Source organism: Lacerta agilis, chromosome 9 (assembly GCF_009819535.1).
Source record: "Lacerta agilis isolate rLacAgi1 chromosome 9, rLacAgi1.pri, whole genome shotgun sequence".
Classification (NCBI taxonomy): domain Eukaryota; kingdom Metazoa; phylum Chordata; class Lepidosauria; order Squamata; family Lacertidae; genus Lacerta; species Lacerta agilis.
In genome coordinates, this window is record NC_046320.1 from 22,076,833 (window position 1) to 22,365,190 (window position 288,358).

General features: G+C 42.5%; 4 protein-coding genes and 2 non-coding genes across 6 annotated transcripts; 3 read left to right on the forward strand and 3 right to left on the reverse strand.

Moving 5' to 3' along the window:
* The first annotated feature begins 2,534 nt into the window (after nucleotides 1-2,534).
* Nucleotides 2,535-139,491, forward strand: SCFD2 (sec1 family domain containing 2). The gene is made up of 9 exons (XM_033161094.1): nucleotides 2,535-3,666; nucleotides 4,971-5,139; nucleotides 20,336-20,463; nucleotides 34,414-34,589; nucleotides 52,438-52,687; nucleotides 116,718-116,863; nucleotides 122,160-122,294; nucleotides 133,815-133,934; nucleotides 138,875-139,491. Exons 1-9 carry the CDS (start codon nucleotides 2,808-2,810, stop codon nucleotides 138,965-138,967), a joined length of 2,076 nt encoding a protein of 691 aa, XP_033016985.1. The 5' UTR covers nucleotides 2,535-2,807; the 3' UTR covers nucleotides 138,968-139,491.
* Nucleotides 139,492-141,913: 2,422 nt separating this feature from the next.
* RASL11B (RAS like family 11 member B) lies at nucleotides 141,914-147,131 on the reverse strand. The gene is made up of 4 exons (XM_033161095.1): nucleotides 146,875-147,131; nucleotides 146,077-146,133; nucleotides 144,429-144,505; nucleotides 141,914-143,470 (listed from the first exon to the last, which is right to left on the reverse strand). Exons 1-4 carry the CDS (start codon nucleotides 147,011-147,013, stop codon nucleotides 143,000-143,002), a joined length of 744 nt encoding a protein of 247 aa, XP_033016986.1. The 5' UTR covers nucleotides 147,014-147,131; the 3' UTR covers nucleotides 141,914-142,999.
* A 43,809-nt stretch (nucleotides 147,132-190,940) lies between these two features.
* LOC117053544 lies at nucleotides 190,941-191,058 on the reverse strand. The gene has a single exon (XR_004427415.1). It is a non-coding gene; the product is annotated as a small nucleolar RNA SNORA26 (small nucleolar RNA).
* A 2,542-nt stretch (nucleotides 191,059-193,600) lies between these two features.
* LOC117053545 lies at nucleotides 193,601-193,722 on the reverse strand. The gene has a single exon (XR_004427416.1). It is a non-coding gene; the product is annotated as a small nucleolar RNA SNORA26 (small nucleolar RNA).
* Nucleotides 193,723-203,208: 9,486 nt separating this feature from the next.
* Nucleotides 203,209-232,119, forward strand: USP46 (ubiquitin specific peptidase 46). Its single transcript, XM_033160004.1, has 9 exons — nucleotides 203,209-203,529; nucleotides 215,820-215,900; nucleotides 218,582-218,795; nucleotides 219,809-220,038; nucleotides 224,650-224,726; nucleotides 228,397-228,480; nucleotides 228,886-229,083; nucleotides 230,467-230,545; nucleotides 231,820-232,119. The coding sequence occupies exons 1-9, from the start codon at nucleotides 203,494-203,496 to the stop codon at nucleotides 231,919-231,921; spliced, it is 1,101 nt and encodes a 366-aa protein (XP_033015895.1). The 5' UTR covers nucleotides 203,209-203,493; the 3' UTR covers nucleotides 231,922-232,119.
* Nucleotides 232,120-245,258: 13,139 nt separating this feature from the next.
* LOC117053200 (elongation of very long chain fatty acids protein 2-like) lies at nucleotides 245,259-265,404 on the forward strand. Its single transcript, XM_033160777.1, is given in 4 exon segments — nucleotides 245,259-245,327; nucleotides 264,569-264,586; nucleotides 264,588-265,022; nucleotides 265,025-265,404. Coding segments are annotated over 4 exon segments (696 nt in total). The 3' UTR covers nucleotides 265,199-265,404.
* The last annotated feature ends 22,954 nt before the right edge of the window (nucleotides 265,405-288,358 follow it).

Below are 288,358 nucleotides of genomic sequence, written 5' to 3' on the forward strand. Positions count from 1 at the left end.
ACTGAGAAGAATGCCCCCCCCCCCGCCAAAGGATGTGGGGTTGTCCCCGAGTTCAAGAGCAGCAACACCTGCACGCCCGCACTTCTTTATCCGCCCCACTGAGGGTAGCTGTGACAGGCAGTAGTGTTGAAACCACAATTACAAAGGAATTACAAAGTCAGTGCTGTACAGTAGTCAGGTGCGTGCAGCCCAGAGGATTTAACACACTCGTCTCAGCACACACAAACGCACGTGATATGCATTCTCAATCCACTCAAACGGCTCACCTGTTTCTCAAAGGTGTATTTACTTGCAAGGTGCCCCCGTGGAATGGACTTAAAATAAACCAGATGTTTAAAGATAATTTTTATTCAATTTTAATTAGTTCTCCTTGCAAAAAGGGGGTGTGATTTGAGGCATATGATTGGAAGTGGGGGGGAGCTGGGGGGGGCAAAGCACTTTTCATTCTTAAGCAAGGTAGTTTTGTTTTGATGTACCAGTAAGGTTTCCCACTCGCTACCTGGTTAGAGTGGCATTTCCTATTTCTAGGGTATTAGAATGCCGTTTTATGCCCGCTAAGTGCTCTCTGAGACTGTACAACTCGAGCCACTGGGATCTTCCCTTTTCCACCCATCTAAACACCTTAATTTGATTCTTTTTTTTAATTAAGGATTTTCTTGTTTTACAAAGGTATATGCAATGTCTCTCTCGTATTTTTCCATGCGGCATTTCCATGCATTTCATTTCCATGCGGCATCAGTTTCGTTTGTTGAGACATTAGGAAGGAAGGGGGGAGAGAGGTGGAGCGACTTCACCCTGGTATGATTCCCCTTCATCACACACACAGCCCAAAAAGACAATGACAAAAATTAATTTGATTCTATAGTCCCCTGTGCCTTTAAACATAAGCTTTACTAACCTTCCATTCTGTAAGTCCCTTTGCTCTTTTTCCTCAGTTTCTTCAGCTTGTGGTAAAGTTGGCCTAGTGAAGAGAAGTCACCTCCTTTAATCAGCATTAGCAATTTATTTCCAAAATAAGAGGTGCTAGCTTTCAGGCCTGCCTTTAAATCAGACCATTTGTTTAGGGAGGCATCCAGGTTGATAAATTTATTTAAGTCACTCAGTGGGGAGGAGGAAAACAATTTGCATATACTTATAATCTATTTGCTACCACTTCACATGATGTTGTTCAACCCTGGCATTAAAATGGTTTGGCCTGGTGATTGAATATTGATTCAAATGAAATCATCATGCCTATGAGAGGGACTTACATTAATGACTTTTGAAAACAGAAGGTTTCCCCCCAGAATAGATTAGCTAGTGATAGCTTCTTTGTAACTTTGTCCATTTACTCAAGTCATCTTGAATAACAGATCCAGAAGTACATCTCAGTATTTTGTTGTTCCTGCTGTCTTCCTGTAGTGCGCTGTAGTTTGTAGTCTGGATTGTGTGGACTTTTGTAGAGGGCTGGTTTAAGAATTGCACACCTTTTTTTGCTGAAGTTAGTTGTTCATAAGTTATAACACTCCCAGTGTTGTGTAGGTGTACATGCTTATTTTAATATGTTCAAGGACTTCTACCTGACGGTACTGCTGGATTAGAACAAAGGTTGATTCACCATCCCGTCTCATGTATAAAATGCTTATGAACAGGACCTGAGTACAACAGCACTCTCCTCTTATTCCATGGATTACAAAAAGGATCATGATCTATGCTTATCTTATTGCCGGCTGGTTGCAATTTATCTGACTTGCTTATTAAGTCAATGTCACCAAGCAGGTGGATTCGTTTTAATTGTAACCTGTTCTAGAACTGCATTTGCAATGAAGAATGGGTAATAAATGTTTTAAATTAATGAGGCTACAAACCTAAACCTGTTCACTCAGAACAAAGCCCCAAGGATGCTTACACGAAGTTAGGTACAGCTAGGACTGCAACCTTACCCATTAATTAAAAATAACTATTTTCAACCCTTCTCCTTTAAAACTCAAACTCTCAGATTATTTTCCTGTTAAACCTTCCCCCTCCCCCACACACGCACATTTAATCGGTGTAACTATGACAAGTCTCTACAGAATTCAGGCTTCCAGCTTTTATGATATTCAACAATATATTGTTTAACAGATATTAAATCTGATGAGACAATGGGAGCCGACGAGACCTGTAGTTAGTCTCGGGTGTGCTTTTGCTATTACTACTACAATTGCTATCACTAGGACATAAAAACACCCCGAATACTTATTTTATCTTTCAAAACCGTCATTAAAAATAATAATAAGGCAAACGTGACAGAACAGTTCAGAACCGGAAACAATGGAAAACAGTAGGAGAAACACCCGGCACAACCCTCAGAGGTCCCGCCCGCTACACGTTGCCCAGGCTCCATTCAGCCTCCGCGGCTCTTCCGGGTTGGTAGGCGAACTTCCGCCCTCAGGTGAGACGGGCGCGTTGCCGGCCAAAGAGCTTCGTCGTTACAAACGCCCGAAACAGCGCCCTGCCTCCTGGTCGTCCCGACCGGCCAATAGGAGTCGGGAGCTGGAAGATGACGTCACATCCGCGCGACAGCTGCAAAGATAGGCGTGTGCGGATTGTGGAGGCCGGCGGTGCTGTCAACTCCGCTACCCGCTTGTGAAGTGCCGGAGTGGCTTGCGATGTGCCTGATTTAAGCATCCCGCGCCGGCTGACGGGCCTCGGAGGTGCACTTCCCGCTTCAACACATAGCAAAGGGCTTCTTTTCACTTTTGCCTCACTGACACCCCTTGTGGCCCCTCGTCTGGGGTGGTACCCGCTGAGAAGTGCCAAAGGGACTCCAGCAATCCTCTCCCACGATGTCTTCCTCCTCCACCACTTCCTCCTCTCCCACAGTCCCTGCTGGGGTGTCGCAGTTCTGCCAGCAAGCTTGGGGGCAGGTGTTTGCCAAGGCGAAGCGGGCTGTTGTGTTCATGGATCCTGCTTGCGCTGAAAGCCTTCACTGGGCATGCGGAGGAGCCGGGAGGTTGCTGCAGGCTGGGGCGATCAATGTCAAGGAGTTTTCTAGCTTTGAATCTGGAGGCGCGGACCAGCCCAAAGCTGTCTTTGTGGTGGGCAGCTTGCTGAAAGGCAGGACGGTGGACATCATCCGTGACATTGTCACTCTCAGCAGCTTCCAGTACTGCGTGGTTTTCACAGCTGTCAGCCATGCGGTGCACTTGCAGGCCCACAACGCTCCCAGCGCTACTGATGTTGAAGGTGTAGGCCGTGTGGTCTTTGAACAGTTTGAAGAGAAGCTCTGCCAGTGGATGGGAAACATGAACTACACTGCAGAGGTTCAACATGCCCCTTTGTTCTTGGCACCCATCTCACCTCATCTCTTTGTAGCACCTGTCTTCTCCTTGTTTTTCCCTTTGATGGCTGACGATTTGACTCGGATCAATAAAGCTAGACTGGAGAAGAAGAAAATTTCCCACTTGAGTGATGTTGATTTTTCATCTCTGTCTTCAGAGTTGCAGCTTCAGATCAGGTCCTTGGTGTCTGATTTCAACAGTTTGTTTGAGTACCTCAATGTGCGGGAGGAATGTTTTGCTGTTGGGACGATAAGTAAGATAATTGCAGGGGATCTGGCAAATTATGCCCAGGCTAAGACTAGAAGGAAAACTGCACAACACAGAGCTTCTGTCATCTTTGTGGACAGGACATTAGATTTGACAGGTAAGATGTTTGAGGGATTAACCGTTTGTTTCTTCTTGAAGCTATTTCCCTTAGTTACAAGAATACTAGCCTTTGTATGTGACTGTAGGAACTTCTGAACAGAACTACTGACATTCCTGAGTTGGTGAAGGAGGTCTTAAATGAGTGTTCTAAGGCTCCTAGATTTCAGCATAAACACCAGGGCCACTTTGGTTGGAACAGCACATGATTTCATGGTTGCTGTGACAACCAAGAACCTGCCTCAAATGAAATCACCAAACACATATGTTAGGAAACACTTTAAATCTGGTTTTCTGTACTGGAGTAAGGGAAGGTTATATGTGGGTGAGGGAACTGGCAATGACTTCATTGTCAGGGACAGCTCCTTATCTGATCAAGTTTGGGCTACTATATAAGCCAGGCATGGCCAAACTTGTCCCTCCATCTGTTTTGGGACTACAATTCCCATCATCCCTGACCACTGGTTCTGTTAGCTAGGGATGATGGGAGTTGTAGTCCCAAAACAGCTGGAGGGCCAAGTTTGGCCATGCCTGATTATAAGCCAGTTGAGTCAAGTTTGACCAAGGCATTACAGTTTGTTGATATAATAATTTGTATTTACTCTTTAAAGAGTTGGAGATAGGTGTCCCTAAACACTGTCTGGTTATGCTGTTATGGATACTTTTCAGCTTGTGTAACTTGAGCAGGTTGGCAAGTTATTTCAAGGGTTGAAACATCTTGTTGTGTTCCTGCTCTTCCTTGCTGGTGAAATCTTCCAGGGATGAGCTTTCAGTAGGATCCCTGGAGGTGGTTAGTGTCACTTTAAGAGAGGGCATAATTCCCATCTTCCTTGAAAGAGGCAGTAGTGATAACATTATGGAAGAATCCAAGTGGCTTGCCAAGGCAGTCTTGGAGACTGTAGATTACCGTATTTCAAATCCATCCCAAGTTAATAAACCTATGAGATGCCCGTTAAAGTGTAAACATACTTCTGCGATATGTGCACATCTGCCAGGATTTAACCAGCTTTCCAATTACTGTCAAATCATGGTTGTGTATAAGATCTAGACACCGGGATCTAGTTTACTGTTTTTCTGCTATGTGAATAGAGTGTGAATTCATTTTAAACAGTCATGGCAATCTTTGTTTGTTTGAATACCTGTCTTCCAAATGGTCAACTTCTAAAATTCACTTTCTTTGCCATTTTAATATTGACATTGTTCAGCTGTTCTTCTTGTGTACACAGTCATATGATTTTGTTTTGTTCTGAATGCTCATTTAATGTAATAAACCTTTTGCTAAGTCAATGGATTATTATTTTTCAGGAGCAGTTGGTCATCATGGTGACAACCTAGCAGAGAAGATACTCTCTTCTCTTCCCAAACTTCCAGGTCATACAAATGATGTGATGATCAACATGGTAGAACTCACAAACCTGCAGAGTGATGATGCAAGTTGCAGTATTGTAGCACCAGGCTGCTTGGCACAACCAAAGTAAGAAACTTCCATGTGTGTGGTATTCTTTTAATGCTATGTTGCATTTGAGTTCTGCACTGTTACCTAGCCCAGGAAAAGAGAGATGTAGTCACGAGCAGGTTTTGCATGCATATTCCTTTGCTGGGCTGGAGACTAAAAATGTAGGCTGGATGTATATGTGCATCTGTATTGTGATGCCAAGGGACGCGGGTGGCGCTGTGGGTTAAACCAAAGAGCCTAGGGCTTGCCGATCAGAAGGCGGTTCAACGGGTGAGCTCCCGTTGCTCAGTCCCTGCTCCTGCCCACCTAGCAGTTCGAACGCACGTCAAAGTGCAAGTAGATAAATAGGTACCGCTCTGGTGGGAAGGTAAACGGCGTTTCCGTGCGCTGCTCTGGTTCACCAGAAGTGGCTTAGTCATGCTGGCCACATGACCCGGAAGCTGTACGCTGGCTCCCTCGGCCAGTAATGCGAGATGAGTGCCGCAACCCCAGAGTCATCCACGACTGGACCTAATGGTCAAGGGTCCCTTTACCTTTATCTATTGCGATGCCAACCATAAGCTGCCAGAAAGTTGATGTTTACTTGTCTATTCAGATATTGATCATTAACTCAAACACCACAATATGATGGCAATTTCACATACCAAAATGTTGCTATTGCATCATCGTTGCTAGCATCTAAAATGGTGGCTGCCTAGCAGAGTGATTTTCTTTTGCCCATGTACCCCTTCCGGTGTTTAGAAAGCTAATTTAAAAAGGGATCTAGTTCAGGTTCCCTCTATACAAAAAGGAACTAGTTCAGTTCAAGTTCATAGGATCACAGAGGATCATCTAGTCCAACCCCCTGCAATGCAGGAATCTTTTTGCCCAATGTGGGGCTCGAACCCATGACTCAGAAATTAAGAGTCTCATGCTTTACCAAGCGAGCTATAGCCCTACATCCAAATGAACGTTTTAGCTTATAAAAAGTTAATCAGCATCCCCCCCCCCGAATTCAACATTCAGAATGTTTACAAGCTACTGTGCTGAAGGGTCCAAAAGTTAATCAGGAGTCACATGCAAGTAATAAGATGCCCGAGAGACAGAATGTTGAAAGATGCAGCTTTTCCTATACTGTACTAGCTTTTCCTATACTTTTTTCCCATACTAGAAAAGACTTACCCTGTTTATGGGAGCCACACAACTGTTAAAGGCATAATTTGCTTTGTTCCTATGCTTTGAAATGAAAAGTACCCAACAGGTACTGCTATTGGAAAACAGAGATACAGTTATACTTTGGATCCTGAACGCCTTGGTACTTGGATGTTTTAGCTCCGGAACGCCGCAAACCCGGAAGTGAGTGTTTCGGTTTGCAAACGTTCTTTGGAACCCAAATGTCCGACGGGGCTTCTGCAGCTTCCGATTGGCTGCAGGAGGTTCCTGCAGCCAATCAGAAGCCGTGCTTTGATTTCTGAATGTTTTGGAAGATACAAGAAATGCCTCACATCCCTTCTTTCTGATTACTTAGCAGCCATGATTAAGTGACTAAATGACCTTAGCAACAACAGTGACTCTGCCTAATAAGTCATAGAAAGCTGCCTCCACCCTTTGCTTTTCAACTCTTTATAGGTGTCCAGTTGACTTCCTTTTGAAGGAAAGCTAAGAGTCTGGGTCTTCAGCAGGGCAGGTGGGGATGGAATGGAGATGAATTGAAGTTCTATCCTGAAAATAACTTAAGTGACCACTAATTCACCCAGCAATTATGGGAACTACTTTCACGTGTAGTTCAGAGACTTTTCAGCTAGTTCAGTGAACTAGTTCATTCCATGCACTGACCTCTTTAGCCCAAGTTTAAAACCACTTTCCCCTATGTATGGGAAGGAAGCATACATAGCTCCTGGAGCAGTCATAGATACTGCATTTGAGCTGCTCTTGAAATCCTGTATTATTTTTATTATATATTTATTTCACAGAATCATAGAATCTTACAGATGGAAAGGATCCCAAGGGTCATCTAGTGTAACCCCCTGCAATGCAGGAATCTCAGCTAAAGCATCCATGACAGATGGCCATCCAACCTCTGTTTAAAAACGTCCAAGAAAGGAGAGTCCACCACCTCTTGTGGGAATCTGTTCCACTGCAGAACAGCTCCTACTGTCAGAAAAATTTCCCTGAAAGTTTAGTTGGAATTTCCTTTTTGCAACTTGTAGCCATTGGTTTGAGTCCTACCCTCCAGGGCAGGAGAAAACAAGCATGCTCCCTCCTCCATGTGACAGCCCTTAAGATATCTGAGGATGGCTATCATATCTCAGTCTCCTCTAAACATACCCAGCTCCTTCAAGCACTTTCCAGACCCTTGAACATCTTGGTTGCCCTCCTCTGTACACCTTCCAGCTTGTCAACATGCTTCTTAAATTGTGGTGGCCAGAACACAGCAGTCCAAGTGTGGTCTGACTAAGGCAGAACAGAGTGGCACAAGAGTAAAAGCAACCTACAATGTTCACTGATAGCATGTGTAAAAGAGCAGATCTGTGCTGGTCCTGAGGGTTACCCAAGAGGCGAAGTCCTAGTCTGGTCCGTGGTTCGTAGGTTTAGGGTTGAGACAGTCCGAAGTAGCCAAAGCGGGGGGCAGGGCAGGGCAGGGCAGGGCATCAGGTGAGGTCAGGAACAGGTACGTAGGTCGGGAACTCAGGCAGGGAAAGCAAGGCAGGAACACTGGCAGGCTCTAGCAACCAACAATGTTGCTCCCGCAATTTGGGGCGGGATCTGGCTGCCTTTTATCTAGAACAGGGTAATGGACGGCCCCGATCCCCTGGCGACTCATTCCCTCGCTTTGCCTGAAGGCGAGCACTCCTCCTGCGAGTACTCAGGTCTCTCCTTCTATCAGGCCTGAATCTCTGCAGCTCGGGAGATGCCGGTGGGTTACAGGACCCAGGAGCCACCTCAGCCCCAGCCAGCTGCTGGTGACGACCTCGCTGATGGCAACGAGGTATCCCCTGCATCTGGAACCAAGGCAGACTCAGGCCCTAGACTCGGCTCAGCTGAGTCTTGTTGCAGGGGAGGCTGAGCAGACTCAGGCTCCTCAGGACCAGGCCCCAGACTTGGTTCAGCCGATGTCCCAGGCAGAGGGTCCGGTGTAGGCTGCGACTCCTCCGGCTCCGAGTCCGAGTCCGAGCCCGAGTCCCAGGCCATCACAAGATCCAACTCACCCCCCCCCCCCCAAAAAAGCGAGTGGAAGATTATAGTTTTTGCCTGGTGCCTAAAAATCAGATTGTGATGACACCCTGCATACCTCCCTGAGGAAAGCATTCCACAAGTGGGAACTACCCCACAGAAGGCCCATTTTTATGTAGAACCTTTGTTTTTTGAAGCAATGACATACACTGTTCCCTCAAGCATTGTGTCAGACATAAGAGTGACTTGAATGGTTGCTTTCCATTGCTGTACTATAAAATGCTTAGGAATTTTGCTGTGAGAGCTGTAGCTTAAAAGCGGATCAGATGCTTAGTATGCAGAGATTTGCATGTTCAACCTCTGGCATCTCCAGGTAGGGCCAATTTTTGAAGTGCTGCTACCAGATTTGCCATAATGCTGGGGTTGGGAATCTGTGGTTCACCAGATACTGTAGGACTCCAATTCCCATCAGCCCCAGCCTATAGCTGTCAACCTTTCCCCCCTTTTTTGGCGGGAAATTCCCTTATTATAGCATTGGGAAACAGCAGGGAGGGTTGACAGCTATGCCCCAGCCAGTCTTGCCCCAAGTGTCTCTGGATACCATTGGCTCAGTTGCTCAGATCCTAAATAAGGGACTCGCAGGGAAAGTGAAGTAGCGAAAAAGAAGTGGACATTTAGGAAAGCAAGGGCCCGGGAAAGGAATATTGGAAGACCGGGCTGTAGGGAAGAAGAGAATAACAGAATACTTGGGGAAGGGAATCTGGGAAGGAGAGGGAATACACAATGATGGCAGGTCCTTAAGACTTAGCTGCAGAGGAGAAGTTCAGATACTGATTTGAAATAAATATTTGGCTGCAGTTAGCTAGACTTGTGAAATGTATCCTAAACTGTAGTCTGAATTAATGTTTGCAATATTCAACTCTGAAAGAAATCAATTTAAATTTGAATTGAATTACTGTTTTGGCAGTGAACTTCGGCTCAGATGTCATTCTTCATAAAATGTTTGTTGACAGTGATGGGAATTTTGTAGAATTTGTTATTTCTGAATAAAGGTGTGTGTGATATATACACACCTAGAGTTTGGAATCCACCGTCAGGTAGTTCACATTTTAGTAGATGTTTCTTCTAAGTATTTCAAATGTACTGGGATAACGGAGAAAGAAGATCTCCTTTCTCTACAGCATGCTATATGTATTTTTAAAATAAGTAAATAAATGTGTTTCCAGCCAAAACATCTGGGCTTAGTTTATGGAGTTAGCAAGCAGATTTAATGAATATTTATGGTTGATGTAGGGCTGTAAAGCAGAGTCTTTCCTTAAATCTAGGGAAAAAATTAACTTCTTTACAGATGAAAATTTTAAATTCTCTGTGCTCTTAAAGTTATTGGACTTCAAACACAACCACCTGATAAACTGAAAAATGCAGCAATGTCCTTAAAACTGTTTACTGTAAATCATATTAGTCATGTGCAGAATTTTCCATCGAGAAAACCTTCTTGCTATAATTGCTCACACATTGGTCATTTAATAGAAATGGATTGCAGAGAATATATATTTTTGGAGAGTGATAATCTATTTTATTTAAGTATACTGTTTATATATTATTAAATAAAACTTATGGATCATAACTATGAAGTTATGTCTATCATCTATCTATCTATCTATTACAATGGTAACATGAACTCCTTCATTGTGTTTTTTTTAATGAAAGTGCAGTTTATAAATATTTAAAGAAAGCAAATAAAGGTGATACTACTTTCTATATTTGGGCACCCACGGAAAATGTGCAATTTTGGGGGGGCACTATAGAACTTTGTGAAACATGTGAAATTCCAATCTCCCCATGGCTGTGCAGATTTATCAGCTGCAAATCCGTAGCCTTTAAGATATAATAATGATAGTGATGATGATGATGATAATAATAATAATAATAATTTTATTAATTCAGTCACAGACCAGTTCCAGCTCACATACAATATCAGGAAAGTCATAAAACATGATAGGGATACACTTGAATTTACAATTGGGTATAACAGGGACAATACAGATATAGCAACAGTTAAAAATATATACAGTAATTTAAATCTTAATCACTAATATATAACCTAAAATTGTTGAAGATATAAAATCTTCAAGTTTATATACTGTAATTGTTTGACATCTGCATAAAAACTATTTAGAAGTTTACATTTTTATGACAGAAAGTAAAGTTGTGGAAGGGGAGGCATGGATAACCTGTGTCATACTAATCTCCATACAAGCTTTATAATATATATTAGAATAGATTATTGATACAAATTGTATGAATTGTTTTGATGAGTGTGGTTTAAACCCAGAGGAAACAAGAGGATAAGAAAGCAATCAGAGTGTCTTGTAGCAAATGATAGCTCTTTCCAAATAGAAAAATATTCAGATGGAAGCAAATTCTATTCATTTTTTAGCATCAGAATTTCTGTCTTATATACAGTAAATGGGTGGGTGAATGAAAATGACCTAAATATATTTTGAGTTTCCTTATTTAAATCTACTCCACATAGATATGAACGAAGCGTTCTGCATGCACCAGGAGTCCTGTGAATAACTAGCTGCCACATCTGCAAAAATGGACTTGGCCGTGGTTACAATCCCTGAATGTAGATTCAGCTGTCAGCACCTTGTTATTGACTCCTCTTCCATCAGCCTTTTCTTTTCTTTTCCTATTAAGTAACTGTTTGCACTTTTAAAGCACAAAAGAAGAATGTTTGAAAACCGTTATGTATCTAATGAATTGTCAAGGAACAGACATGCTATAAAGATCAGAACTTTTTAAAAGCGTAATGTGACAGACAATTCTTCAGTGTATGCATTTAATGTATTAATATATTTTTTTATAGGACACCTAAGAACTAATTGTTCAGGAACAAGCGGGGTTTGTGAATCTGAAGGATCACGGCTCAGATTCTATTAACCCACCATGCTTGCGGAAGTCACATTCCTGCTAGCACAAGGGGGTTTCCCTCCTTTCCCTACCCACCCCCATTAGAAATATACATCATTTTAGGAATTTGCCACCTAGTGGTAGGCAAGTGGAGCTGTATATTGCTTCATCTGCGTAATCCTACCTTATTTTCTGCAATTTGAAAGACTTTGAGGCCAATATAGGCATAGTATAATAATAATAATAATAATAATAATAATAATAATAATAATAATAATAATAATTTATTATTTATACCCCGCCCATCTGGCCGGGTCTCCCCAGCCACTCTGGGCGTATACAGCAAGTATACTGACTTGCTGCTTAGTAAACTGAACAGCAGCATCAAATGTTTCAGAGAGATCTGACAGGAATGTACTGCAGGCCCAGCCATTTCCCTTAGTTGGATATCAGAGCTTTATGTGCTACACAGCCTGTCGTCCCTCTTGAAATTGCCCTGCTGACATCAGATGCTACCATATTTTTGGTGTTGAAGTGAAATTAACAGTCAGCTTCTGGTCATGGAATGAGGGAGGCACCATCTTGAGATAGCAAAATACATTTTGTTGGCCCTAATGGTGCCTTTAGTCTTGTAAAGAGAGGAGAGAAAGAGAGAATGAAGATGACATAGATAAATTGGATATTAATCTCATGTTTCTGGTTTGGTGTGCAAGCTAGGTTTTGGGTCTGAAAAAGCCGAAGGCTACAGAATGAAATGAATTGCGCTAACAGTTATATTTCCCGGATTAGCAACAATAAAAAATCCTACGCTAGCCTTATGAAGCTTGGTGTTGCAGGATGTAATAAACAGAGATGGAATGTTTTTCCTTTGTAAACATTTTATTTTCTAGACAGCTGGATTGCATTGCGCACATCCAGGGACTAAGTGTATCAAGTTATTTGTTATCACAGACACTCAAATATGCCTTAAAACATTATCTGGTATTCTAAATCCAAAAAACATATTGTGATTTTTTTTTTTTTTTGTCTGAACATTTTGTGTGCGCGCGTTTCTCTGTTCCTTTTAGATAACATTAAATAGAAAAAAACCCTGAGGATTAAGATGTTTGCCCTATTCTACAAGTTTACAAGATGTTGGGATGCAGGAAATGTTTGCTACATGCTTAAGATATGGGTTTACTTTTGTGGGTTTGGCAAGTAAAAATACTGCTTTGAAAAAATTAGTTGACCACAGCAGGCCAACTTGTGCTCATTTTATCCCATTAAACATCCCCAGCTGTATGTTGTGCACCTAGTCACATTTACAGTTTTTTCAGGACGCACAACTCTTGACATGTTTGCTTATCTCTTGTGCGTAAATACCATAGCTCATATTTTTTATAATTGAAATAAAGGGACATTTTGCCGTCGTCCGGCTTACTATTTTCACAAAAGTACTAGAATAGAAAGCTGACCAAAATCCCACCCCCCATTCTCACTCTGGGAAGCATTCCATTTTCTTCTGGTGGGGGTAACAAAAGAGCCTTAACTTTCCTCTCCAGTTTAGAGGTGAAGAGAGACTGATACCAACCTCGTTGTTGGGCTGAGCTTTGGATGTGCAGGTCACCTACAAGGAAGCTCCACAAACCCTGGCTCCAAGCTTTGCAAACTGGAAAGGCTGGGTTCGCTTGCTTGTCAACATAACAAATCCCTCCGGAGAGGATGCAGGGATCATCCCTGTGGTTATTGTGCTGGGTTTCTAAACTGTGCAACTGTGAAGGTGCCGTGTCTCTGTCAAACTCTGTCTTGGGCTGGGAGAAGGCGATCGTCTCTGACCTCATGCCAGAGATGCAATACAAATTCAGGGACGAGCGGGTAGGATACGGGTGATCGCAAATGTTGACATGGCTACCAAGACCACTCATAATCTGTGGACCCTTGAGAATTGCATGCAGATGATTCTACATTCCACTAGCAGCAGAAACAACAGGAGGAATTGTGTGCTATGTAAATGTATGATTGCTACTCTGGTGTTCATTTAAAAAGATGTTTTCCAATATCTTTCGCACTTCTCCAAAACAGACTTTTGTTTGGGAGACTGACTTTTGCCATCAGTTGAATAAAACAATGCTCCCTCCCCCCTCAAACGTGCAAATCATCCTTGCCACTTGAATCTGGAAGAACTCCAGGAATGTTATAGCCTTGGGATATTCCCAGATGTTTTCAATTGGAAACCCACTGTCTCCACACACCATGCCTCTGAAAACATATGTCTAAACCACTTTATCCATTTGCACCAAAAGAAGTGTTCTCTTACAGGAGAAATTGAGGCCACTGAATTTCTTAAGGCCAAGCGATGTATCCAGTTTCTGTTTATTGATGAGCAATCTAGTAACTAGTGAAGGCTTTCCTTAAAACTGTCAGTCTAAAATTAATTACTTTCTAACTGCTTTTGCTTATACCTGTATAAAGAAGCGATAAAAGCATCATGGATTATTACCCTGTACCTATTCCTTTGTAGCTACGAAGGAAAAGGAATTGCTGTTGATTAGTATCTATATTCCCATTTGTACCATAATTTATCCATCTTGTTTCTCTCCCCCCCCCCACGAAAAATAAATAAACATAATATTAACTTTAAGGGAAAGGGTCAGAAAATGGCTTCCTACATACAAACGCTGATTTGCAATGAATTGATCTTCTGTGTAAGGGTCTTTTCTTTGTATCAAGGTCACTAAATTGTACCACCCTTAAGAAACCATACATTACTTGGAATGCAAAACACATTAGTGGTAAATAATGTCATCTGAAACAATATTTTAAAAGCAGTCTTACAGTCCTGGCCTGATATACGTGATATTTTTATCTTGAAAATCTTATTCATTCTCTCTCTCTCTCTCTCTCTCTCTCTCTCTCTCTCTCTCTCTAAAAGAATTAAGAAAAAAATTATATTTAATACTTTGGCGAGGGAGAAGGAGGGACTGCTTGCAATGTTCTGGGCCGTGCTGGACTCCCTTCCACGCAGACTGAAGGTGAAAATATGTGAATAAAGCCATATTTCGTAAAGCACGACAGTCTCTTCCATGTCTTCTATTCTCCAAAGGGACACAGACCCTGTGTGTGCTCCTGTGACCCCATGCGCCTTGGCCACTGCTTGGCAGAGAGAGGGTGCAGGTGCCGGGCTTTTGTAACAATATATGTGTGCCAAAAATTAACTTGGTGCGCAGCCAGTTCCCATAATGCCATTTCCCAAACTAGAAAAATATTTCAAATTACTAGGACTGAACATGTCTCTCATATTCATTATTATCAGTGTCATATTTATAGGCTCTGGGCAGCCCCATGTCTGGGATTCCTCTCACCCTGGAAATATCTGTGTGCATACAGGATGCATATAGTCTGTCTTTATTGCACATAAATTTAGAAGTACTGGTTAAATAGCAAAATAGTTACATCTGGTCAGTCATGCAGGCTTATAAACAGTTGTCCTGATCACGAGTGATGAGTAAAAATTGCCTCCAGATGATTAGACAAGGGGCAGTGTTTCCTTTTTGTTCATTTAGGCCTCAGATAACTAGCTGTGGTATGTGTAGGCAGGTGATCTTAACTGAAAAGCTGAGGTGATTAATTGCTATCTATGGCTGGTAATTTTGAAAAAGCATGCAATGAATAGAATAACATTTCCCTTACATTTTGTTGGTTGGCATCTGTTTGCCTTGAGAGACTGCGAAGTTTGCCTCCTCTTCGGTCATGGAACGTTTAGCATGTGCCTTCAAACCAGCCCTGGGATGAATAATCTGAGTTATTCATGCACAGAAAAGTGTGTGTAACATCTGACTGGGGCACTGAATACTCTGTAGTTGTTGATGCTTTATGCCTCAGGTTATGCCAGCGGTGGACTAATTTGAGCACTTGATCTTTGGATGTGGCAGTTTCCTTTCATAGATGCAAAAAGTAGGTTATGGTTAAAAATACAAAAACCTTGATACTATTGCTCTGCTTCTAGGGCTATATCTCTTAAGCCTTTTGGCATCTGAATCAAATAATAATCTCTAACTTTTGAGTATTTGCCAAGACACACAGTTAAATTGAGTCTAGAGCAGATTACGCCATCAAAGTGGCTCGAGGAGTTGGAATGAAATTGAGGAATAAGCTTAAATTGCTCAAGAAAATACTTACGTTCTTTAATGTTGACTGTCTGGCTTTTAAAATATGCAACTGCATGTTTTGCTTTGAAAAATTATGGGAATTTTAAATGCCATTAATCCAAATGAGGATAATGCTCTGTGACTAGGAAGCTGGGAATTGTTTGCTGTATCAGATTGTATTTATTAGCCTAAGTGGGAGCAGTATTGTTGGATATTTTCAATCTGTTGTTCCTTGTGAAGGAGTTGCTTTATATGTGAGAATTTTCTACATGAGTATATTTCTCAAACTGGATACCAGCATAGGCCATAACCGTAAAAGTCTATATAAGTTAGTAGCCCTCAGCCAATGTCACTACCCTGTTTTCCCACACATTCACGAACCTGAAAGGGAAGGCTTGTTATCATTTATTTATCCTACCTTTATATTATTGACTGCAGGTATTCCTGTCACATATGCATGATAAATTATAGGCATGCTAAGGCATTTCCGTGAATGCATGATCTCTGTATCCATGGCCAAGGGCAGGGGTGTGCATGATCAATGCCAAACCATCCCCATACTGAATGCAGCAGTTCTGCAGGGCACTGACTCATGCTGTCTTGAATGTGGTGGAACTGTCCCTGAGATTGGCGACACTTATCAAACAAGGTCTGCAACCACTTGAGCAGGCATGAATAGAAGCCGCCACAAATCAACCCCACACAACACCGGGAAGTTCAGGGGGGAAGCAATGTGTGGGGAAGCAATGTGGGGGGGAAGCATTGGGACTTTCGTGCATGCCTCCTGCCACATTTTGTGTGTTGCAAATATCTAAGCACATCTGAAAAGTACCGGCTGACCCGTATTAGAAACTCAGATTTGGCTAGGCGCCAAATGGCTCCTTGAGTTACAGTTGCCAAAACAGAATGCCTAGTTGCTATTTTGGGGCCAGGTGGCTTGAAAAATCATACTTTCCAATCCAATATTTTCGTCCTTGCAATTCATTCTGATTGTGCAGCTAGAATAGAATAGAATAGAATAGAATTCTATTCTGTAGGATGTATTGCTAGTGTGTGTGAAAACAGTCAAGATCCAAGGATCTCCAGGCAATGGTGGAGACACCAGGCGCCATCTTGACTTGGTCACAAGTGGCCCATAGACAGGTGCAAAATTTGCCTGATACCTGGCAACTTTTGAACGCTGTGACTGACACGTTGCCTTCAACTTTTTCAAAGGGCTGCTGCTATGGTCTTCCTCTCCACTAGAAGACCTTTTTAGTTTCTGCTTTCAGTGACTTCATCTTTAAGGTGTTGTCTCCTTCATGGTCAGCTGCCTTCTGCCAAAGGGATTTCTCAGGTCCTAGCCTCTCTCTGGACTTCAGCCACTTTAGTCCTGGTTGCTGCTGCTGCTGCTTTCCACGCCACATTCTTTGCCTTGCCTCTTCAGAGCCTCTTCTTTCGTTTCTCAAAGGTTTTCTTCTTAGGCTCTTAAACAGCGCTGAGCCTACCTTTCTGTTCTCTCCGGTTGCAACTCTCCAACCAATTACCAGGCTCTCAGTGAAATTCTGAATTTTGATTGGCCTATAATTATGAACCACTACGTTTGAATGGAATGCCCAGTAAAGGACCCATCACTTTGTGAATAAACTGAAGCATATAAAAAGCTACATCCTCCAGCTAACTATTATAACTGTAACATCACAAGTTAGATGGTAACAGGGTTTTTTGTTTTTTTTGGACACACTATAAACTAACCCTAACACAATGTATCTCTCTGGCTTCAGTTAGGCATGAAACACCAGTTTTGTCCCACTACACAGTTAACAATCTAAATTTTGTTTTAAAGGATAGCTCAGCCAGTAGAGCATGAGACTCTTAATCCCAGAGTCATGGGTTCAAGCCCCACGTTGGGTGAAAGATTCCCGCATTGCACAAGGTTGGACTAGATCAGTGTTTTTCAACCTTTTTTGGGCAAAGGCACACTTGTTTCATGAAAAAAATCACGAGGCACACCACCATTAGAAAATGTTAAAAAATTTAACTCTGTGCCTATATTGATTATATATAAAGTAATTTTTCAATTTTTCCCACGGCACACCAGGCAACATCTCACGGCACACTAGTGTGCCGCGGAACAGTGGTTGAAAAACACTGGACTAGATGACCCTCATGGCACCTTCCAGATCCACAATCCTATGATTATGTGACAACATTGATACAGTTTCTAAACAGGGACCCCGTATTTCTCTTTCTCCAGAACCACTGCCTACTTTACATTTCATTGGACCACAGTTCACGACTCTTCTGCATTAAAACAGAGCTGCACTTTATCATGAGATTAGCATTTCCTGTTAGCTCCCAGCAAACTCCAACTGGCATTTGTTCGAAACCAGGATATATGCATGCTTAATGTTTCATTTCAGACAGAAGTCATGTTGGCAGTGGACGTGATTTCAAACTCGGGCCAAGCTGTAAACTGATACAGCATCTCTGTCTGCAATAAAATAAAACAAAATCCTTAAAATCTTGGACTATTCAGCATTGTTTACTCAGGATGTGACATTAGGAGGAGCCCCTTTCTCAGGAGCTTGCCTGGGGATTTTGGAGATCACTCTGAAACATGATCCCTGAATGCTTTGTGAGTTGTCCTATCATATTTACTTGGAACCAAAGAGATGGAGGAAAGCCTATGAGGAAGCCAAACTTTCTCGGGTGTCAGAATTACAGGCAATCTGATTGAGCAAAGAGTGCTGGTGCCCTGTAGCAAAAGTTGTGGGTCTGGTAATCCACACACGGCTTTCAAAGGTGCTTGCTTGACAAATAGTCATTATGGGTAACTCTGATAGTGTCAATATCCTGTTTCAGGGCATTGGTGGTGTCAAAACTGCATGTACTGTCCATCTGTTTTGGTGGCTCTGCACACACTCACCAGTGTTAGAAACTGGCATATATCAGCTAATCGCCAAATCAACCCTAGGTTACAATCGCCACAATGGAATGTCAAGGCGCCACCCCCACCCCCATGAAGCTTATTGTTATTATTATTTATTTCATTTCTATGCTGCTTTATATTTTAAAGGGTGGGGGTATTTCCAAACGGTTTACATTAAAACATCAAATGAACAAATAGAAGGTCATGCATGCTTTCTCTTTGAATCATCTCCAAAACTCATAAAAGCCCCGGTCCCAGTCGTGTGAATGCCAGTTTTTCTTGGTCAAGGTATCATGTATGCACTCTGAACAAGCTCAGGCACGTATTTATTTATTCACATTTTCCATGTCTGCGTTAGGGGCTTCAGAACAGACCCTAGAGCTGAGATTTGAAGAACGCGGGGAAGCAAGCAGTATTTGTGTAGAACCTCATCGCTTTGATCATGTTGAGAAATCTGATGAATGGTGGTGTGGACTCTAGCTCGGTTGTATTAGGAGACTAGCAGCAGTATCCTGCATGGAATGTGTGGCTGCTGTTGGCTTCAGAGGTTGCCCACTTTACAGGGCATATTAGTGGACAACCCTCATGGTATGAAGACATGTGTTAGAATTGCCAGGTCCAAATCTGAAAGCTAGGTCCATCACTAGAAACCATTGTGAGGGCAGGAGTCTCAATTAACTACTCTCTTTAGCTACAAATTTTATTTTTGTCCAAAGCCATTTGTTTAGATACTATTCCTGGTGCTATCCTATCACTTGGCTAGAGAGCTGAATCTGTGTATAGAAATAAGTGTGTAGAAACAGTGTATATCTCCTTTCCCCCATCTTTTGCAAGCAGTAATAATTCTACAAAACATCCACTTTTGATATTGCAAGTCTTCAAATGTACCAGTTTGCCATATTTTCTACTTTGCTTTTAAGCAGAGCCTGCTATTCTCAACGTATTTTTAAACAATTCCCAGTAGCCTTGCAAAGCAAACCTACAACTTTGGGAAGAAATTGGCTTGTAAAAAACAAAAGCCGGGGAAGGAAATCATTGCCCTCCAGGACTTTTAAAATCTATATTAGCATGACTTGACAATAAACTTTTCTCTCTGCCAAGGAGCTTTCTCATGGGTATTGATTTTTCTTTCTTTTTCTTTTAAAAGTTATAGTTCCTTGTGATCACAATTAATATTGACATATTTGAGATATAGAGCACTTTTGTACGCCATTCAAGATTGACCCAGCATAAAGTTATGCCTTCATATATAACAGAAAATGTATGTCTTCATGCAGCCCCCATTGGAGGATTTGTAGTGCCTCAACACAGTCCTGGATTTGCATGAAGTCAGGGGCGGGCAGGGGAGCAAAAGAGAAGACATGTAAAAATGAATGAGGTGAGATTTAATGCAACACCTTCCAGCTCAGCCAGATCCACTTTTCATCAATGGCCATATGAAAGTTTACTTAATATTCTGCTTGTATCAGCGGCTTCACAAAGCCCACCGTTGCTTCTGAACCTCGCGAACAGCTTTTCATTTCAAAAAGTATAGTCACGAGAGTGCATTTCAGAAGAAAGTCTGTTATACTGAAACTGTTGCTGTTTTTGTCGTCATTAATATTCTTTGTAGCTTTGGTTGTTTGCGCAAGCCACTGCTTAACTGCAGTGGTACCTTGGGTTACAGATGCTTCAGGTTACGGACTCCGCTAATCCAGAAGTAATACCTCGGGTTAAGAACTTTGCTTCAGGATGATGCAGCGGCGCAGCAGCAGCGGGAGGCCCCATTAGCTAAAGTGCTGCTTCAGGTTAAGAACAGTTTCAGGTTAAGAACGGACCTCCAGAAGTTCTTAGCCTGAGGTACCATTGTATTCTCTTAATAATTTTGTGGTAACAGAATCTATTAAATGGATAACCTCCTGTTAATAAAACAAGTTACCAAATCAGCCCATGTATTCTTAGTTTGAAGAGAGAGCAACTCTTTCTGAAAAAGTTGAGCTTTATTTCCATACTTGAAAGTAAATAGGCTATCCACATTGTAGAAATCACTAAGCTCCAGTCCGTTTGCTTGATTCTTAGCAGATGTTTGGTGTAAACCTGGGTGCTTTTTTTCTTTTTTTATACATAGTGATCCAGCTGCTAAATCTCTGTGGGAGTCCTTGATGAATTTCAAGCAGAAAGAAGCTGTGATGGAAGTCAGGAGACACCTAGTGGAAGCTGCAAGCAGAGAAAATTTGCCAATCAAGATGAGCATGGGTAAGTAAGTCTCGGAGAGGGCCTGTGCGTACTCTTAATCTGTGTCCAGCCATTTAATCAGTGTAGTTATTTCTCAGATGCTGATTGTTCTGAAATCATTTGTCTTTAAATAAATCTGAGGTTGTTAACTGCGGTTTGGTGACGAGCCATGTGTTTTAGCAATCAGTTTCTTTGGAGCTTTGTGAGTTATCAATCAGTGTCTTGAAATGGATTCAAAATGTTACACAGTTGTAGCCTGACTTACAGGCTGATAATACACTCATAAAAATATACAATGTCACCTCTTGCCTTTAATGCTTTGAAGTATGAGCCTGGGGACAGAATGGGTTATTCAGAGCCTTGTTCCTGTGCCCAAAAAAACTGCAGTTTTCTCAGTTTCCACTTACGACTGCGGCACAACTCTTGTCTCATTCTGTATTGCTTTCTTTGCCTTCAGTATCACGGGGCAACCTTGTATATCATATGGGCAACGTTGTATATGCCTTAAGCAACTAGGAATTCAATGCTGTCAAGTGAATAGGCTGACAAAGCAGGGATGAATTGTCCCAGGTGGAAGGTCATTTATCTTATCTTGCCTTCTAAGAGACTAGTAGCATCCTTCTCCTCCTCCAGTGGTATTGCAGCATTTGCTGGCAACCGGGGCGTGTGCACACACATGCCGGGCAGAGACGGGGCATAAAGGGGGAACAGAACCCACCGCACCAGCCCAGCCCTTGCTGCCGACACCCCCAGGGTGTGGAGGGTTCACAGAGCCTGTGCGCCAGGCCAGCCTGGCTCTCACTACCAGAGCCAAGCGGGACTGCATTGCACCGCCTGTGCAGGGAGGAGGCTGGCTGATGCGGCCCCTGGCAGGTGAAACTGCCCAACGCTGGCCCAGGGGGCCATTCAGCGAGGGGGCCAGGGATGTGGTGGCAAGGTCCATCCGCTCCAGGGCCCAGAAACCCCCAGCGGCAGGCAGGGCAGGACAGGAGTCCCTGCATGGGAGCCCTCTAAAAAATCGTATGCCCAGGGCTATGCCCCCCCCCCCCTGCACCCTTGTCCTCCTCCACATCCAGCATGGAAACACAAGCTACTTCCCTCTTACCATGCTAGTAATTGTATTTTTTCTCTGCAGCCTAATTATTTTTGTAAGCTTATTCACAAGGCTGAAATGGATACTTGGGGCACCATCTTGCTGTGGTGGCAGATGGATAGGCAAGTGCCCTGTGATTCCTGTCCCTCCCCCCCAACAATGTTGTGTTCAATATATGCTTTTCCCCTTCTTTGGGACACAATATAGTCTCAATAGAGCTCCTAGGTGGAAGAAAAGCAAAGGCTCTATTTCAAATCTAGTGTTGTGAAAAAAACAGGAAGCAGTGCGTGAACACCTCTGCCTTCATGATACAGAAAATCAGCCTGGAACTATTTCCTGACAAGTTCTTTTGTTAAGTTAAGTGGTCTATAAGTACCATATGTTGACAACTATTGATTGATTTAAAGGGGAGGGTTGTGGGTTTTTTAATTATTATTTACCACTGAATGGGAAAGCTGAATAACTGAAACACAGGTGCAACTATTTCAAGTTTGTGTGTGCCTCTTACCTATTTTCCGAATTGTAAGCTCATCTGGTATTGACGATTTCATCATTGTCTAAAAATATGAGCCTTTGTGTGTATGCACATATATATGTTCAATAAGGAAATACTGAGTGATTGCTTTAAGATACAGCCGTACCTTCTTTGAACCCGAACGTCCGAAGCAGCTTACGCAGCTTCCAATTGAGTGCAGGAATCTCCTGCAGCCAATTGGAAGCAATGCTTGGTTTTTGAACGTTTTTGGAAGTCGAATGGACTTCCGGAATGGATTCCAAGAACCAATGTACGACTGTACTGTAAGTGTAATGCAGAAGAGTAGACACAGGCAAGTGGAAGGCTATATTAAGGCATAATTATTTCAGATAAAATGTAGTAATCGCGTGCTGTAATTTAGGTGGAGGTACAGCTGCTTCAAAATAAATTTGATCTTTCCCTTTTCCATATGCAAAATTTGCTGTCTGAGGCTGCACAACCGTGGTCCACAATGGTTAGGCCCAGACTTCATTATGAGCAGTATTGTGTTAACTTTGTTATCTGAAAGCATTTGTCCCTTGAGCCATTCAGTAATTCCTTGTCCCTAGAAGACAGGAAAAATTTAGGGTGACTAAAGAGTTGAGTTGCCAAAGGGCAAGGGCATGTAAGGTACCCATATTAGCTCAGTGCCGCTTCAAAATAGCAAAAGCTGGCTTGTCTTGTATGTTCTGAAAGTGCCCTTTAACTTCCCCCCTCTCAGCTATCTGTTGCTGGAAAAAAACCTCTTCACACATTCAGAAAGGACAAAGGACAATTGCGAGCCAATTATGGTTTCAAGCTTCTTTTTAGGATGTAGATATTTTAAACTTGCTTCAGCATCTAAATCCAAAATGTAGCTTTGACAACAACAACAACAACAACAACATTTCTCTACTGCCCTTCATTTGAGGATTACAGGGCAGTTGACAATACAAAAACACAAAAATACATATCATACTAACAAACCAAAATCACCCAGACAGTTTAAAAGGCCATAGATTGTTTAATTAGTGGAAGTCCTGGGAGAAGAGGAAGATGGACATTAAGCGTGTGCAGATTAACTTCAGAAGCTGCTTGAAAATCAGGGTCCTGATTTATCATTATAGCAGGAGTCATATGCAAGTGCCAAGGCTGAGTAAAAAGGCTATTTTTTCCACTTCAAAGACCTAAATATTATACCAGTTTTAGGAAAACTCTTGTTAAAATTGCCCTCAGGCCAGACCACATCTGAACAAAACAGTTTTTGTTACTGGGTGGGTATATGTGGTTTAAATATGCACAATTCACTTAATTCTAATATTTTTAAATAATCATTTTTGGTTGTTTTTAGGTTATGTGGATAAAAACACAGCGAGAAAGTCCAGAATTCTTCCCATTATATTCCAGGCAAAGAAATGTATGCTAAGCTGGCATCTAAGAAATGACAGACAGTCATACCTCGGGTTACGAACGCTGCGGGTTGCACGTTTTCGGGTTGCAGACCACGCCAAACCCGGAAGTACCGGAATGGGTTACTTCTGGGTTTCGGTGCTCATGCATGCGCAGACGCGGCGCTTCAGGGTACAAATGCTGTGGGTTGCAAACATGCCTCCTGCATGGATCACGCTCACAACCGGAGGTATGACTGTATACTTCTTCCTCTTGTTTTCACAACTTGGGGGGTGAAAGTAGTACCACGGCTGTCAATCATCATAGGCCTTAGTTATGAATACTTCCTGAAATATTAACAAACCAAAGAGAAAAGAAGATGCCCTGTTCTGGGAGCCATCTTCTCCTGAAGAGACCATCGGTGACATAAAAAAAATAAAAATTGTAACTTGCTTGTGTTGGTATTAAATTTTAAACTGTCTTGTCAGAAAGATGCCGTAAAGCACCTTAAATAAGCAAATAAGTAATGCTTGACAGGATATAATGCGCCTTTATAACAAGGCTGCCAGCCAAGTTCTCCCCAGCTCCACCATTAAGGAGGAGGTGCAGAAACAGTTATCCCAAGAAACTGGGACACGAGTGGTTGTGGATGTACATTGGAGAACTCCCTTGCTCGGTTTTCCTGAGCAAATCCTTTTCTTGTCTGAGTGAATGTGTGCCATATACTCCTATCGAAAAAATAAAACTACAGTGGTACCTTGGTTCTCAAACTTAATCCGTTCCAGGAGTCTGGTCAACTCCCGAAACTGTTTGAAAACCAAGGCACGGCTTCCGATTGGCTGCAGGAGCTTCCGGGTTTGCGGCATTCGGGGGGCCGATTCGTTCAACAACTGAGCCATTCGAGAACCAAGGTACCACCATTGTATTTGGCTTCCATAACACTGATCAGCTTGACCTCCCCTGAGAGGGTGAGTGTCTTTTTGAGTGCATTGTCCCCTTGTGGGGGGCATTGCTCAATGCAGAGTCTCTCTCTTGGTCCCCTGCCCATAATGACTGGCATTTTGCTGTTATTGAATGCTACTCAGATACCAAGATACCTCTATGGCATACACAGAGGATGCTTAGTTGGATATGAGATTAGATTAATGCTTGTTGTTCATTTCTTATGGGTTATATCCAACTATGTCACTCAGGGTTGATGGTTGAAAGTCCACTGATTTCCACTGGGTTTACTCTCAGTGCAACTTAGATGGCAAACATATTAATACCCTGCCTAGTTGTTTTTTTTATAAAAAAAGTCAAAATTGCTTATACAGTAATAAAAATAATAATGACCGCTCCCCAAATCATTTGAGGGCGACTTTTGCATGGTTGCGTGCAGCCCCCTGGGCTCCATAGCGGCTCTTGGTAGTTCAGGCTGGCCTCATCCTCCCCAGGCTGGATACCTGAGGTCTCCGCCTACCTCAGTCAACTGCCCAATTTCACCTGGGGAGGGCGTTGCCAGGGGGATTGGCCAGGTAAAGGGAGGGACCACCCTGCCCGCACAATAGAAGGCATAGCTTACCTGTAAGCAGCAGTCGAGCTCCAGAGCGTCTCCCACCCTCCCCTCCCTCAATTAATGCTTATTTTGCAGGTTAACCTCTTCTCCACAGGTATGCAGGCGCTGCTATGTCAAGGCTGCGGTTGAAGGGCCGGAAAGGAATTTCCCTGCATTGGCAGGTTTTGCCTTTCCCGTAGCAATACATCTCTGCTTGAACATATGTTCCCAAGAGCCAGCCCAATCCCCACACATTCTGGATAACCCTGAAGTCTCCCAGATCCCCAGCTGGGGGCTGGGATGGATAAACGCCCAATGCCTGAGCCCAAGGTCTCCCTGCATCTGAAATTGTGGCCAATTTTAATCCCATAGCACATTGTCTTGTGTCATTATTCCGCTCAGGGGTTGCCTAGGGGTTTGGGGGACTCCGCCTGTCCACACAAAAGAAAACTATATGCAAAACATATACATCAACAGTACATAGAGTGTTTATGCAGAAGAGCACTTACTGGAACATCAGAGAACTGGAGGGCAGATTTATATACACCTTTACCCTGTTTTAGTAAGTATTCTGCTAATGTCTGCTTTCTTGTGTTTTGGATATATGTTAAGCCACCTCAATTGGTAGGCAAGGTATAAATACTCCTAAATAAATAAAGACAGCCATCATGGAAAACAGCATATAAATATAAATCAATTAAATAACAACAACAAGAAACAGCAATAAAGGAGTAATAAAAAACACACACCAAGTAGTTAAAAATTTATTATTTCAATGCAATATCCATCTATTCAAAATGTACATATTTTTTGCACTGGTTTTGACAAGTCAAGTAGCAAAATGTAGCTGTATTTTTTTAAAGGTTTTTATAGTGTAGCATTCTTGATAGTGTCCAAAAGGAAGTAAGGCTTGCTGAAAAACGGGCCTCTTATTTTTTCGTTCGGTTTCTTCTTCTTCTTCTAACACACTTGAAGATATTGGGTTCCGAAAGAAAGTTCTGTCTGCATCTAGCTTCCTGAAACAAAGGAGTGTTGTTCCTTCAGTAGAAGTACTGCTTCTTCTTTCTCCAGTCCTCACTTCCTTTGCAGCCTCGCTGGTGATCAGATGCATATCTTAGAAGGCTTCTGAAAGTGATGGTTCATGATGCTTTTGTTTAAAGCTTTGCTATTAGCATATTATTTGGCAGCAAAAGACACTTCGCTACAAATGTCCTTCTGTGGCTTCAGAAATGGCCTGCCTTGCTTGGCAGTTTTAACAGTGGACAGTAAATCTAGCCTGAGCCTGAATCCCTTTATTATCTCCCTTTATTGGCATGTTGAATGATGAAAGCTGAAACACCAGGAGGATAACAGAAACAAAGTGCTCTCTTCTGTTACTCTAACCCTCCATTAATGGAAGAAAGCCCTCTCAGTTCTTCCCTAGTAAACTATGCAGAATGCAACCTGAAAGACTAAAGCATCTCATTAAAGAGCACAGGCAGACCTAGCCTACAGAAACAATATACCAGCGCAGCATGCTTTGTGAAAGAGGTTGGGATAAGGCTACTGTAAATCCCTTAAGTAGTTTGTAACTATCTGGCATTTAAAAAAGGGGGGGGGGACATCAAAGGATTTGGCAGATTTGTTAGGGGTAAGGTATGCCTGAACTTTGTCTGCAAACATGAAAGAATATCCAAGATATGAAAGAACACAGCAATATGATCACCTCTGGATGTTATGAAATGAGGGAAATGGGAAGCACAAATTCCTTTTGCCTCCTGTTCCCCCATATCTTTGTAGTGCTTGAATTGGAACTTAAGCATTTTTTACCTACACACACACACACACACACACACACACACACCTTTCACAAAACTTTTAATGTTGGACCACACCAGTCCTAATGGGAGATATGCAACTTCAAATATGATCAGTATAAAGAAGTGTAGCCTATATGGTGGTGCTGGTCTTTTCCATCATATCATAATTTCTGAGGTTTCTGTGAAGGTGAAATAAGACGATGCAAGCAAGATGTGGTTGCCAATGAGGCAGCTGTTCTGTGTTACTTTCTTTCTGCCTCCGTGACATCTCTATTTGCAGCCGTAAGGGCTAGGAACTGCCTTTGCCTTTAAATCAGAAACGAATTGCTCAAGAAGCTGAATTCTGATCCCAGTACTATGTGCTGCAGCTTCTGTTTTACACTTTTGCAGAATTGCAGAAGCTGGTATATTGCTTAGTTGTTTTTAAAATATGAAGTAGTTTATAAATGCTCTTTAAAAAATGAATGGGAATCTATGATGGTTGATGCCATAAACACACCCTTCTCCATAAACCTAATCTGAAGTGCAGAGGGTGTCCATGAGAGTGAAGGCCTTTATAGTGGTGACCTCCTCTGCCTATTGAATTGTTTTCAAAGCTTGACTGGCTAAGACTTCTTCATTCTTCCAGGCCCTTTAAGATTTTGCTTTAAGTCCCTGTGATAAGATTGGTGGTTTTAGCATATGTATTGGATGGCTATTTCTGGTTCTGTGCTGAGTATGGTGTTTTATTGTGCTGGTTTTGTATTTGGTTTTATTGTGGATTTTAATGTAGTATATTCTCCCTGTTGTGTTCCTATTTTTTAATCTTAAAAGTGGCCAGGGTGGGGGGGACTTCATCTGGCCACTGGCCTGGATCCTAGGTTTCCCTGCTCCCGGTGGGCCACTCTTTACAGGTAGGGAAATTAATAGCACAGCTGATCCAATGGGCTTTCTAGGCCCTGCTTTTGCTGCAGTGCAGTCAATCCTAGCACCAGAAGAATCAGGAGTGCACTTTAAGGCTCCTGACTGTGTGTGGGCCAAATCTACCAGTTCTACTCCTTACGGCACATATGTTGTCAGATGTGGGGCATGTGGATGTCATACCCTCCAACATTTCTCTGATGAAAATAGGGACATCTTATTCTTATTTTACTTTTTATATACCCCACCCATCTAACTGAGTGGCCTCAGCCACTCTGGGCAGCTTCCAACATATATAAACAAATAATGAAACATTAAACTTTTTTTAAAAAAAACTTCCCAATACAGGGCTGACTTCATATGGGTTGGATAACTCCATACACTCCAACATTTCTCCAATGAAAACAGGCATGTCCTAAGGAAAAGCTGGACATTCCAGGATCAAGTCAGAAACTGGGATGGCTTCTTTAAATCCAGGGATGTCACTGGAAAATAGTGACACGTGGAGGGTCTTGGGTGTGGTTTTCAGAAAACTGCCTTGAAGGCCTTATTAGGCTTCAGGGCCGGAGGTTCCGTTTTTTTGGCATCTCGTAAGTACAAATAATAAATGCTGTGCTGGATTTAACAATGCCAGTTCATTTACAGCGGTGGAAAAATAACCATAGTTTACTGCTGAAGAAAAGCATGGATATTGACTGATGAAACCGAAGGAGACCCTTAAGCGGTCTTTGGATTACAGCCTATTTAGGCATTACACACAGGATGGAGGTAGTATTTCTGTAGGAATAGGAGAAAATTACCATCTTTAGTGGCATGTCCTTGGAGGACGAGGGAACATTGTTCAGCTGGATGTGATTCATTGGCCTTAGTTCAGATACCTTTGATGCCGCTTCCAGCTGCAATATAGCATTGCTTGTCTGAAGTGTATAATCTTGATGTGAGCAAAAAACTGAAACAAAAATTGGCATACTGTCATTAGATTAAATGTATGTACTGACAGATCTGTAATACATATTAGCTAAATCAATTTTCACTTACCCTTATAAACCATGAAAAATTAGAAGCAAAATACTATTAAATAAAACCTGTGCGGGGACATTTACAAGCCAAATATGCTGGTAGTGAGTTATCTTTGCATATTAAATTATGGCTGGCACATGGACACAATATGTTTGGCTGATCTTACTTTTTCTTGTAACAAGGGAGTATGTTGACAATGGTCTTTTTGTTGGCATATCTTCCAACAAAATTTTGAGACAGCAGGATCCTAATCTCAGTGTTTGTTTGTTTTTAAGATAGAAAATGCAAATACTTAAATTCATATCTAAGTATTTTTACTATATATTTTTAAATAAAGCTAATCTAAGAATAATTAAATGGAAGAAGCGTTTGGATTTGATATCCCGCTTTATCACTACCCAAAGGAGTCTCAAAGCAGCTAACATTCTCCTTTCCCTTCCTCCCCCACAACAAACACTCTGTGAGGTGAGTGGGGCTGACAGACTTCAGAGAAGTGTGACTAGCCCAAGGTTACCCAGCAGCTGCATGTGGAGGAGCGGGGACGCAAACCCGGTTCACCAGATTTCAAGTCTACCGCTCTTAACCACTACACCACACTGGAAAGTGTATTGATAAAATATTCCCTATACATTTTGCATTCAGTGATGTAATTTTACAAATATATTAATTTTAATCCAATATTTGTAAGTAATATTTACTTTATTGGTCTCGTGCTCGTTTTTATGTTGTTTTTTGTCCCCGTGTCAAAATGCAAATATTATTATTTTTTGTTATTATACTGATGGCTGTCAAGTGTTTCCATCTTTAAGGTCGTGCCGTGCTCCAGTATTGGTTTCAAAACCTACCAAAAAGGATCAGGTAGAAGTTGTGTTTCAGATGTGTAAAAGGCAAAGACATTTGTTGTCAAATAACTTGTGAAAAATTATAGAAAAATTAATAGACACTATTTTATTAATCAGTAATCCATATGCAGTAACTTGTTAATAGCAACAGCCAGGGCCGTCTCATCATAGATGCTGGGTGGTGCGGTGCGCCAGGGCGCTGGGCCCCCCAGGGGTGCCCCCACGAGCCCGCCAGCATACCGGGCGCCCGCTCCCCAACCCGCCCCCATGGGCGGGCTGGCGCTTGCACGCCGGCGGGCAAGCTGCAAGTCGGCTGCCCTCCGGAGCCCCAGCTGGAGCGCTGGGAAGGGCGCGCAAAGCCCCGCGCCGCTCCAGCGCCACGCCCCTCATCCCCCGCTCGCCCATCCCCCCTCCCGAGGGGCGCCCAGCGCGGGAGGGAGGCGGGCGGAGAGGCGGCCCGCCGGGGGTGCCGAGGGATCGTTGTGCCATGGCAGCCGATCCCTTTAAGACGGCCCTGGCAACAGCAAATCCATATATTACCTTTCTTTGTTACTTGCATGATGGAGGCCTCGTGTGATTCCTGGATTTGGGGCACACTCCTGGTTTACGGATTAAGTTCGTAAACCGAGGTACCACTGTACTTTGCAATGCTCCTTGTTCATCACGTGACATTCCTTGCCAGCATTCTAAAAATACCAGAGTATTACAGTAAGGGGGCCAGCATTACTGCACTGGCATCTTCTGTATGCAGAAGGTTCTGCCTCTTAGCTTGCATGCCAGTGCCAAAGCTTTCTAAGGATTTAGAGCTGAAGCATACAATCCAAAGTGCCGTTTGGATTTGACTCTCTTGTGGACTATGACTTCAGAATGCAGGTGGGGGGAATCATACGTACAAAACGGCATGACAGGGTCAAAGAGCAGACTGGCTCCGTAGGAAAGTAAGAGAATAACGAGGAGGTGAAATTGTCCTTGACAACTGAAGTAAACAGAGATGTAGAAGTGAATGTGAGGAACTCCAGACAAAGTTAACACAGCAAATTGAGTCCCAGGGTATACGGTCTGAAGGCACACGAGCCCACCATCTTGCTGAAACTTAAGTGGGTGTGATTTTTCTGGATGCGAGTTTCTGGATGGGTGACTAACTTGGGAACAACATGTAGACTGCCGTAGGTTCTGTAACAGAACAGAGACAGGATATAAATGTAAGAAAAGAAAAGAAACAAATAATGAACTGGTCGACCATGTAGCAGCTGATTACACAAAGCGAAAATCCTTGGGTGTGTTTACACTTTAAATGACTTGGAATGCATTCCTAGCCCTACTTACCTGGGGTAAAGCCCCACTGAATTCAGTTAGACTGACTAATGCATAGATGTGGTTAGGATTGTGTTGTTACTACTTAAAGAGGAGGAAAAGAATTCCAGCCACCGAGTTTAGTCAATCCAGCTAAGGATTGGCTAGTGTTGCCAAGGAGTTTGTGTGTGGCATTTTAATGCTTTTCTTTCTGCCATGTTTTCCCCTTCTGAAAACACTTATTCAGTAATAGGGAAGTTTTTAAACTGTGATATTTTAAATGTATTTTAATGTTTGATGGAAGCCGCCCAGAGTGGCCGGGGAGACCCAGCCAGATGGGCGGGGTACAAATAAATTATTATTATTATTATTATTATTATTATTATTATTATTATTATTAGTGCAAAAGCAAAGTATCTCTCTCCCTGCCATAATTGCAGCATAGGATAGCTCCATAAGGGGCAGATCTATGAATCATCATCAGTAAGTCTCTACTTCAAATCTCATATTAGCTGGGGACTCAGTATGTAGATGTAGACAAGCCACACTCTTTCAGCCTTAGCACCACATCTGGGAATTGGGAATGGGCACCATAACACTAACCAACCATCCAGGGTTGTTAGAATTATAACCAGATAGAGTGTGAGAAGATCTTTGAACACCAGAAAGTGTTATATGAATCCCAAGTATTGTATTTTTTTTTATTATGGTATTCCACAGAGTTATTCTGCTTTCTGCAGTCTGGTTTGCTTGCAAAATCGAGAGAAACATAAGGAATCACTTATTGTTGATTGTCAGCTGAAAGCTGGGGACCTCTGCAATTGAGCATCAACAAAAGCTGAAGTGAATTTAACATACTTGGCCGGGCTTGTATCCTTAGGAAAGAGACCATGTTCAGTTCCTTGAAGTTTACTCCCTATTAATTGGTCCCCAAAGAGATAATTAACTCGATGCATGTTCCAAAATAAAATACCCCATCTATTCAAACACCTTCAGCATTGATGGAGTCTCTCTTTTTTTGTCACCTCATTCATCTGTAAAGTCTGGAGGAAAAGATCCACAGTCTTCTTTGGGATACTCAGTTTTAAGAACACGACATTTTGTTGTTGTTGTTGTTGTTCAGTCGTTCAGTCGTGTCCGACTCTTCGTGACCCCATGGACCAGAGCACGCCAGGCACGCCTATCCTTCACTTTTTTAGCACTGATTAATCATTTTTAGCACTGATTAATCAATCAATCAATCAATCAATCCTGGAGCACAAAGTTTTCTTGTAATAATGCTTGTCCTACAAAACTACCATTCCTCATGAGATGTTTTGCACTGTGGTTTAAGTAATCTGAGTACAATGTGCATTGTGTTAGGGATTATAAATCTGCATGTATGTTTTCAAATGCACCTTTCATAATATACTTAGTCAAAAAAAACAGAAAGGATCAGACCCCCCATTTTCTTTGAGTTCTTTGACGTGAAAAACCACAACCTACCTCGTTTCAAAAATGTGTGTGTCCCATCTGCATCTGGTAGAGTCTATGCGCATTTTGTACTTGGGAACAACCTTAAGTGTAAAGTGTCTCTTGTAAGGAACATCCCTTAAAGAAGTTTAATAAAACGGCCTGGAACAGGGGACAGAGAGAGAGACTAAAGCAGAGTGAAGTGAGGACATACATTTCCACAAAACAGAAGGAGTGACAAGCACATTAATATAGATGCATAAGGAAGTAAAAAATTCAAATTGTGCTAAGCATCTATTGCTGTCCTTCATCCTCTTCAATCTGGCTGTAAGTCCTTGCTCTTGGCAGTACTTCAGGAGGATTAATAAGGCTTCTAGTTAAAACCAGGCTTTTTGACTTCACTAAGCTTGGAGATGGGTTACAATATGAACACAGTTTATTGGGCATTGCACCAGCAAAGGCCCGAAGTCAAATGCTCTAGGAAACCACAGACCATGGTGTTCTTCTCCAGTGAACAGCATACTGCAAATGACTTTTCCTCCTAACAGTGGGTGGTATCTTAAGGTTTATGAAATTCAAAGCTATTTTACACCTTCTCTAAATATAACATTTTTGAGACGAAGGGAAGGGGTAAGGTTTGCACCTTGTGGTTTTATCTCTGATGTGTGCATGAAACAGATTCTGAATAAGTAGCAATGGATCATTACTGCTAAGGGTAAAAAAAAAGAGAACTCACTTATTGCAAAGCATCAGGGTTAATGTTTTCAGACCACTATGTCAATCTGCATGACAGCTTTAAAGGAAATAAATTATAGCATGACTGGGAGTTGAATGTTTAGTCTGAAAACAGACATGGCTGCGGCTGCATTTTTAGCCTTTGCGGGCTCAACGAAGGACCCTTTTGTCAGCTTTTAGCCATGCGAAAGGGTTGGCAGCTTGAAGCATGTGATATTTTGCTGGCTTTGCCTTGATGTTTTGCAGAGAGTGCTTTTTCTCGTGGAAGGTGATGTGTTGGGAAAGGGAAACTAAACCCAAAGATGTTCATCTTCTCGTGTAAGCACGAGAGCTGCTGTAGAACTTACTGAGATTTGGAATGGATTTTTGCACAGACCTTTGCAACGTTGTGCTAGCAGCTTCTTTATGCATGCCAAGAGTTCTTTGGATCCCACCTATTATGTTAGAAGGAAGGCATTTCCAAGTCCTGCTTCTAAAAACTCAGTTTGAAGCTGAAGGGAAAACTTGTATGATGCTGGCCCAGCAAGGAACGGTGTTCCTCTTGCACACTGATGAAATCAAGAGAGTGTTTTTTGGGGTGGGGTGGGGAGCATAATTGAAATTATGTATTTATTTTGATCCAGTTTTTTGAGACACGTTAACCACAGAGCCTAGGGCTTGTCGATCAGAAGGTTGGCGGTTCGAATCCCCGTGATGGGGTGAGCTCCCGTTGCTTGGTCCCAGGTCCTGCCCACCTAGCAGTTCAAAAGCATATCAAAGTGCAAGTAGATAAATAGGTACCGCTCTGGTGGGAAGGTAAATGGCATTTCCGTGCGCTGCTCTGGTTCGCCAGAAGCAGCTTAGTCATGCTGGCCACATGACCCGGAAGCTGTACGCCAGCTCCCTCGGCCAGTAAAGCGAGATGAGCGCTGCAACCCCAGAGTTGTCCGTGGCTAGACCTAATGTTCAGGGGTCCCTTTACCTTTACCTTTAAGTGGCAGCACAATGTGTATCATGAGGGCAACAGATGGACCCTTGGCAGGGCACATATTTTGCCATTCCAGATCAGTGAAAATTGGGCACCCATCGTTTTCTTTTGTTCCCTAGTCATCGCACAAGAAATGCAGTGGCAGTTCATAAACATTTGTTTTTGGTCGACTGTGAGTTCCAAAAAAAGGGGACATAGGACGCACCAACTTTCATACTGCTATGTTTATATGTGCATATTAATTACCAAAGTTACTAGATGGTACTATTCCTGGGTAAAGAAAACCATTGTGAATTGGGGGGGGGGGGGAAGGCTGGTGCTGAATGAATAGCTGAAAAAAGACTTTGTCTCTTACTGGAGCGTACTGCCTAAGTATTGCTTGCTATTGGTAACATTTGCTGCTTTCATCTACCTGCACACTGTTGAGAAGTGTCTGCAATTACTTTCACAGGGAGAGTCACCCCCGAGCAGCTCAGCTCACATATCCAACTGTTCAAAAAGAAATTTGAGGCCATTGAGAACCATTGTGGGCTTCTGCAGATTGCGTTGGCTGTTGTGCAGACACTGAAACACCCTCAGAGTGCCAAATGGGACAATTTCCTAGCCTTTGAAAGGCTGCTTGTGCAGGTAAGATATAAGGTGAGGTTTTTATGTCCCTCCTTCTTTCCTCCAAGAAGTTAACAGTGGCACTTTTTAGGTAGGCCGCCATCAAGATTCTAGCCAGGCCCCAGCCTTTGCTTCCATTAAAGTCTGTAGATTATGCTCTAAACCAGGGGTCTGCCTGCTCTAAACTAAACTTTCTTAAATTTCCTTGAACTAATTAGAACAGTTAAGCATGTGCTTAAGTCTCACCCATGTAATCAGAACAACTGAGGCTATAATCCTATGGAAGTCTCTTTGAACTGACAAGAGCTTGCTTTCGAGGAAACATACATAGGATCAAACTTTTTAAAAAGTTGCCCGGCTTTGGCAAGATTGTGCCAATTGTATATAAAATATGGTTGTAATTTTATTTGTACTAGAAAAGAAAGTACAGGCTCAGCACTGTGTGTAAAGCCTGGTGAAAAAGCAACAGCACTATGTTGAACTAAATTCTGAGTGAAGGGGGGAAAAGGGCAGAAGAAGAAAAAGGGCAGAAGGCAAGCAAACATTTTAAAATATACATTTTGATGGTTAGTTGTTACCAAGTCCTTTCTTAAGCATACCCATCTCAGGATTTATACCCATTGCCTCCTAACCTTTATAATAGGTTTGGAATTGGAGCCAAAGCAAACTTTCCTCTCGGGCATTATAATTGTTTCCTAAGTACACATTCATTTGCTGCAGTCAAATGACAATTATTTTGAGTTGCATTATCCATAAGGCTTGCAATTTTCCGAACTAGGACACACGGCCCTATTTCTAGCAGGCGGCGGGGTTGTGAGGAGGGAAACTGTGGACCTGAGGGAAAACAAATCTGAGTTTCTAAGTTCAGTGCTCGGAAAACATGGCTGTCCTTAGGGAAAGAATCATAGCTTCGTTGCAGAGGCTCAGAACCTGGCCTCTCCAGGTACACCTGAGAAAGTCTGCTCTCCTGAAGCCATAGACAGTCTCTGGCAGTCAGTGTAGACAGTACTGAACTCGATAGTCCAATGGCATGATTCCAGCATAAGGAAGCTTCCTATGCACTGAATCATAATACATGATGCCAGCTTTCCAAGATTTTTCTTTTCTGCAAGGTGTAATGGTCTGCTTAAAGTCGGAACTGTGCGATAAAAACTCTGATACATTTCTCTCTTTGCTTAAGATTTTTTTTTAAAGTTTTTATTATTTTCCATTAGAACAAAGAAAAAAGAAAACACCATATAAACATAAACACAATAGAAACACAATACATGATAACAATAAACAAAATCAACAATAAAAACAATAACAATAACGATAAACATAAGAAAAACATATACATACCTTAACCAATACCTATCTTTGTACTTTTCTTGTTTCTAACTTCTCTATTTGGGGGCTTCCCCCGTTCCCTCCACTGCATTCAAAATCATATATGTATTTTGGGTAACTTTATATCTTTTTCCATTAACATTTACCATATCTCTTAGTACTCTTTAGATTTACTTAAACAAATATAAATTATAGCTTAAACTCAAAATCTTAAGATACTCTTTATCAATTAAATCATTTACAACAAAAATTTCTTCTAAACAATTTTGTCTAACATTAACATGCTGAAGCCGATTCTTCTAGCTAGTTCTGCTCAAATATTCAATTTTACACATTTAAGTAAATAGTCCTTAAATTTCTTCCAATCCTGCGACACCTTCTCCTCCCTCTGGTCTCGGATTCTAGCGGTCAGTTCGGCGAGCTCCATATAGTCCATTAACTTCATCTGCCATTCTTCCACTGTTGGAATCTCTTCACCCTTCCAATTTCTTGCCAACAAAATTCTAGCCGCTGTTGTGGCATACATAAAAAATACTCTATCCTGACTGGGTATCTCTTCATTGGTCATGCTCAAAAGAAATGCCTCTGGTTTCTTACTAAAGGTAGTTTTCATTACCTTTTTAAGCTCATTATAAATCTTGTCCCAGAAAGCATTTACCCCTGGACATGACCACCACATATGATAAAAGGTACCTTTCGTGGATTTACATTTCCAACACACATCAGACATTGTAGGATTCATCCTAGCTATCTTAACTGGTGTCAGATACCACCTATAAAGCATTTTCATTATATTTTCTCTTAAACTATTACAAGCTGTAAATTGGATACCTTTCTTCCACAATCTCTCCCAGTCATCCATCATAATATTATGACCCACATCTTTCGCCCAGTCTATCATTGTCGATTTAACCAATTCGTCTTTCGTATGCCACTCTAGCAACAGGTTATACATCTTGGAAAGGTTTTTAGAGTTCGATTCAATCAGTTCTGTTTCCAGTTTTGATTTTTCCATTTGAAAACCAATTTTCTTGTCTGCTTTAAATATCTCATAAACCTGATGATATTGCAGCCAGTCGGTGACTTGACTTTTTACTTGGTCATAGCTTTTCAGCTTAATTGACTCACCTTCTCGCTGCAATATATCTGCATATCTTAGCCAACTTGCAGACATATTCGGTCTCTTATAGGCCTTGGCCTCCACTGGTGAAATCCATCTAGGAGTCTTTCTCTCTAACAAGTCTTTATATCTTGTCCAAACCTGATACAAAGCTTTCCTAACTATATGATTCTTAAAAGTCTTGTGGACTTTCGCCTTGTCGTACCAGAGGTATGCATGCCAACCAAACATGTTATCAAAGCCTTCCAAGTCCAAAACGTCCACATTTTCCAATTTGAACCAGTCCTTCAACCAGCAAAAGGCCGCTGCTTCAAAATAAATCTTTAAGTCCGGCAGTTGCTTAAGATTTTTTTTTTTTTAATACAATAAATTGCGAATCAACTGCACTGCTCTAAATGTCAGCTGCTGTTATATACCGGCACACCTAGATTAGTCTTTGTCCCTATAGTGCTCATGGGATTATAATTTTATGGGACTGACCAGTATGTGCTTCCTGAACTTCCCAGCCCCATTCTCAGTCTGCAAATTTGGGAGAGACAATATGTGCATTTGAGGGAGATGGGTTTAAAGAATATTCCTTTCTTTAATGATGGAATTATGCTAGAATTAAATGTTGCTCCTAGGGGCACTTCTGTCACACACCTCCACCCCCCCCCCACGTTAAACGTTTTTGAACAGAGACAACATAAAATATCACAAAAGAACAGCTCAAAGCAATTAAATGGCTGTGTACCACCTCCTGTTAAGATGAGCCACCCGCCAATTGGACCTTCAGTTTCTCCAGATTAAGCCTCATTCAGTCCATTGCAGCCTGCAGACCTCTATTCAGCATGTCTGCATTGGATGAAAATTTGTAGTGACCCCCTGGATGCCTGCACTGTGTTATTTCAAACATTGCAAACGAAGTAAAACCCTGTAGCACAAAGTCCATCGGGTACAACCATACCCTATTTTCATCTCCATGAAACAGTTTTCCAGGCAAGAATAAAAGCACCGGAATGCTGTGTCCTAACTTCCTCAGTTCTCATTCTGAAGAGCTGATCCAGAAGCACACCACAGTCAATGGTGGTAGTGTCACTCAACTCCCAGTTCTTTTCCCACTAAAAGTTATCCAGCAGGTTGACCAAGGCTCTTTTTTCCTGCCAAAACAGAGATGGATGCCAGACTGAACTGCATCCAGATCATCAGTGTCATCCAAGAATTCCAATACAGCCACCACCATTCAAACACCTTGCCCAGAGAGGGAAGATTTATGACCTGTTGATAGCTGTTTCAGACTTCTGGGTCCAGGGGTGATTTCTTAGGAATATCAGTTGTTAGCAGCAGGGACCACTATTAGCAGGGAACATGATGATCTGACTGAGAATCCTAATACAATGTGTCATGGGGAGATTTAAGTAAGGGACACATGCATTTGCCCACTGATTTTTCCTCCATCTGTGGGCTCCTTCTCCTCTCGTACACCATCTCCCGAAGCATTTTATGGACTCTACAGTTTTCTAGGGCTGATGTGATAATCTGTGCTTCCTAAAAACGCAAACTTTCTGGGGGGGGGGAATAGCTCTCAATCAGGAATGGGCAGCCTGTAGCGCATGCAACTGATGTGTCACACGCACACTGTGAAACATGCTAATGTGTTGACGTGTCGTGCACACACCGTGTAGTGTTTGCGAGTGATGTGAGCACATTGTGCGGTGTGCACACATCACGTGGCATGTGCACATCATGCACACGTCACCGCAGAATATTGAGCTCTCTGTGCCAGCTAATACCCACTTGCTGGCTATCTTGAATCACTCACTCAGCCAAATTCCAGCATATGGGAGAGAAACTGGATGTACTAAATAGCTTATATGGTGACCTATTTAATCTGATGTCTTGCAGAGAGAAAAAACATATTTTGTGCAGATAGACACTCTTAAAAGGCAAGGCATTTTAAGGATCGCCTTGAGAGAGAAACAGATTTACACAAGTTGCAAATTGCTGAATATTTGCAAGGCATTTTTGAATGATTAGTATCACACATTGATATTACTATAGCCAACTTTAGAGGCACACCATCATCTTATAAGGAAGAGGCAAATGTGTGTCACATCTGGTGAACATCTAGAGACTTTCTGAAAAACATCACCACATTTTTGCGCTTGGAAGTATGCACTAATGCCCTTGAGTTAGCTTCTCCTGCTATGAATGTTTTGAAATTGCAAAACTTCCAAAGATAACAGGAACATGTTTCACATAATTGGGAGCGATTGCTTAGCGATGGATGTCTTCATGTGTTTTTGTATCCCAACGTTGGTTGACATTCCGTGCCTTGAAAATACATCATGGATGCCATTCTTGTATTTGTGGAGGGACTTTAGCTGCTTTCCCTTTGACCCGAAGAGGAATCAGTTGAGCTAATACTCCAATCCAAAATTCATTGGGCAGGATCCAAAAGAGCTACTTCTGACCAGGCCCAAGGGTTTGCAGAAACCCAGTGGAGTTTTTGAGTCCTTTTCTTTCAATAGCTGACTCCATGCTGGCCTTTTTATGGTTCCCGTTTCAAAAGCAGTTTGTTATGCCATATGGAAAGCTGGAGCGGGTGCTCCCTGTTTTGAAGAAAAACAGCCCTAAAGCCCCCATTGAGTATACTGTACAGAACTATGCTCAAGAACTATACTATGATGATGATGATGATGATGGTGATGATTCTGGCTATATTATTTTTTGGGGGAATGTTTACTATAAAATCTAGATACTTATTTTTTGCTTCTATAAACTCTAGATACAGATTATCTTCTTTTCTTTTTGAAAAATGTTGACATTCTTGAAACTGATTGTACTATAGTTTTAAAAAACTGCTTTTTCAACCCACGAGCAAAGCCAACTACCCTGGCCACAGTCTTAATCTTATCTGCTCACCAAAAGAAAAACTGTTCCCTCCTGTATGTGTGTAGTTTATATGGAACAAAAAAGAAGAAGAAGCAGCAAAACTGTCCTTCAGGGCAGAATTTCATGTTTGTTCAACAGCTTTGAATGCAGGACTTGCGAGGCATTTGCCGGGTGGACTTGATCAGCAGTTGAAACACTTAACCACTCCCGTAGATGCCTGTTCTCCTATTGATAGGACTGTTTCCCCTCCTTGCTTCCAGTTTCTGAGACCATGTAGAAATAAAATAATTTAATTTGCCCACCATAGGCAGGAATTGGCAGGGGAGGAATGGTAGGCTGAAAAATGTTTTAAGCACCTCCTCTGTCCTGATAATTTCCCCCTGCAGTTGATTCTTCAAATGGGGAAGCCTGGATTTCCCAGTAAAGTCTACTTTTGCCCTTAGACTGTGTCCCTTCTATTTTCATTTAAAGCCTGTACAGATATACAGTCTATCTAACACTGTGAATTTTAGTCTGTTTAAAGTTATATATGTTTTCTTGTTCATTGTATTTGTTTTATGTTGCACACTACCCCAAAGTCTGACATGAGGAAGGGCTGTATAACACTGTTTTAACATGTATGATCTGTCTGCTTTGAACAGCGAGCTGAGCCCACAGTGGTGGGTCATTTCACAAGCATCTTTCTCAGCTTTGAAATGGGGCAGCTCCCCTATTGATGATTTTCAGCGATTACTACAAGGTAGCATTGAGAGTGTTTAATATTACAGAACAGAATGATTCCTGGTTGGCTAGAATTATCCCTGCAACCAGGATAATTCACCATTGCTCTGAATAGATTTCATTTTCTTATAATAACCAAATCAGATTAATTACACAGTGTTATGATTTCATTGCATCCAGTACCTGAACTCCGCTTGGCAGGGTTCACTTAAGAATGAAAAAGAGGGCTGAAACAGTGCCTGTAAATAGTTTTGAGGAGCCATGTAAAAGGCAGAATCAATCACTTTTGAATAGGTTTCCCTGCTCTTGAAATAGTTAATTTTGAGGACATGGGAGAGAACATTTGGCTCAACTCCTTAGTTTTGATTACTAGGTTTTGATTCCTAACTGTTTTCATGGAAGAATGGCAGCAAAATTTGAGAACAGTGTACCTTCCCCTCATTCTTCTTCCTATTATGTAGAGCAAAGTTAAAGTTTGCCCTGATATCTGTTTACACTTTATCCTCAGGTGCAAGTAACGCAATCTTATTTGGGCACGCAGAATGCGAAGCCAAAACTTAAAGCACATTTGGTTGGGGTAGACTGACAAAGTAAGGACAGGGGGGGGGGAAATCTTGCTCCTGATTTAATAATAAACTTGAATTCCCTTTTGCAACATGACTTTTGACATAGCAAGAAGTCCAAAATGAAAACCAGAGTGGAGTGAACGTCTTGAAAGAAATGTGCCTTCAATTAGCCGTTGCAAAGGCGCTTTCTCTGGTAAAAAACTTCAGGTTGAAAAGTTCACGCACACAACTTCAGCTTGGTTCTTGCAGCTTATTTGGAATCTTGGGCTATTCTAGCATATATCTCTGTACAGTTAATGTCAGGGGCTCACAGTAACATAACTTCAGTCAAACCAAACCATATTTCACCTTTCATTATCTTATTGAATATTTCAGTTTTGAGTTGCAAGACATCTCAAGATGCTAACTTCTCTCTCTCTCTCTCTATATATATATATATCCCTTTCACATTAATTATTTTTGTTGATCACATATAGACCTAACATATGTGCCAGACAGAAGAAATGTAGAATAATTTCCATGTCCTAAAACTATTGTATTTTAAAAGATTTTTAAGCTATCAAATCTGCAGCAAGAACTGCAAATTCGCCGAGCAACCTTTTCCTTATAATTTTGGTTTATGCATGTAGGAAAACAGGAGTACAGAATATTATGTTCATACTTGTTAACCATCCCTCTTGAACCAGGTATCCTTGATGCCCACCCAGTGCTAAGAAGTCTGGCCACGTAGGTTCATGTATTTTCACCTGGAACTTTAAACCCTATATGAAGGATAGGAAGAAATACACAACTGTGTATAAAAATTGGATTTAGGTTGTGCTTCCCAAAATGCAATGTTATCTCCAGCAAGACAGTTTAGAAACTGTGTGGTGTTTCAAAGGTAGCTTCCAATATGGCCTGGAGATCTGCTGTTCAAAGGGGAACTGGGAAAGCTGATTTCAGGCCATTGGTCTACTTAGGTCTACACTTACTGACACTACCTCTCTAGGATTTCAGACATGGATCTGTCCAAGATCTACCTGGAGATGCTGGGGATTAAACCTGGAACGTTCTGGGGGTAAAGCAGATGTTCTACTACCAAGCGACATCTGTTCCCCGACAAAAAAGTCAATAAGCCCACTGGACAGGCATTTGGTTTATTAACAAATGTAAATGGCACCCTTCATTACAAAGTAACCACTTGGCGGCTCCAACATAATATCTGGAAACGCAATACAGTACAAACAAATCAGACCAAACACTTCTAGCAAAACTAAAATCCGGTATAAAACATTTACATATAAACAGCGCAGCAGAGCAAACAGATTAAGGCACTGGTTAAAATCAGAATGACTTAAGTACAGTTTACCTTGGAAGTCAAACGGAATCCATTCCTTACAAAACATTTGAAAACCAAATTGTGACTTCTGATTGGCTGCAGGAAACTCCTGCATCCAATTAGAAGCCGCAGAAGCCTCATCGGACATTTGGGTTCCAAAAGAACATTCACAAACCGGAACAATCACTTCTGGGTTTGCGGCATTTGGGAGGCAAAACGTCCGAGTTCCAGGGCGTTTGGGATCCAAGGTACGAATGTATCTCCAAACGCCTGAAGAAGCAGGTATTTTTTTAGCCAGGCATTGGAAGCTTAGTAATGTAGTCATCTGCCTCCAACCACATCTGTGCAGATGGAATAAAGAAGTAGAGCTTGCTGCCTGCATATTGAGGACACCAAGCCCTAAACTCCCGATGAACCACGCCCAACGTCTTCATGTAGATGTTAAATAGCATTGGAGAATTAATGGAAGTGAGGGAAGTCACAACACAACTTTTTAAGGGGGAAAACAGGATCTATATTGAGAGAAAGGGAAACTGTGACCCTATTGATCTTCCTTGATAATCTCATCCATTTTGTGGCTGGTAGTTGAAGATGTTGTGATACAAGGGTTCTGTTGCTACCTGCAGGGCTGTTTCTAGAGAGTGCAGAATCCTGTTTTATTACTCCTTCAGTATTTTTTTCCATCTAGACCCAGTTCCAAAGAACTGGGATGGCTTTAGTCTAATCTTGTCTTTGGAACTGGGTCTAGATGGAAAAAAAATACTGAAGGAGTAATATTCCTGAAAAGCTTGTCAATATAGATATAGAAGAATGTTCCCTGCCCAGAGTATGTTCCATCACTGTCACTTGTATTTCCTCTTCTGTTAATTGAGTTGGCCTCTGGGCATCCCCTCTGAAGGATTCATGCTCACTGATCAAGCTTGCATTTAAATTTCCAGGAAACGAAGCTAGATGCTAATGAACATAGCAAATTCCATAAATAAATAGAACAAATTGTGGATAAAAATGGATAAAAATGTAAAATAATAATAATCTAGAAGACTAGTGATGAATCAGCATGTGATGAGGTGCCCACAGTTGTAGTTGGATCATATCCTTGATACTTTAACCCTCATGCACAGCTCTCAAATACTGTGATAACTGAATGTTGCTTAGATTAAATTTATAAATGCACACAGATTTTTTAAAACCCCCAAACAACTCAACTTTTGTGTTTCCCTGATGTCCTGTTAACCTATTTTTATACTCAATAAACATGAATGGGAGGGGGGTTGTGGTTTAATCATGCAATAGTTATTGACTCTCCTTCCTCCTTTGCAAGCTTCAGAGAATCAGGGACTTGGGAAGAGATCCCACCAGCCAATTAGTGCTGCAGAAATTACGAACACTAAGCATTCATGTTTGTGCTAAAACATATGCCCTTTGTCCATTATAGAGATGCATCAGATGACTGATTCTAGCATCAGGACCTGGCAATGAGGGTGTTGTTGTTATTGTTGCTTCCCCAAAGGGAGTGAAAAGCATTTGAGATGGCGTTTTTCACTGTGCCAGTTGGTTTTCTTGCTGAACACTTCTGCCCAGGGTTATGAAGCATAAAACCACAGCATTGTTTGGAAGAAAACTGCCACAGTGTCTGTGCAGTGTTTTGCTCCATTTCCTTAAAGACTGTGTCCCCCCCTCCCCCCGGGACGAAGTACATTGTACCCTTATGTTTTCTAACTTTAGAAAGCTTGTATCCCAGGTTGCGTCACTGAATTGTGTTTCAGAGAGGAGTTGGCTTATGCCTGAGTGCATGCATAGAATGACTATCCTCTGCCTTGTGCCTTAAAAGAATTAATAACCCTATTCCCTTTAAATGAAATGAGGCCGAAGAGTGTTCTGCTGAAGTTCAGCATCAGTTTTGTTGTTTTCGTGAATTTTTTTTGTTGACAAGACTGAAACTCAGTACACAGGAATCTTGTCTTTTTCCTCCACCCAACATATTTGACAGTTTAGCAACTTAGTGCAATACTGCCATCTTATGGTTTGGAAGGTAGAATGGTCTCTCGGACAAATTGTGTCTGCATACTCACGCTTGCATTCACACACACACAGTGAAAGAGGGAAATTTGAGGAGGTTAAAAATCACTAGCAGTTATTTCAGTTTCATGGCGCCACTCTTAACATGGCTTTCATTATGTTCCACATACTTGTGCGATGCACAAGAGTGTGCAACTAATTGCTTTGTGCTTGTCTTTTCCAATTAATCACTGCTGAAACAATAAGGAGCAGAATCTTAGGCAATACAAAGAATTGCAGTTCGGTCTATCGTCTCCTGTGGTGGTTTTGTGTTTTGAACAGTAAGCACGAGTCTTTTAGTACAAAAATCCGTCAAACAGAATGCTTGTTGGCTTTCTTCCAAGTCAAATAAAGCCGCCTGCAAAAATCTCCTCTCCTCTTTCTGTGCCGAGACAATAAAGGTCAGCCCTGTTTAAGGGTTTGAGAGTAATTTTGCATGTGCGAGTTGTTTCCTAGCGCTTTGTAAATTTCTGTATTTGGGTTTGGGATTGTTTCATTTTTAACAGTACATTGGTGACATTCTTGTTGGTAGGGCACCCTTTCTGCAATGGCATAACAAATCAAACTCCACTTATCACATGAATCATTGTTAAAGTCAGCAGTAATCCAGTGTGTAAAATCCTACCCGTAAAAGCTGGGAGGAGGGAGTGAGGATCAAACCTGGAACACATTAAATTAGTTCCAGTATGTCCAGGGCAAGGCTCTGCATTGCTTGCTTAAGCAGGCAAAGCGGAAACAGGCAGTTTATAACAAGCAGTCTGGTTCAAGAACAGTGGGGTTCATTTGAAAAAGATTTATATCCCTCACTTACATAAACATTACAAATGCAGGCTGCAAGTAGGGAGGCAAATCTTTATCGAAATCTTTCTTAAGAACTTTTTCATTGTGAATAAAACGGACAGCATGTACTCTTGTTTGAAGATTCGCCAGTATTTGCACAATAATGTTTTTGGTGTTCTTGGCTAATTAAAACACTTTTCTTTTCTTTTTTTTGCACGGCTATAGCAGACCACCTACCAGTAATTTTATTTTTGTTGTTGAAAGCATTAGAATTTGACAGGAGCAGGGAAGCAGAGAACAGACAGCAGATCTTCCTCGCTTTGATTGCTATACAGAAATTTCATTTTCAGTTTTAAGGGGGAAATAACTGTGGGGTCTTTGTCTGTCTATCTGTCTGTCTGTTTCTCTCACCCACTCATACACGCACACCTCTCTACCTATTGAGCAAAATGCGGTAGATTTGTTTACTGTGACGTGACATTTTAAAAAACCCTAATAACTTGGGCTGTAAAATGTTAGGAGCCCATGTGTCTTCGGTTTTAATGCCACTCTCACTGTTGTGGGCAGAGCCAAGTCGCTGTCCTGCAGCTTCCCATCTGTAATAAGGGGGATGACACTACCTACCCCTTACCACATGTTTGTAAGAATTACTGGGATAATTCTTGTGAACATTTTTAACGTACCACAATAGCAGAGATCCTGCTAGGAGGCTTCTCCTTAAGGTAACAAATCCATGCATCAGTTATGTAACAATGCACAAACCATAGGATCAGAATGGTAGACCAGAGAGGTGTCTGGTTATTGCTTTGCCAGGATCTCTGAAGCAGGGACTTCTCCTTCGTGTAAAGACAGGCTCTGGCAGACTGAGCAGATGAGACCAATAAGGTCAAGAAGGTGGTTTCTGCATGTGCTGTAGCGGGAAGTGAGGGGTAGATGGGGTTTGTCAAGCTGGGAAGATAGCCCACCTAGGAGAAGGAAAGCTCTGATCCTAAATCTCTGCTGCCTTGCGGGGTATCTTCAGGAGAAGAAAAGGCTAAGGAGTAAACCCTACACAAATCCAGAGTGGAGTCCCTAAGGCACTTTGTGTGCCTCCTTCTAACAACTACTGCAGCCAAGCTGGTGCCAAATGTGTTGCTCTGCTTTTCTTTGCAACATACAGTGATCCCAAGAGAGGGGTCTTGCTGTCTGAGCAGCCTAGGACCTCCATACACACTGTCCAGGCTTGTGCCCTGGGGAAGTGGCTTTGGTGCCACTAACATGTGGTTAGATTTCGCCCCCAGGGATGCACTCCATTGTTTCTCGAGACAGACGGGTGCCAACAACAGCAGCAGCAACAGCAGCAGCAGCAACAAAAACAACAACAACAGGGTACTTCAGGTCACTTCTTCTAGATATAATAAGGAGAAAGGGGCAGTATTTCCTACCATAGAAGCCCACATTCATGATACCTATTTATTTTGCACCTCTACTGTGAACAGTATTTGAAATTTTTTTTTACAGGAAAGTCAAAGTACACTATTTTTCACTCCATAAGATGCACTTTTTTCCTCCTAAAAAGTAAGGGGAAATATCTGTGCGTCTTATGGAGCGAATGGTAGTCCCTGGAGCTAAATTGCCCAGGGGCCAAAAGAGGATCATGCTTTTTATTTTACAAAGAGAAAAGGGGGTGTTGAAAGGACCCCGCTCAGCAGCTGATCAGCAAGAGATCGGGGGAGAGATGAGTTCCCGGCTCCCTTTCAGCCCCGCCCTCCTTTGTTGAATGTGCTGCAGAGGGAGGCTGTTTGTTTCCCCAGCGACATGTGACTGGCTGATTAGATTATCTGTCTGGAAACTGTAGAAAAGGCTTCCTTTCCTTTAGAAGCTGCAGAAATGTGAGTTCAACCCCATAAAAATGGGGCTTTTCCTCTTTGCTTTACCCCTTTGGAAAAGGAGCTGCAAAACTTTTAGCTGATCCTTAAAAAAACCAGGGTTTTTCCCTTTGCAAAAAAAGGTGCAAAACTTTTAGCTGATCCTCAAAAAACCAGGGCTTTTAGAGGAGGAAAACCAGAAAAATATTTTTTTTTCCTTGTTTCCTCCTCTAAAAATGAGGTGCGCCCTATGGTCCGATGTGCCCTATAGAACGAAAAATACGGTGCATATAACACGTACCATTTCAACACACTGAGGTTTTTATCTTTCAAATTATAATAAAACTTTAAAATCTAATAAAACTTACTAGCATTAATTGAAATTCCTCAGCAGGATGGTTAGTCCTATTAAGGCCCAAGGCCGTGGACCGATGTTTGGCTGAAGCACAGTTGGATCAGTTGAGGATGGTGCAACTCTGACCTGCTATTCTGGGCCCTCTTACATCACAGCTGATCCTTCCAAGTGGTCTCTCTGAAGCACATGTCATTTGCCTGTCCTCAGTCTTTCTCATGGTTAGTTTATGGCTTGGTCCACAGGATCAGTTCCTGGTTTAATAAACCAGGACATGCACAACCTGCACGTTGGTGGCTGGAGCTCTTTTGAGAGTGCTTCATTCTTCCCTTTTCATGAGCAGCTGAACAAGCCAGGATTCAGCTCTTAACCATAGTGAACTCAGAAACTGTGGTTAGTGGCTTACAAGTCAGGATGTTAAGCCAACTTTAAATTGTGGAACTGGATCAGAAGAAGTGAAATATTTTACCGCTGTTATTATCATTAGTGCTTAGTTCTGATATTTAATGTGGCTTTAAACTTTTTTTTGGTGTTGTAAAGCACTGTGGAAAGATGGTATGTTTTGAACAGCAATATATATATTTATTAAAGACACATTAAAAAGTCACTAACCATGATTTACAGGTTTGCACATTCTTAGGAAGTTATGGTTAAGAGCTGAATCCTTTGCTTATTTGTGTGAAGGGAAAAGCAAAAGCAGGAAATAAGCTATATTTGAGTGCATAATACTCATTCATATCCTGCTTTACTGATCACCCATTGCTATTATTAAGGCTTTCGTGGTGGCTGAGGTTTGCAGGTTGAACTTGATCATCATTAGCAGCTTCTTGGTTGAGAGTGCAGATGAGTAGACTTAAAAGCTCCAACTTTTGCAGATATTCATGTTACAAAATCCTGGCTTCTTGTAAACCTTCTTAGGAGTGCTTTAAAGAAAAACAATGGCCAGCCTCTATTCCTGCTGACCCTACACTAAGACAATCAATCGCAACAAAATACCCATATAACTTTATGTTTGGTTGATTTGCAAATATGATATACGGTAGTCACAAATATAACAACATGCTGCCCAGAAGTGCAACTTGGTGAATTCCACGTGTCCGTGAGAGTTTGGAAGATTTGGCATCTGGCAATTATAGGTATTTAATTTGTTATTAGGGGAGGGTCACTTGTTTTTTAAGCCTTCCATTTATGGTGTAATAAAGTCAACAACAGAATCTTGACAGGTTCCACTGAGAAGAAACCAGAGCAATCAAGAAGTTTAAAGTGTAACGGAGGCAGGAAATTGCCACTCAGAAAGGGGAAGGAGGATGGGAAGGAGTATTGAGCAAAGAAAAGAAATGGGAAAGAGCTTTTGTTGCACTGATTTCTACAAAATAGCTGGACAGTACTGGATAGTGCAGCCTGATCTGATGGAGGTCTTGTTGTCTCTACTTAACTGGTGGGTATTTGGATACCTGTTTTAAGAGGGAGAAAATACATATATGTATAAGTGTAATAAATCAAGATTAATTTAGAAGTAACAGGTTAATGTTGTTCACTAAAACCTGTTTCCAAAACAGGGATTAGAAAAAAAAAAACCAATTTCACTTTTTAAACTTTTCCCGATTGTTTGTCTGTCCCCCTGTTGCCCATTGAATACGCGAAAAACCTGCCCTGTAAAAGGACTGGAGGGGATCATGTGCTTCTGCCTAGCTTGTGTCTTCCTTTTCTGCTAACATGTATGCTACTAGTATGATACTGCAATAGAGTTTTCGGTTTCAGGGACATGTGGGTTGACTTTTACGGGTACTACCATTAGTGCCTTCCATCCTCGACTTTCTCAGAGATTGCTTGATTCATTTTCCAACCCCAATCATGCTCAATGTGTCATTTGGTCATAAGGAAAATTCCAGTAACAAAGCATGTTCGGTCACCTTCAACACGTGGACAAGTCCCATCCTTGAATTTCTAGTCCTGAAACATCTCCTAAATTTTGGCATAATGCTAACAGTTCCCATAGATACATTGGTCATTTGCCAGTAGATTATACAAATAATTTGTCATCACAAAAATTAGCAGAAAAGGGGGATAATTCTGAAATAAAGAGTTAGGCAAGGAGGATGTTCTGAAGTGTTCCAGATATGGGCTGGACAACTTACTGAGAGCAAATTTATTCTTCATACAACTGTCCAGGGACTGGAATGTGTGTTATGGCACAATCCAACTGCTTCATACTCTATAATAATGTTGGTGCCAGAGTTATAAAACATGTGTGTTCAGGTATCGGTAGGCATTACAAACAAACCCTCCAGATAAAGTGTGAAGTTAAAGTGTGGATACTTTCTGTCTGACATTTCAAAATTGTTCACCCCACCCCCCAATAAAAGTCAGAATGGTGGAACAGGTTTTACCACAGTTTTGAAAACTAGTAGGCCCAATGAAAGCCAGAAATTTATTGTGCATGTGCAAGTTCATAGCAGATTTGATCAAGGGAAGGGTACCTTCTGTATGAACTCTGTGTTTGTCTAATATTATAAGGTTCTACACAAGTATAAAGGATTGGGCTTTTAAAAAAATGATTATGGCATTGATTTTCCATCGGTTCTTTAATACATGACATTAGATTTATGTGTAACATCTTGCAAAATAAAACTGTTTTCTTACTTTTGGAAATACATTTTTTCTCCTTATTCCCTCCAACCTGCCAAAACCCAAATTGGAGCAGTCAGCAAACTGATGTCAACACTTTTTCTTCAGGGATAGTAGGTTATTTCTTAGTTCCAGTTTAATACAAAACAGACTAGCAAGAAGAGAGAAGGAGAGGAACCCCCTCCTCCTTTCATGCTTGCCCTTGTATCATGCTAAAACGACCAAGTGACAATAAGTAAAGAAAGGTGGTAGAGAGTCATCTTGGTTGGACCCACCTTGACTAGTGTGACTGTTTTTATGGGGGGTTTTCAGAAGCACAGAATTGACCGTCATTTTATTATTTTTACTAGACCCCTTGATGATAGACAAACAAGGCTAACCTGAGGCCAACATAACCAGCAGGAAATTTGGGTCACGGGTAGTTACATTTTTAAAACTTGTTTTTTCCCCAGGGCTGTTCAATCAGTATAATTGATTGATTTGTAACATCAGAGAGAGCTCCTAAATCATTTAGAGGTGCTGGTTAATGACAAGCTGCTATAGGATTTTGTTTGAGGCAAGTTTCCAAGCTCTGTGGTGTTCGGATATAGTCTGAAGGAGCTGGCTTGTTGCCTGTTTTCATATGTATCACTGTCCAGTTGTAATATAAAACACCATCTTTAGACATGTCAGGTATATAATTATATAATTCTTATATCAGTAGGAACAACAATACAAAACAAGAGAGAATCAGGCAGCAGACTGGTGCTGGAAAGTAGTAATTTGTTTTATGAAGAGTTCCCCACTGCTTTTGAACATTGTCTTTCCTCAGGGTCTTCATGTGTTTATTCTCATGCATAAAAAGTCAACTCTGCCAAAGGAAAAAATTCTGGTAGTTTTTGACCTATGAGATAAATACTGCAATCCTGTACACCCTTACCTCTCGTTGAACTCAGTGAGACTAACTTTTGAGTAGACATGCAAAGGATTGTGCTGTAAGGCACATGAAAACTCTGATCTATGGTTAAAATGTTTTCTACATTCTTCATAAACTTATTATCCACTGCAAGCCTGACGCCTGCCTCTTCCAATTGTTTTTCTAAACAAAACAGAATTTGTATGCCGATATTCATTATCATTATTTAATTTGTAATCTGTTCTACCTTTTATGCTTATGGCAGGTTGCACACTAGTTTTTCAAAGGCTCAAGTATTCAATAAAATAAAATAAAAATTTTAGAATGTGTGGCTTATCTATTTTTTTAAAAAAAGTTGGGTCCAGAATCAGTGACCACTATGTACTGAAGCAATTTCCTGCAGACCCACCAAGTGTTCCTATTTCCCAAGGACAGTCCCAGATTTACAGAAGCTGCCCTGGTTTCTTATTTGATCCCAGAATGTCCCACTTTTCCTTAGGACATCCCTATTTTCATCAGATAAATGTTGGAGGGTATGGAGTTATGCAACCCCCGAGCCAAGGAGATGAGTAACTATACAGCCTTTAGAAGACATCTGAAAGCAGCCCTGTAAAGGGAAAGGTTTTTTTAATGTTTAATGTTTTATTATGTTTTTATATGTGTTGGAAGCCGCCTAGAGTGGCTGGGGCAACCCAATCAAAAGGGCAGGGTCTTCTTCTTCTTCTTCTTCTTCTTCTTCTTCTTCTTCTTCTTCTTCTTCTTGTAAAGGTAAAGGGACCCCTGACCTATAGGTCTAGTCACAGACGACTCTGGGGTTGCGGCGCTCATCTCACTTTACTGGCCAAGGAAGCCGGCGTACAGCTTCCGGGTCATGTGGCCAGCATGACTAAGCCGCTTCTGGCGAAACCAGAAACACCGTTTACCTTCCCGCTGGTTTATCTACTTGCACTTTGACGTGCTTTTGAACTGCTAGGTGGGCAGGAGCTGGGACCGAGCAACGGGAGCTCACCCCGTCATGGGGATTCGAACCGCCGACCTTCTGATCAGCAAGCCCTAGACTCAGTGGTTTAGACCACAGCGCCACCTTTATAGGGTTTCCCTATTTTCATCAGAGAAACTTTGGAGGGTATTTTCCTGTGCCCCAATAAAGTCTGTCACTTGCATAAGATCCCACACTGAAACAGATCCAGGCAGCTGTAAAGTCACTTTGAGGGGAAGGGCAATAACTCATTGTAAACATCAGGGAGTAATTTGATTCACTTCTCATTTAAAGACGAACCTACCTAAGTTGTACTCAGTGAAACAATATGTGAACCACAATACAGCCATCCTTCAAATTCTTATAATGTGGTTGTTCCCCCCCACCCCCTTTCTATTTGCAGAATATTGGGGAGTCAGCATTACCTACTGTACTGAACCAATTGTTGCCTATCATCAAGTCTCATAAGAACAGGACAGATGATGATTATACCCCCGAAGACATCCTTGTATTGCTGGTGTATATTTACTCCATAGTTGGGGAACTCAAAACTGGAAAAGAGTTAGATGAAGCTGAAAGAGAAGTGAAAGAGGCTCTCATCCAATCTCTCTGTTGTGAGCCCGAACTACCTTTCCTATTGCAGAAAATAACAGGTAAGTGTAGATTCCCTTCCTCGTTCAAGGAGCAGGCCTGTTTGGACACTGTTTAAGCAATAGACTTCCATCAATTAAAAATAGATTAATTATTCCGAGGCTTTCAGGGTGTTGCTAATACCTGCTGCTTGCTTTAACTATTTATTTATAAAATGTATTGCACACACATTTATTGAAGAGAATGAAACCCTGTCCTAGCAATTCTATATGCATCTGTTGAGAAGTAAGCCTCATTGAGTTCCATGGGACTTACTGCTAGGTAATTACATGTAAAATTGCAGCCTAAACAATTTTGTATGCCCAGGGCTTTAGATGTATGGCATAGTAAATGATTTTATGTGCTGGGCTAAAGTAGTGAGGAGTGTAGAGTTGAGATTGCCTAGCTGTAACTCATGCAAAGCTTGAAGGAGGGGGTGTTGCTTTGTAGTCAAATGTTCCTGGGCTGGGAAAAGCGTCCTCTGCTTTCTGTCAACTTTTCAGAAGTGCTGCAAAAAAAGCCAGTGCACCAGTTTAGAAGGTATTGCCAGAACTCCTGAATTGGCTCCATGGTGTTGCCTACCGGCCAGATCTAATTGCCTACATAGCCCTGTGATATCTTCAACATTCATCAGGTGATCACCAATTGGTTGGGATAATTCTTTTTAGGAGAAAATGGTTTTAAAAGTAATGGCACTGAAGCAACTGTCATCCTATCAGTGTCCAAAATCTGAACAGCCATGAAAAGAGAATTGGGAGAGAATCTTGGTGCACTAAGTAAACTACTTTGTTCAGAAAGCGTTCATGTGTTTACATGTTGCGAAGCAGTAGAGATAATAGGCTTTTTAAAAAACAAACAAACAGAAAAATTATATTTTTTAACCACTCCCAATGATGTTGCTCACAATGATGTGACTACCCTTCTCTCTTCAAACAAGGTTGCGCAGTCAGGTAGGTAATAAACTACAAAAGTGTATCAAGGGATCTTCCTTCCTTCGATGGGGAGTTAATATAGTCATTTGGGATACATCCTGTAACTTCCTGCTTTTTTCCTATGAAAAAATATGGGTGTGAATTCTGTGGCTTAAAGGAAGCATTTGTAATTTGGTGTATGTGGATGAACTCAGTGATTTGCATCCAGCTGTTCTTGTGTAAGCAGAGGACGCTTTGTAGTCATGCATGAGGTTCCCTGCATTTTTTACATACCCCCATTCCTGACCAACCCCACATTCTCCACTGTCTGTTCCCCCCCCCAATGCCATGTCCCACACTGTTCTGGCGGGTCATCTATCCACAACTTTTCAAAATGTCCACCAGCTTCTCATGGCTCTCTTGTGGAGGGGCATCCTTGGATAACAGATAAAAGGAGTGGCTTTTCTGGAGGTCACAGAGCTGGAGCAGGAAGGCGGAGGTAAAAGAAAAAGTGTGTTTTCAAGCAGAAGTCCGCTCACAGCTGTTAGGTTCAACCCCAAGGATTTTGTGTGGGTTAGGCCATATTGGAAATGCACCCAAGCAAACGCTGAAAGCTACTACTGAATTTTACCAATCGTTACAACTGTTCTATGTTCTTAAATTTGGCTGCATTTCTCTCTATTAAAGCAGCTCCCCTCCTTATTGATCAATGTACTTAATACTGGCTTTGGAAATTCAAAAGGCATGTTCAGTAAACCACTGCTTTGTGCACTTCATCTGTCTTCTCTGGCACTGCAAATAGTAACATTTCTAAAATGAACATTGAATGTTTTATTGAATGTGAATATTGGCTAACTAAAAGGAAAACATCCCATGAGGCTCTTGTCTGTGTGTTTTGCCGTTCTTGGGATGACTTGGGTGAGGCAGCCGCCTATAGATGCCATTAGTGCACACTTCACTTGGTTTAATTACTGACAGAGTAATGGTTGGTGTGTGTTTTAATCTATTAAACTCTACAGAGATCACGCTTGACTTGGCTCCTGTGATCAACTGGGGTTGTTAGGAATTATAAGGGTGCCAGAGCTGGTTAGGCCCTGAAGCAAACATCTGTGGAACTGTTTCGAGTGTTGTGATAGTTATTGCAGAAATTGGCCTACAGTCTGAATCACATGGACATGCATGGAGAGCTGTTCATCTGTTCTCTTTGAAGGGGCACTGACTTTGAACAGATCCACACCTATTAGATGGTATCCAAAAGCTCATGTGGGAATCCCTTGCAGATGACTGCAGTGCCTGCAGGCACGCAGTCAAGTTGTGTTTCCATAGCAGTGACCAAATGAGGAATTCACCACACACAGAGAAGAAACGCCATGGTGAATCTGCAGCAGCACAACTGAATACCTTCATCTGCCCCAGCTGCAACAAAACATGTCTCTCCCACATTGGTCACTCCTCCATTGTCTTCCAAGACAGACGAATGCCAACCAACCTAACTGACATAGACAGTATGGTTCAGGTTATTTTTGTTGATTGCTTTCAGACCTTGAAATTCCAATTCTGAGGTCTCAGAAGAGCCAGCGTGGTGTAGTGGTTAAGAGCGGTGGACTCGTGATCTGGCGAACCGGGTTTACTTCCTTACTCCTCCACATGCAGCTGCTGGGTGACCTTGGGCTAGTCACACTTCTCTGAAGTCTCTCAGCCCCACTCACCTCACAGAGTGTTTGTTGTGGGGGAGGAAGGGAAAGGAGAATGTTAGCCACTTTGAGACTCCTTAAGGGGAGTGAAAGGTGGGATATCAAGTCCAAACTACTCTTCTTCTTCTTCTTCTTCTTCTTCTTCTTCTTCTTCTTCTTCTAGAAAGTAAGCTTATGACTGCTAGAGTGGCTATAGCAAACTTGCATGGTCAAGTCCTCTGTGGCAACCATCAAGAGAGAAGCAGAATGCTAATAATGTAAGACCTTCGAGGAAATTCAGAGCCCATTTTGCTTATGGGTCCTTAGCAATGCTTACACATTCTTCTCTAGCCCTTTTGTAGCTAAAGTCAGATATTTTCATCATGTTATTTTTTTATTTAAAAACCAATCCAAAAACTAACTTTTGTCTATGTACTGAAAATATTTTCTTTAACTCTTATTGGATAATGTTATTACAAGAAAGCTTTGAGAGATTTTTTTTCACACCACCCAAGAAAAAAATTAGGGAAGGCCCAAATTAACATTTTTGCATCCAAACATGATTTGCGCGTGTACTTGCATTAGGACTGGACATTTTAACTGGGATGATTTGAGAACATGTGGCAAATAACACAAATAGGTTACTGTTCAGTTTTTCCATCGTGTGGATAACTCATTTGTAACAATTTGCAAATCCTGCCAGGCATAGACTAGTACAGCATCCAATACAGCTGTTTATGTGGAGGTACAAAATAAACAACTGTTGCAGAACATAATGCAGATGGGGGAAAATCTGGTGTGCGTGCGAACAAAAGCACAGCCATGCTGCGTAAGATTTCTGGCACATTCAACAAAATATTGTTTCTTCTATTGTGGCTGCATTGGAAACTCCTAAGAAAATGTGAGACATCACTTTTCCCCTTGCCATTCATTTCTACATAGCAGATGTAGATGGATAGCCAACCGCATTGGCTAACGTTAATAAATAGCTGTATCAGTCTCAGACATCCATGGCAATTGCTAGAACATGAGTGAGAGTGAGGGGGAGGGAAGAGAAAAGGACAATTCCGTAGAGTTCTCTTGCAAATGAACCAGATGTGTTCTTAATAAATACTTGGTTCTGCCTTTACATTTGTATAGGATAAAGCAAAATCTATATTATTTGCATACTATCGCATATGACAAATGTGTGCTTATATAGAACTAGAAGTCTCCACCAGTAGCAGTGAAATAGACTGTAGGGTTGGACATTGCTTCATGTATTTATTAACACTGTACAAACACATTAGAAGTAATAATATATCTGCATTTTTTGTTGTGAGAAAGATTGAATATCTGGAAATGGATGGCGTTTGAAGAATCTTTAAAAAATAAGAATCCTAGAAAGGCGCTTAGGGATATAGCTATTAATGATAAATTAACATGTGCCATTAAGGTAAGATGGAGAATATGCAGGAGAAATGATTTTGATATGGACGGTGTTTGTAGAATTTGCATTGTTAAAACGGAAAGGGGTCAAACCATTGCAAGAGGTGTTGAAATTTTGGGAGGTTGGACAGTGCAACGGAATGGTCTCGGTGGTGGGGTGCACATTTTTATTCTTATTTATTTATGATTTTTACTTTGTCAAAATAAAATTAAAAAAATTAAAAAGAGGAGGGGGGAAAAGCCCCTTACATTTTCACCCTAATCCACCCAGAGGCATTCATGTCTTTGGAAACAGGCTTCCTCACACATATTTCCAGCCAGTGGAGCCATTGTGCATGGAGTTTCTGATACTGTATTGCAAAGGCCCGTGTAGCAGCTGAGGCTGTGCTCATGTAGCTCTCTCACAGAATTAGCCAAAGTTATGGTTATCCAGATTTCAATACCTCTCTACTCTCTCCAAGCAGATGATTGGCATTTTGGGGAATGATCTGCTTCTCTCTCTCTCTCTCTCTCTCTCTCTCTCACACACACACACACACACACACTGGTAAAATATATGATTATTATAGTAATTTCTCATCTGAATTTCTCATTATGTTCAAAAATAATAAAAGTGACATGATGATAAATACCTCTTCTCATTGGCATCACTCTAAAATATTACATACCACATAGTTTCATTTGCTCATAGTTGTTTGTTTATAGGAAGCTATTCAAATGCAATGGATAGTTGAATGTAACCGTTCAGGACTTTCTAGTGACTAATTCGTAACAGCTTTATATTCTTCATCACTGTTTCCAGCAGAAATCAAGAGCAAAGGTTTAGGCCAAGCACCGTAGTAAACTGTAATGGCAAACAGTCTTCTTCGGTTAAGAGATTTCTTTTGGCAGCTATAAAAGAAAATAGGATCTTAAATGTAGAGCTTGAAATGTGTAATTTACATTTATTTTGAAACACCTGTCCACAGCTGAACACAATTTTAAAACAATGCCAAAATGTGAATTTGAGCTCACTTTATCCCCATCAGCTGTGACTCTGGGGTAACTCTAGAACCTAGGCCCATAGCTGAGGTGAGACAATGCCACGGGTCCTAGATGTAATGGATTCCAGCTGGCTACTGTCTCCTGACGAGAGAGTGAAAAGCACCAGTGAAATATGAAATCCCAGACTAGTTGAACCAGTCTAGAACCTTATGGCTCCCCTTTCCAACATGATACCATACAAAAATAACAGTGCTAAAGGGATGGGATTCATTTCAACTCTATTAAAAAGAGGGTGGACAAAAATCTTGAGTACTAAGAACAATTGGGTATGGACAAACTCCACTGATAAGGCAGCCAATTTGACCTATTTAAAAGTCCTGTTTTCCTCCAGCTCCAATTCTCTATCACTTCCTATGGCTGCTATCTTGGAACAGAAATTATGCCTCTAGATCTCTTTTGAGGACAACCTGCATCCAGGAGGAGATTGTGTTAAAGAGGCTACACTGGCATGCCCCAAAGGTACACACACACACACACACAGTTTTTTCAACTTTTCAACCATAATGTACTCATTATAAGATCAGAGATCCTTTATAATGTGCTGTGAAGGTCAATACACATTGAATTAAAAGCTAAACCAGCCATACAAAAGATGTGGATCTGATAGGTCTAGATCGTGTTTTAATGTTAAGGAAAACATTGTGCTCAAAACTAATTTGGATCACATTATGGTGAGCCGAGGGTTGACATACACAGTTTCTTTTTCCTATATGAAAAGCAATTCTGCTTCTAAAATCTAAATAAAAGAGGGGAAAGCTGGTAGGGGAAACGACATGTTGCTGGGGGCATCAAGACTTTGAAATATTAGTACAGCTAATACAAGTAAATACAAGTAAGTCAGAACAGAACTGGGTTTCTTTGAGTGCAATCCTAGGCATACTTATCTAGAAGTAAAAAAAACAACAAGCAATCCTATTGAACTCAGTGGAGCTTAATTTTAAGCTAACTATGTGCACATCATCCTATTTGCATAGGATTAACCAGCATATCTCTTTAAAAATTTCTTTCTAAGAAATATAATTTTGCAGCAAAATCCTATGCACGTTTACAAAGAGGTCAGTTCAAAAGGGCTTACACTCACAACTATGTTTAGGATTGTAACCTTGGGTCCCAATTGTATGCCCACTTGCCTAACAGTAAGCTGCACTGATCACAGTAGGGCTTACATCTGAGTAGACATGGATAGGTTTAAGCTGATAAATTTCTTTGGCCTCTATTACACCCTAAGCTAGTACACAAAAAGAAACGTGTGTGATTAGAAAACTTGCCCTAATGCGCCCTGAGCCCTCAGGATAAAGCGGAGAACCTAAATATTATACATGCAAGTGCTGTGTATTAGGAAATAGTTAAAATGCTAACATTGGCAATTGACATCTGATTCTTTAGCTGTGTACTAAGACTTGGTTTTTCTTGAACTCAGATTTGGTCTGTATTTAATGGCAAGAATACCTACAGAGTGTAGGCTATTTCATAGGTAGCAAATATTATTTGGGTCTCATAGGCTCAATAGAAATCCCAGTAAGTACAGTTGGCATCCATGTGTCTCTAGAGACAATGGAATGTGCCTCCAGGGGTGAAGTCAAGCTGCAGCATTAACAGCACCCAAGTGACTTACCTGGGGCACAGGCACTGGCAGCGTGCATGGAGGTCCTGGGCTGCCCAGACGACCAGCCTTGGTGATGTGGTCCACAGAGTAGAGCAATACATGTAGCATCATAACAAAATGCACACTGTCCAATTTTAAGATCAAGTCAGTATTAAACATAAGGCCATTTTTTTTAAATGTGTAATCTTGAGTCATGGCTTTTAAACTAGATAAATATACATCCGCTCCTATTTTAGTATGGTATTCAAAATGGAATTTAGATCATAATTCCTATAAAAGCTCTACTTTTTATTATGCTTTCAGGTGTCACTGTTTACTCCTGTCTTCAGCACCTGGTCTGAGCAGACTCTAAACTAGATGGCAGTTTTCACAGAGGTGTTCATAACATGTCTGTCTGCCCCCCCCCCTTATTTAAAACACAAGATATATGCTTTCAGCTTTGCTGGCCCCTCAACTCCTGCCAATTTAACAAGTCGGCCAACTGGAGCAGGAAACTGATATGTCGAAATATCCATTAGCTATTTACATTTCTCGAAATACATAAGCAGACGGGCATTTAGAGGTCGTCTAAGAACCAAGTTTAAGTAAACTTTTTAATTAGTCAGTAATCTGTGTTTAAAATTAATCTGCATGCTTTTTAGGAGGAGCTCCGCTTTTCTCTCCCCCACCTCACCATTTCTTTTCCATACATGTGGCTTCTCTGGAAAGATGCCAGAATATGGCAGAATGCAATTCACACATATTTAAAGCAGGAGTGTTCTTTTCTGCCTGCTTACTTCGTGAAACAATCTCTCTCTCTCTCTCTCTCTCTCTCTCTCTCTGTGTGTGTGTGTGTGTGTGTGTGTCCTTCAGAAATAGTGAGATGCTGCAACAACAACAAAACCCTTTTTTTGGCTCTTGCCTAGCATGCAGTTTCACATTTTGTAGCATTTGTAAATGCTTATAGAAGGTATTACCCTTTCAGTATTTTCTGCTAAGAATGCCAATATGGTATGCTGTTCAGCAAGCTGCTTGAACTGTTGGTTTTATTCTTGTTTATAACAATAGGTTTGAAGATCTGGAAAATTTAAATATTCACATTGAGCGCTTAAATAATCATCCCCTGGAAATAAAGCCATTCCTGATTTCTCCAAGTTTTTTTTTTTTCTGGCTAGGAATCCACAACTCCTAGACACCATGACATCATACTAATAATAGCAAAACCACCACCCCCACTTCCAATTGTAACTGGACAACTATGGTTCTGTTTTTTCCTGGAAGTAGTATGATGCCTTCAGTAGTTGTCCTGGGTATAATTTAGATCCTTTCAGGTTTTATGGAATCCAGATTCCAGCACCCACTCCCACCTCCCAGCTTGCATATCATACAGGTTTTTATGTAGAAATTAGGGGCTGAAACGTAGGTTTTCTGTTGAAAGCAGATGTGCAGGGACTTAAAACATAAGAAACCACAAGTGTTCCATTGTTGCTATGGAATATGTGGAGCCAAACTGTCTTATGATTTAGCAACACTTTTTATTGCTGAAGCTCATTGGGACTTGGTTTTTCAACAGTGAAATAGCATGTATGAAATTAATGGTTCATAAACCATAAACCATTCATAATCCATGGTTGTGGAAGTTGGAAACAACTTCCCCCTCCCTTTGCATGCTGGATTTGATGCGAAGATCATGACTTGAATTAAAGCAGAGTTCCCCATTAACATCTGAACTGGGGAACTCCGGTTCAACGTTGGTTAACAAACCAAGGAAATAAGCCAGAATATGATCCTCTGCTATTCACATGAATAGGGATTTATTAAATAGGACGCTTGTGACCCTGATCTGATTGGGTCCTATCCTTCCATTCTTAATGTTCATCTACTTGCTTTAGGGTAGAAGATGGGTAGGCAAACTAAGGCCCGGGGGCTGGATCCAGCCCAATCGCCTTCTAAATCCAACCCACAGACGGTCCGGGAAGCAGCCTGTTTTTACATGAGTAGAATGTGTGCTTTTATTTAAAATGCATCCCTCGGTTATTTGTGGAACATTGGAATTTGTTCTTCTTCTTTTCAAAATATAGTCGTCGTCCCCCAAAAAAGTTTGAGGACAGTGGACTGGCCCCCTGCTTAAAACGTTTGCTGACCCGTTCTAGAAGAATTAATGACCAGTCATATCAGAGGATCATTTATGGTTTCAGAAAACTATTGGAGTCATTTTGCCACCAACCTTAATATTGTCCCTTCAGTTACATAGATAGGGGGTGCCTGCCCTAGTTTGATCTAATTGAGTCAATTGCATTCTACCGTTATAAAACCTGGACATTCTAAATCCAGAAGGATTGTTCCAGTTTGTGAAACTTTGCTTCAAGTTTCTATAGTTTTAACACCAAGCATGTTTTATGGGGGATTTGGTTTATTGTCAAATGAAGTAGAAATATCCTGCTTTTTTCACACATACATAGCTGCATCTGCTGTATTCTTTTTAATTATTGTCTTGGGACCTTTTGAAATGTTATATATTTGTGTATTAAATAATTGAGAAAGAACAGTCTGAACCTGTTCTGTCTAAGCACTTCTGAAGTTCTCAAGTGTAAGTTAGACCATTCTTTTGACTTAATAGCTTGTTGCGTGATGTGTTGAGACTATCAATTCGTCATAACTGCTGATGTCATTCCAGTTGTTAAGTTTATTGAGTCAGTTATTCCAAGGTAAATTACGTCCAAAGAAAGCATGAATATCCATGGTCTCTTGGTTAATTTGAGGTTAGAGTATATTAAGAAGTTATTTGACCATAAATGATTGTATAAGCAAGTCCTTACTTCATAAGTAACTGCTAGAATCATCTCCAGGGAGGCTATTTGCCATTAAATTAGTTGCTTCTGAGTAATACAGTGAAGGGCACAGATTGCAGTTGTGTTTAGCCTGCTGTAAACAGTTACTGCTAGACTCTACTGAACCTACATGCATTTGCTGCTGTTCTAGAGAGCGCCTACAATCTGAGATTTGTATGAGTGTTACTGTGTGACACCACATATTATCTGGATTGTAATGTTGGTTTATCATCTTTCCCTCTGCAAAAAGTTGTACTTGAGTAATCTGGCATTCCTTTTCAATCTGAAGGTCATGGATTTGAGTCCCAATAGGGCAAGAGATTCCTGCATTTCAGAAGGTTGGATTAAATGATCCTTTTGGTTCCTTCCAACTCTGCAATTCTATGATCTATGAAAAAACAGTATTGCTGTTTTTAATTAAGCCTCTCCTCCTTAGCGAGGGGAGGGGTTGTGAGCGGGAGCCGGCTCCAGCATTGAGGCGGGGGCGTTTCGCCCCAGCCCTACCTAGCCCCGCCGCCGCGCCGCGCCGCGCCCCTAGCAGTCAGCCAATAGGGCTGACTTGGGGGCGGGGATTTGCTGCACCTGGGCAGCCGCGGCGGCACCTCTCCGCCATTCTGCGTCGCTTCGCCGCCAGATCACCCGCCCACCCTCCCTTAGGTTCCTTGGATAGGACATTGCTATGGACTGCGGTTGGTCGCCTTGTTTGTACAAGGGTCCTGGTAGGAATTTTGGCCATGTGGCAAATTGGCACAGCCTCATTGGTTTTTTCGCCTACCTCATAGCAAATTGTCACAACTATGTTAGATTGGCGGTTAGGCATTGGGTTTAGTGTGGTATCGGAGGGCATAGGTTCGGGCCACCGCCTAACCCTCCTAAAGTTTGGGTATTCCGTAAAGGAATCCGGCGGTCGTGGATCCTGTCCAATGCCCTGTTGGTGGCTAGGGGCCATGGCACGACCTCCGGTGACTTCAGGGGGTGGAGCTTCCAGTTGTATCTTGCATCAACAAGCTCCACCTCATGGGCGGTTAACCCTTGAGTGACTCCACGCTCTGCGGGGGGAGTCAACTATAGTCTGTTCAACCCAGTGCCTAAGCCAATACCACTCACACGCTGTAACCAATAAAGTTGTGGCCTTTTTTCCTCCATTAACTTAAAATCATGCGTCATTGTGTTTTATTTCTGACATGCGGGAGTAGGGTCCTCGAATCACAACCACTGGTTATATCTAGGAATGTGCTTGCTGAACACTTGTTTAAAATAGGAATTAGTGATACTTTTCTATGTATGTGTGTAAAATTATCTCTTTTAATTGAGGTTTAATATACCAATGCAGCAAATAGTTTGTTAAGGTTGTATTGTGATGAAGGTGGTATTGTACCTTCAGGATAGAGAACCGTAACTCAGAAGTTTCAGTACTGACCAGATAAAAATACTTAGTGAGGTTTCTACAGTGGTACCTTGGTTTACGAACTTAATCCATTCCAGAAGTCCATTCTTAAACCAAAGTGCTCTTAAACCAAGGCATGCTTTCCCATAGCAGTGGGGGACTCAATTTGCACTCAACAGGAAGCAGAACATGTTCTGCTTCCAAGGCAGAGTTCACAAACCAAAACACCTACTTCCAGGTTTGCAGCGTTCATAATCCAAGTTGTTCATAAACTAAACTGTTCTTAAACCAAGGTACCACTGTATTTACCTCTTAGCTTGGTTTTTGATGGCTCTTGCATTGCTTCAAGACGGTTTAAATCTTCAGTGTGTCAAAGTAGAAAGTTAAGCTGAAGGATCTGGGGTTTTGTTTTTTGTTTTGCTCTCGTTTGCCTGCCTTGTAAGGAATGACTACTGATCAAAGTAAAGCAAATGCAAATGTGCCCCTTGCTTATCGTCCCAGTTTATCAAAGAAGATGGTTCTCTTTTTTTGGCATGGGAGTATTAGAGGTCTGGATGCAATTATTCTCTGAATTTCTGCATAATATTGCAAAGTTCACTCTGAGCAATTACTTACTGGGGGAAACTCTTTTTTAAAAAAAACAAACCAAATATTCTTTCTCATGTTGTTTTTGAAGTTAGCAAAGCATTTCAAAATTTGGAGGTACTACATATCTGCAAATTGTTACACTATTTGAAATGTTTGCACCTCCAACAGAAATCTAATTTGCATGAATATGCGGCAGTTTAAAAGAGCAAAGATCCTTTTATAGCCTGCTCATATGAATTGTTTCAACAGAGGCAGTACTAGCCAAGTACCATGGCTCAATGAAGATGTAATGTTCCCCATCTTCTAGACATGGCTACGTTTGTGCTTGAAACATTAGCCATAGTTAGGAGGTTGGAAACATTAAGCCCTTTCCAGGCTTAATGACTGGAAATTCTTGTTTTTGAGTCTTGTACATTCATACAACCTTCTGATAAATTGAGGCATATGTCTTTTAAAATTCCATTTTAAGATAATGACCATTGTCAGTATATTTTTACAAATATTGTTATGGTCTATAGATTTCCAGAATTATTTGTATAAATTTGCTTTGTTTTGTAGTAAGAATAAGAAATGGACCTAACTTTTCAAAATCATATCCTTTTATTGCAAATCGTGTTTTTCATCAGTGAGCAGTTCTTTTCATCAGTGGGCAGTTTTTTTCTTTAATGTGAGCAGTTTTAAAAGTGTATATTAACATTTCTGTTTATAAAATATTTTCAAACAATATGCTTTTTCATCTTGATTCATTATATGAAGTACATTTTATTTCCCATATTTTAAATTATGGGGAGCGTAACATATCTCAGTGTTAGACATTTTGAGAAAATGTCTGGGATGCAGGTTTTTTTTACATTGCTGAGGACTAAGTTGCAGGCCTTTTTAGCATGACAGTGTTAGAGCCTGTTAAAGCCAATCCAGATGCACTTCTCCTGTTATAATCCATTGCTGTCTACTCTAATAAAGATTTGGCCCTTGTGTTAAAAAAGATATACCTGGGCCACAGTCCAGAATTTATACATACCCAGTTTGATTTATTTTCTTTGAACAGATGCTATATCATAAACTTCTTTAAAGCTCGCATTAAGATTCAATGCCAATGGAAGCTGCTATTCAAAAAGGGAATGTCAAAAGTATTGCTGGGCATGCAGATATTATTATTATTATTATTATTATTATTATCCTGGAACAAAAATGGGAAATCCCTATACTGTACAGTGTCTCATTTCTGGTAAGTGCTTCCAAAATTATGAGCTTCAGAAGCCGAATTTCCAGGCTGCCATAATGGCTGATTTGAAGAAATGTAACCTATGCACCTAAGAAGGGCAGATTTCCAGGTCAACAGATGGCTCCTAATTGAAAATATTCTATTAGAGTATGCCCTTACTTAAATGGGGGTGGTGAGCTTTGGAACAGGAAAATTCCACCATAAATTTCATTGGTTTGGGGAAGTTGGAGCAACACAATACATGGAGTAAATTAAGGGGGGTTCAAGGTCCTCAGTGCTATTTTTCTAGAAAAAGAGGTGCTAGAACTTACCATGAATGAATGCCTCCCTCTTTCTCTTAGAATGGCAATGGCACACACCTGAGAGATGCCAGAACAAACTTGAGAGGTGCCGGAATTGAAGTTCCAGCAAGTTTTCACTGGGGGGGGGGGAAAGCCCTGAAGGTACCCTAATAAGTTAATGGGGAACAGTTGGAATTAAACTCCAGAATATTTACTAAAACAGCTGAAGACCTTGACTCTCCAAGTACCTTTGGATTGTACCATATTTATACAATTGCTACCTGGAGATTTGTGGAAGGGGGGAGGACTCACTGAGACTTCCTCCCCTATCCATGAGGTCAATGTAATGTATGACCCATGGCTATACAAGTGTACAGCTGTATTACCTCAGTTGTACGTTACATGGTGTACCCAGTGGAGACAACTGTATAGCCAGCCCCACTGCCCACCACATGTGCAAGATTTGGGGGCAGCAGTTTTGTGTTCAGGCCTTGAAAGGAATGTCAATGGAGCAATAGCATCCTTCCTCTGAGTCTTATTTGTGAAATGTTAACTCTTCTCCAAATTGTACATTTACACACTTCACAAAAATGCCTTAGAAGTTACCCTGCGCCATTTTATTGCTGCAAACAAAAACTGTAAGCGTAATAATGCAACTCTTTTTTTTAAAAAAAAAATGTATCTAATTATTACCATATAAGATTTTTGACTGACTGACTCTTTAAAACCAAAGCTTATTCTGACTTTTAACACGTGCAAGTGTCAGCATTTTAAATGTTGAACAAAATATATTGACTGACATATAAGTGAGCGCTGCCTAGGCAGCCTGTGATATAAACCAGAGATGGAGATTGTGGCTTGAGAGGAATCCTTTTGAACTGTCTGATGGTGAAATATGACCACCTTATCATGGTTACGTCACCACCACTAATAGGACATCTTTTACCAATGTCTCATAATTAGTAGTTTCACATTTTTGCCTTACTGTGTGTGATTATTTAGAGGTTAACGTGTTGTAAAATCAGTACTGGTATACTAAGGCTTTGATCCTAAGCACATTTCTTAGGAAGTAAGTTCCATTGACTTTGATAGGCTTTACTAACTTCTATGGCTTGGAGATTGGTAGCGTGACATCTGAACTAAGACCAGGGCTATTTTTCAGCCAGAATTTGCTGAAACCTGGTTCCGGCACCTCTCAGGTAGGCACCACTGCTATTCTAAGAGAATGGGGGAGATGTTCATGGTGAGATGTTCGTCTTTTTCTAGAAAAACAGCGCTGATTAGGACTCTGCTGAAAGCATCAGATTTGAGTGTGAACCCTTTAACACTGTCAGAATAGCACCCCTACAAATTAAAGCCCAATTTTCCATAATTGTTGGTTTCAAAAAGTGGTGTCTAATATAAATTACCAATAATATAGTAAAAGATTTTACAGTGGTACCTCGGGTTACAGACGCTTCAGGTTACAGACTCCGCTAACCCAGAAATAAAAACTTTGCTTCAGGATGAGAACAGAAATCCTGTGGTGGTGATGCGGTGGCAGCAGGAGGCCCCATTAGCTAAAGTGGTACCTCAGGTTAAGAAGAGTTTCAGGTTAAGAACAGACCTCCAGAACGAATTAAGTTCTTAACCCGAGGGACCACTGTATTTTGTTTTTCTTTCTGTTGTTGCCTTGGGACTGGCCCTTCTTGTATTAAATGCACTTAATGATTTCAGGAGGGACGCGGGTGGCGCTGTGGTCTAAACCACTGAGCCTAGGGCTTGCCGATCGGAAGGTCGGCGGTTCGAATCTCCACGATGCGGTGAGCTCCCATTGCTCGGTCCCTGCTCCTGCCAACCTAGCAGTTCGAAAGCTCGTCAAAGTGCAAGTAGATAAATAGGTACCACTCCAGTGGGAAGGTAAATGGCGTTTCCGTGCGCTGCTCTGGTTCGCCAGAAGCGGCTTTGTCATGTTGGCCACATGACCCGGAAGCTGTATGCCGGCTCCCTTGGCCAGTAAAGCGAGTTGAGCGCCGCAACCCCAGAGTTGTCCGCGACTGGACCTAACACTCAGGGGTCCCTTTACCTTTTAATGATTTCAGAGGTGTAAGCTTGGTTGTAGTATTTCAAATGTAGACTTAGCCATGGGTTTGTCAGGTAGATTAGTACTAAAGCTTTTGCACTTATTTTTGTACGTTAGGTTTTTTTTTCCTGCCAGCATGGTTTAGCTCCAATTCCTCCACATGGTTAGGCTGCTTTTAAACCTTATCAAAGTCAATGGGAGTTTAGTAGTGTAATGCAGCTCTTATATCCTATGCAGCATGGACACTGACTTCCTGAGCGGAAGGAAGGTTATGAAAGGGGGACTTTCGCATCCCTTCCTTTCCCTTGCACTGCTCTCCAGTCCTCTTGGGAAAGTCCAGAATCCTCCTGAATTGTGTGGGTTGGGGTGGAGTAGTTTGCAGTGGGATTTCCCCCACCCTTCGCCCTAGCATCCTCCTGCACCTATGGTATCATACACTAGTCAGGAAATTCCTCCGACCCTCCAGGGAGGCTTTTTAATGGTCACAAACTGCTAGAGTGGGATAATGGTTGTGTGAAAGGCCCCTTCTGCGAGCTTCCTTCCATTACAGTTGCAGGCAATAAAATCTAAGTGTGTGCAAATATTGCACTCAGTATTTGCTCCAAGTAGAAGTGCAATTTACAGGAATCCTTCCCCGGCCTCCGCAAGAGTGCTTTGACTTACTGGTGGACATTTGCAAGCAAAAATAATCTTAAAGCTGTAATTCTGTGCATGTTAGGTAGAAAGAAAATCCAGTGGAATTTATTGGGAGTTGCTTCTGAGCTAATCAAGTATGGCTTCGGGCTGTAAATCTGATTTAACTGGACACTTAATTCTGTTAGTAGAAATCTCATCATTTTGAATACTTCAATAAGACTTTCCCACAATATATTTCTTCCCTTGTCTGAATAATGAACGGTAGTTTATTTTCTCTGTCCAAGAAAGCTAGGGAGGTGGGGTGTATGTGTGGGTCAGCATCCTGCAGCACAGTTTAATCCAGCATCAGTTTTCATAATGGTTGCCTGAGTGGCAAGTTTATTATATTGTGGGTGTCCCTATCTAAAATAAACGTTCTGACCATTGCTTCATTTTTCTGAAAAACAGATAATAAGCAACGCTGAAAATGTCTAGGCTCCTTCCCATTTTCTCTGGAATCTCCATAAAAATGCCTCCTCACACGACACAAAGGAAAAGATGACAATAACTAAAGAATATATTTTCCACAGTAATAGATTTTTCCCACATGTAGAAAATGAAGCTATGCTGCTTTGTTTGTTTGTTTGTTTGTTTGTTTGTTTGTTTGTTTGTTTGTTTAAAGAAACAACTCTGCCATGATGCTTCTGTGTTGTACTGTAATTTCTGCTGTTCATTTATACTGAAAGTTTTTTTTTTTTTGGCATAAAAATGGTCACCTTACAAAACTAATTTTCATTTTCCTTCTGTATAGTCATAATTTCTGTTAGGGTACTTCCTGTTTCTCAAAGTGGATTATTGACTGCTGTTGTTATGTTGTTTTGCTTTTCAAATAATGCTGTATAACTGAGACAAACATTCTTCTTCGGCAATCACTCATAGCCGAGTAAGATTGTCTTCAATAAACATTGTTTTAAAAGTGAGTCCGTAAGTGACTGTGGAGGCCAATTCTGGATCCACACGTCCTTCCACAGTGGGGACATAGGCTTCCGGGTGGGAGTTGATCATGGTGAGGGTTTGCCAAGCGTGCCTTCCTCTTAGCGTGTTTCTCCCTTTCGTCCTGAGTTTGAGCATCCTCAAAACCCATGACAGCTTTGGTAAAAGCTGTTCTCCAGTTGGAGCACTCGCAGGCCAGTGTTTCCCAGTTGTCAGTATTTATACTACTGTACATGTTTTTAGATTTGCCTTGAGAGTGTCTTGGAACCTCTTTTGTTGACCACCAGCATTCCGCTTTCCATTTTTAAGTTCGGAATAGAGTAGATGCTTTGGCAGATGATAATCAGGCAACCACACAACATGACCAGTTCAACGGAGTTGATGTTGAAGAATCATTGCTTTGACACTGGTGATCTTTGCTTCTTCCAGTACACTGGAACATTAGTTCACCTGTCTTCCCAAGTGATGTGTAATTTTTTTCGGAGACACCGTTAACGGAATCTTTCAAGGAGTCGGAGATGGCGTTTATAAGTGGTCCATGTTTCACAAGCATAGGCTATATTATAGCACATGTTACTGTAGTCTTTGAGGGGAAGGGCTGTAGCTAGGTGGTTGGGCCCATGCTTTGCATGTAAAAGTTTCAAGTTCAATCTCACCTTGGAGACCTGCTGCTCTTCAGTCCCCAAATCTTGGGTTGCCAATGTGAACTCCTCCCTTAGCACTTGCCACAGCTCCCTCCCCTTCCTTTTCCATTTTTAAGTGAAAAGGTATTATGGGCAACTGGGGGCAAAAGGTATTATGGGCAACTTCGTAGCAAAGTACTGGCCTCCAGCAAAGTATTCATTTCCCATGTGGGTCTAGAGCAGGCTTCCTTAACCTCGGCCCTCCAGGTGTTTTGAGACTACAGTTCCCATCATCCCTGACCACTGGTCATGCTAGCTAGGGATCATGGGAGTTGTAGACCAAAAACATCTGGAGGGCCGAGGTTGAGGAATCCTGGTCTAGAGGCATTCTTAGGAAATGAAGGTGATGGCAGAAGCCTTGCCTACCAAACTCCTCAGCCCATCTCCAACTAACTAGATACCTCAGCCACTGTGGAGCCCTTAGTAAGCATAAGCTGGAAGTGGCCTACTACAAGAATTTTACCAGAAGCCCTCTGCAGGCATTCATGTTAAGGTTTAATTAAGCACCTAATGGGATGAGCACATCAGCACCGCCACCCTCCACTGCTGTTCACAGTCACCAAGCACAAGTTGGAGGGTTATCTTTTGGTGGGGTGTCTCCATTCTCATAGGTTCCTTGCACATTTTAGAGCTCTGAGTGTTAGGCCCTTCCTTGCCCCCTGATTTCCCAACTTGCTTGGCATTTTCTCTTTGCCAAGGCTATTCTGCCATCCTTAGACTCTTTAGGGTCTGAGCAAAACAGTCAAAGCCCTTCTAATGCCACCTTTGTGACATTCAAGCAGGGAAGCTAACATTTCTTCGATGAAAATAAGGACGCCCTATTCCATAATGATAATTTTACTATTTATACCCCACACATCTTACTGGGTTACCCCAGCCACTCTGGGCAGCTTCCAACATATATAAAAACATAATAAAACATTTTTAAAAACTTCCCTGTACAGGATTGCCTTCAGGTAATTCCATACCCTCCAACATTTCTCCAATGAAAATGGGGACATCCTAGGGAAAAGTGGGACATTCTGGGATCAAATCGGAAGCCAGGATGGTTTCTCTAAATTGGGAACGTCCCTGGAAAATAGGGACAGTTGAAGGGTCTGAGCTAATAATTACCAGAGACTTCATCACTACCACAAAAACCCTGCTTGGGAGTGAATGTATAGACCACCATAGCCAACCATCAAATTCATCTCCGTTTCAATTGGTTCTCCTGAAGAATTCAAGCAATTCTAATTTGTGAAAGCAGCAGACTTGTCACAGCCCACTTTTATTGGTCCCCTTTATTAATGCATGAATCTGATGGGTTACATCTTTTCTTTGGCCTTAACCCTGGGATTTAAGCTACTGAAGTCAGAAGGAATACTGGGATTCCAGAAAACCCATCACATCTCACAGCCAAATTTCCATGCTAGCATCTTTCTCATTTCTTTTCCTTGAAAAGGGGCATCTCAGCACTTGAGGATCGCCTAGTCAAGGTCACTCAATGATGGTCATTGAGGTCAATCTGTGAGGGACGTACCTTATTCCTGCACCGGCCCCCAAATTTCAGCAGCCAGTTTCAGCCACACCTCTTGCATGTGACAGTTATTAGAGCACTAATCGGTGTGTGATGCCTGCAAGCCCGTTTGGGCCTGCAGTCGACTACTTGACAAATGGCCAGGGTTCAGAGTCTTTCCATGAATAATGACTTAGCTCTGTCAGTTGTTTTGGCCTCTGCAGTACAGTTATACGTTTCCAGAACAGATGGAGCAGCTCTCATCTGCCATTCTGTCTTTTGAACTTCCTGTTCAGTGGTATGGTTCTCATCAACACTGATTCTGCAGAGAGCACCTACTTTTTATAAGCTGAAATATCTCGAGTTTTCTTCTTAGCCAGAAACGAAAGAATGGCACATTTCTCTAACGAGACCCAAATGTTTAAAAGTATTGTTATTCGGCCAAAAGTTTGTAACCAGGATATGAGATTTTAATTGCTGGCAATTTAAGGTTGGAAATAACGGGCTTTGATTTTGCTGCTCCCAAGTTTTTGTTTTTGTTTTTATTGCTGTGAAATTATTTGCTGCTGATTGGATGTCAGGAGCAGCACTGAGCAGGCTTGTATGGAGGTTGTATGGTCAGATCAGGCTTATGTGTTGATGTGGCAATTACCCTCGCACAGCAGGTCACCTGTATCTATGTGGAAAATAAGCCAAACCACAACCTCCAGTCCATTAAGCCACAGAGAAGATCCTAGAGATACAGCACACTCAGAGCAGTTATGAACACAGGGTCCTGTTATGAACACAGTGGCAACATAGGAATCAAAGGTTGAACTTATTGTTCTGACGGCTGGCCGGTGGCTTCTGTTTGCTACACATGCAGAGGGGTCTCACTCGGTTGCGTCGAGCTGTGCTGCCAATCCTTGAAGCCAGAATGAAATACATCATTAAGCCTCATGTCCTCCTCCCACCTTACAATCTGAGCCTGCTTCTTTACTCTTTGATATTCCGTTTCCACCGCAGACAAATAACGCTAAACAGACCTCCTTAACTTGAACAACAAAACTGTAGGTTAAAAAAAAACCAAAAACAAAATCCTGTCTTATGAAGGGAGTGCCTCCTCAAAGAGGACAAAAATTAAGAGCCTGCTTTAAAGACTTTTGTGAAATAAAACTACCGGTATTGCCATTAGAAACTGAGGCAGCAGCTTGATCCAAAATGCCCATCTCAACGTTTCTGTGCCAAAGTGGTGCAAAATATTTTGGAACTGGGAAAATTTGCTAATAAAAATTCAATGCAATATTTGAAAAACAGCAAATACTGATATGAATATAGAAATCTATATAGCTTTGGTGCAGCTTTCCTTCCTATACTTGCTGCATATGAGAAGCATGTTGAGATTCTCCCCCAGTGTTTACACTTTTAAGATTGTGATAGTGTAGGGAGCTATCTGAATCATAAATGTTGTGCTACAAAGCAATTGTTTGTATTTCGAAATTGTGCAATAGTATTTGATTCTTCATTATGATGCCTGTGTTCCCTACATGATACCAGCCGGATATTCCCTTCCAATAATGAAGTGAAGAAAACATTGGAGCCTGCTGCAGCTGTCCTCTCTCATCACGCACATAGGACCATTCTACCACCAAGTGCCCCTTAGGAAGGAGCCTAATGACTTTCCATATTTTGACTTTAAAGGGACAGTGGCTCAGTGATGTTTCATCTGCCCTGTGCTCAGAAGGCCCATGGTTTAATCCCTGACATATCGGGGGGGGGGGGCTGAAACCCTGGCTAGCTGTTTCCAGTCAATACTGAGGTAGATGCATCAATAGGTCTGGCTCATTGTAAGGCTACTTCTTCTGCTCCTACGACATTGTTTACTGTGGTTTTTAAAAATGCAGTTTAATGTTCTTGCAAGCCACCTTGGAAAGATCTGTATCCTGAAAGGTAGGAAATCAATCGTTCTAATAAATAAATCACACACACACAACATTTGAAAGTTCCAGTTACAGGTAGGTAGCCGTGTTGGTCTGCCATATTAAAAAAAAATAAAAAATAAAAAATTCCTACCAGTAGCACCTTAGAGACCAACTAAGTTTGTTCTTGGTATGAGCTTTTGTGTGCACGCACACTTCTTCTGAAGAAGAAGTATCTGAAGAAGTGTGCATGCACACGAAAGCTCATACCAAGAACAAACTTAGTTGGTCTCTAAGGTGCTACTGGAAGGAATTTTTTATTTTATTTTGTTTTAACATTTGAAAGGTCTCTACAGCCTTTTAATTACTTTGTTTACAATGGTCTTTTTGCAAACAATTCAATTCCCTAATCTTAACCCTGCAGTAAATCCCATTGAGCTAGATTTACTCTACTTCAGAGAAGGCTCAGTTCTTGCGGCCTTATTTGGTCTTGTTTCAAATCCGATCGACTCCCCGCCCCTTTATCGCCTGATTCAGGTCAACTGCATATGCTTTTTGTGCATGCATGCACATATTATAACTTACTTCTACTTACGTGCAAGTTAATAGATCTGCTCACAGAAGTTCTGGAGCCTAGGCATGCCTATGCAAAGGCACATGATTGGTTATCATGCGCTGATTAAAGCTAAATTGTCATTTGAAATACAGTAAGGAATATGTAACGTGTTGGCCCTGGCCAGTATATGTTAGCATCAGAAAAAACCATGTCATTTAATCAACATATGAGGTTCCTCCTTACAGATGATATCAGCATCTCCTATACCTCCCTGATCACATTAATTGTGCCTAAGTGTATTTAGGATACACACTTGATACTAGCTCTCTGAAAACATTTTTTGACTCACTCTTCTAACTGATCATTGATAATCACTTATCTTCTTTGCTGCTTCTTAATCTGTCCTATTGTAATTGTTATTTTCAATGTATTTTTTACTTTGCACATAGCCCAGAAAACCCTTTATTATTGGGTAGCTGATAAATTGAATCGAGGATGAATAAGGAATGTCTGCTTAACATCCCTAGTTGCATGGTGCATATCTTAAATTTTATTCTGTTACAGTCAACAGGCTTGCTTACGTGAATAAGCCTTTGTTAATTATAGAAGATTCGGGCAAAGAGTCCTTGCGCCTTAGAGTCATCAAGGATGTTATAAACAGCAATAGGAAAATGAAAATGCTCCAATTATGAGTTGAGTGAAGAGCAGCATTTTAATCCTCATTTGAATTGGAGTGGCAGATGCTGTTAATTTGTGTATGAGTGTCTGTGATCTTTCCCACAGTGTAAAATTAGCCAATTGCTTGTCTGGTGAATCAGTCAACCCCTTTGTTCACTGTGAAGATGTGAATACACTAGCTATTTTAACTCTGGCTGAGGCTTCCCCAGTTGCTGGGTTTCCCCCAGCAGATCTTTGGAGATGAATCTGCTCATGAAATAAAGCCATTTTTATGCTTTTTTTAGTATGCACAGAGTATTTGCCAAAGAAGTATCTGTGAACACACACTGAGGCAACACCAGCCTACTTCCTGTTCTGAATGGCTAAAACGAACGATAAACTGTAGTACTGCTCAAGGTAGGAAGAATTCTCTGCCAGAACCTATTTATCACTTTGCTGGCTTTGTACCATTAACATCCGTCTGAAGTTAAACGAGGGGGTTATAAGAAGAGTTTTCTCTTCTCTCTTCCTTCAGCCCTGCCAGCGATAGTGTCTTGTTTAAAGATTAAAATAGATGCTCAGTGTTCAGCTGCTGAATTTTCCCATCTATCTGAAAAGGCAGTGGAGGCGCTATCTAACTTTGACTCAGGTGCTTGCTGATGGTACTTAGTTAAATACTAACACCCATCTGTCCTCTCCGGGGGCGGGGAGTGGAGCTTTTAGTCAATTTGGAATTAAAGTAAGCACATCTAGCTGGCAGCTTGTAAATGGTTTCCCCGCATAAATGCAGTTTTTATGTTAACATAGTTTGTCATTTTCATATCTGTTTTGAACCTAGTTTCCTCTGTGTCTGGGAAACAGACTGAAAGCCGAATACATTAAAATAATGTGGACTTCCTATATGCAAAGCCAAAACACAGGCTTTTGAAAATAATGTAGTAGTAATTTCCCTCCCAAAAAACTCAAAAGTATTTAAACAATATTGAGCAATGGGCAACATTTCTGCCTTCTGTGATTTTTTGACCTTGAAAAATAGGATGAACACCTACTTAATATGTGTGTGATATATATATATATATATATATATATATATATATATATATATATATATATGCATTGCTCTCCCCATTCCACTTGGAAAGACAAACCACAGAATAGGCTGAAACAGATTCCAGAATTCACCAGCCATACCATAGTTATTTGTTCGCCAGTGTAACAACATAAGGAGTCACTGGGCAACGCTGTAAATCTTTGAGTTTAGAAATAATAATGGCCGGAACAAAGTGAGACATTGTCTGTTCTAGCCACCAAACTAAACTGAAATAAATAGGAATGGAAGTATTATCAGAGTTTTGAACATACTGAAAAATATTTACAGGTACCTCCCCTCTCAAGAGTGATCAGCACATTTGTGACTTAATATGTTGGAAGCATGTCTCTGAAAGTTATTTATAGCAAGGTGTGCTCAGATGTAAGTCCCAAGACACCCAGTGGAGCTTGCCCTCAGTAGCTGAGCACAGGACTACAGACTTGGGAGTAAGGCCCTTTGAACTCAATGGGAATTACCGTACTTCTGAGTATACATGTATAGGATTGCACTGTTAACTTGTATTTATTGCTAATTTGGGCAGCTACTCAAACCATATATGTTAGCCATTTTATGAACCTACCAGATATGTTTTAACAGTACAGCTTTGTCTTGTAGCAGTGTTTTCATTTGTACTAGAGTGTATAAACATTTCATAAAATTATCAAGAGGACATTATCTGTAGCCATTTCTTACTGAAAGCTGGTGACTGCCCTTGGGGTTACTAAATTGTTTTAACAATTTAACAAATAGCTGGATTGGGCCAGATTGATTCAATTAACAAGCTCTCCCTCAATGATTCATTGTTTTATTTCACCTGATGGTAGCTTTGCTGTAAGCTAAAAACACAGACCTACTGTGATAGAACTACACGGTAGTTTCTCTTTGCTTGGTTTATGAAAACAAAATGATTCCTATATTTATACTTGAAGAACATCAGAAGGTATTGCTGTTCTTGACTGTTTCTTTGATGTGAGTGGTTTTAAATGAAGAAATGTTGGTATTAAAAGCTTCTCATCATAAAGGAAAAGTTTGCTGATGGTGACCCCGGTATTCATTATTTGCTATCTTTGCACTGTGCCTTTTTCCTTCCCAACTTCATGCATATAAATGTGGCTTTAAAAAAATACAGTAGCACAAAAGCCAATGAAAAACATATGCACTTACTTTTGAGTTCAGCTTCTTTTTCCAGAGCATTAAAAGCTTAAAACTGCAATCCTATGCCCACTAATCTGCAAGCAAACCCCGTTGAATTCATTGGGACTTGCCTCTGTATAGACAGCAGGGCCGGCCCTACCTTTAGATAATGAGGCAGCATGTGTTGGGGATGGGACGTTAGGTGCTTCCTAAACTCTCCTGCTACCCTCTTTTCAGTAGAGGACAGCCCCCTCGTTCAAGTAATATTCAGCCGACAGTCCAGTTGGCCTCTGTACATGGAATGGTGGGGAGGGGTGTCATCTTGTACTTTGCTTCAGGCAGCAAAATGTCTTGAACCCATCCTGGTAGACATGCATCGGATTGTGCTGCAGGTCATGAAACCACTCAGTCTTAAGCAAACCGACTCACCTCTGCAGATTTGCTTGTTCACTTATTTCAGGTACCGGTATATGAACATTAAGTATAGAGAGATGTCCCTTGTTTCAGTACTTTGTAAGAATTATTTGAAGAATAGTCTGCTAGGTACGTAACACACATGAAATTCCAGAACAACTTTTTTTTTGTTATGTTACTAGATGGTTCCAACGTTGTGTTGCACATTTTCAGGCTTCCTTGCTTTTCACTGGAGTGTGGGTGTCTGTTTGGCCTGATGATTTTCTTTTTTTATATATATAAGAATTTATTGGTTTTACAACAAACAACAAACAAATACAACACCCACATTAACCCAACACCAACTGAAAGTAAACAAATACACAAACACCAATAATTCTTCTTCTTATGCTGTAAAAAAAAAAAAAAAATTCCTTGGTCGAATCTTGGTACAGACTTCCCCTGCCCTTTCGCCTTCGGTTCCAATCCCAATTATTACTTTAATAACATCTTATGCCATCATAATCTTAAAAAATCAAAAATCTAAAAGTTAAAATCTAAAGCTTCTTTCTAACAAATCTTGTTTCATAATAAACAATATTTTCCCATTCTTAACTTAACATAAATCAAATCATGTTATAGCTTCATGTTAATTCCACACAAGATTCTAGTTCTTATCCACTTGTTTTCAACATAAATCGTAACAAATATCTTCAATTAACTATAACTGCTGTTAATGACATAAATTTAAAATACCTCTTTTCTTTCTCTAAAACTTAAAGTCTTGACACACCAGTTTCAGGTTACCATAATACATCCCTTTTCCTTTATACCTTAAAGGAAGGTATATTCACCCTATCCCCCTTCTGTCCATTTTCTTTGGTCGTCCTGCTCCAGAGCTGCTCCTCGAAGTGTCCTTTTTCTTTGCATGTCCACAGATCCAGACTAAATCCACAGTAATCCTTGCATAGAACGTCAGGGTGCGCACCTTTTCTCCCAGCCTCTCCGGTTCATCATCACATTCTTCTTTTATTTCTAAACATAAACGTAAAGTTCTCACCTTCACTCCCAAGCTCTCACCTCGGGAGTTAGATATAACAATTTTCTCCGTCCTGGGTCTGCCACCCCCAAGGGACGATCCATTACTCCGGAGTCGCCATATCTTTTCATCCTGTTGTTCAATCAGTCCCTTCAGTTCAGTGCCAAGGTTCTCCTCCAATACAGCCATTTCCTGTACAGTCTCCTCTGTGGGGTATAACTTTTCTGACATATGACAGTTCAATATTTCCAATTTTCGGTTGAGCAGTTCCAGTCTCAGTAAAATAATCCTTTCTTCATGGGTCATTTCGCAGTTCGTAACCAAGTCAAAAACAAAGCCAAGCATGGCAGAAGCGGGCATAGGTGTCAAATTGCAGTTTCGGTTCTCAGACTTCTCCATCTTAATACCAGTAACTTTCCATTCAGTCAAAGTCCTTCACGGCCATTTTCCCTGAATCCAGGGCGCAAGAACCAAAAATTTTAAAAAGAGATACTGTCCACCAGTTTGTTCCCCGAAGGGAAATCCAAAAGTCTCACTTATCAAATTTTAAATACTTTGTAGCCATCGCTGTAACAGCAGTCTCTTAATCTAGTTATTTTCTATCCCCCGAGGGGAAAGAGGCAGGCTCCCTTTCCAAGTGTCTCCCAGGTCGTCATCAAAGCGCAAAAACAAATCAAATCCAATACTCACGACACCGGGATTCTTTAGCTCGAACTTTGACAGGTAGAACATTAACGCTCCACGTCCCGGTTGGGGCATGTCCCTTGAAGCCCGGCTCCGTTTTCCCTTCACCCCCACTCCCCCTTTACAGGGGGGGGCGAGGGAAGGGTACGGAGCCACAGTGGGCATAGCCGGGGAGCCCAGGGTGCGGGACGCTCTTCCCGCACCCCATCGGAGCCCCGCTTTGCGGTAGCGGGGCTCCAACCCCCGGGACGGACTGGGTCGCAACCCACGACCGCTCCGCAATGGCGTCGCCGCCGGAAGTCTGGCCTGATGATTTTCCTTGCTGCCCCTGCTCGAAATTTCTGACAATTTAGATAGGCCTGTGATATTTCCAGCTCCCACCTGTGCAAGCTAATAGAGGCTTTTGCAAAAGCCTGACCCAATTATGTCATCTAGATTGCATGACCTGGACACTCCACATCTTGATCATTCCCAGCCACAAGCAGTCTGGAACTAGACCGGCCAGCTTTCTCGAGGCCTGATTTTAAGGGTAAAAATCTGGCATAAAACAAAAAGTACAGATTTACAGAGAAATTCATAAGTGTTAGAGAGTATAAAAAGATTAACACATACACACAAAAACAAGAAAAGAATAAAATAACTCTACAGTTCAACAGACTGTTTTGTATTACAAAGCAAAATATTTGATCAAAACTTTTATTTGAAAAGCTAACACCTACCTGGACCCTCTGCAAAAAATAAAAGAACGCTAAACGCTTTGCCTATCAATTTATGACGGTATTAAATATTATTGACATTTTCAATGGACAGTGGCAGGAAGTTGGCATAGCTACATGTACGTACAAGGCTGTGTGTAATGCACAGTGCTTCCTCCACACCCTGTCCATCATAATGACAGGCATTTCACTAGTTTAAAGATAAACATAACTGAAAATTTTATTCCCATATGAACTTGGTATAATAGAATGAAAGTGTATCTGTTAAAAAGATCTCCCCTCTCCGTTTGCAGCTGGCGTGAGTGGCAAGTAATTTTGAGCAGAGACTTCTAGATACTTTGGATTGTTCCATATTTATAAACCTTCAGGCTGTGGGAATTTGCCTCTCTTTGCTGTAATGATCGCTCAAACATCCATCAGTGGGCGCCCTCTGCGGGGCCGCGCGCAGCACCCCTGATCCCACGTCGCAGCCGTTGGGGTTCCTGCCAAACCCCGGTTCAAATGAGCCAACCTGTTGAATTGGTGGAGGCGGGGCCAGCTGAGCGGGCAGAGAGTGAGCAGACTTCACTCCGGTCCACTTTAGGGGTATAATAAGGGGTGGAGCCAACCTGGGAGCGCACAGTCAGCTCTGGAGCTTCACCCACCCAACCCTCCCTTGTTTAATGCTTGATAGCAGATTAACTTTTTCTTTCCAGATCCGTGGGTGTTGCTATCATCTTATGGTGGTTGCTGTTAAAGAACTGGGAAGGAATTTCCCCTGCCACGCAGGTTTTGTTTCCCCCGTAGCAATTGTCACAACTTTGGAGGTTTTAGACCTCGGGCGGAATCCTTTAGTCTATCTTCCCTAAAGGGGTGTGTGTGTGAAGCAGTGATCACCCCGCAGTGGTGATTCCAGGGTCCCCCGTTAAAGGGGTTTTGTTTGAAGGGAGTCACTGGCCACGCACTGAAAGCTTGTCAGTGAACTCCCAAGTGTTGCACGGAAAAGGGGGCTGGCTGGCTGCGTAAACAAACATCTTGCAGTGTCCCCTCCCCAGATCCAATTGACCCTGCTGTGCTTCAGTCCCCCGGCTGGGGGGCTGGGAGGGATACACACTCAGTGCCTATGCCAAGGTCTTCCTACATCTGAAAGTTTTAATAAAGTTGTGGCCAATTTAATCCCATAACACGTCATGAGTTAATCATTTCTTCTGGGTGATCTCTTGGGGGTCGGGGATCTCTGCCTGGACACGCAAATGAATTCCTTCTAAGTTCAATGCTTAGTGGGGCATCTGAAGATATAAGGCCTTCTTGAACCTATAGTGTTCTTTCCCCTTTTTGTTTTCCTTCTTTGATTATATTCCATTTGGAATTGCTACTATTTTCAAATTGGGGGCATGGTGTGGAGATATTGCTCCTGCAAGTAGTTTTTTTAAAAAGCCATCTAGTAAGGACATCCTGTGAATTTGCCAGACTTCAAAGACTATAGTTAGAAGCTTGAAACCCTATTTCTTTGCCATTAACAGTGCTTTTTTAGTTAGGAACCAGAGCAAGAAATTAAATAAGGAGATCTTCCAAGAAGGTTGTGGTTCTTCTCATGGTGGTCTCTTTCCACTAAGCATTCATTATCCTGTTTATAGTGAGACCAAACAGATAGGTACACTCTAATGAACAGAGCTTTAAACAGCCACAGATAGCATAGTGTCCTTTGGAGCAACCAAAAATAAATTGTCATAGACTTCACCCTGCCAGCGTAGTTAATAGTTTTGGTTCCTATAAGTAATGTTTTGTTTCTTTCAAAGCTTTTATAACAGGGGCTGGCTGGGTTTCTTTCTGTGGGTGGTGAAGGTTTTCATGGACCTGCACTTTGGTGGTTTCTTGGTAGCTAGGGTGTGTCTTCTGCTGGAAATGTATAGGTATGGAAACAGTTTCCTCCCTGCGGGACAGCTCATATTTTTCAGGGCATACGTAGCGTTGTATAACACAAGGTTGGTAATAATTGTTCAGTGCTTGATTCAGGACAAAGGCTTGGATGTATTATGGAGACCTGACTGGATGGTGCATTTGAGCTAATGCTTACTCAGTTGTTTCCAGACCTAATGGTTTCCACACTTTCTGTCTTCAGGGAACCCTTTCCATGTTGACATTTGCCAAGGCCCTCCTCTGTGCAGTTAAAATTTCTGTAGCATGTTCTCTAAGGTGTGCAGTGTGTTCACAAAGAACACGGGCCAAACCTATTGGGTACTTCACGTGAGCTGATATTGTGCTTAGGACACCCATAACAGTTGCCTGCCCCCTACATATTGGGCAGGAACAAGCAATTATATCTCTTGGAAGTGAGGATTGTGGGGTGGTTGATGCATTCTCTCTCTCTCTCTCTCTCTCTCTCTCTCATTATAGGTAGAAAAAGGAGACAGAGTCTGTGGTTTTCCTTATGGCCACACATAGAGTGAAAGTTAGAAGCTGTGAGCAGAAATTGCAACTAATATTCTAAAAGAATTGGCACTGCTAGTGCTATATTAAGATGCCATTTCTACTTTGTGCAAAATATTATCTGAGTTCCTGGTGTTTGCTTTATGTTTTAATTGCTATTCCTAGCTCCATGTTCACAAAGATTTGTTCAAACTCGAAAAGAAAATGGGATTGGGGGAGGGAGATTTCCATTTGGACAGCAACTGGATATTGTCCAGATGAGGAAACTTGCTAGTGGTATCCTCATGAGCTGCAAAATATATTAAAGCAGACACGACATCTGCTGCAAAACACATATTGTGGCTGCATATGCCTCAAACTTGCCAATGCATTTAATTCAGAATATTGCCACCCAAGGGCATTGCTGGATGCCTCTATACCTCTAGCCACATCACATGCTCCCCATTCCTAGCTTCTGCAATTTGCAGTTTTCACCTAGTCGTAAAATTTCATTCTGTGGCTTTGTGAAACAATTATCCTATTTTAAGCATAACCTGAAGGAATTTCCGAAATTAAATCTCTCTTATTCTAAGAAAGGACCATCAGAGAATCGGGAAAGTAGGGCCCTTAGCAGGAGAGTATATTGAGTTTACTAATTTTTTCCTTTCAAATATTAACTTAATGTCAGGAGCGGGTCAGCAATAAATCACATGACAACAGTGTAGTTAAGTCTTTATTCAAGGAAACCAGGTCGACTCAGGAGGCCAGGCCTACTGAGCACAGCAACTTGTCCCAGTAGGGAGAGATGTGGGGACTGAAGGTCCTTGCCTTCCCACAGTTCCCTATGTCTCATCCCCCAGGTTCTTCCCAAGCAATCTGATACTTTATTGTTGTGCCTCTGTCTTTTGCTCTGCCCTCTTCATACCTCTTCTGGTTCTGGGAGGAAGGTCACCACAGGAGGGGGGGAACTCCCTGGCTTCTTCAGCATCCTGACTCATCTCTGCCTTTCCTGCTTCTGACGCATCCTCCTCCCAGTCTGCTCCCTCTTCTCCCTCGGACCACTCATCGTCATCTCACCACCAATCCCCTGGGTCCCGCGGCTTCTTCCCTTGGGGGTTCCCTAGCTGGTGCCTCCCACCACTCCTTTGCATCCAGGCAGTCCATGAGAATTATTATTTTATATTCCCCTCATATTCTATTTTATAGGGAAGGGTTTTGAAAGAAAATACAGGAACAGATAAAAACCAACAGATTTGCACTGTTTAAAAGAAAAGAAGAATCTGTGCAAATAACAGGCTTGCTGACAGAGCGAGGGATGGAATCTGAACCTGTATTGTTTTTTGTTTATTTAACAAAGACCCAGGAGGGAAAACATTTTTGCAACAGATTGATCAGGATTTATCTGTACCCTTTGGCATATAAAATGGAGGGAGGAGAAAGAGAGAGCGGTGTTAGCCTCTTTTATTGAGTGTTTTAAGAAGTAACTGACTAGTAAGGTCCATTCCCCTGTATTTTGGGTTGTTTAATATTTCTTTCCCTATTTCTACTACATATGATGTGTGGCTACAGATCCAATGAACTTGGTTCAATTGATAATGAAAATCTTGGCATGACAACCATTAAATGTAGAAACGGGTTTGTGATTTTTATACTTTGATACACTGGAGTAACATCACTAGATAAGTGATTGCATCAGCTATTACTGTAATAGTTTTTCCCATTAGTAATCAGTAACATTGAATTTAAAAATTAATTCTTATTATGAAGTTAAGTCTTGGCCTCCAGTTTTTGCTCAGTATATTACTGTAATTTACATCAACACAATTTTTACTAACATTATCTTCATAACAGGAGCACTGTGTAATTAATTCCAGGCTTTCTTGTACCTGGAAAGTGTTATTATAGGGTGTTGGGTTAGATGACCCTTGGGTTCCTTCCAACCCTACAATTCTGTGATTCTATGATATTGCCTTCTCTTCTTTCCTGTAACTGCTTGGGATCTTTCTAATATATTCCAGTTAAAAGGACTACAGCTCTCTTTCTTGGTTTCATATTGCAACTTTCTGTGTTGTGTTATACTACACCTTGTTTTCCTGAGACTGCAAACACCTTGGGTATTCAATCTGTAATTTGTTCCATGAAGTTCTTATAGGTGTGAAGTAAATGCAGAGAAGCAACAAGTTTAGGGTAAAAGTGCAGATGCCATAATTCAAAGACTTCTGTTGCAGTTTATCGTTATGGTGGTGTGGGAGAGAGAAATGATTTCTGTACTGCAATAATCCTTTAGGGATTGCAAGGCATCTCAGTGTTCTTTGTGCTAGGACACAAAGGGCATTGTTGCCACTCCCTGCTAGACTCCATCAGCCCTCTCTGCTCCCTGTACAGTACTCAAGTGCAGCACTTCATTTTCCATATAAAAGAGGGGTGTGATCATTCACTTATATGAGAACATGTAAAGGAAACATTTGGGAACAGCACTGAATCCTGCACCCTGCCTTGACTTTACCAAGCTTTCTCCTGTCTGCAGTGTCCCCTCATATACTATACTGTAACAAAACTTTAGAAGAGTGTGACAGTGTTGGAAAGTTACTTTTGTATATAGATAGGTCACTACCTCAAATCCATTATTCTGGATTCACCTGTTTGGCTGAGATTCTCTTCCTTTCAACGCACTCAGAAACCCACAATGGTAAATAGTATTTGTTCAAAATTTCTCAGGCTCATGTTTTCTGGAGAGATGACACATTGCTTTTGGCTTACTACTGCCGTTTTTCAATCATGCAGACTAGCAATTTTCTCACCACAAGAAAGGTAACTCAGTCTCTAGAATTTTCCCAGGTGAAGAAATGTGGAGTGTTCTTTAAAAAAAAAAAAAAAGAGAGAGAGAGAGAGAAAGAAAGAAAAATCCTGAACTTCTAGTGCTATGAACCAATTTGTTACAATAATTAGTGAATTCTCATCTTGGTCTAGTAAGAGCTTTAGAAACGCTCTTTCTTCTGATGAAAAAAACGAACAGTATTAGTGGAAAGTCATTGCGGCATTTTTCCAGATGGAAAAAGTGAAACTGGAAAAGTAAACACACTACAAAAAAAGAAGATCCAGCAATTCTGTCTAGTGTGTGAGATTAGCAATGCAATATTTTAGTGTCGGTTCTGACTTTTGGAGGAATGTTGGGGGGGGGGAACAAATACAGAAAAAAGAATTAGAAATATGCCACCATAGGGAGCATTTAATTCCCCCCCCCCCAAGCTTCTCTGGTTCATATGGTGAGTGTGCAGAGGCAAATGTTTTGAATGGAATAAGTTGTACACATCTCCTCAGTTGTAGGATGATTTATTCGCAAAACACACAGAAATTCAGGAAACAAGAATATATGAACACTCCTTAGGGATCTGCAGGAACGCGAGTTATTTATATAACTAAACTCTTAGGGACCAACGCACTACAGCAAGCTACTTGGGGACCTTTGGCTTTATTACGCAAAGCCCTTGAGCTTTCAAGCTGAAAGCATCCTCTCCCTCTTGGCTATGCATTCATTGTCTGCCTCCCCCCATCATCTGTTCTTACAAAGTTTGTTTGTCTAGCGCACCTTTCTCTTTCACACGCTTTTTCGGCAGCCAATAACAAAACTACGCTGGAGCCCCAAATGCACGAGCAAGAAAGCAGTCAATCAGTTTAAAGTCTCTGCACCGTCACTTGAATGGACTAATTTTTAAATGACTTTATTAAGCTTATTTCTTGTTCTGCAAGGCGGTGTTTGACTAGGGACCCCAGAAGTATGGGGGGGTCAAGGTAATGTGCTTTTTAAAATTAGAAATTAAATCCAAAAATCCAAACTGCACTCTACAATTCATGATTACATAGCATATCCTGCCTTTGACATAGAGTGTGCTGGTCATTTAGATGAAATCTATTTTGGAGAGACTGGCTTGTGTGAATGGTTTACAGTGGTACCTTGGTTTACCAACAGGGTTTTCAAACAGCCCTGTTAACGAACTATTCGGTTTATGAACTCAGCAAAACCGGAAGCAGTGTTCTGGTTTGCAAACATTACCTTGGCCTACGAATGGAGGCCGAACGGTGGAAGGACACCGGTGGTGGGAGGCCTCATTAGGGAAAGTGTGCCTTGGTTTAAGAATGGATTTGGTTTAAGAATGGACTTCAGGAATGGATTAAGTTCGTAAACCAAGGTACCACTGTATATCTATTTAGGAGTGAATAAATTATTAGTTGTCAACTAAATTTGCTGGTGGAATATGATTCTAAGCAAGCTTGCTACAAAAAAAGGACAAATCAGTAGGGTTTATATTCCGAAGTACACGTCTTCAAGACTGAAGAATGGAAACCTCCAAATCAACTTAGTAGAGAAGTAAAGTTACGTATTTCTCTAGGGAAAAACACAAAAAGTGCATACACCTAATTTTTGGTTAAAATAATTTTGGGGGACTACCATAACAAATAACAAAATAGACTTGCCTTGGCAATTGCCGTAAAAATCCTGGCAGCAACACCACACACTTTTGTAGCAGACGACGCTTCACGGAATGATAGAAATATTTCATTTGGCCATAAAGTTGTTTTCTCTAAGTGGAATACTGAAAGCCTTTAGTAAAAAGAAATGACGCAGTCTGGGTGTGAAGTAAAAAGCAAATTTATTTTGGGAAGGAAGCAGACTTTAGTTGTGGACAACTTTAAAGTGTTGCTTGAAGACCCGATTAGAAAAGTAAATATAGCACATTCTAATTTGAAGAAATACAGACCAGTACTGGGAATGCACAGGGTGAACATTTGAAAACAAAATGCCTGTTTATTCTTGCAGTAATTACTGTGGGACAGAACAACACTACTACTGAATACTTTTTTTTAAAAGCCAAATAATGGCTACTCCTCTGAATGTTAGTTAGAAACTACCCCACAGAAATGCTTTTCAGTGGCATAGGGTGCCCCTATTCAAAATTTAATAAAGTTTGAATTTGCATTGTCTTACAAATGAGCCCACACAAACTACTAAGCCTTCAAAAAGGTTAACTAGCTCACCTGCCCACACCCATGTCTGCATTAGTAGTTTGTACCTAAAACGGGGGGTTTTTTGAGACAATTGCAATTGCATAGCCGCCACTAGAGGAGTCCTGGAGTAGTTGTTGTTAAATGAAAAGAGTGAAATCCACAAGTGTCTCAACACTAATGGGGCGGAGCAAGGGGCGCGGTCCGCCCCGGGTTCCAGAGCTACAGGAAAATACGGGGAAAGATTAATGTATGGCAATAAGGGAACTCAATGGAGCACATTAGAGAACTTGGAAATAAATTAGTCTATTTAAAAGCAATACTTTGTCAGATTTTAGCATTTTTCTCAACTGAAGACAAGAAAACATAGCTGAAGATGCAATCTGATGAGATTTTTTTAAAAAAATCACCAAGATCTCTAGCTTAGAAGAAATAAATAACTTTATGAATGGATTTAAAACACACACACACACACACACACACACACACAATATAAGGATAGGAAAGAGAGAAAACTGGAGAAATCCTGTTTTTGAAGAATTAAACTTCAAAGAATGAGCAAAGAGTCATGAGGAAGCAGCAAGAAATGATGGAAGATTAGCAAAGACCAAGATAGATGAATGATAATATTCACTTATTCTTTTCTATCACCATAGAACTAATTAGTACCAAACGACTGAGTAGGAAAATCTTAAAAGGCTAAGATAAAGAATCAAAGCAAAAGTGCCCGAAGGAGAGAGAGATAGACATTAGAAAATACAGATAGAACAGATTCATGAAAACCAAAATCATACAAAGAAGTATGATCAATAGTACTGAAAGCAGAGGTTAAATCAAGAAGATAATAATACTAGTTCTGCTGTTTAGACAAAGAAAATTAGTTCAAAAAATTACTTTCACTTGTAAGCATGGAAACCAGATTGGTGAAGACACTGAAAAGAAATACATTTCAAGCAATTTGGGGACAAGAGAAGATGAACTGTGTGATAGCTAAGAAGAAAGAATTGAGAATAGTTTTGGTGCTTTTTTAAAGATCAGATATTGAAAATTGAAAATTTGAAGGAAACTCAGTAGAAGCTAACTGGAAATTCAGAAATGCAGGTAAAGGTAAGAGTGCTGAGGCCTTAAGGAAGAAAGGAGGGAAAGAAATCAGGAATGCAAGTAGCAATCTTGGTGATGCCAAAATAACAAAGATAATTTCAAAGGAAAAATAGAAGAAAACAGAAAAGATTCAGAAAGGAGATATACCGAAGGAAAGTAATCTTGGTTTATTGAAAACCTGGGTTAGAACTGGAGAGAAAGAGGAACCAGACGGGACAAAGAGTTGAAAACAGAAAAGAAACAACAAGGGAGAAAACGTGTGAGAAATCAAGTTTGCAAAATAAAATGGTCTAGCAGAAACGAGAGTTTAGCATGCATTTATAGTGAAGAAAATTTTATCAGACTCAGTACTTTCCCTGAAAAAGCAGAATGATGGCCAAGAGTAAGTAATACCAGAAGAAGAGTTAACCTAAATTGTGATCACAGAGTGGAAAAGAGAGCTGGTACATTGAGGAGGAGGAGGAGGAGGAGGAGGAGGAGGAGGAGGAAGAAGAAGAAGAAGAAGAAGAAGAAGAAGAAGAAGAAGAAGAAGAAGAAGAAGAAGAAGAAGAAAGTTGCTATCAGTTCTACATCATAAGTGATGGGGAAAGAATTTATTGTAGCAAGAAAAGAATGCAGATCATCAGACTTATCATCATGACTGTTAAACTTATCCACAACATGAACAAAGGGTCTCTGCAAGAAAAAAAAAAAGGCAAAGCTCCAAGTCTTTAAAAAAATAATAATCAGAGAGCTCACGCTGACTCGGTGCTGTTCGCCATCTTGCTGCCGGAAGTCCTCCAAAGCTCCAAGTCATGGGTACCAGCTACACCAGCAGTCGCTAATATATGTGTGTATCATCAGTATAACTTATTTGGGATCCTGTGCATCTTAGTGACTGCGTAAACAGCAAATGTTGTCGGTTTAAAGAATGCAAAGCACTCATTACATTTTTTTAAAGTGTCTTTTGCACCCCCACACTGGTGTTTTATGTCCCTGCGCTTTCCCCAGGAAAAACCGGGTTGCCATTTGCTCTGATTCAGTGGTAAAACACTGGTTTTCACAGGGGGAAAGCGCCAGGACAAAACAAAAACAAAAATTGGACACGGACTTGGAGAACCTGGACCTGTGTCTAGAAATGCAGAGCAAGGGTTAGTGCATCCAAGCAAAATTATGCCTAATCACCTACGGTGGATGTCTTCCTTCACAGTCCCAAATCACACATAGTGTGCACAAGGCATGAATAAAACCACCTTAATCTGTAGGAGACCCACTTCTAACACACTCCAGTAGTTGACAGGAGATGGAATCTCATTGTACAGCTGACACATAAGCACACAAATTGCCACCCCTTGGGCTGGTCAACAAAAGGGGAAGGAAGACCAGAGTTCAGTATCATCCGCCCCCGCAGCTCACATGGCGAGGGGCAAACATGGAGAACACATAGCCAGCCCTTGACAAGTTTTCAAGCCCTGTTGGGAGAACTGTGTCTGAATAAGGAGGAGCAAACCCCATTAACTCACTTGGATATAGCATAGGAATGGAAATTTGCAGGTCTGAGTCCCATAGAATGGAATTAAGATGAGACCTCCTTTTTGACTAGCAGCTGATTGTCAGAGGCCAAACTTTCAGAAAGCAGACAGGAACAGCACTCACTCTGATAATCTATTTGCCATTAAATCCATGGGGTGGGGCCAGCATTTTAAAGTCTTATAAAATGTGTTCATCTGTTTGGTCCTGGAGAAAAGTCAGAAGCACGCTAGGTTTTTCTTTTTCACATCCTTTCATCCAGCTTGTATTTTGCCCTTCCTTTTTTGTTCACACAGATTCCATGCCACTTTTTTATTTTTTTGAATGAGCAATAGGCAACAGCATTCCTATTGGTGTCGAAAGAATGAAAGATTAGGGGTGCTTCCAGCAGCCACCAAAATTGCTTTTAAATGAAGGACTCTTCAGCCTGAGTAGTTGTGTGTGTGTTCATGTTTTATATAACACATTGTCCTTTAACCTCTCTCCACTTTTTACCCTGGGATCCTGGCATCCAGTTGTTTAAACAGCATTGTCCCAAACTCTGTAATGCATTCCATCTGTTGACTTGGCACCATTATCCAAAAGGTGTCACTTAGTTCCTATGTGTAATAGTTCACAGAGCCAAGATTGGAGGCCTTGCAAAGGAGCAGGCTATCCGTTTCATCTCTTGGCAAAGTTTATTTTATTTTAGCAAAACAAGATTGCACTGATTTATAGAAATGGGTGGTGCTTGTATATATTTAAAATAACAGGACTCTCGTGTGTACTCTCTCTTTTTTTCTGCTTTGCTTTGCTTACTCAAGAAATACAGTATTATAATGCAAAACACTCTTACAGTATTTTCATCCAAAAAGAGAGAGAAGTGGGTCAAGGTATTTGGCTGGCTGCTATTAGAAACAGAATCTTGGATTAGATAGACTTTGGTCCTTGATGCAGCAAAGCAGTTCTTATGTTCTTACAAATAGCACGGCTCCAGGATTTGGGGAGATGCTGTCCAGGAGCTGTGACTCAGCTCTAGTGCTGCTAGGAAGCCTGAATATTTTCCCCTAGATAGCTGGCTACCATGCATGAGTAAATAAGCTAGGAGTACTGAAAACATGGAGTGCACAGGATCATGATGGGATGTCATTGGAGGTAGGAAGCAAAAAAGTATGGTAAGAAAAGAACTAAAAATGACAATCTAGATCAGGGTTTCCCAAACCTGGGTATCTAGCTGGTTTTGGACTACAACTCCCATCATCCCTAGCTAGCAGGACCAGTGGTCAGGGATTATGGGAACTCCAGTCCAAAAACAGCTGGAGACCCAAGTTTGGGAAACCCAGATCTAGATTAAACATATACTTTATTTTAAATGCCTTTAGCCTACTCCTTTGCCAATAGTTCCCAAGACTACTTACCTTTAAAACTTCAAAAGCAATGATAAAACCTAAAATTCCAATCAACAGTTATGGCATCAACTGCAATCAAACTGATAAAAAGCTACAGAGAGTGCAGCTATGCTCTTTCAAAACTTGGGGAAACAGAACAGCTTTCCCTTGGTACCTAAAGGATACTAAAGTGGGTGCCAGGTGAACAAGTTTTTGGAGGGTGTATTATAAACAAAGCACCGGAAAAGAAAAGGCCACACAGAAATGAACTCACATTCAGTTCAGCAGCTTTTTGTATGGCAGGAACCGTTGAATTGGGCATTTGGCCTGTCATGTGTGTGTGACCCAAAGCTTTATGGAACAGCCCTGTTGTTTTCATGGTAGCAATAAAGGCTGAAGCTACCCTGATCAGGGGCAGTGTGGATGAGGTATGAATCCCCAGAACAAGAAATCTTGAAGATGGCTTCCACACAACAGAGAAAAAGACCACATTCGCCCACTTTAAAAAGTGCATCTTCAACAATGGGTAGGTGGTGCTGAAGACACTCTAAATTGCCAAATAGGGGTGCTGCAGAAGAAAATGGAACTTCAGTGTACCTTTTGCTGATGCTCCACTGAAAATCTCAGAGAAGAAGAAGAAGAGTTTGGATTTGATATCCCACTTTATCACTACCCGAAGGAGTCTCAAAGCAGCTAACATTCTCCTTTCCCTTCCTCCCCCACAACAAACACTCTGTGAGGTGAGTGGGGCTTAGAATAGGTTAGGAAAGATCTCAGTGTAGCTGTTACCCTCAGCTAGCTCATTTATCTCCCACCTGTGAAACTCCCACCTGATTTCTGTGATACATTTCTCTTCATAGAATATACAAGTTTGGATCCAGACTTTCCCCTCTGTGAACAGATGAGCTTCTTCTGGACACCAAAGGAATCAGAACCCAGTGGAGATTCCTTGCTAGAGGAAAGGGGTGGGGTGGTGATTTTCACCATTTTTCTCCTTCCATCTCCCAGTCACCTCCCATGTTTTTCTGGAGCTCTGGGGCTTCAGGCGGTCTGGATAAATTGCCACCTTTCCTCCTACATGAGAGGAATTTGCTGAGCGCAGGTCTGGATCCAACCCACAAAGTAGTATACAACACAGTCATAAACAATTTAAGCTGTAAAATATAAGGCAGCTGCAATTAACTTGGAAGGCACATAAAAACAACAGAGAAAACCCAGCCGGACTCCCGGTCAATTTTATAACCATAAAAGCATTGTAAAGCAAAACAAAAAAAGAAAAGAAAAAAGTAATTACTAAATATCTTAACAGCAAAAGATGAGGCTAAGAGGGCTCTTCTCTACAGTCTACAGAAGTTAATAATACAGAGCTGCATCCTCTACCAATTTATCCTCACTTAGGCTCCTTATGCCAAAGCCAATGGGCAGCTAGCCATTACTGTCGTTAGTTTATCCATTCCATATTTAAAAGTCAATGCTAGATGGTGGGATTTTACTTGTTAACACTTAACGTGGCTTTTTGCACCCCAAGTCCCTAATTATTGTGTGGGATATTTCTCCTCGCCTAAATCTGTTCAGATTACTTCTGAATTTGGACTGAAGTGCCCAGCAAGCACCTTAAAGTAAGCAGCAGGAAAAGTAAAGGACAACATAATTGCCTCCTGGACCTGAGGCCTTTGCCAGTACCAAGTACTATAATTCACACTACTTGCTGTGCAGGCCTTGTAAAATCTAGCCCTTTGTTGTGATTTGAAGGGATTTTTCCCCCTTTTTACGGAAGACAATGTAGCTCTATCCAGCAAATAAAGATTGATACTGTAACAAGTTAATACAAACATGGTAAAAAAATTCAGTGGTGCAAAGTCTTTAAAATAGTGTTAAAATATACACTCCTGAATAAATGAGTTTAACGGATAGTCCATATGGCCATGTTAAAATGTGGCAAGGATTAATGTCAGTTTAAAAATTCAATCTGCTTTCCTTTCTGTTATACGTGTCTGAAACAAAGCATCATTGCTTCTAAGGCTGCAAGAGTACAACTATTATATACAGCAAGACTTTTGTGGAGCTTACTTTTAGACAAGAATATACTACATATCTCTTGCAACTAAGTTTAAGCCAAGGATGTGGAGCCTATAGCCCCCCAGATACCTCCAGAAGGAATGGTGGGAGTTGTAGTTTATCAGTATCTGGTGGGCCATGTGTTCCCTATCTAGGAGTTTTCTAAGTTGACGTAACACCATGCCAATTCCTCTTTCCTTTATCAGCCATTTTGTAGCATTAATGCATTGCATTGCACGCTTGGACTTCACAGATAATAGTGGCTGGAACTATAAATGGTGACAATTAAACAGTTCCACCATCTTTCAGGCATCGGGTTGTCTTTATATCGTATGATGCCAATGCAAAACTTAAAAGCCACAGAGCAAGAAGGGAAGTTATATTGTACATGGAAAATCCTTAAGGGAAATGTCACCCTAGGCTGCCTTTGTAGAGATATGAAGCTGCATTGTACTAAATCAGACCCTTGCTTTATCCTACTCAGTATTGTCTACAGCACTGGCCCATCAGCTGGTTGGTTGGGACCTACTAGTGAGTGGGTCATGGCCTGATCCAAGGTGGGTTGCAACAGAAGTGCTGCCACCATGCAAATTTATGTTAAAAGATTAAGAAAAGAGTCCCTGAATGCATGTTTGGGCTAAAAGTGGCTTCTGGGTCTGAATCATAAAATCATTGAATTGTAGAGTTGGAAGGGACTGCAATGGTCATCAGTTCCAACCCTGTGCAATGGAGGAATCTCATATCCTCCAACATTTCTCTGATGAAAATAGGGTCATCCTAAGGAAAAGTGGGACATTCTGGGATCAAATCAGAAACTGGGACAGCTTCAGTAAACCCAGGACTGTCCCTGGAAAATAGGGACACTTGGAGGGTCTAGAATCTTTGCCCAACATGGTGCTTGAACCCACAACTCTGAGCTTAAGTGTCTCATGCTCTACTGAAATCTATTGATTTATCCCATAGCAGTGCAAGATCTCTTTTTAAAGCCTACCCCAACATGTAATGAGCCAGTTGCACCTGTCCTTAGCTCCCGACAGTTGCCCCCATCCCAGCCAGGCAGGGATCGCCTGGTAACATACTATGGAGTTGATCCCATAGTCTTGTGTAGGTGAGTCTCAACACTGCACAGCAGCACACTGGGATGAATTGACAGGAAAGCAGCTCAAATGCAGCCTACATCATATCTGAATGGTACCTCATTGGCCAGGATGCAAATAAAAACTGTGTATTCTATTGATGATTCTATAGATGATTTTATTTTAATCACAATCCTGTTTCATAGCCCAGTAATATTGACCTAGGTTTCATAGACAGGGGCAAGCAATTCCATTACTAATCTATTTCATTTGTGTCATATTTTTTGTTTCTGAAACAACTGCAGTTTTGTTTTGTTTTTTGTAGCAAGCATTTACAAAATTCGTAAATTTTGAAATCGTATTCAGTTACCAAATGACAGCAATCTGGAAGTTTGGCTTAATTGTACCAAACAAATGAATGCGATCCACATGTTGCCCAACCTTTCTTTCAGGAGACAGCATTTTAATTGGTGCTGATAACCACTGGAAAAAAAAGAAATCAAGTTTTCATCCACAAAAATAAAAGCTTGCTTTAAGAAATAATCTTTCTAACTTCATTACCCGTCTGCAGAGCTGTAGGTACAGGCTCCTCCTGTACAAAGCAGCTGCAACTTTGTTCCACAACAAAATAGACCCATAAAGTAAGAGAAAATTCAAATTACAACACATTGTAACATTGTCAAGGACATATGGGAAACAAATAGCCACATAAATTGCTCGTCATATTTTGTTGTCCTTTATTATGGACTTGCTCTAGGATTTCTGAAAGTCCCTATTTGGCAGCAGCAACAGCACTGAGTTCTGTCCAATTATCTGCAAACAGCCGCCAAGCATCTAAAGTACAGTTGACTAAACTTCTCCACTCCAGAGGGGCTAATTGTCCTTCATATTATTAGATAAAGCTCTGTATGTTTTGATGAATCTTTCATGGAAATCGTCAACAGTGCATCAAATGAAGATTCATTCAGTGAGTCGCTTTCCATGCAACCCCTTTTCATCTGTTAGTATAGAGTGCCTTCTTGTGGCCAAAAAAAAAAAAGACTTTAAACTTCTTGAACACTTTCAAAAGGTTCTCCCTTTTTTGGTTTTTTTTTTAATCTCTTGCCACACGACTGTAAAAGGTTGTTGCTTCATCCTAATACCATAAAACATAAAACGTTTTTTCTTGAAAGGATCAAATCTTGATGCACAAGTTGTATTTTTGCTTGCTGCATTATTTTTCAAAGGCCAGAATAAACGTAAAACTCCAAGGTAGCATCCCTCCTTTCTTTGACAGCACAGTCTTGAGAGATTTGATTAAAGCAAATGCACTCATAGGAGAGTGAGACACATTGCTGCTGTCCCAGCTCTTACTAAGTGTCCCTGGCACTTGTCATGATAGCAGCTGAGCCAGGTGGCTGGGGACGGATTGCCAGCCGTCTCCAGCATATTAAAATTGTAGCTGACTCTGTTGTTCTATCTCCTTTTTTTCCCTTGAGGGAAAAGACAGAGCACCTAGAGTGGCCCTGAGTTTGTGAACTCCAGGTGGAGGACATCAGACAGGAGGGACCAGGGGAGGTGTAATTAGCAGACATTGCTGCTGCTGAAGCCACATGTGTCTCGGGAGAAAGCATGATTTCTAGCACCTAATAGAGCATGGAAAGTCTACGGATGGAGTCTCGCAAAGGCTGCCGGGAAGCTCTGTTAGACTCAGACAAACTCTGTGCCAGACTCTAAAGGAAGGTAGGGAAATACACGAAGGGATGGAGCAGACCCCGTGTTTTTCCTTTCCTAGCAAGTGCGGTTTAGATTTCAACCTGAGACTGTCAACCTTTCGGAAGAATATTCTTGATTGCTGGTTTGTTTCCCACCTCGAACGCAATGTGTTGTGGCTTAAATCTAAAAGCAAAAACAAGTGCATATTTATTTGTTTAGATTTCTTACTCACCCTTTCTCATAAGGTCCCTGTGTGGGTTACAACAATAAAATATAAAGTTGTAAAATGGTTACAACCATAAAGCAAGAATTATTGTTTTTTTTTAGAAAGCAATTAAAAATATTATGCGGCAGCTGCATATTCCTGCATTGCATTGGATGTAGATTGAGTTGCAATTTTACAGAGTTGCAATTTTACAACTCTGTGGTTCTATTATTCTGTGACTGCAGCTCTCTGATATAGAATAGGAGGAAATTCCAAGGGATAGGTGCCACCACAGTAAAGGCCCAGTTCATATCTCGTGCGGAAAGTACTCGTACGGAAAGTACTGAACGTAGAAGATTCTTTCCTCCGAGTCTGTGGTGAATGCAACATACATTGTGCGTGTGTGTGCTTTTAAAAAAAGGACATATGTTACTATTCAAGGTTGCAATCCTGCCATGTGTATTTAACAACAGAAGTTGTACTTCTTCCCATTCGCCTGACCCCGTGTATACATGGCTGGTCAGTTTTGATTGTGTTGAGTCTTAGTGTACATGGAGGAAGACTTGCTCCACCTGATACTATTCCACCCAGCTTTCAGAAGGCATCTAGTTCAGTATAAGAGGAAAGGAAAAGTGGGTGGCATACGGTGCTTGTGGGAATTGGTTTCAGCCTTTCAGATTATAGTCAGAATATGTAACCTTTTAAGATTGCTTTAGGGGGTTATCTCTGTGATCCTGACAACAGTAGGAAAGCAGAGTTAACTACATATTGCATATGGGAGACTGAAACTGAGAGAACAGTGCCTTGGCTATGTCCTTCTAGTGAGTTTGTGGCCAAGATTAGATTTGAACTGTTTTCTTCCTTGCTCAGAACCCACATTTTCTGCTGCTACCCAAGTACCAATAGCTTTTCTGCCAATAAAGAATTGGATACATCATCAACTTCATCACCACCTTTCCCACCAGTTGTGTTCATTAATTTTTATTACTTTATTATTTATTAAATTTGTAAACCACCCTTCATCAGAAGATCACAGGGCGCTTTGTTTCTTTGACATCTTTTTAGGCCACCTTACAGAACAAGGTCTTCTCTAAGTGGTTTTCAGACATCTATCAATGAGCACGATTCTATATAAACTATATAATACAGTATCATATTCTAATATAATATAAATGCATAATTTGCAAACAAAGGGCCAGTATGCCAGCGAGCAGTAACTGAGAGGTAATCCTCCTTTAGAATCCTTTATTTAGCCCAGCATTAAAAAAATGACCAACATTCCATAAAACAATTCTCTAGAAACAAGCGACAACAATTCTAAAATCCTCTTGACTTCTGTTTTATGAAAGCCAGATATTCTAGCAATGCAGAATAATCTTATGGAATAGAGTACTAATGACCCACACTGATAACGAGGAAGCTGGGCTGTCAACACAGGTATGTGTCATTGTAAGCAGCAACATAAGGAAACGATGGAACCCAAGGGTACATGTGATAAAGTGAGAGAGAGAGGTCTCTTGTGAATTTAAAATGCGTTATCTCCATGAAACTCTGTCAATTTGGCAGGACATAGCATAGGATTTTGGGTTGTGTGTTTTTTAAGCTTTTAAAAAAATATATTTCAAAGCCTAGTTGTGAATGTAATGTTATGAAGCTTCTATTTGAAAATAGGTTTCTACATTTTTGCTGCTCCCCTCATACTCCCAGTATCAGTCCAAGTGTGGTGGAGTTCAGGCTAGTGAAGGCCTCTTCCTGTCATAAATAAGATTACTTTCATTTCACTTGTGGAGTGTGTTATTCCTCAGAGTAATGAATTTCCTCTGTGCCTTAGAGCACATAAACATGGTTTTCATTAGGATTCTCTTGGAGGGGGAGGAAAAGCCCAAGCAAAATTAATAAGATGATGATTAACTCCACAAATGCAGATGTGCTTTTACTGTACAGCTGAAACAGGCTTGTGGTCTACACACCGCCTGGTGCATGCAGACTAAACACTAAACAAAGTGAAATAATCCCTGATAGCGAGCTGGGTTTTGCTTGGAATGAAGGAGTTAGGAAAAAAAATCAGTGGGAAATGTGACAACTAAAAGTGTGTTACCAAAAATAAAATATCTTAGCTGTGGAACAGAAAAAAAAGAGGCACAGGCTTTTAATTTTATATGAAGTGCCTGTGTTGATAGCAAATTGTAGAAATATTTTGAATTAGTGTTGCAGTGGGATCAGTCTTGAATAATGATACTAGCATTTTGCTAATATTTCACAGCTAGACAAGCCTAACGAGAAAATCTTCCAAGTACAGTCGTACCTCGGAAGTCGAACGGAATCTGTTCCGGAAATCCATTCGACTTCCAAAACGTTGGGGAACCAAGGCGCAGCTTCCTGCGATGGATGTTCGGGTTCCAAGGAATGTTTGCAAACCCAAACACTCACTCCCGGGTTTGTGGCGTTCGGGAGCCAAAGCGTTCGTCTCGCAAGGCATTTGACTTCCGAGGTACAACTGCACAACTAGTGTATGTGATTTGAAATCTCTGTCCAGGGGTGACTCCACACAGCAACTCTGAGGCTTTCTCCTTGCTTACCACAATTTTGTAAATTAAGAAAGCAGTTAAAAGGGCATGCATACGTAAGAAAGGTTGTCTAGCATTAAGGCTGCTGCAGTTTTCTGTCAACATGATAGGTAGAGAAGCATGCATCCCTGATTGGCAGTTACTTAACCAAAGGCATATTTTGAACTGAGCAAGCGTTGAAGTGCAAACAACATGTCAACTTGGCCAATGGCTGCCACCTGCATAACCAGCAGAGTTTTCTGGCAGGGTTCTCTTCGCCTTCTCAGCTTTTGGTTTCTCATGCTTGACCCAAATGGGAGTGAGTTGACCAAGCAACGCAAAGGAGGATGCTCTTCCAAAACCATTTAAACCTATGGAGGTGGTTCTCAATAAGTCCTTTGCTGTAACGTTTCCTAGTACTGTAAAGGGGATGAGGCGCTCCTGTGCCGGCGACCAGCTGGGAAGCCAGAGCAAGGTTGACTCTTCAAGCTCTCAGCTTGCCTATCCCTAGGGTAAAATCAATGTAAAAATAATATATGGGCATGACCGAGTCAAAGTTAAGCTGCGTTAAATCCCTGTTATCTCAAATGGAAAGGTAAGCACATAGCTAATTCTCTCCCATTAAAGTAAATGGGGTGTAGAATGTCTGGGCTTAGGGGTCTTGGCTTTGTATATTCATGTTTTGTGTTGGAGTTACAAGGACAGTTTGGAGGCAGAAATGACCTTGTTTGGTGTGCCTGCCTTGCCTGCGCTTCCTGCTAGAGATGTTGTCTTCATTCCAAATTTGCTTCTATTAAATAAATCACCCACGTCTCTGATTCCCTCCATCATTAGTTAAACCCCAGAAATTCAACCAGGAAAATGTTGCCAGGTCTACCTGAGAGATGATTTTTAACCTAATGCTGACCTCCCTGAGTATTGTTCGTTTTTATGGCATGAGGAGGGCATTCCTTTTGGCGTAAAAGAGCATGTGTTTTTTATTTAAAGCTATAACTGAAACTTTTGCTTCAAGACCCATTTCTCAGTTATGGGACGAAGGTTTTTTGGATCAGAAACTCGTCAGCCAAGCAAAGAGTTATCTTAAGTTTGCCTTTCTATTTCTCTCAGCTTTGGGGCAAGGAGCTGTTATTGTTGTTAAGAAGAAAGCATTGCAGATTTAAATTTTGCTCTACAGCATGCTGTTCTCTAATCAAACCCCTCTAGACTGTAAATCACGTTGACTGTGTCACTATTTTGATTGGAAGCATGAGCTGTACCACTGCAAATCTCTAAGGAGGTTTAACCTCTGCAGCTGCGGAAAGCTGGAACTGTTTGCTGCTATTATTAAAGGAACTTGAGAGGGGAGGGGGGGTTGTAGGTAAAGATGTAGTGAAATTCATAAGGTGCACAGAGATTTAGTATGAAGGTTTTATTACACGATGGCCCCCAATGATATTGAGATAGTAATACAAATGGAATGATTCTCATTGTCAAAACAACAAACATGACATATTAGAACCTCCTTCCTTCCCCTTCTTTTCATCTTGGGAAAACTGAAATGCAAAGAACCAGACATTATTTTAAAACGTAAAATATCCAGAAGACTGCTTTGTCTGGAATAAATATTTTTTAAAAAGAAAAGAAAAGATGGTTTTCTGAAGGAGCTTTATTTTCCTTGTTTTTCTCCAGGGAATGAAAACTTTTTATATCCAAGTTTTAATGGTTACATCATGGCGGTGTTTTGTTTTGGCTTTTTGACTGGGTTTAAACCGAAGTTGGTAAAGTTTACCTTGACTCTGATGGGCTCTCTGAAAAGCTTAAATCTGCAGTTAATTGCAAATGCTACGAGACTAAAATGACAAATGTAACAGGTTACATTTGCTTGTGTTTGGGAAGATTATTCCTAGTCGAAAAGCACTCCAGAAAGGCGAGATGAGTTTAGATATGGGAAAGAACTGTGCACTGGTTAATCTAAATCAAAATGGATAGAGAGTGTGTTGCTTGCTGTCTGTCTTCACAACTCTGGCTTGGCTCAACTATTATGATTAAGTATACAGTGGAACCTCAGGTTGCGAACGTGATCTGTGCGGGAGGCATTTGCAACCCGCGCTGCTGCATCTACGCACGCACGTGATGCAATTCAGCATTTCTGCGCATGCACAAAGCGCGATTGCCAAAACTCGGAAGTAACCCATTCCGGTATTTCCGGGTTTGGCGCAGAGCACAACCTGAAAAGACGTAACCCGCAGCAGCCATAACATGAGGTATGACTGTATAGTTCAGTTATCTTGTAGTGTGTGGACTTTAAAGGCCCTGGGAATTGGTGGTACAGGTCCTAGTGGTGCCTAAAAGAACGATTTGTCTTGTTTCTATGCCCATGTGGTTTAAATTTATTGAGTGGGCTTGAATGGTTGCACATTTTACCACAAACACTGGAGAGAGATTGTTTTACTGTAAATGCCCTAAAGGGCTTTTGTGAAGTACAAGAAATTAGTCTGAGATCATGAACCTATAAGGCCTTGCAGGGCACACAACAAGAGCTGCAGAGTGACTTAACATGAGTAAAGCTACACTATCAGAAGTACAGATCAGCTACTGTGTTGTGTCTTGCAAAGCCCCTTCTGTGCATGGAAAGGTATTGTGCCTCCTCTGCCCCCCAAAAGCCTATCTAGATAAACCTGTAAATGTCAGAAAGAGCTTGTCCATACTTACCTTTCCTCCGCTCTTTTCAGGCACAATCTATGCTTTAAATCTCTTAAGTGCCCTTTTTAATTTTTTGCTCTAGAGGTTTCACTGCAAAAACCCACTCTTTAAAGCTGAATCTGAGCAAACAGCAATCCAATAAAGAAAACAAAAGCCTCAAATTGATGTTGGCTCCGATTGAGCACTAAAGAGCAGATTTTCACAGGGAAAGGTGTGGAGCAAAAAACAAACCACACTCTTTTAAGCATGGAGCTGTGTCTGGAAAGAGCAGGGCAAGAGCTGAGTGTGGGTAAGCCCATAGCAGGGTGGATAAAAATCTATGATTTTTTAAAAATGGATTAATTTTTTTAAATCGAATTTTTTTAATTTAAATCAGATTTTTAAAAATTTAAATCAGATTTTTAAAATAAAATGCTTTTGGAAGAAAAATCTTTCTAAAGATAGTTTTCTATTTAAGTTACATTATAGTCCAAAGGCTATTCATCAGGAAATAAGGATTTGTTTTAAGTTTTTCATGTTTGCTAAAAAAAAAAAGCACATCAGTTGAAAAACATGGATACATATGCTATAATGTTATTGCTTTAGTTAAATAAATTGTTTAAATTGTTATTAAGGAAATAATTATTTTTCTCCTTACAATAAAGTACAGCAGAAAAGTTGTCCAAATATAAACAGTTAACTTATTAAAACTCACAATAATTTCATAATTATCGGTCTATGTATTTCTAATAGTATAACCAAATCAGCAATTTTTGATATAACTGTAAAAAAAATACTCTGAAAATGTATTATTCCAAAAATGAAACCTTCCTCTGGTTGTAAATATTAAGATTATACCAGCAAGAATGAGTCTTTCTGTAAAAAGAATGAAGTTTTACTGACTAGTGATTTAAATTGTGATTTAAATCTATTGATTTAAATCAAATCCACCCTGGCCCATAGTGAGAGAGAGGCTGAACTATACTGAAATCAGAGGCGCTAGCTTGCGAGGAGGATTGGTGGTGGGTGGGCCAATGTTGCACGCATGATGTCAGGGCATTGGGAGGAGCTGGAGGCGGAGCCAAACACACCAGCCATGCAGCTTCAATGGACAGAGGCCCCTCCTCTTCCTGGCACCGCCACTGGCAGGAGGCTGCTTCAACCCTTATTCCCCTCCATCACAGGAAAAGGAGGAGAAGCAGCCAGCCACCATGCTCAGCTCCACACTTTGCTTCCATGCTTTTTGAACATTTTTTTTTGTGGGGGTGCCCCTACCTCCAAATATAGGGGCCCCCAGGAGCTGGTCCACTGCCTAGTGGGAATGTGGAAGTAATAGTACCACTCTGTTCTGCCTTGGACAGACCATACCTGGAATACTGTGTCCAATTCTGGGCACCGCTGTTTAAGAAGGATGTTGACAAGCTGGAACGTGTGCAGAGGAGGACAACCAAGATGTTCAAGGGTCTGGAAACTAAGCCTTATGAAGAGCACTTGAAGGAGCTGGGTATGTTTAGCCTGGAAAAGAGGAGACTGAGAGGAGATATGATAGCCATCTTGAAATATCTCAAGGGCTGTCACATGGAAGATGGTGCAAGCTTGTTTTGTCCTGCTTTGGAGGGTAGGACTCAAACCAGTGGCTTAAAGTTACAAGAAAGAGGGGAAACAGCCCTACTAGAAAAACTAACCAGTAACCTGAAACTGACACGGGGACAAACAGAAGAAGACACCTTCACCCTGGTATGGTTCCCCTTCATCACACACACAGCCCAACAAGACAATGACAAAAATCTATGGACAGCATACAAATCAATATGGCTAACCTGATCCAAAACACCCCCAACCCCACTCACACAGGAAACCAAAGATAACCACAGCCAACCACAAATGAGCAATCACACCCTACGCCAACCCCGACCTCTCTCAATGCCAATGGAGCACAAGCAAACAACAGAGAACCCACACAAACAAGCTGACACCAAACCCTACTCATATTAAGTAAAATAGAAACATTGTCACCCCACCCCACCTATCCCCCCATCCCACCCACCTCTCTCCCCCTTTTCTTCCTAATGTCTCAACAACAAAAACTGATTTGTAAAAATGTTATACGGAAAAATACGAGAGAGACATTGCAAAACCTTTGTAAATCAAGAAATTCTTCAATTAAAATATTTTAAAAAAAGAAAGGAGATTCCAACTAAACATCAGAAAAACATTCTGACAGTAAGAACTGTTTGACAGTGGAATGGTCTCCCTCAGGAGGTTGTGGACTCTCCTTCCTTGGAAGTTTTTAAGTAGAAGTTGGATGGCCATCTGTCATGGATGCTTTAGCTGAGATTCCTGCATTGCAAGGGGCTGGACTAGATGACTCATGGGTCCCTTCCAACTCTATGATTCTATGAATGGTTGAAAAACAATTTAAAAATCTTAATAAAATCTTTATAAAAAAGGGGGGAAAGAAAAAACAATTTAAAAATCTATAGAGACATCTCAGCCAAATATTTCTTAATGGAAGGAGTATTATAAATGAGTGTGGAACCTGCAAATCCATGTATTACTAGCTTATATATGCATCACCACAGGTATAAATTGTCATATTTCTGATCCTTTTTAGTGTAGATTTGTCTAATAGATTATAAATGACAGTCTTAGAATGCCACTTTAATCAGCCCAATGAAATGTGGGCATGAAAAGAGCAAAGAAAATGAGGCATAATGAAAGGGCCAGTTTTTTTGGGGGGGGGAGTAAGAAATTATCAGGGAGAGGGTAGGAAATTACATTAAGTGATCCACTTGGTCTTCTGCAAGATTTCTCAGAAATGAATCCCATTTACTTCAGTGGAACTTTCTCTACAAAAAGCATGCATAGCATTAACATCTGTCAACCCCAGATTCGGACACGACTGGACCTAATAGTCAGGGGTCCCTTTACCTTTAAGATTTTTGCAGAGAAGGAAACAAAGTGAAAGCCTCTATCAAGATTAATCAGAAGAAAGAATTGCATATTAAAATGTGTTATAATGTAATGCCTATATCTGGATTTGCCAATAATAAAATGATTTGTTGATTAGCTGCCTTTTAACCAATTAACTTTATATAAACTTACATATTTTGAAGACCGCCACAAAAATGTACTGTAGGACACTCTTCCTGAAGTCATTCTTAGCACCTAAAGAAACTACCCAGGCCCTACAAATATATGGGAGCAGAAACAGGAATTGGCAAAAATCACCTCATCTCCCTCTTTGCCCCACCCCCTTTCTTTCATGAGGGCCATCCCATGAGCAGAGTTCTGCTGACCCCCCGCCCCCAAAAAAGCAAGGATCTGTACTATTGGCTCAATTATAGTAAAGGTGGGTTAAGTATTAAGTGGTTTTCATACACTTTTTTTTTTACAATGCAATATAGAGGAGGAAATGATGTTCCAAATTCATATTGTAGAATAGCATCATTCACAGATTAGCATCCCATTTAGTTAGAAATGCGGCGTGCACACAGTTAGAGGTCTTTTGAGATAGTTTCCAATTAGTTCTGTGTTTCTCTGGCTTAAAACCTCTCCTGCTGTGCTGAGTCCTGTTGATTGCTATTGCAATATGGAAAACAGCTAATTGGCTGTGAAGACCCCTACCGATGCTACCCCTATTGGCAATCTGTTTATGGTTTTTCAAAATGCAGTTCCGTGTCTCCTTCACCTATGAGAAGACACAAATGTAGCTGCGGCCATTTTAGGTTTTTGATGGCATGTGTGAGAGTGTGTATGTGCTTTAATGTTACATATTTTCAGATTGTTCCAACAGGAGAATGTTCCTTGTTCAGCAGAATGCCCACTTCCAGGGTCGTCTCATCCATAGGGGCTAGTGGTGCGGCGCGCCAGGGCACAGGGCCCCCCAGGGGCGCCCTCGCGAGCCTGCCGGCATACCGGGCGCCCCCCTCCCCAACCCGCCCCCGCCCCCACGGGCGGGCTGTTGGCCGGGCGCTGGTGGCACAGCTGTTGCCGCCCATGCCAGTCCCAGGATTTGGCTGCGAGTGAGCCGCCCTCGCCTCCCATCCCGGGAGCACTGGAAGGGCGCGCAGAGCCCCACGCCACTCCAGCACCATGCCCCTCATGCCCCGCTCGCCCACTCTCCCTCCTGAGGGGCGGCAAGCGCAGGAGGGAGGTGGCGGAGAGGCGGCACGCCGGGGGCGCCAGAGGGATCGCCGCGCCATGGCGGCCGATCTCCCTAAGACGGCCCTGCCCACTTCATAATAAATGGTTTATGAAACTGCAATAAGCATCAGATTGCCCTCTTATGGCTCCCTTCCTTTCCTTCTCTATTTGAAATGGGAGCTTTCTGAAGTTATTTGTAATATGGCTTCAGAAAGGGTTAGGTCTGCTGTTTAAGTGGGGCAGGTTAAAAAAATAATTTTTGTCCTTGAGTATGGATAAATGAATGCAAGCCCTTCAGGATGGGTAAGTAAACTAGTTATTAGTATATCAGATAAAATAAATGTGTGCGGTAAACAGGAATAGGAATCTTAAACATGATGTGCTAACTTTGCTTTGCCTTTTAATGTTTTGCCCTCTGAGATCCTAGATGGTAGATTTGCTAAAGTTCCCGTCAAGGATATGACTTGTCCTTGTAGCATTCAGATATTTAAACAGTCACTCGTGTGTTTTTCTGCTCTAGTTTTCATCAAGGGGAGAAGGTGTTGTGGTTCATCTTTTGAGTATCTTCCTTGAAGGAACTAATAAATCTACCAGACTATTTGAATGTTGAGGTATTTCTTCGACCTGCTATCATTGTCAGTGCCTAGCTTGTCATTGTTAATCATTAATAATTGGTTCTGTTGAGGTTGTGACTTTGTATTTTGTTTATTGGTTGGTTTATTGGTTGGTTAACAGTAATAAACAATTGGTGGTGGCGATAGCACAATAAGTATGCTGCTACTGATTATGATTTTCAGCATTTATAAGCTGCCTTTCTGGATCATGCCCACTCAAGGCAGGAAATAAATTTTGCTTTATTTTACATAAACTTTTTAGTATGAATTTATGGGGAAAGGGTTCCTCATAGGTTTGCAGATCCACAAAACCTAGCTTGAAACAGCAGAGGTCACTGTTCTTATTATGGAATTTTTTAGAGCATCAGTCACTTCAGTGTTATGAAGATTCACAGAATGTTACTAGAGCTGCCTAGATATTATAACCCTTTTGTTTCTGGATGTGACTAGACCATTTAATGTTTCCATTGGAACCTGGGATTAGTCCTGTCATACTCTGTTCCCTGTAATTGCGCCCAGAAAGCCTTTGCTAGCAAAAGCAGCTGATGCTGGGGGGTGGGGGGACAAGGAAGGAAAATTGTTCTGGATGCTTCCTTTTTCTCCAGTTGCTAAACTGGGAGTGTGGGGCAGGGAGGGTTGCTAGGCAAATTGAGATTTTAGGATATATGTTAGATTATTTTTTAATTATTGCTCTTCTCTCCTCCCCTCCCATGTTTTTAGCTGTTTCTGTTTTAGCTGAGTCCCTGTCAGGGGAAAAAGGTGGAATATAAATAAATGTAATTTAACAATAAATATAGGAACAAGGGTGGGATTACTGGATATCTGGATCCCAAGTAGATAAGGCAAACAGCTACACAGTTCACAGCTATCTGTTTACTGTATTGTTCTCTGGACAAGGCAGGGTGTCTTGATAAGAACAGCCGGGTTAAAGGTTTGTGGTACAGAAAGCAGTGTTCGTTTTTTTGAAGCTGAGGCACAAATTAAATACGATCTTTGCATAATGGGGTCTTGATGTACTGTAATTACTGTAGTTACAGTAGCGTCGGAAGACAAAACCTTATTTACAGGTACAATATCTATCTGACAGTGCGATCCTATGTTCAGAAGTAAACAGCAGTGACACTGCTGGCAAAAGAGGAGTCACCCCTGGCTCCAGGATGGAGTAAGAAATTAAACATGAAGCCTGAGGAACTTTTTTCAGTATGCTTAATCAGCATCCCTTACAGGACATCATACTACGCATCCCTCCAAACAGAGGCTTGATACTGTTCCCACATGTGTACATTTCGTGTATGCTATACAAAAAATTGAAAAGTTGTGGGGCTCCTCAGTTTGTTGACAGATGTTTTATATATCTTATTTATTTGGGGTGCTCTATCGCAAAGTGCAGGTGAGTTGCCGCTTGGTATTATGAAGGCAGCTGGAGAACTATCCACATGCGATCGACAGTTAAAAAAGAAAATGAGCAGCAGAGGGCAGTGGTGCAGTGCTTGAATCTTTGAAAAAAGGTATAAACCTTTCTCTGTGTGTGCTGTGTGTGTGTGCAATGGGGGGAGGGCAGGAATCTTGTTATATGAGACTGGGATGCTTCCATCGATAACAGGCAGAAGATCTTAAAAGTTCTACTCATATCTTGTATTTGTCTTAACAGATTGTGTGTGGAATTAGAAAAAAAAAACCAGTGCAATTATTTATATGGCTACCTGAGTGATAATAGCAAAACATTGGTTTCTTTGGCATTGCAATAACTCATTTATAAATTTAGACCGAAACTCATAGGCCTAGTCATGTTCATTGTAGCCAACCATGTGCAGTCAAACATCTGAAAATGGCAGCAGAGCAAATGCCTGTACTTCCTTGCCTTCAGTCCTGGGTTTATTATAGTTCAGGATCCTCAGAACCTGACAGAATTGAGTTTTAAAAGAGAGCAACTCAGCATATGCAAAGTGCACCACTCACCGGTTAGTAAGCCCCTAAACTTCTGGGATTAGGCTTTTATTTCAGGGTTTGTGGCTTCCAGGCAGACTTTGAGTCCCAGCAGCTCCTTACCAATTGGCCATTGCATTGTTGTTGTTCAGTCGTTCAGTCGTGTCCGACTCTTCGTGACCCCATGGACCAGAGCACGCCAGGCACGCCTATCCTTCACTGCCTCTCGCAGTTTGGCCAAACTCATGTTAGTAGCTTCGAGAACACTGTCCAACCATTGCATTATCCCATGTTATTATAGAAAAATGACAGATATTCAACTCGTTCTTGCAGCTACTGTCTGGTTCTTTCTTCTAGACCCTTGCCAAACTTAAGCGCAAATGGATTGGGAACGTTGACCTTAAATAGATAATTTCCCAGAACTTGCTCCCACAGGAAGCAGGGATGCCCACCAACTTGGGTGGCCTTTAAAAAGAAGATTAGAGAAATTCATGGTGGAGTTGGCTATCAATCTGACTGCTAGCCACAATGTGTATGCTCTGCCTCCACAGTCAGAGGCAGTAATGCTTCTGAATACCAGTTGCTTGAACCTGCAGAAGGAAAGAGAACTCGTGCTCAGGTCCTGTTTGTGGGCTTCCCATTGGCATTCATATTAGTCTAGTGCAGGTGCTGATAACAACAAGGTTGCAGGTTTGATCTCCGTTTGGGGCAGCTGCATATTCCTGCATTGCAGGTGTTAGACTTGATGATCCTCAGGATCCCTCCCAACTGTTCTATGATTCTGTGATCTGGTTGGCCACTGAGAGAACAGGAGGCTGGACTAGATGGATCATTGGTCTAATCCAACAGGCTCTTCTCATGTTCTTAAGAAAGGAAGGAGCTGAGTTAGATCACAGACTTTAGAAATAGGCAACATCACAAGAGCTTGAGCTGCTTAACTTCCAATCCTCTTCTCATTTTAGTTCAATCGCAACAGGTCCTAGCTAAAATTCTAAACTGTAGCCAAACATTAAGAGAACTAGTTCATTAATTTTCAGTGAACTCTGAAACAACCTCGCACCAAATTTGGTGTCTTTCTTGGAGTCAACGTTTCCTAGAAATAGTTCCAGTGTTTCCCTGGCAGCCTCTTTAGAGTTGCTTTTGATTGTTTCACCTTAATTGGAACATGTGGATAAGATTGCTTAGCAGTGGAGCTATTGCTGTTTCATTGTTTATACGCATACTTAATTTTCCATGGCTGTTCTGGGTTTGTGGCATGTCTAAATGTAGCAACCGCAGGAACCAAGTAAATTGGAGATACACAGTAATGTTGAATTTTCATAGATAGCCTAACAAAGTAAGTAATACCTTTCTGGGTCAGAACAAGGATCACCTGGTCCAGGTGCCCTTATATGTCTAATATAATATAATATAATATAATATAATATAATATAATATAATATAAATTTTATTGAGGCACCTAAGACATTGCTACCCAATTGGCTTACAGTCCAGTTTGGATAAAGATCAAACCAAAAACAAAACCCAAACTGAAAGAGGTCTGAATCAACATGACTTAGACATGTGAACCAGGCAATAATATATTATTGCAAGTTAAGCCAATTTGGAGGAACATATACTGTGGAATCGTAATATACTAACCTGAGATATAATTTTAATATTAATAAAGTGGAGTAAATAACTTCTCTTATTCTATCTTTGAGCATTGCCCATTCTCCTTTGTTCCTCACATCCTTCTTTGGCAGGGTTCTCTAGTTGAGCAGCATAATCAAGGTCCCCATTAACATGTTATCCCCCCCCATATGTGTTATACAGTCGTACCTTGGAAACCGAACACCTTGGGAGTTGAATGTTTTGGCTCCCGAACGCCGCAAACCCAGAAGTGAATGTTTCGGTTTGCGAACGTTCTTTGGAAGCCAAACATCCGACACAGCTTACGCAGCTTCCGATATTCATTTTCCCTGCTATGCAGAAATCTCCAAATGAATCCGAACTTCAATGTCTAAAATCCCTGGTAGAGGACAAGGAACCTGAGTTCACGTTAAGAGTAGCCAAATTCTGTGAGATTGCCATAAAACTTAGGGAACAAGCGGTGCTATCATAATGATTAAGGCCTTAAATGATAATTTTAGGTTATATTTTAGTGACTAAGTTTTAATTTATATATTTTTAATTGTTGCTATATCTGTATTGTCCCTGTTATACCTAATTGCAAATTCAAATGTATTCCTATCGTGTTTTATGACTTCCTTGATATTGTATGTGGGCTGGAACTGGTCTGTGACCGTAAGAATAAATTCATTCATTCATATGCCAGAGAAGACTATTAGAACTGCAATCCTATACCCACTTACCTCAGAGTTAGCCCCATTGGACTGTAATTAATTTGCTCAGCATTTTCATTAGCTTAGCTTATGCTAATCAAATCTCTATTCTAGAGCAGTTGGGGTAGGCAATTTCTACTCTCAGACTTCTTTTTGCTTTGCATTTTTGTTCCCCTTCTTTTAGTAGAATTTCCAGCGCTTTGTAAATAGACAAGTTCTTGAGCATTGCTTTTTTAGCGGTGCTAAAAGTTAGACTCTTGGATTTCCTGAAGTCCTTGTGGGTTACAGAAATACTACCAGGAGCACATGCCAACCACTTGCGATATGTTGCCCACACCTTCTGTAGACAACTGCAAAACAGCTTTAGTCGAGAAAGAATACGTAGGCACTGTATGACTCAAAGCAGCAAGCTGTTGTTCATCCAAAAGCCAGAGAGAGTGTTCAACCTGGTGTCTGTTTGAGAGAACAAGTTGCTTACGTGGTGCTGACATTTCTTTTCCTCTTGCTTCTGAATTTTGACAAAAGGTATTTGGAAGGGAATTTATCCCCCTCTTCCTGTGCATTCTAGTCTGCAAAGTTCTGCCCACATGCAGGAGAGCATAGCTTAACAGTTCACATAGCTCAGGGGTAGGCAACCTAAGGCCCGTGGGCCGAATGCGGCCCAATCGCCTTCTCAGTCCGGCCCACGGACGGTCCAGGAATCACCCTGTTTTTACATGAGTAGAATGTGTCCTTTTATTTAAAATCCATCTCTGGGTTATTTGTGGGGCCAGCCTGGTGTTTTTACATGAGTAGAATGTGTGCTTTTATTTAAAATGCATCTCTGGGTTATTTGTGGGGCATAGGAATTCGTTCATGGTTTGTTTGTTTTTCAAAATATAGTCCGGCCCACCACATGGTCTGAGGGACGGTGGACCGGCCCACGGCTGAAAAGGGTTGCTGACCCCTGACATAGTTGAACAGTCAAGCCAATGACAGCAGAGCTCTGGTTCGGCCATACAAACGGCTGCAGGAGGATACCTCCAGTTGCGTGTCTGATTTTCCCCTGCACACACTTAGAATTTTGCCACTCACTTGAATCTGTGGTAGTATGAAAACAAGGGGAGGCTCCGTGAGCTCGGCACTGTCATGTGACTAACCGTAACAAGTTGATGCTCCAATCCTACCTGTAGTAGTAACGTAAGTTACTTTGAAAGTATTCTCAGGCTAAAACTTACTAGAGCTGGTGTCAAGCCAGTCAGTGAACAAGGAACACTGTAGTTTTTAGTGTGTAATGATTCTGAAGTAAAACAATTCCTCCTCGGGTGTTCAGAATCTGTATCCATGCAGTGAGGAAACTCCTGCATTGAGTAAGAAAATGTGTGAGTTTGGCTGAACACATTTACCACTTCTCTGCCCAGTTGGAAGCCTTGCACTTTGAGGGTTTCCAGTTGTTGTTGCTATTTATATACCACCCTATACCCAGAGGTCTCAGGGCAGTTGTGGGGAAAGTTGTAAGTACATTCAATCAAGTACACAGATTCCAATGCTGGAAAGGACTACAGTGTTTAGTCAAAGCGAGCCTATGATTTCTTGCAAAACAACTTTTTTTCAACTTAACTGTCTAAAGCAGAAATAGCTTGAGAAAATCATAGCCTCTATAAATGTTCTCATAAACTCTAACGTGGGGTTCTTAGGAAAACAACAGAAGTGTTCTGGCTTTGCTTTCAAAGCTTGGTTCAGACTAGCTGTAGTCTGCTGCTGGACGGTTTTGTCAAGTGCTGTTTTCTATTCTGATAAATTATTCTGTGGATTGCTAAAGTCCTGGGCAGTCTGAAAGTTTTACAGCCTGCTAATGAAAATGTGTTGAGTGTTAGAAACAAGTTGGCGCTGTAAATGGCAACATTTACCCCCCACCCCCAGAATGCTATTTTAATATTTCCTCCTCTTCTCAAGATGGCAGCGCAAAACCTTGGATAGTATGATCCTAGAAAGAAAGAAAAAGATGATGGGCTAGAAAGATGGAGGGGAGTTGCTGGCTCTTTTAAGATTTTCTAGCAGTGATGTGTGACAGAGTTGCTCTGTCTGGAAGATCACCCTAACCCTGCAGTCACAAGTAGGAATGAATTGTGGGATTAGGGAGAGATCACATTCAAATAAATACAACCCAGCAAAATCCTTCACACAAGTAAAGGAGGAAGGCTATGCAGAGAGGATATTATTATCCAGACCTTGGATATGGAGGTTTCAGAGCAAAATCTGCCCAATCTTTTTAGGCTTTGTAATAATAGAATCATAGAACTGTCAAGTTGGAAAGAGACCACAGGGGTCATTGAGTCCAACCTCTGAAGACAGCCCTGTTTAGGGAAGTTTTTAATGTTTGAAGTTTTATTCTGTTTTTAATGTTCTGTTGAAAGCTGCCCAGAGTGGCTGAGGAAACCCAGCCAGATGGGCGGGATAGAAATAATAAATTGTTGTTGTTGTTGTTAGAGTTTCATACTCTACTAACTGAGCCATGAATGCTGTATGATAAGGTTTTGGAAAGTGACAGAGCAAGGCAATACATTAATTGGTTATTTTCAAAGAAGTCTTGTAGCTTGGTTCATATCATGCACAGTAAATGCAGTTTGCCTAATCTTTTCTGGATAAAAGATGAGAAAGGTTGGATATAAAACTTAAGGAAGAGGGTTTATAACATGGAAATCTTGCCAATCCATGGGGCTCCATGGGGAAACCCAACCAGATGAGCGTGGTATAATAATAATAATAATAAGAAGAAGAAGAAGAAGAACAACAACAACAACAACAACAACAACAACACTTAAGATTCCAACTCCTCCACTTTATGATTCACAGCAGCAGAATCCTATATTCTGTGTTTGGCAAGGCTTACTGGCTAGTAGACATGTTTCAAGTTGCAGTCTTAGTGCTCATCAGTCAAAGACATTTCCACTGGATCCTCTGTCTGCTTAATGGAGATTCACAGTTCACAGATAAGGTTGCTGGGGGGGGGGAGGAGAGAGGAGAGCCCTCTGTTTGAAGAAGCCCTATTTCAGGGGTGGTCTAGTCCAAGATAAAAAAAAAAAAACTATAAGAAGCAAGGACCTTGATGTTAACAATCAATAGTTAACATGTGGAAAGCAGACTGAGCAGGTCGTCACCTGGTCAGTCTTCCCACTATGGAAAGAAGAATTGTATTTGTTTTGAAGTTGGAGTGGGGGATCATTCTTTTCAGTAGAGCCCAAATCTTCCCCACACTGCCAAGCCCACATTGACAAGTGGGTGAGACCACCACTGCCTGTCACTTGTCAGGTGATTGACAGGTAGGTTGTCCCACTCACCTGTCAAAGATGGCCCAGGTAGTGTGTGTGGGGGGAGAGAGACTGCCATGCAAGATTGAACTCCCCAACTCAGCTGACTCACTGGCAACAAGCCCAAACCAAACAGGATCGAACTCACCACTTATGAGTGGGGGAATTCTATGCTGCTTTCTTCAGCCAAGGCACTACCTGCCCCACACCTAGTGTCACGTGACATCAGGTGTCAGGCAGGTGGGCGTGGCTTCAGGAACATTGTCTCATCAGCCAAATGGGAAGCTCTAGCTAAATATTCCATATTCCTGGTTTAAATTATAGTAATTATTTTAGATTCAAATTTGTACGTATAAATTAACCTATGTCAGTTTTATGCAAATATGTGTCATCTTGTGTTCCCTTTTTTTGCCCATCTGCTTCTCTTTTTTTCCTTCTTTCTTTTTGTGATTCAGAATCGCTGCCATAAAGCAAAATGATTAATTTTGTAAATAACCCGGTAAAATAACGGAGTTTGCATTACCTTGCTGGATAAATAGGCTGGCTCAGTTTCAGATAGATAGACTGTTGTATTATATTTACTCTCCTCAACCCAGAAAACCTACAGAGCCCTGATTAGTTTATTTGAAAAACCAAGATAGAGAGGTTTGCAAAGCTGTTTAAATTATTATCAGATGGATGATTTATATGATTCATAAGCTACGTAAATCTCAATAAACACCTCTGTTAAAGATGTTCTATTGAATGTCATTCTGAGTGCAATGTGTACTTCAAATCATGCTGCCACCCATGGTTTGAGGAAAACGTTAATCCTGTCAAAAAAGAAAATTGTGAGGTTTTCTAATATTAACTTTTGCCTTGGCTTACTTTCTTGTCAAAGGCTCACTTTCTATTAATTCCAATCCAATATTAGAAGTAGAATTAAATTTGAAATTATTCCTGAGGTTTGATTTTTATTTTTTTTAAGCTGGATGGAAATGCAAGAAGTTTATTAAAATAGTATTTTTGTGCATTATATTGAAAGCCATTACTAACTTCATGGAATTCTATTTGTTCAGTTCATTTAAGGGAAAGGTCAACATAAGCTACAACATCACGATTACTGATATTGTTGCACTCATGAACAGCACAGTTGGATTAGAACTAAATTGCATGGGGTTCGTGGTAGGTAAAGGACCCCTGGACGGTGAAGTCCAAGTCAAAGGTGCTCATCTTGCTTTTCAGGCCAAGGGAGCCGGCGTTTGTCCACAGGCAGCTTTCTGGGTCATGTGGCCAGCATGACTAAACTGCTCCTAGCGCAACGTAACACTGTGATGGAAGCCAGAGTGCATGGAAACGCTGTTTACCTTCCCGCTACATCTGTGGTCACCTCTTTGATTCTATGCAACCTTCTTCAGTTGCGTTTTTTAACCATATAAGAATATGTGTGGGGAAGACTTCAGACAATAAATAATTTCAAAACCAGTCTCCTTCTAAGTTGCTGCTGCTTATCATATTCTTTTGATCCAAGTTAAGAAGGGTGTCCATAACTAACAGGACTGGATTTTCCAACATCTGAGTTATATTTATGTGTATGTCCATGCATGTTTTCAATCCAGGAACACACTGTGCAGGAACACACTGTGCATTATTGTCAGCTGCACATTAAAAAACCATAGTCTTCTAACCTGAAGTTGGGTTATTTGGTGCACAAAATGTACAAAATACTGTTCCATCCTTAAACAATGAGACCTTATTTTGACTATGCTTTTAATATGTGTATGTATTTTTATTTTATTCTCTTTGTAAATCACTTCAGTGTTTTTTGTTACACGAGTTCAATAAACTTAAATAACCTAACCTTTCATATCTGTAGAGAAAGTGTGAGTCATTTTTAAAACTTTAACTTTTATTAATGGCAAGCGCATTCATGACAATTGTATCAGCCATAGTGTTACTGGGACCCTTTTCATCCCGGCTTAGAACAAATCAACAACGCTTATTATTATTACTGCAGTTATCATTACTGTCAAACAACCATGATATTTTGGGAGTAGGGGTGTTTTATTGTATTATATTACCATTTGAAGATGTAACCCACCCTCGGACCATGTGGTTGAACAGTGGGTAGCAGGTATAATTGATGGTGGTGGTTTAAAAACATTAGAGATGCAATTTCTAATATTTTAGAAATATTAGCCAACGGCCCCAAAACACGCTGGTGCTACAGTTTTGTTTAGGTCCAATAGTCCTACTCCTTGATGCAACTGAATCTATAAACTTGCTACAACATGTTTATTGTTAGCAGAGAATAACCTCAGAGTTTGTTGTAACAGCCATTTGTAATGCTGGAAACTGTGTTGCCTTTTCAAAACTGTCTCTTAAGTGAAATGAGCTTCAAGCCAATTCACTGAGAATACAAAACCGCTCTGCTGTGTTGCTATGCAAAGATTAAAATTTAATTTTAGACAGAGTAACCATAGCGTAGAAACAAAGGGGGGGAATACTTTATGAAACTTCCTTGTGAACATGAATTTCACAGCTGTTTCATATTTGTACTGAAATGTTAGCAAGATCAGTGGAAGGCAGATATATATTGCCTCTCATTGTCCATGGACATCCTCTGCAAACAGTTTTAAGGAAGCATGCAAAATACATTGTAATACATTATTAGGAAAACCTCTGGAATGCTCTGTGTCCAACCTGTGTGTTATATATGTAGACAAACAGGAACAAAAGAGACTTAAATGGGCATTTGTTTAAAGTTATACTGTATATTTATTTATTATTTCTTGATGACAGTTGCTTTCGATACCTTATTTTGTTTTTTGTAGCATAACCAAGTGGCAACATTGGGATGCTAAAGTGGTGATGGTTCTTTTAAAACTTTCTAGGTAAAGAAACTGATATTTCTATTTTCAGCATCGTAGTTGAGAGCTTAACAAGACTTGTCCAGTGTTGCCATTTGCGAGGTTCAAACTGTTGCTTGCCTTCTTTAATCTGGGGGGATTGGTTAAACTACCATCTGGAGAATTCAGAGCCCCCTCAAGAATGCATATGTTGACCATCCCTTCTCTTAAATTAGAGAAACATCCCTCCCCCATTCCTCTTCCCTTCCCCCACTGCTTTCATTTGTGTTGGCGTTTTTTTAAAAAAATGGCCTCACCTAGAAAATATTGTTTCCATGTCGTTCCAGGCTGTGAGTCTTCACTTGATCTGACATTTCAAAAGGCCACGGCTGCAGTGAATGAGATCTTTATGGCTCTCAGAGATGTTGCAAGAGCTCGGGCTTACATGAAGCAGTTTAATTCTGTACATGTTCCAGGAAGCCAAATTCAACAGGCAAGTTGCTGTGTCTTTAAAAAAAAAAAAGTCCATGTGTTACTCTATGTTACTTTATAGCAGTGTTTCCCAAACTTGGGCCTCCAGCTGTTTTTGAACTACAAATCCCATCATCCCTGACCACTGGTCCTGCTAGCTAGGGATTATGGGAGTTGTAACCCAAAAACAGCTGGAGACCCAAGTTTAGGAAACCCTGGTTTGAATCATTGGCAAAAACTACCTTTAGCAAAATGTGACTCGTTTTGTGGGTGTTTAATGCAGAATGCATTCTACTAATCTACAAGTGGGTTTATAGAATTGTCTTTCCCTTCCAATGTTCTTAGGAGTCATTGCTTAATTGGAAGGATATCTACTGAACCTCAGCAGCTATAACATTGCCATCCATCTAATGTCATTTCTGTGCTAGCCTCACCAGTTTCAGGGAGCTTACATGTATCCATGAAGGCCACCTGCTCTATACAATAGAAAGGGATGCGGGTGGCGCTGTGGTCTAAACCACTGGGCCCCCGGGCTTGCCAATTAGAAGGTCAGTGGTTCGAATCCCCATGACAGGGTGAGCTCCCATTGTTCTGTCCCAGCTCCTGCCAACCTAGGAGTTTGAAAGCACACCAGTGCAAGTAGATGAATAGGTACCACTGCGGTGAGATGAGCCCTGCAACCCCATAGTTGCCTTTGACTGGACTTAACCATCCAGTGGTCCTCTACTCTACTCTATAGAATAGTCATCCATTTAGCAGTAACCACTAAATGTATCCAGCTTTTAAAGAATAGAAATCAAAGTATAGCATCTTTTTATTGATACGTTTTCTGTGCATGAAACAGTAAAACTCCCCCCCCCCATATATTATGTAAGTTATCAGAGTTTGGAACAGCCAGTTACTGAAGCTTTTACTCTGTGCTTTTTGGTAGCCCCTTTTTTTTGACATGCTGATGTTTTCTAGACAATTTGTCACCATGTTCCTATTTCTCAGGCCTTAATTTCAGATAGCATCATGTCCCTGATGTACCATTGTTAAGTACTGATTGATTCTTTTTCCCTGCTGTAGTCTTAAACTAGAAGTACGAAGAGTGCAAGAGAGGATTCCTGCCCCCGCCCCGTAAGAAAGAACATTTTTCCTCATCCAGTTGCATAGACAGGGGTGTTAATGGTTTTACCTTCAACACAGCCAAGATAATAAGAGGGAGTGAAACCATACTGGCTATCATGCCATCACGCATCCCCAGGTCCTTGGCCAGAGTGGGTCCAGCTGCCCCCCCCCCCGGATAATCATTAACTACAATGCATTGAATCCAGGTTTAGTTAGTCTTACTTGGAATAGACCCATTGAATTCAATGGGACTTGTGTTAGCCATGTTGTTGTTCAGTCGTTCAGTCATGTCCGACTCTTCGTGACCCCATGGACCAGAGCACGCCAGGCACCCCTATCCTCCACTGCCTCCCGCAGTTTGGCCAAACTCATGCCAGTCACTTCGAGAACACTGTCCAACCATCTCATCCTCTGTTGTCTCCTTCTCCTTGTGCCCTCCATCTTTCCCAACATCAGGGTCTTTTCCAGGGAGTCTTCTCTTCTCATGAGGTGGCCAAAATACTGGAGTCTCAACTTCAGGATCTGCCCTTCCAGTGAGCACTCAGGGCTGATTTCTTTAAGGATGGATAAGTTTGATCTTTTTGCAGTCTAAAGTATAATTAACCAAATCTGGATCCAACCTAGATACGGAGACGTTCTGCTTATTTCAATGGAACTTATTTCCAATAAGTATGCTTTGAATCAAATATTGAATATTTCCTGTTTTGACATCCTTTCCCTTTTAAGCATCTCATTTTGAATGAATTTTTTTCTCTTTCCCAAGGGAATAATTGCGTGTGTTCAACAAGCCGTATTATAGGTTTTTGAGTCCCAGCCAGTCATAGAACACACAGCTAATGTCTACTGCATCTTTCTTGGCTCAGTTAAAATGTAAATGTGTGTTGGAGGAAGCTTTGAGTGGCACATCTACATTTTCATAGTGGCTGCATGGAAGAAAAAGATCTGTATTTGACATTGCAAACTGCTGGACACAAAAAGGTGTTTTTAATGGCTATAATGTTTTAGAAAATCATTTCTTTCCCAGGTTGTTCAGTTTAAGTAGTTAGTTTCTCATTTGTTTTTCTTTTTTCTGTCTAAGGTAAGTGGCACTTCTGTTTATCATTTCTGCAGCATGACTCCTACATGTGTTTTCTAAGAAAACTAGAGATTGACATTCCTGGAATAGCTCAGTAAGGAAACATTGGCTGCCATAAATGGAACACATTAATTCAGTTTTGTAGATTGTAATACTGGCTACTGAAAATATAGTAGTTGATTGTTACTGCTTTAGATCTGCAGTAATTGTATAAATGCAGAAAACTTTATAAACTGTATACAGTAAGCTTTCACTAAAAGCATTCCTCTGGTTAAAGTGCCTTCTTTATTTTATTTGCATTACGGTTGGATCCAGGGACCTGAAGAACCAGCAAAAGAACCAGCAAAAAACCAACAATATCATGTCCCTCACCAGCTCTATTTCAAAACTTCAGTTATGATGCTGGTTTTCCAAATGATATGCTTACAGTGTTCTGAATACAACCTTCCAAAGCATTTTTCCAAAATGCTGAAGTGATGCACTCTCCGTAATGTGTTTAGTATATACAGCAAAAGAAGATTGTAACATTTAAAAATCATTTAAAAAGCCAGATAAACCCAGTTTCTTCATTAGTCTAGATATCCTATCCTTTGCTGCAATTCACCCTCTGGAACATAGGATCTCTCATTTCATGATGGGGGAGAAGAAACTGGAGAGCTAGGTGGGAAGCCTGGGAGCAATTTTGTTCAGACAAAGGGCATTACCTTCTCAGGCGGAATCCCTTCTAGCTGGATAGTGTCCCTTTCAGTGCTAAATACCGTAAGAGGGCAATCCAGATGCCCCTGTGTTTATCCATGATGTCTATGCCGCAGCCTTTCACTTAGTGCTGAGAGCATTCTTCCTCCTGGAAGAGGCAAATGGCAAGAACATGCAAACATACAGCCCCAATTCATCAGCAGAGAGAGAGCAGAGCCCCACCACCACCATTGGATGTGGAGACCATTATCCAGCTGGCTGCATGTCTAACTAGTGTGGGGAAAGGTCCCTCATGCGATATATGCTTAGAAGCTCCTACATAGTCAGCACCCTCTCTTGCATTTAGGAGCTTAGTGTGCCCAGCAGCAGTAGGTGAGAGAACTAAACTACCGTATTTTTCGCTCCATAGGACGCTCCGGACCATAGGGCGCACCTCATTTTTAGAGGAGGAAACAAGAAAAAAAAAATATTTTTCTGGTTTTCCTCCTCTAAAAGCCCTGTTTTGTTTTGTCTTTTGTTTTGTTTTTGAGGATCAGCTAAAAGTTTTGCAGCTTTTTTTGCAAAGGGAAAAGCCCTGGGGTTTTGGGTTTTTTTTGGGGAGGATCAGCTAAAGGTTTTGCTGCTGTTTTTGCAAAGGCAAAAGGCCTTTTTTGAGAATCAGCTAAAAGTTTTGCAGCTTTTTTTGCAAAGGGAAAAGCCCTAGGGGTTTTTTTGTTTTTGTTTTGAGGATCAGCTAAAGGTTTTGCAGCTTTTTTGCAAAGGGGGAAAAGCAAAGCTCCTTTTGCAAAGGGGGAAAAGCAAAGAGGAAAAGCCCCATTTTTATGGGGTTTAACTCACATTTCTGAAAAATCTTAAGGAAAGGGAGCCATTTCTACTGTTTTCAGACAGATAATCTAATCAGCCAGTCACATGTCCTGGGGAAACAAACAACCTCCCTCTGCAGCACATTCAACAAAGGAGGGCAGGGCTGAAAGGGAGCCGGGGACTCTTATCTCTCTCCCGATCTCCTGCTGATCAGCTGCTGAGCGGGGTCCTTTCAACACTCCCTTTTCTCTTTGTAAAATAAAAAGCACAATCTGCTTTTGGCCCCCGGGCAATTCAGCTCCAGGGACCACCATTCGCTCCATAAGACGCACAGGTATTTCCCCTTACTTTTTAGGAGGAAAAAAGTGCGTCTTATGGAGCAAAAAATACGGTATGCATCCTTTTTATGTGTTTGTGCTTAATACATGATTAGTTAGCCATCAGAACAGTGCTGCTCCCCATCCCAGCCAGTGTGTGTTGAGAGGGGGTAATGGCGATCATTACTGTTGAGGGACTTTAGTCCATTAGTGATCGATCCCTGTTCATATCAGTACAAAAAAGCAGCTCCAAAATTGCACAAGGCTAGTACCTAGTGAACCAATGTTATTTCTCGTGGCGAGGTTTTGTTTTGTTTTTGGCAAAAGTAAATATACCAGGCAGAGGCAAGAACTCCCTAGGATTCTGTTGCTTCTGTACGTTTTCCTCCCCTCATCTTCAAATTTAGTTAAAGTTCAGATTGTTGAATTTTTAATTTTCCAAGAAGCTGAGTGCTTGTATCTTTGTGGAGCCACCCAACGGGAATCAATGCAGAGGCTCGATAGTCAGTTTGAACCATCAACTAGGCAGAGGCTGAAAATGTTTCCCCAATATTAGTAGCGAAATAAAGCAGAATTGGTAAACATCACCTTGCCGACAAAGGTCCATATAGTTAAAGCTATGGTTTTCCCAGTAGTATTGTACGGAAGTGAGAGCTGGACCATAAAGAAGGCTGATCGCCGAAGAATTGATGCTTTTGAATTATGGTGCTGGAGGAGACTCTTGAGAGTCCCATGGACTGCAAGAAGATCAAACCTATCCATTCTCAAAGAAATCAGGCCTGAGGGCTCACTAAAAGGACAGATCCTGAAGTTGAGGCTCCAGTACTTTGGCCACCTCATGAGAAGAGAAGACTCCCTGGAAAAGACCCTGATGTTGGGAAAGATGGAGGGCACAAGGAGAAGGGGACGACAGAGGATGAGATGGTTGGACAGTGTTCTCGAAGCTACTAACATGAGTTTGGCCAAACTGCAAGAGGCAGTGAAGGATAGGCGTGCCTGCCGTGCTCTGGTCCATGGGGTCACGAAGAGTCGGACACGACTGAACGACTGAACAACAACAACAACAACATGTTGCAAAGCAGTATGAAAGATATCTCTGTGTGTGCCCTGTCTCTGTCTCTAGACAACATATTGATGCAAACAAGACACTATCTCCTCCAGTGAGCAAGTTGTAGGCAGACTTTTTCCTCTCTCTTTTTTAGCAGTTACCACAGTGACCATGAACATATCCCAACACAGTAAATTCCACAAGTGGGTTGTGCATTGTGAAATCACTTGTGTATATACTCTTACGTTCAGTGTTTAATATTTTCCAGGCCTCTTATAAACCATTGCTGAAGCAAGTGGTGGAAGAGATATATAATCCTGATCGACCTGACTCTGTTGATATTGAGCACATGTCTTCTGGGCTCACAGACCTTCTGAAAACTGGGTTTAGTATGTTTATGAAGGTAAGGTTGCTAAGCAGTTGCTCACGTGTACATCTTAACAAAGTTAAATGTGTAGCTGTTTTTGGTAAGAGGAAGCTGCTTCGTTTTATCTGTGACATTGTTATCTCATAGTTTTCTGCTTAATGTGCACAAGTTATTGGCTACACCTGGCTTTGGCATTTGACTTGCAGTAGAATACAGAACATGCATTTTGTAGTTTTAAAGTTTATATTTGATATACAGTATAGGTGGTGGCTCTGGAACTCCCTGCCACAAAAGGTTAGGTTTTCTTTCTCTTTAATTGTTTTCCATCGGGAACGGAAAACTCCTTTTTAAGCAAATGTTTGACTGTGTTGCTACTAAAAGTACTGATGGTGAGTACAGCTCTTTATTGTTTGTCACTGCTGGTTTTTGTTTATAATTTGAGTTTTTAGTGGTTGTTTTGCTGTTGTTTTATGTTCGATTTTATATTTGTCAGCCACTTTGAACACTTTGTATCATCATCATCACTTTTAATTTGTATACTGTCTTTCTATCTTACAATACCCAAGGCAGTTTACAAGCTGAAGAAACAATGAATGTACACCTTATAACAATCTAATGCAATACAAAAATGTGATAATAAAACATAACTTTAAAATAAGCAACCTACATCAAATAAAGTAACATTCAACAATCATTTAGAATAGTATAGAATAATAATATCAGCATATAAAAATTAAACAGAAGTCCACTCTTAATTACAACAAATAATTTCTAAACTACAATCAATAAAACAATGGCAAGCCACAGAGCATAAAACAATACAATACAAATTGAGAAGCAGGGACTGGAGGGTGGGGCAAGGCAGGTGGAAGAAGGCCTTGCCTGATTAAGTCTCTCCGAAGATGGTTTCTTGAAGTCTGCATCCAAAGAGAAGCCCACAGAGAAGTACTGACTATTCCCTCTGCCTCTGTTAATAGTGGTTTCAATTCTTCAACTATCTTTCACCAGCTAGGATGGGCTTGGGTTTAGTTCACAACTGATTGCCAGAATTGGTGTATTTTTCTCCATAAGGGATGAACTCATTCCCACAATTCCACACAAGCAGATTCTGCATTCACTGATTTTGCAGTGAAACTGCTGGTTTCCACATCAAATGCAAACGCAAACCATTTATTATCAGTCCATAATTAATAGCTGGACGGTGTTCTCGAAGCTACCAACATGAGTCTGACCAAACTGCGGGAGGCAGTGGAAGACAGGAGTGCCTGGCGTGCTCTGGTCCATGGGGTCACGAAGAGTCGGATACGACTAAACAACAAATTAATAGCTGCAGCCTTCAACATCATAGTATGCTTCCAAAAACAATTAGTCCATTCACTCATTTGTCTGCCGGTGCTGAAATTAACTAGGTCTAAAGAGAATACAATTGCAGTCAAAGGATTTGCCTGCTTCACAGGCCCTAGAGCTTAACTACAGTCAGGAAGAAAGAAAGAGATGGGGGCAGAATCACTGAGGAATGATGGGGGGGGGGAACCTTAGTTTCTCCAGTATATTTTTAAACATCTCTCCTGGTGAATATATTAGGCAGTACTCAATTATTACTATGTTTTAAAAAAAGGTTAAAGCTCTTAAGAACAAGCATTGGAAGTAGTGAGTTATGCGGTAAATTGGAAACAACAGTGACTGCGTTAAAATGGCAGTTATCAAAATAGCTTTCCTTTGAAAGAAAAAAGAAGAAGAAGAATTATGAAGTGCTTATGAATTATACATGCCAGGAACAAATCTTCATGTTTCAGCAAATTATGAATCATTTCTTTTTCATCACCTTGCAATCAGCATCTTCTTCCTGAGGTATCCAAGAAGCATTCCCCTTTGAGCCATGATATACTCCCCACCTGTTACGTGGAGAAAGCCCCTAAGTGGGGAAACTTGGGGAATACAAAGCTGCCCAACGAAGTCTGGGTGTGCTGATTGGCTACAGAATGTTGACTGACCTTCGGGAGGAAACTAGCTTTTTCACCACCGTTCATGAGATAAGAACATTTGTGCCGATTTTGTCCTGGGATCCTTCCAGGCCTTTAACTGCACTGTCTGTGCCCACTTTCCCCTGTTACAAATGCGATGTAATGGCCTTCTTTTCCACTGCGTATGAATCCTCTCTCCCTCCTCACTTCATCACGCACACACACAAACACCCCAAAATGATTAATGAAGTTGCACAGCTTGTGGGAGTCATTAACAAGATCTGTTCAGGAAGGTGACAGGCAGGCAAGCAGCTCCTCAAATGTCTCTCAAGGGACAGCCCAGTATTCACTTTGGCAGCTACAGGGTGGGAGGCAGGGAGAGAGGGGCTAGCAATAAAAGATAGGAGAGAGGGGAAGGAATCAATGAAGAAAGGCAAACACAGTATAAACACTGCAAACTAAAACCACACAAATGCAATTAGGAAATCCTGCAGTACAGACCCACAGCCATAGACGTTACCTAAGCTGAAAGAAATCCATATTTTTAAAGGGGACACCCACAAACCTGTCTTGGGGCAGGAAATATTACCTAGAAAGAATCCCTGAGAGATTGTCCACAAATCATGCTCTTGACCACTAATAGAAACACCACAGAATTGCTCTGCTACATACAGGTGAAACTCGAAAAATTAGAATATCGTGGAAAAGTCTATTTATGTAAGCAATTGTTTTCATTAGCTACTGGAGTTTAATATATGAGATAGACTCATGACATGCAAAGTGAGATATGTCAAGCCTTTGTTTGTTATATTTGTGATGATTATGGCGTACAGCTGATGAAAACCCCAAAGTTGAAATTGTTAATTTGGGGTTCTCATCAGCTGTACGCCATAATCATCACAATTATAACAAATAAAGGCTTGACATATCTCACTTTGCATGCCATGAGTCTATCTCATATATTAGTTTCACCTTTTAAGTTGAATTACTGAAAGAAATGAACCTTTCCACAATATTCTAATTTTTTGAGTTTCACCTGTATTTTCTTGCTCATCTAGTTTTCTATGTGGAAGTGCTCCCCTGTTCCCTGGCTCCCCAAGACTTCTCTAAAAATGGATTCTGTAACACAGGTCCCTGCCTTTCTTGTCCTGGTGAGCCCTAAGTATAGATTAAGCCTTTTTCGTAGTTACTGTTAATACTTCATAACTATGCTGGGTGCTGGATCTTGGGGTCTCAAATTTCAGCGGTGCCCTGTGCGATGCCAAAATCTAGTGCCCCTCCACCTCTTGCTCTCCATTCTAATCATAGTTACGGCGCCCCCAAGGCTCTATGCCCAACAAGACTGAACCGGTAGCATGAAGCCTGACACCAGTAGGCAAAGTGAAACAGCTACTTGAGATGGCAGGTGCTGGCAGTGGGGGTTTGAGGGACACCAATGACTGGCAGCTTCTCTGGCCTTTTCTCCTGGTATTCTGCTCAGCTGAAGAACACAGCTGTACATGCCATGTGGCCTTCTAGCTGGCCTGCTGCCCTCAGACGTGGCTGTCCTGTTGCCAGCGTTGAAGCAGGAATCAGTAGCAAGTCTGGTTGGCTTCTGTGTGTGGAATGGGTGGGGCGGAATCCTGTCCTTAGGCAGCATAACATCTTGGACTGCCTCTTTCCTTTCTTGCCTCGCCATTTTGAATGTTTGTCACCAGAGGTTCACTTCATAAATGATTCCCAGACGTGGTCAGCACAAGTGGTTTGTTCAATCTGCTTCAGCATGGCCCTGACAATATAAGCATGCAACCACTAGTGTAGACAAGTTTTTTGCACTCTTGAAGAATCAAACAGTGTGTGTCCATGCCCCTTTGCTTCTTGTTTTTTGCTTCTTCCAAAATTAGGGGTCTAAATGTGCCACCTCACAGAGGCTTCTCCAGGGGGAAAGGAGAGGGAAGTCTGGCAGCCACAATTGCTATCAATGCCAGCCATCTTTGGTGGAAAGATTAAGGAGAAACTAAAACATAGCTAGAATCACTCAGCATTTGCTGATGTATATCAAAACTTGGGCAAGAAATGTCACTCTTCAGTTGAACCTGACAAACTTGCTTGGTTGAGGGGAGCCTTAATACCTGATATGTAGTAATACCTTTGCTGTCGCAGGGTTAGCACTGGGTGAAGTACGTGGGAAAACAACAGGGGAAAGCCTTTTCGTGGGCTGTCTTGGAAATAAAGTTATTTACTATTGATTACCAGTACTTCATGGTTCCTCAAAATCATAGAACTGTAGGAAAGGAATGCCTCAGAACTCTTATGAGGATTGCCATATTTAATAATGAGAAAGGGCTGGTGTGCCATTAATATGCATGTCAATATGCTGTGTTTGGACTGTGATATGGCATTGTGACAATGAGCCCAACCTCCTCCTGGGCTCATGCGAACCTCTCCTCTTATCTCCAGCACTGCCATAAGGAGAAGATCATAAGCTTCCATTTTAGATTTACCACAGTTTAGCACTGGAGATCCTCAGGCCCAGGGACCAACTACAACTCTTGCAGGCTCTCTGTCTGGCTCTTGGGGCTCTTTCCCCAAGGCATATCCCTCACCAGCTGTACCCTGTACCCTCTCTGATTGTTTTTCTCTAACTAGACTGTGTCCTTGAACTCTAATAATGCCTCTTGCTTGCCTGGATGGAGAAGAGAGGGCTGCGTGAGTTTGTGTAGAAACTAGCCTGCTGTACAACGGTAAAATTTATATTTATTGCTACAGCCACCTTTGCCTCTGGCCATGCTTGCTGCTGGTATGTGGCCCTTGAAAGATTGCTCAACCCCTGTTTAGTTGGGGCCAATGGGAGTTGGGAGTCAAGAAAGCTGGAGGTTCTCCACCCCTGGTTTATTGGCAGCTCGTAGCCACAAGTGCTAAATGGAACCTTTGTGTTTAGAGGCAGAAAATTCTGAGTAACCAATGCTGTTGACAAACAACAGAGGATGGAAATTAGCTCCCAGTGGTATCTGGAAATGGGATTTTGGACTGGTAGTATTTGGTCTGCTCTAGCAAGACTTTCTTAATGGCATATATTATACACTGTACTTAATCTGGTGCCTGCATTTTAATGTCCACCACTCAAAAGCAGACATTTTAAGAACCCAAACCACTTTACTACAGTTTAATTTGGACTTCCTCCTAAGAGCTCAAGGCAGCATATATAGTCATTTCCCCCCAACACACACACATGTTTAACCCCTCACACAATAACCCTTTGAGGTTGTACCTCAAGAAGCAGGAGGAGCTCAATGTTTACAGGGCGAGGAACAACATTTAATATATAATGTATCCCAGCAAAGAAACTGGCATCATGCACACAAACAACAAGAGGATATGGAAACTCCTCAGAGTAGCCAATCTCATTAGATTCCCTTGAAGCCTCAACTATTATAATAAGGTTATAAAAACTTGCCATCAGAAATCCTCCTTTTGGAGTTTCTCCGTGGAATCCTGCTGCATTCTGCCTGGCCTTTGGGTTGGACTCAGTCTGACCCTTATGTGTCCCTCTCCATATGGTTTTGATTTATGGGCTACTACTACGCGGGTGGCGCTGTGGTCTAAACCACAGAGCCTAGGGCTTGCCCATCAGAAGGTCGGCGGTTTGAATCCCCGCGACGGGGTGAGCTCCCATTTCTCAGTCCCAGCTCTTGCCCACCTAGCAGTTCGAAAGCACGTCAAAGTGCAAGTAGATAAATAGGTACCGCTCTGGCGGGAAGGTAAACAGCGTTTCCGTGCACTGCTCTGGTTCGCCAGAAGCGGCTTAGTCATGCTGGCCATATGACCCGGAAGCTGTCTGCAGACAAACGCTGGCTCCCTTGGCCTAGAGCGAGATGAGCGTGCAACCCCAGAGTTGTCTGCGACTGGACCTAATGGTCAGGGGTACCTTTACTTTTACCTTTACTAAAATGAAGCTGCATTTTAAATTGTATTTTAGTTAACTGTTTTTTCTTTCTTTTGCGTTTTATTGTAATTATATTGGTGTTAGCCGCCCTGAGCCTGGTTCTGGCCGGGGAGGGCAGGGTATAAATAAATAAAAAAATGTTGTTGTTGTTATTATTATTATTATTATTATTATTATTTATTTAGCCACATGGCACTGATCACTTTAAAACAAAAAGCCTTATGTAACTGTATTTTATCTCATCAAAAACCTCAATTGTACCCCAGGTCCACACACAGTTTAATTTGCATTCAGAAATTGTCCAGTTCCAATGAAGAAAAGAAAAGAAAACCACAAACAACGGGGGAGAAATTGAAATGTTCCAAAACCTCTTTCATAACAGTTTTAATTGAAAACTTGCATGCCTAAGCAGTCTGCATTTTAATATGCATATCTGGAATTCGTGGTTTGACTTTCAGACCTTTGAAAAGGGATACTATTTTATATATGCACCATGTGTTTGGATGCTTGCTTATTTTTTACTTAAGGAAAGTATTTGTTGAGGCATTTTCTTTGTTAGCACAATCACGAAAGCACACGCAGCTCACTTAAATTTCATAACTTCTTTCAGTACGCATTAAATAACCTTAAAGTCATTTGGCTAACTCCACAAACATGTTAACATTGAGGTTCGCAACACAGTCCCGGGCTTGCCTACCAAGAAGTAAGCTTCACTGAGTTCAATGGGGCTTGGTCCCACATAAATGTATATTGGGTCTTTGCTAGGGCAAGCTGATAGCATGTTAATACAGGAAACCAAGACCTAGGTGTTTGGGTTTAGCACACTTAAAAACTGACAAGACCCAGTAAACTAAATAGGACATATTTCTGAATAAACATGCACCAGGTTGGACTGTAAACCATTCCATATTTTGATACAATCAGAGAATAATGACTTAAAATAGGGCAAAGCTATGCAATTTGTAGCCACAGATGAAAAGTGGTGATATGTATGTATGTATAGATAGATAGACATTTTTCATCTGAGACTACAAGTCATTCCTAATTTGAAGGAAATGTTCAGAAGTCATTACAACATTGGTTAAGGTATTTTAATATATATATATATATATATATATATTATGGCACTAGTATAGCCAGATTTTAAAAATAAAATTATAGAAATGATTTCATACACATTTGGTAGAAATAGAAGTATGTGGAGCTTTTCTAAAGAAAAGTTGTCAAAATACAAAGGATGCAAAATCTTATTAGCACCTGCGGTAATGTTTCTAGGCTGCTGAAGAATTATGTTAGGAAAATATATAGGCATTAAGCTAGGGTTGCCATATTTCAAAAAGTGAAAATCCCTACACAAAAGTTGTTGAGCTTTTCTTTTTGGGGGGGGCAAACAATAAATATAAGACCCTTGTCAGAAATTTGTTTTCAGGAAAGCCACTCCAATGAGTTCTCTTATCTTGGCAAGGGCAGTGGTAGCAGATGCTATCACTCAATATCAGATTTAGCCCAGGGACCTCCAGGCGCGGTGGCATGTATTCTAGCATTAATTCTGAGTAGCCAATAGTTCTGTCTCTAATCTTCATAAATATTTATTCTTTAACTTATGTCAGCTAAGCTCATACAAGTCGCTGAACAGCACAGCGGCTCATATTGCTGTACTGCTCAGCAATTTCGGAGTCTCTCGTTTGACCTACTTTTCAGTGTGGCTGTTGAGATCTTTCGCAAACTGTGTGCTTTTATTTATGGTATGCAAATAGTTTGGTTTCTGCAGAAACGTAGCTATCCAGTAAATGCTGTCATGCTGCATATCATCTTGCGGTGGAAGTAGGGTGACGGACAGGAGGAAGACAGCTGACATCCATCGCTTTCTTCTTTTCCCGGGAAACCAGTGCATGCATAGCTGCTGTGAACAGAGTGTACCAGACAGCATGTCGAGTCTGAACGTTGTTGGTCATCATTTAGCAAACGTGAGGGATACGCTCGCCTTGTGTTTTAAACCACATCTTGGAACAACTTGCAGCCTGACCCTATTACACATTTAGGTACCGGTAGGCCTGCCCAACCAAGCCCTTTGAAATTATCAGTGAATGGGGTCACTAGAGCAGAAGCCAGGAAAGCCAACAACAGTAGGTGGAACCAGAGCCAATGATAGGCAGAGCCAACTGATTCTCATTTTGTCCCCATCCTTCTCTCTGCTAAGTTCTATAAGGGCCACGCTGTGACTCGGGAACATGGCAGCCAGGACAACCCCCCTGGCATTCTTGAAAGAAACATGCAGGTTTGGGCTGACTGAGGTTGGTGGAGCAGTGCCCCATTTTCCAAATGGACCAGCCTCCACTGAAAATCACCGGGTTTTGGCATGCTGTACATAATTCTGCATAGGCTTGCACAAGGTACTACCAGAGCTTCCAAGTGTCCCTACATTCCAGGGACATCGCTGATTTAAAGAAGCCATCCCGGCTTCTGATTTGACCCCAGAATGTCCCACTTTTCCTTAAAGGTAAAGGTACCCCTGACCATTAGGTCCAGTCGTGTCTGACTCTGGGGTTGCGGCGCTCATCTCGCTCTATAGGCCAATGGAGCCGGCATTTGTCCGCAGACAGCTTCCGGGTCATGTGGCCAGCATGACAAAGCCGCTTCTGGTGAACCAGAGCAGCACACGGAAATGCTGTTTACCTTGCCACCGGAGCATTACCTATTTATCTACTTGCACTTTGACATGCTTTCGAACTGCTAGGTTGGCAGGAGCTGGGACCGAGCAACGGGAGCTCACCCCGTCGCGGGGATTCAAACCGCCGACCTTCTGATCAGTAAGCCCTAGGCTCTGTCCTTATTTTCATTAGAGAAATGTTGGAGTTATCCGGCCCCTGAGCCATCTGAAGGCAATCTTGTATAGGGAAAGGGTTTTTTTTTTAAAAAAAATGCTTAATATTTTATTATGTTTTTATATACGTTGGAAGTTGCCCGAAGTGGCAACCCAGTGTGTGGTGTATAAATAGTTAAATTATCATTATGGAATGGGAGGTCCCTATTTGCAATGGAGAAATGTTGGATAGTATGGGTACTACTGATCAGGGTTATCCTATATTGATAGATTTTTGGCAGAAGGTAACTGAAACTATCAACGGAACAGTACATAACAACCTCACATTTACAGAGCAAAATATCCTCTTGAATTATATACCCAAAAGGACAATACGAGTGGACTCTCCGTGCCCTTACCACAGCAAAAAGACTGATACTATAATCATAGAAGGGAGCCACATTTTTATTTTTCCAATTAAAGACTTATACAAACTTGCAACAGCAGCTGCATGTGAAGGAGTGGAGACGCGAACCCGGTTCCCCAGATTACGAGTCTACTGCTCTTAACCACTACACCACACTGGCTCTCCAGTGACATTGGTCCATCTAACTCAGTATGTTCTGCACTGACTGGCAGCTGTTCTCCAGTGCTTCAGACAAGGGTCTCTCCCAGCCCTACAAGGAGATGCTAACCTGGACCTGCTTGCAAACCTCCACCACTTCCCCATAAGCATAGATGGGTTGTAATGGAGACTTGAGCCTTTGGAATAGTCAAGAAGGAGATGTATATCCTAACATACTAGAATCCCCCCTCCCCTTGAAAACTCACAACAGAGGGAAAACATTACCCACACATTGTCTGTCTGCCCTTCTCCCCATCTCTGTAGGTGGCCCATTATCTGATTGCCAATTAGCGATGCTAATTTTAAATTATGTACGTGTTCAAGAGCTGTGCACCTGGGAAGACCACATGACAGGGATTTCGGTCTTTGTGCTGTATAAACAACCTTGTTGAGAGACCAAAAGATCCCCTACCAGTCGTTCAGAGGAGCGTGACACAGCATGCTCAGCAACTGGTGGCGAGGGAACTTGGATGTAGCTGACTGTATGTAATAGGGGACAGATGGTTAGCCATAGCCAGAAAATATCAAAATAAGCAGGGGAGGTGTACTGTAGTATTCAAAACAAAAAGTATGGAAACATTTAAAAATATGCTGTACATGAATAAAATCATAGCTGTAGCGGAGCATGCAGCTTCACCACTGGGTGGAGAGACACAAAAAATGGGGGGTTTGAGGAGGGTCAGTTGGGAGTGAGTGAGAAATGTCCCTATTCCCCTCTGCCAAATGCTGGAGGGTATGCATGCTGTTTGGTGGCCTCTCCACCACATTCTGTGCAGCCTGCCTGCTTTGAGGTGGCCGAAGGGAAGGAATGCAATCTGTGTCGCGCTTGCCTTTTTGTTTTGTGTTTTGCTTCCCATTGAACCACTTTGCAAGGAATCCTGAGCCACTTTGGATGGGATCCTGAGCACGCTCCCGCTTCTTTTTGTCAGTGAAATGTCTTTCACCAGCCTTGCAAACAAACAAACAAAAAAAAACCCAAGCACCCCCAACAATGCTCAAGCTTGCGGTTTGGAAGCCCTCCATAAAAGACAGTACAGGTTCCATCCAGTCATGGAACTTTTAGCGCTTTCAATCAGTAGAGAAAATGCATATAACAAATGGCATTGTAAGACGTTTGCTTTTCATTGTGTGAGATGAGGCAGTTAGTTGCTAGCGTAATACAGTACCCCTCTCTCCATTCTTGTCAGTGCTGTCAAGTATCCCGTTTTCCCTGGGAATCTCTCTTATTTCAAGCAGTTTCCCGCTGCTATCCCTTATTTTTTATATCCCTTTAATTTCCCATTTTTTCAAAGGAAGCAGCTCCTCTCCCACCCCCTGCTGGCCAGGGACTGGGAAGACCTCGCCTCCTTGCAGCCTCAAAGCAAGCGGGAGCCATTTCCCACGCTTACAGGCGTCGTAGCCCACGGGCAGCGATACCAAAATACAGTAAGCCTACTGCGTGCGTTCACACCAGTGCCGCCCACTTTTGCTTCTGGCTCCACCCACCACTGCCATGTGACTGTCCCCAGGATAGGTGAGGCTGCTGATCCCTTATTTTCAAATCCGAAACTTGACAGCTATGATTCTTGTCTGTCCACCTAGGGTGCCCTTATGTCTTCCTTTACAAAGGACAGTTCTCTCTTTCAAGGGCTTCTCTGAGTTGACTCATAAATCTATTACAGAAGAGGCAGCAGAATATCTGGATGTTGCCATGTCTTTCAGATCTGCTGCTTCCTAGCTTGTCGGTGTTAATAGTTAAGCTAGAAAGGGACTTATTTTAAATAAACCTATTACTGCCGTATTTTCATTGGGAGATGGCAAGAGAACATCAAGCAAATTTTATCTTTAACGTTGCATTTTTACAAGAGGTTTCCACACCATCAGCCTAGAAGTGGTTTAGGAGGCTGTTACGTGCATGCTTTGTTACTGTCATCGAGCAATGAGAATCCAGTTTCCTCTTCCCTCTAATCTGAAAAGGTGGGCAGCCATCTTAGGGGTGAAGCTGCAACCATAGCAACGATGCATAGGCAAATGGGCATAGAAAATGGAAGGCAGCGTAAATTAGGAGGGAAAGGAGGTCTCTGTTCATGATCTGTTCGCTTGCCAGGCAGAAAAGAGAGTGCCTTCTTCGGAGTGGCCCCTTGCTTGTGGAATTCCCCCCTCCCCTATGGGATATGCCGGCCTCTAGTGTTCTGGCTTTGAAACAGACCCTGAAAACTTTGTTATTATCATAACCATCTTAATTCTGTTCCTTTAATAGGTGAGCCGCCCTCACCCTAGTGATCACCCTCTGGTGATCATCTTCGTGGTTGGTGGAGTGACGGTGTCTGAAGTCAAAATGGTAAAGGACCTTGTATTGGTGCACAAGCCCGGAGTACAGGTACAAAACTCTTTTAGGCATTTCAGAGCAACAAGAACAGCTCTGCATATGGATGTGGAACTATTGGGTTCAGCCTCGATCTAATGCTAAGAGCTTTCTGGGGTCACAAAGACTCAATTCTCGGCTTCAATGAAGTTGCACGCTCTGCAGAAAAATAGGAAGGATTTGCACAAATGGCCCCTGTAATCCACAAAGCCTTTCCCCTGTCCAAAATGTGCCACAGGATGAAGCAAACCTGGAAAGCTCTAAGGTGTGGCTGGGTCTCCGCTTGCAGACTTCAAGTGGGAGGTGGCGTTTCTGAATGCTCCGTCATGTTAAAAAAATAAAACAAAACCCCTTCAGGCTGAAAGTTAGCACATCAGGAAGAAAGGTTCTCAATTAGCTTTCTCCTCGCAGTGCTAGTTTTCTCCATGCAGGGAGTTTTTATGTAGAGGAGTATTCCAGACTATTGCTCATCCATCCGCCTGAGGTGGTTTGCTCTATTATTCTACCACTTCTTTCTCACCTCATTCTGCTGCACATGTGGAACCGGCCTTGTAGGTTGGAGGGAGGGAGGCATATATGGACGCGTAGCTACTACCTAGTTTATGCTCCAGATAGGAACAAATAACACTCAAAATAACTGAATACTGGTACGTGGGGTGGTGCATTCAGTACCAGGGATAGGCAGCATGGTAGCTTCCTGATGTTTTTGGACTCAGGCTCCCATCAGCCCCACCCATCTGAGATTGCTCACTTGGTAGAGCATGAGACTCTTAATCCCAGGGTTGTGGGTTGGAGCTGCACGGGCAAAAGATTCATTCATTTCAGGGGCTTGGACTACTACATTACTCTCGTGGTTCCTTACAACTCTATGATTCTCTGACCAGGAATGATGTCAGTTGTAGTCCATGACACAGCCTGTTGTGAGGTGTAGCCCTACCACACTGGCGATTGAGTTTAGTGAGACGGGACATAAGAAAGATGTATGCCTCTCAGAGAATGGCAGTAGCAGGTACCACCTCAAGCTGGGATGAAGAACATGGAGGCCTGAGGCTAGAGAGGGACTCCAGAATTCTACACCACAGAGAGAGGGCGGTTTACCAAACAGCTTCCTGTCAGGATCCCCCAACCCCTTGTGAACTATCTGAGGCCTACCCATCAGCTTCCAAGAACTCGGGACATGGATGGGGGGCTGCTTTGGGAACCTAGGAAGCAGATTGGCACTGCTTTTCAGGCTCTGCCAACACTGGCCCACTTTTGTACACCAGTCGTCAGCAAATTATTGTATGTGCACAGTAAGAATGTCTTAAACGTCTGCCAAGCTGCAGCTATAATTTTGTGAGCCTTCACAGAATACTCATGGCTTCCCTGTGAGTCATTGGCTGCAACTGTACACTCACAGAAAGATTCCCTACTCCTTTCCTCTCTGAGTGGGTATCATTGGGGTGGGCCAGTCTTACAAGGAGCTGTCATGACAGTTTTCTTCAGGGCTCCACCCGAAATCCAGGCAGACTTCCTTCTCTACCCCCATGGTACATAAATAGCATGTTTTTGCTCTACAAACAGCATGCAAACACTCCTGTCATAAATCATGGTGGCCATATGTTTGATTAGTGAAAATGTTGGAGGTGGAAGCAGGGTGGGCGTTGAAGCAATGCAGGGCTGGAGAATATGCCTTTTGCGTGTTAATGGCATTCTTGAGTTAAGAGCTCATTCAATAGTTCCCAAGCCTTAAATGCTTTCTCCGGCAACACATTTTCATCTGATAACTCTCCTGCTTGCGTTTTGCTTCTCAATTATCCCCTTAACGCAGTGAATCAAATTCTTCGCTGCCCTGGGCAGACCTTGAATTTGCAGTACACTGATGGACAAGTTAATCCCGACTCCAAATGTATTACTATGGCTTGAAAGATAAGCAGAGGTTTAATGAGTGAGAAGAGTTTAAACTATGTAGCCAGGCTTTTTGGCTTACTATCTGAGAGGGATTGAGGTTTGACAAGGAGTGACATGGAATCTGGTGTTGCTTTGCTTTGACTTGACCCCACCAACGATGGGTCACCCCTTGAGACAAAGAATTCAGAACATACTCAATGTTTTATACCCCTATGTATAAAGCTGTTACATTAGAGATTAAAGGGCTTTGGAGTGGAAGGGAAGGGAAATCCTATGCCTCTCGCCATCCCGGAAAAAAAAGTTATCTGAGTCTTTCTTACATAAAAATTCCAAATCACCTGGATTTACCTGGACTCCTCTGGGTCTCTGAATGCTGACCACCTGTTTAGGATTATGTTTTCAATGATCCTGGCACTATTCGAAGCTGTTTATGTGAAGCCTTGTGTCACTTGCTTTTAAATCTCAGGCCCAGATGAAAACATTGCTATTGGCATACCATTCTATTCAAACAACACCTTGCAGTTCACAGTTTATGCTGGTGTGCCTTTTAAACAGGAATTGGATTAGGGTTGTTAAAGCTAGAGTGTTTTCAGCAACAAGCAAAGAGCCTGTCAACAGATACCGATCCACTTCCAGTGTTTGGTTGGAGTATAAGCAAATGATGACTAAATGCAAAGTTAAAGAATGTGTGGTTCAGTTCACAGGCCAACCTCAAATACAGAGATGGTTATGATATTAAGAGAAGCCTTGCCTTTCATTGAGAAACACAAAGAGAAAATAGCTTATTCGTGGCATTCCTTTTTGTTAAGGATTGTACTTAAAAATACCTGTGAATGACTCAGAGAAGCACAAGGCCACCTTGCAGAAACAAACAATGATTAATAACTGGCATTAGTAATAACTGGAATTGATTACAACCCAGAGAATGCAAAAAGGATATATTTGCATTAGGCCTATCATTTTTACACCTATTTTAGTTACTGCGCTAAGCACTAGTACAAACCAGTAAGCACTAGTACAAACCAGTACAGACCAGTAAGCACCAGTGCAAACCAGTACAGACCAGTAAGCACCAGCAGGTAATAGGAAGCAAGAGGAAAGCAAACCAGTACAAACCAGTAAGCACCAGTACAAACCAGTACAGACCAGTAAGCACCAGCAGGTAATAGGAAGCAAGAGGAAAGCAAACCAGTACAAACCAGTAAGCACCAGTACAAACCAGTACAGACCAGTAAGCACCAGCAAGTAATAGAAAGCAAGAAGAAAGCAAACCAGTACAAACCAGTAAGCACCAGTAGGCAGGGGCATCGCTAGGGGGGTGCGGTGGGGGCGGTACGCCCCCGGGCGACAGGGGCCACAAGCGGCGGGTGGGGGCGACAAGCGGCGGGTGGGGGCGACAAGCGGCGCCCCTCCCGCCACTCCCCAGGCAACGCCGGTCACCCCGGGAGCAGCAGCGCTGCACGGATGGGGTGCTCCCTCGGCCGTGCGCTGTTGCTCCCGGGGCGACCGGAGCGAGCGGCGGCGCATGGGGGTGACAAGCGGCAGCCCCTCCCGCCATTCCCAAGCGCTGCCGCTCCCTCCGTCACCCCAGGAGCAACAGCGCACGGCCGAGGGAGCACCCCGTCCATGCAGCGCTGCTGCTCCCGGGGTGACCGGCAGCGTGGGGAGTGGCAGGAGGGGCCGGCGCTTGTAAGCCCCACGCGCTGCCGCTGGCTCCGTCCCCCCGGGAGCAGCAGCGCACGGTGTGTGCGGTGCTGCTGCTCCTGGGGCAACGGAGCGAACGGCGGCACGTGGGGGGGACAAGAGGCAGCCCCTCCCACCATTCCCACGTGCTGCCGCTCCCTCCGTCACCCTGGGAGCGGCAGCGCACGGCCTGACGACGGCGCACTCTGTCATCGGATCGCCGCTTCCACAGCCTCCTTTTGAGCCGGAGAGCTTAAAAGCGAGCTCTTCGGCTTAAAAGAGGGCTGCAGAAGCGGCGCCGGCACCCCCGGAACCGCCCTGGGGGCGGAGCGCCATGACGTCACAATGTGATGTCACGACGCCCCGCCCCTGGGGCGTTTCCTTTGCCGCCCCGGGTACCGCGGAGCCTTACTCCGCCACTGCCAGTAGGTAATAGGAAGCAAGAAGAAAGCAAACCAGTAAGCACCAGGAAGTAATAGAAAGCAAGAGGAAAAGTAACAGAAAGCCCAAAATGGCTGAAAAACTCAATTTTCCAGGATCCTCAGCTCTTGCAAAGGAACTACTGTGCAAGGGGCCTGGGCGGGGCAGGAAGGGAGCTAGCTCCCTTATCTCCCTCCCCGATCTCCTGCAATCAGCTGTTGAGCGGGTTCTTTTCAACACTCTCTTTCCCTCTTGTTAGCCTTTAGCTCTTTCTAAAACAGAAAAAGCAGGATCTGCCTTTAGCCCCTGGGCAATTTGGCTCCAGGGACCATGCATTTGCTCCATAAGACGCACAGACATTTCCCCTTACTTTTTAGGAGGAAAAAGTGCGTCTTATGGAGCAAAAAATACGCAATCGGTGGAGGGGCTCTAAATTTGGGCGCCATACAGGATACCTCTGAAATTTGAGACACCAGCGTCCACCACTGCACAATGCATGACACAGGTTAACTATTATCTCTTACAAATGGGAGAAGGCAAATTTTGTACTCTGCTGAGCACATGCTAGGAAAAAAACACATTTGATTTTTAAAATTAATCATAAGCCAAAAAGAAGCAACAGCTTTAAATTGAATCATTCATTGACAAAAATATTAGCACAGTTGCAGTAAACCTATTGCAGGTATATTCGGAATGACAGTTAATTAAAATAAGGAACATTGATAGAGTCCATAAGTTGGGGGGAAAGAAATAAATCATGCAATGGGGTATGAGTTTTCTGATGTTTCCAATAATAGTATTATCTATAATAAGACGTTGAGCTTTAGTGAAGCTGTATTTATTTGCCTGCAGAAACACAACTCCTTCTCCTAAACTGTGCCTGACACTTTTCTGAGTCTGGTAGTGGTGGCAGGGATTACCGTAGTCTCCATTATTCTTTATGCATCTCTCTTTCTTTTCAGGTAATTGTATTCTCCACAGCTCTCCTGACACCACTTAGCCTTCTGGAGCTGCTGTTTGCCACGGACCGTCTCCAGCCAGACATTGGCATTTGACAAGGCAAGAGTCTTATCAGAGAAGATGAGCACCAAGCCCAACTTGCCGGAAAAATACCAAAACCCTTGGCCTTCTTATCCCATGAGACATTCGTGCAGAAAATGAGATGTTCTGAAACTACTCCCGATCTCGATCTGAACATTGGGGAAATTGCTTTGATAGCTGCCAGCAAGTACCTACGCTGAGATAGCACTTGAAAATCTGTTCATTAGTCCTGTGACGTCAAGCCAACTTTCAGTTCCTCTCTCTGCAGTGATGCTGTGTTTAACTGAAATTGCTCCTTTCTTGCTGGCAGCTACAGGGTAAAGGTTCCTCACTGTCCATATCAGTCTCATCGGAGCATCGCAGAACAACTGAAGATGACTACCAGTGCTTCCATTTCTATGCGGAACTTATCCTTCGTTTTCTTTTTATACTGAGCTTTTCCTTCCATCTTGCTTATGCAGTTGGCTGGCTTGTGATATAAGATACCCCTGGAGAAAATGCTGGGTCTGTTTGAGCAGAACATGTCAGTGACAACAAAGTGTGCCTTAATGTCTTCTTCACAATCTCTAATATAGTGAGCTCTAATATTGGGCAGGTTTCATAATAGCAACCCAGTTACCAGCCAACGGACATCACTGAGGAAAGAGGGAGGACTGGGATTGTCTATCAGTGCTTTCAAAAATAATAATAATAATAATCTTCTGTTGGTCCATTGTGGAGTCACTCTCTTCAGTGGCGTCCATCTCAATGGTGCTACACAGAAGGTAAATATCAAGGCTTTGATAGCTAAGCATACATTAATATACTACAGAATCAGCCCAGTGTGATTGGACATTTAGGGTGTTGGAAAGCTGAACACCCAAATGATGTAGGATTGTTTCAGAACTGTTGAAAGTGCGCAGAACCATGGGGTTGCCATAGGTCTGTGCAGAGGGTGGGGGCAGCTGGGTACACTTGCCCCAGACCTCTGAGGGCTATGTCGGCTTCAGGGACTCACCCGGGGCCTTCCGGACTTACACTGTCATGCTAAGAGCAAAAAACTCTGTACGGGCCTGGGTTGTCATCTAGACACAGGGTCAGTTTATACATTCAGTAGATTCATATGATAAAAGCTTCTGGACCTTCCCACTTCAACTCAATTGCTTCCTCCAATGAAAAACCCTCCCTTCCTTTAACAAACTAGCATGTGTGAGAGAGAAGGGTTCCGCATAGACATCTCCCAGGCATGGCTAGTTTTCTATATGGAGTATCCCCCACAATTGCATGCTAACTATTCTCCCTTAGACATTGCCACCAAAAGTCATTCAGACATGAAACCCGCCACCACTGCATGTTGAAGTCAATCTTTTCCACTTTTGGCTACTGAATGTAGAACATTCATAGAAGAAGCCACATGCAAAGAGCTTGTTATTCCAGCCCAGGATGAATATTGGATGAAATGGTTACTTAGTGTCTTCTGTTATAGAAGAAGCAGATAAAAAATTGTAGCAGATTTAACATTGTAAGGCTGTAACTAATATTTCTCTTACAGCTATTTTCTGGGAAAAAAACAATGGTAGAATAGTTTAAGATTAGGAAAGAATGCCTGACAAATCAAGCAGAGAAACAAAATTTTATTTTCTGAATTGCATATGAGATTTTCCTCCAGCCAGCTAGTGATTCTTTGCTGCAGTTTACAATGTTAGAATACAGCGAGGCACTGCCTTTTTCCAGTGTAACCCAGCAAATATTTATGTGGACCACCAGTTTAGGCCTTCTCCAGTCTAGTAGATGCTGATCATCCCATTTTTAAAGCTATTTCATTTCATGGCCCTTCATGAAGGTAATCTAAATTGGGCTGTAAACCAGCTAACAAAAGGGGAACAATGGACAAAGATTTCTTAAATGAAAGGACACATTTTGTAGCATTTACTTATGACAATAGACATTGGATGCACCTCGCAGGCTGCATTTGATAGACAGGTGACAAATCATATCTGTATAGCTATTTGTTTTGAAGCACTTGGAGAAAAGAAAAAGCCGGCAGTCTCCATGGTTACCATTGCAGTTCTGCTACACTGCGTTAATAGACGTCAGTATTTTGGAGATTAAGCAGGAAAACGGGCATATGGCAGAAGTGATGCTTCTTTTCTTTGTCTCCTTGATGGGATTGGAAACACAGACCAGTTTTCTGCCTGTTGGTGGCTGCCCCAAAGGCTGTTGGGAAGCCTGACCTTCATTCATTCAATGGCTGCTCCTCTGTGTTCATGATGGCTCTCATGTAGAGAGACAAGGCTTAACTGCAGCATGGGTTTAGACTCCAAGACATAAAAGTTGGGGCTTGGTTCGCAGGACCACTGTGTATTGCATGCAATGGAAAAGAGCACACTATGCTTGTGCAGAATTTCTGATGTCGTCGCAAGTGAACTGGCATGAATAGCTCTCAAAATGTGGGAAATACAGATTTAGGCAGAGGGAAGAGACCCATCGGAACAAGGAAAGTCTTGACAAGGGATACTCCCAGTACTCTGAAATAGTCTTGATATACAATAGCCTTTTTTCTTTTTGTTTTTTAGGATGAGGTAAAGGAGGACTGTGCAGATTTTCTACTACAGTCTTCAGCATCTTAGGAGTGACAGAACGATGCCAATAAGCAGGTCAAAAAGGGTTTAAGAGGCAGGTGCTTTTGCATAATAACTGCTTTAGTTGCTGCAGTACAAGTCTGTATTACAGAAGTCTGCAGCTGGGGACAGCAGAAGACTGTTGCAAAGGCAAGTGCTGATTGTCTGTACTGTATTTGTGTTGTGTTACTGAAATCAGTGAGACACTAATCCCTGCAAACCGTCACCGGCCAAGCCAGTAATTGAAGGTCCTCTTAGCCCTTGAATGCCTTTAGGTGACTTCCCTGTCTCTCACGAGTCTTGCCACTCACTTCTGGCTTGTCATTGTTTGGCATCTGAATATAAAACACAACAGTCAGATGAGAAAACAAGGTTTGGTTTAATCACGGGAACAAAATGAAAATGTCCCATTTAAAGAGTTGCTGTCAACATAAAAATAAATAAGTTACAGCTTAAGGAACAAGCATGGTGTTTGTTTGTTTTTAAAGTGCATTGGTGTCGGGCTCAGTCCTCAAATCCTGGATAACACGTCTGATAATTCAGTGTTTTCAAATGTTACTACAAACAGCACTTACGCAAGAATGGAATAGCCCTCATGCCTTAGCTGGAGATAAATCTCAGCTAAAATGGAACAGTTTCATAGACTAAGACAAATAATTGGATTGGATTGAAACAATAGGAAGTTGTATTCCTGTTCAGAGCAATTAAGTGGGAACTTTACAATCCTCATGATGAGTGGAATACAGGAAAAAGGTCTTATCTGGAAAGCTGCAGGATTGCATCAGATGACCAGTCTCTGAAGAATCATCAAGATGATAGTGTCTTAGAGACTGTGAGAGTAAACTTTTAGCTATCTATAAAATGACGCTAAACAACAGTTGTGATACCAAAATGTCTCATCACACCATCAGAAATACAGTTAATAATGCCCCCCCACACACATTTTATACTGACATTTCTTTTACTGATTCAATGACATACTTGTGCTTCTAAACCATGGGTTTTTAAAAAGCAGATGGCTCCATTGAAGACAACTAAAGAAGCCAGCCTTCCACCCAGTACCAAAATATAGCTAATGGATGTAACACACAATTTGTTCCCCATCAATAAGACTGCATTCAGAATATTTCTTCCCTGTCCTTCATTGTGTAAGTATGATACAAATACCAACATGACCCAACTTCCACAGCAGAACATGAAAATATTGTCCATTTAGTCAATCAAATGCATTTGCAACAAGAAATTCTATGCTCCACCACTTCTTTGGGGGCTTATTCAAGCTTCAGTGTTACTCCTTCATTACAAAATGCTTTGTGTGCATCTGAACTCCTTCTCTCACACAATTTTCGGATGCTGAAGTGCCAGCAATTAACGTTCCAAAGCTGGAACTATAGAAATATGCACTGGGAAAGGGGAAGGAAACCCCATCCCATTTAGTTTGATCATTCAGACAGATGTGACAGTCCTCACTTTGGCAGATAAGGCTTGCTTAAACCTTCTCTTTAGATCCTGCATGTTGGGTGACTTTGGTCTTGGAATGAGAGAGCTTCTCCTCTTCTCCGGCGTGCTGGTGGTGGTTTGTTGCTTACAGACATCTTTACAGAGGTTGTGGAAGGCATTGAAGACCTCCTTGTAGTTCTCACTGACAGACACCTCATAGAAAGTGCAACCCAACACGCCGGCCAACTGAAGTCCATGTTGTGGTTCTACCTCTTTAACGTGGAGGAGGTCTGCTTTGTTTGCTACAACCACCACAGGCACTCTGTTTCCTGGGTGCAGCTGCCGTATGTGCTGGTGGAAGCGACCGAGTAGTTCGTAACTCTTATAGTCTGTGATCGAAAAGACTATCACAATTGCATCTGCCCAGCGAATACATTTGTTCAGCTGCTCGTTACAGTCAAGGCTGTGTCCATGGACCTGGGGGAGGGAAAAAAAAAAGATTAAGTGGGGGGAATATTTGGCTGCAAAGGAAAGCCTACAATGTCCATTACATGTTTATTATGAAGCAATACCGACATTAAATGTTGTGTCTAAAATGTTAATCCACATTTCAACATGTTAGTCCAGTTGCAAAAATTTTTTAAAAAAAATGCTACACTCAATTATTGCAAAGTCTGCCATATTCAAGCTGTACTCTGCCTCGAGAAAAAGACTTTGTGGTGCTGTAGAATGGGAAATTAACTGGCTAGACAGTGAGTCGGGAGTGGGGAGAAAAGAACAAAGGTATGAGCTGGAAACATTTAAAGTTGGAGAACTGCCCAGTTCAAAAAGGCAAAATTTGCCCTTACTCATGCCTATACATTCAAACTTTCCATAATATAAACTCAACTCCTAACAAATTTTAATGAGTGCAGCTGCCAGGGCCGAGACTTTTAGTTTCTTTTGCATATGTGTTTATGAAACTAAAGTTGATTAGGTTATAGCAATGAAATTCCTTTCCAGATTTCCAGTGCACTTTAGTAGAATAATAAAAATGAAGCGTTTCTTAGTTTGCCAAGGAACTGTTTTTAACACATTCGGTTTTCCCCCCCTTTCTTTTAAGAAAGGCAGGTTTCCCAAACACGATGGTTGTGTCTTCAAGTAGACAAAAGTTTAGCTGAAATTGTGGATTGTTTTCTTTTACTGTCAGGGGACGATATACAGACCATTTATCAAGGTCTGACTGTTTACAACTCTAGTTAGTTAATAGCAACGAAACAGTTTTTCAATGCAGCTAGGCTCCCAATTCAAACAGCTACGATCCTTGCACATCTACTTGGAAGTAAAGCCCTACTGGTATTCTTATGAATCAATATATGTAACAATGAACTTCTTGAAATGTGCCAAAACTGAAGCTCCCCTTTAAAGTGGTAGAAGGCACAGGAACACAACTCACCTGTACTCCAGGTGTATCTTGGACTTGAATTGCAAACAACTCTCCATCGATTTCGATCTGTCTGCTGTACAAATTACCTGGCAATAAAAATGCACTTCATCATCAGGCTAGGTTCAGAGAGGGGGTTGTAAATGCACTATAAACTGACATTCATTAACCTCTGCACAATGAAAAGGGGGGGAAACTCTTTAGTGGAGGTGGATCTGTGACTTGTTGAAAAAAAGTGGCACTTCTGCTACATTAGGCAGATGGTATTTTCATCATAAGAAAGGATGGCCGTACAATCCTGGCCAGTGAACATCCCAGTTCAGTGGGATGTACTCCCAGTTAAGTTTTTACAGAACTGCAGCCTAAACACAGCAAATCATGGCGTATATGGGCAAAAAAACCACACAACAGAATTCTTAATACTGTATAATTGGCTTCACTTACAAAGCTAAAGTGCTCAAGCAAACCTACACAAAAACCTCTTGGCAGAGTTAACCTTTGGAACAAGTTAGTTGTCTAGACCCTTTTTATGGGAAGCACATTCCTAGCCAAACTTAAGCTCATTTAAGTTCCACTGAGTCCAAGAAGAAAGTTAAGGATGTGCTTAAAATCTGTTACACTGGAACTAACAGGATTTCAATGTTCTACACTCTGGGCTGGAGCATGCTGTCCTTCCTTGACAATGTGGGATCTTGCATGGTCACAGAACTTCTTCACTCAAATCAGCCTTGTGTTAAAAAAACAACCACCTTCAAATCAATGTGTGTCCCCCTCCCCACACCCCTATTTTAGCTACAGTGTCTGATTAATTAGAAGGGGGGTCATTCTCATTTTATACAAGAGACTTTAAAGGCTTTGTCACAATTGATTCTAGATCAACTATATTTGGTCTTGACACTATTGGCTCAAGCTGATGCAAATGCCTACCCCTCCAAGTGGATAGAAATGCTTATCTACAATATGTGCAAGTAGATTTAAAGTACACAGGCAGCCTGTGTAAGGAGAAATGAAATGGATGCTAAGAAATAAATGCATTCAGTATGAAGCTGCATCTTTATTACAGCAAAAACAGGACATTGGAATATTACTTTGATGGGTGTACACCTTGTTATGGGGCACCTGTGGCCATCCAGATCTTGCTTGGACCCCAAACTCTCATCAACATCTGGAGAGCCACAAGTTCCTTACCTGTACACCCCCCCCCCAATATACTGAAAACTTAAGTTTAGTTTTTGTTTAGGAGTGGGAAAAGGTTATAGGACTGAAGCCACCTCCTTTAGCTTGGAACTTGTTTCATTCTAATGGTGTGTGTGTGTGTGTGTGTGTGTGTAGCAGATTAGTGAATGAGGACAAAACTTCAGAAGTCAAACTATAGAGGAGGGCCTTGACACCCCAATTTGGCTGCAGTGAGAATAAAAACAGGGCAGTTCTTTCCTTGTGCTAGCTAAAGTAGGTCAGTGCATAAATTCTTTTTGTCCTCTTGATAACACTTGGCCAGACACCTGGGTCTCGGCGTTTCATAGTGACTTCGCCTAGTGAAATCCCCATTGTACAGTCTAGCTTTCTGGAAGTGAGACACCAAAGGCTTCATTGAGTTTGTCGCTGGAGTCAAAATACACTGCAATGCACACCTGTGAATACAGCAATGCTCATTTCTTACCTGCATTGCGTTCGTAGTCTCCAATGAACCGTTTTGTGAGAAATCTCACCACCAGGGCTGTAATTGATAATAAAAAAGGTGCAGGTTAGAAAGAAAAAAAGGGAGAAGACACGATGTCACCTGCACTTGGTGTTTAAGGCCAATAACCTCCCCCAGTTTCTGTCTGCATACCCAAAAACTCCACATACAGGACATCAGAGCAGGGACAGCATTTCAATAGGCTATTGGGGGAGTGCATCTTTTTCTAGAGTTACCTTTGGCTAGCAGTAGCAGCAGCCAACAAAACTTGGGACGCAGCAGTCAAGCAAATTAAAGGCTGCAATTATTTTAATGAGGCGTCTGCATGTCAGGCTTGGGCAGCAGGGGGTCTCAGATCTTTTATTTGGTCACTGATCTTCATCCATTTGTGATCTGGCAGCAGGTGCTCACCTAAGAGGAGAAGGATGCTGCTACCTAACTAGCCACCATCTCTTTCTCTCCAAATTAAAGGTGAGGGCTTTGGATCGTTGGCAGGGATGCTATCCTCATATTCAAACCATACTTTGGACAGGGCAAAACAGATGTGCCTGACTGAGTCCCTTGTCACAATGGCAGTAGGTTTGCTCCCTCTCGACTCTGCAGGGCGTTTCTATTTCCCGCCCCGCCCTCTTGCTACAACTGGGGAAGGATCTCTCCCCCCCCCCCTTGAATATTAGTATATTCAGTGCGTCCTTGCTGTATGCCTATGTCCACCCCCGCGCACGCCTTTCCATATCGCCAGGATCAGCCCCGCGCGTCCCGTTCTCCACCACCACTTACCGGTCTTGCCCACCCCGCTGGCTCCCACCACGGCGATCTTGATGAGTCGGGGGCGACCCGAGCCAAAGCTATCTCCGCTGGGGTTGCTCCCTGCCTGGGGGTACTCGGCGATGGTCCCCATGTTCTGGATCAGGCGCATCGCAGCTGCCCTCGGGGAGGCGAGCAGAGCTGCAAGCTGCCGAACGACGCCCAGCCGCGATGGGGACGAACTGGGAAAGAGGAGGCGCGACGGAAACCTGAACAGACGGCAAACGGGAGAAGAAGCGCGTCTGCTCTGCACCGCCTCCGCTCTCCGGAGCCCCTTTTCTCTGGGTTTCTGCAAGCCCCGCCTCCCTGTTCCCGGGCAAAGCTCCGCCCCACCTCCTTCTCGCTTTGAGCAGCCAATAGGGAGCCAGGCACCACCTTTCTCCCCACCTCATTCTCCTAGCAAACCCGCCTTCCCGCTGCGCGATCCTGAGCGCCTTGGCTCCTTAGGAAGGTGATTGCTCTGCTTCCCGGGAGGGAACTTGAAAAAAATATTATGGGGGCTGACGGCCCCTCGGACTTAGCTCCTATGGAACGGGGCTTGCAAGCTCCCTCTTCTCTGACCACAGAATCGTAGAGTTGGATGGGACCCCGAGGGTCCTCTAGTCCAGCCCCCTGCAATGCACGAACCGTCTGCACAACTTGGGGCTCGAAACCACAACCCTGAAATTAAGAGTCTCGTGCTCTACCCGCTCCAGGTTGGAGTTGGCGTGCAACAAAATTCTGGCGAGCCAAATGTGACTCCCCCTCCCCAAATGTGGTTGGTCAGGCGCCGGGGGCAGCAATAACGACGATGCACTGAGGCAAACCGAGGGCGGGTGACTGGGGGGAGCGCCCCAGTGTAGCCCCCGCCTCTTATTTCCGAGCTCCTGCTCCAGGAACCCGGGGTGGTCTGCAGAAAATTCGCCGTCGAACTCTGGCGGTGGACATCAAAGGCGGCCGTGGGAGTTGCTGGCATTCGATGACTCAGAGAAAGTGGCTCCCTGCTGCGCTGCGCTCCACAAGGCCCGGAGCGTGCGCGGCTAGGTAAACACACAGCCCGGCTCGCCTGCGTCCTTTGCAAAGGGCTGCTGGGCGGGCCACGTTGGAGTTTGCATTTCCCACTTGATAGAACACAAAAGGCTGAGAGTCCGCGAGGTTGCACGCGCGGGGGCGGGGGGGGGGGGGGGTTGGCACAAGCTCCGACATTGCTCGAGCTGCAACACCCAAGTAAACAGAAATGTTAGGGTTGTTACATAGAGTTGGTTGGTTTTTCCAGCAGGTGGGCTCTAGGCGCTTGCCCACGCCGCACCCCGGCCCCCCCATCCGGAAGAGCGTGGAGAAGTTCCCTCGGTCGCTGTTATATATAACATGGTTGTTAATTTTTGACAGTGGTCTATTAACTTCACTCTGCCATATATTTTGATTTCTGAAGATTTATGTTTGGGACAAATGAAGATACATACAGAGAGGTGATGGACAGATGAGAGGGACCTGTGTGGGGCTGAGGAAGGGGGGAGCTCTCCCAGGTGAGGGCTGAGAAGACGCACTTCTTAGTATGTGAATTGAAAATTAACATATGATTATAATAGAGGACTATATGCATATAATTGTGTGTTTTATCATGATTATTAGTATTTCTCTCTCTCTTTTTCTTTTTCTCTCTCTTTCCTGTATTTTCTTATTCTATTTGTCTTATTTTATTGTATTGTGAAAACGTTAATAAAATTGGGGGGGACAGAAACTAGATCAGGCCCATGGCTCAATTGTGGCAGGTCAGAGGGTGTAATTTGACCCACAAAGGCATTTTCACATAACTGTGACTACCTGTGTAGGTCAGCTGATGATGGATAGATGGATTCAATCCTGGTAGGTGCTGGGAACACGCTGGCAAAGCAGATTCTCCCCCCCCCAACTTTGACACGTCATCTGATTATGCCAGGTGACTGACATGTGGATAACCCTGCCCACCTGTCAAAGTTGGGCAGGGAGAGAGGAAGGCCCAAAAGGTCCCCCATGCAGGGGCTCAGTGGACACACAGACACGGTATACTTCAGGGCTGGGGAACAGTATGAGAGCCACATGTCACTGGTAGGCAGGGGTGCTGAGGCACCAGTGAGAAGAGCAACAGCTGCACAATTTATCCACCAAGCTAGTTTTTACACACACCTGCACACATCCCTCTAGAGAGAGATGGATGGACCAGTCCAATCCTACGCAAATCCCATTAAGTGAGATTCACACCCAAGCTTACCGTCTGAATTCCATATCAGCCTCATTTTTGAGATACAAATCTCTTCATTTAGGATTAAGCTCTCCAGATGTGCTGGAGGAGATGTTGAGAACCAGTCCCAATCGATTTAAATTCCTCACGTTTTCTGGGTTTTTAGGGGTCAGCGCTGTGGGAACACAGCGGCAAGATTGGCAATGTACCTCTGCTTGTTCTTGAGAAAGCATCATGCAGAGGCTTAGCTACCTGCTGTCTTTTAACCTTCTGCCTCCTTCAGTGCTTGGACTTTGGATCACCAGACATCATACAATAGCCACGTGACTGACAGATAGGTGGACCCACCCACCTGTCAGAAATGGTCCCCAGTGGGTTGACCGGTTATATATCCAGCTCTCTGACTGAAAAATGTTCCACATCCCGGTTTAGACAGACAAACTCCCCCCACCCCCACCAAAAAGAGAGATGAAAGCAGTTTGAAAGAGTGGTTTCTGCTTTGTGCAGGTATCCCACATTCACCTCTGGTCTTGCATGCTTTTCTTGTATCTTTTCAAAAGTCTGCCTTAAGAAATGCACATGCATTTCTTAAAACTGAAATGTGTTTTAAACCAGGGCTGCATCTAGACACATCCAAAGAAGCGATTCAGTTAAACACATTGTAAACTTCATAAAGGGAAATCCCGTTGGTGAAAAGTGGGGCTCCACACCGCCATCTGGTGTTATAGTGTTATTATAACGCAGACAAAGCATTTTTTCTTTACCAATGTAGCCGAATCCCTCAGTTCACCTGCCCGCACGACTGTTGTCCATCAACGCCCTGCAGCATGGATGCATTGTAGGGCTAGGCAATAACTGGTTTTCAATATTGCAATATATCACCAGCTAAACATCGCAAAATATTGATGCCTGCTGATGAAACTGAGTGTGTGATGATTGATAATATTGCCATTTATTCCTTTTAGACCCCTAAGTAGTAGCAGTTGCCAGGATATTGCCCTGTTCTCCTCTGTATAATTCCATCCTTATTTCAAGCACTGGTAGATTGCAACATTTAGCTGGTGATATTGTGAAGTTTAGCTGCTGATAACTTTGCAGTGTTTAGCTGAGTTGTCGCAATGCTTAGCTGGTGAGTTATCACGATGTTTAACTGGTTAGTTATCATGATGTTGAAACCCAGATATCGCCTAGCCCTTGTGCACATTGTGATTCATGATATATTGCTAGCTCAAATATTACGAAACAATTATCACGATGTGAACTTCAAAACCATTTCGGACAATATATTGGTATGTTGGCCAGCCCTAATGCATTGGCCATGAATTCTTTTCTGTGTAAGTTGCTTTGAGGCACTTGAGTGCAAAAATGCTCCTAATGAGTATAATTAATGATGATAATAATGCTTGCATTTAGCATCACTCAATGGAGCATTGCTTCTGGACTTCTAGGAGGTACCTAAGTGGCCAGTGCTGGAAATGTGTTGGTGAATACCTGGTCTGAATCAGCAGGGCTCCTCATGTGGCGTGTGATGTGCTTGCATCACAACATCTTAAAATCTTATAATTATTGCACTCTCTTTCAAACAGCTTGTTCTGCATGGAGATTTCTCCTAAGACCTGTGTGTTCAGGTGAACAGTGGTTTGTGCAGGGCTGCTCGATCCATTCGGAAGTTTAGCAGGAACTCGAAGAAACAACTTGGCTATTCAAATATCTCATCTCCCCTCTGTCTGTAGCGCTGTGCTGCTGAACCCCTGAGCCTACGCAAACAAGCCATGTGAATGGACACGTGCCGGTCCCTCCTGCGTCGTTGCTGTTTTTGGATTCGTCCAGCAACCTGCGCAGTTTGCACAAATAAACACAGGCATCGGAGGCCGCTGATGCAGCATCGGCTGCACGTGTGTTGCCCGCTTGCTTCATCTAAGCTGATGTGGATCAGCAAACCATGGCGGGAAGCGCCTTGTCGAGACTGCCATATTTGCTGCTTTAGCAGAAAGCCTGTCTCATTCAAACAAGCCCAGAACAAAAGAAGAAACCAGCCAGGGCTGAAAAGAAATTAAATACAAAAGCAGGGCAACTTTGCTTTGTACTGGGGAAGATCAGCTGGTTAGGCTTATTGTTCAAGATAGGATCTTCATTACGAAGAGCTGGGGGCCAGGCAAAACACACACACACACACACACACACACACACACACACACAAAAGCCAGTTGGCTTCTAGTGTCGTCTTAATAGCAGACATATTTTCTCTTTCCACAAAAAAGGCCAACTAATGTTCCGCGGCTACATTAAGATTTTTATCACCTTTTAAAGCTTTTGCAGGCCGTTTTTTCCCTTTTCCAAATTTTCCTTCTTGCATAACACATGCATGCTGGGCCAAGGCAGCTGCTTTCCCCCCTGCTGCTCAAGGCAGCCCATGTGCCACTCGTATTTATTTTAAACTTCAATCCTGCCTTATCTCACCAAGAGGATTTGGGACAAGTTGCACATGTTTCAAAGCTTGGCTTATTTTTAAAGCGTCGGGATGGGCGGAAGTACTATTATAAACTTGCATTAAAAGATGTCTTTTTAAAAAAAAAATTATCCCACCCTTCCTCCAAGGAGTTCAGGATTCATTAGAACCCAACACCTCAATTTTATCCTCACTGAAAGAGCAGTCAGACTGAGACATAATGACTGGTTAAAGTTTGCAGCCCAAAATAATGCTGGCAATGAAGCGCTGGAATGAAAGCACCCGCCTTAGCTATAAAGCCAGAATGCACAAGTACCTGCAAGCTACATTGCAGATTTCCATGGTAAAGATTGGTGTTGTATTTTTCCAGGATTGGTGTCATGGGTCAGCATCCCTGGGCACCAGCTAGGCCCATGCTTCAATGGGCTAATGCTAATCCCTGGAGTCTCCTGGGCCTGCTCTGCCTCCTCTTTGTTGTTGCTGCCTCTTCACCTGTCCTGTCCAAGGAAGCAGGGGTGGAGGAAGGGGGCGGTGGGAATGGTCTGCCCCAGGTGCCTTCACCGAGGGAGGTGACATTTGGTGCATTGCCCGCCCGCGACTCCCAAGCCTACCCCGAGTTCATAACAGGAACTGTGCCACCTTGTCGGTGGCCTTCCCCCTTTGTTTTGACATCTCGGGGAAGGCTTGGAAGTTGCAGGCAGGCGGAACGCCATTGCCCTCTGCTCCTGGGCCACTTCTGAGGGGGGGGAGCCTCCTCCGAGCTGTCAAAAGGATGAGGGAAGGGAGGAAGGCTGCTGGCAAAGCGGTGCAGTTCCCTCCCCCCCCCCCGCCCAGGAAGCAACCTGCCATGGGCAGCTGGCTCCACCCCCCGTGGGCGTCTTGCCCCCTGGGATGCTCGCCGTGGACGGCCCCCCCACTGGGACGCTCACCCCACCCCCGGGTGCACAGCATGTGCGCCGCTCCGGGTGCCGGAGCAGCTAGCTCTGCCTATGCAAGGAAGCAAGCAAAATGACAAGGCAGACAGATTCCATCCATATACAGAAACTGGAAGGTCTGGTGGTAGCTAAATCTTAGGTCATATCAATCTGCACCATTTGTTTAAAACACTATTATACCACTTTTAAAGTCCCGCAAGGCATCCTGGGTACTGTAGTTTGTTACGAGCACGGAGAGCAGCTAAGAGACCCCTGTTCGCCAGACAGAGCTACACTTCTCAGAGTGGCTTAGCAATCCCTCTTCCCAGGAAATTAGGGGAGGGGGGAATGGGGAATGGTTGAGAGTTTCAGCCAGAGAGGTGGCAAATGTGCCCCACCCCAACACACACACACACACACCCCACAGCATCTACCACCAGATTCAGCATAGGTGTTGTGCGGTGGAAATAAAGCATTGATTGTATTGTCAATGGTAATAAAAATAGGGATTTGGGGGGTTTATGTGAGAACACTGGATCAACCCGTTTCACTCCAACAGCTATTTAACCACAAGGAAGGCTGTATCGAGGCAAGGAAGGGGAGCTCTGGCTGGGATTTCACCCTCCGTTCCTGGCTGCCTCCAAAATGGCTGGGATTTCACCCTCCGTTCCTGGCTGCCTCCAAAATGAGAACAGGAGGCAAGTAACTTGTCATGTATAGGACAGACAGGAAGTTCAGCAAATGCAATCTGGATGATTCAAAGAAGCAAGCCCTTCCACGCTACACACTACAGCTCTTCCTAGCTTCACAGATTTTTCTCCCAAAGTGCCACTACGTCGATTCAATTAATGAATGATGGACCTTCATCGTATTGACAGATTTACAGCTGTGAAAGCAGACTGTCAATCATGTTTCTGCTTTCTTCCATGTAAGTGCACATAAGCCTTCTGTTTCTCAGTGCTTCAAAACACCATTGCCTATTGCACTAACATTTGTGCACATTCATTTTAAAGTGAGTCTTATTTGTTTGTCCTTCACTATACTTTAATTTTTGAGTTAATTTTTCAGCAACAGCTATGAACCAGCACGCAATAACACACCTGTAGCAGGCCGGCCCTGCTACAGGCGATTAAGCAGGCACAAAAATTTAAGACATGGGGAAGCTTGACACTTCATTATGTAAAAATGTTTCTGTGCCACATTATCATACTGCAGATAATGTCTAGAGAAGTAACTCAGTTTGGATAAAGACATGAGTCATATCGTCTCCTACAGCCGAAGAGAGAGAGAGAGAGAGAGAAAGTTTGGATTTGATATCCCGCTTTTCACTGCCTGAAGGAGTCTCAAACCGGCTAACATTCTCCTTTCCCTTCCTCCCCCACAACAAACACTCTGTGAGGTGAGTGGGGCTGAGAGACTTCAGAGAAGTGTGACTAGCCCAAGGTCACCCAGCAGCTGCATGTGGAGGAGCAGAGACACGAACCCGGTTCCCCAGATTACGAGTCTGCCGCTCTTAACCACTACACCACACTGGCAAAAGAAGAAGAAGAAGAAGACTAATTTTCTATATAAAGGATGGAACATGTCCAAAAATAGAAGTAACACTTAAAAGAATTCTGCTTCTGGAGGAACTGCAAATTCCAAGCACAAAATCACAAAGGTTGGAATGTTAGGTCATCTCTGCAGAGAATATAGTGTGAAAGGAAGCCTGTTGCATCTGGAGTGTAAATCTATCCAATCACAAGGAAGACTTAAGTGATTCAAAAAGTACTGTTCTAGTTTTACTATTTTCACCCTACTCATTATATTTATCTGTTTCTTCCTAAGGGCTTGGGGATTTGTGCTGCGTTGGCAGAAACAGAGCAAACTCTAAGCATTAATATGCAGTGATTTCAAATAGAAGAAACTGCTTCAGTTTACATTTGAATGCAATTATAAATAAAGCAGTCGAGTAGGCACGTTTCATCATATGGTTTTGCGATCCGAACAGTGTAAATGCCCAGTTCTCATTTTGCAAATGCCTGTGGCAGCTTTGCTTCCTTTTTAACAAATCAAAACACTCCGAAATGAATGGCGGCGTTTAATTAACTAGGGTGCTGTTTCATGCACAGTAAAGTTCAATTAGTCAGCTGAAGTCATTTGTCAAAACTTTTCAAGGTCTGTGAGCAGAAGAAAGTATCTGATGACAGCTTTCTTCTTGTTGAAGTCTGGAGGGTGACCAGAAAAGAGCACCCAGGACAGCACATGTGGAGCTCTTGCCCTGTGTGCTGCCACACAGAATATCAGTTCTGTGAACTCTTGCACTCTGGAACTCCCTGGCCATTGACACCAGGTGGGTGACTTCACTGCACTGCTTTTGACATCTGACAAAACCTTTTTCGTTTAAGCAAATCTGCCCAGAAATGCAAGGTAGACATGTATTCTAATGTGCATGTGTAATGTTTTGAATTTTGTGTAGGTTAACTTGCTTTTGATGCTAATGTTTATTGATAATTTCAATGTATATTTTATTTTATTTTATTTTAACGTGGTTCAGAACAAGTTAAAAATCTTATGAGATAATATGCTGGAATTTGAATACTATCAGGAGAATTCTAATTAATGGGACATGGGTGGCGCTGTGGTCTAAACCACTGAGCCTCTTGGGCTTGCCGATCAGAAGGTTGGTGGTTTGAATCCCTGTAACAGGGTGAGCTCCCGTTGCTCTGACCCAACTCCTGCCAACCTAGCAGTTCGAAAGCACACCAGTGCAAGTAGATAAACAGATACCACTGCGGTGGGAAGGTAAATGGCATTTCTGTGTGCTCTGGTTTCCATCATGGTGTCCCGTTGCACCAGAAAGTTTAGTCATGCTGGCCACATGACCCGGAAAGCTGTCTGTGGACAAAAGCCAGCTCCATCAGCCTGAAAGTGAGATGAGCGCCGCAATCCCATAGTTGCCTTTGACTGGGCTTAACCTTCCAGGGGTCCTTTACCTTTTACCTTTTTTGAATTATGATGCTCACAAATGTGCCTGCTTTGTGTACTACTTTGTCCATTCTTTTGGCACACACAAAATATAGCAGAGACCCATTCCAGAGCTGAATGTGGTAACTACTTCAAAAGAAAATAATTATCCACACAGTGTGAGAGCCAATGTGGTGTAGTGGTTAAGAGCGGTAGACTCGTAATCTGGTGAACCGGGTTCGTGTCTCCGCTCCTCCACATGCAGCTGCTGGGTGACCTTGGGCTAGTCACACTTCTTTGAAGTCTCTCAGCCCCACTCACCTCCCAGAGTATTTGTTGTGGGGGAGGAAGGGAAAGGAGAACGTGAGCCACTTTGAGACTCCTTCGGGTAGTGATAAAGCAGGATATCAAATCCAAACTACTCCTCCTCCTCCTCCTCCTCCTCCTCTTCTTCTTCTTCTTCTTCCTCTCATAGCTAAATTATGGACCACTTCCACAAGTGGCCATCACTTTGGATGGCTTTAGAAGAGGATGAGACAAATTCATGAAGGACAAGCCTATCTATGGTTCCTAGCCATGATTGCTATGTTCTGCTTCTACTGTCAAAAGCAGGATACCTCTGAACACAAGTTTCTGGGAATTACAAGTGGAGGAATCCCCGTTGTACCCAAGTCCTGTGTGCTGGCTTCTCATTGGAATCTGGTTGGCCACTTGTGAGAACAGGATGTTGGACTTTGGCTTGGTCGAGCAGGGCTCTTCTTTCATTCTTGTATGATGTTCATTCATCATCATTCTCTCTCCTGGGGAGTAGCTAGCACATGGAAGGTAGCGAGCTGATCAATGGACTAAAGTGTAGTTTACAATGCAGTCCTATACTAGTGAATCTTCACGACAGCCGACTCACGGCTTATATAGCTAACCAGCTTCTCGCTGGAAGGCACCTCAAATGCCTGAGACATCATAAAAGTGATAATTGGGTTTCGAAATGACTTAGTTCAGAAATGTTTGCACGAATATTACCATAAGTCATGCATTAAACATGAAAAAGCGGTTGGCAGTACTTTGCTGCTTTCATCTGAGCAAAAGGTAGCTGCTCTCAGCTCTTTCAGCAGATGTACCCTCTGAACTGTTGGGGGGAAACCATCCAGGCACATTATGATCTGTATACTCTCATAAGTTACAGGTTGTTCCTCATTGTGTTATGAGAATAAGTATAGTACATATTGTTCCGAATAGAGACGGGAGACTTCAGTCCTAAACTTTAAAAACATGAAGAGCCAACCACTGTTTTATGAATAGGCCATCAATATGATTCTATGTGTTGCTAACTGGCAAGAACAATTATAATACTACTTTACTGAGCTAATGAGCTCCTAGGAAAGCCTTATGGCCTTTTCATACGTACGGTAGGTAAAATATGTACAATATGTTGCCCGATACCATATCCCGATGCTAAAGGAATAAGTGCTGTCTGGTGTTATGTTGAGCAATAATGTTTTATTTTTACATCCCCTGGCAAAGTCACAGTCTTGTGAACTTGCCTCGTGAAGTTTCCGCACTTTAGAACAGACTGTTCTTTAAAAATATATCTATCATGCCTCATTTTCCCAGAGACAAAAGTTGGGGGGGGTACTTTCCCAGTGGTATTCACTGTGAGGAAACTTTGCAATGGATCTACCCTAATACTAGGAAGCAGTAGGAGTCATGGAAACTGGAATAGTTGTATTTATTGGGAAACAATGAAGCAGCTAAATCTTGTTACACAAGTTAAGACTATGGTTCCGACTAGGTCTGACCAGGAGGAGACTCTTGAGAGTCCCATGGACTGCAAGAAGATCAAACCTATCCCTTCTCAAAGAAATCAGCCCTGAGTGCTCACTAGAAGGACAGATCCTGAAGTTGAGGCTCTAGTACTTTGGCCACCTCATGAGAAGGGAAGACTCCCTGGAAAAGACCCTGATGTTGGGAAAGATGGAGGGCACAAGGAGAAGGGGACGACAGAGGATGAGATGGTTGGACAGTGTTCTCGAAGCTACTAACATGAGTTTGGCCAAACTGCGAGAGGCAGTGAAGGATAGGCGTGCCTGGCGTGCTCTGGTCCATGGGGTCACGAAGAGTCGGACATGACTGAACGACTGAACAACAACAACAAGGTCTGACCAAACTATGGAGGGAGCCACACCCAGAGAAGGGAGGGATGTTTCTAGTACAGACCAGGCATCTCTCTTAACAGACAAGTCACACGCACAACAAGGGGGACCCGTCCACTTCAAAACATTATACAATTATTTTTTGGGTGTTTGCGTTGAATTGCCTCAGGAAAGGTCAGCCCAGATTTTTTAGCAAATGTGTAACAAAGGCACTATTTAGGGAGACCTACATGGGATTATTCTTCAGGGCCAGCCCAAGATACTTCGGCACCTGACGCAAACCACAAAATGAGCACATACACACGAGGGGAAAAGGGGTGAGTGAAAAGCTACATCAGGAACAAGCAGGGGGAATAAAGCTCTGCATCAGAAACAAGACCACCAGGACCTCCAATTCTTCAAGAAGCCAAGGAGCGGACCGCCATTGTTGCTGCCACCTTAGCAGCAGTGGGTGATGCATTCATTGGAGACCAGATCCGCTGCCCCTGTGGATCCTGCTGCCTGAGGCGGTCACCAAACCTTGCCTCATGGGTGGGCCGGCCCTGAGGCGACCTCTGTATCTTGATCATTCATTTCTTCTAAACATTGGCTGGTTTTCACAAAGAAATTTATATGCATAAGTAATAGATCTGTATGCTGAAGACACACATTCCTTGACTTTAAAAAAAAATTAAAATAGCAACCTCATCTGAAACTGCTCTAGTTTTTATAAATTATTTATATTTCATCACAACAAATGTTTGCCAAAAAAACCCCAACAACACCTATTTTTTTGACAATTTGATCTTGAAGAGATCCAAGAGTGAGCACTTGAACTTTGCTGAGCATGTTGTTTGTCCCTTCCCTGAAATAAGTTGAAGCCCTCACTGAAATGGTTCCCCTTAAGTGGGGTTGTCATGGGGCAAGTCTGAGCAACACCAACTTCAGCTCATGAACTATGTACTGTAGCTTGTTAGTAGCTCACTTCCCCTCCTTTCTTTTTGCTGGTTAATAAAACAACAACAACAACAACAACAACAACAACAACAACAACAACAACAACAGGGAGGGGGGCATCAAAGACATGGAAAGACACAAAAAGTGGCAGTAGACCACAGTTTTGGCTCAGTCAATCCACCCCATCAGCCATTAGTTGGCTTGTTTCTGAAGGTTTCCCTAACTTTCTTTAGAAATTGCTCAAGGGGGAATGATTTCTAGAAACCTAAGTCTGTTACTGTAATCTGACGTTATACATCTGAAGAGTCAGCAGCATTAGATTTTTTTCTTCTTCAAAAGGAGAGCTGCTGGAATATTTTAAGAAGCAGGTTCTGAATCTGAATTCCAGCGACGCCTTTCTTATAGTTTCCAAATGGCCTTTGTTTGCTTGCCAAGTTTGTGCTGCTTTGCAGCCTTGGGGGGGGGGGGAGAGAGAGAGCAGACATAACTGGAATCCTTTCGAGGGGCAGAACTAATGGATGTATTTGAGAGCGGAGAAATGTTGCGGACAATGCAGAGGGAAAAAATCAAGGTAGTTCGAAAACAAAACATTTCAAAACGTTTTGGCAGGCTAAAAGAACAGGGGGTGGGAAAGGGGGTGGTGTATTGTAATTGCATGTTTTGGTGTTTTCCAGAATACATATTGTTTTCTGACAAGCCACAATGAGTTTGACAGGGTACAATGAGAAATTTGGAACAAGTTTGAGTAAGAGGAGGATACAGAAACAGAACAGCAATTGGATTGTTCTAATTGCTCTTGTAGATACATGGCAAATTTTACTGCAGCCTATCCTAGCCTAGCTGTCCTCCAAATTACAGTAGGCCCTCAATTTACGCAGGGGTTATGTTCTGGGGGTCACGCCTCAAGCCAAAATCATGTATAGCATACCCTCCAACATTTCTCCAATGAAAATAGGGACATCTTAGTCTACAACAGGAAGCTTCTCCCACATTTGATTTCCTGCAGACATAAACGTCATATACAGATCAACACTGGTCACCTTGAGCCAATGACAACCTCTCTGCCTCACCTACCTCACAGGGTTGTTGTAAAGACTTCCTCCTGAGCAGACAGTGTAAGTCTCAATTTACAATAAAGAGAATTACATGAAAATGATGTGCCGTTGGTATTTGACTCTGGTAAAATTAGCCAAAATGTATAAAAACTCCTCCAACTTATGCTGGAGGTATAAAGATAAAGATGGTACTTTTTACCACATGTGGTGGACATGTAAAATAGTAAAAGACTTATGGGAAATGATATACAATGAATTGAAAAGAAATGTTTAAGATAACCTCTATCAAAAAAACCCAGAAGCCTTTTTACTAGGATTGATAGGCTATGAAATACCAAAAGAATTAAAAAGTTTTTTTTTTATGTATGCGACAACAGCTGCAAGAATGTTACTTGCCCAGAAGTGGAAGGAACAAAAAGTCCAGACCAAAGAAGAGTGGATAGCCAAAATGATGGACTATGCCGAAATGGCAAAGATGACCGTGAGGATCAGACACCAAGACAACAATAAATTTGTGAGGAAAATTTATAGAATATCTTAAGGACCATTGTGTATACTTAAAAATGTTAGCAGGGTTATTGTAACACATATAATGTAATATTAGTTAAAAGAGGGGAGTGATAAAATAAATTAGAAAAATATAATTACATGCAAAGAAATAAGGGGAAATTTGGAAATCGGGGGGGGGATGGGTTTCCAAGGGATTCAAGTAATTCCAGAAGTGTAAAATATGAAAATGATGTTAATTTATCAAAATTCTGTTTTTTAAAAATGAAAATAAAATAATACTCTTCACATTTCCTAAGATATGGCTGACTGCGGAAGCATTGCAATTAAGAATTTAAAGTGGATTGGTGACCAGCTTCACCATTTCCTTCATTTGGTGCAGGGATTTTATTTTCTGTATAAACAGGACTCTGGTTTTGCACCTACACACACACACACACACACACCACTTTTGATTGTTCTCTGAGACATGGAAGGGAAGGAATAGGAAAACCAGGACACCCCAGGATCAAATCAGAAACCAGGATGGCTTCTGTAATTCCAGGACTGTCAAAGCTGTCAAATTTCCCCTTTTTTTAAGGGAAATTCCCTTATTCCGAATAGGATTCCTCGCAAGAAAATGGAAAAGTTGACAGCTATGAGAACTGTCCCTGGAAAATCGGGACACTTGGAGGGTCTGGTATTCTCAAAACCCATTGGTTGCAATGGTGGGTGCGATTGCCAAAATCTTTGCCTCCAGAAGCCCACCTCCTCTCCACCCCCCTTTTAATTTTATATTTTTTTGCCGAGCTTGTAAAGCTGAAAGCGCCCAAGTTAAATGAACGTAAGCTGCAGGTTTACTGTATTGCCAAGTCTGCAAACTGCCTTCATTGAGAACTATTGCAAATATCTCAGCCGACACGACAGGTCTGTATATGCTTATTACCTTCGGATGATACATTAAAATATAAAAGCCATCTCTCAAAGCACACAACCTTTGAATATAACCACTTTCGATGTGTTTTGTTCCCCAGTCCATCTTGGACAGCAATTATTTTCAATGGGTCAGAGAGCAAAGGGAGCTTGAAATATTTGCGGGTTCCAGGGGAAGACCTCAAGGGCGGTATGGTGTCCATGAGCACCACTTTGGCAACTCCAGGCCTATACTATAATGAGGCAAATATAAGTGGGAAACCGCTCAGATCCGTGCTTCCTAGACATGGCACAAGCGAAACTGCGGCTGAGCCTTTACTGTGGCAAAACCCCAAGAACAACACTCCCACCGAAGACAGTGAGCTATTATAGCAAAGCATCACTCAGCAGCCTATAATATGGAGGAAGGAAAATAGTATACAATCTACTCCCACGGACAGTTTTTTCTCACATTGAAGGGATGCACAGATAATTTGAATTTGCTCATAACAGTGCGTGGATTATTACTGGTAAATAGGTGTGATATACAAGAAGAATCATGAACTGTACCTACATTATGGTGTTTAGAAACAAATGAGATGAACACAGAATCATAGAATTGGAAGGGACCCAAGGGTCATCTAGTCCAACCCCCTGCAATGCAGGAATCTCAGCTAAAGCATCAATGACAGATGGCCATTTAACCTCTGCTTAAAAAACCTCAAAGGAAGGAGAGTCCACCACCTCTCGTGGGAGTCTGTTCCACTGCCGAACAGCTCTTGCCACCAGAAAGTTTCCCCAAATGTTTAGTTTGAATCTCATTTCTTGGAACTTCAGGCCATTGCCTTGAGTCCTACCCTCAAGAGCAGGAGAAAACAAGCAAGCTCTCTCTTCCATGTGACAGCCCTTAATATATTTGAAGATGGCTCTTATATCTCTTCTCAGTCTCCTCTGTTCCAAGCTAAACATACCCAGCTCCTTCAAGCTTTTTTTTTTTTTTTTGTAAGGCTTAATTTCCAGGCCCTTGATCATCTTGGTTGCCCTCCTCTGCACACATTCCAGCTTGTCAACAGCCCTTCTTAAAATGTGGTGCCCAGAATGGGACACAGTATTCCAGGTATGTTCTAACCAAGACAGAATAGAGTGATACTATTACTTCCCTTGATCTGGACACTATACTTCTAACCTAGAATAGTGTTACACTGCATCACACTGTTGGCTCATGTTAAGCTTGTGGTCCACCAAGATTTAAAAAATATTACAATATCCTTTTCGCATATATTGCTAGTAAGCCAGGTGTCTTCCCATCCTATAGTTGTGCATCTGGTTCTTCCTGCCTAAGTTAGGAACCTTACATTTGTCCCTGTTGAAATTCATTTTGAATTTTCTCATTGCTGGTTAAAAAAAAAAAAAAAATTCTTCATCTGAGGTTGCCATGAAAACTGAAACCTAAAAAAAAACCACCCCACCTTACAATGGTATTATCAGCAGTCATTTTAATAAGATCCTTTGTGCATCTAGAGAACATTTTAAGAGCATTAGCAGAAGAGAAAGCCTGTCAAGGAACATCAGCAAACAGGAAGGGATATTAAACCCTATCTAATCCCTCATTAATGCATGTTGCTGGGTTATTGGTAATCTGAATCTTTATGCTTGACAGCTTTTAGGGAATCAAATACACCGTGAGGATCAGAGGATGGGGAGACAAACTTTATGACAGCCAGGACTTTTCACCTCCAGCCAGTTACTTCAAATTTGACCCCAATCACTCAGTAACATTTGGGATAATTCCCCCCCTTTCTTTTAAAGTAACCTAATGATTGTTCTGCAATTTATGTGTTTCTAGGGGACAGGAAGCCCCGTTGTGAACTGGCCACAGTAACTACAGTTCATAGGATATGTCTGCAAGGCAGATTCCCGCGATCTGACTCACACACATGGGAAATTTATCAGTAGGGCTGCATGTACTCTGTGAATTCTGTGCAAAAACATATCATGGTACTGGAAAAGTTTTACTGAGCCTGATTCTGATATTTGGAAACACTATCGTGACCCTGAAATGGAACAGATACTGAAGTCCCCTGGAAAATTACATGTCCCAGGGCTTCTTGCTGATTTGTGCATGTCCCAAGAGTTATGTTACTGTCCAAGTTATATTTTGTGTTTCTCATTTTCTATTTTCTGTTTAAGCAATACTTTCCCTTTTCCTCCTTTTGCTACTGTAAGGATTGCTAAATGTGTCAAATAGGCCTAAAAGTTGTAAAGTTGTAAAGGGCAAACTTTTATGGTACAGCTCAAGAGTGGATATATTTTCACTTTTGAGCAAGTTGAGAAGTGCAGGTGTGACCTTGAATAGAGTAAAACAAAGACATAAGTGGTGGGAAACCCTCTACTGCAGACACGTCCCAGGGCTTCTTGCTGATTTGTGCATGTCCCAAAAGTTATGTTACTGTCGAAGCTCAAGGACAGGGGTGCCACACAATCGATCACATGATGCAATGCACACACATTTGAATGGTAATGTCCATCAACTTGGGGGGGGGGACCCAGCTCCCTCAAATTTTCTATTGTGGGGGAAGAAGCCCCCGTGGCCCCTAGGAGTTGGCTCCTATGCTTGAAAATAACTGGGGGGGGGAGAAACATGGTACTCAATTTGTATTGCAGCCAAGCCTTACCAGCAGAAGTTCTCATTCCAAGCTAGAGAAGATCACATTCTGAGTAATTTCAGCATTAACTTTTGCAAATCACTACAGTACTGTACTTGTAAATTCAGGAAATGCAGCAGATATTCTTAGCCAAATTGTGGCAGTGAAATTCAGGTTCCAAGAATAAAATCACTAATTAGTTAGGTGTGACCTTCAGCATGTGTCATGTGTGTGCTTCGCACAGAAGAGAATATGTTGAGTGGGTTGGAAACAGGGGTGTGTGGCAGGGTGAAGCCAGGGGTGGGTGGGTGTGAATGTTAAGTTGTTCTTAGCTAGTTTTTTTTTGTTTTGTTTTGTTTTTTGCTTGCAGGAGCTATTCTGCCAGGATTTTACCATCCGCATAAATCTTCAAGGCCATGCTGATGCCAATGTATGCTGATCCCTCCATCTGATAATGTTTCTTAGTTTTGTTTATAGTAAAAACAAGTGCCATAATAACAGAGCTAGCTACAAGATATCCACGTTCTTTGCAAGGCTTCTCTTATGGTGCTGAGCATAAGAGCATAAAAATAATCCTCATTTTTCACCTCTCTTTTTATCAGAAAAAGCGTGACTTGAAGGGAACTTTGGAATATTTGGGGGAAAGATTTTCTCAGCAAAGCTGTCATGTCCAGTGGGTGTGATCTGATAGATCAGCTTGCTTTAGAAAATAACCTTCTCTCCCATCCCTAGTGAAGAGGCACATTTATGTCCACGGATCTGTAGGTTTACCCAAATACCATTTTGATGGCTTTGTGTGAGCACTGATGGGTAAACTGCCAGGAAAAAAAAGAAAATTGTCTCCTGACTGTTTCTCTCTCCTGAGCATAGAAGTCATTACTCTGTTCTAACAAGAGAGGCTTTGTGTGTGTTTTTTTTTCCCTTCCAAGTTTCATTCCAAGTCCTATGGCAGCTAATCACGACCATGGTCACTGATAAGAAACCATAAATTGTTAGAGCCCCTCGTGTCTGATAGGTATATTTCAGTTCTCATCGCCGGGCTCTGCATTCTACGCATTATTGTTCACAGATGGGAGCTGTCAGACTCTGTCAGCCCTCTATGCATGCTGAGAGAGTCACATCCGCATTCCTGGAATTTATGGTGGCCTGGGCTTCACCTTGTAGGGCCCTTGCATCAATTACATGTCACATCACTTCAGTCTCACCCTACCCTAAAATACTTTTACCCACTTATGGCATTCCAGTTAGGAGGGACAAGCCCCTGAGTTATTACAATGTAAATATTTTAATAGACTCAGGGTGGGACGGGGGGACGACGACGACTATTGTAGCTTAAAACTGTCTCATTAATATGTTAAAATTGATAAGTAAAAGTTAATGGAATATTTGGGTGTGTGTGTGTTTTTTTTTTTTTGGTTAAAGTTTATTTAACTTCATGGCACAGGGAAGTAGATGCATATCCCTTAAATCAGGCATAGGCAAACTCGGCTCTCCAGATGTTTTGAGACTACAATCCCCATCATCCCTGGCCACTGGTCCTGTTAGCTAGGGATGATGGGAGTTGTAGTCCCAAAACAGCTGGAGGGCCAAGTTTGCCTATGCCTGACATAGCCCTTAAGCCTTTGGCTAGCACAGTCTTGTGAGACTGCTCCGCATTCAGCATTGGTCTCAAATAGAAACTTGTAAGGCAAGGGCTGCCTGCCACAGTGGCAATCCAATACCTCCAAACATGATCAAACATCACGAGAAAACAAGAAGAGCCCGTTTAGTGCAGCTAGAAGACCTGTCCAGTCCTGTATTCTGTTTCCTCAGTGGTCAATCAGGTTTTTGTTTATTTTTTGAGTCTCCCTCAGTGGCCCATCGTGTCCAACATCCTGTTCTCACAGTGGCCAAGCAGATGTTCCCCAGGAACTGGTATGCCTATGATACTGGAGGGTAATATAATCAACATGACTAGTAGCCTTGTCCGCCATGAATTTGTCTAATCACCTTTCAAAGCTGTCCAAGTTGGCGGCCACCACTACCTCTTGTGGCAGCAGATTTCATGGTCTAACTAGGCACTGTGTGTAGAAATTCTTTCTTTTGCTTGACCTCACTCTCTCAGTGTTCACTTTCATTTCTTCTAGTATTATGAAAGAGCACAGTCCCCATGCAATGCATAAAATGTTTATAATACAGTGGTACCTCAGCTTACAAACTTAATCCATTTCGGAAGTCCGTTCTTAAACTGAAACCATTCTTAAACTGAGGCGTGCTTTCCCTAACAAGGCCTCCCGCCGCCGGTGCCCTTCCACCATTCAGATTCCGTTCTTACATCAAGGTAAAGTTCGCAAACCGGGACACTACTTCCGGTTTTGCGGACTTCGTAAACAGAACTGTTCTTAAACAGGAATGTTCTTAAACCAAGGTACCACTGTAATAATAATTTATAATAATAATTTATAATGTATAGCCTACCCCACCCATCTGGCTGGGTTTCCCCAGCCACTCTGGGCGGCTCCCAACAGAATAATAATAATAATAATAATAATAATAATAATAATAATAATAACAATAATAATAATAATAATGTGATAAAACATGAAACATAAAAAACTTCCCTAAGCAGGGCTGCCTGTTGGTCATGCCTCCTTTCCTCACATTATTTTCTAACCTGCAAGCCTTTATGTAAGTGTGCATAGAACTGTCGTCTTAATACAGGCATAGTTTAAACCATCCTGTCATCAGTCAAGAAAATCTCTTGACTTGGCAGCTTAACCTTACTGTCCAGGTCTCTGGGTATTTGGAAGAACAGTTTGAGAAGAATCAGGTGTCTGTTCATTGGAACTTGGTGTCCTTTGGGGAATCTAGCTGTGCCATAATTTCCCGGTGCTTGTTTTGCTTTGAACCAAGATGGCGCCTGTGATGTGAAGTGGGATGGAGAGTCTAGGAAGATCATCACATCGCATTACATTTTATAAGGCTTCAGTGGCTGTGAACTATTGTCCATTTCACAACAAGAATGTCATAAATCCATTTTTGGACATGAGTTTTTTGTTTTTGTTTTAATGCCTGTAAGGGAAAGCCTTGGGTTGTATCATTCAGGAAGTAGTTCTCTAGAAAGCACAACACCCTGATGCATTTGCCACCTCTCTCATGTGGAACAACACGTGACTAAATGCAGAAATGATTCTTACAAAACTCTGGAGGGACCTTACCAGAGAGTCTGCTGACACTGTGTGTTAAGCTGTGGTCTTTGTTGTTTCAGCATCGCACACTTAGTTCTATTGGACTTGCTTCTGAGTGAACTATATTTGGGTAACCAACCTTTTCTTCAACAGGAACACAGTCTATGCCTTTATCATCTGCATGTTAGGAAGAAATATAATGGGTGCACATTTTTCCAGCTGTGATGGGAAAATATCCACTTGCCCCCATGCAGCTATTAGGAATGTTCAGCCAGATGTGTGTTTGTGTGCACAAAACATTTCTTGTGAAAGTCAGTTGCCTGTCTGAGCTACCCCATGAGGTATGTTTCAACAATATTTGGAATGTGACTACCTTAGAGCTTAGAAGGGTAATGAAAGGTGTTACAAAGTGAGATACCTTTGCTGAAACCTGTTCTCCAGGGAAGCATATAAGATGTCTCTCCTACCAACTACTCAAATTTCTGTATATTCATGTCTTCAAAATATGCTTGAAATGACACTACAAACTGAGTGTAAAGTTTTCTGTGGAGATTGTATTATATAACTGGACTTGTACCCAGTTATTGTCATTAAAAGTTTTATGATTTTGGAAAATAACAATTTTATTGCACAAAAAAGTCAGTTGCCTATCAGTGCCTGCTGTCCTTAATCAATAGCCAGGCCATATCAAAACACGGTGGAAAAGCAGATTTCTGCTTCATTTACAGAAGAGCATGACTCATGGCAATAGCCCATGCAACTTCATCTCTTGTCACATTTTCTTGCCACTGGAGTTAACTGCTGGAGATAAGATACTATAAAGTTTAGTAGCAAAGGGGGCCACATCCTGCCTGAGCTTATCCAAAAGCAAATAAATACATCGAAACAGTGGTTTGATAAGGGATATCTTGACTAAATGCAAAAACCTCTCTTCAAACAACAACAACAACTAATTAGAACTGAGGTTAAAAAAATTATAATAATGCATGGATTTCTTCAAGAGCACAGATAAGCCCCCAATCTTTATTTAGCTTTTTCTTGGGCATCTGCCGTCAAGAGAAAATTCACAACAGCATCTAAAAGGTTGAGTCATATTGCGCTGTCATTCAGAAGAACAGATGATTTATATAATAGTCATTAATAGGCTAACTATAGCAGCAGCAGCAAACTCTAAAGAATGGTTCTGGGAATGCAATGCCAAGCATTAAAAAGATCAGCTTGTAAACTATCACGAGGTCAACCGAATCTATGCTTATAGAGCTCTTTCCATTGCTATAGCAGGCACTATTGAAGGACAGCAGCAATCGCAAATTAGGGGAGAATGAAAAGAAGTGCTCTTAAACTGAGTGCAGGGCCTCATGGGTGAACTCTGGGTCAGGTAGTGCACAGAGTACGGCGCACTCTCTGTGCATTTTAATTGCGGGATACTGGATTTTCTCCTTCATGCATCAGCTTTACCTGCATGTAGAAACCTGTTTCCCCACCAGCATAGTGGGAGGGTGGGTGGGCACAGGGGTGGTTGCCCCGGGTGCAAAATTGTTAAGGGGGACAAAATTCCAACACCCAGTGCTACGTCAATACAGCTGCATGCTTCCATCACTGGGTTCCATTGAAAATGGCTTCTCCTTGCGAACTAGGGAATGACCTCTCCAGACAATGGAGCGACTCTTTTTTTCTTATCTCTGTGGCTGCGATCTCCTGGGTGACACAGACGCTGTTAGGCAGTTGAATCTGCACATGTATCCGGCCTGTTTCCCTCCCAACCACCCAACCACCCCCCTCTGTGTGGCCCTGGGCACAGACAACCCATGCTACGCTACTGTTCCTCACATTAGGGTCTTTATTAGCTTGAGGTCCAAACTACACAAAGGTCCCCTCAGAGACTCAGAGAGGCCCAGGCCATGCCCAACTTTGGAGGCTCCAGGGGACATGTTAGACTGGTACTTGGAGGCAATGATGGGCTGGTTGTGGGCCAATAAGCTGAAGCTGAATCTTGAAAAGACAGGTGGGTTGTGTGCCCTGAGTTCTCATGTCTGGGAGGTGGGGAGATGGTCTGTTCTGGACAGGGCTGCATCCCTCTGGAAGGAGCAGGTCTGCTCCTGAATTCAACATTGTCACTAGAGGATCAGGTGACCTTGGTGGCTATGAGTGGGTCACCAACTATAGCCTCTTTTGGACAGAAAATACTGAGCCACTGTACTCCATGCTCTGGTAACTTGCAGACTGGATTACTGCAACAAGCTCTATGTGGGGCTGCCCCACAAAGACTCAGCAATTCAATTGGTTCAAAATGCTGCCATGAACCAACCAATGTTAGCAGAAATGGATGCACTTTTCTAGCACGTAGTGCTCAGACTGAAAATGCATTGAAAACTAGTGTTTCATGAGAAACATGGGATTCTTCTTTCTCATATTTAGTTTTCAATGTGAAGGGGTCTTCACAAGCACTTAATAAAAACAAAAACAATCATTTTATCATTTATACCCCACCCATCTGGCTGGGTGGTGGTCTAAACCAGAGCCTCTTGGGCTTGCCGATCAGAAGGTTGGTGGTTCGAATCCCCATGACAAAGTGAGCTCTCATTACTCTGTCCCAGCTCCTGCCAACCTAGCAGTTTGAAAGCACACCCGTGCAAGTAGGTAAATAGATACTGCTGTGGCAGGACGGTAAACAGAGTTTCTGTGTGCTCTGGTTTCCATCACGGTGTTCTGTTGCACCAGAAGTGGTTTAGTCATGCTGGTCACATGACCCAGAAAGCTGTCTGAGGACAAACACCAGCTCCCTTGACCTGAAAGTGAGATGAGTGCTGCAACCCCATACTCGCCTTTGACTGGACTTAACCATCCAGGGGTCCTTTACCCTTTTTTTTTTACCCCAGCCACTCTGGGTGGCTTCCACATAAAAACATAGTAAGACATCAAACATCAAAAACTTCCCAATACAGGGCTGCCTTCAGATGTCTTCTAAAAGTTGTGTGGTTATTTATCACCTTGTCATCGGATAGGAGGGCATTCCACAGCCGACAAGGTCCTTTTCACAGTGAGGGAACCACCAGAAGACCCTCAAAGCTGGAGCTCGGTGAATCCCAGAGTACTACAGCCCAGACACAGACTTACCATACCATACCAAGAAGAACTAAGCCTGAGAGTTTTTCTGCCTTAGGCCAAAGAGGCAATGAAACCCTTCCCTCAAGTCAACATTCAAAGGACACATGGCTGACCAAATAATTCTGGCATGTGATATGGAAAGTACCCTAAAAGCCTTATTACTAAATATAGTAATAAATCAAATAAGTAATACTCCTACCTAATGGTAGGGCAAAACTCCATGGTATCTGCCAGTGGAGGTGGGCAGGGAAGATAGATGAGAGTAAGAATTGATGTCTGAGTGGTGCAGCAAGGTTTTTACATTGGTAGTCTTAGCCAGGAACAGGCATTATTTGGGCACCACTTTAGGCAACAAAATGTCTTTGGTCACTGCAAGCAGCCCAACTGTTCCATTTTATAAATGCGACGTAGCATTTATCTAGTGATACAGTGGAATCATTGTGCTGTGTAGCAGATTTCATGCTGACATGCACACATTCTTCAGGTGCAACAGGACAAAGAAACTGAGAGTTTATATAAAGAAGACTTGTGCAGGTGCAGAGGTGAATGTATTGGAGCTGCATTCTTCTCTGATATGACGGCTCTCTTTGTATCGCAGCTACCGACAAACGCAGAAAACACTGCATTCTAAGCAACTCTGTATAAAATAACTGCACTTGTCGATATGAACAGTAACAATTTTTGAAAGTCACATTGTGCTTCCTTGTCTTGCCAATTTTTTTTTTTTTACAAACCAACCATTGTTGAACAATGTGCATGAAACAGAAGTTAGCAGTGTAAAGTAAAACAAATACGAAACCCCTGAGATTTACTCAGAAGCCCTGATCTTGGTTTACTCGCATATGGGAGGTGGGGTTGCTTGATGACGTTTAGTCAATATACCGTATTTTTCCGTGTGTAAGATTAGGTTTTTTAACCAAAAAATTAGGGTTAAAATTGGGGCTCGTCTTATACATGGGTGGTGCTGAGAGGTGTTTTCTTAATTTGGAGTCCCCCCAAATAGGGGGCGTCTTATACACAGAAAAATATGGTAGGCCCAGATGGGTATGAACCAATTTGGATGGAGTCAGTTCCAAACTGACTCCATCCAACACACCAGCTTAACTCTGCATGACTTCTGCAGTTCCACTTTTCCATTTGGCCACCCATCCTCCTGTAACCTTTTCTGTTAGCACATTATTTTATTCAGTTGCAGCTTCAGCAATGTTCTATGGGATTTGCACCTAGCAGCAGCATATTTATCTCATTCTACAATGCCAGCATCTTGGGTGAAAGTTTGGCAGCTCCCAGGTGAGAGCTGGGAGGGTTCACCCCTTTCTGTGTGAAACCTTTGAGAGAGAACCCTTCCTTCCTTCCTTCCTTTCCTTCCTTTCCTCCCTCCCTCCCTCCCTCCCTCCCTCCCTCCCTCCCTCCATCCCTCCCTCTGTTTTTGTTGTTATTTAGTTTCTTTTATTTTATTATGTTATGAAAAAGCTTTAATACAAATTGTTTTTTTTTAAAGAGACTTGATATTTGCTGTAGTGGATTTTGGAGGGGTGTGTGTGTGTGTGTGTGTGTCATTCAGATCTGGAATCATGGATCCATTGTCCTCTTTGTGGGGTACATTTGTGGCTTGGTCCATGCTCTCTTTTGTACTCTGACTCCTGCCCACTCGTGAACAGTTTCATGCTCTTTTGTAAAGGAGTGCAAACAACAACAGCCCACTGAAAATAAGTGTGTGTGTTTTGGAAAGGAGAGATCTTCACAAAAACACATCTGGTTATGCTCTACTTATTTCCCCCCTCTCTATTCTTTTCTTAATGTCATACTCTACTGGCTCAAGATGAAAATAATCTTGAAAGATCACATTGGTGAGTCATCTGCCCTGACTATAGCAAACGTGGTCATCTCCTAAGTTGTTGTTTTGAAAATCCCCATCAGTAATGGCTTGCTTGTGTTTTTAAAAAGCCCAGAACATCCATCTTTTTAATGTCACGATGATTTGATGCGAAGGCACTATGTATCAATGACAATGCTGTAATGTGAACTACAGGGGAGGAGGAATCCCAAAAACCTTTCAAGAAACTTACATAATACTCCAGTCTTGATAATGTCTTCCAGTGTGGTGTAGTGGTTAAGAGTGGTAATCTGGGGAACCGGGTCCTCCACATGCAGCTGCTGGGTGACCTTGGGCTAGTCACACTTCTTTGAAGTCTCTCAGCCCCACACACCTCACAGAGTGTTGGTTGTGGGGGAGGAAGGGAAAGAATAATGTTAGCAGCTTTGAGACTCCTTAGGGTAGTGAAAAGCGGGATATCAAATCCAAACTCTTCCTCCTCCTCCATCCTCTTTTGACATTAAAAGTTGTAGAATAAGCTAACTGGAAGACCCCATGATCATTGGATTCCCTGACCCCTGGACTGCCTGACCATGCAGACTGCTGGTCGCCTGACCCTAGGATTGGACCTGACTTTGCATGCTGAGTCAAGTACAAGACTCTTCTGTTTGGCGGGCCTCCCATTCCATCAAGTCCTGCACACTGATGCTCAACAATGAGACCATGTCAGGGAGCCACACCCATTGCGCCACCTGCTTTTGCCTATGGCTCCACCCACTGCTATCACATGGCTCCTGGGAGGTTGCCTGGGGAAAATGTGGCCCACAGGCTGAAATATGTTTCCCACCCCTTGTCTAAACACCTCTCACCTACGCGCTGGTCAAGTAAAACTTCAGTATACCAGTATCTGCTCCCCACTGGGATACGAGGCACCGGCTTGTGAATGTTGTAGAGGAGGGGCGAGGAGAGGAAAGGAGCTCAAACACATTGGAATAGTAACCACTGATGGGTTAATACGTTTGCACAGTTGCCCTGAGGGGTCCCTTAGAGCACTTCTGGAAGCACATAAGCTGGTCCCTTTAATATCTGAGTGAAAATGGGAATTTCAGCAGATGTAGCTTCTGCATGCTGAAACTTTGACCTACCTGGCGGCAAGTCAGTATGTCCAGGGTCAATCCACATGTCCAAAGTCCAAACCAAGGGACAGTCCTGCAGAGATCCTAAAGCTGAGGTTCATCAACATGGGCAGTTGAGCAGGCACAGCACCTCAGCTCTGCTGCGCTTTTATACTTGCATGCTGAGGCATGTGACCCTCACCTGTTTTGGACCTACTCCAGCTGAGAAATCACACCCCTCCTCCCAGAGCTAGCAAGCACCCCTGGCCAGCTAGGGAGCTGGGCTGTGGCCCCTTGCCTGCCTCAGCCACCTAAAGTGTCCCTCCTACTGCTCCCTATGCCTCAGAGCATGACGTGTTTGGGGAGACAGCGGCTCCTCCGTCTCTGGTGATGGGTCCTGCTGCTCTGGTTCCTGTGCACTGACCCCCATCCCCTCACCATCACCCTGCAAGTACTTTCTTCTCCATCCCCTGCTTGCCCTGGTGTGCCCTCACTGGGATCCTCTTCCTCCTCCCCGTTGTCCTGCCAGTTCATGACATCTTGTGACAAGCTGGGCCAGCTCAGAGTCACTCTTCTGCAGGACCATGAAAGCCCAGTCCCTCTTTGCATCTGGCAAGCCTGCCTCCTCCACGGTGTCTTGACACTAGAAATGGCCCCTTTTCCCACTTTCAAAACGGTATATGGGGAAAGGTTTCCAAATGCTTTCAGAAGCAGGCCATAAACTCATTTAGGATTCAGCCCTTCCTTTGCTACTTCACAAATAAACTCCCCATTTCTCACCGGCTGTTTTGAGAGCCGTGAAAATATACAGTGACATGTGTGAAGCCGTAAATCTGCCCTTTACACAATTTGTACCATCTGCAGCATTCTTGGTGCGCAGGATTGTGTGGTGTTATATATTTCTTTTGTTCATTTCCCATGCACACCGACCCGCTTGCTGCCTAGGGACAGGTATCACACCCTCCCTTTCAACTCCGGAAGAAGAAGAAGAAATCAAAATTAACATCTCTCTGTGTAAGCAGATCTGGCTGTGTGAATGCTCATCAGAAGCATAATTGGAAGCAGCGGGGATGCTGCACTAGAGCAATCTGTTGGCACCTAAGGAGAGCCTGAGGCCAGGTGTCAGAGCACGAAAAACAAGCATCTCCTGGTGCTTATACGAAAAATATGCTCTTAAATTAGAGTTGCAGACACTGAAAAATACTGGCCAGGAGAGGCAGGTACACTACGGAGAAAGGAGGAGCTCAGCAGCAGCTCTGACTGCCCAATTTCCCTCTTCTACATAATTATTATTTTTAATTCAATTTGTATCCTGCCCTTCATCCAAACGTCTCAGGGATGTCCACAGCATAAAAACAGAACAAAACCACAAAGCACATTAAAAAAGCAAAAACAAGAACAAAATAAACGGATAGCCCTCCCACAAACACATTTAAAAGGACGTAGACTTGTTAATCAGCCAAAGGCCAGGTTGAAGAGGAATGTTTTCGTCACCTAAAGATGTATAATGAAGGTGCCAGGAAAGCCTCCCAGGGGAGAGCATTTCACAAATAGGGAGCCACTGCAGAAAAGGACCATAGTTGTGTTGCCACCCTCTGGACCTCTTGTGGAGGAGGCACATGAAGAAGAGTCTTAGACAATGCTTACAGGGTCCAGGTTGATTCATACAGGGAGAGGTGGTTTTCGAAGTATTGCAGTCATGAGCTTTTAAGGCTTTTTAGGTCAAAACTTTGAATTGGGCCCGGAAACTGATTGGCAGCCAGTGCAGTCAGGCCAATATCAGTGTAATATGCTCAAACTGTCTTGCCCCAGTGAGCAACCTGGCCAGCAAAATTCTGCACCAGTTGAAGTTTTGATTGATTGATTGATTGATATTTTATTACGGCCATTGGCCCATGGCACACAATTTTTCAAACAACATATATATACTTAGCCTTTCAACTTAGAACTTCGAGAGGACTTTAAAGTAACAGACTAAGCAGTAAATTTACAACATAAAACATCACCCCCTATTCATAAAATCATAAAAACATCAATTAAGGTATCACATAATTACATCACGAGTCATGATTTAAAAGTTGAAGTTTCTGAACAGTCTTCAGAGGCAGCCCTACGTATAATGTGTTGCAGTAATCTAACCAAGACGTTACCAGAGCATAGACAACAGAAGATAGGGGTGCAGCTGGATCACTTGCCCAAGTTGATGGAAGGTGCTCCGTGTCGCTGAAGCTACCTGAGCCTTAAGCAACAGCAAAGGATCTAGAAATAGTCACAAGTTACGTACCTGCTCCTGCAGAGGAGTGCAATGATTGGGTGTATTATGCCCCAATACTTACAAACCTGATCTTAGCAGGTCAAAAGTCCACTTATTGCAACAATATCTACAACCTCAACCTCCAAACCGGCTAACTTCAACCTGGGAAGGCTGCCAGCTTTTCAACCTACCCTGATGTTGAAGAGCAGCTTTATGGGCTGAGAATAGCCAACCGTGACATGCAAGCCAAACGTGTCCCCAGCTGCTGCCTGTGTGCATATATATGAACTGAACACGCATAAGGCTCCAACTTAATTGGCCAGGTTTCCAATTCACACACAACAGCTTGGTGCATGTGCACACACAGGTTCTCCTTCTCATGGCTGCTGAATGTGCAGCTGCTGGAGGCCTGACTAGCCAGAACATTAGGGAGTACCCTCCTCCCCCTTGCCCAATGGACACATAGTGAAGGGAGGGTCTGGAGAAGGGTAATGTTTACCCCTTTTCTATGAAATACTTCCCCTGCTCATTTCTGCACACCAAAATGCTGTTAGAAGCACAAAAGTGGGCCAAGCCTTTCAGCCCCAGGTCAGTTGGTAAGCATAGCCTTATGCCAGCTCTCAACTTAGGCTGACCAAAACTATACAATTGAATAATCCAAAAAGCACTGGCTTCATTGGTTTAAGAATCACAGCACTTTAAATTCTCTTCCAAGGAAGACTGAGTGGCTCCCATGATGACCTTCAGCCAGTACAGCCAGTGCACTAGGCTCCTCTGTGTCCTCTCTTTAAACAATCCAGGCAAACACTTCAGTATTTGCTTTTCACATTCCAGCACTAATTTTGTGGGTGCTGGTGTGTGGTTAGTTTCCATTATATGCAATGCTTTCTTTTTATTTAAAAGAGGTGGCAAATGGAGAAGGTCAAAGGATAATCACGAATTGTATACGTACATAGTTAGGATGTACAGACAAGGCAATAAAGTCAGGGTTTTTTCTTTCCTAGAGTGCAAAGGAAGACCATACAGAAGGTAAAAGATGGCGATGGATTTGGTGCCTCTCTCCTTGATAAATGCTCCCAATTTCACCCTTGTCCTGTGGTTACTTCCGTGGCAACTATGTTGAGGTTTACTTTGTCCACCCAATGGATGCAACCTGCAGCAACTGTTTCAGTTCTGCCACTTAAACACTGCCTTGGAGGATTGTACAATCTGCTGGTATGCCCCAAAGCTGCATGAATTTGCTTGACTTGCAATGCTCCTGCCAAGGGAGCAGGAGACCTAACTGGCCAGCTTGGCATCTAGCAGGTGGGGCTAGCCACATGCACTGAATGACAGAAAAGGGCTGAAGCTTTCTTAGCAGTGGCAGTCAGGCTTAGAGTGAGAAATCTGGAACATTCTTCAGTAACATGTTCACTATTTATATCTGTTAGGTATTGCAGTTCCTCACGGCAATTAAGTATTTGTGGCTGGTGTTTCTGACTTGCTCTTGTATTCTGTTTTTATTTTTTTTATCCACAGTTTTGTTGATCAGGGATTGAGATTATTATTTCTAAAAAAAATTGAGATTGTTGTTCACTTTGGGAGCATTGTTGTGAAGTCAAGAGGTGAGAGAACAAATATTGTCCTAAATAGATGCTCTAAAAGAGGGGTTTCATAATAGTAAAATGCACAGCTGAAACCATCCTAGTAATGCATTTGCCATTATCCCTTCTGGCATATTACTTCAAAATAATTCCTTTTAGTCTCTAGTCTGTTGTTTTGAAGGACAAACATTGGTTAACTGTGGCATTTCCCCTCCAGACCATCTGTCAATTTGTCCTCTTTTTGAGTGAGAAACTTTACACAGCACATTAAATCTTGACTCCTCTAATACTTCTCTAATATCTTGCAATACATAAACACTGAGGAAGTGTGCTTGGTAGCTTTTTGGAGAGCAGCACACAATGTACTGTTTTGTATGCTGTCATTTAAATTAGGCCATCCTCTAAGAATGGGGTTATAGCTGAATTCACATCTGGAATTTATATCCAAGGACTTGGCAAGAGCCCCACTGCTCACTTCTTAAATCCACCGATAAGACCCCATGGCTGCAAAGTTCTTGAAATAAGTGACATGCTTTGCTGTTGCACCATAGTTTAAATGAAATGCCAAATGTCTCGCAGGGATAGAAAACTTAATTTGCTTTTAAAGCATCAAGAGTCCACCAGACGAAACACATTAAAGGAAGGGGAGTCTTGGAGTCCATCAGTTCAAGATGTTTAAAACTTGTTCACACAATTACCATTTCAGCTTGTGACGTGACTGAAATGAAATTCACCAAAGGACAAAGAAAACAAGCTTCGTTAGCTTAGGCCTGGCATTTTCCAATCTGTTCAGATCCAAGAAACATGGTCACCACACCCCCCAAATGGAAGGCAAGTAGAGTGCTTGGTCCTCACCCCACTGAGGGAGAAAGAAGCTGTGAGGAGGACAGAATCAGGGAACGTAGCAATAAGAAAGGGAAAAGTACAGTGGAATCTCGGTTCTTGAACGTCTCGGTTGATGAACATTTCGGAACCCAAATGTTGAAAACCCGGAGGTAATTGCTTCCGTTTTTGAACGTGTCCCGGAAGTTGAACGGCTTCCGCTGCGTGCTTTTCAATTTTCTCAGTTGAATTTGCCAACAGCCCTTTGCGCCTCAGTTTTCTAACAGAAGTCGAATGGTCTTCTGGAACAGATTACGTTCGAGAACCGAGGTTCCACTGTACCCCCCTTTGCTCTCCACACTTCTCCACTGCTTCTTCTTTAGAGCTGTTGTTGCATGGCGACTCTGGTTCCTACACCTAGACTGGCTACCAATTGTTGACTTGGCTCCTCACTCAGTTCTAATTATGGGTTCAGGTTCCACTCACCTGCTGGTCAGAGGAGAGCTGAGGCTTGTACACCCCATTTCCCATTGCCAAGCAAAAGAGTGGCATTCAAGGATATCAATTAAAATGACAACAACAGGGAAATGGTGCCTGGGTTTTACGTGTGCCTTTTCTTTTGATTTGATCACTTCTGTTTTATTGTTTGGGATTCCGTTTTTGTTTGTTTGCTTGCTTTTACATCTGTAAGTCACTTTGAACAACTGCTTTGTGGCATGAAGAAGCAGTGCGCCATGTTAAATAGATATATAAATATCCTGCAGAGCTCTAAGCAGGGCTTTTTTTCAGCTGCAACTCGCCAGAACTGAGTTCTGGCACCTCTCAGGTGGAAGCCATTGCCATTCTACAAGAACAAGGGAGGTGTTCGTGGTGAGTTCCGGCACCTCTTTTCTTAGAAAAATAGCACAATGGCTTCTAAGAAAGCAGCAATGGCTACAGAAAATGTCACTTGCCAGTTTAGGCTGGGCAATATTGCTAAGCTTTACCTTATGGGTCAAGTCCCACTGCCCTCTTTACTAAAATGTCCTTTAAAAATATTTATGATTTTCAGTTATATATATTTCAATAGTTTTACAATCCTTCTAACATTTCAAAACTCAACTTCCTACTCCTCTTTCTGCGGTTCCTTAAATCCCACCCCCCGCATATTCTTAACTTATTCTTTTTTATCTACTTTAAATACTCTTATGAAACTGCAGATAATTGCAATAATCCTGCCAATGTTCTTATCTGTTTACAGTTTGTAAATATTCCTTTACAGTGGTACCTCGGAAGTTGAACGGAAACCAAGGCACGGCTTCCGATCAGCTGCAGGAAGCTCCTGGAGCCAATCGGAAGTCGAGCCAAATGTTCGGGTTCCAAAGAACATTTGCAAACCAGAACACTCAATTCTGGGTTTGTGGTGTTTGGGAGCCAAAACGCACGACTTGCAAGGCATTCTGGATCCAAGGTATGACTGTACTAAACTGTGCTGGCAACCGTAGGAGTGGGATCTCTCACAAATCCCAGTTTCCTTGCATCAGTTAGGGAATTATTGTGAGCTGGACGCCATATTGAGACAATGGAAGGTATTCTCTGCCATGGATCAAATTATTAGTGATTGATTCTGTGATTCCCCTCCATGTGGCTTGTTTCTTGGGATTTTGGCCACCATGGAGGGATTTTATATATTTAATATGACCAAGCTAACTGTACCATTCTGGAACAAGTGGAGTTATAGCTAGCAGCCCAACACTGGCCTCACTTCCTTCAGAATTCCTTAGGCTGAGAAAGCACTGCAGAACACTATTCAAAATCCCATTTCAAATTTATCTATTTTCAAAAGGCTTGAGAATTAAGAGTTTATCGAATCTGTCCCAAAGTTTTTTGCCACAGTGGATATTTGCCAGCTTAACAAGCAAGCAAGCATGATGCCACGGTATGGGCTTCACAAGATTCAGAAAGCACTTCTTAATTAAATACCATGCTTGTCTGACAAGAAATGTAGCTATTTCACCTCTCTGAGCAATAAGGCAAGGCATTGTGAACCTTATTCCCCACCCCCCGCAAGAATGCAGCAAGCATGCTCCTTGATACTCAATTATATGCAAAACTTTTTCAAGCAATCCAAGTGGTAAATCTAATCTTCAGGTAATAAAAGCATGGATAACTAATTTCAGGGTCTGACAGAGAGCGAAATGAATTCAGCTCCACCATTGTGGCTGAAACTGCTTCAAAAAGTTCAGATTACAAGCAGCAATTCCCTTTCTCTCCAAGCCCCCTTCTCTTCTCAAATTACTGCAGTACTGAGTCATCTAAGTATTGGAACCTGAACTATGAAGAAAATCAGTTGAATTAAAGAGAACCATCAATAAGCAAGCTATGACAAGTATGTTATATTATGTAAGCCTTTTTTGCCATAGTACTTGTCATAGCAAGCATCTTAAAATGGTTTGGAAATGAATTGATTGCATCAAGGAATGAAGAGTTAAACTAACAAACATTTAGGTTTTTTTAAAGTAAGATTTTTTTTCATAACATTTAATACAAAAGGTAAAACAATATAATCAAGAAAAAATATACCTATGCTTAAAAACATACAAAAGTTAAAATAACCTTGAATGTTGTGATACTGTTTTGAATTTGAAAACCTTAAGACATGCATAAGTATTCATCTTCATAAACTTATTATTTGCATTAATAACAAAAAGTCTATGAATAGTGTTGGGGAGGGGATAGTGCGCTAAGGATGAAGCTCAATGAAAAATGCAGAGACGCTGTAAATAACCAGTGACAAGGGCTCAGGGATGTTGATAATATTCAGCATGATTATAAGCATGAATGCCTTGTAAGCATGAACGGAACACAAGTCAGCATACAAATCCAATGTCTGAAGCTCAGATTTGTAGGGGCGCTGGGTAGCTTGTTTTATCTTCCTGTCTCCATTAGGAATCTGGAACTTGAGTTGGTCGCTTGAAACTGATGGAGCCATTTCCTCCATGTCAAAAAGTTGCCAGACAAAGTGGAATGCTTGGTATACCTTACTTACTGGCGGCTTTTTGGTTCTTTCAACCCATTGTCTTTCCATTTGCACCTTACTGTTGTTGGACTGCATAATAATGGTTCTCTAAAAGGTTGATGGGAAGGTGCTGATAGTTTTTAGCTGAGCCCTTTTCCACCATGATTCTGACAAACAGGAACAATACACGGGTTATGCATGCCAGCATAATAGAGCAGTTTATAACTTTTCCATGTCTGATGAAAGATAAATAATTCTGGGGGGAAAGTCAACTGATCTGATGTAGGTAAACATACTCAAAGTCTTCAAATCTCACTTTATCTGGAATTTATATGGAATTTCCCTCGGCTTGTTTTTTCAGCAAAAGCAGGTTTTACTCCACCGTGCTTGATGACATCTGCTGCCAACAAGCTTTAGAAAGTTATGTGCACTTTTCAGAAAATGTTGTATTGATGCAAGTTAAGGTCATGTCTTACACCAGATATATAAACAACCTTAACTTGGCTCTCTGGGCATCTTATGTAAATTATGTAAATGTGTGAATTCTAAAGCCAAAGGCACTTGTTTTTTTGTGTGTTGCCTTGACTGTACAAATGATCAAGAATAACCTCTGTTCTTTATATACAGGGCTTCTTTCCATAGTTGACTTAGACCACTATCTTGAAACAGGGTCCAAAGGATTATGTGAGGAAAACAAAGCAAGAGAAGCAGCCTCCAACCATTCGTGAAGTAAGGACACTTTCCTTGCCAAGAAAATCTATTTATTACTTACTGCTTTTTCCTCCAGGGAGTGCTGAGTGGCGTACTAAAGAGCAATATAGAAACGCTAAAACTGGATCAGCTGCATGGAGGAAATGTTTGATCTTGGGCAAGCATGATCTGGAGAACAGCTGAATGGCATGGTATCAAAGTACAGCTGGGGTGAGGGATGGCAGGACAATCCCTTGGCCGAGTCCTGTATAAAGCATCGGCACACATCCGAAAGACATGTGCACACTATACAACATATCAGCAGAGTCAGCAGAAGCAAGACTGTGTAGGAAATGTGGCATCAAGCATTTTGTTGTTTACAGCAAAGAAAATAAAAGAAACATGGTGTGCTGTGCGAGTGGCTTCTCACATATCCTCTCTATGTGGAGAGAGAGAGAACAAAGAGCGGAAGTTTGTCAGCCTGACTTTCGCTTATATACTAACAGTGATAAGGAATGGAAACATCCAATCTTATAACCCTCTGCAATAGTGGCAGTGAAAATACTGACATCCTCCCCTTTTTCATGGCAACTATTGCAGCAGCATTTTGCACATTTGCAATATATGTACAAAAATATTTAGTTGTTCCTTGTTAACAACCTTTGGCAAAAAAAAAAGCAGGAATTTCTTTTACTGGCATATAGGATACATTTAGCGATCCTCTTTTGATACAGTCTCTCGGATGAAATAACTTGATTTGCAAGTATTTGGTTCTTTGCTTACAACCTTCAGAATTAACAAAGCCAAGCAAGATTTGTTGTGCTGATAAACCTGTATAGGACAAGATAAATCAATCTCATGTCTTTATATAACTGTAACAACCATTCAACATCCAGAAGTGAATATGTCAGAGCATTAAGTTCAGCTTCACAGGAACTTAAACTTACAGTGGTTTCTTGCATGACCAGTCAAATAAACAGCTGTTATACATATAGCACACACCTGAAGTGCTTTTACAATCTATGGGGTCACTTACAAAACTTGCATCATCATATATTTCAAGCCCTCCAGACTTCTGATTAGTAAATCTCAGTCTGTAATGCATAGTACCTTTTAGGTAGTGAGCAATGCGTTTTAACGCTTTCCAATCTTTTAACAGGGGGCTTGGTAGCATGGCTGCTTAACATTTCATGCTGACTGCAATGTCTCGTCTTGTACATCTGGCAAGGAAACTCAAGTTTGCCTAAAACACTTCGGAACAAAGTAATTATCAGAAAAGGTATCATCAGTATCATCAATCCAAAAACCTGTTACCATAGGTGTATCAACGGAATTAGCTTCAATCAAATTCATTTAGTTATTACATCATTGATTTTCTTTGTCTGGTGCACCAGAATATCATCTTCTTGGTTTCTCTCTATCTCAGGAGAGATATAATTGGTTACCTCACCAAGATTCTTTATGTCAAAATGCTCCTGTAATTTAGCTAAGGTGGCCTTGTACATGGCTTCATCCTTCCATAGGAATAGGATATCATCAACGAAACAGATACAACAGAGCCTGTGTAGCTTTTCCTCTTTGACAAACACACAAGGGTCAGCTTTACCTTGGTGAAAACCCAAAGAAAATAATACTTCCATCAATTTTGAGTGCCAACAACAGGTGCTCTGCTTGAGTCCATACAGGGATTTCTTAAGACTACACACCATTCCTGGTTTCACTTTTATACCATATGGTGGCAGCATGTAAATATTATCAGCCAGTTCACCATACAGAAAGGCTGTGTTGACATCATGAGAAATATTCATTTTCTCTTCAGCAGCAATTTTAAGAATTAACCTTATGCTTTCAAACTTCAGTTGGCAAATTGACCTCGTGGTAATCTTGATCTGGAATCTGAAAATCCACAAGTGATTAGTCTCGCCTTGTGTCGAATTACCTTTCCATGTTTTTCAGCTTTGGCCTTAACCCAACAACTATCGATTAACTTCATGGAAGGCTGCACTGGAACCAACTCCCAAGTATTGTTATTCCTTAAGGCAGGCATGTCCAACAGGTAGATCGTGATCTACCGGTAAATCACTGGACATCTGTGGTAGATCACTGCCCCCCAACGAAGCTAAACAACTTTGGTTCCCCTAAAAAAAGCCCTCCTTAAAAACTTTAACCTGAACCCCCCAAAACAGGGTTTGACCTGAACCCAAAAAAGGAGGTGCCAGTAGATCACTGCCAGTTTTTAACTCTGTGAGTAGATCTCAGTCACTGGGGAGTTGGCCACCCCTGCCTTAAGGTATCAAGTTCAGCCTTCATGGCATTAAGCCAAGGCTCAGCATCCTCTGCGGACAAACCTTGAACCTCTTGGAAATTAGCAGGTTCAAAAAACTGTTTTGAGTTGTTAGCAACAGCTGTGTTAGCATACTCATCAGCATTCCTTTTTGGAGGTTTACTTTTAGTGGCTCTCTGAGTCCTACGTATAATATGTAAATCCGCAGGATCAGGTCTTATCACTCTTTGGAGAAGACCATCCCATAGTGAAGAGGGGTACCTCTAATTCAGTATCAGATTCATCAGATGGTTCGAGAGATGTTTTGGTGCTTTTGTAAATGGCTGTGTCTGTATTACTATCGGAGCCTGAAGCAGCACCATCATCACTATTAGACTCTGAACCTTCTCCATCAACATCAGATTCATCACTTATATCATTAGAAGTAGGGTAACACTGAAAAATCCCCACACTGTCCCATTTTGCATTACATTCAACACTCCTAGTCAAGCTTATTGTGCTGGTATCAGACATGAACACACAACAAGTGCCTTTCTCATAACTAAGAAATTTACCACGCAAACCTCTTTTGCTCAATTTGTTGTATTGAGGTGTATGAACCCAGACATCTGAACCAAAAATTGTGATGAAAGGCTTTTTCTAGAACAGCTTTTCATAAGGGGTGCAGCCTATGGCTGATGAGAACCTGCGATTGTAACATAAACAGAAGTTTAAAACCTCTCCCCAAAAAGGGTCTGGCAAGTTGGCATCATGAAGCAAAGTCTTCATTCCTTGTTGGAGTGTTTGATTTACTCTCTCACAGAGACCATTTTGCAATGGGAAACTGGGACATGCAACTTGATGTTCAATGCCAATTTCAGCCAGATATTGCTCAAATTCAGCTGAACAAAACTCACCACCATTATTTGTGAACAAATATTTATTTCACTTGGGTATCATGAACATTTTTCAACCATGCACAGAAATTCTTAAACCTAGAAAATGCATCACTTTTATGTTCCAGCATGTAGACATGAACATATCTGGAAAACTGGTCAATTAAGAAACAAATATATCGTGAATTACCTCTGGAGGGAGCTAGAGGTCCCACAAGGTCGGCATGTAAGAACTGATAAGGCTTTGAGGCCTCCCTCCTAGACATTTTCCCCTTGGGAGCCATTTTTACCTTGTTTGCAGTACAAGAAATGCATTTCATGTGGTACTTGCATCTATGTTTAATCAATGATTTTAAGGACATGGTTTAAGTCAGGCTGGATATGTTGAATATGCCCTCATCATGTAATGAGTACCCATTTAAACATATATATTTTACATTGTTTTATAAATGCAAATATCTTGTTTTATGCTGGTCTGTGACCAAATAAAGTATATTCATTCATGTGGTACTTGCAATCCTTCAAGAACATGCCCTCCACCATATCGGGCATTTCAGAAACAGTCTGAAAAAATGCAAATGACCTAGTTTGTGACGGTAGTCCTGTACACAATTATCATGCAATTTCACATTTTTGCCCACAGTCATATTGCAACATTGCTCACCATTTACAGCATTAGAATGAACATCAACAACATTAGCATTGGTATATTAAGGCAATAGAAATACACCCTTTTCAAATTTGCCAAACAGAATGACCTCATTGCCCTTGATAATCTCACATTTATTTTTGGCGAAGCGCACACTGAAGCCTTGTGAAGTGAGCTGCGATACACTCAGAATATTATATGCCAGGTGCGGGACATACAGTACATTCTTGATGGTTGTATTGAGGCTGTTAAGAAACACAGTTCCTTCTCCTTTGCTCTGCAACAGTCCAACACCAGCTAGGTAGGTCATTCCCTCCTGCATTTTAAGCTGGATGAACAAGCTTTTATCCTTGCACAGGTGATGCCCCGCACCAGAGCCTATCACAAAAGAACTCCGAAACTTTCCCCCACCTCTTTCTCTGGAGCCGCGTTTAAACTTGTTGCCTTTGTTACAAGACTTTTGTAGATGTCCCAATTCTCCACAGTTGAAGCATCGCTGTGCTTGAAGAGCTGTGTCACCATCTAGACTCTGTGCTGAGGGCTTAGGAACGTTGCTAGCCCTCTCCTGGCTATGATTAATGGCTACTCGCCGATCCATTTCATTAAGCAAAACACCTCCCACATGATCAAGAGTCAGTTGCTCTGCTGAGAGAACGGATAGCTGGGAAACAACTGAATCAAAGCTTGCATCCAAACTATTGATAATCATGAGACAGAAAATATCGTCAGAGATATTCATTCCCCTTTTATTCAGTTCCTCCCGGAGAAATTTCATCTGCATCAGGTGGGCCTCTAAATCACCACCTGGCTGAAGCTGCATCCATGATAGCTTCGTGAAATACACCAGAGAGGACCAGGCATCAGTTCTCAAATGAATGTCTCTGAGAGCGTCCCACATTTGTTTTGCAGTCTGCTTATCTTGCAGATTAATTAATTGGGCATCAGAGACTCCCAATGTGATCATGGCTCTGGCCCTCTGGTCTGCTGCTTTCCAAGCATCCGTGACGGGGTCTGGTGCATTCTCCGACACGACATGCCAAAGCTCCTCAAGCACCAGTAGACTCTCCATACGTAAGCTCCACGTTGCATAATTCGTGGCATCTAGGCAGGGGAATGCAAAAGCCTCATTCCTGCTCTGTGCTCCAGCCATTTCCAGCTTTCTCCTTTAGCCAGCAAATGAGGCACACAGCAGCAGCAGAGATGTACGACAGGCAATTCACCCCTCTTTGCCAAATCAGCAAACGAGCTTGGCCACAAAACAGATCTCATTAGCAGCTGGACTTGAGGCACATTCCTTGCTTCTGGCCATAAATCAAAATTCTGGGCCCGGAACTGATCTATGTGGAGAGAGAGAGAACAAAGAGTGGAAGTTCGTCAGCCTTACTTCCGCTTATACACAAACAGTGATAAGGAATGGAAACATCCAATCATGTGACCCTCTGCAATACTGGCAGTGAAAATACTGACATCGAACAAGTCACCCATGTTCCCCAGCCATACCTTCTGGCCTATGTGTATGTTTAGCCTGAGAAAGAGGAGACTGAAGTAGCCATCTTCAAATATCTCAAGGGCATGGAAGATGGAGCAAACTGGTTTTCTTTTGATCCGGAGGGAAGGACTCAAACCAATGGCTCAACATCAAAAAAACTAAGATCATGGCCACTGGTCCCATCACCTCCTGGCAAATAGAAGGGAAAGAAATGGAGGCAGTGAGAGATTTTACTTTCTTGGGCTCCATAATCACTGCAGATGGTGACAGCAGTCACGAAATTAAAAGACACATGCTTCTTGGGAGGAAAGCAATGACAAACCTAGACAGCATCTTAAAAAGCAGAGACATCACCTTGCTGACAAAGGACCATATAGTTAAAGCTATGGTTTTCCCAGTAGTAATGTAGGGAAGTGAGAGCTGGACCATAAAGAAGGCTGATCACCGAAGAATTGATGCTTTTGAATTATGGTGCTGGAGGAGACTCTTGAGAGTCCCATGGACTGCAAGAAGATCAAACCTATCTATTCTGAAGGAAATCAGCCCCGAGTGCTCACTGGAAGGAAAGATCCTGAAGCTGAGGCTCCAATACTTTGGTCACCTCATGAGAAGAGAAGACTCCCTGAAAAAGACCCTAATGTTGGGAAAGATAGAGGGCACAAGAAGAAGGGGACAACAGAGGACGAGTTGGTTGGACAGTGTCCTCGAAGCTAATTCCTTTTCTTTCCCTTCCATTTCTTTCTTAATTCTTTCCAAATTTCGTTCACTTTCCTTCCTGATTCTACTTTTTTGTTAGATATATATACCTTGAATAAAGGCTTTATTCGCATCCCATGTTGTTGTTAAATCTACTTCATCTGACATATTATTTTGAAAAAAATCCCTCAGGAGTTCTTTAGCCTTTACTACGAATGTTTCATCATTTAAGATTTTCTCATCTAATCGCCATCTACTTTTCTGTCTATAATGGTCTTTCATTTTCACCATGATGGGGTTATGGTCCGTTGTGGATTTTGCCATAATCTCGCACTTTATTATCATTGGTAGAAGTTTTGGTGATAGCCATATGGCATCAATTCTTGCAGCTGACTTCTTAGCCCCAGAGAAATGTGTATATTTTCTCTCCTCCAGATTTCTTATTCTCCAAACATCTTTTAATTCCAGATTAATTCCAGATTTTTAACTATATGTAGGAATGTTTCCAGTAATTTCCCTCTAAATTCCCCCCCCCCATTTGACTGATCTAATTCTGGTGATATGACCCCGTTAAAATCTCCTAATAAAATAATTTCCTCCTCATTTATAAATTCACTTATTTGTTTTCCTAATTTTTTAAAGAAATCTACTTTGCATCCATTCGGAGCATATATATTGATTACTATTATATTACCTTTTGGTGTATTTAAACATGTTCCTAACGCCCTGCCTTCTTCATCTTGGAATATTTTTTCTGCTTTAATACGGTATTGGGTTTAACATAAATTACTACCCCCCTTTTCTTCTTCTTATCTGACTAAATAAATTCATTCCCCAATGCTTTATTAATTAATACTCTATCATGCATTTGTGAGACATGCATTTCCTGGAGACATATTATATCCCAGGCCCCTTTTTAAAATATATGTTCAATTTTACTTCTTTTAATCTTATTATTCAATCCATTAATATTCCATGTAATAATGTTAAGATTCATTACTTATTGTCTCAGCCAAAATTGAATAAATCAAAACACACCCGGTTTGAACCAGAATCAGATGATACAAAAGAGAGATTAAAAGAAAAAGGCAAAAGATTGCAATGGGAAAAATCAAACTTCATTAAACGTAAAAAGAAAGAACATGTCCTTTCCTAGATCTTAACCTCAATGTTCGAAACTTTACTCAACGGTTTGTTTTTGTCACCTTTCAGTTCTTCTCCTTCCACAAACAGTTCTTTTTTGTACCTCTTACAAATCTTTCCGCTTCTTCAGCAGTGTTTTAATTAAAGCATGGGACCGGGATGCAAGAAACTCTGGAAGCAGAAAAAAGTAGCATAGCAGGAAACGTTAGGCTAAAACAGACATCAGTTGGCTATACTTACGGGCATAAGTGAATGCCATCAGTGTTGATACCTGCCTTGATTTTACAGCTTTTTTATTGTTATCCATTTTTATTTATTTATAGGGGGAGGTATGACGGGGAAGGGGGCACATACATGGAGACAGAGACAGACAGAAAAGGAGAGGACAGCAGTGTCAAAGGTCTTTGGAGCCAGAAAGGGATGAGTCTCCTGAGGGGGCTGGGGTGGGCAAAGGCATTTTGTGTATCCTCTGCTGCTTCAGCTTGGCTGGTGTGATTAGTATAAATCACATGAGTGTCAGAGAGTGTGTGGGAATGGAAGACTGTCTTTATCTGTTCCGCCTAAGAGTGTTATTGTAAGTTAGTTTTACTTCTGCTGTGTTGCAGTTTGCTTCTTGTTCTTCCAGAGAACACAAGACATGGAAATGGACTCTCTGTATATAGACTGTAAATAAATGTAGTTTAGATCTTCGGGTGGTTCCTTCTTCTCGCTGTGTGATGCTAAAAGACTTGTGTGCTCTTCTCATAAGAGAAGGGTCGCAGATATAGGCACTCTGGACTGAAGGGCCATGCCACCCAGAGAGGGCCTCCTGGGAGACGCTCAGGGGTCTTGGAGTTTGCCGTCTCCAAGTGAGTGAGGGCAACCAGCAGCAGTACCTGCAATATCTTTGCACAGGAACTGCTCCAGTTCTACAAGACCCAGCCAACCCTTGTGAGAACTTGGGTGATTTCACCAGGGGGGAGTGGAAGGTGACAACAAGAAGGAAGAGGACAACGACTCCAAGGAGGGAAAGGAAGGAAGGACAGCCATGGTACCCTTGAATATCCCTCAACAATTCCTCAATATTCCCCCAGGGAGTAAAAGTTCACCAGTTAAAAACCACTGTATTATAGCAACTCAGTGAAGGCACTTAACAGAGAAATTATCATGTTAAAAATTAAATACTATACCACGCCAGCTTTCTCATCTATTAAACCAGTCAACAGTCACTCCACAGAATGTTAGCTAGACATCACAGGGAGAGGAGATTGGGACCCCATATTTGCCCTAAATCTCATTTGGACTAAGTGATCATTTGCAACTGCTGCAGGCTCTCATTATCTTCACTCCCACCAATCCTACTGAAAGCTATTCATACTTGGTGCCTAAAATAAGATTTCACTGAAAGTCACTGGGCAATAAAAGCCACTTAACTAGAAAAAGTTTTCAGTCTCATCACACCCATGAAAACAAACATGGCTTGCAGTAATAACATGTTGTTCGGATTTATGGGTTGTGCTCATTGCACTTCTCCCATCAGTGCAGACTTTTGGTTTCACAATGGATGCCTCCTACCTCTCCTCTGCCATAAATATGTTTTGAATTACCCCCCCCCTTCCACTCACCATCTGGAGTAGCTATGGGGAGGGTGCAAGTAAAGAAGTGAAGGCCTGGGGGAAAACAGGTTGGGGGCTGTCTTTCTCTTTCCCCCCCAAAAAACCCTTTAACACAAAACACTGCCATAAACACAAAAGGAAGACCAAGTGCCTTCTTTTTGGGCTTCCCCTTTTTAGCAAGTTTGGTGGGTCACTTTCTGTCCTCTCATAGGAGAAAGTACAGAGGAACACAAGGAATCTGAAATTGATGAAAGGCTTGTATTGTGCTTCTACTTGTAACAAAATAACAAGTAAATTCAATTTGTAATTATTGTCTGAATAAACTACTTTTAATATACCAAACATGGTAATGCTATGGCAAACAGTTATATATAGTGGTCCCTCGGGTTGCAGACTCCGCTAACCCGGAAGTAGTACCCCGGGTTAAGAACTTTGTCCCAGGATGGGAACAGAAATCGTGTACTGGCACTGCGGCGGCCCCATTAGCTCAAGTGGTACCTCAGGTTAAGAAGGGTTTCAGGTTAAGAACAGACCCCCGGAATGAATTAAGTTCATAACCAGAGGTACCACTTTTTATTTGTAAAGGGTGATCCCCAATTTTTTTTTTCTCACATGGTTTCAAAATTTCTCAAGGTGTGGGGCTTGCACAGGGAGAGGAAAGTTCCATTGCACAAACATAAATCATTGTTCTTACAGGCCACTGCATTGTGCCTCTTCTTTATTTGGTAATGAAATGTCAGCCAGCCAGATGAATGAATCTTCCCTTGCCACACCTGCAGTTTCTACAGAATCATCTATAATCCATTCATCTGCAGCTGTTCATAGTACTCACCCAGATGCCTGGTCTTCCTACTGGTAGTTGTCAGTGATGCTCAAAGCTCTGGATAACCGTCCAGGCATCTGCTATAAGAATATATCCATCTTAACATTTACCTATTAAAAAGTTTTACATGTACTAAATCCATGGGCCGATGTTGAAAATGCCACTGACATCAGTCACAGCAATTTTAGAGCAAGATATATCATTGTATCGCAGCAGACATTTAACAAGTATTTTCTTATGTTTGTTCCTCCCGACAGGATCCAGAGTAAAGTTGCATTCTCGCCTCTGGGTTTAAGAGAGAATTACTATACCCCTTTGTGTTGGCCACTTAAAGCACCACCAGCCTTAAGAGGGCAAAGCTAAAAAGGGGGAAATCTAGTGCCTGCAACTCCAAAGACTTTGACTCCAAGTACTTAGTTCACACACTTATGTTTATCACTTGGCAACTACTAAATCAGGCACCCCCAAATTGCGGCCCTCCAGATGTTTTGGCCTACAACTCCCATGATCCCTAGCTAACAGAACCAGTGGTCAGGGATGATGGGAATTGTAGTCAAAAACATCTGGAGGGCTGAAGTTTGGGGATGCCTGTACTAAATCCACTGATTTGCAAACATTCAATCACGCCAAATCAAGAAAGAGACTGAACTATATAACCACAATGCTTTTCAGACTAATCAGTTGCTGTATTGGGCCCCTTTCCTTTAAATCCTTCCTACTCACAAATCTAGCACTGTTTCTTCATATTTAATTAATCAGCCCATGTTCTGACCCTGCATCTCCTACACAGGAACAAAGCTGCCCCTTACCTTACTTAGCATTTTGTGCAACACTGGTACGAGATACTGGCCATAAGCAAGCAGTCTCAAGCAGTGCTTATCTAGCACCATCAAATTACATGACACTTAATAAAGAGAACTATGCAAACAAACAACAGGTTGCTGCAGTATTTTGAGAGGCGAGAGATGCATACATGGGTTGGGTTAGGGGCCAATGACTTCTTAGAAAAATGGGCAATACTGAGGAAGGATTTGAAGAAAAATAGTAACATCATGCAGGCATCCTTGGAGAAGTCACAGACATCAAGGATAGCAAGGAATTGTTTAGAAGAGAGCTTTGTAAGACAGCACTGGAAGGGAAAGAATCACAGGCAGTGTTGTAATGGGAAATGAGGGCAAAAAGTAGACTGGGGCAAAGGTCACTGAGTTTTAAATAAGGCGCTTGGGATGGATGCAAAATAGGATGAAAAGCTAGTGTGAGGGGCTCACGGCAAGCTCTGAGGCGAAAAGACAGGTTCAAAGGATGTTCTAAAGAAAGAATTGCCATTAATTCTTACCTTCTACCTAAAGGAACATTGCTTCCAGCTTGTTCAGTTACAGAACACTTTGTGGAAGGCCTTGCAGGTAAGATGACAAGGGTTTTGCTTTTACTGGAAGATACCTGCAACAGAAGAATTAGTTAACTGGCTACATTTGTTACTATATTACTATGGCTTTGGAAGAACACAAAGCTAGCAGCAAATATGTTTCCAATGGATTCAACCTTATAAGCCAAGGCAACTGTAGCAAAAGTTGTCATAACATGTATCAAAAGCCCACTAATCTGAAGAATTGCAACACTGGTTTTTCATCAAGTCACAGTTTGTAGACCAAATTAGGGAGAATGCACCATGGGAATACTACTAATTCCATCGAGATTTACTGCTCCCCCCCCCCCCGGTGCTAGCAACCAAAAAGGTTCTGGACAGGTGTGTATTTTAAATTTAAATTCCTGTAGCATTCAAGCAGCATTTTCTGTCGGTTTTTTGTAGTTCCAGAGCACTATCCTGACCCTCAAGTTCTACTCTAGAGTATACAGCAGTGTGAACATTGTGGGAAGATGCCACAGATGTTCCTTGTTCCCCAATATCCTTATACAACATATTTTTAGGACCCATCCTATGATTGGAAACTGTTTTTTAATGCTGTAACCTGCCACGGAACCTTCGGGCAAAAGGTTGGGAATGAATTATGTTTATAGGATTAACAAAACGTATGAGAGAAGACATGATTCTCTGTGAGGGGAAAAAGAACTCAATTTTTTTTTATGGCAACAAAATTTGCAAAAAAAAATTAAAAAAAATTAAATGTGTTTCTTTTTCAATGCCCAGAGAAATTGTCTGAAGGTACCTGATGTAGTTCCTGGCCATATATAAAGGCCACTCTGAACGTTTTTTTTGGGGGGGGGGGAAGCAGGGTATAAGGCTGTGTACGGACTGTGCATTTAAAGCACATTTCCTCCCTCAAATACTGTAATTTTGGGTACTGCAGCTTTTTAAGGGCTGCTGGGAATTATAACTCCGTAAGGGGTAAACCACAACGCTCAAAACCCATTGAGTGTGCTTTTAAAGTACAGTATATATGCAGCCCAAGATTAAAATACAAGGGGACATGCCAGGCTTTCATATCCAACTCTTAACTTATTTGCACTGCAAAATTAACTCTTGCTGAGCAATGAAGGACAAGCCATGCAAACATGAGTACTAGTTAGCCCTTTAATATGTTTCATCCTCTTTCGCCTGTATTCACAGGCTATGAACTCCTGCATTGCAGGGGGCTGGACTAGATGAGCCTTGGGGGTCCCTTCCAACTCTACAGTTTTACGATTTAGGCTGGTGAGTGAATGCATGGATTCAACGACATGCTTTTTTAATTATTAAATGCTCTTTCTTGAGTGAAGCTGGGGCTCAACGCATGAAACTTATGGGGGTGCGGGGCGTCTATTTTTGGGTAGATGAACTCATCACGCGAAGCCTGCCACTCACCACCCCCCCTCCAAGCCACGGGCATCAATCCAGCGCCACAGTCAAGATACTGTACACACCGAAATGGCCCTTCCTGGGCCAAGCACGAGCTCCAGCACGTGTCTCTCACGACAGGATCCGGTAGCAGAGAGCGGCAGCCCTGCCCCGGGTTTCAGTGGGAGGAATCCTCTGCCCCCCTGTGTTGACCACCTCAAGCACGGGACGCTTGAGGTGCGCAATGTTTAAGGGGCTCCGGGGAGGGAGACCAATTTCAAGGCCAGCTCCACCTTGCACGCGGCCATGCTTACCTCCAACCTCAGCAGCGTCAAACCACCCTGACCAACCAGCCCAGAAGCGGAAAGGGCGCAAAGGGGAAAAGAGCGCAATCAGCGGGTTTATATAGAGAGCGGGCAGAGCCGATCGCGCGAGACTTAAGGCCCGGTGCGCGCGCAATGGATGAGAACGGCGCTTCTCGCGAAAGAGACGCTGGGGAGGAAGGGAGAGAATTCGTCCACTCCTGGCAAGCGCATCTTCCAGCTGCGTCGCTGATTGGTGGAGAAGGCACGCGACTTATCCGAAAGAGAAGGCGGGATTGGCGAGGGAGGTCGACTCAGCTCTAGGCATAGAATGCTAGAATGGGAGAGGTTGGAAGGGATCCCTGAGGGTCATCCAGTCCAACCCCCTTTTAATGCAGGGGATTCGGTCAAACAGGACAGGTGGCCATCCAAGCGCTGTGGAAATGGAAAAGGAGGAGGGGTGGAAAGTGGGGCTCTTTTGCCTACAAGCTGCAGTGCATGTTCCGTTCTTACAGCAGGCGCTTCTTGCTTTAAGAGGGAAGGGAGGTGCTGTCCATTATCTGCGCATTGCAGGAGGATAAATATTAAGAGACGGATGCAATCGCCCTGCTGTGTAGCCCGCGACTGGTTTCCCCCTCGTGGCATGGGGAGAAGAAGAAGAAGAAGAGTTTGGATTTGATATCCCGCTTTTCACTACCCGAAGGAGTCTCAAAGCGGCTAACATTCTCCTTTCCCTTCCTCCCCCACAACAAACGCTCTGTGAGGTGAGTGGGGCTGAGAGACTTCAGAGAAGTGTGACTAGCCCAAGGTCACCCAGCAGCTGCATGTGGAGGAGCGGAGACGCGAACCCGGTTCCCCAGATAACGAGTCTACCGCTCTTAACCACTACACCACACTGGCTCTCCAGGTGGGGGTGGCAGTTTGCCATTGATTTGTATTTTGCTATTTGATGCGCAGGTTTGACCCACGAAATAAGCGGAACTGCAGCGTAACAGTACAAGGGAAGGTGTTACTTTGTTACAAGCTCCACCATTTCTAGTTGCCGTTAAGAGCTCCGGGAGAGTTGGACTTCCGCCTTTTTCTCTCTGTTGTGTATCTGGTTTCAGCCAAGGCTGGACCAAGCAGCCTTGCTAGTACAGGATTTCCTTCTTAATCCAGCTCTCCCTTTCTAGATCACAGTATCATAGAGTTGGAAGGGACCCTGAGGATCATCTAGTCCAATGCAGGAATATGCAGCTGTCCCATATGGCAGGGGTGGCCAACTTCCAGGAGACTGCAATCTACTCACAGAGTTAAAAACTGGCAGTGATCTACCCCCTTTTGGGGGGTTCAGGTCGAGGTTGTTGAGCATTTTTTAGGAAGGAAAGCCCTGTTTTGGGGGCTTCAGGGCAAAGATGTAGAGCTTTTTTTTTAGGGAAGTCAAAAGTTGCTGAGCTTCTTTGTGGGGAGCCAGTGATCTACCACAGTAGAACACAATCTACCTGTTGGAGCATGCCTGCCATATGGGAATCGAACCTGTGCCCTTGGCATTATTAGCACCACACTATTTATAGTAAATTTATTATTATTATTATTATTATTATTATTATTATTTAAAAAATGCAAATTATTGGTCTTGTCACTGACATTTGTAGTTGAGTCTGGATCAAGTAATGTGGGCCACAGACTTAGCCAGCTACAACCATCCTATTTGAGAGGGGTGGGAATCTACGGGAAAACAACTGCCAGGTGCAAAGCCCTGCTGTCTGGTTGTGGCCTCAGTAAGCAGGGCACCAACAGTGAGGCATTTGCACTTGCCGTGTAAACCACTTCCATGAATGTGAAGGGAAGCTTCTGGAAGCACAAGTGCCATCTTGCAACTAAGCTGGGCTCTGTCTCCACTGGCAAAGCAGCAAACATGCAAGTTCTTTTTTTAAAAAGCAACTTTAAAAAATCATTCTAGATTTTTGTGCACAAGGACCAGCAAGGCCCAGAGACCATTGCAATAATAAACACGAACACACTTCTGCCCTCCGCTCAAAATTACCACATGAACTTTTATGAAGAATACAACCCATAAATAAAAGCTAGTTGAGCTGCAATTTCAATTTGGAGTCCCTGGCTGCTGCTATTGCATGGATTTATGGTTACCCTATACATGCTGGTCTTATTATATGATGCCGAAAATAGTTCATAGTATGTCTTCAGCCCACATACTGTCAGTGCACCCCACTATTTGACTTCCGCAATGCATATGCCCTGCAATTAACATTTCTAGAATGCCATACACAAATACTGGATGGGAAAAGAGCACACAGAAGCAGTATGTATTTTACAAAGGCAGAAGAACAGTTTTGCACTCGTTGTCAACCCTTCAATGATAATGTGCTATTTTTGTTTCTTAAAGGCCACTTTCCAAATATTGTTACACTCCTCTTCCCCAAATGGTGGGAAATTTGCGGGGTGCAGAGAGCAATCCTGTACCCGGGGGTAGATACATCACTGTGCCAAAGGAACTGCCATTGTATCCAATACTAATCCCAAGGATGGAAACACACAGCTAGAAACACCCCAGAACACAGAATATTCCTGTGAATAGGGCAGACTGCCCCCCTGTCACAGTCCCTGGAAATATTACTAAAACCTACCAATCAGGAATGGTACAGATGGTGCTGGGACCTTTTCCTGGCTCTATACCCCCAGCACAGGGGGGCGGGAAAGCACAGACAACCAGGCAAAGTGTCACAGGAATATTCAAGAGACCTCTGTTGTACTATCTTGCTAAGGCAAACACAAATGTATAAGCATGTCCTTAGAATCACTAGTTCAAATCCCTCTAGGATAAAAAACCACATTTTGTTCCCCAACCCCATGAAAGAGAAACATGCAACTAAAAGTGATATTGAGCTTCTGAACATATGAGGTTTTAATTTGCTATCAATTTAATTCGCTATCAGTTTAATTCTCCTGAATTTGTTCATGCCCCTTTTTCTAGTTTACTTGAAAAAACAAAAACAGAACAGCAATATGTCTCTTCTATGTGTAATTTATGTTTTATAAATTTTCCAGGAAAGGTGGGGGAATCATATGTTCCTGGGAAGGATTAATATTTTCTGTAGCATTTCCCTATTTTAAATGACTCCAATGCTAGTATAATCCATGACTTCTTCTCTGAACAGGTTACCAAATTATTATGAGGTCACAGCTGCAACCTTATTCAAGCTTTTACACCACAGGAGGCAGGAAAAAATTTTGAACCAACTAGCAGCTGCAATAAAGATAAATATTATGTACACAAAGAATGTTAGTCTCATTGGGACTCTCTCTACAAAGGCAATAATTTGCACGGAGAATACAACTTTATGAAATGCAATTAAGTTGCAAGGTAGGAGAAGGAATGGCTATACTAGAAAATAATCATATTCCAGGGTATTTATGGAGATTCAGACCAACTCCAAAAAACTGCTGTAAATAAAGGTAGATAGGAATAAAAGCCCCCAACTTGCTATTAGCACAAAGTGTTAACCTTCTTTATGCATTTGGTGATGTCTTGTTCTGGCTGATGAATTTGGCAGGTCAGTTTGAGGCTGCCTACTGTCTAATTCTTAAGACAGAAAATAAATCCTTCTGCCATTCCCTTCTCACTATAGGAAAAAACACTGGTTTCTACCCTCTTAGTTTATGACTGAGAGGACCACTGTGGACCTTCATGAATGGCCAGGGGTGAACTTGAGTGGGCTTGGACAGGAATGCAGTACTGTACCATCAAAGTGATGGGCTTAAAAAAAAGGAAAAGGACATGTACTCACGAAGCTGTCCAAATTCATGAGGGCAATGCTTAATTTCTAAAAGAAAAGAAAAAGAGTGTGATAGAGTTAAGGCTTGCCAGTATCATTGTCCATCAGCCCGTATTTCATTCATGTGACAAACAAAACTATTTTGTAGGTCAAAACAAAATAAAAAAATAAAAAAAATCCTTCCAGTAGCACCTTAGAGACCAACTAAGTTTCTTCTTGATATGAGCTTTCACACTTCTTCAGTAACTGTAACAGGCACCCAGTTTTCTGACCCCAGCCAAGTACATTTGCATTCATGGCCAGCAGGCCTGTTTCCACTCAGGCTGCTGTCCCCCCAGACTCAAGCTCTCACCAAGAGATTGGAATAAATGCTACACCTCCTCCCTTAGGACTCCACAGTCTCACTGAGAACTACCATCCATCCCCCACAAATAGCAGCACCACGAAACAACAACAAGCAAAGGCAGTGATAAACTTGTTATGCCCTACCATCAGCATCTGGTTGTTCTTGTTTCATATGACCTGCATGACCTGCATGAGACGCTTAATCTCGAGAGAGTCATGGTTTGAGCACTACACTGGGCAAAAGATTCCTGCATTGCAGGGGGTCGGCCTAGATGACCCTCGTGGTCCCTTCCAACTCTACAATTCTATGATTCCATGGATGTCTTAACAATTGGCAGCAAGGCACACATCCCATCACTCTTCCCACCGGTTCTGTTACAACATTAGCCAGGTTAGTAGACCTGCCAGGGAACAGGGTGAGCTCATGGGGTCAGTGTGCTCATACTGTCTGTTGCTCAGGCTGTTCACTCTTGGGTTAATTATGTGTGCTTTTGGAGGGGTGAGGAAGTCTGTGGCCCATGAATTTTGAGCTCCAATTCTATGCATGAGCTTGAAATGTAGATAAGGCGAAACAATGTTAGCTAGTCCAGGTAGTTGTATGGCCTTGAGGCTCTTACTACAACCACCCATAGCAAAATGGATATATTTTCGGATAACATTTTGGTTGAGAGTATTTGCAGGCAAATGAGTAGCAGGCTGTGAAAAGGAAATGCAAGGGTGAGTGTTCTTTTGACCTTTCAATAAAAATTATATAAGCACAGTTATGTTATAAATAGTTCATTTTGTTTTACCAGAGAAAGGAAACACAAGGCTGTTTTGTTTGTTATGAAGGGATACATTGGGAACAATTGCTCAGTGTTCTTATCCTCCTGATACTGTTTTGAAGATTTTTTTTTTTTTGCTTTCCCAGCATTTCTGTTTCAACCATTAAAAAAGAAAATATGTCTTTGTGATATGCATCCTACCAACATTGCACTTATTTGCTACAGTACTAGTTTTCAGAGGGGCAGCTGTGTTTGACACAATCTCACAGCATCTTAAAAGACCAACAAACTTATTTGTTGTATCAGGAATCACAAGACAGAGAAACCAGTAGGAGAACACTTCAATCTCCCAGGACATTCTATAAAAGATCTCAAAGTAGCTGTCTTAATACAAAGGAATTTCAGAAATAGACTGGAAAGAGAAGTGGCTGAATTGCAACTAATCACCAAACTTAAAACCATGGAGAAACCTGGTCTGAACAAAGACATTGGATTCTTATCTCATTATACATGACAAAGCTATCTTTAGCCATCTCACCGCTTGCCTTTCCCTGTAAGACCCTGTAATAATTGCAGTCATTAACGCTACATGTTTTCCACACCTATCATCTGATCACTTACCTTGTGAGTAATACCCCTCCCCACTCCCTCACTATATTTAAGGGTCTGGTGACTTCCGTTTCAGTGTATCTGAAGAAGTGTGCATGCACACGAAAGCTCATACCAAGAACAAACTTAGTTGGTCTCTAAGGTGCTACTGGAAGGAACTTTTTATTTTATTTTGTTTAAACTTATTGTGGTGTGAGTTGAGCCCCCCCCCAGCCTCCACTTTTAAAAAACAAAACAAAGCAACAAAACAAAACAACTTAGCGTCAGTGGCAGTTAAACCAGGGTTTACAGTTAGTTCCTCAAGAAAGGTTGAAAGAAGACATAGCACCATTCAGCAAACAAGATTGTGAGGTGATGTATTTGTAATAATGCAAACATCCTGGCATTGGAATAAAACAAACCTGTTATCTTTATTAACCCCCCAAGTGATTGGATTGGATTTTTATCTTGATAAATTGTGATTTAGTGGTTTCATGCTGGTATTTCCTTTTGAGTTTCCTTTGTTTGAGAATTTCCCCTTTAAGGTCAGCAATAGAGTGTTCTGAGAGACTGACGTTATTTTTTTTAAGGGCAAGTATATACATTGCACGACGAAATAAAATCAATTCTAATTTTATTAATGTTAAGTAATATTTTAAACTAGCCTCCAGTTATGCCTGTTGGGCAGGAATGGATCACTAGTAAAACTGCCCTATGCTAGAACACAAACAAAATATGCTGGATTTACAGCAGATTACTGATGCTAGTTTGCACTGAGTGGTGGATCCTTATGCTGGCTAGCAGAGCAGAATGGGTGGAGTAGGGAGTTTGGTGAGAGAGTAGCAGAACATAGTCAGAAACTCACACCAGGGTGATGCTCTACAACAGGCTTCCTCAACCATGGCCCTCCAGGTGTTTTGAGACCACAATTCCCAGCATCCCTGACCACTGGTCCTGCTAGCTAGGGATCATGGGAGTTGTAGGCCAAAAACATTTGGAGGGCCGAGGTTGAGGAAGCCTGCTACAAGCAAAATTGGTCACACAACTGGGGTGGGGCACACAATGGAAGGCCCTAGATGCTGCTTACAGTGGAATGTTTTAAAAAGGGATCAGGAACCAGATTGTTGGTGCACTGCAACTCCCATACTGCTTAGTAATTGACCATACTGGCTGAGACTAATCCAGTAAACAGTCGTAACTTGAAAGCGGGCTGAAAGGAAAAGCCTTGGTGTAGCAGCTGCCAGTTTAGCAGCAGTGTATATCACCTAGCTGAGCTGCAGCCCCGTTGCCATTTCCTTCGGAGCGTGTTCCAATAAATTTGGTGGAACTTGCTTCCAAATAATCATATGTGGAATTGCGCTGCACAATTGCGGTTCTATGTACATTTAATGAACTGGGATCGTGAGACTCTTGATCTCTGATTCTATGAACTGAGCTCAGCGGAGCTGACTCCTGAGTAAACGCGCCTAAGATCACACACATGGTTGTTCATCACTCAAGAACTGCAACAGCAAGCAATGAATGGTAAGGGATGTATAAGCTAGAACAGATCACAGGGCATCGCCTCAAGCACAACGCTCTCAAGACAAAGGCACTTTGCAGAATCAGCTGCACTAGGCCCACTTCGCAAACTCCTGTCCATCCATGAGTACAGCCAGGGGGTGCAGGGGTGCAGCTGCCCTCCCATCAAGTAAATAAAAAAAACTTAACTGGCCAATTGCATTACAGGTAACTCGGTTCTGCCCCCCCCCAATAAATCATGTGTTCATTCCTTCATCACATAACACTTGGGGAGTTGCAAGAGAATGCATGATCCAGTGAGTGATAAATGTTTGTGTTGGGGTGATATTATGTCTCCTGCTGCTGGGCTTGCCCCACCAGAGCAAGGCAGTTGCCTCAGATGGCAGAGGCCAAGGGCAAGGAAGTGGGGGTGAGATGGTGCAAACAGACCTTTACGCATCATGCAGTATGCCCAGTGTGTCTTAAACCTGGAGGATATTGACCACTTTCCAGTGTTAAAAGTCGGTAAGAACAGTGCTTTTTTTTTTAAGGTGCCAGTACTCACCTTCAAGCTCTTACAGTAAGTGTCATACTTTTTAACATTTGGAGTGTTACGGAAAAATCTAGGTGTGAGGCTGCTCAGTCACCCAGCTCGTCAGGCAGAGCCCGTGCGTCCCTGCGGAATAAAGGAGTCCAGCCACCAACTGGAGCAAATAGCTGTAGACCAAAGTTTATTGTGCAACAGGTTCAAAGAGGAATTTTGAACCCAGAGTATGGGGCGACATTGGCTTTTAAAACTTCCCACCACATCCCAGGATACAGTTCGCACAGCATCATTGATACATCATCTTTACATCACTGACATGTCACATAAGGGGAGGGGGTAGACAGGGGTTACACTAGTTTAGCCTTGGCAAACATGTCCGGACAAGTCCTAGGTTCAAGATTAGCATAAGCAGACACATGTCAGGGCAAGACCCAGGTATAAGAATAGCAAAGGCAAACACCTCTGAAGTCCCACCACCCAAAGTACAATAGAACTTCCTTTGCATGGATGGACCCCCTGGCAAGTCTGGTGATGGGATTAGGCTTTCCTTGGCCAACCATCAGCTCAGCAATTGTCACCTCTGGCCCCCCCCCCCCGGGCACTCCCTGGAGTCCCCTTTTCAAGGGCAAAATAGCGTTGGAATGGAGGAAACTGGCAAAGGAGTTGGTTTTATATTATTTTTAAAGCTAGGTAACTTCCCTGAGCTGTCAAGTCAAAAGGATACATTTATGCATACTTTTTGTAACATTTAACAACTTTAAAGATGTGCCCCCCCCCATAATTTCCGTAACAGGAGGGAGGAAAGGTGCTGGCATTTTATATACGGGAGGGTGCTATTTCACTCATGTCTTGCTTGTGGGTTCTGGGAAGAGAATAATGCCCAAGAACCAGCAGGCCATCTCTTGCATTTTTAAAAACGCACTGGGCACCTCTCCTCCTGTGTGGCCTTGGTTATATGTCTATTGATACTGGTGGTGGAAGGGCAGGATCAGTAACATTTCCCCCCTGTCCTTGTCAGCGAGGGAGATGATGTTTCTTTCTCCAGAAGCGAACGTCTGCTTTACAATACATGCACACATGCCTCACTGGGTCCCTCTCTGCACTTGATCACTGCACAGTTGACTGGCTGCACCAAGGATGTGCCAACTGATTCGCCTGGAAAGCATTTGCATCCGAGGCGGCGCGTTTAGTTGCGCAGCTTCCAGCAGAAAGGAAATATCCTCTCCCAGCCCTCGAAACGGCGACGTTTCCCCACACGCGCGTGCATCAAGTGTTCCCTATCACTTGATGCACGCGCGTGCTCAAGTGTCGCCTTTCTGAGTGCAGTTCTGCCGGCCTCCTGCAGGATCTGAAGCCGGCACCGGCCCAATCTTGCCCTGGCGTCCCAAAACGTGCAAAAAAAAAGAGGCGGGGGGGGGGGGGGAGAGGCGAGATCCCTGACTCTTTGATGGTGGGGGAAACACCCAACGCCTTGGTTCCCCTTTGACCCATAGCTGGCGGAACCCGCCTTCCGCCTCTTTGGCATTGGCTGCTAGGCGCGCCCCCTTCCTGGGGCGGTTGGCTCGTGGCGACGCCACTCACCCGGCCCTGACCCCCCCCTCCCCGGCCGCTGTCAAAGTTGACCGCCGGGCGCTGCGTTGCAATGGAGAGAAGGGAAGAGGAGCAACAGCACTCGCTGCGGGGGGAGGAGGCGGAGGAGGAGGAAGAGGAGAAGGAGAAAGAGGAGGAGGAGGAGGAGGAGGAGGAGGAAGGAAAGCGGGGGGATTGAGATCGCGCCTGTCCCAGCTGCTGGAAACAAGCGCCGCTGATCCGCGCTGAGCACCGCTCTCCAGGTGGCGTCTGCGCGCCCACGAGAGAAGCCGATCGCCCCCAGAAATGCCGCGCTGCTGCTGCTGAGAGGGAGACCCCGGCCACCCCCAGGGTCTGGGAGCGGCGGAATTAGCCGGCAGAGCAGGGAAAGGGGGTGGGTGGGTGCCCTCTGCCTCCGATCCTGCAGAGCCCCGAGGCGGAGCAGCCGATCTCTCCCTCCCTCCCTCCCCCTTCCCCCAGCCTCGGCAGAGCTTCCGTTTCTCTCCACTCTCCCCGCCGCCTCTCCCTGCTCCTCCCGGCCTCTTCCCGATCCTCCCCAGCCATGACCATTCCGGTTTTCACCTCATAAAGATGGCGGTGTGGGATCACTGCAACCTTTAGACTCATGACTGTCAGAAACATCGCCTCCATTTGTAATATGGTGAGTATTACTTGCTCGGCCTGGCTGGGGGCGGGGGGGGGCGCACGGGGCGGGCGAGGCGAGGGGAGGGGGAGGGGGAGGGGGAGAGAGTAGCACAATCCTCCCCTGCAACCACTAAACACACACACACACACACACACTTCCGCCTCCCCACCCCCCCACAACCCACCCAGTTATGGGGAGATCGGAATCCACAGAAAGGTGTGTGCAGAGGGCAAGGATCCACTCCCCCCCGCCCCGAATGGGTTGCTGGAGTTTCAGGCTTGCAATCCTGGGCCACACTGAACTTGGGAGCAAAAGGCCCACTGCAGCCCAGTAGGACTTACTCCCGAGTAATCCTTCCCAGGATCGGGGCCATTTTGGAAGGAGGAGCTGCCGAAGTCTGGAAATGCGGGAGATCTCTCTGCTGATCCGGTGGGCGGGGTGCTGGAGGTGGGCATCCGAACCATGTGTGAGGAGGAAAGGGGCGTCCTTGAAAGTTTGCACAGTGTCGCCTTTTTGCACAGGAGAATACCGGGTGCACAGTGTTAGGTGCGGATGAGCCAGGGATCTGAATAACTGGGTTTTGGAAACAAGGGAGGAATTTTTTTTTCCAGCGTGCAAACATGTTGGGCAGGTTCAAACATGAACATGTGATTTCCGTCTGGGCCGTGCTAGTCCCTCAAGGAAGCATGTGTTCCAAAAGGAAGTCGTCCAAATGAGAGTTGTTTTAGCTTCTGTAAGAGATGTGTTCTTCAACCTCCCTCTCTTTTCAGTGAAACGAATCAGTCAGGAGTTAGATGCAGGGCTTTGATCAGTTTTGCTCTTCTTAGCTTAGAAACTTAGATCACTTAACCATGAGGTTTTTGCATTAAACTTCTTGACCGAATGTGTCAACATTCTCCAAACATTTTTTCCTCCTTGGTAAATTGGCAGCTGGATGATAAAAAGTGTTATTTATCTGAAGGGTGGAGGAGAGACAATGCAAACTAGCTGCAGGAAAACTTGTACAGTAGCAGCTCTTTAATGAATTGCAATATTTTGCAGGGTGTGGGCAGGTTCCCCCCCCCCAAGGGTGAAAAGTCACTAGTTCCAGTGAGTCATCTCCTTGTGTGTCTGTAGGTAACAGATTGTGTGAAAAACAACTACCTAGATCTTACTTGCTGTACCAGTGTGTACATGCATAGACTGGAGGGCATCAATAGCTAGGGTGGTCCCTGCCTCCTGGAAAGAGGCAGTGGTTAAAACCACTCCTTAAGAAACCCTCCCTGCTCTCAGAAAATCTAAGTAACTACCCGTCAGTTGCTAATCCCCACTTCTTGGGCATGGTTCTTGAGTGGGTGGTTGTGGATGAGATCCAAGAACTCTTGGAGGAAACTGATTTTCTAGATTCATTTCAGTTGGGGCTTAGACCCGGTTTTGGCACTGAAACTGATTTGGTCGCCCTGTATGATGAGCTCTTGTCAGGAGAGAGACAGGAGAAATGTGTCCTTGTTAATTCTCCTTGACCTCTTACTGACTTTCAATACCATTGTCAATACGGTTTCCTTCTGGAGTGGCTGTCCGAGTTAGAGTGGGTGGCACCACTTTGCAGTGGTTCCTGTCCCACTTGGATGGTCGTTTCCAGAGGGTGATGATGTTTGGGGAATGTTCCTCATTGTGTGGTTCCTCAGGGCCAGTGCTATTTTGCTAGAAAAAGAGGTGCTGGAACTCACCACGAACACTTCCCTTGTTCTCTTATAATGGCAATGAAACTCAACCGAGAGATGGCGGAACTGAATTCTGGTGAGTTTAGGGCCAAAGAAAAGCTCTGCTCAATTTATCCCCTTACAGCATGAAACATCAGAGTGGGGATATCTGGAGTTTTGGAGCACATGGTCAGCAATCTTCTCCTTTACATCTGCAGCTGTGGCAGTGGATGTGCTGGAACATTGCCTTGCCTCGGTAATGGACTGGATGAGAGCCAACTGAGGCACTGTTAGTGGGTGGTTCCCTTGACTGTATGGATGGGAGGTTGCCTGTTATCGATGGGGTTACACTTTTTCTGAAGGAGTGGGTAGGTACATAGCTTGAGGGTACTTCTGGATCCTTTGCTGTCACTTGAGGCTCAGGGAGTCTCAGTGGCGTGGAGTGCCTTCCATCAGCTTTGGCTTGTGGCTCAGCTGTGCCCCTATGGACAGGGATAGCCTAACCTCAGTCATCTATGCTCTGATAACCTCTGATTACTGCAATGTGTTAGATGTGGGGCTGCCTCTGAAGACAGTTCAGAAACTTCACCCTGGTGCAGAATTTGGTAGCCAGGTTGCTCACTGGGGCAAGATGGAGTGTGAATATTACACCGATCCCGGCCTGACTGCACTGGCTGTCAATTAGTTTCCAGGCCCAATTCACAGTGCTGGTTTTGACTGATAAAGCCTTATACTGCTCAAGGACCACCTCCTTATTTGGGGAATGCTCTTCCCTGGGAGGTTCATCTGGCACCTTTATTATACATCTTTAGGCACCAGGCAAAAAAATGTTTCTCTTCAACCAGGCCTTTGGCTGATGAACAGTCTGTGGCCTTTAAAATGTGTTTGGGGGGGGGGAGAGTTATGGGTTGGTTTTGTTCTTGTTCTTATTATGTACTTTATGGTTTTATTCTGTATTTTTATGCTGTGAACTGCCATGGGATCTTTGGTATATAATAATAATAATAATAAATATGAGAGCACACCATGAAATATGATGATGGACCAGCCTTGTGGTCAGAACACATGCTTATAACAGGAAGTGTAAGACCTGAGTCCTCAAGCTGCTTCCTCCATTGCTTGTTCATTGAAGTCAAAAGGGGTTCTGAAAATGTGGGCCTTGGAACAGCCTGTATTTCATTTCTAGTTTGGTATCTTCCTTTCATGACAGAACTTGTGTGTGCTGGTAAGCAGTGAGCTGGTCTGGTTTCCTTGCCTTTAATTTGGAAGATACTCAAGATGCAGCAGTAGGACAGGTTCTGAGACTTGCACAGCACACACACAACACTTGTCTAAAGGACCAATTTACTTTCTTATTTTGACAATTAAGTGACTCACGGTTGCATAAACATATACAAAAAAAAGTAATTTAGGAAATAGAACAACAATAATAAACGTTCTACCCTTTTCCTTAGTGGCCAAAGACTACCTTTCAACAACAGAGGCTTGCGGCAACTTCAAGACTAAAAGTACTCCAAAGTTAATTCCTAAAGCTGAAATCCCATATAAGCTTGCTTGGGATAAGTCCCACTGTACTCAAAAACCCTTTCCCTTTGAGTAGACATGTATAGGATTTCATTGTGACATATTTATTAGGGCATAACTTTCCATGTGCTAGCTAGAGTCTGCATTACCAGATACATGAAGTGTTATCCTCAGTTGACTGGTGTTGTGTGTGTGTCTTCTTCTTGTTGACATTTTATTATATTACCCTCTTTTCATCTGAAGGTTCCAGGGTGGATTACAGCATATGAAAACACAATACTGTAAAATTAAAATAGCAATAAACATAAACAAGCTCACCCTAAAAAGGATAATTCCATATATGTATATATATATATATAGAGAGAGAGAGAGAGAGAGAGAATTTGTAAACTTGTGTGTCCAAATGGCAAAAAATGCAGCTTGTGACAATTCTGTAAGCAAAGTGATCTTCACAACAACAGTAATTGGTGATGGCTAACATAGGGGAACAGGTGGCGCTGTGGGTTAAACCACAGAGTCTAGGGCTTGCTGATCAGAAGGTCGGCGGTTCGAATCCCCGCAACGGGGTGAGCTTCCGTTGCTCAGTCCCAGCTCCTGCCCACCTAGCAGTTTGAAAGCATGTCAAAGTGCAAGTAGATAAATAGGGACCGCTCCAGCAGGAAAGTAAACGGCGTTTCCGTGCGCTGCTCTGGTTCGCCTGAAGCGGCTTTGTCATGCTGGTCACATGACCCGGAAGCTGTTTGCTGACAAACGCCGACTCCCTTGGCCTATAGAGCGAGATGAGCGCCGCAACCCCAGAGTCGGACATGACTGGACCTGATGGTCAGGGGTCCCTTTACCTATAACATTTGATAGCAATGTGGGTTGAATCCACGTGGCCCCTTCCAACTCTACAATTCTGAGGTGGGGCTCTCTCTGCTGAGGCGTGTGAGAAACTGCTTGGGGAGATGCAAGCTTTTTATCCAGTACCTAGTCCCAAAATGGGTTTTGTGTGTGTTTTACAGCCCATTCCTGGGTGTAGCCAGGACTTTCGTTGGAGGAGGCAAGACCTTTGTTGGAGGGGGGGGGGAGATCCCACATGATTTGTCAGTGAGTTAAGTATATTTCTATTGTTTTACTTGAACTGAAAGGGGCAGCTGCCCCCTGTCCCTCTCCCCCCCATGGCTACAGCCCATCTGCATGTTCAGAAAAAGTCCACAGTGCAGCCTTCCTAGAGCTGTGCCACTCTGTAAAATGCATGTGGAGGATTACATGTTTGAATGATTCCCCCCATTTAACCATTCTTTTCTGTGTTAGTGAAAAGGCAGTCAGCATAACATGGGTGGGTTTTTTGCTTCCCTTCATGTGCTGTTTGATGATTCTGTAGTTGGAAGAGCAATAACAGAGACTCCTTTCTTCCTTTGAAGTGGTAGGAAGCCGCCTTGAAACAGTAGGGGGGTACAGAGAAATTTCTTACTGTTTTTTTTGCAGTTTTTTTGAAAAAAACATTCTTGGGATTTCTTTGTTGGGGGTAAACAAAAATCAGGCCTGTTTCTCAGTTACAAAAAGCTCCATGGCTCTACTGCCCCCCTGCCACAAACAAAAAACAAAACAAAACAACAACAATAACAACAACAACAACATCCCAGACATGAGAGAAGGCTTTGCCACTGCTCTGTGTGTGTCACAACAGAACAATGGCCTTTGATGAGTTGGAACAGAGACTAAATGGGGCAGAGCAATGGCTTTTATATTTGTACAGTACGCCACATCCCTTACTGCCCTCCATCCAGACAAGCAATAGGATTTCTCAGAGTACAAGGACATATTCCAGACAGGCAGAAGCACTCAAGGAAGGTTGATGAGGGGCTTGGTTCAAGAGGATTTGTGGCCTGGAGAAAGTTCCAAGGGTCTGTGTTTTCTCCATCCCTGGGATAAAATAAAATAAAAAATACATAAAAAATATAAATAACGCCAGGAGCCAAATCTGACTGCTGGGGCTTTTGATTGCCTGTTTAGGGTCCCCAAAATATTCAGTCAAAATGTTTGCTTCATTAGTGGCAAAATTAGCCTGTATTTAAGGAGAGGTGGGAAAATTGGCTTTGACTATGGCATTTGAAACTGGAGTGTACTGTTTTTGTTTCTATGTTTTGTATTTTTGTGTTTGTATATTGCAAACCACCCTGCGATGGTTGGAGGAAAGGCGGTATAGAAATTTAATAAATTTAATAAATTTAATAAATAAAAATATTAAGAATAAAAGGAAGTATCCAAGTGCAATATCTGAAGCCATTCCTCAGAACATATTTCTGTTTTAGTTTATATCCCCCCCTTATTTTCAGGTTCTTGCAACAGCAGCTAGATACAGTCACTAACTTCCCTCCTTGCGGTGAGCCTGCATGTCCCTTGCTGATGATGTCATATGTGCCATTCATCAGTGCTGGACAATGGAGCCTTCCTATAGCATAATGCACCTCTCAGCCTGTGGGGTCTTGACCCTCCTGGGGTCACTTGCAAGGCTATTTGAGAGTCATGAGCACGATCCCCTCCTCTTTCTTGCCAATACTTCGTTGAAGCGAGTTTTCTCATTTGTCTCCATTGCCAAAAACAGCCCTACAGAGAATTGTGCCGAGGTCCCCAGTCACACCCAGCTTAAAAGGTTGAGAATTCCTGGAATAAGCGATACTATTTAAGAAACCATGTTTTGACTGGGAGGAAAGAATCCTGGACTCTCCTATTGATTTTTGTTTTGTTTCACTTGGAAACATTATGTTATCATGTGTACCTGAAATGAATACCGTAAATGGAGAATTAACGCTGGGGAATTAGACATATCAAATTTGGTTTGTCAGAGCAACCAGAAGGATCCTTGTTTAGTTACCATTGGCTGCCTGAAGATGATCATTTTTACAAGAGCGAATCCTCATGATGGAGAGAAATTTAGACCACTCCTGAATAGCAGAATTTATTCGAACTTTTGTGGGGATATAAGGATGAAGCTTGTAATTCGGACAAATAAATAAATAAATCTATTTTCCAGCATATTAAGTAGAAAGTAGGTCTGCCCCCAACAAAAAGAAAGGATCCTTCATGTCAAGGATATTTGGGCTCATTCAGACTTTCTTTTGCACCATGCTTTCCAGGCACAGGTCTGTGAGAGCTTCGTGTCTGAGCAGTTTTGTTGTTGTTTTACTGCTGAATCAGAGCAAACAGCAACCAGGTTTTCTGTGAATTGCCATTTGCTGTGATTCAGCAGTAAAACACGGGTTTTCCCAGAGAAAGTGCCAACACACACACACACACACACACACACACACGGCTCAGAAATGCAACTTTAAAACCTAGACCAGGCATCCCCCAAACTTGGCCTTCCAGCTGTTTTGGGACTACAATTCCCATCATCCCTAACCACTGGTTCTGTTAGCTAGGGATGATGGGAGTTGTAGTCCCAAAACAGCTGTAGGGCCAAGTTGGGGAATGCCTGTGGCCCTAGACCTGCATCCTGAGTCAAAGCAACAACATTTTGTGCCTGGGCTCAGAACTAGATGGATCATTACAAAAGGAGATGGCAAGGTCGTGAGGGCTTTGGGGATTTTTTTTTTTAAATACAAAGCTGAAAGGCTAAAAAAAGAAAGAGAAAAAAAAATGTTCCTCCTGTGACCCAGGGACATGTCAATTTATCCACCAACTAGGAAACCCAACAGCACATAGAACTCGCAGTGTTGCACTAATTGGAAAGAGGAAGGATGCACAAGAGGAGTTTTGGGATGTGATGCAGCAACGAAGTAGGGAGAGCCAGGCTAAGATGTGCACAATATATGGGGAGACCTCTGGCCTCGTTGCATGCATGAAGACGTCACCAACTGGATAAAGGAGGCAGGGGAGGCATGAGCCATTTAAATTCATTCCACGTTCCTTTGGGAGTCCAGATTTTGAAATTGTTGGGAAAAGAAAAAGCACGGAGATAGGCCCCTCCCAAATACAGCAGGCAGACCTGGTGTTTGGTGCCAGCTTTAGAAATACCTCGAGTCATCAAACTTACTTTTGATATCTTTGAATCCTGTGGCTAGGTCAAGTGATATCTCGATGAAAATGTTTCCAGCTTGAGGAAGAGATGGCATGCTAGTGCTCTGACCAGCATGCTATGGAAATTGGCAACATTCAGGGTGTGGCAAAGTTCAATTTTACTTTTGTGCGTTTGGTGTAGTTCCATTTATATGGGCTCTGTGAGAATGCTAGAAGAACAGTGACTGGTTTTGGCAGAGGGGTTTGTTACGTTGAAGGAGGATTTCCACATGTGTCACTTCCGTCTTGTAGCCTGACAGGATTTTTGCTCCCTCCTTTTACCGGTGGTGTCTGAAGAAGTGTGCATGCACACAAAAGCTCATACCAAGAACAAACTTAGTTGGTCTCTAAGGTGCTACTGGAAGGAATTTTTTATTATTTTTTATTTTGTTTTGACTGTGGTCCTTTGATGCTCCTTGATGAGATTCACTCTTTCATAGGCTTCCTGTGTTGCTAGCTGCTTCCTTTTCCAGTGCCCTGGTTTTGCTTGTCTCGTGGTTGCTGGTTGTGGGACTCCAGCCACTAAGGAATTGCTTCTTGTGACAAGTATCCTGGGTTCGCCAGGTAGACGGGGCTAGCCCTGACTTTCCAAAACAATATCAGTGATATGTGGGGCAGCAATTGGAGCAATAGATTTCATGTGCGGGATGTGTTTGTTCGCATTCTCAAAGGCCGGATATGTACTGATTAGAAAAACATCAAAGCTAACCCCGCCCCCCCCACATAATATAGCTCTCAATGCAATTTCTCTACAGTGTCCTCTGGTGTCACATTTTTGTAACACATTTTAATGTTTTAACTGACCAGTGTAGATTAGTCCAAACTCACATAAGCTTTGTCTGCAAACTTTCTAGAAGGAAAAGCAATAAGCAGTCGGGTGGCAATTGTGGAATCTCTTTCCACGGTTTCTAGTCATGATGGCAAGGGTGATCCAATGCATGTTGGTGACGTCTGAAGTGGGGGACATGGTTCTGTCCCTGCTCGTTCTATGTGCAGAAACTGATCAGTCTGACAATTGAATTTTATGATGTGCTGTTGGCATCCATCTGTCTCGAGAGACAATGTGTAGACACCATCCATTTAAAGCGCACACCCAAAATCCTGGAAACTGTAGTTTACCCCTTAGAGATCTGTAATTCCTAGCACCCTTGAACTACAGTTCCTAGGAAGTTTTTATTTTTATTTTTGGTGGGGAGGGAGCATTTTAAATGTATGGTGTGCATGCAGTCTAAGTTTGATAAAAGCAATGCGCCAGTGTCTTCCACTGGACCTGAGGACGGTAGGTTAGCTTAGGGGACAAAGGGCAGGCCTGCTCTACCTTCCAAAATCCTATCACTGTCCTCTGCCTTCCAGAATCTGCCACCTGAGGCAGTCACCTTATTCTGCCTAATGGTAGGGTTGGCCCTGCATGATAGTTATATGGAACCTTTGAGTTTGGAGGCTGCATGCCACTGGACACCAGCTGGTGGGAACAACTGGGAGAGAGCTATTGCCCTGTTGGCCACTGTGGGATTTTGGACTAGATGTACTTTTTGGGGTTGGACTAGATGACCCTTGGGGTCCCGTCCAACTCTGCAATTCTTTGATCCGGCAGGATGTTCCTGTGACGTGTTGTCACTTGTTCCCAAAATCCTCTGCAGCACATTTCTCTGCATCATTCATAATCTTCCACTTCAGCAGCTTCAGACTCTTTAAGTTAAGCGGTTGCTGCAGTTCAGCTGCAGAGGGGGAGAGAGAGAGAGTGAGAGAGAGAGAGAGAGAGTGATTGCTGCCATATATAATCTTCTCCACCTGCAGTAATCTGGCTTTTCTTCCCACACTTCATTCCTCCCTGGGATTCTGAACAATAGCTAAAATTATCTGTTTTGAGTTCGGTGCCAAATTTCAACATGTCATAATAGCTCCTGATGCTGTCGCACACATTGTAGCAACTTGAGATGCCAATTTGTTTCCAATGCTTGTCAATCCCTGCAATGAGAATCTGTGACTTGAATAAATCCCTCCAATCATTGTGATTCTGTGTTGTATACTTCTGGCCATTATTATTATTACTACTATTATTTTAAACTCCATCTTTGAAAAGTGCACGGCCTGATTTTTGGATGCATGAAAAGCCTGGCAACTACACCTCAAACTTTTAGAATTTTGCAGTTACAGGGTTAACAGTGGCAGCTCCTAGCAGCTGCTCAAACACCCCATGTTGGTGTAGCAAGCAGGATGCTAGTTTCTGTAGAAAAAGAAACTGAATGAGTGGATTACAGTACTTGAGCATCAAGGACAGAGTTATAGGTGCAGTCTGTAGGTCTGGAAATAGCAAGCCTGTTCAGAAGCAGGAGAGGAGCGGGGTGGGGTGGGGTGGGATTGATTCCTTGCACTATACATCAACACTGCAATTAATATTATTCTTTATTAAATTGGTATACTGCCTTACCCCACAGGTCTCAGGGCAGTTACAACATAAAAAACACAATATTAAAAAAGTAAAATACATAATAAAAACAAAAACAACCCAATAACCCCCATCCCCAACCCATTTTTAAAGCCAATTGGATGTCAGTCAGCCAAAGAGAGAAATTTTGAAAACACATGGCTAATGAATAAACTGCTGGAGAATGAGTGTAGGCATGTGTACACAAACGTGTGTGTGTGTTGGAGAGAGAGAGAGAGAGAGAGAGAGAGAGAGAGAGAGAGAATATGAAAACTTCAAAAACAAATAGAAACTGACAATGCAAACCTCAACGAGGGAATAGAATGACAAGTAGCTGCAGGGGCAGAGAAGCAGCCACTCACAATTGTAAGAGAGATCACAAAAGTGGGAGAAAAGGACCTGACCTACATCTTTGTATTTAGCAAGTTAGCAAATGACATCAGTGAGAGAAGAGGGTCTCTGTGAAATGGTTTATTTTAAGACATAAATCTGTCAGATGGTTACAAGCTAGTAAAACCAGTCATACACAAAGCGGCCACAAGGCGTGTGCATAAAGTATCCTATATTTTCAAGCCCTCTTGCATAAAAAAAGAAACATTTCCAGCGCTGATAGATACTTGGTAGGGGGACACAGGAATCTAGACCACAAAGAACTTTATAGAGTACCAACGACACCATAAATTTGGTGCAAGAAATAACAAGAAGCTGCTGCAAAATGGCAAATACAATTTTGTATGGAGTTTTGTTGTTAAGCACCTGAGCTATCGATTTCTCCTTCTGAACTCTTCTGGACTATCCCTGTGTATAGAGACCAAACTACATGTAATCCTAAATGGGTACTGTAAGCATTCTTTATGTTGTTGTTGTTGTTGTTCAGTTGTTCAGTCGTGTCCGACTCTTCGTGACCCCATGGACCAGAGCACGCCAGGCACCCCTATCCTTCACTGCCTCCCGCAGTTTGGCCAAACTCATGCTAGTCGCTTCGAGAACACTGTCCAACCATCTCATCCTCTGTCGTCCCCTTCTCCTTGTGCCCTCCATCTTTCCCAACACCAGGGTCTTTTCTAGGGAGTTTTCTCTTCTCATGAGGTGGCCAAAGTATTGGAGCCTCAACTTCAGGATCTGTCCTTCTAGTGAGCACTCAGGGCTGATTTCTTTGAGAATGGATAGGTTTGATCTTCTTGCAGTCCATGGGACTCTCAAGAGTCTCCTCCAGCACCATAATTCAAAAGCATCAATTCTTCGGCGATCGGCCTTCTTGATGGTCCAGCTCTCACTTCCGTACATTACTACTGGGAAAACCATAGCCTTTTATTCTTTAAGCTGCAAAGTCACCTGACCATGGTGTGTTTAGGGAAGGCGGTTTAATCTCTTCCCTCCCAGGCATTTGCAGTCCTGCTGAACCTCCCCCAAATCTGGTGTTAACCCTGAAAGGTGCAGTCCCATTGAAAGTTTTGTGTCACAGATCAACGCTTTCAAAATCAGTAATCCTGGTACACTTTGCAGCAATGGAAAGTTAGGTCAATTGGACACTGGGGGTGCCTTTCCCTTTTCAGGGCTGATGGCAGCATGATGGACGTGTTGGATAATTAAAAAAAAAATCATTTCACCTGATCCTCCCTGAGATGCAAATGATATAATTTGAAATACATATTCATAGTAGCTCAGCTCCTGGGCAACTGGAGTCACCCACAATGCATTGTCTGTCTCTTCAGGAAAGGCTCAGGTGTCTTGGGGAACCGAGATGTTCTGTGTGCCTGACGAAATTCAATACAGCCCTTTGTTTCCAATGGGAACGGCTGGGACGGGATATGCAGCCTAAGGTTCAAAAACAGGGAAAGTGTTCCGGCACATGAAACTTTAAAAAAAGAATCAAACCCAAATGCTTGTGAGTTTTATTACTAGCTGCCAACTGCAAGCAAGTTGATTTACATTTCAAGCCTACAAGCTCTCCGCAATTATCTCTTCTGATTTTCATTCAGCCGTTCCAGCTCTCTGAAAGCATTTATTTTACTGGGGAAAAAATCAGAGTCACTGCATTCATCCAAGCGAGAGAAAAACATTGCTCTGGTTCCTCTCTCCCAACCCCTGCAAATCAGGGAAATAGAAGGGCTGATAAGGAAATGTTAGATTAGATTGCAGAAATGGATGAAATAACATCAAAAAAAAAAAAAAAGAAAAGCCCTGGGGAGGGCCTGTTTATTTTTGTATATTGCTCTGTCTGGGAAGCAGATGATGACAGGTTAATGGATGTGGAGTGAGAGATTTCTTTGGCAATGCCATTCCCATGTCATGTGCTGGAAAGAATGGATCCTGTGCTCTGTTTCCAATTTAAAATCAATGGGGCTTGCATATGCTTCTCGGAATGCTGGATAGCAGCCTTTTTCTCTTAACAAGCATTTTCAATGGGATGTTGGGTTTTCACAGAGTTCATGGCAGCCTCATGTCATTGGCTGAGTGGCGCTTGGGCTGTAAGCATTCGGAAATGTCTAAAACACTTCAGGCAATCCATTTGGCACAGCTTTGGGGGAGGGCAGCAGGAAGTGACCGAACCTTTCAGGATATTTCTCAGACTTGTGTCGTATTTTAACCTGGAACTAAAATAACCGGCTGTTTCTTTTCCCTAGGGCACCAATGCCTCTGCTCTGGAAAAAGACATTGGGCCAGAGCAATTTCCAATCAATGAACACTACTTTGGACTGGTCAATGTAAGTATTTACTGCTGCGGTGTCAGTTTCCGAAAACATATTTTATGACTTGCCCTGTCGCACCTCGGAGTACTGTCTAGAGGGGGAGATGTCTCCTCCATTTTGCTACACCTCCCTCCACCACCCCATCTGCTGGGTTAGACTCCCATGTTGCCCCACAGCAGTTGAAAGGGCTATGGGAGGAACAGGTCGAGAGAATATATAGCTTCAGCAGCACTGGTAGAACATCAGGAGAAGAACCTAAGAGGAGCACTGTTGGACCAGATTGACTAATTCAGCAGGTCTAAAGGCAATCTGGGTGCAGCCTGGTGTGAATGGTACATTCTCCATGCCTGGGGCTGCCTGGTTGGTGGTGGTGATGACGACCTGTGACAGGGCCTTTTCAGTGGTGGTTCCTCATTTGTGGGATGTCCTCCTTAGTGAGGTGCAACTCACTATTAGCTTCAGGAGGAATCTGAAACCTTCTTGCTAACCTAGGCATTTGGTGGCTGCAGAATACTTTTCCTGGCAACCCTGACATCACTGGATGAAAATTTGTTTTTATTTGTAATTTTAGAATGTTTTAACTGCTTTTGGTTTTTTGTTTTTGTTTTAATGTGGATGTGTTTGCTGCTTTGGGCTCCTTAGAGAGGAAGGGCATTTTATAAATCCTATCAATCAAATGCAGTTTGGTTGTTATCATGAACCTTACCCTGAGCAGCGGTACAGACCCTGACTCAACATACCAGCCCAGATCCTGATATCATAGTTTGGTCTCAGCCAGAGCCTGTCAGCCAGGGACCCCTGGGATTTCTGGAGACAGCAACAACTAAGCCTAAACTTTCTGAGGAACTGGTGGCGTTGACCCCAAAGACCTCCACTCCCATGTCTAGCAGGCAAAGAACTTGGTGTTGGGGTGGAGTGCTGGCTCCAGGTCAAATGACTGCCCCTTTAAGGCCTTCTACACTAACAGGAAGGGGCAGAACATGCAAAGGGTAATATTTCCCAAGAAGGATAAAAGCCCTCCATCCAGCTCTAGACTTGTTGAGAGACTCACTTGAAGTTTTCCAGTGGTCAGTAATTCTACACTGCATTGTGGACTATATTCTGGCCAGTGGGCTTCTGCTTGAGGTCAGGATAGGATACAGGTGTGGGCAGGTGCATCCACGTGTTCTGTATACATTCTTTCATGTGATTCCCCCTGATTTATGGTCACTCATCAGATGACCTGCCCCCAAGTGCACAGGTATGGATAGTATGCCAGGTGCGCAGGAAGGAGAAACTACATGTGCCTCTCTGTGTGTTGAGCCAGTACGTCATCCAAACTAGCCCACTTTTACCGTGTTGACCATACTTTAAGTAAAATAGCATTGGTAAAGGTCCAGCCACCCTGTTTTGAAGAAGGAAGCGAGTTCTGTGTGCGAAGCATGCATTTATGCCTTATCATAATAGGTTTTTTTAAAAAAAATCAGGTGGAGGTCAAGGGCTCTCTGGGTCACAAACAAAAGTTATTTTGATGGGTGTTTTGAATACCGATTTTGGGAACTTCTAGAATAGTAACACTGGGCCCCTCCAGGTGTGCCTTTTATTATTCCTTTATTTATGCTTGTGATGGAAGGGGGACAGTTTTATGCAATTGTACTTTCAATGCTGTTTGCACCTGGAAAAACATTGGAATGGACGTGCACTTCATTTCCAGTCAGTGCATGTCCTGTAGCTTCCTGCTGAAACCCTGTAACCTTTTATTCCACAAGTGTTCCAGGAGAGGTGGTGGGTGTCCCGTTGTGCTATAATGAAATATAGTGAAATCCAGTAATACTGGAAGAGCATTGCGAAGCAACTAAGAAGCAGAATGATGCGTGGGGTTTCCAGTAAAGACCTGGCACTAATGCACTACATCAATTACGTGTTGCAGAATACAGAAAGCCTGCAACTTACATGCATTTAACTTGTGCATGTTCAGCTTTACGTGCATGGCTAATAATGATGAAGATAGCAGAAAGGGTGTGGGACTCTGAGCGCCTTCTGGTGGTTCTCTCCCTGTGAGAAGTGAGGTTACATGGAACCAGGCAAAGGGCCTTTTCAGTAGTGGCACCCGCCCTATGGAACACCCTCCCATCAGATGTCAAGGAAAACTACAGCTATCTGACTTTTAGAAGACACCTGAAGGCAGCCCTATTTAGGGAAGTTTTAAATGTTTGATGTTTTATTTTTTATATTCTGTTAATAATAATAATAATAATAATAATAATAATAATAATAATAATAATAATATTCCAGGAGAATTGAGTTTGGCAATCCCGCCTGCCATTGAACCTAATGGGTTTTGGCTATACATGATTTTGGCTTTAGGCACAATCCCCGGAGTGTAACCCCTGCATAAGTTGCGGACTTACTGTGAACCCACAAAAAAGCACCAAGTCTGAATGGGCCTACTGTTTTTAAAACCATGTTACGCCTGACACCAGAACAAAACTGAAGAAGCCTGTTTTAGCATTACGTAATTTTTATTCCTAGCTAAAGAGTAATACTTTGAAGCTCCACATACAGACCCGTTGACCTACATTCAGTCTACAGTTATAGATTTCTCCTCTTCTACCGAGAGGAGAAAATACTGAGGCAAGGGAGATATGATATTGGATGTTGCACTAAGCTGCACTTCATTGTCTGCTCTCTCTCCCTTCCCCACTTTTATTTTGCAGTTTGGAAACACGTGCTACTGTAACTCCGTCCTGCAAGCCCTGTATTTTTGCCGGCCCTTTCGGGAAAATGTGCTGTCCTACAAGGCCCAGCAGAAAAAGAAGGAAAACCTCCTGACTTGCCTTGCGGACCTTTTCCACAGTATTGCCACGCAGAAGAAGAAAGTTGGAGTGATTCCACCCAAAAAGTTCATCTCGAGGTTACGAAAGGAGAATGGCAAGTATAGACTCGCAAATCCTTTCAGACAACGGCCCTGATTCCAAACCATTCTGGAAGGCTGCCGAGAGAAGAGAGGAGGGAGGAGTGGGTGTCCTCTCAGATATGCCTATGCTTTCTGGGCAGTTCTGCTGTCCACAGTTCTCTGCGTCGAGACAGAAGCCAGAGAAGGGAGTAGAGACAGTAACAGCCCCTGTGAGGCCCAATCCTTCCCTGTTGAGGACAGAGGCAGAAGTTAGAATAGTCGTACCTTGGAAGTCAAACGGAATCCATTCTGCAGGTCCATTCGACTTTCAAAGCATTCAGAAACCAAAGCTCATCTTCTGATTGGCTGCAACCAATCAGAAGCCCCGTCGGATGTTCGGCTTCAAAAAACAGTTCGCAGACCGGAACAGTCACTTCTGGGTTTGCGACTTTTGGGAGCCGAAACGTTTGAAAATGAAGCTGTTTGAAAACCAAGGTGCGACCGTACTATAGTTCTCTTTGGGCACTTATGTGGCCGCTCAATGTTCCTTGCTGGTACTGCTCAGAGAAAGGGGGGAGATGCAGTTCAGAGGGTGAGTGGTTACTCCTTCAAGGGTTCCTCCTTGCTTGCTTGTGTGCTCTCTCTGAGCAGTCTTGCTGGGCCCAGATTCTCCCTGCCACACCAGTGACAGAAGGTGTGTGAGGGGGCAGAGGCAGAAATAACCACCAAGGGAAACAACAGGTGAGCAATCAGATGCCCTGGTGGCTGCATGGACCACACATGGGCAAGCAAGTGAAGGCTGACTGCCCTCTGAGGCTGCGGGGAGGAGGTGCTGCTTCTGCCAGTGCAGATATTAGCATGGTCCATAGTGGGGAGGATCTCCCATGATGACCCAAACCTTCCATGGGGCCCTCCACTGCTGCACATCAGTTGGTTGGAGGTCAGTGCTGGTGGGCTCTCCTAAGTTATAGGCCTTTGGCAGCTGCCCAACAGCGCAGATCTCTGACTCTGAAAATATATGCCTTCCTCCTGTTTTTTTTTTTTACAGATCTCTTTGACAACTACATGCAACAAGATGCCCATGAATTTTTAAACTACTTACTGAATACCGTCGCCGACATTCTGCAAGAGGAGAAGAAGCAGGAAAAGCAAAACGGCAAACTGAAAAACGGCAACATGAACGAAGCGGAAGAGAACAACAAGCAAGAGCTCACCTGGGTGCATGAGATTTTTCAGGGAACGCTTACTAACGAAACGAGATGCTTGAACTGTGAAACTGTAAGCACTGGGCTTGTTGGTGTTTTCTTGAAAATAGATTACTTTATAACAGCTTGTAGAGCTAAATAGGTCACTTTATGAAGCCGTTCAAGAAATATGAGTGTTTCTATGGAGTAAAGCAGCTATTGTCTATGTATATTTATCTGGGGCTTTGGATAACTTTGGTTAATTCCCCTCCCCCCGTGTTGAATCTTCCTTAGACAAGGACAAATTATTCCACAACCGTGTCTCTTTGCATACAAATAATGGGAAGCTGCATTATACTGAGTCAGACCATTTAGTTCAATATTGACTGCATTGAATGGCAGTGGCTGTGCAGGATTTCAGTCAGGATTCTTTCCTGTCAGCTCTAACTGGGGGTGTCAGTTGAACCTGGGACTTCTGCATGCAGAGCAGATGATCTACATGTAAGCTTTGATCCTTCCCCATAAGAGAGCCCCACATGTGACATATTGCACCTTAAGGTAAATGTGTACATGCCTTCACTGAGGGATAATTTGAGTTTGGAGCAGCTCCAGGAATTACTTGTGGCAAAATAAGAATGAGGTTACCCTTCTCCAAACTTCTGATATCTCCTTTTTCCTGAAACTGAATTGGAGGCACACATCACTCTTAAACCTCAGTTGGCATGGGCCAATCTATGTTCTTAGGTTGGTACTCTAGTGTGTTTGGAGTTCCCAACACAATTTTCTTCCCATGGGGGTGAGAACTGAACAGGATTGCATTGTGGTGAGGACAGGGCCTAATCAGGGTTTCCCAAACTTGGCTCTCCAGCTGTTTTTGGACCACAAGTCCCACCATCCCTAGCTATCAGGACCAGTAGTCAGGGATGATGGGAAATGTAGTCCAAAATCAGCTGGAGACTCAAGCTTGGGAAACCATGGTCTAACGCTAATGCACCAATCCAGATGACCTCACCACACAAACTGCTATTACATTGTTAAGGCTCCAGGTTTTCACTTCTGTCACTAAGGATATTTGGTGGGGGCCGTCTGGATTAAGGCTGTGCTTCAGGGTGGGGAAAGGATTAGACCCATTTCCCCAGCATTGCAGCCCCAATCCAAATTGGGGTGTGTGAAGAGAGCCGCTGTTGGACACTCTAAATGCAGAGTTCCAGCAAAACTAGCTTGGACCTGGGAAAGACTTACCAGAGCTCAAAAGAACCCACCTCTGTGACAACCACTGTGCTAGATGTGCCTCACAACCGAAAGGCAGACTTGGGCACAGACAGAGCCCAGGGTGTGCTCTGAAGGTAGATGAAGCTACATGGGAGGGAACCCCACATCTGCCCCCTTGCATTCCACGATGGAAGGCGACCCTTCTGTGTCCCAGAGGCAGTGGTTCGGTTAGATAATTTTAGACTTAATTGTCTTGGCTTAGATAATCTTGTAGATGGTAATGCACATTACTTCAGAATACAGTAAGCCGGCACTGCTATGTTTGCTGGGCCGTCCTGCTCATTCTGTGGAGTGGCCCTTGAACCTCTGCCCTCAAGTCCTGCCCTGTCAGTGCCTTCCTCAGATAGCAAGCCAGAATTATCCAACTATGCTAAAGTCCTGCTGAATCAGTGACTCATGCAGGAAGGCAATGAGTAGGTACTTTGAGTGGTTCAGATTCCCCGGAGCCCCTAATGATGGAATTAATTAATTTTTTTCCTCATTCAGTAGCGGGCCTGTCGTCGCACACTAGTGTGCCCTGGAAAACAGTTTGGTAATTAGTGGATTAGATGAAGACAATCTCTTACAATTGCATAGCTAATATCGTATTGTGCCGTTTTGTGCTTCAACTTTTTGATGAGGGCATATTAGGATCATTTATGTAACAGTGTGCAAGTCAGAGGCCGTTGCGGCCTTTTTAATATTCACTGTTGTGGCAACCCTGTGAAGTAATCACTCCTATTCATATCTTAGAAATAGGGGGAGAAACAGAATGTGTGATGGAGGAGGCAGGGAGGCTCACACGAGAGTTGGGATTTGGATGGATCTGGGCCTCTTAGGTGGAGCCCGATAGCAGCCCTTTTTCCCAGGTTGACTGGCTTACCCCTCAACCTGAAAAACAGTCAGAAATATGACTTATCATCTGAATTGTCATTGTCAGATTTGGGGCAAGGTAAATCTTGACTAAGATTGATATATGCTTCTTTGTGCAGTTTAGCTTTTTTTGGATTAAGTTGCATGCTGTGCTAAAGGGTGCTGTGTGAGAAAGAGAGAGAGCCCTGGATCCAGATTCCATGTCTCAACACATAATTACTGTATTTATGAGATTTTGCCATTATTAGTTTCTTGATGTTAAGTCGTGGGTGGACACAGCAGACGACACAGTGATTTCCAAACAGCTTTTGTTTATTCTCAGGCTGGAACAGGACTGAGCTGAAGGGCTCAGCAACCTGCTTATATAGAACTCCGCTACAAAGCAACAGTAACAACTTTCTGCAGTCACCCAATCCCTGAGCGTCAGTTTAGAATCCTTCATTTGCATATGCGGACCTGAGTGAAAACAGCAGCAGAATGAACTATATACACACAACCCTAGTGGCCTAGGGTGAGAACTTCAATACATAACACTTGAAATAAGCAAATATCCTTATTTTATTCTTTCAATATAAAGTAGTTTCAAGTTATTATTTCTGCTGTGGCTGCCTGTGACAAGTAATGCTTGTTGTTTGAAGCAATCTGTTTCTCCCCTTCAAACAGGGGGGCAAGGGTCTAGTGGCAGCAGTATAAGCAAACATACAAGAGGGATTTGATTCTCATACCCATGTTCAAAGTGACTCATATAATGGGTTTCAGCAGGACAAACTCTGGAATGAAGAACTTTCACCCCACAAATCTCTTCCCAACAGTTGAGCCTGTATCTACAGTTAATTCCCGATCATAAAAAAAGCAAAACAAAACTTGTGCGGCTACAGTTTTGCTGATGCCAGCGGCATTACGGTCACACAAGAATCTCTTAAAGCGCTTCACAATATGAGAAAGAGAATCTGTAATTGGATCAAAGCGATGGCACTAGAGAGCAGGGATCCACATTTAGGTCTGATCTACTTATAACAGCACTTACAACTCAGAAAGAGAACTCACATTTGGTTCTTGTGGTAAGGAATGGAGGGGAAGTCAGCAAAATGGAGGTGAGGCCTGTAGGGGAGCCCCAGCATATTGGAAGGGGTCTTTGGAGCGTTGGTTGTGAGAGGTGTGGTAGGAATTTCTCTACCCCAGCAGGTCCAGAGTTGGAGGGTATTCTTGGCCCTTTCCTGATTAAGCACGTAGCAGCAGTGCTGGAGTTTATGCAGACTCCTCTTTTTGAAGAAGGGGGATTTCATTGTGGCTTTATAACTTATAGGACTGATTATTGCACTGCCCCTTATTGGGGAGCACCACCGAGAGCAACTCTGAAGACAACTCTGAAGCTGCAATTGCTACAGAATGTTTGCTCTCCTGACAGGCACAGTGAATTAAGGTCATACATCGCAGGTTTCTTCTGCTCAATTCAAGGTGCTGGTGCTTATATTTGCAATATTTCGCAACCTGTGGCCAACATCCTATAGAAAAGCCTTTGACAACTGGCTAGGGTCGATGGAGTTTGTAGTCCAAAACCACAGGAGAGCACCAGGTTGGCGGAACCTGCTACAGATTGCTGCCTCTCAAAATATGAAGTTCAGTACACTGTCTGGGCTCTGCAGGAAGGCTGGAGAGGAAGGGGAAATGCTTTACTCAATGCAGGTGTAACAATTATGCTAAAACAAACCTTAGTTGGCAAAAAACAACCCCACACACCCTCAAATCACAGTTTCATGTCCTGGTTTGTGTCCAGTCTTTAACTATGGTGGAGGCATTTCTGTAACCATAGTTACAGAAGACAAACCATGCTTAGGTATCCCGTCACAGAGCTGCAAGAGATTAATATCCCGTCACAGAGCTGCAAGAGATTAATATGCAGCCCCGTCTCGCTTTGCTCACCCCAGCCCAGCAGGGCACCCCACAGCACCCACAGGCCAGTGTGGTGTAGTGGTTAAGAGCGGCAGACTCGTAATCTGGGGAACCGGGTTCGTGTCTCCGCTCCTCCACATGCAGCTGCTGGGTGACCTTGGGCTAGTCATACTTCTCTGAAGTCTCTCAGCCCCACTCACCTCACAGAGTGTTTGTTGTGGGGGAGGAAGGGAAAGGAGAATGTTAGCTGCTTTGAGACTCCTTAGGGTAGTGATAAAGTGGGATATCAAATCCAAACTCCTCCTCCTCCTCCTCCTCCTCTTCTTCTTCTTCTTCTTCTTCTTCTTCTCTCAAACTGCTTTCAAAGACAGGACCATTCAGCTCCACAACTTGAACCTAAACTTTTTATTAACTTGTTTTGGTGTGCTCACCTGCCCCCACTGCTTAATTCTTGCTGCAATGTTGGCATCTTCTTCTAGGTTTTGATGTTGTGCTGACATAATGGTAGGCATTTGCTTGCTGGTGCAGCTAGCATAGCTGTCAACCCTCCCTGCTGTTTCCCAATGCTATAATAAGGGAATTTCCCCCCCAAAAGGGGAAAGGTTGACAACTATGGCAGCTAGTCTTAGGATCAAGCTGTTGGTTGTGCAGTGCTCAGAAATATTATTGGCTCCTATTTTTGTTGCAGGTTAGCAGCAAAGATGAAGATTTCCTCGATCTCTCCGTTGATGTGGAACAGAACACATCAATTACTCATTGCTTAAGGTAAATGAGCGACTGCAGAAATGTGTGTTGAAAAAAAGTGGGAGCAGTTTTTTGCTGTCTGATCATTTTAGATTAGTGGGATTTGGAAGGAAGAGCAGCATGAGAGTTACAGTATGATATGGCATAGATCAAATCAAGAAATATAAATGGATTTTTTTTTTGGAAGGTAGGAATATAAATCAATCCTGCTCCAGTTTCAGGAAGAAACTACAGCTTTTCAATCTTTCAATTGCTTATTCCAGGGAGGTTCCATTGAAGGCAGCAGATTTACTCTGGAGCAAATAGCTTGAGAATGGTGTGCATGCATGCATAACATGTACTACCTGGGAAAGTAATCTCCCATCTGTCAATCAAAGAGCTTACTGATGAATAATATGGAGCATTTATCCCAAGTATTAGAAAACTTTATCACAGCAGTTATCTGAAAGAAGTCTTTAAGCATCCATTAGGTCCCACTGAATTAAATACAACTTGAATTTAGATTTACCAGAGAGATTTACCAGAGCTATACTGAACAAAGAGTGCAATTTAACACATGTTTCAGAGTTCAGAACTTGCTCGAGTCTTGTTATCAGTTGGGTCCAAGACTTAGCAATATTTGGAAGTCAAAAATCCCCTTTGCCTGCCTGCCTGCATATACACGCACACACGCACACACACACACACACACACACACACGGGTTTATTGCTTCAGCTCTTTAGGCAGGTGACTGCATGAGTCCATCTACATGAAAACATAGCTCTTACCTAAGGGATCACATTCTCTTCTGCTTCCCATCATGAGATGCAACTTCTATCCCAACTGCTTATACAGTCGTACCTTGGAAGTCAAACGGAATCCATTCCAGAAGTCCATTTAACTTCCAAAACATTTGAAAACCAAATTGCGGCTTCTGGTTGGCTGCAGGAAGGTCCTGCAGCCAATCAGAAGCCACGGAAGCCCCGTCGGACATTCGGATTCCAAAAGAACATTCACAAACCAGAACAATCACTTCTGGGTTTGTGACACTTGGGAGCCAAAACGTATGAGTTCCAGGGCATTTGGGATCCAAGGTACGACTGTACTTGAACAGGCTTGCAAAACTCGTGATCAAACAAGCCGAAGGCACCCAATCATATTTGCAACCCACTGAGGGTTTTTCAGATGGGCCACATTCCCTTCTGGGCATGGTAGTTTTCAGGGTCACACAGGCCAGTGGCGGATGGGGCCAGAGAGAAAAGTAACGGAAGCAATGAATGGAAGCTTTACCTTTGTGCTGTAGGCTGGTTTCTGCACAAACTCGCACACCCCATTGTTCTCCATCCAGGCAATCAAGGGGCATTGTCTGAATTCAAGGACACATTCCACCCAGGGAAGAGCACTCAAGTAGGGGATGAAGTAGGGCTGGTGGAGGGTGTGGCTGAAGGGGGGCTGTGGCCCCGGGAGAGTAATATGGGATACATGGAGACCTGAATTTGGCCTCGGTCTGAGGCTCTCCACCCCTGGCTTAGTAGGTCATACATTCTGTTCTTGGTTGTCCCATTTTCGTGTGGGAATCTGAATGCAGAGAAGCACTCTCAGTACCATTTCCACAGTTGTTTGTCTTCCTTATCCTGGAAACTCATCAAAGTCTAAGCATTTTCAGAAGAGTACTTCAGGACTGGACTACTGTAATGCACTCTATGTGGGACTTTCCTAGTGCTTGGTCCGGAAAGTGCATGGCATCATTTTATAACCTTTGTGAATGTTACTGGCATTTGTTTACTTCTTAAATTTCCCTCTTGACCCAAACGGGCCCTGAGAAGCCAACACCAAAGTAGCAAAATGATATAAACGAAAATAAAATATTTGAAACATTTTAAATAATCCAAAATGTGGAGTTTTTTTTAACCAATCAAGAGCATATAAAAATGTACAAGAGTAAAAAAAAAAACCCCCTCAAAGCTAATAATTTCAAGGTTGCCAGGAACAGCATCATTCATCCATCAAATGCCTGGATAAACAAGAAGTGCCCTCCAAGTGGGCTTGCATCTTTTTTTTGGAGCATAAATGACAATGATATGGATCTGTTATCTTCACTTCAATGTTACAGCTCCTTCTATTTTAAACATGATGCATTCTTGTGGGCAAGATGTGTACTTTTTCCTGTTTCATGTGTTTTTATTACTTTTTAAAATTAAAATTAAAATTTACAAATTGCTTTGCAAGCTCACCTTTTCACCTCTATTAAGATTTTGGACTCACTGTAGTTAACCCCTTGTAAGAGTACGAGCTCGTAACATAGAGTGACATCAAATCATGTCTTGCCCGCATGTGCAATGGAAACGAACCTTTAGCTGGCAGGTTTCCCCAGTGTATTTTGGAAATTATAATTGCCATGTTTGAGAACAGAAACAGCATTGTTTGACCTTAATTGTATAAACAGTGTTGAGCTGGAAAGAGAAATAAGTAAACAGGAGCTATTTCAGAGGCAATAGCTCAATTAGTCTTACTTCCCCTTAATACTACAGCAAAGTCTCCTTCCTCTTAGTTATCGTTGGATGAAAAAGCCTTTTTGTGTTTAAGCCTCCAAACACAGTTCTTTCCCTCTGGGCATCAGTGCTGGCATTGAAAGAGGAATTCATAAAATAACACAATAAATTATGTATCAATTATTTTTATTTCCACGAGGAGTTGAAAAGGCCAGCTGGTTCTGTCAGTTTTACCTCTCTCTCTATTTTTTTTTTCCTTAGAAAAGCATTTGCCCCATGAATAAATCAACACCTCCAGCATATTTCTGTCTAAGAGAATAGTGTATACGTATAGCTTTTATTCAGAAATTAGAAGTCTGGGAATATCTTTTATTTTAGCTAGGTCAAAATGAAGTAATCTGTCATCTGTTGAATAATAATAATAATATTTATTATTTGTACCCCGCCCATCTGGCTGGATTTCCCCAGCCACTCTGGGCGGCTTCCAACAAAAATCAGATACAAAAATATCACACATTAAAAACTTCCCTGAAAAGGGCTGCCTTCAGGTTTTTTCTGAATGTCAGGTAGTTGTTTATCTCCTTGACCTGTGATGGGAGGGTGTTCCACAGGGCGGGTGCCACTACCGAGAAGGCCCTCTGCCTGGTTCCCTGTAGCTTTGCTTCTCGCAGTGAGGGAACCGCCAGAAGGCCCTCGGCACTGGATCTCAGTGTTCGGGCTGAATGATGGGGGTGGAGACGCTCCTTCAGGTATACAAGCATTTCTTATGCCTGTGAAAACCACGCTTCAATAAAATTTGAAGAGCAGAATGAGTGCCCATCTGTACTAAACATTTAAAGCAGCATCACAGTACTTTAAAGAGTCCTGTTTTCCCTCAAAGAATTTTGGGAACTGTAGTGCGTTACAGGTTCTCAGAGATGTTGGGATCTCTATTCCCTATTCCCCTCACAACACTATAATTCCCAGAGTTCCCTGGAAAGAGGGATTGAGAGTTAAACCACTCTGAGAATCATAGCTCAGTGAGAAGATTAGGGGCCTCCTAACAACTCTCAGCGCCCTTAAGAGTTCCCAAGTAAGGGGATCCTGCAAGCATATTCTCTCTGACTGACCACTGTGTTTGAGTTACAGCAAAGCAACTGTAAAATATTTTGCAACCAGCTTGGGGGGCATTTGGGATGGGAAGTATGTAACGGTAAGCACTCTTTTGTGGATTTTTCAGAGACTTCAGCAACACAGAAACATTGTGCAGCGAACAAAAGTACTACTGTGAGACTTGCTGCAGCAAACAAGAGGCACAGAAAAGGTAAGCAAAGCACCTTGTGGCCTGGTCCCAGTGAGGCTAGTATAAATTTTAAAGCAGTGGCTGAAATAAAACCCAATTCTTCCTGCTTTCAGTTCTGCAAAAAAAAAAAAAAAAAAAACCAATAACAGAGGTGTGCCTTGTAAATTAGTTAGGTGGGAACACCGTATCAAGAATAGGGGCCTGTTTATAAACAGAATGGGCATTTATTAATTCTACATTTTTATTATGGCTATCATGGACTCCTTTTGCTGCGTATTTAAAGTATTACACTGTTGCTGTTTGTTTTAAAAAATAGCTTTTATAACAAATAATTGCTGGTTGCTTTTTCTCCTTTGGAAGGAAAAACAAAACAACAACCCTGCACAGGTTCTGTTCTTATTCAGTGATATTATTTTGACTTCATAGGATGAGGGTTAAGAAGCTGCCAATGATCCTTGCATTGCACCTGAAGAGATTTAAATACATGGAGCAGTTGCATCGGTATACGAAGCTCTCTTACCGCGTGGTATTTCCTCTTGAGCTGCGTCTCTTCAACACATCCGGGGATGCTATCAACTTGGACCGCATGTACGACTTGGTAGCTGTAGTAGTTCATTGCGGCAGGTAAGCAGCGGCATTCTCCTTCATTTATAAACTCTTAGGCGGACCCCAAAGATCCTATCCAGCAAATGATTTAAGTGCGCCGGACAATTCTGAACACCGCTGGGCATTTTCTAGAGCCTGCTTTAATGTTCTCCCTTCAGCATTATTAGAGGGCACATATCATGACATCCCAGGGGAACAGAGATGGTGTCCATTTAATTCTGATGGGATTCAGTCCATTTGGCACGTTCTTCTATATGGCCCGCTGTATCCTGATATCCGAAGAGAGCCAATTCAGCTGTTACTAAGGAAACTACCCAGCCACTCAGAGGAAACCTATGTTAAATACCTCCTTGCTGACAAAGATCTGAATATCACCAGGCCTGTCTCGAAATTCTGTTTTATGGCAACGAGAATAAGACAGGCTGCAGTGACAAGGGAAGTAATAGTACCACTGTATTCCACTCTGGTCAGACCTCACCTGGAATACTGTGTCCAGTTCTGGGCACCACAGTTCAAGAAGGATACTGACAAGCTGGAACGTGTCCAGAGGAGGGCAACCAAAATGGTCAAAGGCCTGGAAATGGTGCCTTATGAGGAACGGCTTAGGGAGCTGGGTATGTTTAGCCTGGAGAAGAGAAGGTTAAGGGGTGATATGATAGCCATGTTCAAATATATCAAAGGATGTCATATAGAGGAGGGAGAAAGGTTGTTTTCTGCTGCTCCAGAGAAGTGGACACGGAGCAATGGATTCAAACTACAAGAAAGAAGATTCCACCTAAACATTAGGAAGAACTTCCTGACAGTGAGAGCTTTTCAGCAGTGGAATTTGCTGCCAAGGAGTGTGGTGGAGTCTCCTTCTTTGGAGGTCTTTAAGCAGAGGCTTGACAGCCATCTGTCAGGAATGCTTTGATGGTGTTTCCTGCTTGGCAGGGTTTTGGACTGGATGGCCCTTGTGGTCTCTTCCAACTATGATTCTATGACAGTGATGGTCAATGAATGAGTACTGATTTTAAACTCTGGAACATAGATTTTAACTGAGGGAGTGCTATTTTTAATGCAAATAAGTTTAAAGGGAATTTTTAATTTCATCTAATCTACTGCATCTGCCCTTTGGTATGCAGGTGTATATAAGCTTGTTAATTAAAATATTGTTGTTGTTGTTGTTGTTGTTGTTGTTAAAACCCAAATGGCCTAACAAGCACATATGAGCTACCTTGATTGAAAGTCATAATGTGGATGTGGGAGAAGGTGGAATTTGCCTGTTCAAGTCTTAACATCTTATATAGACAATACCCTGGAGGGCAGAATTATAATTGCAGGGAATGCAACTTTTATGTCTAGTAGGTTGACTCAGTTGTGTCCTTATTCTTTTTTTTTTTAATGGTGTTTCTTTTCTTTTAGTGGACCTAATCGTGGACATTATATTACCATTGTGAAAAGTCATGGCTTTTGGCTATTGTTTGATGATGACATTGTAGAGGTCAGTATACTTGTTCCTGGGATGTGGCTTATAGCTTGAAGGTTAGTCTCCCCCCCCATATAATAGCAAGCCCCCAATACTGGAAAACATAAAAACCAATGGGACTTATGCAAGGATCCTAATTTTTAATTACCCTCAGGTATTCGTTGGAGCCTAATCTGCATATGCAACAGAGCAAGATAGCAGAATTAATGGAATCCCCTCCAGGTGTAGATAGAAGATTCCATTTTTAATTTTCTCCCTACTTTTTAAAAAAGTCTCCACCAATAGAAAACGAGTACAGCAGCCCTGAGATAGAACCCTTTCCTCTTATATACTGGGGAAGGAATTCAATGTAGCACCTTGGCATTTGTTCCATTGGCACAAGCTTTTTTGCTTGCCAGATTGAATGATCCCCCCAGTCCTCCCTCCACACACCGTTCTGGGGGGTTCTCCTGACCCCCCAGAAGCTAATTTTAGTTGCATATAGCATAATTAGCCCAAGATAAAATGAAGAAAAAAAATTACCTGTACAAGTAGAATAATAACCAGTTACCTGCTTCATAAACGGAACATCATCGCAAACAATGATTCTTCCCCACCCTGCCCCCTGATATTTCTTGAAGGCCCTTTCATGCCAGCAGGCCTATTCAGTTGTTTAAACTTTTTCAAGATGAGCCAGTCATTTGTATGATTATTTTATATTTATATTGTGTTTATGGTATTTTATGTTTTGTTGCACCTGCGTATTTTGCTGTACACAAGCCTAATATTTTATATGGAGGGGTTGGTCTATAAATATTTTTGAATAAATAAATAAAATCTCCCACAAACTTGGGAGTAAAGGGCACATCATAGATTTGAAAAATAAAAATGATGGTTAATACAGAAGAGCCCTGATGCGACAGAATGCAAAACATATTTGAACCAAGTTGCTGTAACCTGAAGTCAGCTAGGATTACCCAGGCCTTTAGCTATCTGGACTTGGTTGGTTTATGTTTGCATACTCAGTTGTATCACATAGCCTACCTTGGTGAAAGGATTAGAGGCACTTGCTCACCAAAGAAATTGTAGTCAGTAATAAGTTGAACAAAATGTCTTTATATGAAAATAGAGGGGACTTGGATGGAATAAAGTTAATTGATGTTCTTTCTCAATTGGACATTGCAAAATAAGCATGCCCCCCCCCCCCCGAAAAGTTTGTACTGCAAGTCACTCCAACCACGAACAGGATATTGTTACATCCATTTCCTTAATTTTTCTCCGTTAACATTTTGATTGTTTTACCTTTGCAGAAAATCGATGCACAGGCTATTGAAGAATTTTATGGCCTGACCTCTGATATATCTAAAAATTCAGAATCTGGATATATTTTATTTTATCAGTCGAGAGAGTGACTTGGGAAGACACTGACTTTTGCCACCCCGAGAGGAGAAACTGACCAACACTGTTAACTGACTTCCGTGTAGACTCATCCAATACAGTATGACAGTGATAAGCTCATGCCGAAATTGTGAACTAAGACTCTCCATCTTTGACTGGAAGATCTTTTTTCTTTAGTCTGATTCTCATTAACTACTGCAAGAACAAATTTATACAGCTCGTGTTCGTTTGCTGAATCCTGCTGAACTGAGGTATAACCGTGGCGTAGATGTTTGCATCACCACTAAGGACCATTTGTTCTCTGTTTCTAAAGAACCATTCCTTTAGGCTAGTGGTTACAGACCATGTTTTGAGGAACCTTGGGATTCCTGAGATGCCTATCAGGGGTTCCTCAGTGAGAAGATGCAACAGTAATGGTAGACTCCCATCCCTTAATGGCAGCTTGCCTGCAGCTACCAACCTTCACCTGTAAAGGGCAGCTGTGGGGAGCACTGGGCTGTGTCCTAGGAGGCACTCTCACCGTTCACACAGGACAGTAGTGAGCCCCAGGAAACCTAGTCAACACTCCAAATGAAATGTGCAGTCTAGAATGCCCTACTCCTTTGCAAGAACTCTGGAAAATGCACAAGGGTTCCTAGGCAGAGCAATCAATGTGAAAAGTGTTCCCTTAATTTGGAACGTTTGGGAAACTGCTGCTTTAGATACCTACTGAAATGTAACTCATATTCATGGATCCTCAGTCTGGTTGGATTGTGGATTGTGTCACATGGTACTCTTCAACTAGAAAAATATTGTCTCCTGATCCCCCTCAAGCTTTGGGTCATTGAACAGTATCAAATTGGCAACCACAAAACTCAACGTCGCTCAGCCCCGTTTGAACCAAATTTCGCCAGTCTTCCTGTTTATCATGTGACAGCACAGATCAGCCAAACTGCTCCTTTGGATTCCCACACTGTAAAAGGCTTTAGGAGATTTTGCACTGAAAAGAAAAGGTGGGGGGAAGTTGTTCTTCCATGTTACTTTCACTGTGTGATGAGTGAGAGTATCCTTTTATCCCAAAGAAATACCACAAAATGTCCTTGCTTACCTGAGTTTGCACATGTCTATATGAGTATCATGCATGCAAGCAAGTATTGGTTGTACAATCCAATTAAGCAATAGCGACCATGATCCAAAGCTCCATAGGATTTTGGTGCAGAGCTCCGTGCAAAGAGGAGTTTCTCATTCTTCTTGGTGTTTGGGGACGCATCATGGGCACATAAAAGAGATCCTACATGCAGATCAGAATACCTAGATTCAAGTGAATATCCATCATATAACGCAGAGCTCTGGACTTGGGCAGATTGCACCGAGAGCCAAATTACATGGCATTGCACAAGGATGTACTGCATTTGTAGCCATATGTAATAAAAACCAGTTTTTAGGTTCCATCTGTTTGTCACGCTCTAGTGTGACAAAGGCCGGAAACCTAAAGTAAATAGGATCCGGTCCAATTTCAGCTACTCCCATTAAGTACAAAGAAAACTGGCCCAAATTGGGAAAGCTGTTGGGTAAAGTACAGAGCTGCTGATCCAAGAGAAAGTTTCCCGGGGGTGAAGGGCAGATTTTGCTCCCATCTCAAGGATATGCAGTGGTGGCCAAACATGCTCTTTGGCCCAAACACTGGGTTGCCAAAGTTGTACTGAGTGAGATTCCCATTTGAGGAAATTCGTGTCTCTGCATGCCATGCCACCAGTAGAACCTGCAATATACAAATATATTCGGCTCTTTCGCTCATCATATTTGCAGGCATTTTGCTTGTAGTGTAATAATGAAGAGCATTTGGCCCTGCAGGAATTAACAGCATCAACAGCCATGAGCATTTACTAGCATGAATTTGTGTTTTAAGACTATATGAATGTTTTGAGGTGTTCCCTGTTAGTTATGATAAATGCACTCTTAGCTATTCAATAGCTGTTTAAAAATATTATTGCGGCAAGTCATGTTTAAATGCAAATATCAGAAGAGGAATGGGAATAATCTCTACTTTGCTGAATTAATGGATCTAAAATTGCAGAGTTGGATTGTCTTGACACTTGTAAGGTGCAGTGCATGGTCTTCAATCAAAATAAAAGGCAAATAAATATCCTGCAAGATATTCACGTTTACAGTACAAGAAACGAATAGGAATACAATAAATGAATTGTGCAAAAGCTACTTCATGCTGACATATACGCTGGATTTGTGCAGATCTGAGTACGACTTCAAGTGAGAAAATTCCAGAAGAGATATACATCATTTTTTTCCTATTTTTTAAAAATATGCATGTATTTCTTAGGAAAGAGCCCCTTTTAGTACTTTCTGAATAGAGATCTAATTACAGTTTTACTGCTGTGCTTCTTATTTTGCCATAATTCAACACTGTTGGAAATTGCATCTTGGTTTTCCATCTGGGAATGAAAATCTTTCTTGTGCGCATGTGTTATTTTGTTACATTATGGTGATCTTACAATATTAGTGAGAACACTGTTTACTGTGCATTTGGGACAGGAAACAGTGCATTTAGAACTACTCTGTAGCACCTTACATGAGCATAATTGGATATTCTTTAAAGTGCCATAAATTGTTTTATCTTTGCAGAGTAGAGAAAGAGTCTTGCTTGCATGAATCTTCCATTTGTTCAACAGGGCTGTGGATACTCTGTGTACATAGATAGACACCTATACATAGATTAATAAAGCCTGTGTGTATTCCTGACCACTTGAAGTCCTGCTCAGACCCAATTTCGACATATTAAATTTTAGCAGGCATTCCCCACATCTTTTCCAAACATGTCAGTGGTAACAAAGACTAGAAATTACACACACACATTGAAGAATTCTGACTTCTCAACAAGATGCCAAATCCCACCCTTGCACAGTGCCGTCAAATGTATAAAAATATACATAGTCCTGAATATAGCATAAGAAGAATCATTCCTGATCAGACCAAAGGTCAATCAGTTTCAAACAGTAGCCAACCAAATGTCCCTGGCTAGCTTACAAAGGCAGTAGCTCTTGCTTGCCTGTCCCCAATATCTGATACTCAGTAATATATTCTAAAAAATAGTTAATTATAGCTAATGTCCTTCGATTCACCTAGGCCTCATGGATTTGTTGAATTCATATATATATATATATATATATATATATATATATATATATATATATATAAAATATACGAGATTCTCCCATGATTCAATGTATTTGTACCTATAGGTATTTATGTTCTGCTAAACATTGAAAAGCCATTGATCCAATAATACCAGTAATATTAATTATCTAGAGCTAGCTCAGTATTTCAGGAAGGCAAAATGTACACCTTTGTGTTCAGTGCAAGAACACGATATAAATACATCAAAGGTCCCTATATGCAGAATGGTTGGGGGTTATTTAAATGGAATAACTGATGCTATTGAGTTACTGTGAACAAATATGTTAGTCTGCAGGTTCCTGACTAGGCTACTTGCTGAAGCAAAGGATGGAAGTGTTGGGTTTATATCAAGAAGACCTTCTCAAATTGTGCCTGTCATCTTTGTCACTGCGCACACACATGCATTACTTGATTCCTCAGTGGTTTATTTCTGACAGCTTGATATGTCGACCAGCTCAGACCTGTTTCAGATGTAATGGGAAACCCTCGTCTTTTGTTGTTCCAAGTAGGAGATTGTGGACACGTCTACTCCTGTTTTAAAACAAAACACAGATTCCCATTATGCAGAAACTATGGTTTGTTTAAACTACAGTTAGGAAATAAGCCAGGATTAGAAACCACAGTTTCCTCCTAGCTTTCATTTTGTTTTTGGAACTTATTGGAGTTTAAACAAATCACAGTTCCCCAAGTTTCTACATAATGGGGGACTGTGGATTGTTTAAAACTAATATTATGGCCACAAAAGAAGCAAAGCAGGAGGAGTGTGTGAGCCCAAGGCTTATCATACTTCATTCACCTAGCTGGACATCATCTGAGAAGCATTGCACTTTAGGCAATGGTGTGAAAGTTGTGTCTCTGGCGTTTGATCTGTGTTAGCACATTCACATCTGTGAGGCATTTGATCAAGTGATTAGCAGGCATGTGTACAGCAGCCCACAGCATGTAGATCTTGCCTCAGAATACAGAATATAGAAACTATTCCTTATGTTGGGACTGGAACTATGTTAGCTTGTCTCATCAATAACTGGAATCAATGGGGCTCTTTCCATTAAAGCCCATTTACATCAAAAGACAGCTGTCCTATTGACTCCCATGGGGTTAGGATATGATCCTTTTGTGAATGAAATCCTTTACTTGCTTTGCTATATTGCACAGCATTTCTCTCGAGGTGGGACCATCACTTTTCTGACAAGCTAGGCTGCTCTGGTTGTGGTGAATAAATGCACTTTCTAGTTCAGTGTTAATCAGTGTAATACAGATGTTTTGTACATTGCAAAGGTTGCTGCCAAACATTTTAAGGATATATGTTAAACCTCTTTTTTAAAAAAAGAAATAAAAAGAAGCTAGCATTAATGTATAACTGGAATGTTTGGAGCTGATATTTGTATGGACAGAATTTTTGCATTACTGGTGAATTTTTTTTAAACCAACCTAGGGGTTAGGCTATATCTGTGTTTTACATTAACTACAATATTCTTTTTGTGGCAGGTAATAAAGCCAGAAGATGGAAATAATATTTAAATATTAAAATATACAGTTCAACATGTTTTTCCTTGCTGTATCTCATGATTTGAGTTGGATAATAAATACAGACAATTATACTGGGGTTTTTTTTAATGGTAAAATTACTATGCTAGGTTTCCCTTTTCCAGTTTTTTTTAAACAAAAATTCAGAAATAAGTCCCACTGTTTTCAGCGGAACAAAGGTTGAGTAAATGCACATTTGCTGAGAAGTCAGTACCATTTCTCCCACTCCTTCACAGTTTGTGCAAAACACATCTTCACGCCCTGCTGTGAAACAACATTCACTCTGCTTCATCTGTACATATCAATGGTTGACTGCTGGAGCTGTGAGCGTGTCTCTCATCCCAAAGCAGAGTAATTTACACATGTGCAAGGGCATGTTTTACTAAGAACCTGGCTAGCAATGGATCTGTGGATATCTGTCAGACATGTGTCTTGTTTATCTTCAGGAGGCCAGTTTCCACCCCACCCCCACTCCCACTTTAGGTGGGCAGTATATGCATTTATTTTCTGCTCTGCAGATTTTTCCATAATTTGGAGTTGACCCTCACATCCCCCCCCTTTTTTTGTTTTGTTTTGTTTCTCTATTGCTCTTTGGGGCTATCTCTGAACTACACCTGAAAGTAATTACTGGGTGAATGTGAATTACATTAATTTGGCAGCAGCACTTGGTTACGATTTCTAGTTCAACTTCAAGTGCATTCTCTTATTTTGTTCTTTAGATCCTTTAAGCTTAAAGAAAATAATCGTTGGGGAAAGTACATTAAACAAGCCACATATTTCTCTCTCTCTGTGTGTGTTGATGTTTTCTTAGTCATCTTAGCTATAATTTGTGCTTCAGCACCGCAGTTTGTAACATTCTGAAAGCTGAAAAGACTTTGCCAAGAATCATTCAGGTGAACTTGAAGTGAACTGTGAATTGAACATACTGTAAACTGAACTAGTTCATTTTGCAAAGGGGTGGATATTGAGGTGACAACTTCAACAGAATATGGGGGGGAGGCAGGTAAGCCCTCCCCCACATAATCACAAGACGTAGCACGCATTTGAATGGCAATGCCCATCAACATTTGGGCCCCCAACCCCCTCAAATATTTTAGGGGGGGCCATAGGGACCTCAGACTCTAGAAGTTGGCTCCTATGGTGGACATGATCTGGAATTACGGTAGTTCCTTTGTGGACATGTTGAGCTTGAATGAGATGTAGTTCCTATTTTAAATGAACTTTCCAAGCTCTGCACAGAGGGCAAATCAAAATATGTTTCCATAGAGCCTGAAGATGTCTCTCTATTCAGAGCTGTGACCTATAACAAAGGGGCACAGACTCCCACACAAATTAAACAGGCTAAGGAATATCTGAATATTTCTGAAATTCATTAAGGAGCTACCTCCACTACCACCCTGTTTGCTCCCAAGCTTGGAAGCACGTAATAGTGGATGGAATTTGAAAGCCAGCAGTATTTGTTGCTACTGCTGTTGAATAGTATTGAAGAACTCTGACTAAGGCTTTGTACACCAGCCTATTATGAAAATCCAGGGCTGGCCAGAAGAATAAGCTTATGCCCAATGCTTTTAATGTTGACATTTGCAAATAAAATGAGCACTTGTACTGCAACCTAGAGTCCCATATGCTCTGTGAACTGTAGCATGTGGAACGCCTGTGCATGTGAAATGTGTGCACGTGCTTTTCTGCATTCTGCATTTCCCCCTCCATTGAAGTGAATATGGAAGCCCTAGCAGGCGAGGGTGCTGTTTTTGTGTGTGTTGTATGCACTGGAGTCCACAAGAGATAGTTGGAGCAGAGCCTAAGAGTCTTCTATTCATATGTTCAAATAAGAGCGTGGAAAATTAAGGCCGATGACATTCCATTCCTGTCCTCGTGTTCTTTTGTTTCACGTCTGGAAAAGAACGGGAATATTTTGCCAGTTGAATATCTGAATCAATTTTTATACACAGCACTTTCAAGCGTTTCACTAGCAATGTTCTCACAAAAAATTCCATAGCAGCCTATTTTAAATGCACATTGTCTGACCTTGCCAGAAGGGATATCCATCAGTAAGAAACCAAATTTGAACATAATGGAAACTGGCAATTTGAAGCCAGCCTTCTCATCATGTCAACCAAATTGGTTAAAAAGGCCTTTTGCAAGATGTTCTAGCAATAGCAGGAAAAGAGAAAGTGGAAAACTGCCTTGTAATCTGTTCATCTGAAATGATTAGCAAATCTAGTAGCAGCAGAGCACACCAAATAGGAAGCCGTTGTCACAATTTAACATATACTTGTTACTCCATCAGCAGCAAAATGAGAGACAAAATGTCAATAGGCAGCTCCCTTGAAGGATGAATTAGCAGCCCGGGGGGGGGGGGGAGGCAATTTTTGTCAGGACTGTGACAAGAGAGGGGGGAGGATGAATCCTGAGCCTTATCAGCTTAGACACACACACACACACACACACACACACACACACACACACACACACTTAATGTACCATCCATTTTGGTCTTTGTTGATGTTTCCCATCTTTCTATGACTGTATGTTTATGGGCAAGAGATATTGGGTTGATCTACACACAGGGGAAAAATACTATAAAAAGTAAGAAATTAAATCATAACAAAAGAAGAAAAATGCTATGGAAAATTGCAAATAAGTTTTTTTTTGTTCTACAATGCCCTCTGGTGTTGCATGCTTAGAACACATTCAAAATGCTGGGGTTGTTTTTTTTTTGGTTTTTTTTTTTACTAATGTATCTGATTCCTTGATTTGATTCAGTTAGGATTTAAAGGTGAACCCAGCTAATTCACACTTTCTGAAACAATATGCAGACTGAAACTCAATCATGCTTTGAACTGTGAATTTTGTGATGCAGTTCTCCAACCAAATAATGTGTGCAGAAAAATGCATATAGTAGTGAAATTAACAAATTAAAATGTGTTACATTAGGGGAGATTGCTTTGCAAAAAAGAGTGTGTATTAGGAAAATTGCATTCAAGGAGGTATATGTTAGGATAAATCCATACCAAAATCCTGATGAATTTTCACGAATACCTTAAAAAAAATAATCAGTTGTGAGAATGTGAAAAAAATCAACTTAATACTGGGAAAACGAGAAACACAGAGAAATTGAAATTGGCAGAATCACCCATCATTAATTATGGATAATCTCTTTCCTCCTTAGGCTCAAGCTGTGTAGCCAAGGTTCCTTCGCTACTGTTAACCAGGCCTCTCTGTTGTTATCGATGGGGCTCTTAAGCATAACTGACTGGACGTCTGCAGTGCTTAGGAATGGTTTAGTTTACCAGAATGGAGGTAAAGAGTGTTATGTTCTTCTCTCTAAGGTTCAAGAGCAACTCAGCAAATAGCAGAACAGCTGCAATCTACATGGGGAAACAGGTTCTTTCTGCATAGGTTATATTTTACCAGCCATGCAAAAGTTACCTGTGACGTGTGTGTGTGTGTGTGTGTGTGTGTGTGTATGTACATGCGCGCTTGGGTTCAGTGTGGTGTGGTGGAATCTACATTTTGCAGGTGATGGTGCGAACCAAGTGCAGCACTCTAAACAGGGGAACACAAGTCTCCCAATAGTCAGTCCTGCAAGAATACAAGAAAATCAGCACGAGAGTTAAGCAAATAATCCCCTGCAATAGATAATATAGGAAGCCATCCATCTGGCGCTCTCTGCTTGAGTGCTAATGTGGATAACAATGTCACTCTTGCTGTGGAGAGTAGACCTCAGTCAACTGTTGAGTGTCTTCAGCAACACACTTTTGAGGAGGGATGTGTTTGTGAAAAGCTGCCTTTGTGATGGGTAGGATACAAAAGTATCAGAAGGCTTGCAACCGCTGAGGGAACATTTTAAAGTTTTTTTACACAACAGAAAAACGAGGCAGTTGATTAGCCAGACAATTGCTGAGGGAACATGTGAACAAGTTTGACAAATAAAATAATGTAAAGGTTCACTTATACACAAACTGAAATTCTCCTTCTCACTTAAGCATTTGCTGTAGATCTAAAATTGCTGTGACTACTGTTGGTCGCACAGTGCCTGAACCTTCATCTCTTTGAAGGAAGAGTGAGGTGTATTTAACAAAATAATAATAATAAAATATGTGCCACATTTAAGCCAACAGTGGGCTTAGAGATGGTGCTTGGCCATTTTGTTTTAAACATATGTTTGTTTCTATTCAACTCATATCTTACATTTCAATCAATTCTATAACTCATTATGTTGTGTTGGCTTTATTGATAGAACCAGTTCAACCCCGGCTCCTTTCAAGTTTCCCTTCATTCACAAAAACATCCTAAAGCCATATTATCATGCTCCCATCTTTTCCAAAGCACTGCCTTTTAGCTTTACTAAAGGCGACTTATTTCCATTTTGAGACACACGCATTCCAGAGGTATCGTGAAGTGGCACTTGTTTTGGCTTTTAAAAAGTTATTCCCAATTTTGTTAACACATGCCACAGCTCATGAGTCTTCAGGATAAGAAAGTTCCTGACAGTATCCTTGGTGACAGTTGCTATAGCATTTGTCAGAATTTCAGTTCTGCTCATTCTTCAAACGCCTATGTTTGGACATCTCTGTGGGAGGCTTGTAGTTCTACTAACATCAGGCTTTATAGACTTTATTGCTCTGCTCCCGCTAGGGAATAATCTGTTATTACTATCTTCTCCACCTGGAGCATATCTCAGATATTTCTGGCAAAACCACCGTTCATTCTTGCTCTGTATCTTCTCTATATCTGTTGCTGCACATTTCCCCTCTTTTCCTATTCCCAAACAAACATTTTTGTCCTAATCCTCAGACTTTTATATAATTCTCTTCCTTTATCCATTTTCTTGTTTCTTTTTTTGGGGTATGATTAAACCTGACATGCAACCATAAGAAACTCTCTGGAAACATTTAACACATTATGCACAGCAAACCCAAGTGTGCCACTGAATTCACAGTCAATGGGAAGCTGCTGCCAAATCAGATCACAAGAGCGCCATGTTTGAAAACTTATTTTCTTACATTTTCACTTTACACTTCAGGGACATACTTAGAATTTCTTAGGTGCATATCTTAAAAAAACAAAACCACAGCACAAGGTTTGATTTACCATGTCATCCAAATCTGGGCTCTTGGTTTAGCTCTCCCATATAAACCACGAGCTGTAAACTATAGGACAAACCTTGGTAATGGCTGGTAGTTTGTTAGGAGAGCATTAAAGCATGTGCCCAGGTTCAAACCATGGCTTAGCTCAGCAAAACAACCAGGGAGTAAAATAGCCTCCTCTCCAGTTGCAACAAAATCTGCCCCCTGCCCTAACTGCATTGCTGTATTTAGTCCCTAAACACCCTCCAAAAAACCCACAAAAGGTAGATGGGCCTACCTTTGACCACAACCACACCTCACACAAACTCTCAAGAGGTTCTCTCCAAAGGGGGAGAGAATTATTTCATAGGCAATGAGAATGAAAGGGGAAGAGCCCTTTAGATTTCTCTGCCACACACTGGAATGCCTCCCTCTTGCTGGTGAGAGAGGGACATTCCAAGTGGTGGAAGTGCAGATAATAATAATTTTATTTTTTATACCCCGCCCATCTGGCTGGGTTTCCCCAGCCACTCCGGGTGGCTACCAACAGAACATTAAAAACAGAATAAAACTTCAAACATTAAAAACTTCCCTAAACAGGGCTGCCTTCAGATGTCTTCTAAAAGTCAGAGAGTTGTTGATTTCCTTGACATCTGATGGGATGGTGTTCCACAGGGCAAGCGCCACTACCAAGAAGGCCCTCTGCCTGGTTCCCTGTAACTTTGCTTCTCGCAGTGAGGGAACCGCCAGAAGGCCCTCGGAGCGGGACCTCAGTGTTCAGGCTGAATCATGGGGGTAGAGACGCTCCTTCAGGTATAGGACTCGGCAGCCACTCCCAGTCACCAGTCCGGCTGCCGCCTCTTGCACTTCCACCACCTGAGGAGGGTACTTCACCCCATCTTATCAGGGGTCAGCTCTGCTCCAGAGCAATATGAAACCTGTTTCACCCACTTCAGGAAAATCTTATCTCCGGCAAGGTTCAATATTTTGATTCATAATTCCCCTTTGGAAGAGTTAGAGGCTGACTTTTTAAAAAAAAAAAGGTAGAAAGAAAATTCACACACCGTGACCCCTTGCAGGCACAGACCCTGGTGGAATTGCTCCAACTGCCCTGTGGATTATCGGTCCTTGGGGGGTCAGCACGCAAAGCAAATAATCAAAGGATATTTCAAACTTGTGGCTTGGTTCTGCTCATTTGCAGAGGTTGTAGCTTATTAGTCAAAACTATTTTATTTAGACAGAAGATTTAAAAAACAAAACCCAGCCTGTCTTTGTCTAAGAGAACACCCTCTAGACTGAGTAACCAGGTATATTTTTCAGTATACGCTGTCTTCCTGCTTTTTCATAAGTAGATAACTTATGGGCGTACCCGGGGGGGGGCAGGGGGCAGCTGCCCCCCCCCCGAAGCAAAAAATAAAAATAAATGGTTATCGGCAGCCTAAAAGGAAAAAAAAGGTCAAGACTGGTCTTTCTCCCCCTCCCAAAATCTCAATAACAATTGAGCTCTTCCGCTCTTGCCCGAGGCACAGTTGGCCACTGTGTGTGTGTGTGTGTGTGTGTGTGTGTGTGTTGCGCCGGCTGTTTCCCCCTCCCTCATGTCAACAAAGAGCTGGCGTGCCTATCAGAGACCGGATCCTAGCCTGCACCCTGCTTGGTCAAATGGGGATGCAGGCTGAGACTTGTGCAGTGTCAGGGGGTGAATTCATCGTTACCGGGATTCATCGTTGCAAGGGAGCTTGTCAAACTGAGTTCCCTTGCATGGTGAGTAGTTCCTTTGCGAGGACTGAGGATCCTGGGAAACTGAGTTTTTCAGCCATTTGGGGCTTTCTGTTTGGGGGGGGGAGTTTTTCTGTTTTTTGAAGCTGTTTTTGTTTTTGAACCTGAACGACCATGGCTTGGGCCCTCCCCGCCCTAGTTTTGATCCTGGGTACGCCCCTGAGAAGAGCCCTGTTGGATCAGGCCGAAAAAGGCTGATTCTTGTGGTGCCCAACCAGATGCCTATGGGAAGCCTGCTGACAGGATCTGAGGGCATTAGCGTTGCATAGCAGGCTAGCGTTACCAAGAAAGAAGGTTCACTTCCAAGATGAAATGGATATTGACAGTGGCCTGAGGACTTGGTGGTTCATTCATGTATATGTACATGTTGGGCAGTGGGAATTAGGCAGGAGGGTACAGGAATTTATTTATTTAATTTTTATTTATTAAAGCTGTACACCACCCTATACCCGCAGATCTCCCTTTTGTGCCTCCCTTTTGTTCACAACTGCTACAAAAGTACCATATCATAAAAATCAACCCTCCCAAAAATGAGGTGAAAAAGATATGTGTTTATTCAAGGAATGTACGTACCTGCATTCCCCCCCCCCCAAAAAAAGCTTGAATTTGTTGCCATTATACTAGAGAAAGACATTTCCGACTCTCGGTGTGAAAATGATAGCATTGGTATGAGCCTCGCCAACAAATTCAGCAACAGATTACATTTTTCATGTGCCTCTACTGATGATACAATGGTTGCCAAAACAAAGCAAAGGGAGTATTTTAGCAATTCTGCCACTCTGTACCACATGTGTTTAGCTTAATAAGGGCAAAAAATAGAACCTCTTTCAGAGCCGGCTGGTTCCCGTTTGTTTTGCATCCCTGCTGCCTGACAAGCTCTCACTGCTCAACAGGAAATTCTAAACCTTCCAGAGAACCTGTGGTCAACAGTATAAACAAAGTGTAGTAGATTTACTTTAAGTCTAATTATATAAGATGTCTACCTTAGAAATACCCAATAATTTTTTTGTAAATACTTTAAGCAGGCACTCAGTGGTTGTGAAATTAATAGGCCTACATAAAAAAACAAAACCCAAAGAGGCAGGCATGGTACAAGAAGGCGCCAGGAAGACTACTTCAGGGAACTCTGTTGTAGGGCTTCTTAAATCCTAGGCTGCAAGGTCCTTCTTATTCAAATGTGCAGCCTTCACAGAGCCATACCTCATGTTCTGTAGTGTTCTACCGGTATGCTACTTTCCTCTAATTAAAAATAAATAAATTAAAAGCATCTGTTCAGGCTGTCATAAAAAACCATAAAGCTGAGAGGTAGTATGCAATGGATAGTTTGTAATGTAACATGTTAGGTTGTAGAAGTTATTTATCATCATCATCAGGGCTTTTTTAAAGCTAGAAGCAAGCCCATATAGACCAATGTATCCTGCGCCAGGAGCCTTGGGATATATAGTCTCCAGGGCACCTGATGTCCATCCAGCTGCATTGGGTGCACTGGAGAAACTCCTGTGAGCAAAGTCTCATCTCCTACCTCCAGCCACCCTAGTATGCTTAGTAAAGAAGGCAAGGCCCTCTTCCAGTGCACAAATTTCCCACCTAGCAAGAAGACAGACTAATTAATAAAATAAATAAAGCACCCCGGGGGTAATTTCCACTCCTTCCTCTGCCCCCCAGGAGTTGTCTACTACCCATCTTCCCCAATTCCTGAAAAGGAATTGTACTAGCTACCCGGAAAACGAGATCTGAGCTGGCTGGGATTGACTGGAAATGGCCAGCTGTCACTTAAGCTGAACATGTGTACTGAACCTTTCGAAATGGACTGTGGCCATGCAGCCATTGACCACCAGACTACCTGCAAGAGGAGACCAGAAGTCTATTTGCAAGTAAGAAGATCAGGGTAGACAAACTTTAGCTAAACAACTCCTTTCAATATCAGTATTCTGTTTCGTCCATTTTTGCTTCTCCTGGCTCCTTTTTAATTGCTAATAAAAGATATATAGTGGGGGTTTTTTTTGGGGGGGGGGGAGAGAACTCTTGGGTGGGTGCCATTGCTATTATAAGAGAACAAGAGAGGTGTTCATGGTGAGTTCCAGGACCTCTTTTTCTAGAAAAAAAACAGCACGGTTTATTACTATGGGATGTGGAGCTCATTGAAATGGGATGGTAGCCCATCTAGGAGAAAGAGAATTCTGATCCTAAACTTATGCTGCTTTGTGTGATATCTTCAGGAGAAGAAAAGGCTAAGGAGTAAATGTAACACAAATCCAAAATGGCGCCCCTAAGGTGGTTGGATTGGCGCCTTGTACGCCTCATTCCAGCAACTCTTGCAGCCAAGTGTATTGCTCTTCTTTCCTTTGGACCACATCAGTGAGGCTGAGAGGAATGGAGAGGAGGGTCTTGTCTGGGTAGCCCAGGACCTCCATACACACTTCCCAGGCTTGTGCCCCAGGGAGGTCACTTTGGTGCTGCTAACACAGCAGTTTGACGCCACTCCCAAAGGCGAACTCCATTGTCTCTTGAAGCAGATGGATAGAGATGGATGCCAACAGCCATGCAAAGTGAGGCCACCGGTGCAGTTGAGATAGTGAGCTCCTCAATTGATTACCAGGCTTTGGCAAACTCATAAAAATGGGTTTCCACATGGAGGCTTAATAGTTGTCCAGATATTGCTATTAAATAACCAGCAAGAGTTATGTTTTGTGTGTTTTTTCTTCAATTTATCATATTTTTACTAGAAATGGTAAATCCAGATTAAAGGGGGAATTGTGGAGTGGCCTTTTTTGCCAGTGAAGTCACACAGACACTGCAATAAAAAAGGATTTCATGACTGAAAGTGCCCCCAGTGACCACCTGGCATCAAACAAACAAAAAACCAGAGATGTTGCATGGTGTTTAACCTTTCCCCGAAAACCAGTTTTCCTTTCAATACTGCTGCTCTCACTTTCTTTTGATACAGATCAGAAAAGCACTTTTGAGTGGGAAAACGGCTGGCAAAGGAATTGTCAAGTCTCCCCCTTCCCTACTCGTCCTTCTTCCATTCCTGTTTTTCATTTTAAAAAGAGAGGGAAAGGGAAATTAACATGGAACTCCACAGAAAGTATACTTTGGCTCAAATCCAGAACTGGCCTTTGCTAGGGCTCTTTTAAGTGTCAAGATCTGAAATATTTTATTCCGAGATTGGGCAAGCAGTCGCTGTAGAAACTGCTCTGTTTGTCTAGCAAGATGCAAGGTGGTAACTGAGACACAAAGGAGAAACAAAAGATAAAGCCCAGCAACTAACAAAACACAATAACAGAGTTGCCCATTTTCTTTCTTTCGGTTAGCTCAAGTCAGTTCTAACACCTATTTGGAGTTCTGCCTTTTTCCCTTTTTTATTTTTAGGGTGGATGATGTCCCAGTGCAGTAGCTCCCCCTCTCACCCCAAACTGCTTGGCAGGTCATAGGAATAACACTGCCAAATTGCTAGTCAGCATTGTTTATGATCTGAAGAACTACAAAGGTATCTGATTGTCTTTAAAACTTTGGCTGTTGTTCTTGATTAATGCAGATTTTCTTGGTAAACATACCCAACAAGGTGAAATGCACATCTTGACAACCGTGTCCTAAACTGAGGGGGTGCTGTAAAATGAAACCACGCTATCCTTCCAAACAGGGGATATACTGCTGAAGTGAAACCACTGCTCCAAAATGTTTAACTCTGTTAAAACAAAAGATTCCTTCCATCTCTCCATCCCTTACCTTCTTGAGCTTTGGAGTTTCACCAAACAGCTTGGTGAGCACTCCAAGTTCAGACTACGATTTGCTCCCAACAGCTTCATTACCTGTCATGAAGATAAGCATGGTTGATACCTGAAACTTTGCCCTCGACTTCTGCTTTGATTATGCCAAATTGCTACCTTTATGTAATCACCCATTTTATCCTGATTCAACATTGATACAAAAAATTAGAAAATTTACACACATCCTTCTGGGAAAAAATGGAACTATTTAGAAACTAGTATTATCCCTTAATTGTAGAGATGAAAAGGTATCGTATGAAATGAGCAGTTACTATATAGTAGATATGAGATGATGCTATGGAGGGCTGGCATCATGACACAGCATTGCCAGACAATTGTGTCATAAGAATTTTAAGGTCTCAAATATAGAATAATTATTCATAAATGCACACGTATCTAAATATATGAACCCTGTGCCTGAAATAGTATGGGAGACCAATGCTGAAGTAGTTTTGACTCTTCCAATGACCTCAGATATTCCTCTGCAGTAAAGGAGGCAAATGGGGAAAGTCTTCCCATTGTCTTTTTGCTTGCAAATCCTGTCTTAAGCGCATATTTGTGTGTGAATGGGGTAAGCCTGTGACATGGATTCAGGAACTAAAGTATTAACCACCAAAAAAGAATGGCCAGGCTGCCCAGGTAATGCAATCAGTGCCCATTATCAGGTATCCTGGCAAGCAGGATTTCTGCTGTAGACAGGACCGGTGCTAGGGTTTCTTGCGCCCTAGGCAGACCACCTTCTGGCACCCCCACCCCCCACCAAAGCCTGCTTTAGCGGGAGGTGGGGGTGGTGGAGAGGCAAGCAGCAGTTTCTCCGCTGTAGCGGAGAAGCTGCTACTAGCCCATCCTGCCCCCCGCCCAAGCCTGGCCAGCGCCCCCTCCATTTTGGCACCCTAGGCAATTGCCTAGTTCGCCTTAATGGACGCGCCGGCCCTGGCTGTAGACCGCCTCCTTCTGTGATGTATGTATGATGTTTTTTGGGGGTGGTCTTGGGCTACAGGGTGGGCAATTTCAAAAGTCTATATAAGGGCTTGTGCACCATTGTTCAGGGTTCTCCTCCCTCCTGTGTGTGGTGTGTGTTGCAACAGTCCCTTTAATAAAGATCAGGCTTACTAGCTGCTTTGCTTCTCAATATACTCTGGTTGGCCTCTGTTTTCTCCTGCCGATAGGGAACCCACTTAAGGACTTTATATGGGCTCCGGAATACCCCATAAGGGAAAGGGAGCAGTTTTTCTTATAGCAGTTGCCAAGACTCTAACACTCTGCCAGAGCCCATTACTCACAGCAGCTCTGCACCCCTAATTTTATGTGTCTTGAATCAGCACTGGGGAGACAAGAGGAGAATTCTGGGACAACACTGGGATGGGGAGATTATTTTGTGGATGATGACCATTAATGGGGAGATAGGCAGGTGCAAAGCCACATTTTGCTCTGTTGTGGACAAGCTAGGTGTTACATAAAGCCACTCAGCCCCAAGCTATTTTTGGGAACATAAATGACCTAAGCTGTTTTCCAACCCCTCAAGAAGTGATTCTGTTTCTTTGTTACAGCTTTCCCACCCAATGCGGGCATCTTTGTCAGTCTGCCAGTTGACCAAATAATTTCACTGTCTGGAATGAAACCATTAAAGGCAACAATAATGAAAACATATTTCCTGACTTATTTGCTTTGAGTGTTGACAGCCATGCAGAATTCAACTGAAATGGCAATGTGGGTCGCCGTACTTCTTCAACAACAACGTTGTGTAACATGCGTCGCTGTGCCACAAGCTAAATTCAAGCTGCAAGGGTAATAATGCTGGGGAATTAGACCATCCACATATATGGTAACACATACTTCCCTTGGTTTTGGATTCTGGGATTTTAAAAGAAGTTGCTTTCCACCTTAACTCCTTTTCAACAATATCCTGTCAGGCAGCTGTCCAATGACCTTTTTGAAAAGACTTCACAGAGTAACTGAAAATGAATTTTATAATAAACTGCTTTCAGAAGGAAATGCATTCTTGGAAATATTTATAGTTCTTTAGATGTTGATACCTGGGAATCCTAGTGCCTGGTCACAGATGTCAATCAACCTTAATCTGCCTTTAGGTGCTTCTTCCCAACCTACTATGGAGGCCCGAAGTTGCGTTCCACTCTGCTGGTGTCACAGTTCCCCTACATTAGACTCAAGCCTCCCCAAAGAAGTGCACACACTTGTATGTAAAGATACAAAGGCCTCCTCTGATGAAGCAGAATTGTACATGTCTTTTGACTGTGCTAAGTCACTTCAGAATGTAGACAGTGTATTGTGGCCAACCACACTGGCAGTCAAACTAAATGTGATGTTGGAGTGATTGAAAATTGTCCGTTTTAATTTTTATTCCTCTGCCCCCCCCCCAAGTCAGCTTTTTCAGGTGGGTTGAGGGCTGATTTGGACCAGGAGGACTATGGAATGCAGGGATGGCTTAACTCTTTTTCTCCTACTGTCTTCCCCACTAAAAATGTCCCCTTCAAAGCTGCTATTTGTTCCAATTACAAACATTTACTGGTACACGTTTCTCCCCCCTCTCTGCTGCAATGGAACCAGGACATAATGGAATAATCAGATCACCCTAAACCGCAAATGCAGTTAAACCTCAGGAACATTGCATGTGCAATGCTAGAAGCCTTTAGGCATGCAAAATGAGGCCTAACATAGACACCCCTTGGTTCGTTAAGTCTCACCTTAGCGATGCCAGAGAAATTGCAATGGAACTGGAAATTTTCTGGAATTGAGATCAATCCAGCGAATATGATTGGTATTCACTGTTGTTACCTCCAATCTACAAACAATACATACAGTGGTACCTCGACTTATGAATTTAATCCGTTCCGAATGCACATTCGTAGGTCGAAAAATTCGTAGGTCGAAAAAAGCAATTTTCTCATAGGAATGCATTGGAAACGAAAAATTCAGAAAAATTCGTAAGTCGAGTAAACCGCATCTAAAACTGCCAACGGGTGTTCTTTGGATGTCGAAAAATTATTAGGCGTGCGGGCACTTTTTTCATTTGTAAGTCAAAAAATTCGCATGTCGAGTAATTCGTAAGTCGAGGTACCACTGTAATTGGTTATGCTCCCCTCCCACAGCCATTTACATTGTGTTTCATTTCATTTCAATTGTATACCTCCTTTCTAGATTACAGTTTACAGCACACACCTTATAATAATCTGGTCTAATATAGAAAGTCATAATAAAACATAACCTTAAAATGGAATGACTTATATCAAATAAAGTACTATTCCATAAGCTATTAGAATATAATAGTACATTATAAAATTCACTCTCAAAACAATACAAAGCCTTTGTATTGAAATGAATGTGGTGGAATAACAATAGTTATGTAAGTTACCGGTAATTAATTATGTGACTCACATAATTTCACCATAGTGGACAGCAAGACGAATAATGTTGTTTTTGGTGGAAGGCAAAGTGCAAGGGAATGGAAACAGCCGTACACATGATGAATACACAGCAGGACAAAAAGGAAAGCCTTCCAACATCTTTATTCACCAAACATGTGTGAAGGATCTCAGCTTTGACAATAAAAACCACCTGTTTGAGGGAAGGCAGGAAACTGAATTCAGGTTCCAGGGCTTTCTCCTCTCTCCCCCAACAAATGAGTTGCTGTACATGTGGATCAGAGCTTCTGATTATGATGCTACAAACCAAACAGTATTTTCTTGGTTGAAAACTAGCATGAGCAACATGAAGCTTTCTGGGAGCCTCTATTATCCATTAAAAATTTCAGATGAGTATTCATTCTTCTAAAGCCTACTCCATTTATATTTTTAGGATATCTTATTTCTTTATGACTAAAATGAAACCTTGTTGTCATTTAGTCATGTCCGACTCTTTATGACCCCATGGACCAGGCACACCAGGCACTCCTGTCTTTCACTGCCTCCCACAGTTTGGTCAGACTCATGTTTCTAGCTTCGAGAACACTGTCCAACCATCTCGTCCTCTGTCGCCCCCTTCTCCTTGTGTCCTCAGTCTTTCCCAACATCAGGGCCTTTTCCAGGGAGTCTTCTCTTCAGGGGCGGAGGAAGCCGCTTCGCCACCCAGGGCGGCAAACCTTGGGGCAGAGTCACTCTGTAGTGCGCATGCGCAACGGCGCTACATTCGACGCATGCGTAGTGATGCTGCGCATGCGCGCTACCGATTGGAGGCGAGCCAGGGAGGGGCGTCAGCAACCTAAGAGAAGCCCACCCCTCCCCTCCGCCCACAGCCCAAGCGGGAAGGAATGAAGCAAAGTGCCAAGCCTCAGCCCCTCGCCTCCGCCCGAGCCGAAAATATCAAAGTGTGCACAGAGCAGGTTTTGCGAGCCCCGCCACCGAGCGTGGCTTTTTCCCAGCATCCGCGGGGCTCGGCTTGGGTGTTGTGCCTGGGGGCCCACCCAGAGTGTCACCCCCTCCAGCCTGGAATCTGGGGTGCCCCGCCCCCTTCGCCCCGCTTCCTACACCATTGCTTCTCTTCTCATAAGGTGGCCAAAGTATCAGAGCCTCAGCTTCAGGATCTGTCCTTCCAGTGAGCACTCAGGGCTGATTTCCTTCAGAATGGATAGGTTTGATCTTCTTGCAGTTCATGGGACTCTCAAGAGTCTCCTCCAGCACCTTACCCTCACAAAATAAAACAAAAGCTGGATTTGAAAATAACTCAAAACTCTGCCCCCCCCAAGAGTTTAAAGGAAAATACCAAATATCAAAAGACTTTCATTAAAAGGACAAGAACTGGCAACTCTGAAGACTGCAGGATTTTGTAGGATCCTGTCAACTTGTCGTTCCTTCTACAGACTCTCCCTTTGAAGGTTGAAAAAAACTTTGAATGGAGTTCATCAAAGAAACATTCATCCTCCAAATTGCCAAAGAAACTGCAGTTTGTTAGAGGAAGAATTTAATAAAGTCAGGCACATTCGGGTGATAGGTCATTCTTGACTTCCTGTCGAAGACTTGGGTACCTGTCACACTGTTAACGTCTAGGTATGGGATCAAAAGCACCCCATGTTTCCTTAAATCTGCTGAACTCAGCAGTCAAACACACATAATTTTCTTTTTTTTTTTTTTTTATAAGAATTTATTGACATTTTTACTTATAACAACATACAACCTTAACCACACCTACATTTATACACATACAAAACAAATACAATTACACATCTATTACAAAAATTGCCATGATTTTTCTTCTTAATTCGACATCTCAAAAAAAAATTTCTTTTTCCAATCTTGACAGTTGACTTCCCCTGCCTTTTCACCTTCGAGTTTATATCCATAATCTACTTTTTAACCTCTTCATTTAAAAAATTAAACTTAATTATATATATAAAGTAAAACATTCATCTTAATCTTCATCTTAATCTTAATCGTCTTAATCTATAAACTTAAACCACTTAAATTGACTTTGTTTATACTACATCCTCATCAATCCTCACAAATCGTCCTCATCAAATCTATCTCTTCTATCCTTTGAACTGCTGCTAATAACATAAAAACTTGAAATATCTCTTTTCATGTTCAAACAAATAATAAAACAAACTATTGTTGACAGTGTTCACCCTCCAATTTCAAAATACCATAACAGATTGCTTTAGATTTTACTTAATACTTCACCCCACACCCCCTCTGTCCATTCTTCTTCTCCTGATGGCATCAGCACTGAACTTCCATGCAACTTCCCTCTCCCAACGTCCACAGATCCAGGCACAATCCAAAGCTCTCCTTGCCACGAGCTCCGAGGTATCCAACTCTCCCTCTCTCAGCTTCTCCGGTTCTTTGTAGCATTCCTTTTCTTCTTGTAAATACCTTAATTCTCTGTCCCTGGCCCCCGAGCTCACACCTCGGGGACTGGATATAACAAATCTTGACATCGCCTTGGGACTGCCACCCCCAACAAGCGAATTTCTTCTCCGAAGTAGCTCATTCATTTCTTCCCATCTTTCCATCCATCCTCTCAGCTCTTTGACAAGATTTTCTTCCAAAGTGTCAAAAGTTTTGTTAGCCTCCTCTGTGGGCAGTTGGTTCCATTTCAGACCCCCACACAAGACTTTAACTTTTCTGTAAATTAGTTCCACCTTCAAGGCAGTGAGCCTTTGTTCATCTGTTAGTCCAGAGTTCAATACCAGTTCAAGGACGAAACCCAGCATACTGGCAGAGGAGGAGGAAGTGGGTATCATATTTCTTCTCCTGTCTCTTTGTTCGTCGCCATTTTCCTAAGCTGGAGCGCAAACACCGCAACTTTAAATAGAGATATTTTCCGCTAGTTAGCTTCCCAAGAAAAAAGTTTGCCAGTCTCATGTATCGATTTTAGCTACTTTATAACCAGTTCTGTGGCAGCAATCCCTCAAATTGGTTAATTTCTTATGCTCGAAGGGAGGGAGGCAGGCTGCCTTTCTCCTTCCCCCCGGATCGTTCCAAAAACACGATTTCTGCCAAGATTATTTACTCACGACCACCGGGTTCCTTTAGCTCCATTCTTCACAGGTAGAACTTAGACGCTCACCGCGGGCTTTGCCGCCGCATTTGCATCCCGGTTGGGGCATATCCCCGTAAGCCCGGCTCCGTTGTCCCTTCACCCCCACTCCCCCTTTACAGGGGGGCAGGGGAAGGGTTCGGAGCCTCCGCGGGCGCAGCCGGGGAGCCCAGGGTGCGGGACGCTCTTCCCGCACCCCAACCGGAGCCGCGCGCTGCGGTAGCGCGGCTCCTAACCCCCGGGATGGACAAGGCGCTTCAGACCCGAAGCAGCCTTCGACCACCCGGCGATGGCGTCGCCGCCGGAAGTCCAAACACACATAATTTTCTCACAATTGCTCGAAATGGATTTGTAGCAGTTCATAGAAGGATGCAATCAGACCCAGCGTGCTTCATACTGTTGGTTGTCTAGAGAGCATGCTCTTAATACTGCAGCAAATTATATTATAGCTGAGGCTTTAAAGAAACCCTACATTAAATTTCAAAAGGCATCTTGGTAGTAGAAGGCATTGCAGCATTTTTTCCAATGTGCATATATTTACATAAAGTCCCAACACTGCAGTGATCTATGCTATTAAAATACTATGAAAAGAAGTGGGAAGTGGGATTTTGAGAAAGCAAACAGAAATGATGGGCCTTCTTTGGAACTCTGCATTAATGCAATTAACCACCTGCCTATACCTAATTGCTGCACTCGGGGCTCAGAGACCAAGAAAATGCACTTTGGACGTATCATCAACCTGTTAAATGTGCAGGTGTTTTCAAGATCCGGAAACATAGTGACGACTAATTGCTGTACATGTTACATCAACACACAGCTCTCTTTGTTTTCGGCACAGGAGGAAAATGTGCAAAAAGAAACAAGTTCTTTATGGTGCACACAGTGACAAAATGGTGACTGAAACAGCTATTTTATAGACACGTATTAGATTTGCACATGTATATTTCTTCTTAGCATCGCAGCATCCTGTCCTTCATTACTAGATTATTGTAACTTTCATTGCACGATGAGCAGAAAGTTAATGGGGGAAGGTGTTGGCATGACAGCTCCCTCATTTGTTTAGGGCTATGGCTGTTAGCTTGCAGCTAGGATGGTGTGGAGCCACATTGCTGTGTGAAGCCGTGAGAGGAGCTGCAATTCTGGACCTTGCAAGTCGATCCCCTTTCCCTTTCACTCGCGGTGTCAATGCTTGTTCTGCAGTTGCAGCAGTAGGCTGGCTGAAAGGATTTTGATGACTGTAGAACAGGGGTGGGAATTTTTTTTGGCTTGGTGAGTGAGATCTCTATCTCCCCACTTCACCCTACAGGTCAACTTTGACAGGAGATGAGGCCACCCACTTATCAGATGTCAAAAAGACACAAGGTGACTAGTAGGTAATAGATTTGCATGCACAAACCATGTGCTATATGGGTCTAATCTGAATTGTTACTCTTGCAGAACCCCTGCCTCGTGAGGATCCATATTAATCAGGGCTGAGATGAAATTTCTGATGAAAGTTTTCTGATAGATGTTGAGCTCCTCTTGAACTACTGGAGAATTCCAATTGTCCTCTGAATTATATTAGGCAAAACAGCCTTCCAAATTTCTTGATTTGTGTGTTAGGGATGCAATTGGGTGGATCCATTTTTCATATTTTTGTATTATTTTAATATTATTGAGCAAAGTAATGGGCTTGATTCTTATTACCTCCAGTCCTTCTTTTCCAGACCAATTTGAATAAATAACAGACTTTTGTCAACATTAAGTCAGGCAACATTTCTCAGAAAAAAAATTCTGATTTTTTTTTGAAAACTTTCTGAATTGAGCTACTCCTAAAGTATTGGAGAATTCTCCCCAGAGAATATTCAGTAAAGTACTCCCCTGTTCATAAATAGCATGGACAGTTACAGGTAGGTAGCCGTGTTGGTCTGCCATAGTCAAAAATAATAATAATAATAAAAATCCTTCCAGTAGCACCTTAGAGACCAACTAAGTTTGTTCTTAGTTGGTCTCTAAGGTGCTACTGGAAGGAATTTTTTTATTTTTTATTTTGTTTTGAGCATGGACAGTGTTGGGAGTCCAGTTTTGCTCAGCCCTCATATCTATTCCTTGCCATGTGCAACAGCTGCATTTCATCTTTATCTTATTTCATCATCACAACAACCTCATATTGCAGACTAGAAGATTAAAGGCTGCCAAGGATGTTTCATGCCTGAGCAGAGATTTGAACTTGGGCCTCCCACATCCAAAGGCTGCAGAAAAGATGCAAATAAGATAAACGAGAGAATGAGAGAATATTTCCAAGCATCACATTGAAAACAGCACTTTGCACTTCCAAGTACCTTCCGTGTGTCCAGTGTGTGAGTGGGGTACTTGAGGGTGGAAAAGAATAAAAACTCTAATGTAAAATGGCTAATTATGTAAGAACAGCACTGATGTTAAGCAGCTAGAAGAAACAGGCAGGATAAAACAGGCTCTATAATTTCCTCAAAGCTCAGTTTGTGTATTCCATTTCTGGTACATCAGCAAATGGAAATCATTGGAAAATGAGGACGATATGAAAATTAAGCATATGACATTTTCCTGGATTACTGAATGCTTATTTCCCCCAGCAAACAAACATCAGGCTTTTTTTTTTGCTTTGCTTTGTCTCTTCTTTCTACTTAGAGTGAGGGGGAAAGTACATAATTATAATTTGCTGTTTTTAATTACAGCTCGATGTACTAGCAAAATTCAAGGAATTCTCTATGATGTTCTGTTACATAAAGAATCCAGCATATCTTTGTTCTTGCGATTAACCCAGAACGCACTTGTCTATTTCAGAACAAATTGCAAATCGTCAGTGGCTATTAGAATCATTCTGTGTTCCTGTAGCTGTATTTAAATACGGAGTCTTTCCTGGTAATAAGCCACTTTTCTAGAAGGGATGGTCAGGGATCATAACAACATATATTTAAATAAACTAAATAAGTAAGAACTATTTTTTTGGCCAAAGCCTCAGCTCACTTAGATGATGAGGCCCACTGCATTTGAGGAAGATGCCTCTGGGCTTTAGGGAGTAAATGGACAAAGAAATATACATATTGTGGGAAGCTGAGATTAGTCACACATGGCACACAACACAGAAGTGACCAAAGGACTTACATGTAAAAATATACAGAACATACTCAAGAATATCACACCATTCAGGAGTCAATATGGACCAATGGTACCAAGTAGTATGGGAAACAGCCCTACTAGAAAAATTAACCAGCAACCTAAAACTAGCACGGGGACAAACAGAAGAAGACACCTTCACCCCCGTATGGTCCCCCTTCATCGCACACACAGCCCAACAAGACAATGACAAAAATCTACCAACAGCATACAAATCAATATGGCTAACCTGACCCAAAACATCCACCCACCCCACTCACACAGGAAACCAAGGAAACCAAAGATCACCACAGCCAACCACAAATGAACAATCAAACCCTATACTGATCGCGACCTCTCACCGCCAAAGAAACACAAGCAAACAACAGAGAACCAACACAAGCGACGCTGATACCAACTCCTACATATATTAAGGAAAATAGAAACATCATCTCCCCACCCCACCCTCCCACCCACTTCCTTCCCCCCCCTCTCCCTAATGTCTCAACGACTAAAATCGATCTGTAAAATGTTTTATGGAAAAATACGAGAGACATTATATACACTTTGTAAACCAAGAAAATCTTTAATAATAATAAAAAAGAATATCACACCATACACCCCTTTGCTGTGCAACACCATTTCAATCTGCAGATGGAATCATGTACTTGAAGGCTTCACCACATTTAAACAAAAATTGCTTCAACACAAAAAGACCCAGCCACCATGGCCAATGGTTGAGGGTGATGGAAGTCGGAATCCAAAAACACCTGAAGGATGCCAAGTTACCGATCCTTGGCTTACCAAGTAAGAATGCATTTATGGTTTTGTTTCTATGGATTGTATTCAGCTAACTTTTACTAGGTGTAGACTCATTGAAATTAATGGCCATGGCTCATTTAGGTCTATTGGTTTCAATGGTTGGCTCTGAGCAAACTTTAGTTGAATACAACCCTATTGTCGCATCTATAGCTATCACATATTATGCTGAGATCCTCATATCATTCCAGGCTGAGAATATTTTGGCTGGATCTGTATGTCAGCTATTTGCCTTAAAGGACAGTGTAGAAAAAAATAGAATTATGTCTTCCCAACAAATCTCCCTATCCATGGAAAGAATTATCGGTGTCCCACACTGAGGCATCACACACCTGTATTTATTTTATTTTTTAATGAATCCACTTCCTATATTGAATAAAAAAAAATCTGCATTTTTCAACAGAACTCTGTCTGAAGTGCACAAAACACAAATGTGCCCATAACAGACTAAGCTCCACCATATGTTCTTTTCCTTTCTGAGGTTCTATATTAAGAAAACTCCATGTGTTATTTCTGTTACTTGCAAATTCATTCATTCACTCATGGCAGATGCTAAAGGAACATCTATTAACACTTTTGTTGGGTGCTGAAAACCTTGCTTGGTTTTCTATTAATGCATCATGATTTAAAAGTCCGCACAGAGATATATAACATTTCATACATACTTTGGAGTAGGGCTTTTTTTCAGCCGGTACTCGCCAGAACTCAGTTCCAGCACCTCCCAGGTGGGCGCCATTGCCAATCTAAGAGAACATGTGTCCATGGTGTGTTTTGGCACCTCTTTTTCTAGAAAAACAGCACTGATAATCTTCCCTTAACATATATCAATAATGCAAGGGTTTTCTGAAATAGAAGTTTAGGACACATCCAAAAGATTGTCAGCCCTTTCCTCTCCACTCAAAGGTATGCAGTACAGGCACCTCTTTTCTTGTTATTGAAATGTGTGGCACTTTCTGCAACAACTACATGGTGAGTACCGGCACCTAATTTTTCTAGGGAAAAAGCACCGGTTGCATATGTTAATCTCTGTCTTGGTGGCATAGATGAAGTGTTCAGACAATGCTTGGACACTTATGGCACAGTTAGTTTATGGGAGCTGGCCCCTGGGGACAAATAACTTAATGCAACAATCTGAAATTGATTACACAAGTGCTCTTAAATATCCTGTAATTGAAAACAAATTTTTAGCCTTTTGGTACAGTTAGTCACACTATCACTATGGAAACTGTTTAAGAGTTGCTTCTAATGGCAACCGTCTTCTGAAATGCTTTGTGCTGCTGGAATAATAAGCAGATGTGAGCTTCATTTTGGAATATTAATGGTTAAACACAGTACATCATATCCTTTAGAACATGCTGAGGTTTAGATAATTGTGGTACATACTCTATTTAAAGTAGAAGCTAACACTGTGCTAAGCAAGGAAATACTAAATTCAAAGAGCTTTATTATATCCCATAGTTGAAGAAATCTAACAGTTCATCTTTATAGTGTGCTGGAAAATATTTGCTGTTGCAGTTTTGCACTTTGCTTTTCAACATTTCTTCCCGTTTCCATGTCAGTTTGAAATTGTATTTTTTTTATTTTTTCCTTCGGCCCAGCGCTGAAAAAAGCCCTTTACAAAAAAAGGGGGGGGGAGGAAAGCAACCGCCGGCAGAGCAAACAAGCGGCTGCTTTCCTTTCGTAGCACCCGTGCGTCGTGCATCATGACACACGCCGCCACCCCCGGGGGGTGCCTTCGGATTTGGTGCCCCGGGTGCCACGGAGGCTTCCTCCATCACTGGGAGTGGGTGCCACTGTGGTCTAAACCACCGAGCCTCTTTGGCTTGCTGATCAACCTTTTACCTTTTACCTATATTTTGGAATGAGCACTTTTAAAAAGGAGCACATCTTCTGATATGTTCCTGCTACAAGTCTTGACAAAGAAGAAGACACGGGTCTCAAGATTTGGGGTCTCTGGCTCCCCATCTACCCTACAGAATTAACACCTCCTTCATATTATGCCCCACCCTAGGTTGTGGAAGTATTACTAATACAAGGTTTGTGAAAAGAGAAGAAATAACGATTTTAAAGCGAAGCAAAACACGGCTTCTATCGCTCAACTTTCTCTCCTCGTCTGCAACATAAATCTAAAACACATGAAAATATATTCACTCGAGGGCTTTACAGAAATGTTCATAGCTCAAGGAAATACTTCAAGCTTTTCATCCTCGGTTGTCCAGGCTAACCAACTGCAAGATCTGAAGCTATGAAGTGGGTTTTTTGTTTTTTGTTTTTTTGCATTTCCGTGATAAGACGTTGGATTAAGTCTGAGGGTGGCCAACAGACCATTTTCCATTTTAAAAGAAAAATTAATTAGACAGTTGCTTATGTCTTTGATCATAGCAATCTCCTGTAAAGGGGGGGGCTATGCGGAAAGCAAGGGAAATTCTTTTTCAGCATTGATGTTTTTAGAAATATCTGTTCACATATTTTAGGTCAACTTGTGTGGTAGAGACTGAAATCCTATACCTGGGTGTATGCCCCATTGAACTTCATGCGACTTGCTTCTGAGTAGACTTATGCAGGATTACACTGTTATTTCCACACTATAAGCCCAGGGAGCTCTTTGTTGCCGGGGGCTGGGGAATATCCCATATTTCCATAGATTTTATAGGAGCACTTTCCATTTCTTGAGAAGCCTGAATGCCAAAATACAAAGCAAGTTTCTGAATCCACAATGGAAGTGTACAATTGTCTTGTCTACAGTGTGTTACTAAACAGCCCCCTTTGTCTCAACATTACCATGGTGAGTTGGGTTGCATTTATATTTAAATTATACGAATTATTTCTAAATTTATATTTATAGATATAAAGTAGCAACTGCAAATTTTATTGAAATCTGCCCTCTCTTGTTCTCTTTGGGCAATGTGTGCCCTCTGTTTTGGTAATATGGAAAAGTAGCCAAGTACAACCAGACTGGAAGGATTTTTTTTGGCACAATCTGCTATTTATATTTTCAAAAAGGGGAAATTCAGTTCATACTTCATCTAAGAGTTTTACTACTCACAATGAACATTCAAGAATTTGGGGTCCAAATATCCAGAGCTTAGATGAAATTTATGCTTTGCTTTACATTTGAACATTCATCCTTTTTCTGTGATTTCCCCCCAGCAACTATCTTAAAAACATTTTCTCAGTTTCATCTGTGTTTTCCCCAGTTTTATTTATTCATTTAACCATTATTATAAATGATTATCAATGTATATCTCCAGAATATGGGCCTCCACCAACCCCGGGTAACTAGGGCAGTGCATCCATCCTTTGGCTCTTTCTCCCATTCCTGCCAAAACAATTGAACTGTTATATGCATTCCATTTCCTGATATCCTCCCAAAGTGCAGGCCATGGGATAAGCCACAGAATGCTGGCAAGTGTTGGTCAACTAGGCAAACAGCTTGAAAAATCTAAATAAATATCTCAGTGAAATGGTTGCTTAGCTGCTGAGGCCCAGCACTGCTTAAAACTGCTTAAAAACCAAGTAAACCCCTTTGTTTAGGTATAGCCATCCTGGGTTGTGTTCAGTGTATGTCCTATGTTGTAGCGTGGGGTTAGTGATTTCAGTAAGTGATGTCAGCTTACTGACATAGCAGGCAGGAGACAGCTTCTTCGTGTAACACTCTTTATTCAGGCAAACAAGTCTGGGGAACTGAGGAGAGGGAAGCTACATTTATAGGGACAGAAGACTGGCTAGAAAAGATACATTTTGGAGGGAACAATCAAAAAGCTGCCTTTTGGTGGGAACCAATAAGACTGAGGATCCAAATGCAGCAACTTGAATGCACCAATAGTAGCTGTTCCTTCTGGAACAGGAAGGCAGTTACTTTCCCCTAACGTGAATACAGACAATAGTAATACAGATATGACAACCCTTGAATCAATACACAACATCCTACACAAAGTAAACCCACTGAAATGAGTAGGCATGACTAACTTGTGGCCGTCACTTTCAATGGAACTATTCTGAGTAAAAGTTAAATGCAACCCCATCCCCATCAAGGAGGGATTTCATGCAACTAGTGCCTTCCTGAGATAAGCCTTGTAAGTATGCCTTATAAGATGGTCAAGTAGCACACATCCCTATCCAAACTGTAGGGCAGATGAATTGCACTAGATCCCTCACAACTGAATGACTGGGACAAATTATATTGCAGATGCACACTTCATCTGCCCCATCTGCACCTGTGATTCCCAGTCCAGAAAATGGAAACCTGCTTTTATATGGGGATCTCTCTTGTTGCACATGGGTGAAAATGTTACATAATGATAAGTAGGGTAGAATAAAACCATAGCCATTTGTTTTAACCATCCAGAGTATGAGTAGTTCTGATTAATGCTAGAATCAGCCAATCATTTGTTACGCTTAACAGAGAACTGAAACAACTTTGGCTTGGGACTGTCTCTAACACAAATGTGCTGCTACTTGCCTCTGAGAACTCTTTGATCCTGTTTTATGTTGGCCCCGTTACCTCTCCTTGACATATTAGGTTAGCTTATGAGTAGGTGGTAATGGAACAGACAAGAATATCATCTGGTTTCTATCTTCAAGGATAATATCTTCAGATCTATTCATAAGTCTCCTTCCAAATCCAAACAAGCCGTCCTCCTTCAAAGAAGTTAAACAGGCATGTATGACTCTCACTATCCTAGAAATCCTTCAACTTTGCTGGAATTTTAATTGACACCCTGGTGAGGTTCCAGGCTACTGAGCATCTAGGAGAAAGGTTATGCAATTTTAATTGAACTTGACCATCTATAAGGAATGGTAAGCATTTTTTAACACACTGGAATGTACTTATTTGGGGTTGCATCCAGTTGTCTCAGCTTTGGCAGCTCTTAATGGAACAGCTAGACGTAAAAACAGGAAAGCAAAACAGCCACTTGCACAGATACAACCAAGAGTGAGTAGTATGAAATAGGTCTCCAACACATTAATCATGTCTTGAGGAAAGGGGAAAATCACAGAAACAGTGAGAGGTGTGGACGATTGAATTCAGTCAACACCTGAGTGCTCTTTTTATCCTAGTATCATGGGAGCCACAGAGGTGTTCAGATGTCATGGGTTGGCAGGATGCAGGAGAATGGGGGGGGGCACCAGTTGGGGAATGCTCAGCTGAACCCCCAGGTGAGGAAGGCTCAGAGTGGGATGACGATGAGTGGTGAGAGGGAGAAGAGGGACACCCCAGGAGGAGGAAATATCAGAAGCTGGAGGGGCAACAGGGTTTAGTGATCTGGAAGACTCTGTGGCAGAGTGCAGTTCAGACTCTGAGGCTGAAGCAGAGGCTGGAGGGGAGGATGTCAAGAGGCTGCTGAAAAATCCAGGGAGTCTCCCCCCTCCTGCTGCTACTAGCTCCCCTCCTCCCTGGTCCCTGAGAATGAGCAGAGAAATAAAAAGAGCAGAACAGAGATTAGTTGTGCGCAGGTGCAGTTTGAGACTGCGTGGGGGAAACCCTGGAGAGGAGGAGCTTCAGAGAGGGGTGGGAAGGCAAGGACCTTCAGTCCTCGCAACTATGTCACCGGGGCAAGACCTACTGGGAGAGGTTCCTGAGATCACTAGGCCTGAGCTGTATTTTGGGTCCCTCGAATAAAGAGTTACGGTAATTTCACTGGCATTGGTGACTTATTACTTTAGTGCTGACCTGTGTCTGACTGCAGAACCTGACATCAGGACTGGCCCTACCATTAGGCAGGGTGAGATAGCCACCACAGGCAGCAGGTGCGGAGGGGAGGAGAATGGTAGTCAGGTGGGCGCCTGCAGCCCTCAAATCCAGCGGAGGGCGCTCTTCCACTGCCAGTGTTAAAATAAGATTCAGCTGTCTGTCATTCTGCACAGGGAATGAGGGGGCAGGACACATCTTGTCCTTTGTGTTGGGCACCAAAATGTATTGGGCCAGCCTGTCAGTACTTCTCCTTACCACATCACTGTGGGAACACAAGAAACCCCAAAGCAGACAGGATGGGGTCCATTCTACAGCTCTTACCAGTGTCAATCCAGGTGTGTATGTTGTGGTTTTTTAGGGTCAAGGCTGGCACAGAGAGAAGTCCTGCTGCCGCCGCCGCCAGACTAACAGGGTAACTTAAATACCCAGTCTGGGATGTCTTGTATAAACATTCAGTTCCCAAACACAATCCACCAACCACTGATGTAAATAGGCGTTATGCCAGAGGAGTACTTTGTCTCTAATGGTGCTTTTAAAATCCAATTACCCTACTTTCCTTTCTCCCTCATCCAATAAACAACTCTCTAGGTCACTAGTAATGCTGCATTCAGGTGGCGTAGGACTCTGAAGAGAACTCTGTTTGGGGGAGTTTAAACAAGCAGTCATTGAAACCGTAATGCACTCATGAACAAAACCAGCTCTATAGGAGCAGTTCTCTAGTTTGACACATCATTAAGCAAAGGCTTAATAAAAAAAATACTCAAAACAACGGTAATGTAGCTGTGATCTGGGACAGTGCAAAACATGTGCTGTAACTAATTTAGGGTGCTTGGAGATGTGGGCTTAATATTGCAAGTGGGCCATGCTTACATTGTAAATGAGTCTTTCAGATATCACAGAGAGGTGGTTGGCAATAGTGTTTTTTAAATCAATTTTCTGTAAAAAGGGAACATCCAGATTAAATGGAGGGCCCAATAAGGCCTTGCATTCTGATGTCAACAGTGTTGTGTGAAGGTTGGCTTTCTTAGCAGTAATGGCGGCAGGGGTGGGCACTGCAGCAGCAGCAGAATAAAGCCAATCTTTAGAACAGGGATGAGGAAACCTCAGCCCTGGGTGGGACTGAATGCAGTCACTTGAGTCTATCAAGCTAATGCTTCCTCCTTGCCTGCATGGAAGCTAGAGAGGGGCATCTCAGTGTGTGCATAGCTGCGCCTGCTATGCCAAGCTAATTCTTGCCACTTGGGGAAGGAGGTTATAACTTACAATGTCAAAACATGACCAGTGCAGGAGAAGCCGACATCCGGGTGGCCAGGTGGTATTACTTCTCCAAAGTCATTGAATTTGCTGACACGGTGTTCTTTGTTCTGCGGAAGAAAAATAGTCAAATTACTTTCCTTCACGTTTATCATCACGCCACTATGTTTAACATCTGGTGGTGCGTCATGAACTGGATACCTTGCGGACAAAGTTTCTTTGGACCCACCTTGAACAGTTTTATCCACGTCCTCATGTACTCCTACTATGGACTGTCCGTCATTCCATCCATGCGCAAGTATCTGCGGTGGAAGAAATACCTCACTCAGGCACAACTGATCCAGTTTTTGCTCACCGTTACACACACGCTCAGTGCAGTTGTGAAGCCATGTGGATTTCCATTCGGTTGCCTCATCTTCCAGTCTTTTCATACATAGCCACACTTGTCATTCTATTTGTTAACTTCTATGTTCAGACATATCGGAAAAGACCTTCAAGAACCAATACAAAAGAGGCCTCTCTGGTCACAGAAGTCAAGAACGGGTTCCATAAAGACTACATAATGGCAGCTAATGGTGCTCTGAACAAAAAATCACAATGAGAAATATATTTTATTATACTGTAGTGTACAAAATCCTCTTTTTTTTTTTTGCTAAAGCCCCCCAAAACATGAATTGACCAGGCAGTTGTGCACAGCTTTAGTATGAGATTTGACTCTGTTTCGTTAAAGTTTAGCAATTTTTACTCCCTTGTTTAACTCACAATTGATAACTTGGTTTTAACAATGTAGTTTCAAATGTTTTGATAAATACCTTTATTAAAAGGGGGGGGGGAAACATTGTTGTGTGAACATTGCAAAAAAACTTTTGACGGGAGCAGCACTGATCCTACAAATAAACCCGCATCTGAAAGCACCCTCACAGAACTGAAGAGTAGCTAAGTGTCAGCTGTGATGAAGGAAGCCAGCTTCTCAAATGCAGATTTCTCCTGTTGGACGGGGCTGTTTGTCTTTATTTTTCATTAGCCCAGTTAGCAATTACCGTCAAGCAAACTTCAAAAACTGTAAGCTCTCGGGGAAGCTGCTGTCCCTTTTGAAATGAAGCAAACTGTACCTTTCCCCGGCGTAACCTGATACATGGCTTTCAGAGCCAATTAATCCTAATGCACAGTTGCTTATGCAGTGATGTTTGTAGGATGAAGCCTGAAGTTCATGGCTTATCAAACCATCCTCTAAGACAATTGTGGGTAACAAAGCATGGATCACTGAAAACAAGCTTTCTCTGCCCTAGTAGGGTCCTAGCAAGTGCACCAGCTCAGGGGCGCCACCTGGGGGGAAGGAAGAGATCTTTGGGCCCCTCAAATAATAATTTGGCTGGGGCAGAGGGCCCACCCCCAATGTTCAGGGGGTAGTGGAGGATGAACACAGAGCTGCAGCTTCCTTCTTCTTCTTCCCCTGCTGCTGGAGAAAGAGGCCCTGGCTCATCCCAATGCCACACATGTGGTGCATCACATACAGCATGCACAACGATCAACACAACATCAGGAGGAGCCAAGGCCTCTTTCCTTGGCAGCTGCAGCAGCAACAGCTGGAGGAGGAGAAGGAGGAGGAGGAGGAAGAAGAAGAAGGAGGAGGAGGAGGAGGAGGAGGAGGAGGAGGAGGAGGAGGAGAAGAAGCCAGCACTCAGGATGCTTGGTGCACATACTGCTCAACACATGTGTGACATCACACACACGCACAACACACATGCCAGGTGGAGTTGTCTGTTGCATTACATCTACAGAACATTCTGCAACAAAGCAGAAAGGCCTTTCCTTTAAAAACTCCCTGAATTTATTCTAAGCATTGACAGTCTGAAGGTTTTAGCTGCTACTAAAACCAGACCCATGGGTTCCATGATCACTTCAGATGGTGACAGCAGCCACGAAATTAGAAGATGCCTGCTTCTTGGGAGAAAAGCAATGACAAACCTAGACAGCATCTTAAAAAGCAGAGACATCACCTTGCCGACAAAGGTCCGCATAGTTAAAGCTATGGTTTTCCCAGTAGTGATGTATGGAAGTGAGAGCTGGACCATAAAGAAGGCTGATCGCCAAAGAATCGATGTTTTTGAATTATGGTGCTGGAGGAGACTCTTGAGAGTCCCATGGACTGCAAGAAGATCAAACCTATCCATTCTTAAGGAAATCAGGCCTGAGTGCTCACTGGAAGGACAGATCCTGAAGCTGAGGCTCCAATACTTTGGCCATCTCATGAGAAGAGAAGACTCCCTGGAAAAGACCCTGATGTTGGGAAAGATGGAGGGCACAAGGAGAAGGGGACGACAGAGGACAAGATGGTTGGACACCTTAACAGCATCATCCTTTAAATTTTTAAATAATTCAGCTGGAATATCATCACTTCCACTGGCCTTGTTATTAGCAGTGCTTTCTAAGGCCCATTTGACTTCACTCTCCAGGATGTCTGGCTCAAGGTCAGCAACCACACTACCTAAGGTGTACGAGACCTCCATATCTTTCTGGTATAATTCCTCTGTATATTCTTGCCACCTCTTATTGATGTCTTCTGCTTCTGTTAGGTCTTCCTTATCTCCCTCAATATCCTTCAATAAAAATTCTATTGCAAGTATAAATAATAAGGGGAAGAGTGGGCACCCCTGGAAAAGAACCTGATGTTGGGAAAGATGGGTGCCTGGTGTGCTCTGGTTCATGGGGTCATGAAGAGTCGGACACAACTAAACGACTAAACAACAACAAAATCAGACATTTTACATTTTCAAACCACCATACAAGCACACCACTGGCACATTATAGATAGCCTCCCTTGCTGAAATGTTTTCGTACTGAGCTGTCTGGGGGCAGTAAGAGTGGGTGACCTCAGTCCATTAAGCAGCAGAGCAGTGACATCACAGAAAAAGAAGTCACCAGTATAAATCACATCCTCTGACCCTGCTTGCAGTCTCAGCAGAGAGGTCAAGGAACTAATAGAGCATGCTGATCGCCTTCACACTTGAGACTCAGTCCAGCAGCTACAAAATGGAGGAGGAAATGATGCAAATCAATGCTACCAAGCAGAAGGGCTGTAATAAAACAACCCAGTAGCTCCATCCCACTTGAAAACAGCCCACTGGGCATGAAGATCACAATTTCCCCTCTGCCTTCCTGTATACTGCAATGGTATAGGCCAACTTTCCACCTGGGGTGGGGGCAGAGCTGCTGCTCATCTCACCTCCCCATCTCTCACGAATATTCCACTGCTAGTTGTTGCCATCGTTTGCAGGAAAGTGAGTTGCCCAATACAAATAAATTCACTTCATTGTCATCTTCCAATGAACATCACAAGCAGTAGCATTGGAACTACTCATGAGTAGAGATGGATGAATATGTCAGTTTTGATTTCTCCCAGTTTCTCATTTTTCCACTCTTCAGTTCAGTTCTCCACATTTCCACAATGGTTTCCTTTTTATAAAGGCCCCTGTGAAAATTCAGCAGCATTTGAGTGCAATTTCTTATCACATGGACATTTTTGCATTCAATTTGGTAATATGCATTTTTAGAAAGCAATTTACCTAATATAGTGCAATTTTGCATTCTGCTTTCACTAATGTATGCATTTTTATTCACACTTTACACTGCATATTAGGAGGTGCAAATTTCAAAGGCTGTCACTGTTTTGGTTTGCATATTATTTTTGAAAGTATGAATTAGGTAGGTTCATCTAGGCATGCAAACAGAACTAAACTTCGTGAGTAAGCACCCTACGCTGCCATTTCTTGCGGCAGGCTATAGTGTTTACAAATTATTCCCTGTAATATACTAATTGTTAACAGACTAAATGGAGCAGTGGGAAAGGGGTGTGCCTTAACCACTCAATTTAGTCAATGTATTTTGAATTCAAAACAATCTTGTTTTCTAATCCAGCTCTGGTTTTTCAAAATTAAAATTGGGGGGGGGGATCCTATTTGGGATTATGCTTTATGTGGTGTTATATCAGTCTCCACCCTTTCTCAAGCCTGTTTCTGGGGCAGAGGACGGAACATATGGAATATAGATTCAGTTATATGGAAAATAGTAAGCCATAGTCTAACACACAGTTAATGAGCATGCTTAAGCCAATTCTGATGGGCTTAAGTTTATGTTTATTTCTGTTTTGGAGTGTATCCATCAAATTTAAATACCGGTATTCGTGTTCCAAAAACAGAAGACAGGTCTTAACCCTCTTCCTTGTCTCTTGCTGCCCCCTGCTGCCTCCAGCCTTGTATGTATCCAACCTCAAATATGCCTTGGAAGTTTCTCTACTCTGGATACTTAATGAATTAATCGAGAAGAAGAAGAAGAAGAAGAGTTTGGATTTGATATCCCGCTTTTCACTACCCGAAGGAGTCTCAAAGCGGCTAACATTCTCCTTTCCCTTCCTCCCCCACAACAAACACTCTGTGAGGTGAGTGGGGCTGAGAGACTTCAGAGAAGTGCGACTAGCCCAAGGTCACCCAGCAGCTGCATGTGGGGGAGTGGAGACGCGAACCCGGTTCCCCAGATAACGAGTCTACCACTCTTAACCACTGCACCACACTGGCTCTCAGAACTGAAAGCTGACTCATATGTTAGCTCATGCAGAATTACTCCCACGAGTAATCCCAAACAATGAGTATTTTGTATGGTGATGCATGAAATCTATAATTATAAAAAAGAGACTTTCTCGATCAGATCAAGGCTTCATGTAGTCCAGCATCCTTTTTTCAGCACTGGCAGACTGACACTTCTAGGAATTCCACAAGCAGGGCATGAAAGGAACAGCAGAGGTGGATTTAGGGCAGTGCAATCGGTTCCTCCTCACTGGGTGCCGGGCCAAGGGGAGTGCCGCATAGCGTTGCAACTATGACATAGTGCATGTGCAGAATGGAAAGTACCAAATTCTGGCCTCACGGCTTCTGGCGGCGACGCCATTGCGGAGCGGTCGTGGGTTGCCTCGGCTGCGAGGCGACCCAGTCCGTCCCGGGGGTTGGAGCCCCGCTACCGCAAAGCGGGGCTCCGATGGGGTGCGGGAAGAGCGTCCCGCATCCTGGGCTCCCCGGCTATGCCCACTGTGGCTCCGTACCCTTCCCTCGCTCCCCCTGTAAAGGGGGAGTGGGGGTGAAGGGAAAATGGAGCCGGGCTTCAGGGGACATGCCCCAACCGGGACGTGGAGCGGCGGTTGCCCCCGCGATGAGCATTAATGTTCTACCTGTCAAAGTTCGAGCTAAAGAATCCCGGTGTCGTGAGTATTGGATTTGATTTGTTTTTGCGCTTTGACGACGACCTGGGAGACACTTGGAAAGGGAGCCTGCCTCTTTCCCCTCGGGGGATAGAAAATAACTAGCTTAAGAGACTGCTGTTACAGCGATGGCTACAAAGTATTTAAAATTTGACAAGTGAGACTTTTGGATTTCCCTTCGGGGAACAAACTGGTGGACAGTATCTCTTTTTAAAATTTTTGGTTCTTGCGCCCTGGATTCAGGGAAAATGGCCGTGAAGGACTTTGACTGAATGGAAAGTTACTGGTATTAAGATGGAGAAGTCTGAGAACCGAAACTGCAATTTGACACCTATGCCCGCTTCTGCCATGCTTGGCTTTGTTTTTGACTTGGTTACGAACTGCGAAATGACCCATGAAGAAAGGATTATTTTACTGAGACTGGAACTGCTCAACCGAAAATTGGAAATATTGAACTGTCATATGTTAGAAAAGTTGTACCCCACAGAGGAGACTGTACAGGAAATGGCTGTATTGGAGGAGAACCTTGGCACTGAACTGAAGGGACTGATTGAACAACAGGATGAAAAGATATGGCGACTCCGGAGTAATGGATCGTCCCTTGGGGGTGGCAGACCCAGGACGGAGAAAATTGTTATATCTAACTCCCGAGGTGAGAGCTTGGGAGTGAAGGTGAGAACTTTACGTTTATGTTTAGAAATAAAAGAAGAATGTGATGATGAACCGGAGAGGCTGGGAGAAAGGGTGCGCACCCTGACGTTCTATGCAAGGATTACTGTGGATTTAGTCTGGATCTGTGGATATGCAAAGAAAAAGGACACTTCGAGGAGCAGCCCTGGAGCAGGACGACCAAAGAAAATGGACAGAAGGGGGATAGGGTGAACAGTATCAAGGTATAAAGGAAAAGGGATGTATTATGGTAACCTGAAACTGGTGTGTCAAGACTTTAAGTTTTACAGAAAGAAAAGAGGTATTTTAAATTTTTGTTATTAACAGCAGTTATAGTTAATGAAGATACTTGTTACGATTTATGTTGGAAATAAGTGGATAAGAACTAGAATCTTGTGTGGAATTAACATGAAGCTATAACATGATTTGATTTATGTTAAGTTAAGAATGGGAAAATATTGTTTATTATGAAACAAGATTTGTTAGAAAGAAGCTTTAGATTTTAACTTTTGGATTTTTGAGTTTTTAAGATTATGATGGCATAAGATGTTATTTAAGTAATAATTGGGATTGGAACCGAAGGCGAAAAGGCAGGGGAAGTCTGTACCAAGATTCGACCAAGAATTTTTTTTTTTACAGCATAAGAAGAAGAATTATTGGTGTTTGTGTATTTGTTTACTTTCAGTTGGTGTTGGGTTAATGTGGGTGTTGTATTTGTTTGTTGTTTGTTGTAAAACCAATAAATTCTTATACAAATTCTGGCCTCACACACTGAAATAACGTAAAGGTAAAGGACGCAGGTGGCACTGTGCTCTAAACCACTGAGCCTCTTGGGTTTGTCGATCAGAAGGTTGGCGGTTTGAATCCCCACGATGAGATGAGCTCCCATTGCTCTGTCCCAGCTCCTGCCAACCAAGCAGTTCGAAAGCACGCCAGTGCAAGTAGATAAATAGGTACCGCTGTGGCAGAAAGGTAAAGGGTGTTTTTTGTGCTCTGGCTTCCATCACGGTGTCCCATTGTGCCAGAATTGGTTTAGTCATGCTGGCCAGATGACCTGGGAAGCTGTCTGTGGTCAAACGCCAGCTCCCTCGGCCTGAAAGTGAGATGAGCCCCGCAACCCTGTAGTCGCCTTTGATTGGACTTAACAGTCCAGGGGTCCTTTACCTTTTTTATTTTTACCACTGAAATCTGAAAGAACAAAGTCCGCCTCTGGGAACAGAATTCCACCATAGTCTGACTAACTGGTACTCATTGTAGCTCTGCCTCTACACATTAAGTTAGATTGTTTTATTTCCACCATGAGGGTGAAAGGCATTCACACTTTTCTGCCATAGGAACTAACTGCCTATTACATACAAACGTGTGTATACTCAAAGGTCAATAAGCTTCATCTTCCAAGAAAAAAATGCTTTTGGAACAGTGAAGGAAAGGGGCTTCCCCCCTTTCCTCTGTGACTCCCCACACAAACACCCAGCTGCCTTATCTCCTGGGGTTCCAAGCTCATGTCTCAAAGACAAACACACATTTGGCATAGCTGCAAGAAGCAGAGAAGTGACAGGCTTTCAAAAGCCAAGGTGTATTGAGTTGAACCTAATCAAGAAATGCATTATAGCAACGACATTGTGTCAAAATTGCGGGGAACTTGTGCGGAACCTTCAGATGTTTTTGGGCTCTAACTTCTGAAGCTGCAGCCACCATGATCCAGAGTAAGGGATGGTGAGAGAAATATTCCAAGAACATCTGGAAGGACACGGTTTCCCCATCCCTTACAAAGGGCAACCATCAATGGTAATAATGGCCATGAAAACCTAAACGTTGAACCTTTTTAAAGGGTGTAATATTTGGAGTAACTTCACTGAAGTGACTAAGCTTGACCCATGTAGGGCTTTTGCCTGCTTCATAAACTGACTGTTAATGGCTTTTGTTCTGGGTGAAATCTGAAACTAAAGTTTTAGAAATACAGTAAAAATTAGATACTAGCTGCAAAATCTAAGCATAGCACACAAGATGTCATAACATCCCTACACAATGTGGTGGCAATAAAATGCAATGTAATTCTGGAGGTGAAACGCAAACCTGACAGAATTTTGGCATAGAGAAATTTTCTCCCACTTTCTCAGTTTCGGAATCATTCATAAGTCGCCCAAAGTAAGATCTCTTAACCTCATACAAAAAAATCTTTAAAAACCAGCTGCTTTTAAACTCCATGCAGATTACTATTAGATAGAAAATCACAAAGGGTGCTTGCTCTATCTACTAGCTATGCAATTTTGGGAGGCGAGATTGCGGCCCCCCAAACGTGCTTTTGTGAAGGCAAGAGTGCGGCACCCAAAATGGCCGTCAAGATCTCGCGAGGGGAAAAATGGAATGGCCCATTTTTTCCAAAGCACTTGGAAGGGACGGTCTTTATTTCCAGGCAAATACACCAGAAATTTAATTGGGGGTGGGTGGGTGGAGGAAGGAGATTCATTTGTTAAACCCCAAACTCTGCGGGGAATTTTTATGCCCATAATTCATTTGTCTTATGGGGCAGGGCCCCAATTTTCCTTCAATTTTTTTTTACAAGCTTACTTTTCTGACCAGGCCATATATATCTTTCTCCCTCACCCTCTTTAACAGAAAGGTGCTGGATGAGTGGTGTTTGTTTTGGGAATAGAAGAAAGTCTAATATTCAAGGCAACATAGTATTCCAAAAGGGGCAGTTTCAAACAAAGACTGTGAGTTACAGAGGGCCTTTTTATCCTGGGGATATAAACAGCCTGAGTGATTATAGCTTGGAAAACCAAGATTGTAACACAAATGCCAGTTTCCTGTTTTCCTCTCCTGTGCCAACCTCTTGGGACAGAAGTATAAAAGAACTCTTTCTGACCCAAATGCCAGAGTTAAAGAAACTTTTATGCTGTGTATCAGATTTTATGTGTTTTCTATCCATTTTGCTGCTTGGATCTTGGTTAAGTCACAACCACCTCACTGCAAATCCAAACTCTGGGAGTGGGGTCATTTCCATTGCCTCAGTCCGCCACCCCCACCAGCTGTTTAACTCACTTCCAATGCATCAAAACCTCAAAGGTGCAAAATACCTCAGCAATTGAAGAGATCAAGGAAGAATGGCTATATATTTATATATACAAAATAGAAATCAAAACAACACTGTCTTGTTTAAAATTGTAGCTATTTATCAGAGACCTTTTTATCTTTGGGGCTTATTCACTGACTAATTTTGCTTTCAACAAAGTGAAGTTATTTATGAGCATAGTATCTACCTGGGCAAGCCCAAATGTTGATCAAAGGGACCTGATTTTCAGTTAGGATATTATGCATCACCTCTCCCAAAGGAAATGTGTCACCAATGAAGAGGATGCAAATATGTATCCTCTTTTGGATAAAATACATTTAAAATACGTTTTAAAATTGCATTACAATTGAATATGCTAATTTAGCTGTATAGATGAAAATTTGGAATTAATTTCCATCATTTAAAAATATAAATATAACACATTTTACTATAGTAGGGAAATTTGTGACTCATTTACACCTGCTTAGTCTGCAGGTGCAAAAAGTGGGTGGGCAACTTCTGGACCCTTCTGCTTCATTTCTCCATTCTTAGACTATGGCTGCCATATGTCTGGGATGTTCCAGACACTAATATTTCAATGGCAGAAGTGACACCTGGGGGGATTTTCTGGAAGGTGGTGGTTTGTCCTGGATCTATGGCAAGTAAACTGAGAAATCGTGATGTTGCTTGTTTGTTTTTGGAGTTTTCATTAAAAAAAAGCAGCTCAACAACTTTCGGGTTTTCCTAAAGAAAGCTCAACCATTTGGGGGATTTTTACTTTTTGAAATATGGCAACCCTATCTTACGACTGGACTCAGACCGGACAGCTTTTCAAACAGAGGGCTCCTTCAGGCACTCTCTATTGTCCCCTCACAGCCCTTCAAATAAGGTAAAGGTAAAGGGACCCCTGACCATTAAGTCCAGTCGCGGATGACTCTGGGGTTGTGGCGCTCATCTTGCTTTACTGGCTGAGGGAGCTGGTATACAGCTTCTGGGTCATGTGGCCAGCATGACTAAGGTGCTTCTGGCGAACCAGAGCAGCGCACGGAAACGCTGTTTACCTTCCCGCCGCAGCGGTACCTATTTATCTACTTGCACTTGACGTGTTTCGAACTGCTAGGTTGGCAGGATCAGGGACTGAGCAACGGCAGCTCACCCCGTCGTGGTGATTCGAACAGCCAACCTTCCGATCGGTAAGCCCAAGGCTCTGTGGTTTAACCCACAATGCCACCTGCGTCCCTTTTGCCCTTCAAATAGACGTCAACAAATATTTGGTTTTTTAAATCTTTCCTATTAATGTATTTTTACTGCCAAGGAAAGGTGCTTGTAGGATATTCTGCGTCTGTAAATACTGTGACTGGATTTCGGGGCTGGGGGGCTACCTGCTGTTCTAGCTGAGGCAGGAAAATATCTTGGGCCAGCCCACCCCCACCAAAAAACAAATAAATAAAATAAAATCCCTACAGCCTTCAAGTTACCTCACACCTTCCTACATCCATAGCCACATTCACACATCTTACAACATTCATCTATGCTCATAAATACCACCCAGCTATCTCCTTCTAACCAGCTTCTTGTGCTAGTGATTTGCATAATCCCCCCCCCCCAAATGCTCATTTACACACAGAGATATGGCGGGTGAGTTTTAAAATAAATATTCACAGCTTGCTGGCAGTTATAAGTGTCAAAGTAGATGTTACCTTGAAAATAGCAACTGCATATGTGACTCCTTCCTACTCTACAACGTTTTAACGGAACAACTCCTTGTTTCTTCTTTGTATCATTTCCGGTCTTAGGAAATCAGAATGGTCATAATGTTTTCTTCATGCATGCCATACATTTAAAGCAAAGGTCCCCAAACGAAAGCCCAGGGGCTGTATGCGGCCCAATTGCCTTCTCAATCCGGCCCCTGGACAGTCCAGGAATCAGCGTGTTTTTACATGAGTAGAATGTGTCCTTTTATTTAAAATGCATCTCTGGGTTATTTGTGGGGCATAGGAATTCATTCATATTTTTTTTCAAAATATAGTCCGGCCCCTCACAAGGTCTGAGGGACAGTGGACCGGCCCCCTGCTGAAAAAGGTTGCTGACCCCTGATTTAAAGCATATTCCCTCCCCCTTTAAAAGAATCGTGGGAACTGTAGTTCACCCTGCACAGAACTACAATTCCTAGCACACTTAAAAAGCTACAGCTCCCTGGATTTTTTTTGGAGGGGTGTGGTTTAAATGTGCTTTAAACATATGGTGAATATGCAGCCATTGTGATATGAGGTAAACTCACTGAGGTAGCACTAGTGGAGATGCTAAACATGCAGTGGCCAATTTGAGTAGCAGCTACATGTTTTGTGTAATGTCTAGTAATGCAACAGAGGCTGCAACGAGGAGGTGCCAATCATCCCATCTGGCATTTGTCACAATCAGTGCTGTTTCTGTTCCACTGTAATTTGGCTTCTGCTAAAACCTATGTGATTCCTCTCCCTTGCTCGACAGCCTAAGCTAACATAATTAATTTATTTTATTATTATTATTATTATTATTATTATTATTATTATTATTATTATTATTTTGTTTTGACTATGGCAGACCAACACGGCTACCTACCTGTAACTATAATTAATTATGTAATTAGCTGCAATGTATTTCAATGGAAAGAAAATGTCAAAAACCATGCAGAGAATAATGTAATATTTTGGTGACATTCTCAGTCTAAAATAAAAAAATTTTTTTTTTTAAAAAAATGCACACTAGGCCAAAAAAGTTTATGCTAAGATGTGTGTGACCATCAGCACTGCTTTGTGAATGGTCACTGCAATTATTTCAATTAAATATAATGCTAAACTTTAATCTAAATCCACTGCTCTGAATTGGTTGCATTTACTTTCCCGTTGACCCCCCAAAGTGAATATTTCCCCTTACTCGTAACTCATGCAAACAGGGCCGTCTCATCATAGGGGCTGGGTGGCGTGCTGCACCAGGGCACCAGGCCCCCCAGGGGTGCCCCCGCAAGCCCGGCGGCATACCAGGCGCCCCCTCCCCAACTCGCGCATGCCCCTACGGGCGGGCGGGCTGGCGCTCGCGCGCCGGCGGGCAAGTTGGAAGCCAGCTGCCCTCCAGAGCCCCAGCTGGAGTGCTGGGAAGGGTGTGCAAAGCCCCGCGCCGCTCCAGCACCATGCCCCTCATCCCCCGCTCGCCTACCTCCCTCCCGCGCTGGCCGCCCCTCGGGGGATGAGGGGTGTGGCGCTGGAGCGGCGCGGGGCTTTGTGCGCCCTTCCCAGTGCTCCAGCTGGGGCTCCGGAGGGCGGCTGGCTTGCAGCACCACGCCCCTCATCTCCCGCTCGCCCACCCCCCCTCCTGAGGGGCGGCCAGCGCGGGAGGGAGGTGGGCGGAGAGGCGGCCTACCGGGGGCGCCGGGGGATCGTCGCGCCAGGGCGGCCAATCCCCTTAAGACGGCCCTGCATGCAAATAAGCACCTAGCTTGCAAATTCAGAGCAACATTCCATGTATCTGATGAAGAGGACTACTCTAGTCCATGAGTGGTAAGCCAAGAACAAACATTGGCTTATTGTTGTGGTTTGTTTGGAATGAAACAGTTATGATTCCTGGTTTGGATGTAACGTTAAGTCAGGGATTGTGGTTTGCTTTGCCGAAGCATGAGCAGGGAGGAATAAGGCAAGCACTATTAGCTCCTGTGCAGGGATGCGGGTGGCGCTGTGGGTTAAACCACAGAGCATAGGGCTTGCTGATCAGAAGGTCAGTGGTTTGAATCCCTGCAACGGGGTGAGCTCCTGTTGCACAGTCCCTGCTCCTGCCCACCTAGCAGTTCAAAAGCACGTCAAAGTGCAAGTAGATAAATAGGTACCTCTCTGGCAGGAAGGTAAGCGGTGTTTCCGTGCACTGCTCTGGTTCGCCAGAAGCGGCTTATTCATGCTGGCACATGACCTGGAAGCTGTATGCCGGCTCCCTCGGCCAATAAAGCGAGATGAGCACCGCAACTCTGGTTGGACACGACTGGACCTAATGGTCAGGGATCCCTTCACCTTTACCTTTATTAGCTCCTGTGCAGTAAGTGAAAGCTTATGGGTTACCTTGATGTAGGAATGTGACCATTAGACACTGTATATCAGAGTGGCTCAAAACCTATTCCTTCAGATTGGGGGCAACAAGGGAGTGCTGTAACTATTGTTATCATTTGTTATTATTTATTTTATTACATGATGTTTTTCACCAGCAGGTCCCATGACAATTTACACAATTTTAGATAGGTGTACAATATCCTAAAACAAACTCCCCCCCCCAAAGAAATTAATAATATAAAAGTATATTCTTTGACATAAATGTTATATCCCTTCATATCAGAAGACAGAACTTCTGGAGAAAAGGGGGTGAGAGCACCTGTCACTTTTTGTGTGATGTGCTGTCCATTCTTCTGCCTTTGTGTTTAAATTGTCACTGATCCGAACTGCTAACAAATAATTAGTTAGGAGGTAGTTCTGTTGGAATCAACGGGCCATTGTTTCGTGTGAGTATGGTGTGGTGCAAGTCAACACAGATCAGCTTTTCCTAAAATAACCAAGAAAGAGCTGTTGTGTGTGCAACAAAAGAATTTGCAGGTGCTTAATGACCAGCAAAGGGACGCGGGTGATGCTGTGGGTTAAACCACAGACCTTAGGGATTGCCGATCAGAAGGTTGGTGGTTCGAATCCCCATGATGGGGTGAGCTCCCGTTGCTCGGTCCCAGCTCCTGCCAACCTAGCAGTTCGAAAGCACGTCAAAGTGCAAGTAGATAAATAGGTACCGCTCTGGCGGGAAGGTACAGGTAAACAGCGTTTCCGTGTGCTGCTCTGGGTTCGCCAGAAGTGGCTTGTTTCTATTGCCTGTTTAATCCAATCTGTTGTTAATGATCCATTTGCAACCAATGACCCATTTGCAAATTAACACACACCCCAAATCTGGGTGCACCTTAAATACAAGGGTCTGGTTAAGTGAATGCTGGATAAGGTTGCACATGTCCCAAAAACCGTTTACAAGATGCACTCAAGATATTTGGATGTCCTGGATGCCTTCCCTCCTTTGAAGCACTACAGATCACTGGATTCTTTCGAAGCCATCTGCTTCAAGGAGTCTGGGGCACCTCTCTGGAGAACTTTACGTTAGCATCTAAAAAGGGGGTTGCGGTGCAGAAGAAACTGAGGAAGTCCCGAAGTCGGGAGCCGAATAATGAGAGGCTGTGTTTAAGCAGACAGATGAAATACAGAGTCTGCTTGATTCTGTAAGGGGTATGCAACAACCTTGAAACAGTGTGTGCACACCACCTTTATTTCTGGGATAAGTTCTTAACAGAACGCAGCAGGCCTTGTGCTGCTCAGAAATGCTTCCACCTTTGCTGAGTCAGTAGTTCATAGAATCATAGAGTTGGAAGAGACCACAAGGGCCATCCAGTCCAACCCCCTGCCAAGCAGGAAACACCATCAAAGCATTCCTGACAGTTCTGGCATGCCTTAGAGGCATGACTCTGACATTGCGACTTAGGACAGAAGCAGGGAGCTTAAACAGGGTGGGTAAGGGTTAAATCTCAGAGACAAAACCTGATAAGAAGTGAGGTTGAATAATAAGGAACCACTCAATTTTTATGCATATCTAATTGGAAGGAATAGAATCTTCTTGCAAGTTGTGTACTGGGTTTGGCTCCAAAGAGGGTTACCTTAAGCAATTGTTTCGGTTTACTTACAGTTTTCATTTGCAATTAGAACCCCAAATTTATATTATAACTAGGGCTGGACAATGTATCGTCCAAAACTGGTTTGAAGTCCATATTGTGATATCTGTTTCATAATTTTTGATCTGGCAATATATTGCAAATTGTGATGTGTGGTTGTGTGCTGTGCAAAAATCACAACATGAGAAAAACCATGAAGCCAGCCAGTGCTTCTACATAGCCCCATCCTTATTTCAAACACCATGATATATTGGTATATTGCGATGTTTAGCTGGTGATATATCGCGATGTTGGAAACCAGTTGTCGCTCAGCTCTAGTTATAACCAATGGAGGATACAATCATATTGCACAGATAGGCTTACATCAGGGGTCAGCAAACTTTTTTCAGCAGGGAGCCGGTCCACTGCCCCTCAGACCTTGTGGGGGGCCACACTATATGGGGGGGGGATGAACAAATTCCTATGCCCCACAAATAACCCAGAGACACATTCTACTCATGTAAAAACACCAGGCAGGCCCCACAAATAACCCAGAGATGCATTTTAAATAAAAGGATACATTCTACTCGTGTAAAAGCACGCTGATTCCTGGACCATCCGCTGGCCGGATTTAGAAGGTGTTTGGGCCGGCTCCGGCTCCCGGGCCTTAGTTTGGGGACCCCTGCTTTAAATGTATGGAATGCGTGAAGAAAACATTATGACCATTCTTATTTCCTAAGACTGGAGAGACAATGCTACAAAGAAGAAACAAGGAATTGTTCTGTTAAATGTTGCAGAGTAGGAAGAAAGTCACATATGTATGAGCCACCTTTTTGTGTATCACTTTGTTCATTTATCTATTTTTCAGAATCAGTCGCTTGTCAATTTTTGTGCCCCACCCCTTTTTTTGAATTCTGTGCATTTCCCAAAAGTCATGCATTTTGAAAATTTATCAGAATCCTAACTCATGGATTCTGTTCCCCCCCCCGCTCAAAAGGCTTTTTAAGAGGGCCACCTGAAGTGAACATTATTGATGTTATTAATAATTTAATGAATTAATAACTGAATGAATGAATAATTTAATGAATTAATGAATGAAATCCATGAAATCAACTTGGAGTTTTTGGATTAAAAATATAAAGAGCACTTGTTTTACATAGGCAATATATTTAAGGACTACAGAGTTTTATCTTAAGCTGAGCCGTGTGATTTTCCTGACATCTAGTGGCATGTGGTATAGTTGTATTTCCCCCCTAGCAGTAATTCCAACAATTTCAAAACAAATAACACCCTCCTTTGTCACCTGAGGGCTTAAGTCAGTGTCGTGGAAGCTGTGGCCCTCCAGAAATGGTTGGACTCCAATGCCCATCAGTCTCAGTCAGTATAGCAAATGGTGAAGGATGATGGCAGTTGTAGTCCAACAACATCTGGAGGGCCACAGGTTTCCCACCACAACCTTTGTAGGACTCTCCATTTAAGAATACAAAAGGAAAGGGATCAACATGCTTGGGGTGGGGGGAGAAATGTGTGAGCCTGCTGAATCCAGAATTGTCAGAATTATTGTAGTGTTTTCGCAAGTTCGGTACACATTTCGTCTTTCTAACTACCAGACAGTTAACTATCCATTTGCTCTGTGGTGTAGCCACTTCCCTTAACAACTCATACTTAGGGCCATTATGGCCGTTGCCTGGCTAATTCAGCAAATGAATCCCTGCTGGATCCAGGAATTGGAAGGGAGTCATGCAAACAGCCTACCCCCGCTGCCCAAACACAGAACAATATATTTGGAAAGGATAATTTGAAGTACTACCATATCAACCTCTAGAAGCTACACTGCAGACTGCAGTGGAGGAAGCTGCTCGGGCACCAGGGGTGGGGTGAGCTGCCCATAGGGGCGGAGCAAGGGCGGGGCACACCATGGGGCCTCTGGAGTCTGGCTGCCTCCTCCCACTCAGCCGCCCTACCGCTGGGGGGGCAGCAGATGGACTATTTGGGCAGAGCGGAGTCTGTGCATGCCCATTTTAAGCCACCATGTCTCTCCCAGGAGAGATGTGTGGCTCAGGTGTGCTGCAGGCCCCCGTGGTGAGTGCCACCCAGCATTTCGTCACCCCCCTCAGTGGTGACACCCGGGGCATACCGCCCCCACCGCCCCCTGGCTGCAGAGGAAACACAGGGCTGACCACATACACAGATCTCTTCTTCTGAAGCTGCTGTGGAAGTAAATGTCTGGTGTTTGACAGAGCAAATGTAAATATGCCCAAAGATAAACAGATTCCCATTCCCCACACCCCATTTGTGCTGTAGAAACTTTTCTAGGTCTGCAAATCTACAACTTCTGCACATGGACGTAGCCAGGATTTTTGTTGTGGGGGGGGGGGGGAGAACCTCAGTTTGCTATGTATTTTTATTGCTTTTTTGGGAGGGGAGGGAGATTCCTTTCCCTGCCCCCCCCAGCTACACCCATGCTTCTGCATCGAAAGTGATTACCTCAATAAACTCAACACACCAGAAAGACCCACCAACCAGAACTTCCCATTCCACCCCACCCCATGAGGATATACAGGTGAAACTCATAAAATTAGAATATTGTGGAAAAGTTCATTTATTTTAGTTGTTGTTGTTCAGTCGTTCAGTCGTGTCCGACTCTTCGTGACCCCGTGGATTTTAACTTAATTTAATAGTAATTTAACTTAAAAGGTGGAACTAATATATGAGATAGACTCATGACATGCAAAGTGAGATATGTCAAGCCTTTATTTGTTATAATTGTGATGATTATGGCGTACAGCTGATGAAAACCCCAAATTCACAATCTCAGAAAATTAGAATATTGTGAAAATTCACAATCTCAGAAAATTAGAATATTGTGAAAAGGTGCAGTACTCAATCCATAACATCTGCAAAGGGTTCCTGAGCCTTTAAATGGTCTCTCAGTCTGGTTCAGTAGGAATCACAATCATGGGAAAGGCTGCTGACCTGACAGTTGTGCAGAAAACCATATTTGAGACCCTCCATAAGGAGGGAAAGCCTCAAAAGGTAATTGCAGAAGAAGTTGGATGTTCCCAAAGTGCTGTATCAAAGCACATTAATGGAAAGTTATGCAGAAGGGGAAAGTGTGGAAGAAAAAGGTGCACAAGCAGCAGGGATGACTGCAGCCTGGAGAGGATTGTCAGGAAAAGACCATTAAAACGTGTTGGGGACTTTCACAAGGAGTGGACTGAGGCTGGAGTTAGTGCACCAAGAGCCACCACACACAGACGGATCCTGGAGATGGGCTTCCTCTTGTCAAGCCACTCCTGATCAAGAAACAATGTCAGAAGCGACTTACCTGGGCTAAAGAAAAAAAGAACTGATCTGTTGCTCAGTGGTCCCAAGTCCTCTTCTTTGATGTGAGCAACTTTTGCATTTCATTTGGAAACCAAGGACCCAGAGTCTGGAGGAAGAACGGGGAGGCACACAGTGCCAGGTGCTTGAAGTCCAGTGTGAAGTTTCCACAGTCTGTGTGGATCTAGGGAACCATGTCATCTGCTTGTATTGGTCCACTGTGCTTCATTAAGTCCAGGGTCAATGCAGCCATCTACGAGGAGATTTTGGAGCACTTCATGCCTCCTTCTGCAGATGAGCTTTATGGGGATGCTGACTTCATTTTCCAGCAGGACTTGGCACCTGCCCACACTGCCAAAAGTACCAAAACCTGGTTCAATGCCCATGGGATTACTGTGCTTGATTGGCCAGCAAACTCGCCTGACCTGAACCCCATAGAGAATCTATGGGGCATTGCCAAGAGAAAGATGAGAGACAGGAGACCAAGCAATGCAGAAGAGCTGAAGGCCGCTATTGAAGCATCCTGGTCTTCCATAACACCTCAGCAGTGCCACAGGCTGATAGCATCCATGCCACGCTGCATTGAGGCAGTAATTGATGCAAAAGGGGCCCAAACCAAGTACTGAGTACATATGCCTGCTTCTACTTTTCAGAGGTCCAATATTGTTCTATTTGAAATCCTTGTTTTGTTGATTTCATTTAATATTCTAATTTTCTGAGATTGTGAATTTGGGTTTTTCATCAGCTGTTCGCCATAATCATCTCAATTATAACAAATAAAGGCTTGACATATCTCGCTTTACATGTCATGAGTCTATCTCATATATTAGTTCCACCTTTTAAGTTAAATTACTAAAATAAATGAACTTTTCCACAATATTCTAATTTTTCGAGTTTCACCTGTATCCTGATTTGCTGATGTAGCAGTAGGGCTAAAAATTCAACTAGCTGCTGTTAAATGAAAGGAAAATCCCTCCTAGCTGTAGTTCAGAGTCCAGCTGCCAAGAAATATTCCTTCCACTAACTTTGCACCTTTAAAATGAGAAATATTTTAACAGGCAGGAAATTTAAACACGGTTTCTTGGAACTTCATATTGGGTTTTCCACCCCTTTAGCATCCTCTAGAGAGTAATTTAACCTTGAATGCCATAAAATCCATGCTTTGTTTCAAACTGGGAATTTTCTTTTGGGTTATTATTTTCTTTTGCTCGAGTTAGCTGATATTACATTGTTCCCAGGGAAGCAATTAGCTGAAGTAAGCACCTGCACAGCACAAAACTTCGTCTACATAGCCAAATAAATTGAGCTGTTTTGTTTGCAAGTCAGATATTATCAAAAGAAGGGGATATAATATGAAATTCTTGCTTAGCATGTTGTCTTCATCCACTAGATATGCACAATGATGATGATGATTACTGGAAACATTACCAATTGTATCCAATTGCTCAGGAGTTTCCCATCTGCATTTAATAATTGGAAAGTAGTCTTATCAACAACAGTCTTATCACACAATCAATATGAGGCTAAATGAGCCTTTTCATTGGTTACTGTAAAATTGGGCAGTTTCCAAAAACAAAAAAACAAAACAAAACCCAAAAACCTAAATCCAAGACAGAAATTCCAGTGGGACAATTAAGTGATACTATCTAGTAATTATCATATGTGGTAGGTACCTTCAAAATTAAACCATAGCCTCATTTTTCTGCTTGCGAGTAATGTCAAAGTACTCCAAAGTACACAAGCACAGAATGGGGTAGAGAGCACTAATCTAACAGATTTCAGCAAAAGTGATAACACACAAAAATGTGGTTTTGCACGTGAACTGGTAACATTTATAGGGACTTTGTCCCTATACTGCCTGAAACACTAGAAAACCTAGAAAGCCAGTTTGACAGGGCGTGAACCACAGACCTATAGCACCTCCACAATTCCAGAAACGATTATTTTCCATACCTAGAGCCATTAGTAATCCAACTTTGTAAACAAACTCACAAAAGCTAGTTACAGGTAGGTAGCCGTGTTGGTCTGCCATAGTCAAAACAAAATAAAAGAAAAAATTCCTTCCAGTAGCACCTTAGAGACCAACTAAGTTAGTTCTTGGTATGAGCTTTCGTGTGCATGCACACTTCTTCAGATACACATATCTGAAGAAGTGTGCATGCACACGAAAGCGCATACCAAGAACTAACTTAGTTGGTCACTGAAACAGAAGTCACCAGACCCTTATACACAGTGGGGGTGGGGTGGGGTTTTCCCCAGAAGGGTAGTGGGAGATGGGTGATTGACTCAACGGGTATGGTAAACCTGTTGATGACTGTTAATGACTGCAATTAGTCCTACAGGAAAAAAAGCAAGGGATAGTATGCAGATAACAAAAAATAGCTTTAGCATATGTAATGAGACAAGAATCCAATATCTCTATTCAGACCAGGTCTCTCCATAACTTTCAGTTTAGTAATAAGTTGCAATTCAACCACTTCTTTTTCAAGTCTATTCCTGGAATTCTTTTGCAATAAGACAGCTGCCTTGAGATCCTGTATTGAATGTCCTCGGAGATTGGTGTTCTCTTTTTGGCTTCTTTGTCTTGTGATTCCTGGTGTCAGATTTATGTCCATTTATCCTTTGGCGTCCCCTTCATGGATCACTGCCTTGTCGTGGCGAAGGGGCTTGAATTACTCAGGCAAGCTATGGACAGGTCAAGATGGACAGGTCATAGCGGAGAGTTTGGACCAAACGTGATCCACCTGGAGAAGGAACTGGCAAGCCGCTCCAGTATCCCTGCCAAGAAAACTCCATGGACAAAGATAACAGGCATATAAAAGATATGACGCTGGAAGATGAGCCCCTCAGGTCGGAAGGCGTCCAACTTGCTACTGGGGAAGAGCGGAGGACAAGTACAAGTAGATCCAGAGCTGATGAAGCGGCTGGGCCAAAGCCGAAAGGACGCTCAGTTGCGGATATGCCTGGAAGCGAAAGGAAAGTCCAATGCTGTAAAGAAAAGTATTGCATAGGAACCTGGAATGTAAGAACCATGAACCTTGGTAAGCTGGATGTGGTAAAAAATGAGATGGCAAGAATAAACATTGACATCCTAGGCATCAGTGAACTAAAATGGACAGGAATGGGCGAATTCAGTTCGGATGACTATCATATCTACTACTGTGGGCAGGAATCCCGTAAAAGAAATGGAGTGGCCCTCATAGTCAACAAAAGAGTGGCGAAAGCTGTACTGGGATGCAATTTCAAAAATGATAGAATGATCTCGATACGAATCCAAGGCAGACCTTTTAACATCACAGTAATCCAAGTTTATGCACCAACTACCAGTGCTGAAGAAACCGAAATTGATCAATTCTATGAAGACTTACAACACCTTATAGAAATGACACCAAAGAAGGATGTTCTTCTCATTATAGGGGATTGGAATGCTAAAGTAGGAAGTCAAGAGATAAAAGGAACAACTGGCAAGTTTGGCCTTGGAGATCAAAATGAAGCAGGGCAAAGGCTAATAGAGTTCTGTCAAGAGAACAAGCTGGTCATCACAAACACTCTTTTCCAACAACACAAGAGACGACTCTACACATGGACATCACCAGATGGGCAACATCGAAATCAGATTGATTATATTCTCTGCAGCCAAAGATGGAGAAGCTCTATACACTCAGCAAAAACAAGACCTGGAGCTGACTGTGGCTCAGATCATCAGCTTCTTATAGCAAAATTCCAGCTTAAACTGAAGAAAGTAGGAAAAACCACTGGGCCAGTAAGATTCAATCTAAATCAAATTCCTTATGAATACACAGTTGAAGTGAAGAACAGGTTCAAGAATTTAGATTTGGTGGATAGAGTACCTGAAGAACTGTGGATGGAGGCTCGTAACATTATACAGGAGACAGCAACGAAAACTATCCCAATGAAAAAGAAATGCAAGAAAGCAAAGTGGCTGACCAATGAGGCCTTACAAATAGCGGGGGAGAGAAGACAAGCAAAATGCGAAGGAGATCGTGAAAGATACAGGAAATTGAATGCAGATTTCCAAAGAATAGCAAGGAGAGACAAGAGGGCCTTTCTAAACGAGCAATGCAAAGAAATAGAGGAAAATAACAGAATGGGAAAAACCAGAGATTTATTCAAGAAAATTGGAGATATGAAAGGAACATTTCGTACAAAGATTACCACAATTAAGGACAAAAGTGGAAAGGACCTAACAGAAGCAGAAGACATCAAGAAGAGGTGGCAAGAATACACAGAGGAATTATACCAGAAAGATATGGAGGTCTCATACACCCCAGGAAATGTGGTTGCTGACCTTGAGCCAGACATCCTGGAGAGTGAAGTCAAATGGGCCTTAGAAAGCCTTGCTAACAACAAGGCCAGTGGAAGTGATGATATTCCAGCTGAACTATTTAAAATTTTAAAAGAGGATGCTGTTAAGGTGCTGCACTCAATATGCCAGCAAGTTTGGAAAACTCAGCAGTGGCCAGAGGATTGGAGAAGATCAGTCTACATCCCAATCCCAAAGAAGGGCAGTGCCAAAGAATGCTCCAACTACCGCACAATTGCACTCATTTCACACGCTAGCAAGGTTATGCTTAAAATTCTACAAGGCAGGCTTAAGCAGTATGTGGACCGAGAACTCCCAGAAGTGCAAGCTGGATTTCGAAGAGGCAGAGGAACCAGAGACCAAATTGCAAACATGCGCTGGATTATGGAGAAAGCCAGAGAGTTCCAGAAAAACATCTACTTCTGCTTCATTGATTATGCAAAAGCATTTGACTGTGTCGACCACAGCAAACTATGGCAAGTTCTTAAAGAAATGGGAGTGCCGGATCACCTCATTTGCCTCCTGAGAAATCTCTATGTGGGACAAGAAGCTACAGTTAGAACTGGATATGGAACAACTGATTGGTTCAAAATTGGGAAAGGAGTACGACAAGGCTGTATATTGTCTCCCTGCTTATTTAACTTATATGCAGAATACATCATGCGAAAGGCTGGACTGGATGAATCCCCAACTGGAATTAAGATTGCCGGAAAAAATATCAACAACCTCAGATATGCTGATGATACTACCTTGATGGCAGAAAGTGAGGAAGAATTGAAGAACCTTTTAATGAGGGTGAAAGAAGAGAGCGTAAAATATGGTCTGAAGCTCAACATCAAAAAAACTAAGATCATGGCCACTGGTCCCATCACCTCCTGGCAAATAGAAGGGGAAGAAATGGAGGCAGTGAGAGATTTCACTTTCTTGGGTTCCATGATCACTGCAGATGGTGACAGCAGTCACGAAATCAGAAGACGCCTGCTTCTTGGGAGAAAAGCAATGACAAACCTAGACAGCATCTTAAAAAGCAAAGACATCACCTTGCCGACAAAAGTCCGTATAGTTAAAGCTATGGTTTTCCCAGTAGTAATGTACGGAAGTGAGAGCTGGACCATAAAGAAGGCTGATCGCCGTAGAATTGATGCTTTTGAATTATGGTGCTGGAGGAGACTCTTGAGAGTCCCATGGACTGCAAGAAGATCAAACCTATCCATTCTCAAAGAAATCAGCCCTGAGTGCTCACTAGAAGGACAGATCCTGAAGTTGAGGCTCCAGTACTTTGGCCACCTCATGAGAAGAGAAGACTCCCTAGAAAAGACCCTGATGTTGGGAAAGATGGAGGGCACAAGGAGAAGGGGACGACAGAGGATGAGATGGTTGGACAGTGTTCTCGAAGCTACTAACATGAGTTTGGCCAAACTGCGAGAGGCAGTGAAGGATAGG

Coding starts and splice junctions, on each gene's coding strand:
- RASL11B (XM_033161095.1), bottom strand. CDS start 147,013: ATGCGCCTGATCCAGAACATGGGGACCATCGCCGAGTACCCCCAGGCA. Junction 144,506..146,076: donor AGACTACGAACGCAATGCAG/GTAAGAAATGAG, acceptor TTTTATTGCCAG/GTAATTTGTACAGCAGACAG. Junction 143,471..144,428: donor AAGATACACCTGGAGTACAG/GTGAGTTGTGTT, acceptor TCCCTCCCCCAG/GTCCATGGACACAGCCTTGA.
- USP46 (XM_033160004.1), top strand. CDS start 203,494: ATGACTGTCAGAAACATCGCCTCCATTTGTAATATG. Junction 218,796..219,808: donor GAGGTTACGAAAGGAGAATG/GCAAGTATAGAC, acceptor TTTTTTTTACAG/ATCTCTTTGACAACTACATG. Junction 229,084..230,466: donor GTAGTAGTTCATTGCGGCAG/GTAAGCAGCGGC, acceptor CTTTTCTTTTAG/TGGACCTAATCGTGGACATT.
- SCFD2 (XM_033161094.1), top strand. CDS start 2,808: ATGTCTTCCTCCTCCACCACTTCCTCCTCTCCCACAGTCCCTGCTGGG. Junction 34,590..52,437: donor TTGAAAGGCTGCTTGTGCAG/GTAAGATATAAG, acceptor TTCTATTTGCAG/AATATTGGGGAGTCAGCATT. Junction 133,935..138,874: donor TGCACAAGCCCGGAGTACAG/GTACAAAACTCT, acceptor CTTTCTTTTCAG/GTAATTGTATTCTCCACAGC.